General features: G+C 39.8%; 4 protein-coding genes across 11 annotated transcripts; 1 reads left to right on the top strand and 3 right to left on the bottom strand.

Moving 5' to 3' along the window:
• Nucleotides 1-22207: 22207 nt before the first annotated feature.
• SH3RF1 (SH3 domain containing ring finger 1) lies at nt 22208-82217 on the bottom strand. The gene is made up of 12 exons (XM_063136022.1): nt 82058-82217; nt 79350-79831; nt 43654-43929; nt 41889-41984; nt 38390-38692; nt 36879-36989; nt 34377-34525; nt 32580-32750; nt 32170-32429; nt 31395-31750; nt 29149-29483; nt 22208-25969 (listed from the first exon to the last, which is right to left on the bottom strand). The coding sequence occupies exons 2-12, from the start codon at nt 79728-79730 to the stop codon at nt 25801-25803; spliced, it is 2607 nt and encodes an 868-aa protein (XP_062992092.1). The 5' UTR covers nt 79731-79831; nt 82058-82217; the 3' UTR covers nt 22208-25800.
• Nucleotides 82218-97649: 15432 nt separating this feature from the next.
• On the bottom strand, nt 97650-154987 carry NEK1 (NIMA related kinase 1). The gene is made up of 35 exons (XM_063135265.1): nt 154924-154987; nt 151760-151907; nt 151583-151679; nt 149714-149811; nt 144035-144118; nt 142011-142078; nt 141831-141917; nt 141337-141391; nt 139347-139547; nt 138423-138483; nt 136401-136555; nt 134349-134408; nt 134107-134166; nt 133933-133980; nt 133593-133667; nt 129368-129543; nt 129153-129284; nt 125087-125189; nt 122569-122652; nt 122044-122127; nt 121014-121091; nt 119034-119129; nt 117664-117816; nt 117082-117144; nt 116769-117000; nt 114253-114405; nt 113358-113525; nt 112347-112464; nt 112139-112242; nt 110303-110514; nt 108400-108554; nt 105463-105662; nt 101469-101602; nt 101088-101220; nt 97650-98950 (listed from the first exon to the last, which is right to left on the bottom strand). The coding sequence occupies exons 2-35, from the start codon at nt 151874-151876 to the stop codon at nt 98937-98939; spliced, it is 3858 nt and encodes a 1285-aa protein (XP_062991335.1). The 5' UTR covers nt 151877-151907; nt 154924-154987; the 3' UTR covers nt 97650-98936.
• Nucleotides 154988-156797: 1810 nt separating this feature from the next.
• Nucleotides 156798-213793, top strand: CLCN3 (chloride voltage-gated channel 3). 6 transcript variants are annotated; one of them, XM_063136154.1, is made up of 14 exons: nt 156798-156881; nt 166466-166642; nt 186131-186291; nt 187477-187576; nt 190644-190831; nt 192190-192312; nt 195258-195464; nt 196358-196438; nt 197381-197926; nt 201292-201478; nt 202533-202931; nt 204570-204786; nt 208688-208763; nt 210232-213793. In XM_063136154.1, exons 2-14 carry the CDS (start codon nt 166483-166485, stop codon nt 210388-210390), a joined length of 2604 nt encoding a protein of 867 aa, XP_062992224.1. In that variant the 5' UTR covers nt 156798-156881; nt 166466-166482; the 3' UTR covers nt 210391-213793. The 6 variants fall into 6 exon arrangements, with proteins under 6 accessions (XP_062992224.1, XP_062992225.1, XP_062992223.1 ...); XM_063136155.1 differs by lacking the exon at nt 156798-156881 and adding an exon at nt 165669-165866; XM_063136153.1 differs by lacking the exons at nt 156798-156881; nt 166466-166642 and adding an exon at nt 174523-174844 and having other exon boundaries at nt 186134-186291.
• Nucleotides 213794-215692: 1899 nt separating this feature from the next.
• On the bottom strand, nt 215693-232998 carry LOC134404823 (histone PARylation factor 1). Of its 3 annotated transcripts, none has more exons than XM_063135744.1 (9): nt 232982-232998; nt 227581-227722; nt 225084-225243; nt 223606-223795; nt 221851-221949; nt 219349-219499; nt 217862-217949; nt 216260-216432; nt 215693-215926 (listed from the first exon to the last, which is right to left on the bottom strand). In XM_063135744.1, the coding sequence occupies exons 2-9, from the start codon at nt 227707-227709 to the stop codon at nt 215795-215797; spliced, it is 1122 nt and encodes a 373-aa protein (XP_062991814.1). In that variant the 5' UTR covers nt 227710-227722; nt 232982-232998; the 3' UTR covers nt 215693-215794. The 3 variants fall into 3 exon arrangements, with proteins under 3 accessions (XP_062991814.1, XP_062991813.1, XP_062991812.1); XM_063135743.1 differs by lacking the exon at nt 232982-232998 and adding an exon at nt 232599-232651; XM_063135742.1 differs by lacking the exon at nt 232982-232998 and adding an exon at nt 228215-228249.
• Nucleotides 232999-243793: the final 10795 nt, after the last annotated feature.

Here is a 243793-nt window from a genome sequence, read left to right as displayed (position 1 = left end):
CTGTTGTCCAGGTACCAACTGTTGATGGACAACCTCAAGGTTCCTGTGCCCATCCTTTATCTTTAAATAGGCTTTAGACTGGACAGTCTTTAGAGGACACCTTCAAATAGAGGACTGTCCTCTGTAAAGTAGGTCACGTGGCCACCCTAAATTAGAGAACTATGTGCATTGTAGAAGTCCAGATTCAATTAATGAATCTTATTGGAATGTGTTTACTAGTATGGATTAATAATTAAGATTACATTTCTAGGAAAGCCTGCATGTTGCATTAAGATACGTATTTAAAGAGGTTTGTTATGCATGTGATACCTTTGAAATTTGGTGAACAGGTGGCTTGGCCCATATTCCATTTCCCACAATACTTTGTGCCCTTCTGATGCTACTATTCAATTTTCTTAAAAGAGATTTGGCTCTTTTTATAGCCCCACAATGTATGTGTGAGCAACAAGCACCCTGGAGGCTGACAATAAACAAGAATTAACTGCTCAAGAATTAACTGCTGGTGCATTAAGATGCTGCTTTATGCATCATATTCTAATTCCTTATTTACAGTCTGTTCTACAGTACAGAAGGCTCATCAATCTAACTTCAGTGTTTTGCATAATCCTGAAAAAGGATGTGGCATTCAGTGCAATTCCATCTTCTCCCTTAGCCCATACTGCTCTGCAGGGCTTACCCTCATCTGTGGTTCAACTAATGAGAATGTTTATATGCTAACTCTGCCTGCTAAAGGTCAGGGATAGAAGCAGTTTCGCATTAGTTAGTTGCAAATTAGGATTGTAATAAAGAATAAAGTGAGCTTGGTATCCTAACCCAATGCTACTAATTCAAAGGAGAGCTTCTAAAGAGGGAAAGTGTATTAAAATGTATTCCTTGAAAAGAATAGTTAATATACATATTGTATTGTATAACAAACATCTGGTGGAATATGAGTGTTCGGATTTTGAGTTGTAAAGAATTCCTTGTCAGACAGAAAGGAAAGAGAGACATTTCCCCTCATTAATGCCCCCAAATATGTATGTTTCAGGACTTGTGAAATCCAAGGGGGAGATTTAGAGTTTCTCTACACACAGGAAAAATCCCTCCTCGCAGTAATCACACCATTACTATGTGCTTTTTCACATGAGACCAGAAGATTTGTTCCCTTCTTGGAAAGACCCCACTGTGTTTTAATGAGACAGTGCCATCTAGTGGTGGAGAGATCCTGCTTTTTCTGGATATTACCACATTATTTATGTGTTTTTCGAATCTATGATTTTTAGGGAATAGAGCAGAAAACATCCTGGCTTTTAACAACGACATATAATGGACTCACAAACTTCCATTTGTAGCCAATTACATGCTAAGCAATGGTTAGGCCATTAACCTTTTTTCAGCAAATGGCTAGTGAGCGTGTTTAAGCTGTGGTTATGTAGCCACCATAGTTAGGAATGGTTCACACGACATGCTAAACCATAATGTTTAGCCCAAAATACTTAACCACTGTGGCTTAGTATGCCATCTGAACAGGGTCATTGGCTGGAAATACTGCAAACTGTGACAGTAACTAATTTCCACACAGATACAATAAACATCAAAATAATTAACATTAACAAACCATTTCCCCTTGGAGAGTGGGGAGAAGAGAACTAAAAGTTGGTTGCTCCAAGTATGAAACTATATTATGCTATCAAGCATTATACAATCCACTAAACAGTTTGAGCAACTGTTAACCATAAGCATTTATGCAGGCAAACTAAAGGCAATAGGATGCATTTGGAATGTAATACATGATTCCTTATTCCATTAATTGCCTTTTTCTGCAAATGCGTCTCCCCATGGCCCAAAAAGCTTTGCAACTCCTCAGTTTTAATAGAAATTGTTTCTCTTATATTTGAACACCTTGAATGCTTTTTGCATTTAGTCGCTATTGTTATATCACACATACGTCATGTTCCAGCCAGCCTTTAATTGCTGGCATCAAGCTCCTGCACGGAATCGCCGAGCATTTCTGCAATGTCTTTGGAATGCAAAGCTTTTATATACACAAAACTCATTCTCATTTACTTGACTGTTAATATCCAAAACTGGGGGCACTCTTTCACAAACACTCAATCTGCTCCAATAGAAACACACAACGGACTTGCACACCCTGGATAAAGACAGAAGAGTCAATAAGAAACAATAGTCTGTTAGAAGCTTTAACTTTGAGTGTGTGTGTGTGTGTGTGTGTGTGTGTGTGTGTGTGTGTGTGTGTGTGGAGAAGATGGAAGGCAACAAATAATCTGACAGAATGGAAAAGTAAGTACTTATCCATACCCTTTGAGCTTACTGCACACTCCTATACATCTATACACAGACTGGTTGTGAGAGGTTCATACCTGTCACAACCAGTGTGAAGAGAAGCTAGAGTCCTGTAGATGTAATGTTAAATTATAGTTTAGTATTATGTGCACAAGCCTGTACAAGCTTTGGGCTTGTACGTTCATTCCTATCCTCCTCTAGCGTGGCTGCAGGGATGAGGTTGGAAGCATCTTCTTCCATTTTTCAACTAATCAGAGTTCCCTGTTATGTCTGAACTTGGGGAAATTCTGGTTAGTTTAAAATATGGTTAGTTCAAACAAAAGAGGATCAAACTGTGGTCCTGTGACAAACCCCTACATTGCGATGTAGCTCAGTAGTGTCCCCTAGGGTGCCTGGTAAATTGGTACCATGCTGGGATACCTGAATAGGCTTAGCTCACCTTGTTCTTCAGTGCTGATCCAAAAATGTAAGCTCTTTTGTTTCATTGGTTAGGGTTAGGGTTAGCTGAGCCTTTTGAGATGTAAGTTTAGGATCATTAGGGAAAAGATTCTGATTTGCTGGCTAGACCACTGTCATCAGAAATAGAGGCTATTGCATGGCTGGACAAAACAAAAATCCGTCTCTGCTTAGAGGGCAATTTTGACTGAACTCAGAAGACCTACTCTGGTAACATATAACTACCTATGCTAGATTGACTTTTTGGGTTTACTTGGAATGTCTTCTTTTTCCTTTTTCAGTTGCAACAGGAAGTAGCTGTCAGTGAGGGGAAAGCTTGCCTATGATGTGTTAATCAGCAGGTAAAATAGGTTTGTCCATGAAAACTGTCTGAATCTTGTTCCTTTCATGCTGATTGCAGGGTTATTTTTTAGAAATGCTGCACTCTAGATCTTGTATGCATGATTATTCTAAAACCAAACATAGCTTCCTCTAAGTTCTTGTTAATAAGTCCTCTACGAGTTCTAAAAGAGAATGATGAAAGAGCCTGCTATTGACATAGTCCAGTCACACAAAGGAAATTACTTGTAAGCCCTCCTTCTGTATATAATACATGTATATGTCATATATATATGGACATATACTAAGTAAATTGCTTCCATCCTTTCCCCCACCCCCCTAACCCCTGGACATCTGGAATTTTGCATCCCAGCAGGGGGTTCTGAAATAAAGTTCTGTGAGTTAACAAATCTGGCATGCCATCAAGTAGTAATCCTGCTTTTGATTGAGGCGGCATGTTCGAAGGATGGAAGAACCCATGCAAAAAGTCATATGTCTTGGTCTATTCTGTCCTATTTGCTTGAATCAAAAACACACTTGGACAGTATATCAGCATTCACAAGTAAAGGAGTCAGTAAAGCAAATACTTATTTCATGACAAAATCAATGTGTTGTAAAGAAGCAGCACCCATTTTTGGTACAGTGCTGGTAATTTAAAACAAATGTACTTAGCATAGAAACCATAGCACTAATGAATGTTAACCATTGACTAGATATACTTTTTTTAAAAAAAGGATAAATTGCGGATTCATTACAATGTGATCAAAATAGGAGCCCCATTCAGTTGTTCAGTATCAGTGAGAACAGAACACCTAGAGGGGCAAGTGAGAACATGCAGGCTAGCCGATGCCAATGTATATACTACACACTCCTGAGATTACATGTTTGGCATCAGTCTAAAGGGGGCCATATGTAAACATGTAGAGCCCCCTTCATGAGGATGGCAACCCTGCCTCTGGGGGTGGACATGTCCCTCTTCAGACTGATGCTAAACATGTGGTGGCCAGGGTGAGTGGCCAAATGAGACCCAAAGCCAGCCTAAAAGTTCAGATAGGAGGACACAAAAAAAATAGTGGGCAGTTCATACAGTTTACAGGCCTTTTAAGACAAGATTGTAATTTTTTTTTAAAGTATTTGTTTGCAAAAAATAATAATTAGCAGGGTAGATAATATTTAGGGGGCAGAGATTATTTAGGGGGCAATTCAGCCCCTGTCTACAGCCCTACAATTGAGGTGAGGCAGGATGGTCTGATATAGCGCAAGAATAGTCATACTCAGGAAGGAGGAACGGCTTTATTGTGCACGGAAGGGGGGAAACGGACTTTCCCCGCTCCAAAAAAAGATGGAAAAGGGAGGGGAAGAGACAAGATGAGTGCAGGACGGGGATGACATCATGTGAGTACCGCGCTGCAAAAACACATACCAGGCATGGAGAGAGTGCGATAAATCTCTGGTGTGTTGGAGCTCATAGTCACCGTTCAGAGTCACCCATTCTTTATTTTAAAACTGCAATGTATCAAAGCCGAAACGTAAGACTCAATCACCCTTTGCTTCCAGTGGCTTCCTAAACTTGCAAACTAATTATTCCAATTTCTTAGCCCGCGTTCCTGAGATTGATGTATTCAAATTAGACTTACTTTTCCAAACGTGCATTTTAAACTGTCACATTTCTTTTAAACAGGGACTGGAGCAGTAGCAACTGCTACTACTCTTTTGACGGTGCCTTTCCAACCAGCCTCTGACTGCTTTCCAACCTCACCACAGGGTATTACGCGTCATTAACCTCAGGCCAGCGCAAGCTGATCAAATTCACGATCCGGCATTGCCAAGATTCCCTCCAGTCTATTTTAGCATTCAGTTCACTTTGCTAGCTAAGCAACCCTGGGCATAATAGAACAGCTAGCTGGCTGGTATCCTTGCGCTGCTTTCCAAGGAAAGGGTTTCTCTTTGCTTGATCTTTCTTTTTACAATGGGGGTTTGCAGCTGGTAGGCTCACCGCACTCTTTCCTGGAGATGCCGGGCCTGGCCACATTTATCCAAGCCTTGGTAACCTCTCAGCTTCATTATTGTAACAAGCTCTGTGTGAGGTTACACTTGTAAAATGTCCAGAAACTTTCAACTGGTGGAAAATTCTGCTGCCAGATTGTTGTGCTTAAGATGCCCTGAGCACATTACTTCAGTGTTATGTGAACTACACTGGTTGCCTGTTTGTTTCTGAAATCAATCCAAGGTTCTAGCTCTTGCCGATATGTAGTGAGCCGGAGTGGTGTAGTGGTTAGAGTACTGGACTCGGGAGAGCTGAATTCAAGTCCCCACTCTGCCATGGAAGGCACCGGGTGATTCTGGGGCAGCCGCTAAGGCCTTTTCTACACCTAAGGGCCTTTGGGGAGGGAGGGGGGATGATCCTGGACTTACCTGCTTCCAGGATCATCTCTGGGCATCTAAATGGAAGTGTGACATCCCGGAAGGGAAGAGGAACATCACGCCTGCCATTTAAAAACAAGCAAACCAGGAGCCAGGAGCGCTATTGAAAAAATAAGTGTTTTTTTTTAAAGCCCCAAAAGCCGCCGCCCCCACTCCCGATGTCCCTAGACTCCCCCCAGCCCAGCTCCTTCCCTCTGCTGAGCCCCACTACTTGTGTGGCTGAGGAAAGAATCCAGGATGGGTGCCCACACTGCCTGCGGTTCTCGGGATTGTCCTGGAACCGTGGGTAAAACTGGGATAACCAAGATTTCAGTTATCCCGGGAAAAAGGCCAAATTTCATGCAGCCTTCATCCTAATTTTACAAGCCTTTTGCAAGCAATTGGTTCAGAGTTCTGGGTAAGGAGAGAGGAGGAGAGCTAGAGAGAAGGAGTTTTAAGACGGTTGCTTCATCCGCACGTTTGTCCCTCATTACTTCCTTTTTTGAAAGAGGAAGTAAACAACATGCCCATTCAGTGGGCCATGAATGATAAATTGACATGTAATATTAAGTGGAGAAAAGGCGTAACTAAAATAAATGAGTTTGAAGGAATCTGGAAACAGTTCCTAATATTTGTGTTTATTAAGGGAAGTGGGAAACCGCCAGCAGAAGAAACGATTAGATTTTGGACTCAGGAATGATCCCGAGGTGGGGGGTGCACTTTTATGTTAAGAATGATGATGTTGTAGTATGATAAGGTATATGTAATAGTTATTCAACATATGTACTCAACATTTATTCAATATGTATGCAGCAGTTGTTTGATGTTTTTCTGTTTTCTGTTTTTCTTTCTGTTATCATTATTATTATGGTAATGTTTTATGTATGTTTATATAATGTAGAAAATAAATAAAAATTATTAAAAAAAAATGCCCATTCAGTGGGCCATTTTGATCCTGCTGCTTCTCCTGCACACAGCAGGAGATAGCGGCAACTTCCGTCTTTAAAAATAACTTGGACTTACTGGGGTGTTTTTTGTGGCGTGAAGGCTAGAAGGGGCGGGACGCGCACGAGAGGGACCCATGAAAATCCGTGAGTGCCCAGTAATGAGCATGCAATAAAACACTTGTCTGATGGAGCTCATAGCGTTCCCAGCACTCCCCCTGCCTCCCCCACCATCCAGGGGTTGTTGCTTTGGATCAGCAAGGTTACTAAGACGTATAGATGTCAATTAAAAATTTACTGCCCTTGTTTTGATCAAATCTAGGTATAAAAGCGTGCTAAAATCGTTAATTTGTCACCTATTCAAACATGGTACACCCTGTTAGCAGTGATTATAAAGGAATTACGATCATTCCCTTCTATTATTCAGTAGCACTTGCCATGTGAAGATTATGCTTAATCCTCTTAATTCTTTACTAGTCATGGGAAAACCCACAGCCCAAGCTGCTCTTTCAGATTCAACCGTGTCCCAGACACAAACACTTCCAGCCTTTTTCTAGGCTGCCAGGTGTTTTAACAAGGGACCGACTAGGATAGAACCTTCAGTCAAGCTTTCAAATAATTTGATGTCTGTGTGCTTTTTAGGAAAATGGCAGCCAAGCAGGCTGGTTTTCTAAGCAGCCCTAGGCTATCTTTCCTTCACAGTTTGCATGGAAGAAAACTCTCTGTCTGTCTCTCTCTCTCTCTCTTTCTCACACACACACCCCTCTGCAATGCCTATGTGAAGCATGGATTAATTTGCCAGGTCAGCGCCATCACACAGGGGGAAATCGTGTTTGCTTACCATTGCGTCTCTGCCCACGCATTTGTCCCTCATTACTTCCTCTTTTGAAAGAGGAAATAAACAACGTGCACATGACCCATTCAGTGGACCATTTTGATCCTGCTGCTTCTGCTGCACACAGCAGGAGACAGCGGCAACTTCTGTCTTTAAAATAATCTAGATTTACTGGGGTGTTTTTTTGTCGCGCGAAGAAGGCTAGAAGGGGCAGGAGGTGCGCGGGAGGCAGACGACGTCGTGAGAGGGACCCACGAAAATCCGTGTGTGCCCAGTAACGAGCGTGCAATAAGACGCTCGTCTGATGGAGCTCAGGGTTTAGAACAGGGAATCGTAGCTTATGACATTGCATAGTGAAGTGTATTCAATTAAAATGAAATATGCTTTAAAGGAACACTAGGTTAAACCAAATCATGCTCACCCTTGCAAATATTTGCCCAGAATCCTGCAAGAGGAAGGATATGGGTTTGTGGCACCGCTTTGGTCACTCGTTCCCACAAAACCCCGTGGTATCGCAGCTGCAGGGTGGGAATGGTTAACCTTGTTAACCCACGGCAAGAGGGAATGCAGGCTTTCTGGCGGGCATTTGGCCCATTGAGCCCATTCCCTGCCCTCTACCCTGACTTCCCATGCTCCAAGCAATCTACCATGGGCCTTGATCTATCCCCAGAATTCCCCCAGCGTCAACCTGAATCGAGGTCACCACCATGGAGATTCGGAGGAAATATGATGGGGACCTTGGAGCAAAGGGAAAAGTCACAGGAAGTCTGTGATTTTAAACGCACAGTTTCGGGGGAAAGTCCCGTGGTGGCTGTGAGTTGGCAGCTGTGCCACGACACAGGCTCTTTACAACAGGCCTGTCCGCGGACACTCCCCACTCAAGCTAAGCGCCACCACTTTATGAGCCTGAGGTGAGGGACAAACACCACCTTTCTCCAAACTATGTGTAGAAAGAGGTTAAACAGGAATAATTTCAGGAATGAAATAATGCGCTATGAATTATATGTGCTGATGGTGAATTAATGTCAGAACGGGTGTTATATGTATATAACTGCAGATGATAAATGCCAAGGAGACACGTGGGATTTTTGTGGTAGTAAAACAAACTGAATAAAAATTTATTTCAATGTTCACAAACTTTGTTTCATAATAAAACTTTTCAGACCCTTGTTAAAACCTCTCATCCAATCCTTTCTCTCTTCTCATACACACTTTCCTTTCTCTCACACCTTCACTCTTGAACTTTCTTTATTATCAGGATTGTTTAATATACACCAACTGACTATCTGCACACTACACTCAAAAGACAACCCACTTTACCCTGATTCTCTAATTCTCCCTCGAACCAAAGTACTTTAAAAACACCCCCGCTATCACCCTAGTCATTCCCTTATATATCCTCTACCCCCGTCCTAAGATACTCATTCTCCACCCACTCAGGTCAACATTCTAAACACAATAGACTTATAAATACATTAGGGAACTGACTTGTGGGATGTAACGCCACAGCAGCGGCATAGTATAACCAATGCAGCGCCACCGCACAGCCACCATGGGGTAAATAGGGTGTATAGACAGGTGATATATAGCAGCCTTGCCAGTGGAGGCTGGTGGCTCCAATGTCAGCGGGGCACTGACTTCAGCGCCATCAGCCTCCACTGAGCCTTGCTGAACTTGGTACCCTCTAGGTGTGTTGGGCTACAATTCCCATGTTGTCTGAGGATGCTGGACATTGTAGTCCAACACATCTGTAGGGCATCAAGTTGAGCGAGGCTGATAGATTGCCATATCAGAAGGTGGCTTGGTTTAGCTAGGGTAGAGCCCTATTCTCCATATTGAATGTTTGGGCTCTGCTCTAAAACATGCGAAGTAAAAATAAACAAAGCCCCAGGGCATGTGAAAAGTGTGTTTACATTACTTTTAAATAATCTCAGCCTACCCCAACAAATCTGGAATTAAGGCTGCTATCCTATTCTCTCTTACTTAGGAATTCTGTTAAATTTAATAGGACGTACTTCAGAGTAAGTAGGAATGCACTGAAAGCAGAGGGCTTTTTGTTGTTAGAGGGAAGAGGTTTGCATATCTTTAAATGAACCTCTGGAACTGATATAAAATGGGATAAATCCATATGAGCTCATTAGCCCATAAAATGGGATTGCAATGTTCTCTGTGTTAAGAAAAGGACCCAGATTGCCTAGTATCAAGAGGGAAGCTGCATTTTAACCAATCCTCCTCCACCCCACACTTTTGTTTAAGTAAACTTTTTGGTCGAAGGTCCTTCAGTTGTATCAACAATCCCAGCCAGCTGAAATAAACAATGTGGCCCAGCAGCCACGTCCCTCGCTGTACAGTCGATGACCACTTTAAAGTGATTGAGCTGCTGACTCATCTCCTGTCCCATGCACAGCGAGGCCGTGAGAAAACCATGCAGCAGTTAGCCACAAGAGAGCTTCTTCAAAAAGCCAAATTATAGTCAGCAATCTGGAATTCAGCAAACATACAGTTTTAACTGAAAAGAGACCAGTCTCCCACTAGCTCTTCAGCATTGCTAAATTATACAGTTATCTTTGGACAATCATGGCTCTTCAGAGCAGATAACAGAACTAAGGTTAAGTATCTAATTCCCCACCCCATTCTAGTAGTCTGATTGGTTCCCTTGTATGCATTAAAAAATGGGTTAGGTGTGGCATGATCCAAAGCACGTTGACTTAGAAACAGATTTTTTTATGGATTTGCTGCCAAGGAAGGCTATATATAATCTTACAGATGATCATTCCTTCCAACAGTCAACTCAGATGGCTGAGTGCTGATCAGTTTAGAAATGAAACAGGTTTGTCCAAAAACAAAGCAATTTTTTTTTTACATTAGGCTAGTCATCTGCCATACTTTAGAGCATAGTCCTCTATCTGAAGCCCAAGTTTGGTTAAAAAATAACCTTAAGAAGGGAGAGGGGGGCTCTCAAAGTCGAATATCATCAATTAGCACCTGGGCAGCAGACAGTTTTCTTGATGATGAGATATATTGCATTTCTGTTAGTGCTGTGCAATGCTTCGGGCCCAAACCACGAATCTGAACTCGGCATCTGAATTGGAACTGGATCAGGCTGAAGCAGCCTGAAGTGCTTTGGGCTGCCTTGGGGCGATGGTGAGCCCTTTACAGCCACCCAGGTTCGAGACCTTAGATGTAGGAAATTACAGAGCCCCCATCTTTGTTTAAAATGGCAGCTCTCATCCAGGATGGGTGGCTGCCAGACAGCTCAGGTAAGTCCCACGGGCGGGTGGGGGCAGTGGCTCTGGTTTTGGAGAGGGGAGGGGAGTCCAATGGACTCCCAGTTGCCTCATGCCGGCTGCTTGGTGGATGCCTGGGAACCTGCAACAGCCAACCCACTTTGGGTGTTCAGATCTCACTTTGGAACTGGATCCAAAGTGGGTTGGCCCGGGCCTGAAGCACCCCGAGTCAGATCGGGGCCAATTCAGAAGCTCCATATCGGGCCCCGAAGTGAATTGGGGGCCTTGCAAAGCCCTAATTTCTATTTAAATTACGTTGATTACTTCTAAAATTGTGTCTTTACATACAATTAGCATATACACATTTTATACAACTCTGTGCCTCTTTTGTTCTTTTTTTGGGGGGGGCGTGTGGATGCATTTTCTCTTTTATACTAAGGTGTAAGTGGCCACTCTATTCTACATATTTGAGATACTCCCTGAGCATACAGAAATATAGAGGGGCCGTGGCACAGTGGTCCTACGCGTGCTTTCCATGCACAAGGTTAATGCTTGACATTACCAGGCAGGGCTAGAGAAGAATCCTTCCTGAAACCCTGGAGAGCCACTGCCAGTCAGTGTCAGCAATACTGGACTAAGCAGCTTTCTATGTTTCTATAGACATTTGTAAATTAAAAGAAATATTTAAATGCTCCCCCAAACAGCCTGCCGACCATCGAGCTTAAAGAATACCAATAACAGTTGAGCTAATAGAGCAAAGGGGAAAGGAGCCTGAATAAACCAGAAGTCAGATTCATGGAGGGGAGATGGAACCCATGCTTCGGACCGACCCACTCCATCCCCAATCTCCCTGTCAGGGGAGGTCTGCAGCGACGCTGTAACTGCATTCGGCTGAATACCGTTATTCTGCTCTGCTCAATCGGTAACTCTGAATGCCTGAAGAGTGCTGTAGTCTGCCTATCAAGTAAGTCTACAGCTGAGACACAGAATGTCAGTTGATTGTTCTCCCACCAACAAAAACAAATATGGAGGACAGGGCTTGAGGAACCTCCTAGCAGCCCTTAGGGGTGGGGTGGGATATGTATACCATAAGGTGATTTTTTAAAATCCTCACCTGAACTATACAGGGATAGCACTATCCCTTTGTAGTGCTATAAAATGCTCAGGTTTGAGGGCTGCCTAACAGTAGGGCTGGCCCTACGTTACATTGCACAAATCCATGTTTTGGACATTGTTGTCCCTGCTGCCTCCAAGAAAGAAGCAAGACAGATTCTCGCATAAGATGGGAGGTGGAGTGGCAGGAAGTAGATGGAATAAAGTTCCAGGAAAGGCGAGGTTCCTACTGACCTTTTTGTCTCCCTCTTTTCCTCCCATACCTCTTTGGAAGCCGAGGCTTAGAATTACAGCCATCTCTGGGCTTTGGAGAAATTTCTTGCCCTACATGGATGAGTTTTTATTCTTGCACATGGAAGCTACATATATACAGCTATGCCCAAGGATCTCCAGATGCTTACTTGCCGGAAAAAAAATGGTTTGCCCCAGGGAAGGAAAGCTGTTTTAAAATAAGGGCCAGAGTTCAAGATGACTGAGAAACACTACTCGGAAGCTGGAGGTCTCAAAGCACTGCAGTAGAATCTGGCCTGAGGGTTGGAAACCATTTCTCCGAAACCGTTAAGCAAAAAAACAAAAGCAGACCCTGGTGCTGCTTATTTCTATAAAGGAATGGCTGTGAAGCTGCTTTACGTGGTCCCCTTCTGGTTGTTTTTCTGCTCAGCTGTCCCTCCCTTTCCTCCTCCCCCCCCACCTGCCCTTGATAAGCTGTTGTTTATACCATTAGGAAAAAGATACAAGCACCCCTGCCTTTCCCCCTACATGGTGACAAGCAGCTGGGGGCTTGGGAGAAATAGCTAGAAGGGAAAGAGTTAAGCAGACTCTTCCCTTCCTTCAGTTTAATGTGCAGCCTTGGAAGCTACTTTTGTTGTAAAAACAACACTAGGGTGACCATATGAAAATGAGGACAGGGCTCCTGTATCACAGTTGCATAGAAAAGGGAATTTCAGCAGGAGTCATTTGTATATATGGAGAAGGAAAGGAAAGGAACCTCTTGTGCAAGCACTGAGTCATTACTGACTCTTGGAGGGACGCCAGCTTTCGCTGACGTTTTCTTGGCAGGCCTTATAGTGGGGTGGTTTGCCATTGCCTTCCCTGGCCGTTATTACCTTTCCCCCAGCTAACTGGGTACTCATTTTACCAACCTCGGAAGGATGGAAGGCTGAGTCGACCCAAGCCAGCTGCCTGAAACCAGCTTCCACTGGGTTCGAACTCAGGCCGTGGAGAGAGTTTCAGCTGCAGAAACTGCTGCTTTACTGCTCTGCGCCACATGAGAACCTGGTGAAATTTCCTCTTCATCACAACAGTTAAAGCTGCAGGTGCCCTGCCCCTCTTTTAAATCTGGTCACGGTATAGCTGCAGTATAGCTCCTGCAGCTTTAACTGTTGTGATGGAGAGGAAATTTTACCAGGTGTGACATGCATACAAATGACACCTGCTGAAATTCCCTTTTCTATGCAACTTTTAAAGATACAGGAGCCCTGTCCTCCTTTTCATATGGTCACCCTAAACAACACATCATCATCTAAGGGAAAACATGCACATAGCTGCATGTTTATTTATTTTTTATTTTATTTATTTAAAACATTTGTATCCCGCCCTATGTCATTAAGATCTATGGGCAGTGTACAGATAAAAGCACACAGTATAAAACAATAAATATACACAGCTAAAAACAAATTAAACCATGAACCAAGTTAAAACAATATATAATTTAGGTTGTAATACGCTCTCAGTGGAGTGCCCATGAGACGTCTATAAGAAACATGGCAGGAAAGAAGTCACATGTGATGTTCTACTCCATAAGGCTGTGATGTTAAGTTTGATATAAAGGTTTATTAATTAATAAGACTGGCTGAAAAGTTTCAGTGTGTATATGTAGCAGATCGGTAAGTATAAGGCCATTGAGGGGGAGTGAGTGCCGGATGGAAGGAGAGTGCTGATTGGATGTATGTGTGGAGCGTCTGGATTCGTGTGAGAGAATGGGAGGAGTTGAAGGACTGTGTGAGTATATATGCTTCTGCTGACAAGACAGAAGGGATGAGATGAGATGATGATAATGGGGGATGGATTAGAGATGAGAGTTATAAGTTTTGGATTGGAGTTTGGAGGAGAGTTTTGGTAGAGATTAAGAGACAAGAGATAGGAAGGGTCTGCATGCTGGGTGGTTTTGTGTGGATTAGTGTGGGGAGTGAGCAAGAGAAGCTGAAGTTATATTGTGAAACGTATAAGAGAAAGAACTGACTGAAACCATTACACATTGTGCTTTATAACCATTATGCTTGAGAACTGAGGGAACTGTTAAGCTTTTGTACCTGCACAAACTAAATTACATTTAATTACAACTGGTGTGGTCCTTGGAGTACCTGGGAAGGGTTCAGGTCTATGGTGGCAGCAGAAGGGAGAATTTGGGGTAACGGTGCTGAACTGTATAGCTGTGGGGCCTAAGAAGAGAAAGACGTGTCACAGGGACAGCTGCAGTATTCCAAACCGCTGGACACCTGCACCTTTACTGGGACCTTTTGTTCAGGAAAAGAATAAAGGAGCGGTATGAGGTGGGGGTCATCACATTACACTTCTCTGTTTTCCTCCTATCTTGTATAATAGGAAGAGGATTGGCTCTCTCATGAGGCAGAGAGAGACCATGGCTTTAGGCAGCAGATTGGGGGCTGGTGCTCCAGTCCTTTTATAATTTTGCTGGAGCTTTTCTGCATCATTTCTGGCTCTACACTATCCTTTTTTGGAGGTCTGATGCCAGAACTGTGCACCGTTAGAATGGTGCATTCTAACTGTGCACCGTTAGAATGGTGGTGGCCCTGATAGGCATGTTAGTTTCTGGCCGCAAAGTACCTTGGGCTGACCCTGAGGAAAAGCCACAGTATATGATCTAACAGTATGTTGATTCACTTCTCTATATGGAAAAAGGTAAACCTAGGAAATAATTCCTAAAGCCATCACTGTCACTTGAGGGTGGAAAGGCTATGCCCCAAAAGATGGCACCCACTTCCCTCCCTGCTGAGTGTGGTGATGATGGTGGTGGACATCATAGGGCAGGGCAATGTCGCAAAACCTTCTTTGCCTCCATTCTAAGCCAGGAGTGGAGACGGATGGAGAGGAAAGACCCAAATTTTCTACCCCATTCTTGGCTCAGCTTAGAGTGGTGACAAGCTGGTATCATAGCAAGGGAGTTTACCTCCATAAAGTGTAAAAGTGGCAAGGCAGGCCCTGTGATGGCAGGCTACGGAACCAGTTAGAGGAGCAAAGGAGCGTGGAAGACATAAAAAAGGATGGAAGGGAAATATAACAAGGATAACAAGGACTGAATGCCAGCAAGCTGGAAGAAAACAGACCATTTCAGATTCTCAAAACAGCTTATTTGCTTAAGTGAGTTGGGCACAGGCTGTTCTCATTTAGAGAACTAAGCACACCCCCGTAATCTTTTGGTTACAGGGCATACAAGCCTCTTCTCTCCAGGTTGCACTGCTGCTGCTGCTAGAAACCTATAATTCACACCTCAGTGGGAGGTCGCTGGTTAAATGCTGTTCTCCCTCCAGCTAGAACTTCTATTCACCTTGTGTAAGGTGGGTTGTACAGAAGCAATCATTTAAAAGGAGGGTAGAAAAAAGAGCAATATCCCACCATTTCTTTCAATATATGTAATTTTATTTTCTTTGAAGTTTTCATGCTCCACTCTCTAATGAGTGCATTTTTCTCATGTTTTATTTTGGGCAGGAGGAGCAAAGCTTCTTCCCCACCCCCCACCCCCCAGCCCCCACCCTCTGGTTGGGTTCACACAACACACTAACTCACCATGGGTTATCTTGTTGGCTAAATGCAGCATGTTTTCTGCAGGGGGCTTGTTAACTATGCAGAGTGATTTATTTTTCTTGAACAAGACACCTTGAGAACCCATGGCTTGTTATCCGGTTGTTCAGGGTGGTTAACAACCCTGTAGAAAATACGCTGCATTCAGACAACACGCTAACCCACAGTTCAACAACAACCCACACTGGTTGGGTTAGTGAGTTGTGTGAACCCAGCCCCTCTATATAACAGTAGACCTCAATGAGGTTCATCAGGCGAGCGTTTTATTTCATGCTTGCTACTGCCCACTTACGGATGTCCATATGACCTTTAGACGATGATGTTTGCCTCCCATGCACCTCCCGCTCCTTCTGCTTGTTTTTCTGTCACAAAATAGACCCCTTTTAATCCGTTTTTTTTAAAAAAAAGAACAGAATGTGCCGCCATTTCCTGCTGTGTGCAGGAAAAGCAGCGCGATATAAACAGCCCCTGAAATGGGCCACGTGGTCGTCGCTGCTTCCTATTTCTCTCCCCATGTAAATAAACTGTTGCTATTGTGGGACAGCAGGAGGAGGCCACAGTGATGGCAGAGAAACGTGAAAATCCACCCATCTGATGGTGCTCATTGTCACAATACAGTTGCAGAACTGGGGCTAATAAAACAGCCGCACAGAAGACTGTACATAGGCTGAGCATACATATCTCAGAAGTTCCTACTTCAAAGCCTAACAATTAAATGTGCTACAAAGGAGAAATGATACTCTTAGAGCAAACATTTACTCAAGAAGGTAGTAAATTACCTCAAAGCAGGGATTAAAAAAGAAAAGAACAGATATAATATGTTCGAGGCAAATTGATATGACACTCTACTTCTCACAGTGCATTAGGCAAAGTAACTAAATCTTCACATATGAATGCTCTCCCCCAAACTTTTTTTTTACTTTACCATATGTGATAAACTTGCACTAATTTCTCCATGAATATCCATCCCTCCATCACCATCTCTCTTCAGTGTACATTTTCCTCCAAATGTACATTTAAATTTTCCTGTATCATTTGCATATGCTCCAATTTATTTACTTATTTTCTGGCCTGATAAATAAATGTATCTGAAGGGTGTCTAATTTGCTTTTGAAGGAGATTTTCAGGGAGCTTTTAAAAATATTGTTGTGTGCTCTCAGTTGTTACTTTAGCCATATAAACATAAGTTAGGCTATCACAGAGTAATTTAATACAGTGTACAGCAAGCACACGAGAATGTTAAAGTAGCATGTAATAGTGTGTGTGCGCGCATACATGATTGTGTAAAATCAGTCTTTTATGTAAAACCAAGCTTATTCCGAGTATACAAATGCCCCTTCTCCGACCTGTGAAATGTTGGAGGGCATGCATCATCTCATTCAGACAGACAGGCCAACATTTCCATATCAGAATGCTTCTGAGCTGTCCAGAGAGGCTGGGTGTTTTCTAGTGAATGTGGAAAGGATTAACCCAATGACAGGCATTTCCAATGCATCTTGCATGATTGATACATGTATTGAACCTGCCTTTGCATTCTATACAGGGACTGAGTCAATCCCTTTACTGATTGTTGATATGCAACAATCAACAATGATAGTGCTAACCTTTTGAATTAGTTGGTACCTCTTTTGTAATGTACCCCTGCCCTTTCTCTTTACCTACTGTAAATCGCTTAGTTTGGCTGTTTCCTTTGTGACAGGAACAACTTTACAGTTTTAAAATAAATATACTACAAATAAACCAGCAAAGGTGAAAAAAGTGATGTTCTTTTTAAAAGATGTCCTTTATTGGTCCAGCATTCTAAGAGTTCCCAGGAGTAAGATTATTACACATAGGCATATGCATTAACCTCCCCTTTGCCTCATCCCTCTCCCGTCCTAAGCTGCCCAAAGCTCAAGTTTCAAACTTTTTTGAAGTTTCAAAATTTTCTGCATGTCTACACTGCTCATGCTTCAATTTAAAACAAAAATGAGCAAAATCAGTCTGGTAGATCTCAAGTAATAAGCTGTACACTGCCATATTCTTATGTAAGATGCCAGTATTGCTGGAGGGAAAATGTCCTGCTTCCAAATAGGCATCTATATAAAAGAATGACATTGGGTCAGTTCACACAACACACAACACACTGTGGGTCTATTTACCCATGAGGAACTGCAGCTGGTGCTGGCCATCATTATGAAAATGCACTTGTGTTGTCCAAACCCAGGTGCCTGGGGATATTTGAGTATTAAACCACCCTCACATAACCCTAAAACAGACTGTGGGTTGTGCAAGGGTTGTTTAAACTTCAAATAACGCCTGCTGATCAGGTTCAGATGAAATGACAACACCCGTCTGGGGCTCGTATACTCATAACGGTGAACGTCACATGTTATGGTGCCCCAGCAATTAATTAACCCATGGTCATGTCATTCAAACCAGTTCATTGTCATGGTTATCGTGTCCCATGATTCTGAAACCTCAAAATATTATGTTGGAAGTGGCCTGCTGAGGCTGGAAGCATAGAAACACTTTTTTCTTACCTGTGCAGTGTTTCATGAGCTGGTGCTTTATTTAAACCAGGCTGCCTCATTTATGCACATTAGGGATGATTGGTCTGGTTTGTGCCACATTGGTACACAAATGCTGCACGCGGAGGGGGCTGACGGCCCAGTTGACTAGTGATGCTGGTCATATGAAGTGCTGCACGTTAAGCTTTTGGTTTGTATATGTGTATGTATGTCTAACCCGTCTGGTGTCTTGTTTAAATAGTAGCAAATATGGAATTCAATTCAAATACATGTTGATAGACGTGGAGTTTCTAAAAGAGTGAACGAACAGCACACTTAAGGGTACAGCACGCTTGTCTTTGAATGCAACCAACTGAGCAGATGATGCAAGTCTCAAGAGCAGATGTGGGGTAGCTATTATGGCTTCAGCATACAGCCTCCCACTCAGGAAGAGGTGGGGGACATTCACTCTTCATCAACTACACTAACTGTGCTTTGTGTATCCAGGCTGAGAGTTAAGCACACAACTTCTTATATCTATCTTTACTTTCACAGTTATCTTTCCATACACAATTTGCTTGTCCTAGTACAGAACTACTTTCTGACATGTTCTCTAATATCATTAAGTGCAATGTAAAAAGAAAAAGTAGCAAATTTATTTCAGCCTGGCATTTTTGTGTGTGTGGTGGGGGATGGGGGAATCAGAATGTGAATTTCTAAGCAGTAACAAACCAGATGTGCTCTCTCTATAATATTACACAGCAGGAATTTGTTTTTGTTTTTTACTTTAAAATAGGAAGGAATAAAAAAAAAATCAGTTTAGATGCTTAATTCCATGTTTCATTTGGTGGAACAAAAATGGCTTTTCTCTGCCCCCTCCCCCACCACCTTTTTCTGCTAAGAATCTGCAGTTCATTACACCATACATGCCAAGTGAACCCTATTCTGTGCTTGTCTACTGCATGCCCCAATTAGTTTGGCTTATTCATCATTTGAACTAATGTGGTGTAGCATGCCGCTCATGCTCAAATTATGTAAATATGATGTGGATCCAGAACAATTTGTCAAATACACAGGGGGTGGAGAGAGAGAGAGAGAAGAAGGGAGGATGAAGAAAACATGGATTTCTAAGAACACGCAATTAAAAAAACAAACAAAAAAACCCCTGCAACCCTTAATTTTGTTCCAATGGAAAGAAAACTATGTAATAAACATCTGGCTTCCATGCCTGTGACAACTGTCATGTAGGCATGCTAGGTTTTGGACCAGTATTTATATCTCCAGAGATCAGAAGCACAGGCCATGGCTAGACCAGGTCTATATCCCGGGATCATCCCTGTACATCCAAATGACACACAGGGGATCCCGGGAGCAGGAAGGGACGACCCCTCCATTTGCCTGGGATAATCCTTAGGTCTAGCGAAGGCCATAGTCATCCCAACTGAATTATCCGAGGGAACTGCCAAACACTGGTCAAGAGTATTATCAGTTCAATCACCTTGTGGCTGCCATGAATGAAAGAGAACTGATAAATGGAGTATATGTGATTGCTCTTAAACAAAATGGGACTTGTTTCTGCAGCTAGAAATAATGTTTGACTACTAGAGGTACTAGAACCCATTTGAAATGCAGTTGTGAAGGAATGAATGGGAGTATTTAAAATATTGTGATCTGGTGTGCTCGCCCACATATGTTCCAGTGTTTGCCTGCTAGTGCAGCTTTAATTTGGGATGTAGAACACTGAACATGTAGGGCCTGGTGTATAGATTAAGAATCTTTGAAATGTGATGCCAGGCTGCATAGCATCCCCATAGGTGGGTGGGTATTGTTTTTACACATCTGGCCTCATTTAAATGGGCTCATAGCCAACTGAACTGCAGTATATAGCCATGGCATGGCACATACCACAAAACAGCATCTCCCCCATCCATTAACATCCTTTAGGCTACCTCTATAGCTCTAGTACAATTGTCTCTTGAATCCACCCACCCTGCTTTGCTTCAAGCAAGTTCAGCACATTTCATTTAGAAGTTGTTACTATTTGTCTCTGTCTATAAACCCAAATACATTATCTTGCTATAAATATATCTTCAAGCCTCACATCATCTATGAAGCTTTCCTTGGGTCCTCATACATTTCTTTCTGTGCTTCCTGGTACCAGATGTTTATTTTTCTACTGCTGCCTTATAATCATTCCTTTACCCCCTTCTGTTCTATCAGACTATAATTGCTTTGGGTAGAAATCGTGTCACTGTTATGTGGTGCAAATACTTTCTGTCTAATACACTATAAGACACTTAGACTTCCACCTTCCACCTAGTTGGGTTAATTGCCTCTCTGTGTGATTAAGATGTTATGATCTGTGATGTCCAATCATGCAGTAACTATTGACAGCAGTTTACACATCAAGATAATAAAGAGTTGCAGTTAATCACATGGAAATCATGTTGTGTGAACTCACCCATAGCTCTTTGAAAGCAGTTGCTCCACACCATTTACTCAATGGTATCTTGATTCAGGCGCTGATCTGTCTGCAGTCAATGCTCCTTTCCCTATTTTACATTGAGGAAATCCTTGGATTCCCTCCTAGCAGATTGCAGTGCTTCAGCCAGTCTGGACAAGTATCCTAAACTCCCAATCCATCAACCTGCCACCCATCAGTGATGTTATCTTTCAAAAACTGCTCAGTGTAGCGGCCTTAAGTGGGGTTGATTTTTACAGTTCTATACAAAAGGCTACATACGATACTATGGATTTGATCAAGATTTAAGGTGTGTGCAACTGGGCTGGCAGAAGTGGAATTTCCTACCCCGTCCTTGCCACAGCGAAATGCTACATAGAGGATTGTGGGGCCCTGCTGAATGGGGTGAGCTGTGGTGCAGAAGGAGATGGATGCCCTAAAATCTGGAGGAGGCACTTCCGTGAGCAGAGCCCTTCTGGCCATGTAAGGCAGAGCCTGGACCCAACCTTAAGAGTCAAGCAGTCATGATATTTGTTACATTAATACCATGACTTCTTTCTATAGAGTGCCAAAAATGGACAGGTGACCACCCCCTTCTGCTGTAATAAGGAACCTTGCTCAGCTTTGGAAATAGAACTCCATGTTTGGAAACATTTAGTCTACTTTGCAGTGTTGAGATTAATCTCTTTTGTGGACTTCAGTTGCTTTCCCGTAACCACACACCTGTACCACTTTTCATTTCCTCCTATCATTCCCAGCACTCCCTAAAAAGGTATATTCAAGTTTGTATGAGTATGACAAATATTGTGCAATAACATTTATTCAAAATAAGTATGCTTTCTTGTAATTATATGTAATTTGCTGTGCTGAATTTGGGTTTCTGCCATTTCCAATTTTCTCTGCTTCAGTCCAAGCAAATTTTAAGATTGCCTGAGTTTCTTTAAAAAGAGAGAGAATCAACTCATGTATAAACATTTCACTTTGTTGATGTTTGTATTAAATTGTAGTCTTTTTCTTCAGTAGGATTGCAACATGATTTCCAAAAATGTCCATGGTGCATATATAGACAGATAGTCAAATATAAAAACAGCATGTATTTTGCACACCACCACCTATTGGCAAAAATTTGGAATCAGAAGTCATGTTTTGGGGTCATTTTGGGGTGGTGGTGGTCCTCAGGCACCATCACCACAACCTACATCTCTTGTCTGTCAACGAACAGGCACAGGTACTGGGCCTCACGCTGGCAGCCTTGATTTGTTGACTGAAAGCTTCCTGCCTTTTTGCATCAGGCTCTTCAAATAGTCAGGCTATCCCTGTGTACACAGGCTTTCTTCACATGGACACCCACATTGTTTGTTTGGGTTAATATATTCCCTATGCTTCACATTTTCTCTAAAAATTAAGTGTTTGTAGTATCCTTTTGGGTTTCTTTCATGCCATTTTCCGAACAAAAATCATCAAAACATATCTGCTGATGTAAACCGAAGGATACCATCCAACTGCAGGAATACACTTTACGCATAAACAGTTCTGTAGTACCTGATGGTATGCAGACAACAGACCTAGACTCGTTTAGTAAAGCTTCAGCAGCTTGGTACAGGAGCCCTCTCCTACAGCTATTAATAGAATCAGACAGAGATGGAGGAGCTCATTAGTCAGGTTATCTCAATTTCCCTCACAGCCACATAGGATTTCCCTCCCCACATTCATCATATGTAGCTTAAATTTATTTTTTGTTTGTTTGGCTTAACAAATTCAATAAATAAATAAAATTAATAAATGACCTATTATTTGACTGCTTGCCTCAAAAAATTACAGTTCTTTCACACACACCTTGAATTTAAACTGTTTGCTAAGAAAATATTTATTAGGAATGGAAATTTAACAGAGAAAAACATGTAACATTCACTGGAGCTGAAATATAGACATTAAAATTTCCCACAGAATTTTTTTAAGGAAATACCCAAAATGAATGTAAAGGGTTTGTTTTGTTCTTACACTGGATTACACACAAGCCAAAAAAACCCAACCCAACTCCCACAATTTTATAAAGGTCACAAGGCATGGAAAACTGCAATTGTTGATATTGTTGTACCGTTGTGTATCAAGCCCTTAAAACTAAACGTGATTTCTTTTTTTAAAAAAGTCATTAGAAAATGTATTATATCTAACAACACTATTGTATTAATTTATATTTTGATAAACTTTACATAATAAAACCCTATGAATAGAGGTACCTGTGTCGCACAAGTATTCTACTTTATGGAGAAGAGAAAACATTCTCTGTAGTAGTCTTTAATATATAAAAAACACTAATATGTGAAAATAAGGTTGACACATTAATGCCAATTTATGCTGATGAAAAGTGATGCCAGCATTTTTTCTAACTAAAGTTCATTTCAAATAGCTTGTAATCATATGAACATTCAAGTAAACTAATCTTTTTAAATTCCACAAGAATTGAGTGGTACAGTGTCTCATACAGGTGTTAATTTAGGAATGATTTCAGTTTTAACAAGATACTTTATATTAAGACCATTATGAAACTACTTGATATTGCAAGCTACTCCTTCAGCTAGAAGTTATTTCCTCACCATTTGTGAAGTAAAACAAAACAAAATGCAGTTGTGTTTTTACATCAGAAAATCATTAATCTCATTTATGTTTTCTCTCTATTATATTGCATATATCACCTTTAATTCATATTATGCTGCAAGTTCCTTTCTGGAAAACAATAAGAGCATTCCAGTCCCATCAGTTCTGAAAACAGGAAGAAGGTGCTGAGCTTAAGGTCACCCACTTTTCTTCATAACTGAGTTCTTTGTCTTTTGCAGCTGCATGATAGGCAAGACATTCAACAGCTGAAGCTTTCCCTATGACAGCATATTTTTGCCAAGGTAATCTGAACCCATTGAATTTCTACCTGTCACACACTTAATGAAACAGGAGCCCTATCAGAATAAAAGGTGGTAACACTTAGCTAAACCTCATGTAGGAGCAGACTGAGCTGAGCGTAGCAAGATTGCTATAATCAAGCAATGGTATACAGACAACCTTGTACATATACTGTGGGTCACCAGTGCCAACTTATTTTCCTTACAGGATTCATTTAGGGATTAGCAACTGGCAGTTCAGGTGAATCACCTCAGATGAGGTGATTCACATCATCTGAGACCCCAACCATGTTACTTGATACTGCCGGTAGCGATCAGAGGCAAAGACAAATGTACCCAGAGGTGATGAGTGTGTCTCCCCCATGCAATTCTATTGCCTTTGCCAGCTAGGAAGCTGCTTCAAAAGGGTGGGGGTGGATTTGAAAGAAAATCTCCTGTGTTTCTATGCCTTTCAGCTAGGAAAGGGAGCTAGAGGACTGTGCAAGTGAAAAAAAGGAGTTCTTTTCACAGCTCAGGTGTGGGCAACTTGTGACTCTCCAGATGGTTTTGGCCTACAACTCCCATCAGCCCTAGTGAGCACAGTCAATGGTGATGGACACTGGGAGTTGAATGTCAAAACATCTGTAGGGCCATAAATTGCCCACTTCTTTAATCTAGCTGGTTAATGTGCTTCTCTCCCTTTAGTTACCATGGAGAGGAGGAGGGGGAGTAGTGGTTGGAGGCTAGTAGGGAGTGGAAACTTTAGGCCACTGCTTTCCCCCACAACAGATGGACAGTAAAAAAAAAAAAAAAGAAGAACTTCCAACCAGGGCTTTATAGTTTATCTGAAATGAGGTATAACAAGAGTCTCAAATTGAATTAGAACACCAGCTCGCCTTCCTCTACTTGGGACTTGGGAGTTTTTATCTTCAGATACCCAAGGCCAAGATCAACATGCTGGAAAGGAGGCTGCTGAACATTGCCACCGCTGCAATATTCTCTCCTCTCTGTGTTGAAAAATGTCTCCCAACGAGTCCTTCCATGCGGAGGACAGAAAAAGGAGTGATATGGCAGTGTGCAACCCCCATGCGGCATTATAAAGAAGTTAATAAGGAAGAGTGCAAAGGTAGAAAGGGAGGAAATCAAGGGGGAAAATGTTCTTCCACCCCTGAAATTATGTGAAGGATATGCTCCCCAAATTTCTTATGCTTCTAAATATCCATGGCTGGAATGATGTTGAAGATTCAGAGTACTCTTTACATAATTAAGACCTAATCACTCACTAGTCTTGGTCAGTGGCTTCTGTACTAGCAGATAACTGGTTGATTTTACACCCAGGTAATCCACAACAGGACTCTGGAATGTAATCTATAAATCATGCACTGTTTTGTATGCCCGTGAGAATTTGTAATACATGCAAGACAATGAGAAGTTAAGACATATGAAAGTAGCAATAGTTACAAAATTAGCAAAAGTTTCACAGTGTTCTTACAGCCTTTACTTTAAAAACACAAGTTCATCACTTACCACCACTATTGCTCAAACACTGTAAAATTGTCTCTCAGCCATGCAAATAACTTTGAAAACTAAAAGAAGCAAACAACATTTCTTGGCATATTTAGACAGTGAGTGCAACTTGAATTTAAATTTTGAAACCTATCAATACTTGCAGCTAATCATTAATACTATTTCCCATTTCATGGAGTGTTTTGTGATTAACATTTTTTAAAATCTCATTTATATCCTATGAGTGCCATGTGCCTAAAGAACTAGCCAAATCTGCAAAACTAAATCTTGACAGATATCCAAAACACTTGAACAAACAGAAGCTAGAGGAAGCTGATTTCCCCATTTCTGGCATCTTCTCCATTCTTTCATTCTCACTTTGAGAATGTTAAGGTTTAACTCTGCTGCACAGTTATATGCCTTTCAGAAATGTTACACTGTCTGGGACATTTAGAATTGCTACTGACAGATAGTTTCTCACCCAAAATAAGAAAAACCCACAGTACCATTTTATCCCAGTTTGCATGGTTCAGTTTGACACCACATCACCATCATTACAGCCAACATTAACCTATAAAACAAACTCACTTTACTGTCACACACAGTGGGAGAAAGCCATCTGTCAGACACTATGCCTTTGTATAAGGAGAGAATCCAGCTTCTCCTTACCTTATTTCATAAATTAATAACTTGTTAATCATAATCACCAAGCTTTAGCTATTAAACAGAATTCAAGTTTAGAAAACCAATAATAAATTAGTTACAGCCTTGTAAACAATTGCTCTTTTGTGTTATATATTTGGAAAAAAAGTTCCTCTGTAGAATAAATCAGACATTACAAGGCACACATTACACTTAAAAATTCAAAATGATAAAAAAAAAATCCCAGCAAATATCTCATCATTTTTCTTTGCTGGCAGAATTGTGCTGTGTGATACTGGAAAACATAAATATAACTTTGTTTATATTACATCATTTAAAAAGTCTCCCATGTCTGCATTCTCTCTTGTAAAATATTTGTGCTATTTTATAGTGCTGTGTGATTTGAAACATTTGGAAGTATCTTCTTAGATACTTTCCACAAAGCTGCCAGGGAAAAGTCCAGTTTTTCCATTTCGTTGCAATGTGCCTTTGAACCAGCCATCTTCACGCTTTTTGTGTACGAAGACAACATCTCCTTCTTTAAGTTCAAGCTCAGCTTCGCTCTGAGGAGGATAGGATACCACAACCCTGTATCTGCAGAGGAAGATTTTTTTTTAGTTCAGACTATTACAGAGGCTCCCATTGTTTGTTAAAAAAAGCATTTGCCAGATACAACTTGAAACAGGAAGCTGCTTAGAACAGTTTATAACGTCTCGTTTTAAAGATAAATGTATTTTCTGGACAGAAGGTACATTAACACAGTAATGTGAAGTGAAATATACAAAGGCCACCTTCACTGAACTCTCAGGGAAGAAATAAGTGTTAGGAGGCTTTGAAGGTGATTGTAAAAATTAGATGTCTGCCAACTGAATTTCATTTCTGTAACACAGGAATTACATATATGACAAAATAATGCAACGGAAGTACACTACAACTGGTGTTGCATGGTCAGATAAATATGCTAATTGTAGTTATTACAAAACAATTCTAGCAAACTAAAACAAACCAGGCAACAGGAGTTGTACAACAACCAGCAATAACATCCCACAACTCCTTTCTGGTTACCCATACCAAATCTCAAATTTTGGGAAGTTAGGAATTTTCCTCATATTTCTGGGTAGCTGTCCATTCAGATATATACTCTCCCTAATCTCTTCCTAACAGCACTTGAGTTAAGGTGTTGAGTGAGGGCCAGAGGAGACATTACTCCTGTTCCCTTTCTCTGTAAGCTAACTGCGTAGACAACAATTCCTTGCCACCTCACCCACCTGCACTCTCTCTCATACACATAGGCTGTGTTCAGACAACACAATAGTCAACCATGCGTTAATACTCAACTCCACAGATGATGATGATGATTTTTTATCATCATCATCATCATCATCATCATCATCATCTATATACCGCCCCATAGCTGAAGCTCTCTGGGCAGTTTACAAAAGTTAAGAACACTGAACATTAAAAAACAAATATACAAAATTTAAAACCATAAAAAGCATAAAATACAAACAAAAACAGACAATATCTGTTTAAAACAGATTATTATGTCGTTTTGGGAGTAGCCCCTAAATAGTAATCTGTGGAGTTGGCTATTTACACTATTAACCACCCCTCCCCCTCTCTCCCTTCCCCACCGAATAATGGCCCTGGTTCCCATGAGACTCCCCCTTCGTGCCAGGTCCTTCACTGTCAGGACCCTGTGTGAAGGGGGATTCTCATGGGATGTGCCGTACCTGGGTGGGGCACTGCGATCAGCGGCACCCCATGCATGTCCTATTCCTGGGTGAACACTGAGAACAGGGAGGGCAGGGCGCAAGCATCTCCCCTGCGGCTGTCAAGATGCTTGCACCTCGCCCTCCCCAGAGAAGCTTTCAGTATCCACCTGTTCTCCACAATTTTGTGTTGAGCAAAGAGGGGGTGGGCGCAAATGGATTTCTCCGATGGCTTGACGTTACACCCACAGGAGAGAGAAATCCTTCTGCACCCTGTCCTAATAGCCACAAATGGGCTTTGGAAATCAGAGCAGAGGTGTGCATGGATCTCTCCTGCAGCTGTAACGTCAAACCGCGGGAGAAATCTATCTGCGGGAGAAATTGCAGCTGTAGGAGAGATCTATACACTCCTCCTCCCCAGTATCCAAATGGATATCAGGGCAGAGGGCGTGGGAATTCTCCCACGGTTGGATGTTGTAGCTGCAGGAGAGATTCTTACAACCCTTCACCCCAATCTCCATTTGTGCATGTCTTGGGAAGCGTGGCGCCCTGCACCACCCAAGGATGGGACATGCAAGTCCTAGGAAGCCCATGGGGAGCTGCAGATTGCGGTGCACCACCCAGGGACGACATGATTGGCGGCTCCCCATGCTCTTCCCAGGATGGATGACACATGCTTACAGAACCATGCAGGGCAGGAGTGGCAGGGGTTCTACCACTCTTGCTTCGTGACTCTGTAGGCACATGAAATAGTCAACGGAGGCCGCCACACAACATGATAATCAACATTATGCAGATACTAAATTCTGCACACCATTGATTATTTCCACTGGTAATTTCTGGGAAATAACCAACCGTTGTGTGGAAAAGGCTCACCAGACGACACAATAGTCAACAGTGAACTATTTAATCAATGGTGGACTATTTAATCAACCGTTGACTATGACATTGTCCAAAGCCACTCATAGTCACTCAATCAAAAGGATATATGGTGGAAGAGGGACAGGAAGTAGTTGCCACAATGTTGCATTGAGAGCAGTGAACAGAAAATACAGCATTATAATAGAGAGTACCCATTCCCTACTCTTATGCATAGCCCCTCATTACCCACTGCCTTCCTTAATGTCTTTGCTTTGTTGGACCTGACTAAAGGATAATTGAGCTGTTCTATGAGTATTGGGCTGGATTCAGACTTAGCTGTAATTAACGTAGACTCACTGAAACAATGGGATTTAAGTTAGTCATGACTAATTTAAGTCCCACTGATTTCAATGATATACTCTATGTATGTCTAAGTCTAGATGCAGCCCATAAAGTCAAATTGCATTTTTCTTGCATATTTGAGAGCCATGTTTTTAAAGTACTGAGATGTCAAAGAAAAATTAATACTACAGGATTTTGTGTGCCATACAAATACAGAACAGACGGTGTGAGATAATCTACACAAGCAGAATTCTCTAACAAGGAGAAAATCCAATCCCTGCCAATTGAGAAGCCACAATGTGCCAAAATTGCAACAGGAGAAAAATGCTGCTTTATGAGGAAACGGAAACAAGTTTGAGAACTCAGCTGTTCATCTGGCCTCTTTTCAATGATTAAAAAGGTTTAGCTGCTGTGGAAATTAATTTTCAATCAGTATCTGATTATTATTATTATTTGCATTGTGCCTACATTTATTAAAATAAACATTAATATATACAGATCTGAGTTATAAATATTAAGGGTGACTAAATGCCTAGTTTTAATACAACAAAGAGCTCTGTTTCGTAAGAGAGAGAGACTCTGGGTAGGTTGACACAATTGTTGTAAGAGAAATAAGCCATAGTGGAGTTATCCTGCCATTGAAAAACTGTATTGGATATGATCTGGTGACAAACACATGCATGGACCTTTGCATCGTAGACACTGTTAAGACTGGTACCAAGATGCCATTATAGAAATAACTGAAAATGTAAGAAATAACTGAAAATGTAAAACTGAATAAGGACTTGTCCGAGGAAGAATATCGAAAGTCTACTTCCACTGTGTTATATTACATTTTAGCTACAGGAAATGACTTACCGTTCACAAACTACAGGCCTAGATTCATTCAGCAATGGGGCCAATGAAGAGCAGGGCTGCCGTGGAGGGGGAGCTATAGGAATACTAGAATCCAAAGAACTTGCTTTCCGATAAGTATTCTCCTGCACTGATGGAGATGATTCATTGTCCATGGAGCAGGATTCAGCTCTTCCATGATTGGAAGTCGAAGGGACCTCTGGCCCTACAGCACCTTGTAGGCCCAGCTCTGCACCTGCCTGCTCAACTTCCAGAGTTGGTGATGATGGTGGTGATGTTCGAGGTTTGCGCTTGGTAGATGCTCCTGAAAGTAACTTCAGCAAACCCTTTTTTTCTTTCTGGAAATAAGCATCAGTATGGTTTTAAAACAAAATACTTACGTACAACAAGAAATTTCTTTAACCTATTTCAAACATGTAGGGCCTCTCTGATCTTTGTAGATTTAGTAAATACATACAGATATTAAAATACTTTAGTCTATCTTAACTCAAATGTAGGTTTTGGCAATCAAACCATTTGTACCCTGCTTTCAAGTGTCTGAAGTACTTCACTTGCATTAACTAGCTGTAATCCTTACAACATTCCTATAAAGTGAGTCTGTATTATTATCACCATCCAGAAGTCCATGTGCTTTTTATATTGTATTTTGTATTTGGGTTTTTAGATTGTTGGATGTTTTATTACGTTCTTAATGGTTTTAATTTTTGTGAACTGCCCAGAGAGCTTCGGCTATTGGGCGGTATAAAAATGTAATAAATAAATAAATAAATAAATAAATGTTTTTTGTAGGCTTTCATAATTCAGGTGTCTAAAATTTTACTTTACTTAAATGTGAACAAGCCTACATATATCATTGTTCCACCTCTGTTAGCACCAATCTTGACTACCAAACACTCAGTCTATTATTTATTCATTAAAATATATTGCTCTATTTGATCTCTTGAACCAGAAGATAGCTAAAATATCTTGAAATCCACAATACAAATTAAAAACAAAATAATCATGAAGCCAAGATGACACAACAATAATGCTTAATCAAGAAGCAGTTCCCAGGAGACCAATCAACAGAATATTCAACAAAAAGCTAAAAGCAGAAAGAAATGTGACCTTGTTCAGACAACATGCTAAGCCATGGTAGTTATGCTTTTTGAGCTAAATATTATTGCTTAACATGTCATGCGAATCATGACTTAGCAAGCCGTGTGAACGATTCCTAATCATGGTGGCTACATAGCCATGGTTTAAATATGCTCACTAACAATTTCCTGCAAAAGGGTTAGTGGCCTAACAGTGGCTTAGTGTGTTCTCTGAACATGCTCAGTGTTATGACAGGACACAATACAGTTCTACAGCTAGAACAACAAAGAGTCACTTTGCTCAAAATTCTCCTTGTCTACTCTGGTCATCTCTTCTATTCACTTTTACATTTGGTGCCAGTCTATTATTTATTCAGAAAGTGATCCAGGGGTTGGTGGTGTCCTGAATCAGCAGCGAGTCACCGTAATAAAGTTGGTGGCATCTTCTAGTAAGTGCTTCATAGTTTTGGAGCACTCACGTTCAAGTATATTTGAGATTTTACATACAAAATCCAAAAGGTGAAGCAACATTAAAGTGTGCAATATCTTTATTGCTTAAAGCTGGAACATTTTTCTTTTCTTTCCCTGAAAAGTGATCTGTGATCAAAAGACACTGGAATGAAGTGTGATCAACAAAAGAAGAAATGGTGCTGTGTTATATAACAAGATTCACTGATTTATTAAGTAAATTTCTACTGCTAATATATTAGTAACACGAATGCATTCCGACAACACAGCTGTTTATCTAGGGGGTACTCTCCCCACACATGAAAACAATCAACCATTGTGTGGATTAGGATCAGCTTTGAGTTGACTATTAGTACCCCTACTCTCTCCCCCCTCAGTCCTCCTGCTAGTAGCCCATCAGCCACTGCTGCCTAAAATCTCCTTCCCAAGGGAACAGAAATCAGACCACTATCCATGCTAGTTTACTATTTATATTAAAACGTTAAACCTGCCACTGTCTGGCACCAAAGATGGGCAAGAAATCAACCAAATGACGATCTTTGGAGTTCCAGCTAATTGTAAGTAGATAAAAATAAATAAATCCACGGTTACTTTTTGTATTTAAGATTAATACAGAAGCTAGAAAAAGAAAAACATCCTGAGTGGGAGGACTCATATCTGGAACTGCACAGAGACCATGAAGAAGAACCAATATTTCATGCCTACCTTGCCATCTCTATCTGGTTTACTGACAGTAGTAACCCCTCCAGCTGCCAATGTATTCTCTGGGGAAGCTGGAGTTCCAGTGTGAACAGTCACAATTCTCCCATTTGCATCTCCATCCAGAGATGCAGAAGTGCCAGGAGAGTTTAAAGAAGCTGCTGAACAAGCCAACGGGACATTTGTCCGGTTGATATTCACAGCTGTGATGTAAGCAGCAGCATTTGAAAGCTGAGGTTGGAGCTGTTGGGAGGCAACAGAATGGTGTGGAATAATTACGGCAGCAGGAATAAGGCATGCTGAGCTTTGAGCCTGAATTGGTGTCACGGTGGCTGTAGGTCTTTCTTGGCTGTGTATTGCAACTGCAGTGAGAGAGGGAAGTATATTTCAAGAGATTGAAAAACACACACAACCTACTGTCAAATTGTCACAAGACACACACACCAAAGAACACCTAGAAATCCTCTAATTTCATATTGGTAATACTCATTATCTCATCTAAATCCCATTCTTCCTCTACAATGATGTGCAGCATATATAGCAGTAGCCTATGTTATCCTTGCAATAACACCTGCATATTAGATAGAAAGGGTCACCAGGGAACTCTGGTCTTCCCAGTCCAAGTCCAGTACAATATCTACTATTAACAACACATTGACTCTCCTCCCATAGCTTTACTCAATCCATCAGTAGAATTGACAAGTTGTGGGGGTGGGTGGGTTCAGAGATGTTCATCCTGATCATACCATAACCTAAGCAAAGAAACGAAGCAATGTTTTACCTGTCCTAACTGCATTGCGAGCCTGGTTGACTGTCATTTGGCCTGTCATGTGCATAAGAACCTTGGTCTGGGGACTTGTTTGTATGTGTGCTGCAGAGACCACAGCTGTTGGTACTGCACTGGAGTTCATTGTCACACCATTTCCCTGAAGTTTCTGCAATGTTCCTCCAGCAGTAGAAGCATTGACCATGGTCACCACCCGTCCTGTCTGACCAGCAATAGATACAGGGACTTTTGCTTGGGAGGCACTAGTCACTGCCCTGTTAAAAGTAATGCAAAGTTTTTATGCATACTTTATTAAATCAGCAAAGTTCTCTTCCTGTTACACAAACAAACCACCAACACCAGATATTTAGATGGGGGTTGTTTCTCTTCCCTTTATAAAAAGGAGAATTCAGCTGAAAGCATACCTCGTAACTGGTGCCACATAATTGCCAGGAAACACGCCAATTTTGCTGGTATGCATGGAAGTTCCTTTGAACCAGCCATCCTGACAACGTTCAAACACCAAGAACATCTCGCCTTTTCTCAATTCCAGTTCATCTTCTTTTCTAGGAGTGTATGGATAAATAGCAATGTACCTGGAAAATAAAACCAATCACCTAAGTGATTTAATCACTAAGTGATTTAGTACAGGCTAAATTCCAGGATGGAAAGAAATCTACTTACTACTACTTCAAAAGTGCAAATCAAATGACCAGTTGTAGAGTGATTGTTCCTTGAAAATGAAACCATGTGGGTGCAATTTAATATGGGAAGTAGCTGCTCCTTCTTCTAAAGAGCAGCAATGCTATTGGATTGCAGTCTCAGCCTAGTTTTAAATTGTATTCCATCGGTTGTAGCCAATTTTAGTCCTACTTAGGAAAGACTCACTGAAATGAGTGGTGCTAACTCTGGATACAACCCCATGTGCATGGACTGTCTGCATATTACTGATCTAAGAAAAGTGGGTAAAGGGAGGTCAGAAAACACAGCACCTAGAGAGATAGGAAATTTAAAACCTGCCTTTACTGAAACCCACTTGATATATCTCTCCCCAATCAGCACCTTCTCCCTTTAGGAAGACAAACAGTCTAGATGGAGCTGAGGGCAGTGATTTACCTCTGAGACACAATGCAGAGGTGTCATTTTTAGTCAAAATATGTGAGTGTAAAGAGTGATGCCCAGAGTCCCTTAGGTGGACAAGTTGGATCACGCCACCCTTCAAAAATGTATTACAAGATAACCCAGGTTCTATTGCATAATTTATTTGCATTGACCCATGGATTTGCATTTTTACTTCTGATGTAGTGAACAAAAGCTCCTTTAGGACTCAAGCTGCTTTGGCATCTGTTTGTCTGCCACCTTCCCAAAGGAATGCATACAGCATTTTTTTTTAAGAAAAAAGACATAAGAACATACGTAGTATAAAAATGTATGTCCAATTGTTTATTCAGTTGAGGAATGTGAAGATAATATACTTGGTAGCAGCTTTCTACTAATTTAACTATATAAACCTCATCCTAATTGCAAATATAATCGGTAACACTAACTTGTGCCCTCCTGTTGGTTTTTATATTAATAATCACAATTGAAACAATTTATTTATTTATTTATTTATTACATTTCTATACCGCCCAATAGCCGGAGCTCTCTGGGCGGTTCACAATTACCTGGCTTCCATGATCAAGGAGGGGAAATAAGCTACGATAGCTTATTTCCCGTCCCCGTGGCTTACATCCCCTCCCCAAATGTGCAAAATTACAGTAAAACTTTCCCTTAAGATCATATTAATCAATGATCTAACTTTCCCTTAAGATCATATTAAACTCTGGGGTGGAGAAGGATGAAGAACTAGACCAAAGTAAGACGAAGAACTAGACAAAAACCACAAAAAACCACAGCATGACGAAAAACGTGGATGCAGTTCCCGGCAAGGCAATGCTAATGGCGTTTGAAAAGGAACTGAGGAGACAGGCGGGAACCAATCAAGCACGCACAGTGAGACGGTGGGGGAAGGGTTCCCGCCAAAAACTGTTTTCCTTAGCTTTGGTAGATTCCTGAAACAAGGCTCCGCGCAGACGCAGGGCCCATATGTGTGATGCACAGAAACCACGACAAAGAAGTCAAAGATTTCCTTGTCTACTCCAGAAATACTTTAATTCTTGGTCTTTTATCAATTCTGATCTTCCACCCCATTTTAATCAATCAATTTCTATTTCACTTACACACTTGGCCTTGTCTGTCGCAAATGTGCTATTTGTTCAGTCGATCCTGATGCAGATTTTTGAGTAACTCCTGAAGGCAGTCCAGTAGAAGTTGGGGCAATTATTGTAGCAGACAAGAGTGGTGGTGGTGGTAGAGGGGGATTCATACTCTAGAAATAAAGTAATAGTCAACAAATTAGATGTAACATTTTGACACCAGTATTCAGCTATAAATTGTATCAATAAACAGATATATGTAGACACACATGCATATCCCATGATTCAATATAACTGGATAATCATTTGTATTTCTTTTCCCCAAAACAAACATTTAAATGACAAATAAACAAATTGATAAAACTCAAACGGCTGACTCTAAAATATAAACATTTTAATACAAATTCTTAGCAGAAATCCAAAATCCTTTCAAAGGGGAATTCAGTGGTTTGAAATGGACTACAATCCATGGTCCTTTTGAAACCAGAAGCTGAAACACAGTAAGAAACAAATTTCAACACAATCTACTCAGATCCGGCCTTTGATTTCCCTTTGATATGTGGCTACAAAGCAGAGCACAGTTACTATGCTATTGTTACTACTTTCTCTTATTCTTTTTTTTAAAGTGTTAACCTCTGAAATTTGGGATTATTAAAGCTGATAATCTTTAACAAGATGAGCAGTGGAAAACCACAGTTCTTTTAACAAGCAGGTTTTAATGGGGCTCTGCTCTGCCCTGAGAGTTCCTTTCCTTTAAAAAACAACACCCAATGGAGCCATTGTTAACCTTTTGATTTTTAAAACCTCAGATCGTTCTCTATATGCTTGATTGCGGACACTCCCAGGGAAAAATACACTTGCAAAAAGAGACTGATCTCCCCATCAATCTCTGAGTTACAAGTAAGAGTTGAAATAATACATTTTCATGTGTCAACTCCACACAGACAATAGGCATCTACAGAAAATAGCAACTATATCTAATGCATGTTCAACCCTGGAGGGGAGGGGGAAAAACAAATCCAGAAAATAGAAAAATGGATAAAAATGACAGACATAACCACAGTGTCTCTGGAAATTTTGCCACAGTTAACAATGGGATTGTGCCAGCATTGGCATCCACAAGCGCATGGACATGGAGGTAGCCAAGCCACCATCATGTCATTATGCTTGAAAACACAAGGAATTCAGAGAATCAGGCAGCAGCTGTAGGCACAGTAGAGGGAGCCCTGTGGTGCTGTCTGAGTGACAAACACATTTAGGAGAAAAGCTGGCTTGAATCCCGCCACGGGCAAAACATTTTTAATGCCCTCCCACCCCTAGATGAAATTGCAACAAGCAAGGAAGAGCTATGGTGCAATCAGGCACAAACACTACGTATATTATATAGTTTCCACTCACACTTCTACTGAACACATCACCCAAGTTCCCAATGATGGGTTCAGAGAACCAGAAGCTATATGTCAACCGTTTATAAACTGTATGCTGCTACTCTCTAGCCACAGGCATATGGTTAAACCTAGTGGTTACTATCCTTCTGCTACATTTAAAAACTAGGAAGTAAAAATGGGAGTGGTAATAATGGGCTTAACTGAACGGTTTGAGTCTAAACTTCTTTGTGTAGGGAATAACCACATGCGGTACCCACTCAGTCAGCTGAATCATTACGTATGTAGAGTGGATTACATGTCTAATCAGATAACACAATTATTTTGTTCTGAAAGTATAGATAAATACATGGGAACTATTTTGTCCTTGATTATGAACTATGAATACTTTCCACCTTTGAGCAGATCAGCAAACATTAAATTATGCTAATAAAGTACAATAGCAAATTAATCATTTTTTTTCTGTTAATGCAAATTGAAACAGGTTAGGAACAATTAACCACTTCGGAGTGGTCACTAATACATGTTTGCATATTATCTGTTGGAAAGTGTCAGAAATCTGCAATGTTATCACCAAATACATGACAGCGTACATATGGCCCAAGTCTTTATGTTTATTTATTACATAGATTTCTATACTGCTTAAAGTCCAAGGACTTTTAAAGTGGCATTTTAAGTATTCTTTGCAAGAATCAGCTACAAGACAATACAAGACATTTTCAATTCAAGTCAATACAAAATGTGACAAATGCCCATTCCAAAAGAAACACCTCAAAATTTCTGAAAGTATGCAATATATGGACATGCATGCTAATTTAAAAGTTTGAAGGTAGTTCCATGAGCCCAGAAGGGCATCAGATTTGTTTTTCTTGAAGAGCAGATCCAGGAGCTGTGATAAATGGTTTTTCAAACAGGGAAGTTTCATATGCAGTTTGTGATAAAGCAGCTGTCGCTAAGAAAGTTTGTTAGAATTCCTAGCATCAGATCATTTGTTCTTCAAAGGGCTAAAATGTATTATATACAAATCAGGTTTTTTAAAGAATCAATACACTTCATGTCAGCTTCTAGACTTACAGACAAGCAAATAACAAATGAGATAAAGCTACATTGAACATTTTAATTTGTTTCAAATGATACTTACACTAAGAGCAGCTTGGTAGGTAACTTCAGGTGGAAAACTAAATGAAGGTCCTGTTGTTACTGGACTGCTGGGTGGTGGGGTCACAATTAGCCCAGTGGTACTGATATGAACCTATTAAAATGAAAAAATGATAAATGAGATAGAATTAATGCATTTACCAGGAAATGCAGTAATTACTGCCATTAGTAACTTAAATGTATTACATTTTTAACTTTATAGTTTTTACTGTACTTGTTAGACATGTGAGGTAGTTTTGAGGTATATAGATGGGGTATATTTTAATATAAGTAAAATGCGTTTCTTAAATGTACACAGCATACTGTGTTAGATCACATGGTTCATTATTAATACTCCTAATGTAATACAGCGGAGTTTCCAAAAGCATTAGAAAGATTGCAAAAAGCAATTTAAATAAAGACCAGAAGCACATTTATTTTTAAGATGCTAAATTAGGACATTAATAGGATTTCATAGGTTTGATTATCAAAATGCATCTCTGTCCCACAACTGTTATACTTGTACATATGATACAGCTAAACTCTGTTGTCCAGATACAGCTCTTGTAGTACATCATCAAAGGTTCAATTCAGACACCACAAACCGAAGTTTCTCTTTCCTTTCTCAGTTTGCCTTAATCACAGTTAGCTGTGACATCGAATCTTGTAAACTATGGTTAGCAATAACCACAATTCATCTCCAAATCATGAAGTTAACTTGGTAAGCAGACCAGTCATGCTTATGATGACCACAGTTTGCTTAATTCAGATATCACAGCAACCTATGGTTATCACAAACCATGGAAGGAAGGGGGAAAGAAAGCATAAAAACCTAAGGAGGATGGGCAAGGAGCATATGAACCAATGACATTATCTCGATAACCAAACCAATTTAGTAATTGGTTAGTGAAATGCCTGATTTTGGCCACAAACCTTTAAAAAAAATAATGAAGGCAGCAGCTGAAGAATGCCTGGGGAACAGTGTTACGTCAGGATGTAGTGACATTTCCATGGGGCATTTTGCCCAAATTACAAACGGAATATTGCTGGCTGCTGAAAGCAGTTAAGCTGATGCTTGTAGTGACAGTAAAAGTGGGACTTTTGGGGAGGTAAACACCACAATCCTTGGTCACCTAGCCCCTGAAAGTTGCTGATACCTCCTCACTCCCCATTTTCAGGAGATTAAATTACTGATTATATTATATTTTCTGCAAACTGTTTTAGCTTTTAGTTTACATAAAACATTAAAAAACATTTCCGGGATTTTTTTAAAGTGTTCTAAACTGATATAAAACTTGCAGTTATTTAAAGAGCAAGAACAGCTGCATTCAGGTTATAGTACCTCAGACTACATGAAAATTGTCCCTTTATGTATAATTCTCAATGGCCTGCATATACTTCAGAAGGAATCATCTACAATAATCCACAATTAATCTTCCATTTGTTTTGATAACCTTTTAAATTGTTCATTGAAAAAGCTATGATATATTTTGTATTCTGACTCCAGCAAATTACCTGAGACGGTGCACTGCAGGAAAGGCCTGTAAGTTCACTTATGCGGGCTGCAGCCGTGGGATTACTGGAGCTGATGAGGACAGGAGGACTGATTTCCATTGAGTGACGATTCTGAGAAGATTGCGAGGCCTTATTGGACATGGTAAGAGAGGTAAAGGAGTGCCGTTTTTTGGTGTTCTTCTTGGTATCAGTGTGCTTTTGAACTGAATTGCTGTGGGATGCACCAGAGGTGCCTTCTCCAGAGTCTACTGCAGAACCTGAGGGTTTGTCCAGTTCTATCAGCTGCTTTGCTGTTGTGTTAAACTACAAAACAATGACACACTTTATAAATACTAGTTCTATCATACGATTAAAGAAAGCTGATTAAATCTTCAGAATTTTAAATGATTAATCAATTAAGTTTGTATATGAATGGAACTGGATTTTCAAATAAAAATGACTATTGGGGGCATATTTTTCAATGAAGAAAATAAAGAGAATTATCTATTTTCTTTAGGGCATCTCAGCAACTAAAAATAAAAAGGAGAGAATTGGGAGAACCAATCAGGTTAAAACATTCCTGAAATAAGGAATGTTGCTAACAGTCATTCAGGTATTAGGACAGCCTAAGGTACTTGAAGGTCTGCAGACCTTCGATGGAGGGTAGGAGCCACTTTTAAAAAGTGAAACATTATTATTATTATTATTATTATTATTATTAGTAGTAGTAGTAGTAGTAGTATATACTGCTGCCCCCAGCAAAAAGCAGTCTTGATTTGATGTACATGAACAATACAGAAATTCAGAATTAATAAAACAGGAAAACAACAATAATCCCCAAATCAATATCAATCAACACAATAATACAAATAATAAATGCTATGAAAACAACAGGCTGCCGCAGCTGCACCAATTCCATTCTTCAAGTGAGACCTTCCGCTTGCACAACAGAGATTTAGTGCTTCCAGGAGTACTAGAAACGAATGGAAACACTTATTTCTGGAACGGGGCAGGTCAGCAGAACTTGCTGTGTTTCCAGGTCAAGGAACTACACCATAAGGAGCACCTGCTCTGAAAATGGGATCATATCCTCTAAAGGGGAAGCCAGATTTGAATTGTCCACTGATGAAATGGAAGGTGCCATGGAAGACAAGGACATCGAGTCTGACTGACAATCATCTGATTCTGACTGTTTGGGGACACCCTGGACCCGATCTGGAATGTATATTGGTAGGTTGTGCATCTGAACCAACAAGGTAGTCAGAGTGATGGCAAAACATGAGCTTGGGAGTAATGTGGAGAGCAGTTGAATATATGATCCCCACAGTCTGTATTTACTGTGGTGGCAGTGCAGACGATGGCAGAGCAGACATTATTGCCCATGGGACCCGATGCTGGTATCAACTGGTGTGTTGTTGGTGCTATGGTATGCATCAAATGTGGCAGTGGGACTGGAGGAGTTGCCAAGAATGATCCCTGGTCTGGTAGAGGCCAAGAAACCATAGGCAACAGTGCATGTCAGTACCGATCAGGGAAGATGAGTTTTGGATATTAAGGATGATTTCTGTAACATTTGTGCTGTGTCTGGCCTCTATACCCAGAGTGAAGCTTGTCCCAACTGTAGTTGTGTTGAGGTGGTAGATGCCAGCTTGAATGTCTACCCCTACTGAGGCAACTGAGATTGGTATCTGGGGTGCTTCTATAACCTAGAGGTATGATCTTTTTGATTTGAGGAGCAGTAGCCTGAGAACATGGAATATAGGGATTGGGAGATCCGTTACCTGGCAACACAGAGATCTGCTCCAAAGATCAGTTGGCCTGAAGTCAAAGCCAGAACCAGCAATGCTTCCCTAATCCTGCCCTCTGATGTAGATGCAATCAGTACAGGATCCTGCACAGGATTGGTCTATAAAACTTGTTCCTTAAGTTGAACTCAAAACATTATCAGTGTGTCAAACATCAGTGGAGTGTCCATTATGGTCAATGGTATGATCAATATGAGACAGGCAATTGTGGCATCAGGTCCATAGCCGACCTGACTTTTGCCTTCTTTGCTTTCCTTTTTTTTTGGCTCTGAAGAAGATCATTGTGCTCTTGCCTTTTGCTATAGCTTCTCTGCTACCATAAGTTTCAATGACTGACCAGATGTGAGTGTATGTGGGTGAGGGGGTTGGTTGGTTGGTATGGCCTGAATTCAGGACTCAAACATGGGAGGAAGCAGATGCCAAAACTCCCAAAGGTGTGTGTGGGTGTGTGGGTGTCCTTTGACACCTGTGCCATAGTGGGCTCATCCACTGATGGCTCTACCATTTCAAGGGCTTTCCTTCACAGAACAGTCAGACAGTCAGAGCTATTACATCTTGTCTGTTTCGTAAAGGCTTGACAATGAGTGCAGGCATCCACTTTGTGTTATTCTCCCAGGCAGAAAAGACACAAGGAGGGGCAGTTTACTGCCAAATGGATAGAATGCCAAAATGGAGGTGTCAAGGACATATGCTTTTAGGAGGTTGTGGAAATCACAAAAGAAACAAAATCCAAAACCGTAACAGGAAGAACAAACAAGAGGACAGAAAGGCAAAGCAGAAGGAAAATACCTCAGCAGTCATACTATGAATACCAAACAACAGAGAACTGAAGGAATAGGTGGGAACCCGCTAGGGACATGTCCACTTGGTCAGTAGACATGTCCCTAGCGGGGGAAGGGTCCTACCAAAAATATCCCCGCTATAGAAGTTTCCTGAATAGTGCTCTGCAAAATGTGTGATATACAATGACCATGAAAAAGAACTTTCAACTTTCTCTCTAAAACCCAACGCTCTAAATATGTATAATGGTTGGAAAGTAGAAAACAGCATGACCAAAATACACAAACCGTTTGTATAGAAAACAACAACTTTATTTTGCCTTAAACATTTTCCTTCATAATTTAATATTGATATTTTATTGAAAGGCATGAATTTAATAAATCTGAGACTTTTAATAGAGCACTAATAATGTAACGCATTTAATAATGAAGGGCAGTTATCACATACAGCACGAACATCAGCCATATCTTGTTAGAAGTTGTCAGTACTTGAACACAAGCCTATTAAGGGATTGACAGCATTGATGCAAGTATTTCAAACATACAATATGATCAATAAGACTCCCATATTCTATTGTGATTATTATCTGATAGATTGGTCACATGAGTAAATATAAATGGTCACATGAGGAAATACAAATGGTATCTTACCTAAGTGATGGGCAAATGAACACAAACTTAACACCTTTGCTCAGTATCCTGTGATATTTCCATTGGCAGTTTTAAATAAATGACAACAGATTATGAATAAAAACCCTGATTGTGTGCCCTGCTATTGCACCGGTGGACTCTATAATATAAGTTTCAGCTCACTATAAAAGGGTCTCTACATCCCAGAGCACCAGAAGTAGATCATTCAGGAAATCATATTTTGTTCCAAATAGATTAGGTTTTCTTTCACAATTACATTCTACGTTAAAGATAAGGTTCTCCTACCTCAACATATGAAATAGGGAATATTCCTATTTTGTCAGCCAACATTCCTTCAGCCCAATTTTCATCTACTCGACGAATCACAGTCAGAATATCATCCTCCATTAAAAAAAAGAAAGAGATAATTATTCTTTCCAGTTCTAATTAAGCAATTTATTTAATTTCTTTTTCTAACGAAGTGTCATATGCAAAATAATTACTGACAAAAAGATATTTTACAAAGCTGATGCGCAGCTGTTCAGATGAAAGTAGTTTTCAACAGTATTTTCCTATTATTGTGAAGTTCTGAAAGGAGTCCTAGAAACAAATCAGTCATCCATCAAGCTGAATGCTTACTGAGCAACAGCCACTGAGTTACACCAGCCTTTTCTAATATTAGCATTAGAACACCTCTCAATACAGCTCACACTTCTGTTGCTTCTCTGAAGATTTGCACTCTCTCTGTTGTTGTTTTTGTGAAGCATTATAAAACTTAGAACCCAAGCTGTCCAAGAGCTGTCCATACATGTAACTAGTTTGGAGATGACAAACCAGAGCAGTTTGTAGAGCAGTTTCCCCAAAAGTGGTCTCTCCAAACGTGTTGCTATCACAAATAAATTGGTACAACTCTCATAATCTCCACCGAGAAGGACCATTGGACAAGGCTGGTATACAGAATGGAGGAATCCTAAGCCTTCTAAGGCCCAACTTACCCACTCAGTATAGATTCAAAAAGGCTCACTGTCAAACTGTACCTGGACTGTACGATTTCAAATTAAACTAGAGCATGTTTGCCCCCTATATAAAAAAATCTCTCTGCACACTAGATAGATGTCTGGTAAAAGACTTCATAGAATCATAGAATCATAGAATAGCAGAGTTGGAAGGGGCCTACAAGCCCATCGAATCTAACCCCCTGCTCAATGCAGGAATCAGGAAGCTATTCCTGATTACTGTGGAAATATGTTTTTCTGGAGAATCAAATGAATCAGTTTGAAGAGCAGTAAAAGTGAAAAGATATATTTTCACGAGAGGCAATATGAAGTATTTTACAAGTCAGTGTGGCATAATTTACAGCAAGGGTTGGCAACATGTGGGCCACATGTCCACCACCCAGCTGTTTTTGCAACCCTTGCTGCTGCCCCCTGAAGAATTTGCTGTTATAGTGGCAACCAAAAAAGCCAATGTTTTCCTTTAAAACAAGGCATGTGGGGAGTGTACTTTCTTGGATTCTGCTAATCGCAAGGCATACATTCTTTGCGTACCTTGTGGTGTGGTTGTGACAATTTCAGTGGCAGTGGAGAAGGCTGCAACCACTGTTGGGTTGTGTGTGTGTAGGAATTGTTCCCCAAAGCTGCCAATGCACAGGCTGTTAGATTTGAACTGGGAAATCAATGTTCAAATCCCTGCTCAGCCATGGACTTTGCTGGGTCACCAACACTTATCATAACCTACTTCACAGGGTTGATGTGAAGATAAAATGCAGGGTGGGAGGAACCATGCATGCCACCCTGAGGGAGTTGGGAGGAACAGGATAAAACAAATGTAGTAAAATCCTGCAGAAATGGCAATTAAATAAAGAAATTAAGGTATTTATTCCTAAAGTTATTAGCAAACTCCAATAACAAAGATCAGAGTAAATTATTGTAATTATAAAATGGAAGGATTAAAGAAGTAGTAAGTGAAAGTCCTGTGTGCTTCTATACTTCTCATTGACTTACTATATGTGCATTAAACTGTTTTCATATTCTTAAGACACTCATAGTAAGAAAACATCATTACATTTTACCTTGGAGAAGGGTAAACAATCCTTGTCTGCTTCCTTGTCTTTAACTTCAAAGTCATAAAGTGCTTTGCACTGAGGTGGAGGTTGAGGTAAAGGTTTAATAATCTGGACAAAATTGGTCGGAAAAAATCCATGGACACCATTAACTTCTCCATGATACCAATTTTCATCAACTTGCCGACGTAATATGATGATGTCTCCTTTGCTAAATTTAAGATCTCCAGGCTCTTTCCCCTCATAGTTATATAATGCTTTGGCACACGGTAACTGAGGTACACCCTAGAGAAAGAAAAAGGCAACTTTTGTAGTCACAAAATGTGATAAAATTGTGCATCCATCCAAACAAAAGCAAGAACAATTCAGAGTACAAGAATAAATTATTGACTTTTCATGCAACTTTAATCTCAATCATTTTTTTTTACCAAATATCTGTAAATCATTATTGTGAAGAGCATGCAATAAGAATGTTGAAATGTAAATTTATAAAAGGTCATTAAAACCCCACACACTTTTTAAACTACAGAGTAGGCCAATATCTGAAACTGCCAAGAGAAGTCATGGAATATTCCACTCATTTATAGTTTATTCATTTTACAGTGCACACTCTTAGGATCTATTTCTAAAATCCACAATGTCTTGTGAAAGTAATGACAGTATAATGTACATCAGGAAGGAACCTTTCTTATGTTCGCTAGAGAATTTCTGCCCACCTACGTTGCTCATACGACTCCTTGGATAGTACTCTTCTGCCCATGCACTTGTGGACCCAATGGGGCTTTGGGGCTTAAAATAACCTGGAACAAAATGAAATGCTAATTTCTGGAATAGGGAGATGTCATTGGAGCTCACATAAGGGAGCTTTGCTGACCTGTCCTGATCCAGGAGTGAGTGTTTCTGCAAGTTTCCAGCATTATTTTTAGAAGCATCAAAGCCCTGATCTGCAAGCGGCAGGTCTTGTGAGTGTAACAGAACCAGCAGAGGCGGAACAGCCCCATTGGATACTGCTCCTTCTGTCTCTTCAAAGCTGGTGGGATTTCCCACTTTACAGAGAAGCTGAGAAATTGGGCACTAATTATCTGGGAATTGGAAGAGAAGGATGCAAACCACAATTTCCTGTGCTCTATTCAAGCTTTAAAACAATCTCAAATATCCAGGAATCTTCTTTACATATTCCAAGCAGACAAGAGTTTTAGCTTCTTCTCATTAATATGATTTCCCGCAAAGCACAGTTAGTCCACAATAAAAGAGCTTCTCTTGGGAAAACAAAGAGGAACGGAGACTTGTTTTTGTGTTTCATGATAGGAATAATTCCGACTCTCTCTCCCTTGATACACATCTCAAAAAATGCACTGGTTGCAAATTTCAGTACATTGTTTAAGAATTTTGTTGAGATACAATTGCAAGAAAATCCTTTAGAAAAGTGTTTGTCAAAGGTTATTTCATCCTGCTCTTCCAACGTTCTGTAATGACATTTTGTGGCTTGAACTTGTATGATTAAATTATGCATGTGTTAATGAACTTGTAATCAAACCGAGAGTGTTTCTTGCGAAGTTCTTGCTTAAGTGGTAAATTTGAATCTAAGCTGTATCACTTTAGACAGCAGGTGGGTGGGTGGGAAATCACATAACTGAATTCTCCCCATACAACTGCCCTTTTCCCCTGTTAATAGAAAACTAGATGTCAGGGGAAAGGGTTCTAGCCTAGTTTTCTCCTGGACATCTAGTTTTCTATGTCCTGTCCAGTTTTAAAGCATTAAAATTAAAAAATAATGACTGTAAGAACCTTAAAATGGTTAATACATTTGATTCTACAGTATAATTTTCAGTAGAACTAAGTTCAATAGAAATGAAAATAGCCACAATGCACATGAAGAAAGGGAAAATTAAAGGAAATAGATTTTCTCTCTTTAGTATCTGAAAGATAAATAAATATAACAATTGGTTTGGATTGTGCTGTACTATTCTTTTTGGTGTAATATATCCAGTGGCCACTGTCTTTACATTGATCTGAGAACCAAGTCACAGCAGGCAATTTTTCACCTTTAGAAAAGGATTCTTAAATCCTTGCCTTTCTCCAATTGTTTGTTACTTTACAGGTCCTGGAACATTTTCTTTCTTTACATTTCATTCCAAGGTTCTTTTTCACTTGACTAAACACGGAACACTTAGGTGATGGGGAGTGCAGGGAGGAACCTATTGATTTGTGGCTGTAGAGTACACCATGAGCTATTCTGCAAGAAAAATTATTTAATACATGAGTACATTATGCAAATTATGTGCATAGATCTATGTAAATTTGAGTCCAGTTCTCTTTCTGAAAAAGGAATGAATTGTCATCATCTGTAATTCATCCCTAGATCTGTCTACTACTGCTGTCTCCTCTCATATACCCTGTAGTACGGAAGGTGCTTCAGCATGATGCAGTCCTACACTACAGGGATGTATTATGTGACCACATGGCTGGGGCTGATGATCTCATGGATTTACCCCACAGAATTAGCATCTTCCTTAACAGAGAATTGTACATAGTGAAGTAACTCCCAAAGTGCAGCATATGCATGTGAAGGGGCAGTGAAAAGCCCAGGACTCTTAGTAGAACAAGCTGTCCTATTTTATACTAACCACACAGTGGTTCTATCGTAACCACACAGTGGTATTATCCTAACCGCAGAGTGACCAAAAAGTGCACGATTTGGCAGTGCTTAAGAGTAAGGAATGGTAGACAGCATGTATATTTATCTCCATATCCAACTTCTTTTCTAAGGATGTCTTCTGTATTTGTAAGGTCAGACTTGTTCTCCCTAATGCAAGGGAAGAGGTTTTGGGGGCTGAATCGGGCTCAGAGTCTGAAGAAGTAGGACCAGAAGTATGCTAGCCAAGACAGAAAGCAGGGAAGGTGATTCTCCAAGACTCTTCAGGAGTCAAGGATAAATCTTCCCAGGAGCTTATTGGACTAGATGCTGAAGACACAGAGACCATTCTCCTCCAACCCTGGGAATTCAGCCGCTCTCAGAGGGGGAGGTCCCAGGGTCTGCCACAGGGTCAAGCAGGTGGAGTTGAGAGGAGCTGGGCACCTTAGGATAGGCACTCGCGAGAGGCTTCTCTTCAAAGACCCTGCTTAAGTAAGAGCCTGTTGGCACTGTGGGAAACTGTCCATTTTAGCTGAAAGGCAACTACCTTGCTTTGCTAGGCTAATTAAGCTTAGAGGATAGCTCCTAGCAGTCATACTCCCATTAGGTGTGAAGAGATGTTTATTTGCTGAATAAAGCTTTGTGGATTACACAGAGGACCTCTTTATTGTCTCACATCTTGGCAGGGGCGCTTGGAAACACTTATTGGAGTTATTTTGTCAAAGAGAATTGCTTTCACCTTACAGGTAGGACTATTGAAAACTGCATCTCCTCCTACATGGCATCTTAAAGACATTCTAACCATGCAAACATCATAATTTTAATGTTGTCAGTCTCTGCCCCCCACCCCCACATCTCATAATAACTGTTTTCATGCAACACACTAACCCATCCAATGTGGGTTGTTGTTGAACAGTGGGTTATTGTGTTTTCTAAACACAGTGCTTTTTCTGCAAGGTTGTTTGTCAACCACGTAGTGTGGCATGTTAACCACCCTGAACAACCCAATGAGAAGCCATGGGTTCTCAAGGTGGCTTGCTTGAGAAAAATAAACCATACTGCACTATTAACAAACCAACCTGCAGAAAACACACTGCATTCAGACAACATGACAACACACATTAACCTATCCTGAGGAAAATGCTCTGCATACAGACAACACAATAACCTCTAGTGGGATAGCGTGTTGTGTGAACCCAGCCAACATCTTGCTTGATTAAGAGATCTCAAGATCTTGAAGGCTTGCACTCGGAATTCTGTGCATTTTGTTGTTGTTGGTGGTGGTCCTAATAAAGATATTGCCCAACCATGGGTTTGACTATTTTACTTTCCCATGTTGGTCACTTCCTAGCATTATAAACTGCAGGCTTTTTTTTTACTTTGAATAATCTGTAACTAATCCCAAATGGCCATTCTGTTTTGATCAGGTGAATCAAAGGCTTTCTTCGCTTCTTAAAAAAGAACTGTTTTCTTCGTGTTCTAAATGCTTTGCATATGTTATCTCAGTAACCCTGTAAGGTAAATCAGTTCTGTCAGCCCTCTGTTGCAGACAGAAGACCGTGGTTGAGAGAAATAGAGGCTTGTGTAACGCCACCAAGCAAGTTCATGGGATAGCTGGGATTTAATCCAAGTATTTTCTGACTTGAGAAGTCACCCTCTTAACCACTACACCGCCATCATGTCACTACAATAGCATGGGCTCCAATGCAAGAGTATTCACTTCAGTGCTTAGGGCAGCCACATGTCTTACTTTTTGATAAATCAGTATCATCAACTTCATTAAGGTCACCGACCAGACTTTACACATACAAAAGAATAGGGCAAAATTACATACAAATTTGAGAAATATGCAGCAGAATCAATTCTGGAGAGACCTTATTCTCATAGCATTTAAAAAGAATTTTGCAAAGGCCTCAGTTGTGTCTTTGTCCTCTGTGGCCCTGAAGCAATGAAGAAGTGCATTAATTTCTAATCTGGTGTCAAGCAACAATTCCTCTCTAATCTCTCTATTAAAAAAAGCAACAGAATAGAACATGGATAACCGATTCAGGAAAACTGTTTTTCTGAAACCTCCCCTGTAACACAGCCGATGGCAGGACATTAAATCTTGCCAGAGTTAGTGCATAGTGATATTTAGGGATGTTAAGCATTGAAAAATATTTCGCTTTTGCCATTCCATAACTCAGGTTAATGCCTAAGAACAGAGGAGAGCAAGTTCTATCCACTGCACATCTTAGGACTTGTAGGTCACTGTCTCTTACCCTTGGAATCAAGAGTTTTGGCCTGTTTTGCTTCCATCATTAATAGAGACTCAGGGCATAAGCCCAGAGAATTGATCTTATTCCAGAGTAGTTTCATCCACTCAGTGATGTATCTTGTGCAGATAGCCTGAAGAACCAGGGTCGTACAAACAAATCCAAAATTTTAGTGCACTCAACCAAGCTCTCGAGGCGATAGACTATAAACCAGTTTCCATCAAGAGAACAGGTGTTGCTACACACTTTGGGAGACCAAGGATAGAATGTATAAAAGCTGCTTGTACAGATTCTATTAAAGGTTAACAGCTTCGATTCAAATTGTAATTCCATAGGTCAATTGCATAAGGGGTTTGGCCTTAAAAACTTTAAGTGCAGCGGGTACAAATTGACTCCCTCTGGTATAGTGGAACCTTGTGATTGCAGCAGCCATATTATTGGCTGTTGCTTTGGCCCTATCTCTCTGCAAAGACCAATTAAGTGTTTTATGAAAATATATTCCCAAATATTTATAGCCAGAAACTTGTTCTATATGGTTATCATTCACGGACCATCCAAAGGTCCTCTTGCATCCAGCACTAATTCTTAATTGGTTGATTTCACAGTAGCTGCTTGCCATATCCTCATCTCCCATGCCATCAAACTGCCTTTAATCATTTCATTATCTAAAGCAATAGGAAGCAACACCTCTGGTTTCAATGTATCATCTCTTACTACTCTATATCTCATTATGATTACTTCAAGTAAGACCAATTCAGTTTGCATGTAGTATTTCTGCTCCTGTATCCCTTATAAGAATACAAACACACTATGGTTTGCCACTTAACATTAACAACCCATTTCAAATATGCAGCATGTTTTCCACTGCATGCCACCATCTAACAGTCCTTTTCACTTCTTTTCTGTGTACATGCCAGACCACAGATCCTTAGTTTGTATGGAAAAGTAGAGAGCCTGTTAAAAAGTTCCCACTTATCATTTGTTTGTTAGCCTCCATGGCAAGCAGATGCTATTTCATGGAAATACTTGCACTGTTTCTACCATGTCATAGTTTGCCTGCTATAAACAGATATATTAAAAATACCATGCAAATTTAATTTTATCCAAACCCCTGCTTTTAGCTCTCCAGTAAACCACACACATAAATTAAAACACACATCAGTAATATATTTGCTGGTTTACATCCCATCTCCACAGGAAGGCTTCAGAACTCAGCAGAAGAACACATGCTTTGCAGACAGAAGGTTCCAACTTCAATACTCAATATTTTTAGTTAGCAGGAGGAAGAACTCTGCCTGACTTCTAGGAGAGCAGCTGCCAGTCAGAGTTGAACCTTTTTGATATTAAATAGACTAATAGTCTGAGTGGGTATAAAGGCAGCTTCATATATTTTGAGTTTTGCAAATCTGTTCTATATAGCATCTTAATTCTTTAGAAATGCAGTTCTTAGTAATCAGTGGTGGCTGGTCCTTCAAAAAGTGTGGGTACATGTCCTACCCATTCTCTTACCACATCTTCCTTAAATTTCATCTATAAAGAACTCCTGCTTAAGGCAAGCAAGTCCCTCATTACAAGTCACAATAGCTAAAGGGACCCTCCAAGTTCAGACACTGTATATTTCTAAGTACCAAATGCTGGAGACAAACAGGTTGTTGCTCTCAGGCCCTAATTGCTATTCTAGAAAGAGACATGATGAAGGTAGAAATTGAGCCTGAGCCCAAACTAAATAACCACATCTTTGCTTCTAGATATGATGTCATCTTCTAATTTGCCCCTCTGTCTCCGTCTAATAATCCCCTTCCTGATTTTCCAGGTTTGTAGAAAAACAGATTAAGGCAGCATCACAAAGCAATGTTGCACACAATACTTCTTCTCACATTTAAATCCAGGGAAGATAGTTAAACAGAACCTCCATGTTCATAAGAAGCTTAACTCTGAATACCAAACACTAGAGAGGAAGGCAATCACCTTCATACTGAGTTTATGAATTTCCAGAAGCATCAGGCCAGATTCTGTTGAAAACAGGATACTGGACAACATGGACTAGTAGGGAATATCTAGTTGCATCCAAGAGGTTCTCATTGGAGGAACAGAAACTCTGGATGCAACTCAATATTCTATTCAGTGATCAAACACCTGCCAGTTTAAGAGCAGAGTTAATATTAATTCAACTTGGCTTAAGCGCTACAAAGCAGGAAATTGGAAATTTTGGTTGATGCCTTAAGAGACATACCCCGTGACCAGTAATGTCACAAAATGTGCTTGTTTCAACTTTCTATCCATGCAGCCACAGTTTTCCTTGGTCTTTCAGGTACAAATCAAGATTTGCCTTTATTTATTTATTTATTACATTTTTATACCGCCCAATAGCCGAAGCTCTCTATTGTAGACCTCATCAAATAGATCATGGCTGCCAAGTTTCAGGTTAACTCAAAAGATGTAATTTTTATAAGCAATATAATTGTGAGGCTTATACTGGTGGAATTTTGTGTGTGACTCACCTTAACTTAAGCTGTAAAATTCAGTTGTCCTCTACGTCACACGTATTGAAAATATTTTATTTTACATACTCCTTTTCTCTTCCTCTATCAAAAATCTTCCAGTTTTCCTCCTTCAAAAATTCATTCCTGCGGAAGGCTTGTCTCAACAAAACTTTTGTCTCTCCTTCAGTCTTTTTTAATCCATAAAGTCTTGCTCAATGAAAATCCAGCAAATACCGACTATGATGAGCCAGCCTGCTTTACTTCCTACCCATCCTTCCCTATGAAGAGCAGCACAAGCACTGGTGGAGCAGTCCAGAATAATCCATTCTGACAAGTAGGGTATAAGAAAGGTAACTGCATCATGTGCCTTCAGGCTGTGCTATGAAAACACTTATTTATATGTTTCCACTGATGCTTCATTATCAGCTTCACATACAGTAGGAGCAGTACAACTACAGCAGCAATGAAAGTAGGTGCTGGAAGAGCTTCATCACACCAACGATTTATTGCACTTTCACTAGGCCTGGTATGCGTTTTTGCAGCACGGTACTCACATGATGTTCTCCCCATCCTGCGCTTATCACGCCTCTTCCCCTTTGTGTACCCCCACCCCTGCATGCATGGGGATTTCACTGGGAAGTAGGTCTTTAAGACCTTCTCACCCACCCACCCTGCAGGAAGGAAGGATCTTAAAGGCCTGTTTCCCAGCAGAATCCCCATTCATGCTGGTGGAGGCCCTCCCTTTCATCCCCCACTCCATACCTCCCTATCTTCAAGAAAGCACTTTTCCCATTTGTTGGGGGAAAGGATTTCTCCCGTGGCTTGACTTTTCCTTTTCTACTTGTGGAAAAAGGTTTTCTTAGAGGTAGGGAGGTGTAGGGTGAGTAGGTACCCAATTGGGACAGCCCCCTAGAGGGACAGCCCCCCCTAGGGTGCTCCTCCACCCAAGCATGAAGGGGGATCCAGCTGGGAAGGGTGTGTTTCAGAGCGGGGTGCTGGAGAGCCCCTCTGCTTTCCTTCCACCCAGCTCTGAAACAACCCCTTCCCAGCAGTTTCCCCATTAATGTTTGGGTGGAGGGCACCCCAAGCAACCCCCTACTGGGGCATCCACTCCTGCCCTGGTCCACACTGCCTTCACCCCAAAAGTAGCATCTCTCCCAGCCTGGGTGAAGGATCCTTGTTGATGTTTTAAAACTCACGCCACGCTCTGAAACACCCCCTTCCCAGCCAGATCCACTCACCCGTCTGCCCCCTCCTCTAACCCATGAAAAAACAGGTTGTTTCACAGGTTGGGGGAACATTCCTTTCCATGCCTTGGGCTTTATATGAGAAGGAAAATTTCTCTGATTTGGAAAACAACCTTTTTTTATAGGTGGAGGAGGGGTGAGTGCTGCCCCCCGGGGGGGCCCTCCCCATGCCTGGCACCCACTTCCACAGAAAAAACAGGGCATTTTCCCAGCTCCCCATATGCATCTCTCCACCTTGGTTTTTTTTTTTTAAAACACAATACGGGATAGATCCCTGCCTGTACCCCACCAAAAGTCACAATAGGGAATAGGTCCCTGACTGTAGCCCTGCATGCACCATTGCAATCGGATCTGGGAAGGGGAACTTGGCACAGAAAAGATGGGTCTGCAGCAAGGTCCCCTGGGATGCAGACTGGAGGACTGAGGGAGATGGAGGGGGGCAAGGGGGTGGGAAACTACACATACCGTATTTCTTCTATTCTAAGACACACTTTTCCCCCCATATAAACATCTCTAAAAACGGGGTGCGTCTTAGAATCGCGGGTGTGTTTATTATTTCTTAGAATCGAAGCTTTTTTCTGTTGTGGTACTGAAATTAGTGTGCGTCTTACAATCGATGGCGTCTTAGAATCGAAGAAATACGGTAGTAACTTATTTGTCTGGTTGTGTGGCAGGGGATCGTGAACTATTTCAAAAATAAGCTACTGTGCATAGCTTATTAACCCACTGTGACATCTGAACATGGCCACTGAGAAGGCCTTCTCTCACATCGACTTTGAAGGTCATGGTGCTGAAATAAGGGCAGGCTTGAGTGAGAGAAGGCAATATTTCAGGTAGTCTGGTCCCAAGCTGTGTAGGGCTTTATAAGTCATAAACAGAACTTGGAATTGTGTCCAAAAACAGACTGGCAGCCAGTGAAGCTATTGTCACAAGGGAGTCGTGTGCTCCTTGTAATCAGCTCCAGTCAACAGTCTGGCCACAGCATTCTGGACTAGCTGGAATTTCCGAACAGTGTTCAAAGGCAGCCCCACGTAGCGCATGTTACAATGGTCCAAATGGGATTTATCTAACACATGCATGACTGTGACCATTACATACTATCTGCATATTAACATTTTAATGTTCAGTGAATTAGATGTTGCCACTGGAAAAATGTAACTGAGCTGCCTTTACTTAGAAACAAAACAAGCAAAAATGTAAAATTGTTTCTTCTGATCACCTCATATTAAAGCTTGGTTTGCATATGAAATACATATATGCTGACATGTTGTGGTCATTAAAAGAGAGAAATAGTATGCACATGCTTTTTTCCATTTAGAATTGACTGGGGTAGTTTTTGTTCACTTTTAAACCAGATTTATTTAGTGTCAGGAAACTACTTTTCTTAGCATACAAGAAAATGTTCTCTCAGTTGCCTTTACTATTCCACACACAATAGTTGCTACTGTCCAGAGTTGAAATGACCTTTGCACTACCACCTACTTTGTTTCTTTTTGGAATGCCATTCATCCTTTTGAAACACAATTCAACTAATTATTGACTTATTTTCTCCTGCTGCACATTTTCTCCTGTGGGGAGAAGAGTGGGGATCACTGTACAAGCAAATGAAGTTTCTACTTTGGGCAGGACAATCAAGGACAAATATACCTGCAATATCTACAGGGTGAGGTACTAATACCACTTAGCCAGTATTTTACTTGTCCAACCACTGTTGCCAGGTGATCAATATTACAGTCTAAAAAGTTAGTTTAATTCCAAAAGCCACCAGATTCTGCTCCGGTTTCATTTGGTAGGCCATTATTTTTAAAACAAAAAATCCTCCAAGACAGGTGAACTCCATGGATAGTGCATCAAAAGTTAGAATAGTACCCATGGTTGGCATGGAGAAATAAATAGAACAGTAACAAGCATGTATGCACTCATGACATAGTACCTTGGTCAGAAACTAGTTTTACCAACAGGCAAAGACTGTTTTACCAACAGTCTTTCTATTTCCAGTCAAAGAATTGCAATATACAATTAAAAAGAGGTCCCTGCCCCCCCTTCCCTACTTCCGACTGATCCCATATATGCTTTCCATCTGGTAAGAGAGAGCATTGTGTGACTGCTCCTGAACTGGGAATCCCTGCACCACTCTGTGTACATTATGGGGCAGAGCAATTGCTCATTTCTAGACTTGCTATTCAAGACAAATATATTAGCAAAACAAAATAAAACAATGAGGCCATATTAAAACCAGGGAATTTAGAAGCTCTTCTATAACCATTTGCAAAGGCAGAAAATACTTAGCATAAAATACTTATTAAAAGATACTAAATGTATTGTATTATCCTGAAATTTTATTCATAGCCCAAACACTCATATTTTGAAGGCTAAAACTTAAAAACGTAGGAACATATTTGGTCAACTATTTGTCCATCTAACCTAATATTGGCTAAAACAACCTTTGTGACACAACTCTTATTTTAGAGGAATGGAAGCTGGCCAGGGAAAAAAAAAGAGAGAAAAGAACTTGCCTCCAAGAATGAGTGTTGTGTTTGAGAGTCTGATTGCATAGATAGATAGCCACTTTGAAGGTTTTATCCAATGGGAAATAGCCTAGAAATATTAATATAAATAAATGACTTAAAGTTACAAAATGTTGAAAAACCCCACAGTGAGTTTATATTTACTTTGTTTGTCTTTCCATATACACTGTTTTATCAGAAGCTATAAACAAATGATGAATGACAAAGATGGGAGAGAAATGCCAGATTACGATACAGTATAGTGGGATTGTTGGCTCAAGTCAATTCTTTCCTTTCTGGAGCCAACAGACCTGCCAAGTGAAACTGTTTACTAAACAGTTCTGAGCATAGAGCAACTGAAGTGATAGCCACTGAGCTAAATTAGTTTGAATTCAGAACTGTATACAGTTTTCCCCGGGGTTGTTATTTCAAAGAGGAGAGCCAGATGGCTGCATCTCTGCCCATGAGAATTATTCTCCAAGGTCCCAAAGGAATCTGTTGTACCTCTATTGCTATTTAAAACCTGTAGAAGCCCTTGGGAAAGATCAAATAAAGAAGTGGAGAGAGAGGTAATCAATATACTGATGACAGCCAGTTCTATTTTTCTTTATCTACTAATCCAGTTGTAGCTGATTGAGGGTTTCACAGATTTTGGCAAATGAGAGGAGTAAGGCGTGGAAAGGATGAGGAAGAGAGGATTCCTCCAGAACTGTTGCGGGCAACATGTGTGCCCTCCAGATGTTTTGGCCTACAATACCCATCATATGCAAAGGATTGGGCCACTACTGTTTTTTTTATTTGTTGTCTATGTGGAAAATTATCCTGAATAGTTGGGGGGTGGGGGTGGGGCGCAAATAGAACAGCAGGCAGACTCTAATAATTCCCAGAAAGTAATGACTATGCCACAAGGCAATTTTATAGGAAGAATATGAATGAATTGGGTGGGTGGGACAACAAATTGTCTGCCAGTGAAATCGACAGAATAGCAACAAGTGCCCATAACAGTAAGTCTTCTATGACAGCATCCTACAAATGAAGAAATAAATCCCTGTCTAGTCATTGTCAGAAGCTGAGATACAAGCTGCCATTACGCTAGCATAAAACACCCCAAGAATGATTTGGCTCTCCATTTATTCAAAGTGTCAGACTTGTATGAGTGGCCCTATCCTTCCAGGAAGTCTATTGTGGTCCAAAATAAATTCCAATAGCCACCTAATATCTAAGAACTAAATGCTCTTCTTTCTAGATTGGCTAGACTTAGGACAGAAAAAATAAATAAAAGAAATCCTTGTGATATAGGGCAAGATACGAGTATTTTAATAAATAAATATAAATAAATATCCTCATCCTTATGAAAGCAAACAGTAATTTTAATAATAAGTAACATGCATATAATGTTGGGACCATTCTATCTCTAGAGAACTGCATGACATGTAAGATCAAGTGCCCAATCCTGAGAAAATATTGTTCACAGTACCAGACTATTCACTATTAAAGTTGCTAGGCAAGGCAAAGTTTTCTTGGGGCTTGGAGAAAGTCCACAGCATTGGGAGACGCCACAGTACAAAATACAGTAATGAAAAAATAGTGTGAGCAAGATGGTGAAAAATGTTTCTTAATCACCTTGAATGTTGCTGCTCAAACTGCTAGCAAAATTTATTAGGCTTCTCATGTATTCCTGATAAAACTATTAAAAACTGTCATGCAAATAGAACATTAATGAAGAATCTATTCTTTCATGAGTACAGTATTTCAGAGCAATTCTAAAGGGTTTTAAAGAAAAAATCTTTTTACATTCAACTAAAGAGGATTTAATCTTGCCATTGGGAATGATTTCCTTGGCACACAAATGTTTTGTTAACAATTGATTCATATAGAACGTACTCAGAAAAAGGGGGAAGTGTACAAATTTGGCCTTGCTCTGTACAAGTTGATTTTATGGTTGATTTTGTCATGTAATTATATATACGGTCTTTCTTTCTTAACTAAAACAAATTTAATTTTTAAACAGTTACAATTTAAAGAATTGATTACTTGTGGGCAGTCTGAGTGAACTACAATTACAGCGAAAATACAAATAAAGACTTGATAGGGTTATTTTCCCCGTGGCTGTAATTTCATTTGTCCCACCACCAAGAGAGGCTAAGTTGGTGACTATATGAGACAGACCCTTTTCTGTAATGGCACCTGCTTCTCAAGGGTGATTAGGTGGGCTCTATCCCTACTGAGTGTTAGACAGTAAAATGAAGCACTTCTAAAGAACCTAAATAATGTTTCGGCCTGTTTTAACAAACTTGTTTTTATTGTATTGCTTAAAATTGTACATCACTCTGAAGGCAGAAAAGTGATATAGTAATAGTAATAATAAAAAAATAACTTAGACTACAACATTTTAATTATCTTTATTATGGATAGGTATGACATATTCAGTTTGAAATAGGTAACATATATATGAATAAGAACAAAATAATCCATTACAGTTTATCCAGATTGTCCAGTCCAACATTCCCTAAGCTGGCTGGGAATGATAATTTATTATATACACCTTTTCCTCAAAGGAGCCAAAGGAGGCATACATAATCTTCCTCCTTTCCATTTTATCCTCACAATAATTCTGTAACATAGCTTAGTTTGAGAGTCAGTGACTGGTTCAAAGTCACCCAATGAGGTTCATGGCCAAGTGAAGAACTGAACCCAGGTCTCCTCAGTCCAATACTGTAATCATTATGCCACACTGGTTCTCAAAGTTGGAGTTACAGTCCCACACTTCTGGAGCATACCAGGTTTGGGGCCGCCTTTAAAAAGGGTCTGGAAACTTCAGCTAGCCCAAAATAGGGCAGTGAGACAGTTAATGTGATCATATTATCCCAGTACTTTTCAATCCGCACTGGCTGCCAGTCCATATCTGGGCTCGATTCAAAGTGCTGTTATTAATATTCAAAGCCCTAAGTGGTTTGGGGCTTGCCCTGAAGGATCAGCCCCTTCCCTATGTACCTGCCCAGAACCCAAGATCATGGTTCTTCTTCGAAAGCCCTGCCAAAGGAAGCGAGGCAGATGCGTACCAAGAAGAGGACCTTCTCTGTTGTGGAATGAGCTTCCCAAAGAGGCCTGCTTGGCACCTACATAGTGCTGTTTCCTGTGCCGGATAAAGACCTTTTCATTTTCCCAGGCATTTTTGTCTTTTGCTATGTTTTAAATCTGTTATTATATTTTAAATCTCTGCATTGCTGCTAGATTTTATTCTGGTTTTTATAATGTAGTTTTAAACATTATGCTGTATTTTGTGGGTTTAATTGTTGTGAACTGCCCAGAGAGTCTTGGCTATTGGTGGGTATAGGAATGTAATAATTGGGGAAAAATGCATAGTAATTAAAAAGAAATTAACAGCCTGTGTGGTTTTGCATGGGACCTTATCTGGTAATTTGGACACAACCAGTCTCTTGTATGGGTGCCCTAGTAAGCTAATCAAAAGAGGGTAAATTGTATGATGTCTTAAAGCAGAATAAAATACATACTATATGAGCATATGCGTTAAGGTTTTAGGGACTCCAGCATTACATGAATACAGTCTACTTTGAAACAGAATTCTCAGATATATGCCCTAGAGACTTGCTAGAGCTATCTGGGGGGGGGGGGGAATAACCCAAACTACTGTACAGCAGACAGCTTTAAAGCAGTACAGTGAATTATCTACATATACTGCTTTGTAAAAAATCTGCCTTCAATTCCCTCAATAATATGCCTTCTCATATTTGCCCTCACCAACCCGTTTGCTCCCATGAAGAGTGGTAGTCAAGCGAAAGAAACAGGAGTGCAGAAGCTGATTAGTAGCTTGGGAGATCAGGCAAAAAGAAAAGCAGGATACAGGATACTTTTTTCAAACTTATAATATCTTCAACCATTTTAAAAACAAAAACAAAACCCTTCTACCTTTTTCTAGTGTGACAACTCAAGCCAAATTGAAAGTATCAGAGTAATGGGCCACAGTTCTATTTGGGATGTGGTTTCACTCCCCTGAAAGATCAGGTGCACAGCCTGGGGGTCTTGCTCCTGTACCTGTTGCTATTTGGAAAAGCCCAGGTCGTAGCAGTGGCCAGGAGTAGTTTTTAATCAGTTTCGGCTGGTTAACCAATTGAGGTGCTATTTAGAGGACTCAGAACTAGCCTCAAGTTATCTATGTGTTAGTCCAAACTGGATTACTGAGATTTTCTTTGCGTGTGGCTGCCTCTGAAAATTATCATAGTACCCTGTTTTCCCGAAAATAAGACAGTGTCTTATATTAATTTTTGCTCCCAAAGATGCGCTAGGTCTTATTTTCAGGGGATGTCTTATTTTTCCATGAAGAAGAATACGGTACACATTTATTGTTGAACAAAAAAAAAAAGGTCTTATTTTCGGGGGGATGCCTTATATTACAGCGAAAGGCAAAACTGGAAGTAGGTCTTATTTTCGGGGGATGTCTTACTTTCGGGGAAACAGGGTAGCCACCAGCACTGTACTAGTTGGTGCTTTAAGTGCAAAGAGAACTTGCCTTCAAACTGATATTATCTGGATCGGAACAGGAGCTGGTGCAGTACAAGCAACAATGGTTTTGGGAAGAGACTTTGGTTCAATTACTTCTTCCTTTTGTATGCACACTCTTGTTAAAACATCCTAATTTTGGATTCCTCTTACATCCATTCCAAACCTGTGCGCACTAACCATTAATTAACACGTCACTGACAGAGCTGACTTGGTAGAACCAGAGTTAGCTTAACAGTACTGAAGTGTATTGTGCAAATATTTAATTATCAGTAGATCAAATTATTGCAGTGCTTAACTCTACTACTTACCATTTTTAATTCCCCTTTCCCCAACCCAAATGACATGAACAGCCTTCAGATTTTTTTCAGTAATAACAACCTTAGAACAAAGCTTAGATAAAGGAAAAGAATTCCATCAAACAAGTAATAGAATTAGTATGACAAGAAATATTGATGGAACTCAGCACCTAATAAGTGAACTGAGGCTAGGGCTTTGGACAAGCCAGCCTAGGAAACCTCCACAATACAAAATCATATTTCATCAAAGTTAATAAGTATTAGAATATTAAGCATATTATTAGAAACTTTGAAAATAAGAATACTTCTACTGTTCAGCACCTTGTATTTAAAACACTTTAATAACAATATTTTTACATTATTAGTAGTATGTCATGCAGTCTAGTTTTATACTTATATTGTAAATTGTTTATTCATAATTTTGGATTTTGCACAAGATACATATAATGCATATATAAGTGACAATTTACTTACTTTATTCAAATGATTCAGAAAACAGATGTCATAATAATTGATGTATATAATATGTATTGTAATATGTATTGTATATAATATGTATTGTAATATGAATTGTATGGTGGGAAAAAGTTGAAGATAATTGAACAGTAAAAACAAAAAAAATTAGTAAAAACATTTACTATAAACATAGTTAACTATAAAGTTCTTGTATAAACTTTTTGCATTGACACTATTCTTTTTACTTCTCTTACAAAAAATATTTTTGTTGCCAATTTATAAAGACAGTAGAACAGGTTCATCTGTAATGAAAACAAAGAGTCTTTTGGCACATTAGCAGCAGGTACATAGACATATGGGCATGGAGGAAAAATGTAAACAGTGAGGTCAGGTGGAAATGCAATGCAAAAGATAGTCTATGAAAATTACATTAAAGGTAAAATATATGCAGATAAGCACAGTAACTATTCATAGCAGCAATAATTGATGGTTTCACAAGCCTAACACTGCAAAATTAATTAACACCTGTAAGTAGGATAGGATGCCATTATCATTAATTAATTGAGAGATGATAGAACTGAACATGATAAATCCAGGTGTTTCAAGCTGGAGTTGTCCTTTAAGTTCCTGTATTCAAAAATGGTGAAGATATGTGTCCATGTATTCTTTTGTGTAGAGACTGTTTTTTCCTATGTGGAATGCAAAAAGGCATTGCTGACAGATTACAGTATGTATCACACTGGATATCCCGTTAGAATGAAAACTTGATGTTGCAGCTGACATTATTAAGTCCCCAAGTAGATATGGGGGTACGATAAGAATCTGTTGTACATTGAAGATATGTGTGTGTGTGGGGAGGGGGTTGCTGGGAACTGTACAACAATAATAAAAGAGGATGTGCATCTGTCAGCATGTCGTCCAAGGACAGTGAAACCTAGACAACTGAAATTTGGCATGCATATTGATGGGACCTTGGGAGAGTGCTTCTTCAGGTTATTTTGTTTTTGAATCACATTAATTTAAATTACCGTATTTCTTCGATTCTAAGACACCATCGATTGTAAGACGCACACTAATTTCAGTACCACCAACAGAAAAAAAGCTTTGATTCTAAGAAATAATAAATACACCCGCGATTCTAAGACGCACCCCGTTTTTAGAGATGTTTATATGGGGGGAAAAGTGTGTCTCAGAATCGAAGAAATAAGGTAATTTAAATTTTCAGTCACATCCCCAACTAACTAGCACACAGCTTTGCACTCAACACTGTTTGAAGTCAGAGGAAGTAGTCCAAATACAGAATTATATTATATTATTATTATCATTATTTATATACTGCCCCATAGCCAAAGCTCTCTGGGCAGAGTACATAAGGAAAGTCATGCTGGATCAGACCAAAGGCCGCACTACTGTGGGTTTGTTCCCTCTCAGAGGAATGGAGTAGTCAGATCCCTTCCCTCAGGGGGCTATCAGAGTGCACCATGGCAGGGGCCATGCTTAGGGGAGCCAGCAGGCATGGGTTCAGTCAAACTGGGTGGGCACATTGTGTCCAACTCTTGATAGCTGTTTAACATTGCTTGAAAGCTTCACTGTATCATACTAAGGACTAGTCCAACCCATGTTAAGCTGGCTCCATTCACTAATATATCATTATCATCATCATCATCATCATCATCTATGGTATATACTGCCCCATAGCCAAAGCTCTCTGGGCAGTGTACATAAGGAAGGTCATGCTGGATCAGACCAAAGGCTTATCTAGTCCAGCATTCTCTTCCCACAGTGGCTAACCGGAGGCATATGAGAAACTCACAGAAGGACATGAGCATACCCACCCAGCTGTGCTTCCCAGGAGGTGGTAATGAGAGGCACTTTGCCTCTGATACTACAGGGAATATATCAGTAGCAAAACCTACAGAGGTTTGTAAGTTACGGTTGAACTGAACACATAAAAGCTGGGAAATAATTTTTTCCAACTATAATGTCAGCCCTCTTTCAAACCACAGTGCACCTTGGGAAAAGGGACCAGCACATGCATGGGACAGGAGCCAATTGGAATGCACATATTACTATTGAACCACAGAGTTCTGGGGCCTATCAGTCAACAGCCTGAGTGCTCAGACCTGTGAGATATTATGAATGCCAAGTCAGAGTTGCCCCCTCATTTTATGTTGATTAAGCATCTCTGGGTATCTGCTTCTGTAGCCTTTTCTGCACCTGAAGATCAAGCTGCCTACAATCCTGTAACAGTGAAGGGGCTATCAGCCTGAATGCTGGCTAGCAGAGAAGAAGTTGGAATATAAAGAGAAAACCAGCGACCAACAGTACAAGGGTTAACAGTTTGGTTCCCTGCTCAGTTGCACCACCACTGCAGGGGTTAACAGCCCCTATAGCCTATACCTCTTGTCCCTCTCCCTGTTTTTTCCTAGTTCTCCTAAGCTTGTGCCATCAGCAGAAGCTGTTAGCAGCATATAGCATGACAGGGGCAGTACTCATTGCAATGGCCAAGAGGCTTCAACGATCAGTTGATTCAACAACCCTTCTGCAGAGCGTGGCACAACCTTTAATTCCCCCCTCCCCCGCCTTGAATCTTGATTGATTGACCTGCACCAAGCTGATTTGCCATGAGCCCATTTAAATCCGCCCCCTCCAGCCGCATGCACATTCTGAAGCTTCTAACCAACTTCCCTCAATACAAGGTAATGGGTTATTTTTGTGGGGAAGGGGGAAGTTCATATCTACCCCAATCCTTGAGTTTGCTCATGAGTCTCTGGTGAGGGATTTTGTCAAAAGACTTTTGGAAGCCCAAGCAAACAATGTCTACCAGATCTCCCCAGTCCACATGTTGACCGATACTCTCAAAGAACTCTAAAAGGTTACTGAAATAGGAGTTACCTTTGTAGAAGGTATGTTGATTCTTCTGCGAAACTTATCCTTCTATAAGCTTGATAATTTCATTTTTAGCAACACATTTAGCAGCCACAGACATTAAGCTAACCGCCTTGCAGTTCTCTGAATTGCCCCTGGATCCCTTTTTAAAGAGAAACAAGTGGTGTTTTGTCACTATCTGTTCCTGGGTACTAGTCTTCCTCTTGTGGATCTGTTTTCCCACTAGGATGCTTTTTATACTGTATTTTGTATTTGTGCTTTTAACCTATTATGGTTTTAATTTTTGTGAACCGCCCAGAGAGCTTCGGCTATTGGGCGGTATAAAAATGTAATAAATAAATAATAAAAGAAATAAATATATTGTTGTTTAATAAATGCCTAATATTCATGCATGGAATATCCTAATTATTCAAAAGGTAGGTAGGTGTTCAGCTTCTGACTTTATGTTGAAATTTATCATAAACTTGTAAGTGGGATACTGCTTTGCAGACCTCTCAGCAACTGCACCGTTGTCTTATTTCCATCAGTATTTAACCCTAAAACATTGTGCATATTCTTTAGAATTAGTCAGATCATTTCCTGGTGAAGTTTGGACTCATGAGGCCTGTTTCCCCTTGTAGTGGTGGGGGCAATTTGGATGGTCTGTTCCTTGCAATTAATGGAATCTGATCAATAATCTGGGGATGTTTCTGTGGATCAAGCTGGTAATGCTATCAAAGCCATAGTCTCACTATGGAATGGTATGGTGTGAAGGGCTATTGACACAATCACACCTGAGCGCCTGTCGTCAGCACTGTTGTGCCTCTTTGGCTTCATGGTATTTCTGGGAATTATAAGCAATGAAACAAACTGAACAATGGCTGGAGCCCAAACGGCACAAGTTTGCCGCAAGGCGGACCAAATATATTAGAGCACTTAACTGTGGTCATTACATGGCAGTGAGGGCAGCTAAAAAGGCTGTTTCCATTGCATCTTCAAGTAACCATCCATAGGAGCTCTTCAGAATAGTCTGAGATTTATTAACACCTGCCTTAATGAATGGTGTGTTGGATCCACTGGAAGCCCATTGTGATGTTTTTGGCCAGCACTTTATAAAAATTGTTCACTGCAGTGACCTTGTTATCATTATTACAACAGACCCAATCGAGGTTCCAGAAACTGCAGTTGGTAGAGAATGCTTTGGCAAGATTGCGGAGTGGCTGGACCTATCAGCAACATATTATACCTGTGCCCAAAGAACTGCACTAGCTGTCTATTTGCTACAGAGCCAGATTTAAGGTTTTGCTGCTAGTAAATAAAGCCCTAAACAACCTGGAAGCTGGATGTCTAAAAGACTGGATGTCTAAAAGACTCATTTGACCCTTGAGGTCATTCAATGCTGTTCTGGTGGTGCCATACATTAGCATGGGGGCATTCAGTATGTGAAATAATCTTCTGAGATTTGACATGCACCAACAATTCTTATATTTAGGCATATATTGAAGACAGATCTGTTTATGTAAGGCTTCCTGGCTTCCTGGTGTACTTTATCCTACCAACTGAATTATTCTTATGGATATGTATATAAGGTATATTCCATGTTTTGGTTTTATAGTTATGATTTGTGTACACTGCTTTAAAATCTGTAGGTGTAGGCAGTTTATAAATACTCACTAATAAATAAATAAAATATTCCAACTTGAACTGATTCGCAAAGCCTGGCTTTAAAGTAGAGATACACACATAATTTTGAAAAATTCAGTTTCTCTATTTAAAATAATAATAATAATAATAATAATAATAATAAATTTATTTCTTACCCGCCTCTCCATTTTGATCGAGGCAGGGAACAACAATAAACGATAAAATACATAATACTCAATTAAAACATAATATACATTGTTAAAAACATCCTAAAAACATTTTTAAATTCCACTGGATAGGCCTGCCGGAAGAGATCAGTCTTTATAGCTTTTTTGAATGCTAGTAGACTGTTAAGTTGACGAGTCTCCTCTGGCAGGCCATTCCACAGTCTGGGAGCAGCAGAAGAGAAGGTCTTCTGAGTAACAGTTGTTAATCTACTTTTTGCTAGCTGAAGTAGATTTTTCCCAGAGGACCTGAGTGTGCGGGGCAGATTGTACAGGAGAAGGCGATCCCGCAGGTAGCCGGGACCCAAACCATGTAGGGCTTTAAAGGTGATAACCAACACTTTATACTTTGCTCGGAAACTAATTGGCAGCCAGTGAAGAGATTTTAAAACTGGTGTAATGTGGTCACCCCAGGTGTACCAGTGACCAGCTTGGCTGCCATATTTTGAACTAGTTGAAGTTTCCGGACTAGGCACAAAGGTAGCCCTATGTAGAGTGCATTGCAGAAGTCTAGCCTTGAAGTTACCAGTGCGTGCACTACCGTCTTTAGGAAGGGGCGCAGCTGGCATATCAGCCGAAGCTGACAGTAGGCACTCCTGGCCGTTGCATCTATCTGGGCTGTCATTTGGAGTGATGGATCCAGAAGCATCCCCAAATATCACCTGTGTGTGTGTGTGTGTGTGTGTGTGTGTATAATCTCAGAAAGCTTGTTCTCCCTCTAAATGTAATGCCAAGAGCTATAAGGCCTTGCTGAACCTCTTCTTCCTTATTCACAGCCTTCAATATGTGGTTTGCATTTTGCAATGTTAAGAATGTTTTGAGGCAATGATATGTGACCAAGGCAACTTTAAAATGTTGTTAAAATACCATTAAGTGCCTCCAGCTCTGTGCAAACCACCTCTACCCCACAAGCTTTCCTGCCTCACAACGCACAAGAAAATATGGCTGGGGGGAAGAAACCTAACCTGCTTTTAGGATTTGAGAGATTTGAAATGAAGAGTTAGCAATTAGACACATCTTTGTCTTCCTTTTATCCTTAAAAACAACAGCCCATCAGCTGCACAAGTTGGAACTTTTCAAATACTTTTCTCAGAGAAAAGACCACAGTACAAATACTAATAATTCAGAACCATTTTACTTTTCTATCATATATCTTTATTGTTACATTTAAAAGTTACCAAAGTGTAAGTAATTCTATAGTTAAACATTAGCCATTGCAGAGCATGGCACCAAATTAAAGGTTAGTTAATAGCACTGTAGTTCCTGAGAAGCAGTAATCTACCTAAGTCAAACCAGAAAGTTCATAACAGAGTCCAAATTTAAATCAAGGTCTCACAGATTCAAGGCCCTATTTAAACTTTCTTTATTAGAATGAAATCTAAATTCAGTAAACATTCTTGGGCTGACACACACTCTTCTCTAGATTCCCTTACCAAACAGACAAAGTAACATCAGACTCAGACTGTACCAAAACTGTTTTAATGCAGTATCTTCATCCCAGTCCTGAAAGAAAGTGGCTCTCAATAAACATCAAGAGACACCATTTTCTAATAAATGCAGTATAGTTTAGATCACATTGCCTTTTCTCACTCTGCCAACCAGGGACAAAGCCATATAGTTTATTAAGGTCAGGGCTGCCAAACGATTCAAGTTTTTTTTAGCTGATTTATCTAATTAATTACATTTATGTTCAATTGGCATATTAACAACATTTTCATATTAATGCCTTGAGATATCCAAAGAAAGCGTAAGATAAATTACATTTTAACAAAAGATATCAAACTCATTGTTAGAATCATTAATGTTTTCTCTTTCATGCCACATTGTATACTACAACCAGAATAGCTTCAAAAAAAGGTGTAGAAAATAATAAAATTGTTGAAGAGAAAAAAAGAAGTGTGCCTTTCAACTGCAATTCCACTGACTAAAGATTGCCATTACTGATTAAAATTGGGTCTCACAGAACTATCAACTAAATTTGTCATTGGTAAGCTACTAGTTGAACTTGCAGCCACCAAGAATGATGTTTCTATAGATTAACATTCAATGTATGTAGCACTTATCAGATGTTACATTAACTTCTGAGAAGGGAGGAGAGCAGGACTGCATGCACCATTCCTCCACACATTCAGCTTAATTTGTACTTAGATTCTACATGTGTTCAGTGTAACATGTGTCAAGTGCTAATGGCTTTCAGTTGCAATAACATGCAAGCCTTTTTAAAACACACATAAACACAAAACCTGTTTGTTTGGATGTATGCATTTTAAGTAACTTTCACAAGCAAATGAAGAGAACGTATTCTTTTTAAGCATGGAATAAAAAAGGAGCTGATTCTGACATTATTACAGGAAGTATCCTAACTAAAATACACGTTAAAGTATCATGAAACCTGCTAGTAGCTCAGTGGCACAGCATATGTTTTATATACAAAAAGTCCAGATTCAATCCCCAGCATCTCCAGGTAGGGCTACAAACACTGCAGAGCTGCTTTCAGTCAGAGTTGAGAATACTAGCTAGATGGCCCAAACGTCTGACTCAGTATAAGGCAGCTTCCTATGTTCCTATTGGTCATTTAACTAAATATATTTAAATACTGACCTTAAAGATAACGGCCTGGTTCACATGGAACAACAACCTATGGGTTGTTTAAACTGTGGATTGTTGGGGCCACATCAGAGCGAGCAAATGTCCTGTCTCCTGCCTGCTCACCATTTTGCATGCACTTTCAACAAAACAGGAACACCCAGTGTTTTAACTTATGGCTTGTTGTTGGGTTAAAATTCTGATTTGTTTGCTCTTAAACAATCCAGTTCCACATTCATACAACGCATCAGACATGAAAGTAGATGCAAAGCGGAAGCAGTAAGTGCATGGAAGGCAATGTGCTTATGAATTGGCTTTATGTGTGAACCAAATCAACATTTTAAACTTCACTTGGGTAACAAGATTAAAATGGATTAGAAAGCACTATTGCTAATGCAAAAAGCAGAACACATGCATTTTAGACACATTAGCAAACTAAAGTCCTTCACAAAATATACAACTATCTTAAAAATATTTTTTCCCATAGATATTTTATGTAGTACTATTTTTGTATGAAAACAACCATAGAGAACAGGAACAGTAGTTCATAACAGTGGAGAGGAGCATGATGGCTCACCACAGGACATTATTATTATTATTATTATTATTATTATTATTATTATACATTAGAAATTTAGGCAGTTGTACCATGTGTTAATGGATTCTGATTGCTGTTTTGTTGAAGAGCAATGAGATTGAAAGACCACCCAGTTCGGATTATATTCTCCCTGACCATGTATGTTGTAAGAGAACACGGCCATGCTTTTTCTAGCACCTCTGACAGTGCAACTATATTTTAAGGGGTTTCTAAAGAAACCCCTGAGAAAGCAGTACCCAACAAATCTGAGATCGTTTGGCTCCAACCCTTCTTGTGTAAATGCAATTATTCAATGTGACAAGCACAATGATATGGCAATGCATCTAGAAGAGCAAGTACCTGCGCAAGAGATAAAACTTGGCAGTTTTAGAATATGGCCAGTATCTGTAATTTTTATGTTCATTATTGTATTTTTTTTTATCTATGCACTGATCTGCATGTACATGTTCTAAATGCTCTGGGACCACGAATTTTTCAAAGTAGTATAGCAATACTGAAATACAGTGCTATTTCAATGGTGATGGCGGTGCGGGGAGAAGAAGACCAAATTACAAGGTATATACATTTGAACAGTACTGTTCTTTAATAAGCAAGTTGCCCTGATGCAAGGGTGACAGTTAGAACCAAGAAGAGTTTTCCACTCCCTCTTTGGCACCTGCACAGTAGGGCACACAATTCTTAAAAAGTTAGGAAGGGAACAACCCATATTAAACAAGAGGCCCAAAGGCTTCCCTCTGATATTCCCTCTGTTTCTACTGGAGCTATAACTAGAAGAACCAGATTTTGTAATCACCCAGTCAGAGCCTAGTAGCACAGAGCTGCTCCAAGGCTCTCTGTCCTATCAGGTAGGTCAGCATCCAGCTCCCTCAGTGGACACACTACTAGAAGTGGCCAATATAAGGTTATTTTCTTCCGCCTTATGGTTTCTGTATCTCTTGAAATGTTCTGCCCAGCAATATAATGAATTGCCAAAACACTTTATCTTGTATATATTCCCAATAGGACAATGTAGTGATATTATTCGTTTAGGTTAAAATAACAAGTTAACAGTTTCGAAGAACGGCTAACTAATGTATACAGAAATGCCTTTATAATTGTTACCAAAATAGTTATAGAATGCCTTACTTGAGAGATTGTTTGTGGGGGTGGGCGAGACTGAGAGGAAGCTTGTAAACAAAAAAAAATAATGTAATTTTTTAGTACTAAAAGAAATTATACTGCTAAATTGAGGATGAGATTGTATTCTGTGAGGGTATACCTACAAATTCAGAGGCAGACTGTCAACTAGTTATCTTTTCTTTAAAAATCTGTATCCAAGAGAGTTCTGACATTCATTTAAAAAATACCTTTGTTTCAGAATCACACTATTAAAACACAAACACTGGGTTCGAATGACATGATAACCAACGGTGAGTTAAATAGTCAACAGTTGCTTATTGTATCATCTGTCAGGAGTTTTTCGCACCATGACTGGTTATAACCAACGCAAATAACCAACGTTATGCAGAGTTGATTATTTGAACAACTGTTGGTTATTGTGTTGTGTGTTGGGCACCATTGACTACTTAATCACTCCAAGTTGGTCATTTTCAGCAACTATAGAATCCCCTGGCAAGAGCAACCAAAGCGGAGGCTGCCACTCTAGTCCAGCTGGCAGAACTTGCAATGGCTGATGGGATACCAGCAGAAGGACTGAGGAAGGGAGGGGGATGTGTCAATCAAACACACCGTTGACTAATAGTCAACTGGATGCTGCCCTTAATCTACACCACGGTTATGTGGGGAATACCCCTTCAATAGTCATGTGTGGAGTTGACTATTAAACCACCAAATGCAGCCAAATTGTGAGATCACAACCAAAAGTTAAGCAATTTGCCCATTGCTTTCAATGAAAGATACTTAATTGTTTCAGAGAATTCCTTAGAACTTAAGTTTACTTCATTTTTGACTGGATCATGCTCCGTTTTTGAAACACAACCCTCTATAATTTAACGTAGTTGGGAAGAACAGCTTACTGTCAATGAAAGCATATCAATAACGATTTTCTTCTACCAAAACTCAATGCAAGATGAACAGCCTTCTTCCTTATTGAAATAGGTGAAGAGTTCTTTAAGCTGCAAATACTTGTTTTGAAACAGGCTTTCAAAGAAAGCAGACTTTTTTAAAATAGCAATATATCTTATTAATCAATTCATGATTCACCAAACTTTTAAATTTGGCTACTATCCTTGAAAAATGCTATTGTTATAAATGTATGTTTTAACCTCGCTTTTAGGAACCATGTGAAATGGAATGCAAAAGGAGTGGCTTGCATATATCCATATCAGGATGACCTCACCTGCAAGAAACAGAGTGAACAGAACAAAGGTTGTTGCCTTTATAAAAGACCATATTAAACTCCAGAGAACTGCTTCAGTGTTCTTAACACTTTAAGTTTGGAATTAGAAAAAGTATAGGGAAAAAGCTGACTGTCATAATGGCCCTTTACTTCAGACAGCAAAAGCATACTTGCATTTCTAGTGGCGAAAATCACAATATTTAATGTTTCCAAGAAATTATAATACACTTGCCTTTGGTTTTGTCTATGTAGTAAAAGGTTCAAGCCTTTACAAGTTCGAAGGGAACAATAGTTATCAAGTAACATCCTGGTCCCTGGGCACACATCCTACTTCATTCTATCTCAGGTAATGCGTTTCTGAGGGAAAAGACAGTATAAAACTTTGAAATGCAATTCTAAATGCGCTTTTAACACAACCCCATATACTCAACTATTCCACTGAATTCAATAGGGTTTACTCACAAGTAAGTGGACTTAGAAATATAGCCAAGGTAACAGAACATTCCACAAAAATTGGTAGGACATTCTTTAAAGTAACTACATTAAGGAATTGATGTTCTAATCTCCTGAAAACAACAATTATAAACACTACTTTCTCCAGCATACCTCTTCATTGGCTTAGAAAAACAAATAGCACAGAAAAATCTCTTCATACAGAGAAAAGAAGTGGTCTTCTGCCAGCCTCGGCTCATATCATATTAAACCTCGAGGCTCTGAACCACAATAGGAGGTTTTCATAACAAGCATGTTACTAGGGAAACTCTGTTTAGCATGTAGTCTAGAAACTCTCTCAATCATATATGAAAACTTATTTCAAATCAACCCCATTGTGGTATTTTGAATCAAACTGCGGACAATACTTCAGCTAAGAAGTAAACAATGTTATTATGAAATTTCTACCTTTGTAAACAATAGAGCTGCAATTTTAGGACTGCAATCTTAAGCCTACTACTCCCATTACGTTCAAACCAGCATAGTCAATGGTGAAAGATGTGAGGTGTTGTAGGCCAAGACATCTGGAGGGTCCCAAGTTGCCCGCTCATTGTCTAAGCCAAAGTAGATAATATTAATGAAGCGTTAAATGGCAACCATTTTTACAGCAGCTTGAGTACATGGATTTGGATTCAGATTCAGTTATGCTTACCAATGAAATCTATGGGACTGAAGTTTATCCATGATTAACTTAAATTATATTTATTTTCATGGGTCAACTCCATGTATGACTAAATCTGGATCAAATCTATCATCTTCAAGGGGCACACTGAATCAGACTATTGAACTGAACATCACTTTTGGTTCCTAGAAGCCTCATGAGATCAGAGACTAGAATTTTCCATCAAATGTCATTTATGCCTTTTCCCATAGGCATTTTCTTGAAGGAAACAAGCAGGTATTAATTGTGCCTAAGGCAAGAGGCATCATATACATCTCACACAGAACCAGACTGACATGAAAGTTATTTCCTAGCAATAAACATACTTCAGAAAGTTATAAAACCACACTGACAACTCAGACAGTGCAATTCAAATTTGGATGGCTTTAAAAGAGGGTTGAGTAAATTCCTGGAGGAGGCTGTCAATGGCTACTAGTCCTGATGGTTATATGCTACTACCTCTAGTATCCAAGGCAGTAAGACTTTGTGCACCTGTTGCTGGGGTACATGGGTGGAAGGGTGCTGTTGCACTGTGTCTTACTTTGTTGGTTCCTGGCCGACAGCTGGTTGGCCACTATATGAAGAGTGCTGGACTAGATAGACCCTCAGTCTTTTCCAGCATGGCACTTATGTTCTTACCCATGTTTACACAAAATAATGTCAACTCATCTTCAATGGGGTTTGCTTCCTAGTAAATTAGTCTAGGGCTGCAGTCAAAACTGTTCCAAATCTAAATCACTCTATATTATTTTTTAAAATTTGAGAAAAACATAACAGAATAGCTATAAACCCCTATACATAAAACAGAAATTCAACCATTGGCTGGTATTTTATTATCTTGCATTTTAAAGTAATATGCTCAAATATCTATTCTACTGCTACCTCATCATTTACAGTGCTTTTCCCTGCATCACAGAACATCAAAGCTTTTCCATATGTAAACTTTTCAGTTTGTTGCACCTGCAGTTCTACTCCATTCCATTTTAAACAATTTCCCATTTCAAAGAAACTCCTAGTGCATACAGATTTGTCACAGAAATAAAAGAGCTAAACAAACTGGACTGCTTCAAAAAGCAAGATTTCCCAAATACTATCCAGAAAAATCATACTATTCATATGGAGAAATGGAAGAACTTGTATAAGAAGACCTGTATGAATGGAATAGAAAAACGCATATCACTTGAGTTGGTAGAATACAACGACTCAGTGGTGCAAGCTGATGCATGCCTAACTATATCAAATGGGGCTATGTACCACTAGAAGTAAGCCCAATAGATTTTAATCAGACTTACTTCTAAGTAAGTGTGTACAGAACTGCATCTTGAGTTACATTTACAGAGCTAATTTAAATCTATACTATTACATAGATGAGTCAATTGCGCTATACCAGGCCATAAGTGGGCACAGAGAGGCACATAATCCAGTGGGCAGACAGGTTGCCCTCTTACATGAAATCTTAACCATCATCCTAGGTATATTAAGACTACTATCTATGCCATGGCAGCACTATCACAGATTCAGTTTTGGACACAAAATGTGGATTATAAAGTAGTCAAAAGCAAGTTGTACTGAAATTAGTGGATACTCAAATTAATGAATTAACACTTAAGTCAGGCTATAAGAATCACAAATTCTTATTAACAGGGATTGGATATTCGCATTCCTATTTAACAGCTTAGTCCCTATTCCACATCTGTGTAAAATTATAAAGAAAACTGTGAAGAATGTAGTAAATCAGAAAAATGTACATCTCATAAATTTTAATCTAGTCACAGAACTTCATTAAATCCTAATACAGAACAGTATCCAATGCTACCTGTCCCTGAGCAGGGCCCATCGCCACTTCCATTCTGTATGTGGCTAGCCCTGCTGATTCTGTTGTGCAAGTGGTGCCCCATTCCAGCTCCATCGACCTACCCTGTTCCAGAAATGAGCATTTGTGCTCATTTCAGGTTGGCTCCAGAAATGCTAAACCTCATTATGCAAACGGTAGGCAATGCTTGCACAGTGGCATTGCTGGGGCTAGCGACTCACAGGCCATCGCCATTGGCCGTATGGTAACAAGTACAGACTTTTTTTTTCTGCTGCAGGTAGACTTGTTCAAAATGTGTTGGCCAGAGGACACAGGCAAATCTATCATATGACATATATGTATTTAAACTAGGTGAATGGACACAGCAAGACAACTGATTACAAGTTCTCTGAAAAAGGAAGTCCTCAGGTCACTCAAGGCCTCTGACACGTGCAGAACCTGTTGCATTCATAGAAAGTTCCTGCACAAGCCTTTTCATAGATTTGGATGTTGACAGAAGTTCCATAAACAAGACTATATAGTGAAAATGAGGACATCTTTGTTCAGGTAGGCGCTAGATAGTAAATAGGGCTGAGCAGTGGGAGTTATATCTGGATTGCAGGTTCTGAGAGAGTAGAGACAACTGATTATAAGGGTGATCTGCCCCCACCCCATCCCTCTCCCATTCACATCAACTACAGCTGTCAAAGAGTGTGCAGTTAGCATAATTGAGAGAGCAAAGGGATGGGGGTATAGGGTTTTTTCCTGAGGGGCTGATCTTGTCCCCTTCCCCCCAAACTGTCAGATGTCAAAGTAGTGTATATGCAACCCCTCCTTGTCAATTACCTTCTATGTGTCAGACTTTAACAGGTGAGCCTATATATTTTTGACAGCCACAATTGCTCAGCTTTGCATTTGTGAGAAACTGCTCCCCACCAAAAAATTATGAAAAAACTTGTGCATATTCCTGGGAGCAAAAATTAAGAATAATTAAGAATAAAAAAGGTTCAGGCTTGTTTTGTGCAAACAGGACTAAGAAAATACAAACAAACAAATAAACTCACCTGGGCACCATTGGAGGGGCTGTCACTGGGGAGGGATGGGCTTGGCTGTGACCGCCAAGACCACTCAGTAAGAGCACCCAGGGGCTCTGCTACTGTTGCTGAGAGGCTCACTACCCAATGCCCACAATGGGTTGGCAGTATAATATATCAAAATATTGTGAGTTCAACAACTCCTAAAACAAGCCATGCCCATGCACAAGCCACCATGCGGGGATCTGTCTAGGTTTGTACAACATGACAACCCTCCATGACTTGTCACCTATGACAGGTTGTCATGTTATACGAACCCAATCGATATAAACATTCTGTGGTGTTATGTGTATGGTGGTCCAGTCATACATGCAAGTCATCACTTGATATTGCAGTTATCAGGAGATGAAGTAAATTTTTACCTTGTATTTTATTGTTGCTTGCCACCTTGAACGGCAAGGCGGGATACAAATTTAATGAACACACACAAGTTTCAGGAATCGGGAATTTGCACCATTAAAATAGGCTATATGTTACATAAGAGGAAAATTCTGAATGAACTTAAAAACTCAATGTAATATTGAATAAATTGGTCAAATTAGTACAGTTCTGCTCTCTAAACAAGTTCACTTTACGACAATACATTCACTTTGGAAAATCAGATTTGTGTAGCGATGACAAAGGTGTCAAAAAGTCAGATTCTGTAACTGCAGTTTACTGAGAGTAGTAAGAAATTAATATCCAGAAATAAAGTTACTCTGCATTATGTGGTTTACTGCAGTGTGGATGCCAACATGCCAAAAAACAACATGTTACAACAAGGTTAAAAGCCTATCACAAAGCCTATACAATTCAGAAAAGATGTGAATATATCATAAAAAGAAATCACAGCACCTTGTAAAAGGACACACAATAGTTTACTATTTCCTTAGGGCATAAGTAGATTGTATGATTCAACAGCACTCATCTACATTCATTTCATTTAATGTAACAGCAACTGTCATTAGTTTCCCTGTAGTTGAATTCCATAATTCCACAAATCTACTGCCAGTTCATAAGGGTACCGAGACCCTAATCTGGGGTGGGGTGGGGAAATGTTTAATACCTTTAATTTTCTATTTTACAAAGTTCCATTTTTCTTTTAATACTGCTATTCTATATGCTATCATCTTTATCTAGGCAATCCAACAACCATCTTTGTTTCTTTCCCATTCAATTCCCCATGACTGGATTAGCCAAATAAGAATCTACTAGCCTTTTCCCCTTTAGATCTCACCTCAGCTGCATTTTCCACAGATCACTTTTCTGACCAGGGTTCCACAAATGTGCTTGCCAGGTCACTATTAGCAAGGAGAAATATCTTCTGGTGATCCATACTTCTAGACAAACAGAAAGAGGAGACTCTTTCCTTGAACTTTGTAGGGAAGGGTCTTTTGCTTTCAACATGCCTGGGCAGGAGAGACAAATTCTGACCCTTATAGTCTTTTGGCAGATGCAGAGAGCTGGGAGACAGGGAGGAGTCAGCCTTTCCACATCAGGCTGGGACATGCTTTATACTTGTAAAATTCTCACTGCTGTCCAAGTGCTTCCAAGCCTTCTCTGAAAAATAGGATCACTCCCTCACTTTGTGTTAGATTTCAGAGGCACTCAGAAACAGTGAGAGATTCTCTCCACTTTCAACTGTATTCAAGCCTGGTATGAGGCAAAAAGTTTATCCTTTCTTTTCCCTAGTTCTCTGAATGAACAGGGTCATTCACTCATGTCATGCTGAGTGGAGCTTGCAAAAAAGCTTCTTGCCATTTCTAAGTGTGTTTCAGCCAAGTTCAAAGTTAATTAATGACCCTGTCCCATTCCTGAGGGAAGGGATCACCCTCATCCCATGCAAAGCTGAGAGACAGCATGTCTTCTACACCAAGCTTCACTCTTTTCTGCATGCAATGATAGTGCTGACTATCAGGTAATTCATAGGCCAAAATATTTCTTTAAGGAATTCACTTCCCTCAGAAAGGCAAAATTTTTGTTTACTTGGTTGTCCATGAAGAGATGAAACACTTTAAAGTGAATAGTATCTCACTCTAAGAGTGACGTATCATTCAGACATTGAAAGAAGTCCACTGATTGCTAGAATGGAGCAAGAACTTAAGAGAGTGGAATAGTATGAGGAAGAAACTGTCAGAGTACTACTAAGACTAGAAGAAAGAAAAGTCAAGTGGAAGAATACTAAAAGAAAATGGCAAAGTGTGAAAAAAAACTAGAAAAATATTAAAATATAGAAACAGAAAGGAAATCTTAGAAAGACAAGGTATTAGAATCAGGAGACAATGCCATCAAAGAAGCCTGAATAAAGTTCTTAACCATATCTGATTTTTGCCTTACTTAGGCACACAGAAATCATTTGAAATTGAAACTGAATCGGTTGTCCACGTTTTACTCTGTTGTTGTTTTTATATAAAGATTAGAGAAATTATTACTTGACACCAGTTTAGAAATTAATGCACTTCTTCATTGCTTCAGGGCCACAGAGGACAGAGACTCAATCGAGGCTTTTGCAAAATTCTTTTTGAATGCTATGAGAATAAGTTCTCTCCAGAATTGATTCTGCTGCATACTTTTCAAATCTGTATGTAATTTTGCCCTACTCTCGTGCATGTGTAAAGTCTGGTTGGTGACCAAAATAAAGTTGATGATGAGAAAGCATTTTGATCTTAATTTATGAAACACAACAAGACATACTTTGGGAGTCACTAATCCATATCATGGAATCATAATTTGGAAGAAGTGATCTCTTCCACTAAAGCTTATTCCATAATAAATGTTTTAGTCTTTAAAGGTGCCACAAGGCTCTGCTTTTTCTGTGTTAGGCTAACACAGTTACCTTTCTGAAAGCTGATCTATAGCATGTCGATCACCAGCACTAGAATTTTGGAAGCAATGTATTTTTCACATTGCTCCAATTTTTCACATTGATGGTGAACAGTAATTTAGAACTTCATGAGGAACTCATCTAGTCATAACCTGAAGATACATGGTCTTCAAGTAACTAATAAAATGAAGTAGGATTGCATTTCCTGTTCAGTGATGTGGGGCAGAAAATGTTCCAATGTATACAACTTTATGCAAATTAAGTTAATTTTCATTGAAAATTTTCAGGGAAATTTTCCAATTCAATTTTTTTCCAGAAAAAAAAGACACTGTTTCTATAAAATATATGGAAACAAATGTTGTCTGATACATACATGATAGTGTTACAGAACAGAGCGGAAATGGCAGAATGATCCAATATTTTAATTATGTTTTTTAGATGTTTTGGAAAAATGCTGATATTCATCTTCAAAAACAAACTTTCACTTTTAGATAGTATTGTAATAGCATATCACACGTCTGACCAGGAAGAGGGTTTAAAAGACTGCACATGGCTTCCGATATACATATGCACAGACTGTGTGTTTCTTAGAATTCAAGCTGAGCTTTCAGTGTTGTTGTTTTTTCAAATGATAAATGATCTCTAGCCTTCATACCTGTGGAGACAAGCCTGAAAATGTGTGTGTGCGCATGTACATGTGTCTAAAAGACTCAAACAAAGAGGATAAATAAGAACTTTTCACATTATTTGATTTAGAAATCCAGAACTAAATTTATGTTTTCACATATTTATAGACGAAGCAGGGAAAAACAATTTCCTAAAAATGAAATGCAGCACACAACACAGGCAAACAGGCACTGAAGAACAGTAGTCTATGAGCTTTGGCCCGGCATGTATTAGAACAAAGTTACATTAGACATATTTAACTGAAATTATAAGGAATCTGCAACTTTTGAATAATGGAAGAGTACACACTTCCCTTAGCAACTGGTTGCATCTCTATGGGTAGCCCATTTTACATTGATAACTTGGCTGCAGGATATACTTTTGTTTGAATATCAAAAAGTTAAGTAACCAAATGAAAAATACTTTAAATGCTTAGATGCCTCAAAGCCTCTGTTCCCTCCCCCACACTACTATAACTCCGTCTAAATACAATGCATTCTTCAGAACTGATGAAGCACTTAATCACTGCACAACTAATTCAAACCCTACCCAGAGGCAGTGCACATGCAAGTATTACTGGATGAGAAGCAAAACCTTTTAAAGGAATCTAATCTGACCTGCCACTGGGCAAAAGCAAAATTAGGTCAGTCATCTTATAAAGTTATCTTTTCAATTACAGGTTCTGGATTGAAATGTAACAAATCTAACTACTGAGGTTGATAACTACACATTCAACAAGATGAATAAATGCCAAGAAAACAAGTAAAAAGGTGGAGTCCCTTAAAAAAGAGATACCAGTTCAACTGGCAACATTAGGGATGTTTTTGAAAATCCAGAAAATTCTTAAGAGTAATCTGTAATTTAGTGCAGAAGTTGGCAGAAGTTAGACCAGGATTTGCAGTAGATTGGCAAGAGTATCTAACTATAGCAACAACAACAAAATTAGGCTGCTGAAATGGAAAAAAAATAAGGGATTTGTATGTAAACTTAGTTCTGGAGCTAAGACAAATTCTTGGTCTGAACATATGCTCAGATTTAAGGAATTATATTCCTTAATTGTAAGTATGTATCATTTTCTCCATCCCTCTTGCTAATTTGTACCACGTCGTAGACTTTAGAGTTCTGCTTAAAAAATCCCACTAGTATATCTAGCACACATGAAGTCTGTCCACCCTTGATTTAGAGAGTAGTGAAGGTTGATAGCCTAACTTACAAAGAACTGAAAACGTAAAATCCTTAATTGGGAAAAAAAAGGTAGACAACTTTCATTAATGATTGTTGAAAGGCTCATATTTATCATAATAAGGCTTCCCCATTTTTGCCCTTCAGATATTTGAAGGCTGCTATCAAGTCTCCCTTTAATCTTCTCTTTTCTAGGTTAAACACACTGTTGTGTTTTCCAGCTAAGCCATCTGAATTATCTCCAGTTGACTCATCACATTATAAACCTAATTTTCTTGAATTGTCAAAGCAAACTGGCTGCTAGCACCAAAATGAACATTTGTCTCTTATATAATTTGCATACTAGACACTTACCCTAACAGGAGGACTCCGTGCTTGTACTCTCTGCTGTTGGCCACTTTGAGAACTCTGGAGGTCTTTTGGAATGCAATTAGCAATAATGCTTGTCTGGGCCCTTAATGAATTTGTGCAACTCACCAAACCACCAGGTTTCCGAGGCCTCTGCTTGATGCCATCCAGTAGTCGAACCAGCAAAATATTACTGGGAAGTTCCTCAACACTGCAGTCTACTAACGTCCTGCATTCTGGACATCGAAGCTCATTTCGGGAGCTTACAATGCCCAACAGACACCGTTTACAAAATGTATGTTGACAAGGCAAGACTTTTGCAGATGCATCAAGGCGTTCTAAACAAACAGGACACTCCAACAGATCCAATAAGGCTGACTCATCCATCTTTGATCTAGTTTACCAAAGAATAAGCTTTTACAAAATTCATATCCTTTCTGAACTTGTTAAAGGACTCATGTTATATCCATGCCTCTTCACTCTTCTCTCTGAAATTTGTGAAAAAACAAAACACATTAATAATGGGAAATGGTGGGTGATTCAACAGCAAAATTCTTGTTTCATATATAGTCTTACAAATCAGTAACATTAAAAAAAAAGTTTTCCTAAACATGAATCCCTTAGAGAACTTGTGTTTATATGTAATCCAACCCTCTTTGCTTTTAACATGTTAGGAGGTATGACATGCAACAGGAGGTATGACATGCATCAAAGACTAGAAGTTTGAGGAGAAGGCTATAAATGGCTACTAGTTTTATTGCCTCTATGCTGCCTCCAGTATCAGAGGCAGTAAGCCTATATACACCAGTTATAGACCCTTGGTCTGATCCAGCATGGCTCTACTATATTCTCATGCTATATTAGCTAGCCTCACTAAAGTAATCTCTGCAACTGTAGAGTAAAATTCTTTCACAAGGAGATCTAATTGGCTTTTCTTATTACTAAACTGTTCAACTGAAGTGTACTGATCATTAGGAGAAACTGCCCTCACCTTATCACTTTTTAATAGTGAAAAGCAACAATAGTCAAGAGGGGAGTATCACTAAACTTAAGAGTACCTTCAACTTTCAGTATTATAGAACACATTTCATAAACCTTTTGTACTCTCAACATTTTAAAGATACTTCAAAATCTAAGACATTTTTAAGACATGACGGATCAAACAGATGCGAGAAACCCAATGATGCTTAGAAATCTGTACATGTTTAATTTTATAATGTAAATCATATAATTTAAAAAGGAAATGCAATTCAAGGAAGTAAACAGCTTAATACCAAAAATATGGTACTAAAACAAAAAGGAATCAAATTATTAAAAAGCAGCATACTATGTTGCAAATAATAATTATCTGTAAAAATCCAAGTTTTATACTGAACATCTGAAAAGCGAAAGACACAATGAATAGGATCTAGAACTATGCAACTAATACACAGTCTGAAAGGTCTCTAGGCCTGTTTTGTGAACAGCAGCCCACACCCCATAACACATGGTGAAGCATTTTTTGAAATTGACTAAATTTTCCAAAACAAGCTACCTATAATACAGTGGGGGACTGTTGTATCTGCTGTTCAAAATTAAAAGTCCCACCAGGTGTGCCCAAACCCTTGGGTGAATCTTAATTAGGACTTTTGAGCACAATAGAATGTTTTAAGTGAATGATGAAAAGTGGTGTTCTGAAGAATACAAACTTTTAAACTGTTTGGCAGTGGGGGGGGGATGAACTATAGCAGAAAAAGATGATTCAACAGCAGCAGTCATCTAAACAACCTAAATGAAATCTGTTTACTAAGAAGAGCAAACTCAACATTCAAGTAATTTCGCTTTTGCAGTTGTCTAGTGAAAAACATGGAGAGAAAAATATTCTTATAGGTAAGATTATTCTTTAGGAAATAGTTTTTCAATATTCATTACACAGATACATACATCATTATTTTCAGATGGTCTGAATAAGTAGGCAGTAACAGAAGGATACTAGCACATGATAGTAGCAGACAAAGCCACCTATTAGAAAACAAGAAGATATCTGGTAGATTTTATTTCAAACTGGAGACTTTAGTAAAAGTTAACTTCAAGACAGAAGAAAGGGGGGTGGAAAGCGAAGAGGAACACCCCAGCTGACTTCCAAGTCATGCTGTACAGGCTTTTAAGGTTTTTGTTTTTAAGAGAAAGAAAGAAAGAAAAATCCCATGGAACAGAAACTGACAGACTGAACGCCTTCCTCGGGAGTTGTGGACGGTGTAAATTAAACATGATGGCTTCCAGTACGTGCCTAGGATACGTTATAGAGATGCACACCTCAACATGTAACACAAGAGAAAACCCATCTACAAACACGTAAACGTGAGACGAGAGAAGACACTCGCCGGTCTTGGGGAAAAACAGGCATGGCATATATGTACATAAGCCACCGGCTCCCATAACCGTGAGACCGCTGGAGGGCGAGTGTGGTCTCTATGGAGATTTCGCCGGCGGTGTCTCGTTACCAAAGGTGGACAAACAGCAGAGGCGCCTGGACCCTCCTCACGGAGGCCGGCGGTGGTTCATACGCGGAGGAAAGGCTCCATCTCCGGGGGACATTTCCCCCTCCCCTTACTGCGGCCCCCGGGCGGGAAGGCAGCGGCTGAGAGGAACCGGAGTCGGGGAGGGGCACTCGCCATCTGCAGCCACGAAACCTGCCTCGCGCCCCCTCCCCCGCCCTCATTCCCTTAACTCACCATCTCCGCAGTGGCCGTTGGAGCGAGGAAAGGAGTCCCTCCTTTCCCCCCTCAGTCCTCGCTTTCGCGCCTCTTTGTTCCCGTGAGGAGGAGCCGCCTCCGCCACAGCGCCCAGTCTCTCACAACGCGGCACTGAAGGAGCTGCTTTCTACGCTTCTGTTCTTCCCCCTCATCCCACTTCCTTCCTCCCTCCGACCCTCCCTCCCCAAAAGGGTCTGACGCGGGAGGCCGCCCCGCCTCAAGGAAGGAACCAGGCTCTGAGGTGGAGGAGGCAGGCGGCGAGCAGGAGTCTCTCGGCACGCAAGGCAGCCCGCCCGCCCGCCGCTTCCTGGAACTCCTTGCCTCCCTGGGCGGGCGGAGCTCGGCGTGCCTCTCCCCGTCGTCTCCCTTGCACGCTGCCCCTGAGGGGGATTTTATGGGAGACCGAGCAGCCAACCTCCACCTCACGAGCTCCCCGCCCTCCTCCCTTCCGTAGCAGACCAGCCTTTCCAGTCGCCTCTCCCTCCCCTCAGAACATCCTCGCTCCCGCCCAGAACACCTCCCCGCTCTGGTGCCTGGATCCAGCCCATATCCACCCGCCCACTCTTTTCCCTCAGGCACCCCGGCTCGGCTCTCCCGCCCAACCTTCACACAGTCCCTTTAGTCGATCCAAATCTGCAATCACTGCCTTCTCCAGGCAGAGCTGCCTCGACGTCGCCAGATACGGGCTTGTTTCACCCACACCGCCACCGGCAGGAGCAGGGCAAATGCGTATCGCCAGGCAAGTCGACGACGGTCAGGAGAGAGAGTTTGGAGTGCACAGGCCCCGGGAAGGAAGAGCCTGTGGGAGTAATCCTGCTAGTACAGACGGTGACAGGTAAAACGCAGCTACGGCCCCAGGAAAGCTTCCGGTTATTTTCAGTCAGGAATAAAAAGAAACACGGTTCGTTAAAAGACAAGGTTGAGGAGGATAGACAGGACTTCATAATGCTAATAAAAAAAAAAGTATTGAACTGCTGCAGTGTGTAGTAAGCAAACCAAAAGGCAGGATGGCCCTAAAAACAATGCCACCGAATGGCCATTGGAAATTGCACTGGTTCCACCCGAATGGTCATGAGAATACTTTACATTTCCGAATGGCCATTGGTATGCATTAAGCAGAGGGTGATTGCTTGTTTGCACAGTGGTCTTTCTGTACCCGCAAAAGATTTCACAACAAGCGCTAAGCCCTTCATTTCATTAGACACGGGTAACATTCAGGTTAGATCAACTGAGTTTATTAGCTTCAGTTTGTGATCTGTCCATTCGAGGGATGGCTCCCTGCAGTTGTCACAACTATGGCTGCCACTCACACTTGCCTGCACTGAGAACTTATATATGTGAATGAACCATCAAGGAGCAAGCACCACAGACAGAATTGGCATACCACCCAATGTCAACTCAGATACAACACTTTTCAGAGGAGGAAGTCTGCTCATTTGACTGAAAGTATCAAATTAAGAGAGAGAGAGAGAGAGAGAGAGAGAAAGTGATGAGACCCAGGAAGACTGGTGGTAGAGAGGCCAGAATTCAAACTGCTGGTTTTTACCTATAAACAAAGCTTCAGAATTCCATACCTGATGGAATGTCTCCTGTGTGAACTTACAAATGCAATAAGGCTCAGGTGGGCAACCTCTTTTTGGGTGGAATCCTTAAGAGCTGGTAGCGGGTGTGGTGATAGTGGATGGGACCTGGATAGGTGGGGCCACACACTCTCCCCCTCCCTTTCAGCACTTGGCCAAGACTCTTTATTTCCCCAATAATTTTAAGTCCCTGTGGTGTGGTTTTTAGTTACTAAATTGGATTTGCATCCATTTCTCAGACCTTGTAATGGATCTAGGATCTTCATCCTCCTCAGAATTGCTATGTAATGTTATTATGCAGTTGCATAGCGAATTATATAAAAGGAAATCTTCCAAATAAAGTATTAATGAACTGGTGCATAGGAAATATGATCATGCGAATCTCTGGTAGCTCAAAGGAATAGGATTGCCAACAATATATATATATATACACACACACACTTATTCAAAGTATAAGAACATGGTGAAAATCTGTACACTGATATAAACCTGACAAAAAGGAAAGGTAAAGTTTTAGCTCTTTCAGAGGATTATAAAGCCTGGTGCTTGGAAAGAAATCTGGCACTAAATTTACTGAACATCTGCAGCAAGATTAACATCACTAACAAAATAACAAAGAAATGCATGAGATGTCAAAACATTGATAGTAATACAGCTACTATTTGGAAGTGAGGAACTGTGCAATAGATGGTATCGGATACACAAAACATTGTGGAAAAGAGTACCAAAGAGGTGACAAAACTAATTAATTCCTGGCTGGTAATATCTTCAAAATCTATGAGGTTAACAATTTACTATGTTAACAGAATTTCTGTTATAGTATGTCATACTTCCAACAGTGTATGTATAATGTTCTTTCAGAATGCAAATATGTAAAATAAGTTTCTGAAGGAGTACATGTAATAAAATGCTTCTTTTTTCCACATAGGACCTGCTGTTCCCAAATATATGGATATTATAATGCAATGTAGCTTTGACTGAAACCTAAACAGTATTTTCTCACAATTCAAAATGGCCAAAAGTGTATTAGACACAAATATGTGGACTCACTGGCTTTGGACTTTCCAGATTAATTTTTTTAATGCAAAGTGCAGATTGAGTTGATGTTAGGAACTGTTCAAATGTGATCCCACATTTGAAGAGATTCAGTGCCAAGAAAACTATACCACATGCTTTTTCTGAACATTTAAATTGACTGTAATTCTGTTTTAATATGTCTCAAAATAAACTATTCTAGAGCTTTATACTTTATTTGAACTATTTCTCTCTATATAAGAATCTATTTGGGAGGAAGAGTTCCCATTTCTGCAGAGAGTTCCCCTGCTTAGAATGAAACTTCCCTGTTAATTTCAGTGGAGGAAGATAATCTATGCACACTCCTTTCTACATATGATTTGGTTCCCTCCATTGAAATGAATGGCCAGCTTCAATTGTGTATATTCATTCACACATCTATGAATGTGGGTTGGGTGAAAGTCCTTAAACAAACTTTTCCGCTGCTGCTGGGTTTCCATTACATAATCCTCTGAGATAAACAAGACAGAAATCCTGTGCAGGTGTTCAATGTCCCACATGATGAAGGAAGAGCAGAGATGTGTTGCCTTGCCCAATTTCCTGTCACATTCCTGCCACCTGTCCATGTTGTTCTCTAAGCATTAAAGGGTGAAGGTCTGCAATGAGCCTGGTCTATGTTTGTAGCAAAGTTCCCTGCATGATTCACACAGGATTCTAAATCACGTGGGGAGTGTACATGTATATAGAGCAGGCTCATTGCAAACTTTCATCCTACAATGTGGTGCAGGTGGTAGGGCTGGGTGATGGGAACACAAAGGAGGGGATGGGGCAGGGGCAGCTAGTGCATTCTGGGTCTCCCCTCATGTGCTTCTAATTTCATGAAACCTTGAATACCTGAACAAAGCTAGACTCTTACCCTTTGCTCCTGCAGTTATTTCAAATGCTCTTTGAACCTGGTCCAATTTGAAGTCATTCTATGAACACAGAAATGTTTAACCCACAGTGGGTGAACATAGTATTTCAAATGTTGACTCATCATCTTATCCCTATTCAAAATGTTATAGTTAATGCATCAGATGACTTTGCTTTCTTTGAGGCTACATCACATTATATTCACTTTATGTTATAAGATAGGGCTGCGAACCGCCTCGGGCTGAGACCCCGAAACTGAGGACAGGTGGGCTGATTCGGCCCTCTTCGCCTCGGTTCTGGTTCAGCCTGAGGCGCCCCGAAGCCGATCGGCACCGAAGCTTTGGGGCACCTCGGGCACTTTGGAGCGGCATTGTGCCGCTTTCCCTGCTCACCTGCTGCTGCTTCCTCCTCACTCCTGCTGCCATCGCTGCTGCATTGCTCCTACCCTATGGCCACAAACTATGGTGGCCAAAAAGGTACTAACCAGAGCCCCCGCGATATCTTAAAATCGCAGCCTGGTTCTCAGATGTGGCAGGAGCGAGGAGGCTATGGAGATGGCAGGAGCGAGGAGGCTACAGCGATGGCAGCGGCGATGATGGAAGGAGCGAGAACGAGGAGACAGTGGTGGTGGCAGCGGCGGCAGGTGATCAGGGAGAGGTAGGTGAGTCCAAAGGACTCACGGCCGGCCTTGCTACCAGCTTTTCTGGGTCACGGCTGCACAGCCGGCACCCAGAGACTTACAAGGCTGAGTTGTCTGGAGCTGCCCCTTTTCAGCATGTAATACCTCTACTGAAGGAATTACACTAACATTGTTTTGTTTTTGGTGCCTGCGGAAGACATTTTTACTTAAATAAGCCTTCCCTAACTAACCAGCCAGTTTTATTGGCACAATCTGATTTTAAAGGTTTAAATTCTGTATTATATATTTATTTTCTATAGCCAAAGCTCTCTGGGCAGTTTACAGTAATTCATAAATATACAAGATACAACATAATAAAAATAATCTAAAAATGTTTACATTGTAAACAGCTAAAAACAATGTATGTTTTCCATAATAGACCTGTATTAAAGCAGCAGAGATAGATTCCCTATTATTGTTGTTGTTGTTATCATCATCATCATCATCCCTTTTATTGTTTCCCACTCAGATATTTTATTGATGTAGAGTGGAATATAAATTGTGTATAAATAAAAGATAATAATTTTATACACTGATACTGAAATTTATTTTAGCACAATTTTTAAATGTACCTAAGTGGGGAACAAAGAAGTTCCAACCACACACAACCATCTCCTCCTGCTGCTTAAATACCTTCATGGTAATAAGATTCTCATGCTTTTGAAAAGGATGAAAGAGGCTGTGGAGGCTCATAGACTTATTGCCCAGAACAAAAACATAATCCATAGATTGAATTGACCTTATGGGTAAATAGATAACTTATGAAAGCAAAAAAATTAACTCTTACGTTGCGAAGCCCCAAACTGCTTCCGTAAAAAGCTGTTTTCCTTGTCCTCGAGCTCTTCTATTTGCCTACAGTCAATATGTGCATATTATTTTGTAAATGCATATTGCAGTGTGGGGCAAAGTTAATTACAGCAGGGAGCATCTTAGTGAACACTCTTGGGCCAATGCTTGGCCAAACATATCTTTTGTGAGCCAAAAATAATCATAACTTCTATTGCAGTAAAAGGGAAACATTGTCAAAGTTGAAGTATGTGGTTGCTACAGTCATAACTAAAATGTACATAATGCGATATATGAAGATTTAGAATCACCAAATCCCTAATGCCACAATACAAAGTGATGTGGAAAAATAAGAATAATCCTGTGTTTATTTATATAGTTTAATTTCAAAAGAAACTTTCAGTTTTAACGTTTGGAAAATATTTTCATAACTTTTTTTAAAAAAAATTATTGTAACCAAAAAGTGATCAGTCCCCTAACAATTGATGTCTAAACAGTTGTTATATAAGAATAAGAAAAGATTAATTAATTAATACAACTTTAGGGGGGAAACCAATACAAAGAAGGAGAAAAAAAAGAAAGAAAAGAAAGAAAAAAAGGAGCAGAAAAAAGGATAATAATATAAAAGTAACTAAATAAACAATTATATTAATTAATAAGTGTGCTGTATGATTTTCATTTGTTGTTATAATATCCAAATGTTCAAAGCTGAAGTGGGCATATATTGTTGTAAGTCCAGTTGTGATGTATGTTGAATAAAACTCCCCCATATAGCATAAAAGTATGGCGATTCTGTTTTTCCTTGGATTAGAAGCAAACTGAGTTATTTTTTCTGATATTGACACTGACCATATATTTCGGTAACATGCCGATAAGTTCATATTGTCCAGTTTTTTCCACTGCTATGTAATTGTCTGGCAAGTGGCAATTAGAAAGAATAATAATAAATCTTTACATTTCAAACTTACATTAGGTCCTTTGTATATTGATAATAATAATAATTCTGGATCATATACAATCCTTTCTCTAGTAATAACCGTTAATTCTCTATGTACTAACATCCAGAATCCCTGTATATGTGGACAAGCCCACCATAAATAAAAATAAGTGCCTTTTATCCTGCAGCCTCTCCAACAAAGGGGGCTGCATGTTGAAGTAAAATGTGCTATAGCTGTCTTAGTATACGATACCATCGGTGTGGTATTTTCAAAGAGGTTTCTCAAATAGAAGATATTGATCTAAATGGTCTATTGTTCCATAACCTTTCTGATTTCATTGCTAGATATCTGCCCATATTGGGTTAATTAGAGCACACAAGTTGAAAGCAAAGATCCTTATATGTAAGATTTTGTGTGTGTTTGTTTCTTTTCCTCCCCAAATACACAACTCTTTATTCCAATTATATTAGTGTAACTGCACGAGTGTATGCTAATGGTAAAATAATGAGATTGCAATAATTAAGTATGCAATTCTGAAATCATGCAGCACAAAGCCAACACATTTTAATGATGTTTCACATAGGGCTATGCTCTGTTCCATTACGGATCTCCAGATCCGAAGTGGAGCGGGCTGATCCGGACCTCCGAAACCCGGTTCCAGAGCGGATCAGGGGAGGTCCAGAGCGGCGTGGAGCGGATTGGAATGGTCTGAAGTGATTCAGACCGTTCTGAACTCCGGACCCAGGTAAGTGGTGAAGGGGCTTACCTGGCGCTGGCACCGCAGTCCGTGCGGTGGCGGAGCCAGGTAAGGGGGGCTTATCTGATCCGTTGCAGTCCGTGCAGCGGTGGAGCCAGGTAAGGGGGGCTTATCTGATCTGTCACAGTCCGTGCGGCAGCTTCAACTGAGGCCTTGGCCTCAGTTGAAGCCGCTGCCTGGACCGCGACGGAGCCAGGTAAGTGAGGGGGAGGGGGCATACCTGCTGCTGCTGCAGTCCATGAGGCGATGGTGGCAGAGCCAGGTAATAGGGAAGTGGGAGGGGGGTGAGCCAGGGGAGGGGGAGGGGGGCTTATCTGGCTCTGTCGCGGTCCGGGCAGCGGCTTCAACTGAGGCCCAGGCCTCAGTTGAAACTGCTGCACGGACTGCAACAGATCAGGTAAGCCCCCCTCCCCCCTTACCTGGCTCCGCCGCCGTACGGACTGCGGCGGCAAGTAAGTGGAGAAGTGGGGGGCAAATTGGGGCCGGAATAGGCAACTACATAGCAAATTATGTAGATCAAGTTTGGTGTTTTCTGTCAAAGTAGTTCCCCAGACTGCATCACAAACTACTTCAGACCACTTCCTCTCAATTTTCGATGTGGTTTGCTATGCGACAGTGTGTGTTTGTTACAGGGGCACAATCAGATATCAATTTACGTATTTTTATTTACCCAGTTGTAGTACGTTGATCATCACATCTTTCCATGGCTTGAATCTGCAATCTTGCTTCTGGTCTCTCAGTTGCCAAGCCTTGGTGATGGTACTTATCTCTTTTGATAAAGCTGTCGTTGGCTCCATTCCCTGCATTACTTTTTTTATTTATTTATTGCATTTATATCCCACCTTTTTACCTCCAAGGAACTTGAGATGGCATACATAATCCTCTCCCTTCCATTTTTCCCCTCACAACAGCAACCCTGTGAGGTAGGTTGGACTGAGAGTCTGTGACTGGCCCAAAGTCACCCAGTGGGCTTCCATGGCCAAGCGGGGACTAGAACCTGGATCTCCCAACTCCCAGTCCAACACTCTAGCCACTACACCACACTGGCTCTGTCTGACTCCAGACATATAACTACAGTGGCCTTGTAATGGTTGTCAGTTCTGTTTTCTAGACCTTCTCTTCACTCTACAATTATGGGCTCAGAGATCAGCCTAGACCAAATGAAGCTTCAATTGAAGAGCATCTTTGCTGGCCCCTCCATTTGTTTGAACTTTTTATTGCATTTGTAATATTTGTATGGATTACTTATTCCTGTCTCATAAGATGATAGATTTGGATGTATGGATCTGATTACAATCACTTATAAGAACATTATTTGTTGAACAGATACTGTTATACATTTTCTGGCAGACAATAATTTTAAAAAGAAGTTAACACCATCCTAGTCAGTGTTGCCAGATGCATAAGTGAAAATTAACTGTTTGTTCTGTTTGTTTCAGCTGTTGAATGGATAGTTGAGCTTGCTGTCCTAGGCACTTGCACCTGAAACCAGTGAAATCTCTTTGGAGCTATATTTCAGGATTAGTGGCAGCACATGGGTTGGGGAGGAGCCGGTGTGGTGTAGTGGCTGGAGTGTTGGACTGGGAGTCAGGAGATCTAGGTTCTAGTGCCTACTCGGCCATGGAAGCTCACTGGGTACCTTTGGGCCAGTCACAGACTCTCAGCCCAGCATCCCTCACAGGGTTGTTGTTGTGAGGATAAAACGGAGAGGAGGATTTATGCATGACGCCTTGGGTTCCTTGGAGAAAAAATGGTGGGATATAAATGAAATAAATAAACTCTCTCTCCTCCCCACCTTTCCCCCCTGAAAATCCCTCTCCCCCCCCCCCCATGGCAAGTAAGTTTGGAAAAAAGTGTGAATGGGAACAAAGGTCAAATTTGTGTGATCACAGCACATGGGGAGGGAAAAGTTAACTCTTCCTTTCCCAGCTGCCACCCCACCTGAGAAACTTGCTATCCCCCATATGTGATAATTAGGCTTAGAAAAAATGTCCCATTAATATGAATGGAAGGTGTTTTTTCCTCTAAGCCTAATTACTGCAGGAGTGGGGGTGGGATCAAGGAGGGGAGGCTGTGGACCAGATCTAAAGGGCAGTAGTTTGCCACCCTTGCTATATGGAATGCCAGTCTTTGCGGTTTCATTACCTCATCCCTTTCCTTTAGGATTTGCAGAGCCATGTAGTTTCCATTCTCTCTAGTGAGACCTCTCTCTACAATGGGTCAAAGGTTTTCTTATTCAAATGTCAGTCTATTCCTTTTCATAGAGAGGTGGTCACTCAAATTCTCTGTTATATCTAGTAAGACTAATTCTTTTCATATTAGGATTCCTGTGCTCTCATTATCAAGCAATCTTGTGGTCCAGTGCAGTTTTGAATAGCATGGGGGAAAATATGGTTCTCCTTAGCTGGCTAGTGTCGTAGGTTTCCAATGCATTGTGCTTTATTTTCTCACACTAGTTTCCACAAAGCAAAACTAAAGTAGCAAAGATTTCAAACTGATTATTATTTACATTAGTAAAACCTTGATTGTTTCAACTGCGTTGAGTATAATGTGTGTATTCTCCTTCACAAGGAGACTGATTACAAACATATTGTGTGTACAAAGAGGAGAAAAGATGCCTCAGTATCCCATTTTCGCTTTTTGAATTCTAAGTTTTAATTCTAGTGTAATGTTGTTATGCAGCATTAAAAAGTCTCTATTGAGTGCAGAAGCCTACAGTTGCCCAATATATTTCTTTCTAGGCATGTGTTGTATGAACATATTCCTGGACAGAGTAAATTAAAATTGATACAACCTATTGGCTTCACTTTGCTGCTCTACTGTCTTGTGGAACAGACCATGAAAGTACAATTGATAGTACCAAGTCAATTTCATTTCACTTTCTGCTATATATATTGAAAATGGCAGAAGCAAAGTTGTCCTGTTCTTCATTATTTATCCATAGAATTCTTCCAAAGAACAATTTAAATTTCCATACCGCAGGTCTCTGAAACCCTTGGAATTTGAAGTAGATTTTCATTATAGTCTTACTGATTAATAAATATATCAATAGAACTTATTAAATGCCAAGACTATTATTGAATAACTGCCTTTATTTAGATTCTGGTTTTGGAATTGCTAAAGTAGGTAATCTAGATTTACTCTCCACTCTCAAATTTTGCAACCAGAATTTCCGAATTTTGGTAGCACTTTGTGAGGAAAAAGGTGGCTAATATGCCGAGGGACAACAGATACATAGGGGAGCAGGGATTAATTTGGGAGCAGTATGAATTGTAGGAAGTTGTTTGAATTGCTAAGCCCCTCCACCAGCTCATCTTGCCATCTTTTCAACCTTACGCACAAACAGTGCCCCAATGTTTTTAGTCATTTCTCTATTTGCATCATCAGATTGAGGTATATCACCTTCCGAGCAGTCCAGGAACTTTTTTTCCATTCTTGAGACAGGCTGAAATGATATACCAGTCATCTGTACAGAAAATGTTCTAAGAGGCTGGGGAAATGGAACTGTAGAATAGAAAGACAGTTAGAAATGGATTAATGGCTGTCCTATCTCAGAAGTCAGAAGAGTCTGATATCAGGCAAAGAGTGGCACTATCGTTCAGATAGAGATGGAACTTCAGATTTCTGGACCTGTGAAATTCTTAAACTGTTACATTTGCCCTAAAGGCAACATCAGAGCCCAGGGAAAAGCAGCAAGAGTGAATGAGACATCCCTAGGAAACCCAGATATAATTAAGCAACAAAAGAACTCCAGGGTAGGCTGCAAGCACCAGTGCGTGAACCAGATCCCCCAGAAACAAACCACTGGGTGGAGCTGACAGACTATTATCACTAGAATGGAAAGGAAATTCACAGTAAGTCATATTTAGCATTCTTGACTAGTGAGGGATCAATCAGAAATTGGATGTCCAAAAGCAATGATACTTTCCTGAAAATATCAGGTCTTCAGTCCCTCTTATGTGGCGCATGTATGCCTATAGTACCAGCTGTAACATCATCCTGTTGTAGAATGCTTTGTCATGATTCCCACATGTATCTCCTGGGAGAGGCCCAAATGAATTGCTCATGCTAATAACTTTTAGAGGGGCAATATAGAAAGCAGCAGAAATGATCCCTTTCTGAGGTTTAGAGGCCACCTTAATGTACCCTAATATCTATTTCACCGAACTGAACTTAGGGTCTACTTACTCAGTGAAGAATTTTGTCATTTGTGATGCAAAACAATTGACTTCTGGCCATAAAAATCTGGAATACATTCTTAAATATCCAGTTTATGCTGCTGCTGCTTCTTTTGGGTGTACTTGCTGCGGGCAGAAAGGTTGTAGTACCATTCCATTCTTGGATAAGAGTTGAAGGAAGGCCTCCTAGCTGCCTAGAATATTAGGAAGGGAATAGCTTTAGGAGGATAACTCAGGAACAGACCCTGCAATTAGTGATAATTTATTACTGGGAGTCTTCACACAGTGCAGTCATTTCAGTGATGTCAATGGACTACGGTTTCCTAGCCTGTGGGAGTAACAAGGACTTTCAAGGTGGATCTTGCCATATGTTTGTGCAAGATATGGATAGGTGTCCTTAGCTAGCTTTTAATCATGGTGCCTCTCTGCTGTATTCCTTAGCTCTGGATCACGTGAAGCCAATCTATTTTGGCTTCACCAATCGTTTGTTAATTAGAGAAGCAATTAAGTTGAGCAAGGAAGTTTATTGTTTCAATCTGGTTAATACATTTAGTTTCAGTGACCACTGTTTGATCTAGATGTGGCCTGCCAAACCAGTTAGCTTAGTGTGCAAGGGTTTCATCAGTGGGCCCTGCTAACAAAAGAATATCCCTATAAGCGAAGGAAAAATGGTGTCTCCTTGTATTATTTTCAGGCAGTAGATATACCTGTTGATTACAGTGCTACAAAACTCAAGGTGTTAAAGGTCATTGAGTCTTAATACAATTGATATTCTGGGGGCCCTTTCCCATTGGCTAAAGTTCCTCAATGAAACCTGACTACTCTAGCACCCTGAAGTTTTGCTGCAAGTGGTGTTTTTACCTATAAAATTTGATCATAATAGGTTTTATCCAGAGTTGGCATACTTAGAGTAGGCCCATTGCAATCAATGGGACTTTAGTCGTTACGAAGTTAAGTCCTCTTCTTTTCAATGGGTCTGGTTCCAAGTATGTCTAAATCTGGATCCAACCATAATATTCTTGGGATTGTGAAAGCGCCTTTAATGGAGAACAAACCTTTGCTGATTGTTTCAGGGAATCAAAGTGGAGGTAGAAAACAGAAGCAGGAGAAGGGGGGACTACTTGTTGGAGGGTAGTTTATACATAGGTAATTCCCAGTTCCCTTCTCTGGACCTGTATTTTTCTTTGGGACTATTCTTAGTAGTTCTGGCCCTGATCTGTGTGCTGCCTTTGCCATTAATTAAGGGAACACCTCGACATAGAAAACCTGACCTTATTTGCTATTACATTTCTTTTTCTGCTGATAGTTCTCTTACCTTAATGGGAGTGGGTCAAGACAGTTTTCGCCTGCTATAGCAGTTTCCCCCTGATATAGATGCCCCTTTCCCTGGCAGCATTCACCACATTGGTGTTATGGGATGCCATATCTCCCAGCTATCACTCGGCTTCTCCCTCTCATCGCTTTAGGATAGCTTTTTCCTAAATGAACTTGCATGCCTGTTTCACTCCAAAATCAATTTCCACTGATGTATTAAGATGTGTGGTTTATTAAGCTGGAAATGGAATAGTGTTGCATAATACAAGCTCTGCTACTAGGGTAACCTCAGGCAACACTTGTATCGTATTTCTTCGATTCTGAGACGCACTTTTTTCCCTAAATAAAGAGCTCTAAAAATGGACTGCGTCTTAGAATCGATGGCGTCTTAGAATCGAAGCAATACGGTAAGAGGAAAAGAGGACGCTCCTGCAGCAGCCTCGAGCCATGCGAGCGAGGAGCTGGTTGGGTAAGCGCCTGATTTTTTGTTAGGCAAATTTATTCGTAAGTCCCATCGATTTCCATGGGACTTACTCGTGTGTCGCACAAACAAGTAAAGAGCGGGACTGGAGAGTTAAGTTTACTCTTTGTTTCAACGCCCCCCTTCCTCCCGTGCAAACGGCAGTTTCTTCTCTCACAGAGGGAAAAAAGAAAAGGACACAACCATTAGAAGAAAGCGCGGAGGGGGGAGGTTGGCTGGGCGGTGAGGGAAGTATTTCTTTGATTCTAAGATGCCCTTTTTTCTCAAATAAACATCTCTAAAAATGGGGTGTGTCTTAGAATCGATGGCGTCTTAGAATCGAAGAAATACGGTATCTTTTTCCTAGAGACCTAGTGGTGTGATAGGGCTTGAAGTGCCACTGGAAACAAACCTCCATAAATGTTTAAACTAGTCCCAAATTGGTAGACAGCAGACAGATGAATCTGGGGAAGAGGATTTGGGCTAATACTTTTTAGGATCTCTCAGTCGTTTGCTTAGCTTGCAGTATTTGATTAGCAAATTTCACAGATGCTAAATGAAAATCAGGATGGAGGAATTCACCATAGATTGTGATGATGATGGAGGGGGCAGTTAAGGGTTCCCTGCTCATGGGGAACATCCTTCTATCATTTTACTTCCAGAGGACGAAAATGTCCATTGACTTTGTCTATTGTAGTTACATTATACATCCCAATTTGAGTTTTCTGTTCTTGATTGCTGAATAGTCTCCTGCACTGAGTGCCTTGCAGGACTTTTGAAAGTAGAAAGTTCTGGATTTTGGGACCTCTTGTCCTGATCTTTTCAAAAGCTTTTGTGACTGGAAGTCCTTTTAGGATTACATGCTTCATAGGCTTTGCTATGAGATGGCTATTTGAACTCAAATTCTTCATTCCTTGCCTACCATATAATGACTGGGATTGAGGGAACGTACCCCTACAAAATGTGAGAGGCAAACACCTTTAGAGTAGTCTTTGCTAAAGAAGAAAAAACTTAATTGTGCAGCTAAAGACCTGTTTTCATGCTACAAGGCAGAAATATGGGGGTGAGATTTTAATCTCCTCCTTATAGAATATGGCACAAGCATTAAACGGTTCCTGGCTGCCTTTCAAGAATGCTTGAGGCATGATGCTTCAGTGTCCATCAGGAAGTTTAGGTCCCCAACTTGTTGGTTCCTTAGCTCACTTTAGGTGCTTCATGGTACCTATGATTTCTACTGCCTGAAATGTGCAGTGATGATTCAGGACACCTATGGTGTTCCCAGAGTCTTGTTGGGTGTTTCCCAAAATATTTTCAATTAGAGTTATCGAAAATAGCATTCTTTTATGAACATCCCTGGCAGAAACAATAGTCCAGGCAGTAGAGTTCAATACCGAAAGAAATCCAGGATGATCTCTAGGTATAAGTACACTTCTAAGAGAATCTCAGTATCCCCCTTCTACAAAGGCAGATCATATCAAAACTATAGAGAATGGCAGTCTCTTGTTCTAGGTTGGGTGTGATTCATCAATACTATTTGGGTAGGGCAAAGATCAAATGCATGTGGTATGACTGGATGAACTCAGATGTAGGATTTTTGTACTAGCGTTATCTTCAAAGAATTTTAATTTCATTTGCATATCTTTGTTTAGGGAAAACTATATGTAGGAAGAAAATATTTATCATTTTGCATCCAGCTAACATAACCACTTTTGCCTCTGTTTCAGATCTAGGAACATAGCAATGGATTACAGCTATTTTGTACAATTTGTTGTGAACACGTATGTAAAATGATTACTGTTTTCTTCCCTTCTTAGTCTTCCACCTCCCTGGAATCAGAGAAATACCCTGAAGACAGAAAAGGATGTACATCTGAATTCTTCCTGAAATCTAATATGTATTCAATTTTTGCTGTATTCCAGGTGAACTGGTAATTATATCCAACTTGTATCTCAGCCAAGTATTTTCTGAAACTATGTTTCCATAGGAATCAGTGTAATATTGGGAAGAGGGTTTGCTCACAGAAATTTATATATAGCTGTCAAAAACAGGATTTGAGGTGATTAACTGGTTTCTGGACTGCACAGGTGGGCCCACTTCATGAATCTCCATGAGGAAAAAACCTTGCAGACAGAAAGCTAACACAGCATGGAGAACACTAGGCTAGAACCATTCCCCTCGTCATGCTAGTTTTTTTCTTTTCTCAGAACAGGAATATTCAATTATGTGAGCCCATTCCTTCAGTCTGAAGTGGTTCCGTCCAGGAACAGGTTTATCTCACCTTGCTGTTGGTGATAACTAGGCCTTAGATCAGGGGTGCTGAACCTCAGGCCATCTGTGGTTCTCTAGTAGGCCCCACCCTCTTTTTCAGAACCAACAAATGTTTGGTTGTTTCCAGACTTCTGTGCAGTTCCCCCCCACCCCATTCTAAAAGGTTGACATGCCTCTCCTAAAGCGTAATTACTGGCAGTAAGAGCTTTAAGCAGAAATATAGTGGTATTTTTGCCCCCAGGCATTTTGCCTTTGCCCCCCCCCCCCCCCCCCCGGGATACAGGCCCTGAAAGCTTCTCAGAAATGGAATTCAGTCCTTGAGCTGCAAGAGGTTTTGCACCCTTGCCTTAGAGGGAAGCTGATCACCATGCAATGTGGCTTACATTTTTTATTTTTATGTAAAGGGAAAAGGAATAGTGTATTTTATTTTGCATAATACCATTGCTTGCTCTGGGTCTTTCAGATAAAAGATGGGCTACATGTATCACTGAGAGTTAAAAGGATAGGCAACAGAATGGGATTTTAAAAAAGGTGCAGCCCAGCACAGTAACAAACATGCCACCAACTTTTTAAATGTATTCTAAAAGCAAAATGAAATCTAAACAGTATTTTAAGTTTACTTCCTCTTCCCTCAAAAGGAGCATGGGAAGAAATTTATTTGTTAAAGAAAAAAAGAAAAAGAAGAAACAATCATACAAAAGCATTTATTATGTGTGGTTAGAAATAAAACATAACTTTAAAATTTAGTGCTAGAATAATTGTGAGTTCACATATATACTTTCCACCTGACATTATTATTAGCCAGGGAACACAGAGCTACTTTTTCAATAGAAAAACTGGATGTTACACATTACAGCTGATTCAGCTAGCTTGCTGATATTACCTGTTGAACACCAGAAATATTTTAAGTCATCATCTCATAGGAATTTGTTTCTTTTCCTATCAAGTACCCCTTCTTCTCTTAGAGCGGACAAGCAGACAGAGTAAAATTCAACTTGTTTCCTCCAGATAATCTGGCTGCAAGATACATATCTTATTTTCAAAACAGCAGCAGCGCAATGTTTGTATTAACTTTGAACTCAGTCACTGCTAGGATGATCCCAATTACAGGCCCCAAAATGAGCAGTAAGCTAACTGAGTACATAATACTACAGTAAAAGAAATCTTCACATTGAAAGCTGCTATGATTTAGAATAGAAAATGGCAGAATCTCTCTTCAGCACCAAGCTCATTCATTAACTGATGTGACAGAAATAAAATCAAGTCTTGAAAATGATACCTTATTTGCTTTGCTTTGGAGGAACAAATGGTAAATTAAGCATGACAGAAATAATGAGAAGAGAATTCTGAAGATTATTCATTATAACTATATATACACAGACGCGCACATGAACACAATAAGGTGAAATACTCAAGTACCCTGAGTAAACACTCATCATATGGAAACATTTCACTGATTTTAATGAGAAGCACTTCCATATAATGTATATTGAAGATCAAGGAGACTGTTACTGAGACATGACAAAATATCTTGAACACAAAGCAAAGTCAAATCTAATAATGCCAGCAGTACCCCAAAAAACCATTGATGTAAAGAATTTTAAGAGGTCTTTTAGTTTTGGTTGTTCTTTTTCACTGCTTATATTTAAACAAAGAGCAGCTAAATATGACATGGGCTTATTCATACATGATCATCTCAAACCGTAAATAATTTCTGAGTCAACCTTTACATTCTTTGCTATTCATTTTAAACAAAGTGTAACCTTTTCAGTTATCATTTGAAATAATGTAGCTATATGACAAAGGAAATCTATAAACAGCCTTTCAGTGAGAAGTGTCATGTTTTCATCTCCACGCAATCAACAAGATTTAAAGTCTGCTTCAATAAACTGTTGTTTTTCATTTGTACCTTGTTATTCTACTCAACAAAGTCCATACACCTACATTTTTCTCAGAATGTCACCAAGGCATGTTATTCATCATTGTCTGCAAAGAAAAAAATGTTTAAAAATGTTTACTATATCTACTTTAAAAAACAACTCAGTCAAAAACGGGGAAAAAAGGAGCGGTATGGCAGAAAATCCACTAAAAATAATGAAGATTCACCCAGAGTGCACTGTATGAATACTGCATTTTCAATTAACAGTAAACCTATTCCTACTTACATAGTTCAGTTGAAGCTTGTTCAGTTTAACCTAATGTGATAAGCTGCCATAACTGATGTATTTTTCTACTGTTAAAAGCTCCAGAGATTTATATTTTGCACATGTGAAGAGAAAACTAATTTTAGTGACAATGTTCTAGTACTCAGAGACTGGTTAGAATGCTGCAGGCTCACACACTTTCTCACCTTTGCTTCTCCAAATTTCCCTCTCCTTTTCTGTTTTGAAGCTAGCCATGATGTAATGTTACACCTATCTGAAGTTAATAACCCTGATTAGATTTAAGGTAGAGTTTTAAATCAGTATTAGAAGCAGTACAAACCCCATTAGCTTTAATGTTATTTAGATGAAACACTGCACCATGGTTAGCTTTGAAAGGAATTTGCACATGATTAGGTGACGTCTTTTAACAATGGGCAAAAGGTCAGGAACATTACATTTCTACCAAGTCAATGTACAACTACATTTTTAACAATGACCATATTTTAACAAGTTTATTATATACAATGTGCTATGTCCAATGCTGCCTAGGCACTAGCTGGACCTACTGCTAGTGCAATGGGAAGCTAGCAGCTCTTGAACTAATTAAAAACAAGCAGAAAATGCTCATTCCCAGAAAGGGGAGGGCCAGCAGAACTCCGAGAAGGAAGCTGACCTGACTTAACCCGTTCTAGAAACAAGTGTTCTGTTTGTTTATGGGATTTCTTTAGGAAGTGGTGTCTCCACAAGCAGTAGATGCTTTGTGCTAGCAAAATAATATCATTGCATACAATCCTATGTGTTCTATTGACTTGGAGGATTTGCTTCAGTATACTAGTTTGGTGGCAGATTTTAAAGGTTCAGGAATACACACACACACACATCTTGTGTTAAATTACAACATTCAGGGGGGCGGGGAACCAAACAAAACTTATGTAACATCTCAATGCATATTGGAACTAGCAATTACTAGCACTGGAAGCTCTGTGGATTGATGGTTCCCGAGTCCGGGAATTGGGTAAGCGGCCTTGTTCTGATGAGGTGGCGCTCCCTCTGAAGGAGCAGGTACGTAGCTTGGGAGTACTCCTAGACCCATCGTTGTCACTGGAGGCCCAGGTGGACTCTGTGGCACGGAGTACTTGGGGTCAGCTTCAGCTGATCCGCCAGCTATGGCCTTTCCTGGACAGGGACAACCTAGCCACAGTAGTGCATGCACTGGTAACTTCTTGATTAGATTACTGCAATGCACTCTACGTGGGGCTGCCCTTGAAGACGATGCTGAAATTGCAGCTAGTGCAAAATGCAGCAGCTAGACTGCTGGCAGGTTCATCTTACAAAGCCCACATAACACCGGTTTTAAAAGTACTGCACTGGCTGCCTATACGCTTCCAGTCAGAATTCAAGTAATGATGTTTAAAGCCCTAGACGGCTTGGGACCTCGATATTTGAGAGAGCGCCTCTCCTTATATATGCCTACCCGAGACCTTAGATCTGTTGGAGGAGCCCTTCTCCACATCCCACCAATGCAACATATACGTTATGATGGGACAAGGGAGAGGGCTTTCTCTGTGGTGGCACCCCGACTGTGGAATGCCCTCCACTTGGAGGCCCGATTGGCGCCAACTTTGATTGCATTTCGACGCCAAGTAAAAACATGGCTTTTTAACAAAGCCGATGGTTAAACTCACTGGCACATTGTTTTAACTGCATCTATTGCTTTTAAATTATATATTGTTTTAACTTGGATTATGGTTTAATTTGTTTTAACTGTGTATATTTATTGTTTTATCTGTACGCCGCCCTGAGATCTTAGTGATATAGGGTGGGATATAAATATTTTAAATAAAATAAATAATAAATAAATAAATTACAGCAATAAACAAAACCATGATCTATGCAACAAATATCTATTGTTATTCATAACAATAGATATAAATATCAAAAAGATAACACTGTATCTATACAGTAGTAAGATTGTTTACCTTCCTGATAAGCTCCATCTGCCATTACTAAATGGAGAATTTTGGCATATTGATGTTTATGTTCATTCCCTAAAATATTGTGTACTATTGTTGAACAAATTTCAATGTTCTCATCTTCATCTTCATGAATAGCCTAGGAGAAAAGGCATAGAAATGTGCTATTTTAAATTATAAAATTACAAAATGATCAAAAAAGAAATGAAACTCTAACATTTTTCTTGGTGTAATCTTCTTTTGTACAACTACACCAGGATAACTAATTTGGCACATATACACCAAATTAGCTTTCATTCTAGTTAAAAAGCAGAAATTCATACCTTCCAATGATGGATCCTAATTAATTTGCTTTCCACTTTTTTCACATAAAAACATTCCACAAACCTTTATTTTCTCATAAACTTCAATAAATTTTTCAAAGCCGATTTCTTGCTCCAGGTTACATCTCAACTCTTCCAAATGATTGAATACACTATCATACTCTTCGCATTCACTAGCATTATCACCATCACTGTTGTCTATAAAAGAAATACAGGAACAAATTGCTGAGACAGAACCCAAATTCTGAAGTCATATTAACACTCAACTTCACTCTGTAGATTTTTTTTACTGTGCATTTGCATATATGCTGAAATAATATAATAAATGTATATACCACAGGGAGCTTCCAAATAGTTGCAGCTCTGCGTCTTGTGAAGAATGGATTATGGACATCTATTGGCTCCAGTAAACTCCCACCAGTTTAAAATTAAGGTACTTTTAAGGCATGCTAATGACAACACAAAAATATGCAATATGTCCCTATGCTCAGACTCTGTACCAGATGACTGGAAGATGGACAATGTAACACCAATTTTCAAAAGGATCCAGGGGGATCTGGGAAATTACAGGTCAGTTAGCTTGACATCTATTCCAGGTAAATTGGTTGAAAGCATTATTAAAGACAGAATTAGTAAGCATATAGAAGGGCATGTCTTGCTGAAGAAGAATCAACACAGCTTCCGTAAAGGCAAGTCCTGTCTCACTAATCTACTAGAACTCTTTGAGAGTGTCAACAAACATGTAGACAGGGGTGATCTGGTGGACATTGTTTACTTTGACTTCCAAAAGGCTTTTGATAAAGTCTCTCACCAAAGATTCCCGAACAAACTTAGCAGTCCTGGAATAAGAGGAGAGGTCCTCTTATGGATCACTAACTGGTTAAAGAACAAAAAGCAGAGAGTAGGAATAAATGGTCAATTTTCCTGATGGAAGGAAGTAAATAGTGGGGTCCCACAGGGATTGGTATTGGGACCAATTCTTTTCAACTTATTCATAAATGATCTGGAATCAAGAGTGAGCAATGAGGTGGCCAAGTTTGCCGATGACACCAAATATTTAAGGTTGTTTAAAAACAAAGAGATTGTGAGTAGCTCCAAAGGGATCTCTCCAAGCTGGGAGAGAGTCATCCAAGTGGCAGATGCGGTTCAATGTAAGCAAATGTAAGGTGATGCACATTGGGGCAAAAAAAACCCAACTTCAAGTATAACCTAATGGGATCAGAACTGGTGGTGACTGAACAAGAAAGAGACCTTGGGGTTGTGGTGAACAGCTCGATGAAAATGTCAACCCAGTGTGCTGCTGCTGTAAAGAAGGCAAACTCCATGTTAGGCATTATAAGAAAAGGAACTGAAAATAAAACTACCAGTATCATACTGCTTTTATACAAATCTATGGTGCGACCACACTTAGAATACTGTGTACAGTTCTAGTCACCACATCTAAAAAAGGATATTATAGAGCTGGAAAAAGTGCAGAAAAGGGCACTAAAATGATTAAGGGGCTGGAGCATATCCCCTATGAAGAAAGTTTAGCTTGGGAAAAAAAGCCTAAGGGGAGACATGAGAGGTGTACAAAATTATGCATGTTGTGGAGAATGTGGATAGGAAAACGTTTTTCTCCCTCTCCCAAAATACTAGAACCTGGGGTCATCCCATAAAGCTGATTGGTGGGAGATTCAGGACAAATAAAATGAAGTACTTCTTCAAACTGTGCATAGTTAAATTTTGGAACTCACTACCACAAGATGTAGTGATGGCCACCAATTTGGATGGCTTTCAAAGGGGGTTGGATAAATTCCTGGAGAGGCTATCAATGGCTACTAGCCTTGATGGTTGTGTGCTATCTATAGTATTCAAGGCAGTAAGCCTGTGTGCACTAGTTGCTGGGGAACATGGGTGGGAGGGTGCTGTTGCATCATGTCCTGCTTTGTTGGTCCCTGGTTGACAGCTGGTTGGCCACTGTGTGAACAGAGTGCTGGACTAGATGGACCCTTGGTATGATCCAGCATCTGGGCACTTCTTATGTACTTATTCCTTCCGTATTTGCCATTATTGTTTAAAAATGACAACATTCAAATTATAATTCCTCTAAGTATGCTCAATATATAAGTGTGTGGTTCTACTGGATTCCCATCCTCTAGACCAGGGATGGGCAGAATGTAGATCACCAGATGTTTTGGACTTCAACTCTCAGCATTCCTGACTGTTGACCATGCTGGCAGGAGCTTCTGGGAATTAAAGCCCAAAACATCTGGTTATGTACTTTCTGACCACCCTTGTGCTAGACAAAAGCCTCTGATCTTGGGCTGCCAGTGCCAGGGTGTGAGGAGTGATTGAAGCAATTTTCACCTCTTAGTCTTTCTTTGCATTTGTCCCCCTCTAGATGGGCCTCTGAGTCTTATCTGGAAGAGCTGTGCTGCTGGAGGCAGGGTGCGGCTGGTGCTTGAGAGCAGATCCCATCCTCTCCTCTCTCTGCCGTTCTTGAAATGCTGCCATTTCTCCCTCCCTGAAGTTTTCCATAGGAGTACTTGGCTTCGGGAGGGAGACTCTTGACTTATCGATAAGATTGCTCTCTTAGCAACAGAAATCCTACGTGTGCAACATGCATGCACACTTGTCAGAAACATCCCCCAGAAAGCAGATATAGAAACCCACTGAGGAAAGTATCCATATCAATCTTAGACTGAAAAATGTATTTTAAAAAGACATTGCTATGTACAGCAGAATCCAAAACAGTATATAACCTTAAAAACAGTGCAGGTTGTAGCCCATTAGTAGTAGCTAGTTCACATCAAGCTATCTTGAGTTTGTACCCTTAGTTTTGATTACAACCCATCCTAAATAGCTATAAAAATTCCAAGAATCAGAAAACAGACGTCCTGGATTTTTTTAAAAAAATGAGAAGTAGAAAGAAAGCTTTATAATAAAGCAGAATTATGGGGGTTGGTCCAGACATGCTTGCAGTAGTGTTACCAAACCTCCTCCATATGATTGTATATAGGTCATGCTCAATTACAATTGCACGGAAGAAATCTGATGTCACAGATACATGGGCAAGTTAGCACTACTACCTAGAACCACGTTGTTGTTTTAACACAGCTCTCTACAAAGCACCCATCTTAACGAAATTAGAGTGAAGAAAGCCTCAGAGATTTATCACATACATCACTTATGTGGAAGTATTTCATTAAAAGTTTGTGTTTGTCCTATAAATTATGAAAAAAAGCCCATAAAGCTTGAAGACCCTTCAGCAACCTCCCACATTTTGCACAACACAAGTGATTCCAATTCTTACAGCTTTCTACAGGGAACTGTACAAAGGTGCCCTCTGCCTGTAAATTGGTGCATTGCACATGTGCAAAACTGACACACACACACACACCATTTCAAGAGACTCTGGGGAATCCCCAAATGCTGGAGATGTAGTGATTGGCCTAGACAGAGCTTTGGTTTGATCTCACTTAAGAGTACTATAGTCATATATTACATCCACAGAAGTACAATTCCTGCTTTCCTCTTTTTCCATTTTAAAGTATTTTATTTAAGAAATATAAGGTAACAATTCTATAACAAAAACATCAACACATGCAGGCTGCTATTCATTATTCATCTATACATATAATAGAATCGTCTCTGAACACAGTCTTGCTGTATACATTTTAAGCTCTGTTACAGCCACAAAACAATCAGTTTCAATAATTAGCCTTACTGGTTATTACACCCTTCCAAAAATAGGACTTGCTATCAGTGGATGTTGATCCATAGACCCTGCATTAACGTATGTAATGAAGGGGAACTATGTTTCAAAGAACAGGTATCCTATTATATCCTATTTTCGTTTTCCACCTGCTTTCCCCTTTTTAATGTACACTTTGCAGTTAAATATGCCATAGGCAGTGCTATGTCAAATTAGCTATGACTGAATATGAGAAAAAAAGACAACTGCATCATTTGTACAACTAATTGTAGTAGCTTGCATTTCCAGGTTGCAGTTTTCATCATCTCAGGACTAGAGACACACTCTATAAGAACAAATTGTTAAATGGAAAGAGGTATACCTGAATGCCATTCTTCATTAAGGGCACTTTCGCTACTGGGATTGTTGTCATCCTCATCCACCGCAGTACCATTTGCTAGGCATTCAGCTTTTAAAGTTGTTTCTTCCTCTTCACTGAATTCATCGCTGGGCTGCTCTCTAAGTAATTGCTCCATCGAAGCCTGAAGCTCCTGCAAATCTGTATCTGCCTCCCCGAACATACTGCAACACAAAACGTTTGCATGCCATGGCCAAGTACAGGAGAAGCAGTTCTTTAAAAGGCCAAACTAAAATGGCAAAACATGCTGCCGAGAACAATAGTCCACTGCTGATCAAAGTCAACCAGAATATTCCAAGGGCTGAGCCATGTGTTACATCTCAACTTTGCGGTTTCTGCAGCAAAATCAGTCATGTGTCCATGGTCAGTTACCATGTTGCATAGGAAAGCCATTGATGTTCTGGCCATGTCGGTACTTACCCCAACAGTATCCCTCTCTATCAGGTCTGCTACACTAGTGTGAGAATGACCCAAAGAATTTAAACATACAAAAATGGTCAGTATAACTTGGGAGCTGATCTGAAGTGAGCAGCTTTATGGCGGCAGCTGCACTGCAGAAAGTAACACCGGAATTGGACCTTAATATTTTTTGAAATAAATATTGAACATTCTACAAGTGATAAAATTCATTTAAATGTATTCTACTGGTCCCTTTCACTTCCCAGTCTTAGGCATCCAAAGGATTGAGTTCTTTTCTTTAAAGGAGAATACAGACAGGAAGAATCACAGAATATGTTTTGTGGGGCACATGAAGCTACTAGCTTTCAGATTTTAATTGGATTTTTAGCCTGTCAGAATGGGAAATGAAGAGAAGGGAGACTTGGAAAGAGAACCTCAAATCTTTAAGCCAGAAATGACAAGCCAACAAATACTTCAGAACATCAGAGGGGGAACTGAAAACCACTACATGGGTTCTTGGTTCCACTGTCTTAATATGCCTTTAAAAAGAGCAAAGGGGAGAAATATATTGTTATTGGTAAGATGGGTGAGCAGACCACTGCCTACTTTATGAAGGGGGGGGCATGATTATTATAATGGGAGGGAAGTCCCAAAACAAATTTGAATTGCTTTGGAACCATTTAATGTATTGTTTTTATCAATTTTAATTGTGCCTGTAAGCCACCTTGAGTGCCATTTTTTAGTAGAAAGACGGAGTACATATCAAACCAATCCATCCGTCCATAAAATATGCAAGAGATGCTTAACAGAATTTTGTTTGGTCAAGGAAGTCAGTATGCAGAATTCATACAGTTTATAAAGCAATTAGCTACTGCAGAAAATGAACTGCTCTCCAGCCATTGAGGCAAAGGAGATGGAATACTGGCTTAATCACATAAGTGGATGCATGTTTTGAATACTTAAATGTTCCTTTATAATCCAAAGGGTACATCAATAGCTGGCTATTAAACACAGTGCCCAAGGAAGATATGGAAACTTTCTGTGGGAATTTGTAAAACGCATCTATTCACCAGCTCTCAGACATTCGGCCCTTCCTCCCTGCCTCATACGGAACCACTTGTGCCTAGGCATTCAGAATGCCCTCCTCTACTCAATGGGCATTCAATTCCCTTCCACATCAGCTGCACTAATGCTCAGATTTCTGTGACTAGCTCATCCTCACTCAGCAGCTTTGACATTTTTAAGTGTTCTGCAAAATTACAGCAGTACAGACTAAATTAGTTAAAGGGGTAGTTCCTTGCCAGTAAGTACAATCAGTACTTAATTATTGCAAACAGAAGATACCTTTGCATCACATTTTGATACTCATTTCATTTCTTTATTTACAGTCAACAGACCAATATAAAACAAGAAGATACACCATTATATAAAACAATACAAAGTAGGGATAAGGAAAGAAAAGGGAGTGTTACAAAACCACTAAAGATACTAGATTGTTATTTTATGGTTTTTGAAAAGGGAACAGAATTGGGTTATTGGGGCCTAGCTTAGTGAAAAAAGGGGATGTATAGATAATACTCCATTTTTACTGCTGTTCACAATGTAGCATTAGTTTTATTTCCTTGAGGAAAGCCACTAACATACTACAACATAGTGAGCCTATTCATACACCGTAACAACTGTAACAGCCCACATGGGCTGTTGCAGCATGCTGGACGCCCAGCACAGTGCATCACCTCCACAGGTAACGTAAGCCTCAGTGGCCTATCATGTTGTGTGAAGCAGGTCAGTTGGTTTTTAAGAGTGGCTATACTGTATCTTTAAATACTATGGGCAGTATCCTATGCTGCCTGCATGCCAGCAAGACCCACCGCTTCACTAAGAAACAGTCAGCAGAGCTTGCAGAAGAGAGCTCTGCTGTCCTGCTTATTTCAGGGCTTTCTTTATGAATTATTAGCTCCCTGTTGGGCTGGCAGTGGGTCCCACTGGCACAACGGAATGAGTTGGAACTTAGCAGCAGCCTAGGGTGCTGCCCTATATTTTATTTTTAAAATCAATGCTTTACGGTAGTCTTTCCCAACCCTTTCAGGATCTACACTACTGCTTTATAGTGGTACTGAAGTGCACTCACAACAGTTGGGGCCCATGACACATCTACACCAAGCAGGATATAACACTATGAAAGTGGTATACGGCATGTGTCAATGGGCCCCAACAGTTGTCAGTGCATTTCAATACTGCTATAAAGCAGTAGTGTGGCTCCTGCCTTTTATATACCGCTTTCATACCACTTTCAAGTGGAATATCCTGCTTGGTGTAGATGAGCCCTTCCACTCTAGATGCTTTGGACTGCAATGCCCAGTGTTCCTGATCAGCTGGAGCTTATGGGAGCTGAAGTCCTAAAACATCTGGAGAGCAACAGAATGGGGAAACCTGCTTTATGGAAATACTGACAAGCAACCAGTTTTTAAGCTTTGTTTTGTTTGTTTTTTGTTTACTCACATGTCTTCACAATCAGAATGTCCTCCTTTGACAGGCTCATCTTCCATATCCTCTATTTCAAGATTCTGTTGATTCTGTACATCGGCAACACTTGGAACATCAACCAATGTTCTATATAGCTTGGAAAGATCTGGGAGTGAACAAGTTCTCAGCAACTGAAAAGAAATACTAAATTACATGACTAGATCACAGCAAGATGCACAACTTGTTTGAAGACAACACAGCAACCAAAATCTCAACATATGAATATATTATAACAAAAAATACTTGTACATTTATCTTAACTTAGTTATGGAAATAAAAGCAAAATATTTCTATTCTTGCCAGGATAAACAGCTTTTGTTGTTTGTTTGCAGGGCAGGGAAGAAATGAGAGGGGAAAAAGCACAAGAATAGGCCAAACTATCATACAATTTATACTAAGACTGTGAATTCTTCCTCAGTAAAAATGCACTGCAATTTACATTTTATACAATAGTAGTCACGAAGAGTCGGAAGCGACTGAACGAATAAACAACAAAGTACATCAATATCATACACATCTTTAGGCTGCTCACAACATTTTAAATCTCAGTAAAAGTTCTCCCTTGACTAGCACTTCCAAAATCTTTTGTCTGCTAAGGCCGTGTTCAGAAGACACCTTAAACCATGACTTTATTCACCATGGTTAAAGCCATGGTTTAAGGTGTCTTCTGAACACAGCCTAAGAGAGCAAACTTATGGTCTCTGGGAGAGCATCCCAAGGACCATAGGATGATTCATAAAACACCTCTGACCTAGGGAGGGGAATTGGAGATCTGACCCCAAACCCCTCCCCTTTGCGGCCAGAGTGGAGATAACTGCACTGGCTGCCTCTCCAAGGTCGGAAAAACAACCTCAAAGCCCCAGGAAAGGGGGTGGGGCATGGAGGAGACTGGAGAGGCCAGGATACAAGTTATCGTGAGCATCCTCTAGACTCCTTCCCTCCCTTTCCAAGGTGCCCTTGCTAGACAGGCTGAAAAGTCCTTTGAGTGAAAATTCAGGATGTTAGAGGATGGAAAAATCCACCATTTCTACTTGCCTGCTGGCTTCAGACCAGCCGGGCACAGGAAACTCAGAAGCCTCAGAGTTTGTAGACTTCCAAGTAGTGAAGGCGCAATCAATAGGATTGTGCCCGTACAGCCTTACCAAATGTCTATACAAAGAGCAGTTGTGTAGATTTGCATGCATAACGCTTGTGTAAATGGTCAAATGCAACAATCAGATAAGCACTACATGTCCGTGCAGCAAATATATCCATGTACAATCATCATATGTGACCATCTACAGGCAGGTTGTGCACCAGTTCTAACCCAGAAATGCTTTTCATGTAAGTGTACAGCAGTAATTGAAACCAGCCTTTTATTACATTTTCTGGTGCTCAAGAGAAAGGGCCTTCTCTGTGCTGGCCCCCCAACTGTGGAACAATCGCCCTGACGAGGCCCACCTGGCGCCGACATTGTCATCTATTCGGCACCAGGTCAAGACTTTTCTCCCAGGCATTTACAATATGTAATGAGCCTGGGTCTGGTTTTTGGGCTCATCGTTTCTAAAGTTGTTACAGTGGTTTTAAATGCATGCTGCATTTCGCATGTTTTTGTGGTTTTTAATTTTTGTATGTTGTTTTTAAATGTTTTATCTTATGTGAACCGCCCAGAGCTTCGGCTATGGGGCAGTATACAAATGCAATAAATAAATAAAAAGCTAATCAGTGCACAATGATGATGATGATTTCTTACCTGCCTCTCTCTCTGGATTGAGGCGCGGAACAACATGGAATACAAACGTATAAAATACACAAAACAAGATGTCCTACTTCCAATTGTAAGATTTCTGTTCTAGCTTACATTTCAGCACCTTCCACAATAAGGATTTTGCACACTTGCCTTTGGATTATTTGCATCAAAGAGACCAGTAGAAAGCCCTATCAAGAGTGAATTTTTGCCTTTCGTTTTTTCCGGTGATACAGAACGTGACCTTGTCGGAAGAGAATCGTCAAGGGAAGACTGTGCTGACAGAACTGGAAAAGCTGCTAATCTTGGTTGATGCTGTGCCACTTTCTGGAAAAAGGGTTCAGGTTGCATAGAATCATGGGTCTCTGGTGTGAGAAAGAATAAATCATTTTATAAATACATAAAGTTATCAATGTGGAAAGCATGATCTGAAAAATTATCATAGAAATTACCCAGCAGCCCTTCTTAAGTTATTTTACTTGATCTTGGATTATATTGGCAATGTAAATAAAACTGCTATATAAAAAAAGTATCAGCTCTTGAAGCAGATTTAAAAGCTCTCTCAAAATGTCCACTTGACATCTTAGATTTTCGGGGTGTGTGTGTGTTTCAGGTTCTTGTTCAGGTATGTGCAGTGATTTCATGTTCAAGCCATCACTAAAAAAAATGCCACATACTCCAATAAAGTTCCCTTTTAGAGACAGTAAATTCAGTAAGTAGGAAAATTTATGTAAACCAATATAGAGGCAGTAGGCACGAAATACTGGTGTATATTTAAAACACAAGACCAACAACCAGCAATTGCTGATGGGAAAAGGAGGGAGGGCTTCGGATGTAACGGGGTCACTGGAAAAGATGGAAGAGATTCAGCCTGTCCTTTCCAGCATCCCCAATTCTGGGGTCAGAAATTTACATTTCATCACATGGGGAATTGTACTATTTGAGGTATAGACCTTGTGTAAAATGGATCATCGACCATTATTAAGATTACAGCAGATCTTCATTTTAAGCAGTAAATACTTCTCCCGTATCTAATCTTCAGTAAACCAAATGTAACAATTGTTCAGATTTAATTTTTGTTACACTGAAATTCAACAGTCAAAACAGCCATTCCATCTCTGCCCACCACCCAATCCCCAAGATTCATACTGAATTTTATTTTTGTTTTGAAGCCTAAATTGCATGTGACAGCAGCAAACCTAGTTCATTAAATGTGGGACTGTCCCAATAACTTATAATGTAGAGAGAAGGGTAGGCATGTGTGTGTGAGTGTGTGTGTGTGAGAGAGAGAGAGGGTGGGGAGAAAATGAGAATCTAGTTTTTAAGATCAAAATGAGGGCATGGCTAGAGATTGCTAAAGTCTTTCCCTAACCCATGACTTGCCTCCGTAGTTTGTCCCATATATGTGGGGCATTGGGGGGGGGGGCAGGGAGAGAGAGAATCTGCAGCGAAGTATGGCCCTTTCTACACCTAAGGATTATCCCAGGAAAATGGAGGGATCCCTGCTCCCTGGGCAGGATTCCCTGTATGTCATTTGCACAGGGACGATCCCGGGGTGATCCTGGGATGAATGGCAGGTGTAGTCATGCCCAAAGTGGCAGATGGGGAAGGGTACCTCACCCCTCATCCACATACTCCTTTTGCTCTTTAAACTGACTTCCTATCCTTTTAAATTGACCTTTTATGTGCTTGGACAGGTTCAGGTTTGAAGACATGTTTGTTACCATCATGTGTAATTTAAGCATGACAGTTACACTTCTGTTCCATAATAGTATACCAAGTTTTCTGTAAGTAATTGATTTTGCTTGCAGAAAATTACACTAGCTGGCCATTAAAGTCACATTGGTTTCAATGAGGTTTACTTCCATATGGTTTCCATGGGGTATAGGATTGTAGCCTAACACTTTCCATTTATGTTGGCAGAAGAAAGGAATAACTAGACACCTCCAATTCCATTTTAGATTATTTTAAAATATTTCAATTGCTGACCAACTGATGCTTCATCATCGAGTGACAATTTTTTCAACATGCTATTTTCTTCAGCCAGATCTTCGTTGTTGTCATACTGGCTACTATCAGTTTGATCCTGTGACCTGTCAAAGATAATTACAGTCAAGTAAAAAAACATGTAAAATAGCTCAGAACCGCCCCCAAATAAGATTTCTAAACTGTACGCAGTATGGAGAGGTGGACTTACACTGTTTCCGTTACTTTTCCTTCGTTAACCCACACATCAGTTCTAACATGGACTTCATTTGTTTTGCATTTATTGTTGTTGGTTTCTTCTAATAATTCTGCTTCCAAGTCATCGGGCTCTATGGGAACAAGTTGCTAATGTAATGCTGAAGGTGTTTACTTGCAACAGAGTTAATTCCTATAGGATGGTAAAATTCAGGAGGCGGCAAAAGCTGCTTTTAACTATGGATGAACACAGGTGTCTTATGGGAAGGCATTCAAGCAACCCTCTAATTCTCGTAGCTAAGCAGCGCTCAGGTGCACAACTGGCAAGCAGCAACAAGTCCCAGCCTCATTAAAAAACAACTTTGGAATTTTATTAGAACTCTTGCACACATTATCTTTGCATGTATCATCGTTGGCATTGTGTTGTATGTGGCCTGCCTTGAGATGTAAGGTTTTAGTTGTATGAGCATGTATGTTTTAATATTTTATAACATTTTATCTATTCTTTTGTATATGAAACGCTTTTATACCGTGTATAACTTTTGTGTATATAATTGGCGAAAACCTGTATTTGGTTGCCTTCAATAAGTTGATTGATTGGAATTTTATTATTTATTTATTTATTTATTTATTTATAATATTTATATACCGCTCCCCATTGAAAAATTTCGGAGCGGTGTACAAGGTAAGATGAAAATAAAAACAGAATAAAAAAAGTTTAAACAAAATTTAAAAGAAGCAATAACAGTAATCCAAGGCTGTATGTCAGAGAAATGCTTATTAAAATTCTTGCACACATTGGCCCTGTTCAGACAACACGCTAAGGCCCTGTTCTGGCAACACGCTAAACCATGCTGCTTAACCACAAAATGGTTAATGGAATGCACTATCTTTGCATGTATCATCTTTGGCATTGTAATGTATTGTACAAATTCACAACCCTTTATCCAACTTTCATTAACAATATTTTTCTGATCCGAACTAAATAGGAGAATATGTGTGTAAATTTGGAATCGGAACGCCATACCATCCATCAAATCAGGCTTGGGCGACAACCGGCTGAACTCCAGCGCATGAAGCTTTTCAGTTGTAATCGTTTCGGAATTATCTGCTTCAACTGATGATTCTTCTCCAACAGGAGTTGCCTCTTTCATTTCATTATTCTCTCCTTCTGTTAAAGCTTCCTTTGGAACTTCTGCAGTCAAGTAATACATTATTTCTACATTAAATCTACATTCAGTAGAATTTCTTTCTGCACAGATATACAGTAAAAAAAAGCAAACTGCCCAGATTTGCTTCACAGGTAGCAGGTTTCTCTACCACAAGAGGAAAAAAAACACTTTCCATCTTTACAGTGTGTTTGAAAGTGGAGATATTTGGTCTACATTATTTTTTAACCTGAAGAAATTGCACTGCAAGTATTTACTAAGACTTGGGAGGCTCCATCTAACTCCCTAGTTTTTTCCACCCTGGAATTTTAAAGGAACACACATTTTAAAATGGCATCAGTACTAAATATTGTTGAAAATACTTCAATGAGTTAAATTGTGCCTTAAAATTGTGCTCTAGATATTCCAATGGTAATATGATTTGTCATCATAATAAAAATCAATTGTATTTTCCTTTTCACAATTTCACTAGGTTCCCCCACCCTGTGAATTTAAGCTCAGCTTAACATGTCATAAGCAGAGCTGAGAAAATAAATAGACAATGGTTTATAGTTCAAAAGGTGCCTTGATTTGAGTTGCTACTGCTTGGGATAACAAATGTAAGGTTTATCCTCTACTTAATCAAGGATAACTGAAAATTATTAATCCAAAGTTCTACTAAAACAACCACCATTAAATATAAATAAATCAGTGTAACATGTAAGCCCCATGCAAGTTTTTAAAACCTAATTTGGGGCTTAAATTTCTCCTTACCATTGGTAATACTTAAGTCATCTAGCAGATCAGTCTGAAGTTGTAACTCAGCCTCTCCAAGTATCTTCAGCACTGAATCAGTGGGACTTTTGCCCCAGACTTTTCGATGAGGTTCAGCAATATCTAGCTTAATAACCTCTCCGAATGTATGTGCTGTAGGGAAATATTTAATACATTAGCACAACATTTTCTTTAAGAAGGCTTTGTTTTGTATTGTCAGTGAAAAGTAAGACATTAACCTATGAATAAATAAATACCAATACTGATGTATATTTAAATTTGAAAAAAATACTAGTAGTTTTTATTTATCCTTAAAATGTACAGAGTGAGAACAAAACGGCATGTAAATGCATTTACAATACAATGATGCAAGCAATACCATTTTTTAATTAAAATAATATTTTCATCATTATAAATGAAATTAGATTAAAGGTTACATTAATGTAATACAGTTCTTGGAAAAAAAAATTTCCCAGCTGATTAGTGCCAGATGGCCAAACTTCGGCTACAGGAATTTCAGAACTGTTGCTCTATTTCCTTTCTTTTTTCTTTCTGTCTCAAAAGTATCGAACAGCAGTAAATAAGATACATTTTAAATAGTAAGCTGTTAGTAAATTACATTTGTAGCTGTTCCTTTTGGGGTATTCTTAAAAAAGTGAAAGATAGTATTTGGGAAGAATGGTAGGAGGGAAGTTAGTTGGTTGGCATAAGTATAGACCAATGTCAAACTTTCAATTTAAAGAACATAATATTTTGTCAAATATTAATATAAAGCCACAGAAAGCAGTGTCATCTTTGGATGCAACTTCCAGGAAGGAGAAAAGAAGCACCGGATGTGAAATGTGCAAGACATCACTGTAGAGGGTAGTACACAGTGGCCCCATTCAGAAGACACCTTAAACCATGGCTTTAACCATGGTGGGTTAAGCCAGAAAGCTGGGTTGTGTTCAGAAGACACCTTAAATCACAGCTTTAACCATGGTGAATAAAGCAAAAAAGCCTTATTCACCATGGTTAAAGCCATGGTTTAAGGTGTCTTCTGAACGGGGCCCACTGTATGAAATGTCAACCAGTAGATTTTATGGCAGAAGAATTCAAAGTGCTTAATGAAGCTGGGGACTTACTACCATCCATTTTGTGGGGTGTGTGGCTTTTTTTTGTGATGTATCTGTTTCAGATACATCACCAAAAAAAGCCACACACCCCACAAAATGGATGGTAGTAAGTTCTGAGTTGCTGTGGAGTAACAGAACTCTCTACATTTTTGTATGTACTTTGCTTTTTGGTGATTACGGGGTTATGTCTCGGTGTGTGCGTGCTGGTCAGCACCAGCAAAAGGTCAAAAGTTTAATTAAAGATTATTGGAACCAAGATGTTGGCTCAAAAGGCTAGGAGTTTGCAGGAGATTCATGGAGCCACAGAATCTGCAGAAAAAGAGGAGATAAGGAAGTGTGCAGGAGGTTCAATGGAAGGTCAAAGAGATGACGAGATTTAGGTGCCAGAATGTCTGTAGTAGGAAAAAAAGGCTTTCAGCAAGCAACTAAAGGTTAGGGGAAACACAGAAAAAATAGGAATTTAAGAAACTACAACTGCCTCTTGGAGAGGGGAGGGAACAGGGTATTTTTATGGTATAAAAACCTGAGGGAGAAAGGCAGAAATTCAGAGAGAGAGAGAGAGAGAGAGGATGATCAGAAGAGGAAGAGCACAGAGTCCTAGAGGAAAGAAAGAGCTGTTGGAATTATGACAATAAAATATTGTTGGAATGATATCTGGAGAAAATAAGGACACATCTAAGCTGGATGTGTTTATCCTTGGATATTTTATTGCCCTATTGCTCATATGTTTGTGTTGTATGTGTATATCTATTTGCATGTTAAAACTTTTTTCCCATTAAGAAATTTTTCCAGCAAAAGTTTGTTGTTTAAAACTTTTGTGATCTCTTTTTGTTGTTAGGTTAACCCCCACCCCCACGTCTAATAGCCAATCCTCACACAACCTGAAAGTGTACACCTGAGACTCAAAGAGTTTTACCCAGAGAGAAAAAGATTTCCACCTGGTGGCAGCAGAAAAGGCCACTGGAAGGAAGAGTAAAAAGGAGTGAGGCACCCTGTTTTGCCTGGGTTCCCTTCCGCACACAAAAGAGGGCATCGCTGGTCTATGAAAGTTGCCAACAGCTGAACATGAAACATTGACAGGTCTGTATCATGTTCACTCCTGATTGTGGCACACTGTTGCCAAGGATATATGACATAACTGGGGTAGGGGAGGAAGGAAAAGAGAGAAGAGAATGGAACTTACCTGCCTTAAGGTAGAGGGGTCAGAAAATGGACATAATCAAGCGACATGATTAAAAAAAATTAGCTGTACAAGTCTGAAGGAGTATATTCAAGACAACCATAGCTAAGACTGTATTACTTAATAAGTGCATATAATTTGTGATCACCTGATACTGCGAACATAACTGGCTAGGTCTCTACAAATTACTGAGAGCGCAGGGTTAGAGAAAGGTAACTTACCTTCTGTACCACAGAGGGATTCTTCCATTGTTAATTGTGCTAGTGGAACCACAAGTTGCGCGCCTGCGTCCCATTTCTTACGATCAGCTAAAACCGGACACCTTTCTTCTGGATGCTGGTTATTGTCATCAGCCACAGCTATTTCACAGATGCCTTTAGGCTCATTTTTTTCTTTCACATCTTCCTGTACTTTCAGGTTTTGATTCAGTCTTCGGAGTATTTCTCGCTTGTTCTGAAACCAGGAAGAAATGAAACATTAAAAACAAAACTCTAAACCAGGAGAACAAAACAAAGCCCAAATAATGACACTTACTTGAACACCAACATCAGATTTTATTTCTGCTGGGGTTTCCTGGGCAACTGCAGCATTTTCATCCTTAATAATCCAGAACATAATGTAAAAAATTGTGTCAAATATAGTAATTACTTGAAATAAGAACGGGGGGAACAATAGTTGCCATTAACAGCTATACAGTGAATTTCAACTTTATTCTTCGAAACAAAAGGTCAATTTTCATGCTGTCCTTTCAGAGAAAGATTCATTATTGTGTTTAAAAAACATGTAAATGATAATGGGACACCCCTCCCCCCACATATGTACTTATTTCACTCTTAATATAAGCACTGGGAATAACAGATTACACAAAAGTGTTCAAGGAGTGGAACACAAACGTGGACAAACCAACTGGATCCTTTTGATAATTTCCCACTTCTGTTCTGCAACCTACAAAAATAGGGATTTTATTTTCTTTAGGGGATCTCACTATCCTGCTAAGTGGAATTCTTGACAAATGCAAAAAAGGAGACGTAAATTATTTTTTACTTTACCATTGGCGAGGTGGTTACGCTTTAATCTAAAACGGTGTTCCTGATTACTTTCAAATATACCACGTACCGCACCCACTTCCTTCAAAGCTGAAGTCATGGAGATGATTTGTGGTGAACTGGGCTTCAACAGCCTGGTAGGAGAACCTCCAACTTCTTGCTTTACATGTGTAGGACTTAATTCTGCAGCTCCCATAGGATTCTTTACCCCTTTGGCTATCAGCTGTGGGTATAAGACAACACATGAAAATGGAAAGCTGTAAAAGACTTTTTGGTGTTTTAAATAAAAAGCTTTAGGCTCCAATTTCTTGACCAAATTTTGCCATAGGATTTCATCCTCCATGAGCTTGGGGTAGCATATGACCCACATTGGATATTCTACTGTTGAATCAAAGAGTGATGTAAGTCAGAGCTCCAGGTGACTGTTCCTCCCTACCAACTACTTGTCTTCATGCCCAGCACGAAAAAAAACCCTTGCCCTTCAGGTTCTCCACAAATTGAAGAGGACTTCTCTCATTTTGCATTGGTCTTTCTTGCTGCTTAGAAAAGACTCCTGCTGGTTCTTGCCTTTGTCAAAACCCATTACAAAGTGTAAGAAAACGTTCTCTCTCCCCCAGATGCTCTGCACATCAGAATATTTGGGAAAGGGTTACTGGCAATCAAAGCTGGTTAATAACCCAAGCCCAACATCTGTGGACCCTTGGGTTCTGAACTGTTTCACACACCCTCAAAACAAAACCTATTAAATGTTTCAGAGAGCATCTGAAATACTTTCCAGGGAAGACAGATCAAAGGACAAAATAGGACACAGAACCAAGGTGTTAAGTTAGAAGCTGGGACAAAAGAGCAAGTCAACTGTAAAAAGCCCAGAGAGCTTTGGCTGTTGGGAAGTATAAATTATTATTATTATTATTATTATTTATTTATATAGCACCATCAATGTACATGGTGCTGTACAGATAACACAGTACATAGCAAGACCCTGCCGCGTAGGCTTACAATCTACCAAAGTGAATGGTTTTAATTTTTGTGAACCGCCCAGGGAGCTTCAGCTAGCGGGTGGTATAAAAATGCATTAAATAAATAAATACAAGCTAGGAGGCAGGATCGAGTAGCAAGCCAGAAGTTATGGCTTAAAGGACAACCAAAGAATATAGTTATGAACCGGATTTCAGGAAGACCTTGTGGGTCAAGCAAGGGTTAAGTCAAACAAGATGCCTCTTTAGTCCTTCCTCTCCAGAAGGAACCAATGAGCAGATTCTCTAAAGGCCTAACAGCATGTACATGCCAAATAAGCTATCTGCTTATTTTTGTACCAGTTGTGGAGGAGGAAGCACTTGGAGAATAATAATACAAATAACAATATTTTCCTGATTTAAAGCCTTGAAGGAGAAATCTCATAAGCAGATAGAAAGTGCCAAAAAGGTGAATGTGTCTTACATGTTCTTCCCAAGCTCTCCTCTCTCTTTCATATGCTTCTTTTCTTTTTCGTTCCAGCTGTTCTTTCAGGACCGCAGCTCGGGCATTTGCTTGTGCCTTGAAATGTAACAAAATTTCTAGTAAATTTTTAAATTCCATAAAAATGCCACAGTCATCAATGTGACCTTCTAGTACGTGATTTTCTGCATATTCTGTATTTATCAAGGACTATCCGGTATTTTTGTATTAAGTCACCAATACCTGACAGCATAAATAACAACTAGATAATACTGAGCTCCACTCCACTCCAGTCACTTTTGTGTTGTAAAGCAATAGCTTTATTATGAAGGATCCAGGACTGCAGAGTTATACTTCGCTAGGGCGCATACTCCTTGCGCATTGGCACTGTAGCACCGAGAAGGCATAGAGTATGTGGTCATAGGTTTAGGCAAAGGAAGTTCTAGGGTAGTGATGGGAAAATCTCTTCCAGCCCAAGGACTATCTGCACCCCTACGGCCTGAGCATGCGCTGAAATCAATGTCTGGGTCCCTGCTCTCAGGCCCATTATTTAGAGATGTTAGACTAGTGAATAAGAAGAAGCAGGGCATTCTCAGCAGCAGCCCTGCATATATAGAATTCGTTCTCTGCCCCAGATTCATACGACTCCGTTATTAGGGTGGGTTTCTAAGAAAACTGAAGACTTCTTTTTATTTCCATCTGCATTTTATTAACGACCATCATGATTCTTAGTACTGTTTATATTTGAGCAGTGTTTCTAGAAATATTTTAATTATGGTGATTTTATATTTGTATTCTTACATTTTTATGTGTTATTTATTGTTTCTATACCGACTTCTGAGAGTCCTGAAAGGTGGCTTAGATAAATGGCCGCATTCCCTCATAAGATAATCTGGGAAGAATTTACTCCAGCCAACAAAAACAAGGCTGACAACTATTACCCAGAGGAACTTTTCTTCTGCCGCTCCCAGTTTGTGGAATGGCTTGCTGGGAGAGATTCATCAACTTAACAGTCTTCCGGAATTTAAGAAAGCCATAAAGACTGATCTCTTCCGGCAGGCCTACCCAGTTAAATTTCAAGATGCCTGTGCTGCTTTTAATAATGAATTAGTTTTAAATATTTTAATTAGTTATATGTATTTTATGGAGTTTGCATTTATTTATTTATTTATTTATTTATTACATTTTTATACCGCCCAATAGCCGAAGCTCTCTGGGCGGTTCACAAAAATTAAAACCACAGTAAAACACCCAACAAGTTAAAACACAATTACGAAATACAGTATAAAAAGCGCAACCAGGATAAAACCACACAGCAAAGTTGATATAAGATTAAAATACAGAGTTAAAACAGTAAAATTTAAATTTAAGTTAAAATTAAGTGTTAAAATACTGAGTGAATAAAAAGGTCTTCAGCTGGCGACGAAAGCAGTACAGTGTAGGCGCCAGGCGGACCTCTGTGGGGAGCTCGTTCCACAACCGGGGTGCCACAGCGAAGTTGTACCCCACCTCGATCCAGAGGGAGAGGCAGGTAACAAATAATAATTAATAATAATAATAATAATAATTTTATCTTCTGGAGCAGGGCTGAAGCCACATACACACCTACATGTTCCATTCATTCTCTCTCTCTCTCTGACACACACACGTCATCCACACAATTCATAAAGCCTCAGTCACTCCACCTCCATTCACTCATTTAAATACCACTCTCCAGCTGAGCTTTCCCTTTCTGCTCCCAAAAAACAGAATTCACTCTCCTTCCTTCAATGCTAGCCACACTTTTCTCCACTTCCCTGTCCTGTGCCATACCTCTCCCTTGACTATAACACAACCTGCAACCCACTTTGGCACTCAGCAATCTCCTCTGCTAGTGCAGGCAGAAAGGTTCATGAAACAGCACTACTGGCTGCTTTTCTTCCACTCATAGCTCTTTGAGTTCAACCCAGCAAATCCACCTCCACCATTCTCCTTCACCATTACCTTCAGCGCTTCAATTTTTTTACGTCGTAGTTCTGCTTCTTCATTTATTTCATGCACAGGAGAACCACCAGCTTCATTCTGTGAAATAGTTATTAAAGAAAATCAAATTTATATATTTTACAGACTAATAGCAGAAGAGAATAAGGTAGCAATAGCCAAATTTTAAAATGTTGTTACCTTCTGTAAACACTTAAAGCTCTAAGAGACTTTCCATGATAGTTTAGCTGTCATGCCAATATCTGGAAGCATGCTAATACATTAAATTGAAAGGATTTTCACTAGGATATCCCAATGAGTGTGTGACAGAAACAGAGAAGTGTTTACAAATACTCAAGAAGCAATCCAGAGTACCATCAGACCCTCTGTAGCTCCTAATTCAGATATTTAATATACATTTTCATACACTTTTATGTATGAGCTCTGTTATTTTGATAACTGAAAAGGACTGAGATAGATATCTTTGGGTGGAATTTCAAGACTTCTTACTATGTGGTATTTTCTTAAAAACTCACCATGAAATAACTCTAATCTGCAGAAGGCTGAAGACTGCGGGGCAAAAATGTCCACATAAAAGAACCAGTTTTTGTAGCCCAGCCATGTGACATACCTAACAGCACCCCAAATTTCCAAGCTGTTGCATGAGTAATGCAACATTTGGCTCACCACAGGTTAAAAGACATAGCTCAGTGGTGGAAGTACCTATGTACACAAAGGTCCAGTTACAATCCCCTGCCTAGAATCCCGGAGAGCAGTTACCAATCAATATGAATAATACTAAGTTAGATGGACAATTGTCCTATACACTGGTTACAAAAACAGTTTTCCAAACATTAGTGATGCCATAAGTGAAATTGGAAATCATTGCCATGAAGGTGAGCAGTTAGTAAACTCTGAGGAATATTCCCTTGTAAAATGTATCAGCCAAATTAAATTCAGATCATTTTACGTAGTCTCCTACACTGGGTTTAATTTGCTTTTGAATATTTAAAACAGGGTGTGGGATTTTTGTTTTACTTGCTCTGAAACATGCCTTTTCTCCACGAAGTTTAGCTTTAATTTGCTGACGTTCATTGAAGTTTTGAAGTCTAATTTGTCTTAGTCTTGCCAAGTATTCCTGAAAGAAAAGAAAATCAAAGAGGCGTTTACATCAGAGGGAAGTTTAACAAAATGTGCAATTTTCAAAGAATTGTAAGTGAAGGGGACAACTCTCTTATGTAAGACTGGCACCACTATATTTCTAAGTGAATTCTGTTGACCCATCACTGGTGGGTTGGGAGATGTGAAATAGTTATATCTATTAAAGGCAATGAAGGCTAATTGTGTTTTAAGGGAAGATGAATGATTTGTTTCTGGTGACAGCCTTATGTAACAGGTATGTTAATTCATCAAAGGGGCATCTCAAAGGACATCTCTAGGAGTTGCATATTGATACTAATTAGAACTTAAAGGAGAAGCCTTTTCCTTTGATTATACATGACAATCCATGCAGAAAAATGAGGCAGAGAAAAGGGGTTCTATATGTGCAATGAAGGCAGCAAACATGCAGGAAGCATACCTCTTCCTCCTTGTTTCTGGCTTTCCTTCCTCTTGAAGAAATGGGCCTGCCTCCATAGATAGCTGTCGGGCTTTGCAGTGTGTCCTGTTCACCATTTAATGTATTAAATTCAAGAATATCTAGGGCCATCACATTATCTAACCTTATATTTATCAGCATATGGTCATCATCATCACGGAACGTTTAACTCATAAAGTGAAAATGCATTCTTAAATATCTAATCACCCAGATTTGTTCCATTTTCTTGTTTCTGCGTCTCATCTTTTAGGCATACCTTTAGGAGAGTAAAATCTTCTGGGACTAGAACTGTGTAAACTATTTTTATACTAAATGACATACTTTATTACTGCTAGTTCACAATAGATGATTACCTTAGAATTGCTGTAAATTTAATAAAGTGTCAAACTCTGTTTATATCAAAATAAAATGTAATGTATTTTAACACATATGTTCTCACTGGAATCTCACTTTGAAATCTTTCCATAAATCTCAGATTAAAGTGACGGTGATGACATAAATACAGATTATAGGTGACACAGTATTAAGATTTAAAACGAAGTATTTGTTTGTATACATTTAATACAGTGCACTTGGTAATTCTAAATTGATAGCTTGTTTAGACACACAAATTCCTACCAATACCACATACAGGTGGTAATATTCACAGATGTGATCCTTGTTTTTTTCCTAAAGAAATCAGTACAAATTGTAATCTTCCAATAGGGCAGCTTGATCAGGAGTCAGATAAGTCTGCTTTGATTCTAAAGCAAGTTCTGAGCCCAACTTGTTGAGATATAAGATCAAAGTCAAGGGTTCATCCATACTGTAGGTAGCCTAGGCAAATTTCTCAGTGTATGCAATGCACCAGGGTGGGTTTTTCAGCACTCAAGCTGGATTTTGTTTCAGAACATTCAAGAGCTTTCTGAGGAGTGGCTCCAATGTAGCCCACACCTGGGCTGATAATGGTACAAGACCTGTGTTGTATGCACAAATTGATGCTGGTTGCACAGCTGTAAGTCATGAATAAGTGAGAATGGCCTGGTTCTAAGGACAGTCTGGGCTTTGTGGTTAGCTTAACCATGTTCAGCTGTGGTTAACGCTAATCACATGCGGAATGCTTGCAGACAACACTTTTAACCCTTTTGTAGTTTATTTATTTATTGCATTTCTATACCTCCCAATAGCCGAAGCTCTCTGTTTTCCTTAGTGAGCCTAACCACTAATGGGGGCAGATGGTTAGGGAAAATGTGTGTCAGATGACACTGTAAACCATGGTTAAGCATTCTGTTAACTATTTTGTGGTTAAGCAGCATGGTTTAGCGTATTGTCTGAACGGGGTCACTGTATCAAAGTTGTCAGATTGCTCGCATTTCTTTTATACTGATTTACTGGCAGCAGCATTTTCTCTAGAGTACAGAAAACAAAAGGCTATGCACTCACCCCAGTGCAAATGGCTGCAGGCAGTCGGAGGCATGCATTCAATGTTCCTGTGTGTAGGAAGGCCACCCATAAAACAATATTTCTCTTCCCCTTCCCACCCCACCGAAAACCATCTCCTGAGGATCAAGAAGGCTTCCTGAACAGTAGGGCCTGGGTCATATAGGGCTGTGGTGTGTATGTGCGTGCGTTTGAGGGGGGAATTGCTCAAAATTAGATGAGGGACCTAGTCCGTTGAGGCTGGTGGCTCCAATGTCAGTGCAGCAGTGAATCCACTCCGGGTTTCAGACAGAACTCTAAAGGAGCTATCCACGTTTTTGAGTTTCTGTGTAATTAAGCATGTTGTATTGTACATGCAAGGTGTTGACCTATAATCATAATAAAATAGATCTATCTAATGGCATGATTCAGATGTAATAGAAAACCATGGTTTCCTGCTATGCAATTGAGCCACAGCTTGAAGTTGAAGTGTATATTTTCTTATTTTAGCTAGAGAGCCAGGATTTTAAGTTTATTCTGTTATGGATCTGAGGTTAACTATATGTATGTATTGATATTCTGCATCTTTTGTTACATTTTTTTGTGGTGACCTGATGACTACATACAAATTAACAATTTTTTATCTGAGTTCAAAGGAAGTTATCCCTAGGCAGCCGTATAGAAGTCTGCAGCCGTAAAGTCACTTCTTCGGATTATGGTAGTCACTCCTACAGGACTTGCAAGCTACTATTATTTATTTATTTATTGCATTTCTATACCGCCCAATAGCCGAAGCTCTCTCAGTACCTCTCAGTACCAGCCGCAATAAAATGCAAAATATATATTGGAAATAAATCAAGTACTGGGAATAAGAAGACTTAGAGAATACAGGCTACTTTATCTACTTTTTCTTTGGAGTTCTCTAACAAAATGCCAAGATTTAAGAATTGCTATTGTCTAGCTGCAAAATTCTTAAGCACCATGTACATTGATGGTGCTATATAAATAAATAATAATAATAATACACTGTACGAGTTCCTATTAGTTAACTTTTAAAAGGCAGTTCAAAAGCTTGTACAATAGGAATGGACAAATTTCATACCATATGTCCTTCGGCACGAGCTTTGTTTTGCATGGCTTCTTGCTTCCGTTGCCAGAATTCCTCAACTTGTTTAGCTCTTTCTGCAGCTACCCATCCTTTTTGCCTAAATAAAACATTGTGTAAGAGTTTAATTCACTGATAAACATTTAGAAACATTACTGAAGAAAGACAAATATCTAGAGAGCAATAAGAAATACTATCTGATTTTAATCTTCTCCTAGTCTTGGAATACCGTATTTCTTTGATTCTAAGACACACTTTTTCCCCATATAAAATCTCTAAAAACGGGGTGCATCTTAGAACCGCGGGTGCGTTTATTATTTCTTAGAATCAAAAGCTTTTTTCCTGTTGGTGGTACTGAAATTAGTGAGTGTCTTACAATCGATGGCGTCTTAGAATCGAAGAAACACGGTAAATGTATGCAAGGAAAAGTGTAGCAACATCATTCAGAACTTTAAGGGCTTTAAACTGGGGGTAAATTCAGACACAACACCAAATCCCGACACATGGTAGCCATAGTTTGGTACCCAAATAATGGTCTGTGCCCTAAATGCACAGCTGGTGGTGGATGGAGACCTCTATCTATCCTGCAACTGTTCTTGTTTCACAATAAAATACTACGTTTTGTTCACTAAAAGGTAACATTTGTGGTTTCTCAGTAATCTCCAAAATCATTAAGCAGATGATGATTGAGTTTGCTGAAAGAATATTAGCACTATTTCTAAGACTTGTAACTGTCCAATGAAGAAGAAACTCGCCATATTGGAGCGTCACACTAAACTGTGGCTAAATGACAAGAATAAGTTACAAGGAGTTTGGGGTTTGTATGCTCCCCCTTCCCCACCTGGCAAAAGGAGTTCAGAAGATTTTGCTCCAACTTTAGCTTAGTCACAGCTTGTCATGATGTCTGAACAAATAGTTTCAAACAAACTACTGTATGGTTTATTTGAAACAAGCCAAATTGAAATCATGGAATACATGACCTTTCCCGGATGACAAATGAAATTGCACGAGGCAAGCCCTCTTCCGGTATCCTCGATCTGAAAGTACTAAAGACTAGGGCTGTGCACCGCCTCGGATCTGAACCCCGAATCCAAAGTGGACCACGGTGGTCCACCCTTCCAAACCGGATCCGAGGCAGTCCGGGCAAAGGCCGAGGTGGCCCGAAGCTGAAGCCAATTGGCTCCGAAGCTTTAGGCCACCTTGACACTTCAAAGCTACCCCCCACCCCCCAGCAGTCTCCTTACCTGCTGCCTCCGTCGCCACTGCCATCTTTCTTCTGGCGGCTTCCGGTGCCGCAGCTGCTGGAAATGAAAGGGAGTAGGCCACGCAATTTCATGTGGCCTACTCCCTTTCATTTCTGGCAGCAGCACCGGAAGCTGCCAGAAGAAAGATGGCGACGGGGGCAGCAGGTAAGCCCCCTTCCCCACTTAACTCTGTCCACCTCCATACGGAAGCTGGTGGCGGACGCAAGTAAGCCTCCCTACCCCTGTCCGCCACCGCCACGCATCTGGCAGCTTCCACTGCCGACGACGCTGAAGCCCGGAAGTAGGCCCAGTGGAGGCACCAGGTAAGTGGGGCCTTTTCTGGGTGCCGGCTGCGCAGCCAGCACCCAGAAAACTCCAAGTCACCTCGGAGGGTCCGAATTTCGCCTCGGCTTCGGTGCCAAGGAGGATTGGGAACCCCTGAGGCAGCCCCAAGGCAGATCGGGGCTGCTTTAGGGGCTCCGGATCGGCTTCTGAGGCGTATTGGGGTGTGTGTGCACAGCCCTACTAAAGACATGAGGAGAGGGAACACGCTAGCCTCACGTTAATTGCCCTCTACTCATGGAAGGTGATGTTCTGAAGAGGGGAAGCTCCTGTATCCATGGAGGCACCCCACGTCAAGAATGTTGACTAATCAGTATGCTTGATCCCGTGGAACCCCCATGGGTACAGGAGGTTCCTCTCTCCACGAATAGAGTGCTACAAAGGAGGGGGGCAAAGCTAGCACACTCCCTCTCCTTGCAGGTTTAGTAAGGTTCAGTTATAAAGCTACAGACAATGCTGTACGTGAATACATCTAGAAATACATTAAGACTATTATAGTCTATATTCTATGAGTATCATGAAGATCATTCAGGAGCTGCAAGAGAATGCCACTGCCCAACTGTGCTTGAGTGTCATTCTTATTACTTGACTAATACAAGCAATAATCTATGCTTGGTCTATAAGAGAGGAAAAAATAATCTATCATCTGTAAAGTTTTTATATTGTAATAAACGCATGCAAACGTCTGCCCTCTTGAAATTGATTTTGAGAGAAGACAAATTTGAATAGAACAAAGGTTTGACAATTTAGTAACACAAATATGACACACACACACACAGACAGGTTGAAATCTATTTACAATAATGTTCTATTAGCATTATGAATGCTGAAAGAGATGTCTAAAGATTAGAAAACAGCAACATTGCATCATCTGTGTACAATAAGAACTTAAATTCAAATTCTTGAAAACCTCATCTGCTAACCTGTATTGCTCACCAAATAGCACAAGCAAGTGACCCCAGAAAAAAGATCAACTCTGATTGTGCCATGTATGAAGTACATAGGATTCATCGATTATGGAAACCCTAGAAACCAGATGGCAATAAAATAGCTGTATTGAACGAATATATTTTAGGAAACATAAAATTGGAATAAATTAGATGTTTCATTAGTTGGAAACTAACATCCATCCACCCACCACACCTCTCCTAGTGGTTACATTGCTAGCGCACCAATGAACGTGTAGGCATGTTGGCTCCTAAAGTAGTTAGTAGTATTGTACAACAATGTAAAGAGAAGGGCAAAGTGGTATCTGGTATCCATTCAGTTGGCAGCTGGGACACTGTTGGGATTCACCCACTGATAGTAGGTTTTTCAATACTTCAAGAGTTAAATTGAATGCTTCATGCTCCGTAACCGGCATTAGCAGATTTGTCTTGTCAGGAATAAGACATCGGACAGTGAATACCGAGATTGTGAGCTCAGGTGGAGACAATGGCATTAACTACCTTAAATCCTGTTGTCCAACAATATTAGCTGATGGAGGAATCCCAAGGATCACCTTCTCACACATCAATTTGCTCATGTGCCGCAATTATTTTCAGACACCCTTTTCTGGGTCTCCTTACCATAAGAGGCGAGGCAGATGTAGACAAGGAAAAGTGCATAATTTATTGTGGTGCCCTGTCTGTGAAATGCTGTGCCCAGGGAGGCTAGCCTAGCATTGAATGCAATGCATTTTTCAGTGCCAGGTGAAGACCTTTGTGTTTTACGAGGCTTTAACCTCTGATTAATGTTGCTTTTTAACCCGCTGTTCTACTTTTTGTATTATTGTATTGAAGGCTGTGATGTTTGGAAATATTTACACATTGAAGGGCAGTGTAACAATCGCATATAAGCAGCTTGAGAATTGTTGAGATACGCAGCAAGACAGAACAACTTGAACAATCAGTAAAGTACCTAGCTTTGGATCGCTCTGTACCTATGAGAGTTAACTCCATAATGAACCAGGTGATTCAGATTAGAAGCAGAACGGTATTTAAAAAGAGCTGGATAGGCAGAGGGGTTTATTTACTATATTTGCTACTCGTTAGCTCTTGGGGAAATTGTGGGGGTGATCAAGGGCTTTTTGTTTATATTGTATAAATTTGAAAGAGGAATAAAAGATTGCAGATAAAAACATAAAGTTAAAGCAATATGGAGACACTTATGGTCATAAAGAGACTTCAACATGCCAGTCAGAAAAGAAGAAAAACTAGCAGGACCTACGTGACTAAATACATCCTAAAATAGAATCTTTAGGAAACACTAGACATAGAGTAAGACTAGTTTCATACTTTATGCTTACCACTATTTGTATTTACTACAGCAAACATGCAAAGCATGAACAAACACGCTTCTTTAAAGCAGCTGTGTTTGAGAACCCATGTCTATCATTCCCATTTTAGTATTAAGCAGTTGTGATTAAACTAATATTAAACTACACAGATGTGACGAAAACCTACACACAGGACAGATCCACGCATCATCAGTCCAACCTGTTTGCACTGGCTTGTCTAGACACTTCCTCCAATCTTTTCATTCTTTTCCTAATTGCATCAGCATCAGGTGAGTGATGGTGACCTGCAGGCCCATTAGGAACTCCTGCATGAACTCCAGGCGGAAGCCCTCTGTAGATAAATATGCACATTAACTTTCATTACTTTCACCAGAATTTACACATAAGAGTACTTTTCAATGAAGGCAGACATACCTTTCAATGGGCTCTTGACCAGGCTTTTCTTTCAATTCAGCATCCTTCCCCTCTGTTATTTTGATATTTTCCCTTTGTTGCTGTATCTGATCAAAAATAGCATGATAGTGTTCATATGGTCCTCGACCAGGCATAGGTAAAGGCACAATAGGTCCTCCGCCTCCAAAAAATTGAGCCTATGAATTTAAGAATAACCGCTCATGTTCTGATTCCAATAAGCACTGTTCTTAAGATAGTATGTCAGATTTAGAAACTGTAGTTTAAAGCTTTAACATAAGAAATTACTTTTGTATTGCAGTAGACTGCTAATTGGTGATATAAAAGGAGATTTATTAGTCTGACAGTTATTCGCCTATCTATCAGCCATAGCAGCCTATAACTCATGCATTTATTCCTATCCAATTTAGGGTTTCCCTGAAAAAAAATCCAAGGGTCTTGTGGCACCTACAATATTACACACTATTCAAAGAAGATTACTATTTACAAAAGTATTACAAGTCTCTTTTGACTTTTCTACTGCTCACTTTCCGCTGTCAGATCATCACCTAGTTTCTTTCAATATTACTCATAATCCTCCTCCTTCACGTCCCGCTTCTCGCTCTTGTCGTGACTTGCAATCTATCAATTACGAGGCTTTTTCCCAGTCCCTAGCCTCCTCCCTTCCTTCTGTCTGTTCGGCTGTCTCCTTGGACTCAGCTGTCTCCTTCTTTAATTCCTCCTTATCTTCAACTCTTGATAATCTTGCTCCATCTACAACTCGGATAGTTCGCCCTTCTCAACCCCAACCGTGGCTCACCTCTTCCCTCCGCTACCTTCGCTCTTGTTCCCGGGCAGCTGAACGCCTTTGGCGTAAGACCAGGGACCGGGCAGACTTTGTCCATTACAAATTTGTACTTTCCTCTTTCTCTTCTGCCATCTCACTGGCCAAACAGCAGTACTACTCAACGCTGATCCAGTCAAATGCTAGGCATCCTCAGCGGCTCTTTGCGTCCTTCAATTCTCTTCTGAAGCCTAATCCGCCATCTCTCCCCGCCTCTCTGTCTGCTAACAACTTTGCCTCTTTTTTCAATGCTAAAATCCAAACTATCCGCTCTGATCTGGCCAGCTCTGCTCCTCTTCCAGTTCCTGTTCCTCATCTGTCAGCTCCTCCTGCAAATTTCTCTGCGTTTCCTTCGGTCTCTGCGGATGAACTGTCTACAATACTGCGCTCTTCGAAGCCTTCCACTTGTTCTCGTGATCCGATTCCTTCTCGCGTCTTTATTACTCTTATTCCTGCTATCCTCCCTTCCTTGCTACATATTATTAATCTTTCTCTGTCCTCTGGTTCATTTCCTTCTGCTTTTAAACATGCTACAGTCTCTCCCATTCTCAAGAAACCTACTCTTGATAGGCTATCTCTGTCTAACTACCGACCTGTCTCTTTGTTGCCGTTTGTTTCAAAGATCCTGGAGCGTGCGGTCTACTCTCGCTGTCTTGACTTTCTTTCTAGTAACTCTGCTTTGGATCCATTTCAATCTGGATTCCGTCCTCTGCATTCCACCGAAACAGCCCTTACTAAGATCACCAATGATCTCCTTACTGCCAAGTCTAAAGGCCATTATTCCGTTCTTATTCTCCTTGATCTAACTGCAGCCTTTGACACGGTTGATCATGATCTTCTCTTAGATTCCCTTCATGACCTTGGATTTTGTGGCTCTGTCTATAACTGGTTTGCCTCCTATCTAGCGGGTCGCTCTTTCAGCGTGTTGACTAATGGCAGCTCGTCTTCCTCCTTTCCCCTTTCAGTAGGGGTTCCGCAAGGCTCGGTGCTTGGCCCGTTGTTGTTTTCCTTATACATGTTGCCCTTGGGCAAGCTTATTCAATCTCATGGTCTCCAATATCATCTGTACGCCGATGATACACAACTATATCTGTCATCTCCGGAACTTTCTCCTGATGTTCACGATCGTATCTCGGCATGTCTTTCAGATATCTCAGCTTGGCTGCTTCATCGTCGCTTGAAGCTTAACATGGCAAAGACTGAATTGCTTGTTTTTCCTCCTAAACCTTCTCCTCATCTCTCATTCTCTCTTACTGTCAATGATGTTACGCTTACTCCGGTCAAGGAAGCTCGTAGCCTTGGCTTTATCTTCGACTCCTCGCTCTCCTTTATTCCTCATATTGAGGCAGTAGCTAAATCTTGTCGATTTTTCCTGTATAATATTGCCAGGATTCGATCATTTTTGTCTGTCTCTTCTGCCAAGACGCTTGTTCATGCACTGGTTATTTCACGGTTGGACTACTGCAACCTTCTTCTCTCTGGCCTTCCTTCTTCTCACATCAGCCCGTTGGTTTCTGTTCACCACTCTGCTGCTAAGATCATCTTCTTAGCACGCCGCTCCGACCATGTTACTCCGCTTCTGAAATCTCTTCATTGGCTTCCAATTCACTTCAGAATCCAATATAAACTTCTCCTGTTAACCTTCAAAGCTTTTCACGGTCTAGCTCCTTCCTATCTCTCCTCTCTCATCTCACACTATTGCCCCGCTCGTGCTCTTCGCTCCTCTGATGCCATGTTTCTCACCTGCCCAAGGGCCTCTACTTCCCTTGCTCGGCTTCGTCCATTTTCGTCTGCTGCCCCTTACGCCTGGAACGCTCTTCCAGAACATTTGAGAACTACAAGTTCAACCACAGCTTTTAAAGCTCAACTAAAAACTTTTCTTTTTCCTAAAGCTTTTAAAACTTGATGTTGTGCAGACTTCTACTGTTACTTTCTACTGTTAGTTTTTCCCTACCCTGTGCCTGCTTACCCTTCCCTGTACCTGTTGGCATTCTCTTCCCCTCCTTATTGTTTTACTATGATTTTATTAGATTGTAAGCCTATGCGGCAGAGTCTTGCTATTTACTGTTTTACTCTGTACAGCACCATGTACATTGATGGTGCTATATAAATAAATAATAATAATAATAATAATAACTAGAATACAGAAATCTCAGGGTCTGTTGATATATGTTTCAACATCAGCTACAATGAAGAGACTTATCTTTCCCAAGTCATGCATGCATTTCACATTGTGTTTCAATACATATTTTTCATCAATAAACTGTCTTCTACAATCTTCTCACCAGAAACCAACATAGAAAGACACATACATCGAATGTGAAGGATGTACATGGATGATGCATATAAAAAGTTCATATTAAACTTTTTCACAAGTCTCTGTCCTTATGCAGGATCAGACTGCATAACAGCAAAGCAATCCACCACTTAGACCAATGCTACACCATAACATGGAGGAAAGCAGGGACAGAGGACCTCTGAACCATGGACCTAATCTGGCCCATGGAGCCTCCATGGAATCCTCCAAGGGGAGGAAGCTAAGCTCTTCCCCCCTAGAGAAAAACAAAGTATTACCTGCGATTGGAGATAAGGGGGGGGGGATTCCCCTGGCTGCTGTTCCTGCTCCTAACTGGTAAGGCAAAGAGTGTGCAGGGGAATTCCCCCATTATCCCCAATGGGAGTAATGAGTGGCATGCAAATGGATTTGACTGGCACTGGGACGAGCATCTCTTCCCAGCACTGGCTGAGTCTGCCATCTCCTCGGGGCAGTGAGAGGCATGCAGGGGAATCCCCCATTACCTCCCAATCACAGATTGTCAATAACAGTAGGGATGAGAGCAAGTGTGAAGCAGAGGACTTGGCCAGTGCTGGGAGAAGCCACGCCTCCCAATGCCTGTCATGTCTTTCTTGAGATACCTCTTGTTACCCCCAATGGGGACAGGGAAAGACATGAGTAGGAAGGTTTAGCCAAGGAAGAGTTGGCCAGTGCTGAGAAGAGCAGCTTCTCCCATCACCAGTCAACTCTGTTTCACTGTGTGAAGAGGGTCAGAGTTCCATGCCTGTCTGGGAAAGGAGGACAGCAAAATGGGTGGGGCAGGGGTCGTGACCTGAAGGGTGGAGGGCCCAATGAGGGGAGCAATTCACCTCTCCCACCCACACTTTAAACTAGTTGCCCACCGCTGGGCTAAAGGATGGATATTTGAGGAGTATAGGTGCGGGGAGCACCTATTCCACTGTCTCTTTTGTCATCCCTCACCCAATGGAAATCACAAACATGATCCAACTGAAGGGCTGGAGAGACTAAGAGGTACTAGTAACTGTTCAACAAGCAACTGCAGAAACTTGAGGGTCAGGAATTAGAAAGACTGAATGTGTATCTGTATATATTCAGCAGGAGCTCCCAACCTTGATTTCACCACTTCCACCTGTGCTGAGCACATTCCTCCAACCTTGCTCTCTGGCTCTGTTTATTCGTTGCATCTGGAAAAGGCGAACAAATGAAAACTGGACCCTGAAAACCGATGAAGGTGCTGAAAATGAACTTTACTCGTAATAATAATAATAATAATAATAATAATAATAATTTATCCGCTTCTCCCTCTGGATCGAGGCGGAGAATAACACTAAATAAAATATAATACATAGAATTAGTTAAAAGAGCATAAAAACCAATACAATATTAAAATAACAATCACAGCATCTTAAAATTCTTAGGTTCTTAAAAGTGAAAAGTAAAACATTTTACCCTTTCTTTCTCAAGCCTTCTCATCTGCTCAGCTTTCATGAAACTGATCTGTAAATCAAGAAAGGTTTTGAATTGATAGTACATCAAGCTACCCAACAGCTGCAGTAACTCATGAATATAGTCCTTCATTCTATTATTAAAAATGGAATGGAAATTGCCAAAACTTTAATTTACCTGTTCACGCTGTCGTTTTTCCTTCTCAAAGATGTCAAGCTTTTTCTTTTTAGCGGCTTCCTGGAAGGTAAATATAGATTTAAACCATAAACTGTTATATCAGATTCAGGTCAGGATCGTTAGGACATACATAAAAGGGTTAGAGCTATCTAGTGGAAGGAAATAAGGAGGAAAGGTTTGAAGGTTTTGTTTTGCATTTAAAAGCTTTTAGCTTAGTTTCCTTTGTTTTCATGTCTTTATACCTCAAACATTTTCCTCCTTTCTTCTACTGGTTTCCCTTTCTTCATTGGAGATGGAAGGGCCTAAATAAAGAGTGAAACTACAAATTAGCAAGAATGCATATACCATATATTCTAGAAGGTAATTGAGAGTGTAGAATCAACAACGCAGGACTATGTGGTTAACTTTGCAAAACTTGCTATAAGTTTACACTCTGGTCCTTTGCTTGTTTACTGAGAATTAAATTCCATTTTATTCAATAGGGCTTTTTCCAGAGGTACCGTGTATAGCCTTGTAGCTGACGGTTCCTTATTGATAGCAATAACATTTACTCCCTGGCAAATGCAAACAGTACTGCAGCCTTAATGTGGTCTCAGGACCATGGACAAAAGTGACTACTATTTTTCTTCCATTTCTTACCTGATTGTTAATAGTGTGGCCAAGAAGAGAATACTGACACAAGTACTTTTACATCCTAAAGTGTTTTGGAGTGATTTGGTTAACTGAAAATGAAATATAAAAAAGCATGTGTCTACTATAACAGAATGATCAGGTTTGGATGCCACAACTTGTGGGTTATTTAACCCATGATGTGCCACGGCGCATGCAGGCGCCACATTAAATATCCAATCTCTGCTCAGGGGTTGCAGTGTCATGCGAACACAGTGAGCATGGGTTATGCACAGGTTAAACAAACTCTTGCATAACCCTAAAACAGTCAATGGGTTATGTGAGGGTTGCTTTCAGATATCATCAATCTATAATAATAAAAGAGAGTGTCTGCCTGTTTGTCAGCACCAAAACCATAAAATAAAGAGACCGGAAACTTGGCAAGCATTCTAAGGGGACACCAGGAGAGTGTACCTCAGGATCATCTGATTTTAAACACATTAAAGGCACAATGTTATACATGTTTAATAATCCCTACAACTCCCAGCATTCCTCAGGACAGGACTTATTTCTATCTAAACATGCATAGAATTGCACCCGAATTAGTTTGAATGTGTGGGCTTGAAGCCTGCAGTGCCATCTTCAGTCATTAGGTGGCAGATGTTCCTAACCAGCACATAGTTTTTTCGTAAACATAGTTTGAAGCCAGGAGGAGTAATCCAAGGAACAGAGTTATAGGGCCGCCCCTCCTCCACCCTGTGGGGCAGGCCCCTTCTCCAGGAAAATGGAATTGGCAAACTCCTCCTTCAGGAAGCTATAGGGGTGCACCATGGCAGCCCAGGCATATCAGCAGGTGTGGCTTCACACAGGGAGAGTGAGCACAACATGTCCAACTCTGACTGCTGTGTAGCTTTGCTGTAGCAAACTAAGGGCTATTTCAACTCATGAAAAGCCAGGTCCATTCTGTAGTATATTTGCAAACAGATAGAAAAGTTGATAGTGGTGGTATCTTTCTTCCACCATAGGATGGAAAAGTTCCCCTGCTACTGTTGGTTTAAATGCTTTCAATGCATATAGCCTTTATACACTGTTATATAGCCAAATGTCACCTAACTTCAAAGCCCTGTTATGGGCTTTAATCTATAGTTGCATGCAACAATTTTTGTACAGTCCAACACTAGGCACATTCCTATCTGTACTGCAATGTGGGTAGAAAGGCAATAGGAGCCATATTGAATGCATTGCACCTGAATATGGATCACAATGGCCTCATTCAGAAGACACCTTAAACTATGGGTTTAATCACGGTGGTTAAGCCAGAAAACCGGGCCGTGTTCAGAAGACACCCTAAACCATGGCTTTAACCATGAGGACTAAGGCAAAAAACCTTATTCATCATGGCTAAAGGCATGGTTTAAGGTGTCTTCTGAACACGGCCCAGCTTTCTGGCTTAACCACCGTGGTTAAACCCGTGGTTTTAGTTGTCTTCTGAACGGGGACAATGAAGTTGCAAGTACTAGTTATACATTATCTTCCTACTACCTCAAGGGAATCTATCTGCAGGTCAAATTATGACCATGACAAATGAAACACAAGAAACCATGCGTCCCACATATATAATACATCCCTTCCCTCACCCAACCAAAAGATATATCTTTGTTTCATTAATTAATATTTTCTCTCACCTGTCTACATTTAATTAAAGGCTTTTCATGGAACTTTTTAGCTGCATCCCCAGACTTCTTAAGTATTAAAGGCACTCCATATTTAGCAGCAGGTTTGGTAATTTTCTGAGCAGGTGCAGCAGAGGCCAAGTTCTGTCCTTGAGCTGGTCTCTTTGCTATGAAGGAGAAAACAAAAATGCCAACTTCTTTATACCATAAGGCTATAAAACATTATTTTAGCCTGATGCTATGCAGTATTAAGCTTGATTAAGGTACTGATCTCAACGTACCTAGGTACAACTAATTCTTCATAAGACTGAGCTGTTTGGGTGCTTATTTGAATACAGGAAGTTAAGATAAAACTGTTAACTCTCCCTTACTTTGACAAGATTGGTAAAATAGAATATTCTTTCAAGATGGAGAAGCCCTTCCTGATGTGCAGAAAGCAACCCTCACCCCATACACTTAAGAAAAAGAAAAAAAGAACAGTTTAGCAACAAAAAAGGTCTAACCACAATTGACATATCTCAAACTGATTTTAATGGACTAGTAGGCTTTTTCAAACTACTTGCTAGTTGCTATAAATAAGTTTGTGAATTAAGGGGATTGCCTCGTTTAATACCCATAAGCCCGATTTGGAATCCTGGATTATTGTGCTGATTATTCCCACTTGGCTCTTCCTGCAACTGGGAGTGGCTAAACAAACTATGGACCTTCCACCTGTGGCTTGTTTATCATTATATGTGGACAATGAATTCTGGCTAATCTTTCCCCAGACAAGCCAGAGTCATAAACCATGCTTAAACAAATCACAGGCAGAAGGTCCATAGTTTATCTGCTCCCCCGAGGAGCCAAGCAGAAGCAACATTACTTCAGTGTGGTAAGTCAAGAGGCCCCCTAGAACTGAGGCATTATCATTATGTGCGAAACAGCCCATGGTGTTAACCTACCATGCATGAAAGCTGTTCTTTGATATCTCATTTCAAAACCAAGCTTTTGGATGATAAATTGCTTCCAAGCTATCCAGGAGCCATGCACATTTATGATGATAAACTGAGGCTGTTAACATAATGTCAAATGCGCACAGAGCTACTGCTACTGCCACTTGCACTTTGGCTATTTAGGATCAGATCAAAGATATATTATTTTTTATTGGTCGCCTAGTAACTTAGTGCAGGTATCCACTCTAAGGCCTGATTCACAAACAATACTAGCCCATGGTATGAGCTGTTGAATTCTGGGTTGTCAAGATATGTGAACACGGCCGCATGAACAAACCATGGTTTGCAAGTGATGGTTGCAATTCCTGGGTAGTTTAACCCAAGAATTGCCAGGGACAAGTGGAGCATGCGAGTCACATGTGAGCTATTTCTGCTTTTAATCAACAACCCAGAAACTCCTTGTTCCTGGGTTGTTTCATGACATGCAAACCCAGAAACTCTGGTTCATTTATGGGTTAAACAATTGTTGGGTTAACTCTGGATTATTCAACCCATAGTTTCTGGATTTCCATGTCACAAAACACAGGAATGGGATGCTCCTGGGTTGTTGATTAAAAGCAGAAATGGATCATGTTCAACTTGTGCATTCTGTTCACCTCTGCCAATTTCTGGGTTAAACAACTCAGGAATTGCTGCTGTGACAATGTCACAGTGTGACATGCAAACCAGGTCAATAAGAAAACACTTAGTTTGTTGTTGGGGTGTAAATCCTGGAAATGTTTAAATAATGAGATGTCAATATGTGTGAACCAAGGAATTTGAGTTGTTTTGCCAGGCTACACAGGGGCAAGAGTAGATCTAAAAAACCAGCCACTTTATATGCCAGTACTACAGTGCCACAAAGGCATTTGGGATACAGGGAGGGAGCGGGTGAATGAGGATGGGGAAAAAACTAGGGATAGAGAAAACAAATCAGTTTGTTCAATCGTCTACCAGACAAAGCCTGGATAAGGCAGAAAACCATGGATTAAATAAACCATTGTTCAGCGTTATGTGCTAATCAGGTCTGAGTATGGCTAACGACAACCCTTTTACGTATTACCTGGTCCAGCATGAGGTCCAAACTTTTGGAATACTTTATGGCTGAATTCTTCTGCAATAAGCTAAAAGAACAACGTTATATTAGAGGGTAAAAGAGGTAATTTATACAGTCAATGTTTATTACAAAAATAGGATGGGGCTTATTTACAGAGAAAGCTGTATTCTAAGGTAGGATATCCATGTTAGAAAAATACCTCATTTAGTCACTGTGAATCTGAGCTCAAAAATTCAGTTTAGGAAGTCTTGCCAAGAATAAACTAGATGGCAGTATTTAAGAAGCTGTGAAAAAGTAATAACCCAATCTGAATTATGACAAAAGATTCCACTGTTAGTATTATGGAAGCCAATTGACAGGCATCTCTCTCATTCACCTGGTCCCTGAGACTCTGAATACACTGCTAACTTGATAACATTACTTCACATGCATCCTGATATGTTGGGACAAATGTTTACTAGATCAGAGCTCTGTATGTGCTTTGGAGAGACACCCTGTGAAGCTTTTGATCAAGCTTAAAATGGTTTATACTTTAGAGAGGTCTTACACATTATAGAAGAAAAATGGTTCAGCAGGTGGATTCAAAAACAACAAAGAACGCAAATTACTATGTGGAAGCAAATGTCATATAATTTCAACACTTAATGCAAAATGCTGAGGTCACATTCATATTTCAAACTGTGTGTCAGTTTCAACTAATACCGCTGTACAGGGCCATAATATAATAAAAGTAGTTGGCATTTCAGCATATTCTACCGGAGGATCATTTATAAGAACACAGTAGTAACTCATTTGTTCTGACACTTATGTACATATTCCACTTGATAGTGAAATCTTTCTTAATGGATTTTCAGAAGCAGCACATCTAGAATAGGCTTCTTACTGTTATTGCACTATAGAATATTTATAATAAAAGGTCCAAATACATACCTGAGGTGTGAGAAATCTTTCGATGCGTTTAGATATAAAAAGTTTCTCCAATATGGAGTTGACAGATGGTCTATCCCTAGGATTTCTTTTAAATAACTGTGAAATCAGACCCCGGAGTTCATGGGAATAATGCAGAGAAACAGGAGGACATGATCCAGAGATTATCTTGAGTACCAGATTTTTCATGTTACCAGCTTCGAACTAGAGAGAAGGACAATTTGTTAATATTGGACTAGAAATGCCATACCAAGCAACAATAACAGGAGAAGACAACAAGATTCCATAATACTACAAAAATCAGTGACTCTGAACCACCCAGAGAGCTTCGGCTATTGGGCGGTATAGAAATGCAATAAATAAATAAATAAATAAATAAAAATACTTTAGGAGACTTTCAACTGTTTTTCAGTATCAGATTTCATCCATATAGGTTCATCAATTTGAGGATGTTTAAAAGAATTAATCCAGGTTTGAGAGACAACAACTAGAACCAACCAACATATATACAAGGATTACCAGAACATATATTACTGAAATCAGGTTATCTCCATGTTAGATTATTGCAATGAACTCTATGGGGGCTGTCCTTGAAAACGGTTCAGAAGCTGCAGCTTGTGAAAAAGGTGTCTGCCTGATTAATAACTGGGATTAGAAGATCTGAGCACATAAGACCAATTCTGGCAGATTGCATTGGCTACCTGTATGCCTTCAACCTGATTCAAGGTGCTGGTTTTAACCTATAAAGCTACACACAGCTTGGGACCATAGTACCTGATGGAATGCCTCTCTCGACGTAAAACATACCCAGACACTATGATCAACATCTAGGGACCCCCTCCAAGTGTCTCCTCTAAGTGAAGTTCAAAGGGTGGTGACAAGGGAGAGGGCCTTTTCAGTTGTGCCCCTCGACTATGGAATGAGATCCCCACTCAGGCCTTCCTGGCGCCAACAATGTCATCTTTCAGCACCAGGTTAAGACTGTCCTCTACTCCCGGGCATGTAATGGCACATGATGGGGCATTTATGCCAGCCATCTAAACAGGTATAGTATTCTATTAAACCTGTTTTTAGTTGCCTAAAATATTTTAAATTTTGTATATTTATATTTTTTACTGTATTTTATGCCATATTTTATCTTATGAACTGTTGTAAACTGCAAAGAGAGATTCGGATACTGGACGATAACAACAACAACAAAAATATACAGTGTAGAGACAGATTAGTCACTGGCTAACATCCTTTAAATGGCTTCTCCCACACACACCCAGTTTCTGTGACATTTTGCAACATGCAGTGCAACAATGCTTTTCTCTTTCCAGCTTAGAAAGAGAGAGGGAGAAAAATGCAGCTCCTCAGGTGTAAGCAAGTAAAATATACTTAATAAACTATTAAGTAAATGATCTAAGGCTACAAATCTATGCACACCTACTAGTAATACTTTTACCACCACCCAAAAAAGGAAGCAAGCTTATTTATTTATTTATTTATTATTGCATTTATATCCCACCTTTTTTCCTCTTAAGGAACCCAAGGTGGTATACATAATCCTCCTCCTCTCCATTTTATCCTCACAACAACAACCCTGAGAGGTAGGCTGGGCTGAGAGTCTGTGACTGGTCCAAAGTCACTCATTGGGTTTCCATGGTCAAGTGGGGGCTAGAACCTGGATCTCCTGAATCCTAGTCCAACACTTTAGCCACTATACCACACTGTAGTAGAAGTTCTTGAACAGTAGTTTTATTTTTTACAAATATATAACTATGTAAATTATTGTGAAATAAAAACACAGGAAGGGTCATTATCTATTGCAGTTGCTCATTTCTCCTCATACTCTCACATACAACAACCAAAACTATGATCAGCAAGGGGTACACATGTACAGAAGATGCAATAATTTTGAAGTCAACATACTTCATTATTCTGACTAAAGAACTGGGGAACAGGGGGGGAATTAATTTCATTCATGAAATATTTTAAAATGTCTACTTACAGCATGTTTCAGTGTGCACATTTCATAGAGAACACAACCAAGAGCCCATATGTCACTAAACAAGAAACAGAGACAGAACATTAGCTTGCACCAATAACAATAGTTACTGCACCTAAAACAACAGTTTGCATCTAGATGAACAATGCAGCTATTGCTTTAAAGAGCAAGGATGAGTGGTTCTATATTGGGCATATTTCTTTGATAGACAACGTATACCTGACTTTTTACTTTATCTCAAAAATATAACTTTGAGATTGAATAAAAGTGTATTTCGTTACTGTACTTTTATGCAACAAAATAATGGAAACAGCAAAAACAAATAAACTGCAGTGTGATAAAAGATCATGGCATCTATATAAAATAAACTGCAATGGAAAAAAGTTAAGCTTACTGCTAAACACTACGCTGCCCTGAGAGCCTAGTGCTATAGGGTCTCAGGGCAGCATTTTATACATTGTTTAAAATGTTTTAAACAAATAAAAAACAAACACTACCTTTTATTGTTGTAAGGCTTGTTCTCACAGATTTCTGGTGACAAGTAATATGGCGTTCCTATACATGTTCGAGCAAGCTCCACTGTACTAAAATAAAAATAAGAAATGGCAATGAGTTAAATCATGCTTGGTATTATTGTGGGAACTGGGAGTGGAGGTGGGGATTTATTTGAATGTTACCTATTAAGAACTCTAGCTATGCCAAAGTCTCCCAACTGGATTGTTCCATCTTTGGTTAAAAATATATTCTAGAATAGAAAGAGAAAAATTCAAGCTCAACACCAAATTTCATTCTGTAAACAAAAAAGTAACTTATGTACGTTGGTAAATGTTGAATTAAAATTAAATTAATCAGCATTGCGAGGAGTTACTCTTACCTAAACGTATATTAGCAAGGCAAGATGGTTTAACATCAAGAGCATCTCTCACTATATGAAAAGTGCTACCTGAAGAATCAAGATATTTGTTTTACCAATACAATTGGGGCATATTATGCCCTTGGCCTCTGCAAGTGAAGCATGCTTATTCTACGCAAATCGCCCACCTATACTTATGAGCAGATCATTCCACAAGAGTCAAATAATTATTCTTTGTAAGTATCTTTCAACTTATGACTTAAGATGCTTGTCTGTCTCTCAATGCAAAAAAGGTCATTTGACAGGTGACAATCAGCTAACTGTTTAACTTCACCCTGGAATCAAGATTTTAAGATTTACTTAAACATGTAATATCAGGAATATTTGTTAATTGCTTCAAATAGTATAGGTCAGGTAAGTTTCAAAATACCAATATATTGGATTAAAAAAATGAAGATAGCATATGAGAGCTTTCTAGCTGAAGACAGTAACAACCACTCTGAAGTACTTTACACAAACAGTATACTTTCAAGATCTGTAGCCCTTGTTCAGAGAGGAAAAGAAAAAAACATAGAAACCCCTAAGCATATGAACTAGATTAAAGACAAAAAGGAAGAGACACTAAATGAAAAGCACAACTACATCTTTGATGCAACTTAGGTTAGATGCAGTCCACTATACACTTGAGAGTAAGCACTACTGAATTCAGTGGGACTTGCTTCTAAGTGATATTCATAGGACCAGGCTGCATGACTTTACCCACCTTTGAGGGGTCTACTATTGGACTGCTATTTTAAAACAGAGAATTGATCATCCTAAGCCCTAGTTTCTCACAAAGAGTAATCAAGGTGGCAACCCCATATTTGAATACCATTTCAAACTACAGGTAGGGCTCACACGACTGAGTATGAGTCATACAAAACCAACTAAATCTCTCTCCCCACACCTCTCCAAACCTAGCATGTCTCGGAGAAGGCTATGCTAGATCCTTAGTTTGCGCCATATTACTTTCTATACAAAGAAAATGTCTGTACTAAACAGCATTAAATCATACAAGCCCTGAAAGACTGTGGATCCTTGCCACATATTCAGATTATATTTGATATTAAAGGCCTGTGATCTCCTTGACCACTGCCATGGATCTCACTTAGGGCCAGAAATTTCTAGTCTTTCTTGCTCAAAGGTGCCTAGGTTGCTGGAAGTCTCCATTAAAGACAAAAAGGTCAGTTGTCCATTATAACCAGAGTTTGTTTTAAGCTGGAGGCTGTGCCAAGCAAGTGAAACCTTACTTTTTGATGAAAAGATGTTAATCTAGCTGTTTCCTTCCAAATGATCATATTAAGAATAAACCAGGAAACTGATCCATCCAAAATCCAAAGGTAAGCTTTCAGTCGCCTCCCCTTATACACAGAATGTGGTATAAGTATTTTCATAACATTAACACATGTTTTATTTAATTTATATATTATATTTATACCCCACCTTTCTACCAAGAAGCCCAAGGTGGCATACATGATCTTCCTACTCTCTATTTTATCCTCACAACAACCCTGTGAGGTAAGTTAGGCTGAGAATCAGTGACTGGCCCAGTGAGCTTCATGGCTTAGTGGGGATTAGAACCCAGGTCTTGCGAGACCCAGTCCAACTATAACCACACCTCCAGACTGGTACCACACTTTAGCATTATGTTTGAACCAAGCCTTATACTTTCTGACTGGTCCTACCTGCAGTTTGAAGTACTACTGCCCAGACACAGGTTTCCTACCTCATCAGTGGTTTGAAAGAATGAGGCTTAACCCTTTGCATTGCAGTACTGAAGTTCACCAAAACAGTTCCTTTCTAGCTTACCTGTGACTTTATATCTCGATGCAAAATTTTTCTGTCATGTACGTGTTTCAATGCTAAACAGATCTGTACAAACCAATCCATGACCTAAAGAGAAGTGGGGGGAAAAAGGTTAGGTTTTTGTTAGAAAATTGTATTTCAAGATTGAAATGAGAGTAGGTCAGCTGTCAAACTCTTGAGATGCAGTTTCCTGCATTCCCAAAACGTTTACATTTTCCAGCACAATAGGCTGGAAATAAGAATGAAATATTTTGACATCACTATAAAAATGTAATCTAATGTTGGAAAGACACTATATAAAAGCAACACTTTATATTTATCGCACAGAAAACTTTAAAGAGACAAATATATAGTTAATTCTACTGACTGTTAGACTGCACTGAATCTATATCATTTTTAAGGTAGGAATACGACAACTACTAACCATTTTTAATATGTTTTTTTTAAAAAAGGAGAAATAAATATAAAACAGGCAATAACCAACGTTGCTTGTACATTTCAAGTTAAACAGTACTGGAAAATAACAGAGCAGCAAAAATTACAACTCTGGAGCAATTTGTTTTTGTTTCCCTGAGATTAGCGAAATAAATTTAGAACTCAAATACAACTGTTTTCTATGTACTCGTCTTCTTCTCTCTCCATCTCTTGTATGTCATGCATAAGCTTCTGAGCAGGGATTGCCTTATTACCGATCTTTGTAAGCCACACTGGAAGCCTTTTCAGGTCAAGAGTAGGCTTAAAATGATTTTAAGAAATAAATTAACATTAGATTTTTTTTTGCGGAGTCCACATATGTAAATAAATGGAAATATTTCTTTTCTAGAAAGACATCCACGAAGGAAAGAAGTTACATGCCCCTCTCCTTTGGACTGAAATCTTGTTCACCAATTAATATTCCCATGATTTATCAAGCAACTAATAATATGCAACACATTATTGTCTTTCCATTTAGCCACTACCTGACTTTAAGCTGCTGTTGGTGAAATAAAATCCCTCCCAATTTTGGATATGGCCTCTGCATCTATAGATCCTAGAAGGACTGCAGTAGCTGCACTGGAATGACATACCCTGTAATCAATTTTATTATTATTATTATTATTATTATTATTTATTTATTTATTTATTTATATAGCACCATCAATGTACATGGTTTAATTTGTTTTTAGCTGTGTATATTTATTGTTTTATATTGGTTGTATGATTTTATCTGTACGCAGCCCTGAAATCCTTGTGATATAGGGTGGGATACAAATGTCTTAGTAAAATAAATAAATTATGTTTGGACAGAAAAAAGGCCTACAACTCCCAGCATGGCTAGCTCGGGCACACTGGGAGTTATAAGGCTTTTTTTCTGTCTAAACGTGCATAGGATTACGACTTTAATAACGTAACAGAATGCATGTCCAGTATTTTATGATTTGGGGGCATGAGTACCAAAGGTGGTAATATGTCCCATTAGCTTAATATTTCCCCCAGTAACAGTCAGAAGATTGTTTATTTATATTGTGCAGCTTAGCTGGACTCTGTCTTTTTGTTGCCTTAAATATCTCTTTAATATTGTAAAAACAAAAAAAACAACAAATGGGGTTGAAGACCATATTTTAGACCACATCTCTGCTTCTATTTGGGTCCCCAAGTCCTGGGACCAATTTGGCAGCATAAGGCAGTGTTTATGGCCACACATGTAAGTTGTAGGGTACCGAGGTGACCTCTTTTGAGTGAGTAAACCATTTTGCTGTGAGATTTTCAAATCTGGTAAACTCCTATTAATTTGTGAAGAAATGTTATTTATTTATTTATTTATTTATTTATTTATTTATTATTACATTTTTATACTGCCCAATAGCCGAAACTCTCTGGGCGGTTCATAAAAATTATTAGAGCCTTGAATGTAATGGATCAATTGTAGATTCCATCCCAAATCTAGTTAAAATAATAATAATAATAATAGTAATAATAATAATAATAATAATAGTCTGCACATTTCATTACATCTTTAAGGATCTAATCCCACACAAGCTTAGACAGAAAAAAGTCCTACAAATGACAGTGTTCCCAGCCATGAATGTCATTGTCTGACATCCTGGTTAAAAGGAGAATTGCCCCCGAAGGTGGAAATTGGTGATATTCCATTTGTTTTGATTTTGTGCCATTTGTCCAAATTGCCAATGCAAATGCAGTACATGGATTGGTTTTAGATTGTTTGGGCCCATCATTATACTTCATCGGCACAAACATCTCCCAAAGAGCATCTTTTCAATGCCAGCCGTTTGTTTGAATTTAACTCCTCTTCAAAAAAAGAAAAGAAAATCCCTCTCAGGTAAGTATGTACTTTGGCACAATCCTGCCTCCCCATCCACAAACAGTACAACTATCAGTACAACTATAATTCTGATAATTATAGAGTATGACAAATGTATAGCATGTTTGAAAACTGAACACCAATTTTGGTAAAATCATAGTTTTCACTACTTGCACTTGCACTTTTTTGTTGTTTATTCGTTCAATCGCTTCCGACTCTTCGTGACTTCATGGACCAGCCCACGCCAGAGCTTTCTGTCAGCTGTCGCCACCCCCAGCTTCCCCAAGGTCAAGTCTGTCACCTCCAGAATATCATCCATCCGTCTTGCCCTTGGTCGGCCCCTCTTCCTTTTGCCTTCCACTTTCCCTAGCATCAGCCTCTTCTCCAGGGTATCCTGTCTTCTCATTATGTGGCCAAAGTACTTCAGTTTTGCCTTTAATACCATTCCCTCAAGTGAGCAGTCTGGCTTTATTTCCTGGAGTAAGGACTGGTTGGATCTTCTTGCAGTCCAAGGCACTCTCAGAATTTTCCTCCAACACCACAGTTCAAAAGCATCTATCTTCCTTCGCTCAGCTTTCCTTATGGTCCAGCTCTCGCAGCCATAGGTTACTACGGGGAATACCATTGCTTTAACTATGCGGACCTTTGTTGTCAGTGTGGTGTCTCTGCTCTTAACTATTTTATCAAGATTTGTCATTGCTCTCCTCCCAAGAAGTAAACGTCTTCTGATTTCCTGGCTGCAGTCAGCGTCTGCAGTAATCTTTGCACCCAGAAATACAAAGTCTGTCACTGCCTCCACGTTTTCTCCCTCTATTTGCCAGTTATCAATCAAGCTGGTCGCCATAATCTTGGTTTTTTTGAGGTTTAACTGCAACCCAGCTTTTGCACTTTCTTCTTTCACCTTTGTCATAAGGCTCCTCAGCTCCTCCTCGCTTTCAGCCATCAATGTGGTGTCATCTGCATATCTGAGATTATTAATGTCTCTTCCTGCGATTTTAACTCCAGCCTTGGATTCGTCAAGCCCAGCACGTCGCATGATGTGTTCTGCATACAAGTTGAATAGGTAAGGTGAGAGCCCTGCCGTACTCCTTTCCCAATCTTAAACCAGTCCGTTGTTCCGTGGTCTGTTCTTACCGTTGCTACTTGTTTGTTATACAGATTCCTCAGAAGGCAGACAAGATGACTTGGTATCCCCATACCACCAAGAACTTGCCACAGTTTGTTATGATCCACACAGTCAAAGGCTTTAGAATAGTCAATAAAACAGAAATAGATGTTTTTCTGGAACTCCCTGGCTTTCTCCATTATCCAGCGGATATTGGCAATTTGGTCTCTAGTTCCTCTGCCTTTTCTAAACCCAGCTTGTACATCTGGCAATTCTCGCTCTATGTATTGCTGGAGTCTACCTTGCAGGATCTTGAGCATTACCTTGCTGGCATGTGAAATAAGTGCCACTGTCCGATAGTTGGAACATTCTTTAGTGTTTCCCTTTTTTGGTATGGGGATATAAGTTGATTTTTTCCAGTCTGATGGCCATTCTTGTGTTTTCCAAATTTGCTGGCATATGGCACTACTTGCACAGATTTTGTTTTTCCCATTCCATCATATGACTCCTTAGTTGTGCCATCAATTGAATATTGTTATATTTTTAATCAAGTCTTGATAATCAGAAATATTATCGACCACTTACTTTCAAGTCTTTTCCACCCACTTGTATTCATATTCATTCATTATTGCTTCCCAAATTTCCTGGAACATTTATAGGCAGTATCCCCAACACAGAATAATTCACTTTGAAACCATATACAAAGCTATAATATGAAATGACTTTCTGAAGTGTTGGTAATGACAATTGGAGATTTCCCACACAAAAAAAAGTATTGTCAGAAGTGTTATGGTGGGTCTGACCAGCCTATAAGCCTGTGGATGTCAGGGTCTCCCCTTACTGCCTCTGCCAAGGGTTCTACTGTGAAGGTGGTGGTGGGAATAAACCGCTAGGGGGCAAGGGGGAAATAAACCAATCAGGTTTCCTGAAAACCCCTTGATCTGTGATTCTTTACCCTTACTGGGGTCTTTGGGACCTCATACAAGGCCTTGATTGCTTAGAGGGAGCCCATCCCAAACACCCTATGTTTTAATAGAGTTAGAAGATGGGCTTCCTCCAGATGAACAAAGGCCTTTCAGTATCCAGGGACATTTACTTCTAGTGATATATTATGCCCTTTACAGTACCTGTTGACGTTGACTGTCTGCTTAACATTAGCCAAAACCTTGGAGTAGGGCAGGTGGACAGGGATTATAGATGCAATTGTGCTTCATTTCAGAGGTATACAACTGATCTCCACCTCCTTCCCATTCCTGAAGATTGGAAGGAAGCTTGGGGTTTGTTTTGGTGCTGCAGTTCTGAGGCCCAGCACCAAAATGGAAGTCCCAGACTTCCTCTCTAAACCTGAGTTGGAGGGTGGCAGAAGGCTTGGCTTTCTGCTTCCAAGGTACTCCAAGTGCCTCAGAAGCACAGAGCCAAAGCAAACATCAATTGTTCTCTCCAGTCCTGAGCTGGGGGAAGTGGAGAGAGAGCAGGACTGGTTTTCATACTACACTTTCAGGAATGATCCTACCTAGCTCCCAACTTGGAGCTGTGGGGAAAAAGCTAGGGATAACAAAAGACTGTACCTAAAAAGGGGCCCACAGATGTTGGCTATCTCTGGTAGCCAACCAAAAATGTGTGATTGCTGGGAGCCTCACCCAAACAGGAGCAGGTCTTTATGTTTGACCCTGCAGTGTACCTCTGAAACGCAGTCCAGGGTAAGAGACCATTTCTGCTCCCCTTCTCATGCTCCAAGTACTCAGGATGCCTTGGAAGCTCAATGTGAAAAGGCCAAGCCCCAGCCTTCCCTGGAGCTTGCAGCTGGAGAGTGAGTGGAGGACTGTCCCCACAGATGTACTGTGCTTCTAAGGTTCTTTGAGCACCTCAGAAGTAGAGTACAACTGCAAGGATGATGTAAGCCTATGCGGCAGGGTCTTGCTATTTACTGTTTTACTCTGTACAGCACCATGTACATTGATGGTGCTATATAAATAAATAATAATAATAATAAATAATAATAATAATAATAATCCCATGCTCCCTTCTCCAACTCCACACTTGAAAAGAAAGTTGGATCTTGACCTTGATCTGTTGCACTTGTGATGCCCTTGGAGTGATACCCGGTCAGGAACAAGAAGACCATATCACTTGAGGGGGGTGGGGGTCTTGTTCCACAAATTTTGGATTGGCCACCAAAGCCAGCCAAGATTTGTGTACCTCTGGTCTCAGGCCAGCACAGTGGATATTTATCAGAGCTATATTATCGAGCAATATAATTCTCAAACTCTGTTACCTGGTCTTCTGGAAACAAGGCACCTTTCTGTGCATTAATTTTTTTAAAGAGGTCTCCTCCTTCACAATAATCCATCACTATGTAAAGACAGCCACCTTCTGTAAAAAAGAAAGATGTTTCACTTATACATTATTATTATTATTATTATTATTATTATTATTATTTATTTATTTATTTATTTGTATCCCACCTTTTGCCCAATACTGGACCTCAAAGTGGCCTTACAAAATTTAAAACATATACATTTTAAACCTAGGGAAAGAAATGCACCAAAATTTAAATTAAAAAATACAGTATTAAAACATTAAACGTTTAAAACACACAACAATTTTACAAGACCTTAACATAGAAGGAGTATAACTGTATACTGTAATGCAGTAGTCAGTTCCTTGATTTCTTGTTTAGTTTTCTATTATTGTACATTTCAGACTCATACAAGAAATATGAAAGATTGAGACTACCAGCCTGATCATGACCTGACCACTGTGCTCCAGTGGTTCCGGTCCTACCTCTCAGGTAGATTCCAGATGGTGATGCTTGGGGATAGTTGCTCCTCAAAAAAGGAGCTGTTGTATGGCATACCACAAGGTGCCATCCTATCCCCAATGCTGTTTAACATCTACATGAAACCGCTGGGAGAGATCATCCGGAGGCGGGGTGGGGCGGGGTGCTATCAGTATGCTGATGACACCCAAATATATTTCTCTATGCCTTCAATAACAGCATCAGCTAAGGATAGTGTGTCTCCTCTGAATGAATGCTTGGAGGCAGTAATGGGCTGGATGAGGAAAAACAAACTGAAGCTGAATCCAGACAAAATAGAGGTGCTTGCTGTCAAGGGCTCTGACCTAGGTTTGGAGGAGTGTCAGCCAGTTCTGGATGGGGCTACACTCCCCCTGAAAGACTGTGTTTGCAGTTTGGGGGTGCTCCTGGATCCGTTGCTCCAAATGACAGCCCAGATAGATGCAACGGCCAGGAGTGCCTACTATCAGCTTCGGCTGATACGCCAGCTGCGCCCCTTCTTAGAGTCAGAAGACCTAAAGACAGTAGTGCACACGCTGGTAACCTCAAGGCTTGACTTCTGCAATGCGCTCTACATAGGGCTACCATTGTACCTAGTTCGGAAACTTCAACTAGTTCAAAATATGGCAGCCAGGTTGGTCACCAAATGTGGTCACACCTAGGGGTGAGCACATTACCCCAACATTAAAATCACTCCACTGGCTGCCAATTAGTTTCCGGGCAAAGTACAAAGTGTTGGTCATTACCTTTAAAGCCCTAAATGGTTTGGGTCCAGGTTACCTGCGGGATCGCCTTCTCCAATATAGTCCGCCCCGCACACTCAGGTCCTCTGGGGTGAACTTACTTCAGTCAGCTAAAACTAGGCTGACATCAGTTTCCCAGAGGACCTTTTCTTCTGTCGCCCCCAGATTGTGGAATGGCCTGCCGGAGGAGATTCGTAAAATTAACTCTATGTGTGATTTTAAGGCAGCTTTAAAGACTAGCCTTTCCGGCAGGCCTATCCAGATCAATGTTAAATCATGAATTTTTAAGATGTATTGATTCCTGTTCTAATGTTGTTCCCCGCCTCGATCTAAAGGGAGAGACGGGTAAGAAATAAAATTTATTATTATTATTATTATTATGACCATGTCTATTTAGAAGTCCTACTGATGACTTTTATGTAAGCATGCATAGAATTACAGCATTAACCTTAAAAAAAAAAAAAAGAAGCAGGCCAGGAAACCCAATGGCAAAGGCAACATCCAAAAGTATAAAACAAACTGCACCAATTCAGCAACCTTTAGTCCAGTTTGCGTTTATTCTGTCATATTTTATTTCAAAAGGTCATGAGATTTTTAAGCTAACCTTCAAAAGATTCTCTATACAGGACGATATTTGGATGTTTCATGTTTGCCAACACCGCAACTTCTCTCCTTGATTCTTCTCTCTCTTTATTTGACATCTTAAAAACAGAAGCATTGTTTTTAAAATATAAATATACAAAATGGTGCAATAAAGGGAAATATGATAAGAGAAACTCACCTTGGATATATTGATCTCCTTAATAACATATTGTTTGCCATTTTCCTTGGCTTTAACTAGAATTGCTTTCCCAAAAGATCCTTCACCAATCTTTTGCACCTTAATATATTTGTCCATGGTATTTTTCTAAGGCATCCTTATGCATGAGCTAGGAAGAAAAATAACCATGTTTTAACTGATGTTTTGCTCTTTAGTACCTGCCAGATCAAGTTATGCATTGCAAGCCAGTTTGTACATCTTTTGTCTTTTTAATACCATCAAGATTTCCATGATACGGTCTCCAAAACCATCAATTCAATCATTTGTGCTTTAACTAAGCTGAAGTTTGCATTCATTGTTTTTATTCCAATAACTGTAGAAGATATTTTTCAACTGAACAAAGAAATGTTTATATTTTTTTACACAATTAAGTTTCCACTTGTTACATACCAAGAAGATAAATGCCAAACCCATAGCACAAGACAGAATATAAGTAGAATTGGATTTGGTACTTTTCAGAGCAGAGCTGTTGTATAGCCTGACTTTATGCATGCTTACCTGGATGTATTACTGAGTTCGCTGACAAGTAAGGACTGAAGCCTGATTTGGGAGTAAGCTGTACTGAACTCAGTGGGACATACTTCCAAGAAAACGTTATTTATTTATTTATTGCATTTCTATACCGCCCAATAGCCGAAGCTCTCTGTTTACATTATGCTTTTAGTAAACAGGCCTTTAAATGATACCTTAAGCTGATTATGGGTAAAGTGTGATAGCAGAGCTCTTGGATTGAGCTAACTATCTGGACACATTTCAACCCAGTATTGGACCACTTTGGGGAATCAAACTGCTTTGGTGCCCTGATATACAACAGTCTCCAGGTTACAGACAAGGAGAATGTGACCCTGTTGATCTTCTTATTTCAGTACCATCATCCATAGTGTCCTTTTCAAGTGCCTGACTTGGCTGGAGGCACCTGCTTTGCATTACCTTTGCTCCAACTGCTCAACTGGTAGAAGATACCAGAAGCTGGTAAGGGAAGAGTTCTGTTCTGCCTCATGGGAAGTATTCTGAGGGCAACCAACAAGGTTCAATCTAGTTGCCAATGCGTATTTAATATTTAGGAGAAGTTGATGGTAGGGGACTTGGTAGTGGGTTAGTGGAAATTCTAAAGTAGTGCCATAGTATGGTAATCATCTAAGTGAAGGTTAATAAACCGGAGTTCGCAGAGGAGATGCTGATTATACAAAATCCATCTAATTTTCGACATGGTTTTATGCCTGCTCTGGATGGGTTATATTACCCTTTGAGATAAGGTTTATGGTTTGTCAGTCCACCTGGGCACAGTATTATTATTATTATTATTATTATTATTTATTTATTTATATAGCACCATCAGTGGACATGGTGCTGTACAGAGTAAAACAGTAAATAGCAAGACCCTGCCGCATAGGCTTACAATCTAATAAAATCATAGTAAAACAATGAGGGGAAGAGAATGCAAACAGGTACAGGGTAGGGTAAGCAGGCACAGGGTAGGGTAAAACTAACAGTAGAAAGTAACAGTAGAAGTCTGCACAACATCAAGTTTTAAAAGCTTTATTGTGGGTGCCCAGGATATGTCTAGGGATAGTACTTTTTAGGCCTTCAGTCAGCACACCAATGGTATCCCACACTGAGTGATAAAGTTTTGGCTACTAATGTACATGTCTCGATAACCTCTGGATTAGATTGTTGTAGTGTATTCTACACGGGTTTGACCTTTTGGTGCCCTTCAATCTTAAACACACTTACCAAGGAGTTAGCCAATTGAACAAAAGCATGATTTATTTCTAAATAAACATGTATAGGACTGTGCTGCCAGTTTTTGAAATGTTAATAAGCACCTGTTTTAAGGTTCCACTGTTACTGAAGTCAGACTGGTGACTAGTATAGGCAGGACTTGATCAGCAGAAGCGCTCTTTTATCAGTGGAAGTGCTCCTAGGAGAGATTCACATCTCACATGGCCAAAACACTTTTATTCCATAAGGCTCTTAGTTTAAACAGATAAAAGCTTTAGAATTATTTTTGGCCACGTTGTTAGATTTTAATTGTGGTTTTATTTACTGTTTTGATAACATTTTGAGCTACTGTTTTTTAAGCTACAATTAAGGACCAGTTTGGATGAAACATAGAAAACCCAGTCTCCACCCCCACCCCACCCCCAGCAAATACCCACTCAACACGAGATGAAGGGATCAGGGCAGCAGAAGTAAACTCCATTTTATTCCTGTAGTCATGATGGAGCTAGCATTTAAGTGAGTTTAAAGCTGAAGATTTATTTATTTATTTAAGAAATCAGGATTGTGATTGCTGTTTTAGAATATCAGGAATGCAGGGCAATTGTAAAGCATGGAGTAGCAGTTGGGGGCAGCATATGTATTTTTTCACAATTGAAATAATACACATAGTTGTCTGGAAACCCATTAGGTCCAGTTTCTAAAATTACCCACCTGTGCCACAGGGTGAAATGCAAGCGACCTTCTGTTATACTGAACAGTAAGCACACATTCAAAGCCTGCGTGGTGTAGTGGCTAAAGTGTCAGGAGATCTGGGTTCTAGTCCCCACTCAGCCATGCAAACCCACTGGGTGACTTTGGGCCAGTCACAGACTCTCAGCCCAACCCTCCTCACAGGGTGGTTGTTGTGAGGACGAAATGGAGAGGAGGAGGATTATGTACGCCGCCTTGGGTTCCTTGGAGGAAAAAAGGCAGGATATAAATGCAATAATAAATAAATAAAATAAAGACCCACCGATAACCCATTACAGTAGCACGCTGTAATTCACCCATTCTTAATAAGGATAGCTAAAGAATGGATAGGAAGGAATTCTTCTTCTCCCGCTCCGGGGTTGATGTTGTGGAGTGGGGAGTTTTAATTAGCCTTTGTTAACAGATCTGCATGCCATGGCAGTTACTCCGCGCTAATTACCCCGCATTCTTCGGACTGGGCTGGTGAGAATGCTGTACGTAAGCTCCTACGTTTGGGCCACCCCAGGAGGGGGCTGGAGTGTTTTACCCGCAGCTACGAGGCTTCCCTGGAACCGCAAGCGGGGAGCCTCCCCTTCTCAGTACCACGATTGGCCTTGGCATAGCGCAGCAGCGGCGGCGGCAGAAGGACCAAAGCACAAAGCGAGGTAACTTACTAGGTAGGAGCCGCCTGAGCATCACGGAACCCGGGGAGCAAGGAGAAGCCAGGGCCGCCGCCTCCGCTGTACCAGCGAGGGCCGCCAGCGAGCGCCCCCGACTCCTTCCTGTCTTCTCCGGCGACTACAAGGGAGCCTCTCGGGTCTCCCCTCAGCCCCCTTCGGTGTGTCCACCTCACTCTTTTCCAGCAGCAGCTCCAACCCAGCCCAAGCGTTGGTCCCACCCCTTTCGCGTTGCTATAGGACGCTGGCCTAAAACTCCCTCTGCTATTGGGTGAAATCGGGACCCGAAAGTTCGGATGCACCAGCTAGGGAGCGCCGTAGTGGTTGCTTACAGCTTCACCCTGGTAACGCGCGAGGGGGAAGGCCACGTGACCCAAGTGGAAGGCGTAAGGACGTCGGCGGCGTTCTGGAGGAGGGGGGAGTGCGCCCGCGAGAGAGATATCTGTAAATAAGCAGGGTGGGCGGCGAGCTGTGGCCCTCCAGGTAGTCTTGGACTCCAACTCCCATCATTTCTGACCACGGTGGCTGTGTCTGATGGTAGCTGGAGTCCTGCAACACTTGGAAGGCGTCAGGCTCCACACCCCTGTTATATACCATTATCTCTCCGCTTATCTGCAGTGAGATGGGGAGAATGATGAAGGGACTATGATGCCTTGACGGCGAATACGGGATTGCTGCATGTATAATATTTCCTTCTTTTTCAAATCTATGCCTGCAAGCATGCAGCGTTTTCCCCCCCCCCTTCCTGCTTGTATTGCCTCCTTGTTGCGTGGACCTGTGCTTATTCCAAAATTTTATTCGTGTTTCTTTTAGGGTTGGCTGGGTCGTGCTCGGAGCTGTAGGACCCCCCCCCCCCGTCTAAACATGCATAGGGCTGCGTCTTTAATATGCTTGCTTAAAATTACTGAAGCCATTGCTCTGATAGGCTTGTTCGCGAGTCGGTAGCTCATGAAGTCTCTCTTTCCCTGCCTCCTTCAATGTAGGTTTTTCTGGATTTGGCAAAATATTTTTAATTTTTTGTTTGGTAATGTCATTGCTTGCTTTTATCAGCCGAGGACATTCCTGAGGCTGTCTACATTATTGCGAATAAACTCCATTTCAGTTTACTGGGATTTCTGAGAAAGTGTGCATCTGATTGCGCGGTAAGACTTGAACTAGCTGTATATACCCTGTAAGCTTCAAGTAGAAAGTGTGAACGCTGTATTCTATATACCCCCTCTCCTGGATTATATATATGCAAAGAAGTCCAAACGCATGGTTTCCAGCCAAATAAAGTTAAGCGTATTCGAAATCAGTGGGTTTAGGTGACCTAACTGTGCATACCTAGTTATTAGGACTGAAGCCTTCAGCGACGTGATGCCTGCAAGCCTCAACCGTAACACCACTTTTTATAGCATGCAACCTGCCACTGGAAAAGCAGAATGAGAGGGCTGCTGCTTGTGCAAGTAGCCCACCCGCCGCTACTCAGGAACACGCTACGCGAGACTTAGTTCTCCAGACGTGTTGGACTACAACACCCAACAACTCCCAGTCACTATGGGAATTATGGGAGTTGTTGCCTTCCATGGCAGGCAAATGGGGGGGGGGGCGAGGAAGGCGCACGCGTAAGACTACAATACACCTGCCCGAGCGCCGCCCAATTGGGATTCGCATTCTGCACTGGCGCTTGGGAGGGAGGAGGGGATGCGGAATCGCGCCTGCGCGACGTAGGACGCTTACCTCGCAGGGGACAGGTGGGGGGGTGGGGTTCCGTCGTGCGAGCGCCAACAGGGCGGTTGATTGGCTGGCGGAGCCCGACCTCGGAGTAGGTTCGTGCTGCCTCTGCGAAGTCCCGCCCTCTTTCCTCTCGGCTCCTTCCCCCCTCCCCCGGGACCGAGTTTCTCTCCGCGCGGTCCAGCGGCAGGAGGATGCGTGAGCCCCTCTCTGGGGATCACCAGGCGGCGCCACACGGCCAGGTAGGGCGGCTTTCGGCGGGGGCGGGGACCGTATTCTTCACTGGCCGGGCGGCTGTGCTGCAGCGAGGGGGAAATAAGAATAGACGAGTGAGGGAGACGGAGACGCGGCCGCCAGGATCGCTCTCGCCTCTTTCACACACACACGAGAGGCCGCTTGCGTGTCTTGAGTACGACGCCTACGGAAGGTGCAAGGCGATGCTCGTGGGTTTGGAGTCGGGGCGTCGTCTGAAGGGATGCTCAGTACTCCAGACTTGCCTTTCTCATGGTGGGACTCCGGGAGGTCCTCTCCGCCACAGCCCCGTGCACCAATAAATCTGTCCGGCTTTTAAGGCGCCACAAGCCTCGTTCTTATTGTCTTGGGTGCAGCAGACCCCTCTGGAAACTCCTCGCCTGACTTGCTCCCCAGGAATACTTCTTCCCCCTCAGCTCTTTTCTTGTTGGGGGTGGGGGGTGGGGAGGGAAGGAACCAGCGTTGTGCAGGCAGTGGTGTAGTGGTAAATGTTGACGAGCGGGGTGTCGTTTACGACAGGCCTCAGAATCGTGTCACCCAAGGAGAGTTCAAAAATTCAGGCAGGTGTGTGTTGATTAGGGTGACCATCTGAAAAGGAGGACAGGGCTCCTGTATCTTTAACAGTTGTATTGAAAAGGGAATTTCAGCAGGTGTCATTTGTATATATGGAGAATCTGGTAAAATTCCCTCTGGACCACCACAGTTAAAGCTGCCCTCTTTTAAATCTGGTCACTCTAGTATAGCTCCTGCAGCTTTAACTGTGGTGATGAAGAGGGAATTTCACCAGGTTCTCCATATATACAAATGACACCTGCTGAAATTCCCTTTTCTATGCAACTATCAAAGATACAGGAGCCCTGTCCTCCTTTTCGTGTGGTCACCCTAGTGTTGATTCATATCAACAAACTAGTTCTAGCAGTTTTAGTCTCTACCAGAAGCAGCTAAGGGTTCTTAATTACTTGTTTAAGACCAAGCCACTGGAATACTTTGTATTACAACAGGAAACAATGACCTGGTTTGCACAGTGGGACATCACAACCCATGGGCTGTTCTGCAATTACTCATGAGCTGCTCCTTCAAAGGTTGCTGAGTATGATGTGCAAACGTAGGTGGCTGGGTTGTTTAGGAGCTAAACCCAGCAGTTAACCTAACAACAAATGTCCACTCTCTTCCAGTCATCCCTGGCAGCTGTTGAGTTGTTTAACTTATGGGCTGTTGTATCGTGCCAACTGGCCCATTATATTGTTGCTGGGAAAATTAATTTCTCCCCCAACTAGTGTGAGAACTGCAGCTAAGCTCAGAGGAAACAGAATTCTGAGGGGGCTGGCAGATGATGGAATTGAGAATAAAACTGCCAATATACTGCCTTCATACAAATCTATGGTGCGACCACACTTAGAGTGCTGTGTACAGTTCTGGTCACCGTATCTAAAAAAAGATATTGTAGGGCTGGAAAAAGTGCAGAAAAGGGTAACTAAAATGACCATGGGACTGGAGCATCTCCTCTATGAGGGAAGGTTGCAACAGTTGGGATTTTTCAGCTTGGGAAAAAGGAGGCTGAGGGGAGACATGATAGAGGTGTACAAAATTATGCACAGTGTGGAGAATGTGGAATGCTTTTGTATAAAAGCAGTATGATACTGGCAGTTTTATTCTCAATTCCCTTATAATGGAGTTTGCCTTCTTTACAGCTGCTGCACACTGGGTTGATGTTTTCATTGAGCTGTCTACCACAACTCCAAGATTTCTTTCTTGGTCAGTAACTGCCAGCTCAGTTCCCATCATGTTATACTTGAAGTTAAGTTTTTTGTCCCAATGTACATCACTTTAGTCTTGCTTACACTGAACCGTATCTGTCATTTGGATGCCCACTCTCCCAGCTTAGACAGATTCTTTTGGAGCTCCTCACAATTTCTTTTTGTTTTAACCCCTTTAAATAATTTGATGTCATTGGCGAACTTGGCCACTTCACTGCTCAAGTTGAAAAGAATTGTTCCCAATACAGATCTCTCTAGGACCCCACTATTTACTTCCCTCCATTGGGAGAATTTGCCATTTATTCCTACTCTCTGCTTTCTGTTCTTTAACCAGTTACTGTTCCGTAAGAGGACCTCTCCCCTTATTCCATGACTGCTAAGTTTGCTCAGGAGTCTTTGGTAAGGGACTTTGTCAGAAACCTTTTGGAAGTCTAGGTAAACAATGTCCACCACATCACCCCTGGCTACATGTGTGGTGTAGTGGCTAGAGTGTTGGACCTGGTGTTGGGAGATCCAGGTTTTAGTCCCCACTCAGCCATGCAAACCCACTGGGTGACTTCAGGCCAGTCACAGACTCTCAGCCCAGCCTACCTCACAAGGTGGTTGTGAGGATAAAATGGAGAGGGGGAGGATTGTGTACGCCACCTTGGGTTCCTTGGAGGAAAAAAGGTGGGATATAAACGCAGTAATAAATAAATGTCTATTGACATTCTCAAATGTCTAAAAGATTAGTGAGACAGGTCTTACCTTTGCTGAAGCCATGTTGATTCATTTTTAGAAGAATTTGTCTTTCTATATGCTTACTAATTTTGTCTTTAATAATGCTTTCAACCAATTTACTTGGAACAAACTTTAAACTAGCTGGCCTGTAATTTCCTGGATCCCTTTTTAAAAATTGGTGTTAATGTTGACTGGATTCGGACGACACAATAGCCAACGGTAGATTAAATAGTCAACTGTGGAATAAATAGTCAATGGTTTGTTATTGTGTTATCTTTCAGTACTTTTTCACATCACGGTTGGTTATTCATCCGAAATAACCAACGCAGGTAACCAGTGCTGTGCAATGTTGATTATTTGCACAACTGTTGGCTATTGTGTTGTGTGTCTGGTACTGTTGACTATTTCGTCACACACAGTTGGTTATTTTCAGCAACTACAGAGTCCCCTAGCAAGAAGTATCAAAGTAGCAGCTGCCGCTCTAGTCCAGCTGGCAGAACTCGTAGTGGATGATGGGATACAGCAGAAGGACTGAGGAAGGGGAGGGGAGGGGGGGATGTGTCAATAGTCAACTTGACACTGGCCTTAATTCACACCATGGTTGATTATAATCATGTCATGTGGAGAGTACCCACTCAGTAATCAACCGTGGAGTTGACTATTAACCCATTGACTATTGCATTGTCCGAATGCTGCTGATTGGTTTGCATGTCACGGTAAGCCATGCTGACATTAGCAAGGCTCACAATCCACATGTGAACCCAGTTTTTCTGTCTAAACATACATAGGATTGCACCCTTAAAGTCTTTGCTGCCCTCCTATAATTTAAGACTGAGGGCCAACTGAACCTCTTTGGGGAGAGAATTCCACAGTCTGGATTGAGGATTCCTTTATCTGAAGAATAGAGACTGCAATAGAACTGAGTGATATTCTTTCTAATGGTTGTGAGGGGCATGACCTCTGTGCTTTTCTCACTTTTTACATTACTAAACATGTTTATTCCCCTTTGGCCTCATTATGAAACATTTTTAAAAGATGAATTGTGTAAAATGTAGCATTTTTCTTTGCATTGTACTTCATGGAATTATTTCTAGCTTTTAAATCTTACAGTAATATGAAACTTTTTTTTATCTGCTGTAGTATTAAGAGCTTATGACTCCAGTGGCCATGCTTCTGTCCCATAAATATGACTACGGAGAAGTTCATGCAGTAGAAAAGAAAATGTTGATTAAGTGTTGTAATTCATGTTTTCCGTATCTCCTGTATAAAACACTCAGGATCTCTGGAGGGCAATTTCTCTAAGTACTTATCCTGAAGGAAGGAAACAGTCAGCAATAAGTTATTCAGGCTACAATCTTATACCCAATTACTTGGAAGTAAATGCCACTGAACTTGGTCAGGCTTATTTTTTAGTAAACTTGCATAAGATTGCACTCTGATAGTCATGAACTTTTCCCCTCATTCAGTAGTTGTGTGCCTTTGCTTCTTACAAGCAGAATGACACTGACGCTGTGTTTGGACAACACAATAGTCAATGGTGGGTTAATAGTCAACTCCAGGGTTGATTATCAACGGGGTACTCCCCAAATGACATAATTATAATCAACCATGGAGTGGATTAACCCCAGCATTGAGTTGGCTATTAGTCAGTTGTGTGTTTGATTGACACATCCCCAACCTTCTCTCCACCCCAGTCCTCCTGCTGATATCCCATCATCCATTCCAAGTTCTGCCAGCTGGACTAGAGTGGCAGCTGCTGCTTTGGTCGCTCTTGCTGGAGAACTCTGTAGGCAGCCAAAATAGTAAACTGTTAGTTTTACCCTACCCTGTGCCTGTTTACCCTACCCTGTGCCTGTTTGCATTCTCTTCCCCTCCTTATTGTTTTATTATGATTTTATTAGAATGTAAGCCTATGCAGCAGGGTCTTGCTATTTACTGTTTTAATCTGTACAGCACCATGTACATTGATGGTGCTATATAAATAAATAAATAATAAATAATAATAATAAACTCAACGGGGCAAAATAGTCCACAGAGCCTGACAGACAACATGCTAACCAACGGTTGTGCGACTAGTCAACTCTGCAGAGCATTGTTTTACTCGATTGGTTATTTTGGGGAAATAGTTTATGCCCCACAGACAACAGAATAACCAACGGTTGACTGTTCAACTCACGGCTGACTACTTAAACCACCATTGGTTATTGTGTTTCCCAAACACAGCCTGAGGCTGAGTTCGGACAACACGCTACTCAACTGGGGAGGTAATAGGAACAGAATGGGAAATAAACATTGATTAGCGTGTCGTCCGAACTCAGCCAGAGTCTTGTAATGAATAACTAAGGAAGAATTACAACTTATCTTGTCCTTTTATTTATTTATTTAGAGTATTTTTATCCCGCACCTCAGCCAAAAGGCTCTCGGAGCGGCTTACACTGTATCAATAAAGAAGACAGTCCCTACCCTCAGGCTTACATTCTAAAAAAGACATGACGCACAAGGAAAAGTGGATGGGGAGGGAAGAGGGAGAAAATAAAAAGAAATTAAGGAGACTGTTTAGGCTGGTGGGAAGGCCCTGCTCTGTCCTCTCATCTCCCAATGGAGGGGCAAACCAACAGCTCTTTCTTCCCCACAAGGTGAAGATGTTAGCCCTGGGGGTGGGATCCAACTGAAGCAGGCTCTGATGGTCCCTGCCTGCTCCAGTCTCCCTCACATTTTCTTCCTTTCCCCCCAATCCCATATTTGCTGAGAGAACCTGAATGTGAAGTTGCTTAACACCGTTGCCCACCAGTTCTCTTGTACAAATAATCCTTCATGCCATTTTTCCTCCCAGGCAGCCTGCATCTAGTTTCAGCTGGGGTAAAATATGATTAAAATTGCCTTGGGGGAAGTGAGAGGTATCTGCAAGAAAGAACTGCTGAATAGAAGTGTTAGAAATTCCTTCCCACTAATTCTCTACAGTAAAATGCTACCAACTGCCCTTTATTAGTGATATGTTTAACATGGGCGTGCCACAGACATGAAAAAATGTCATAATGGTTTTACTATACTTTTTAAAAGTCATATGACCTACATAGCACGAGTTGTGATTATGTATGACTAGAATAGTTGTCTGTCATTTCAAGATAAAAGAACGAAGCAAATGAAAGCGCTTTAAAGTACGGGGATTAAATTTGGATTATACTCACGGAGTAATAATAATACAGGTAAAAGGAACAATTTTGCTATGTGGTATGAAGTTAATCATTTTAGCAACAATTTAATTATTCCTCAGTTTTCTTGATTTCATGAAGCAGCCTGAACTATACCCCTAAATTTTCGATCTCATGGCTGAAGAAGTTTAAAGATTAACTTGCCTTAATTCTAAACATTATTTAGAAATAAATTTTAGATTTCAGTTGAAATTATTTCCATGTCAGCACATTTATGACAGCAATTGTGATATCAAGTTGTTTCATACGTGCTTTTTTTGTTTTGGAATCTTTCATTCATTAGTTATGTATTCTGATTTTTATTATATGTAGTTGATAAAATTTTGTTTAGCTTACATACTCTGCACTAAAATAATTTCTGTGTTACTGTAATATAAGTTCTCGGTCAAGAAAGGGCTCAGTATTGTGACTTGTATATGCTTTCCAAATATGCTTTATTGCCCATATATTTGTACCACTTATTAATGCAGAAAAGGCAAAGAGAAGCTTTTTTCTCTGATCAGTGCAAATCATGCTCAATTCTGCCTCTGGTTTCAGAGATTATCAGGCATTGCCGATGCTCTTACATGCCTGTCTTTCATCCCTAATAACTAGAGATATGCTTTTTAATGGAAAGCTGTAAAGTTCTGGATCTTGATTTCTGCTCACAAGACTTATGTTTTATTTGTGCAGTACTGCTGCGGAATTGTAGAAGTATGCACAATCTTATATATAGATATTATTAAAACCCTGACCCATTTCAGAATATTAATTTTGTAGGGAAAAAACATTTCTGATTAACTTTGCATTGTTTAAAAACAATATACAGTACAAGGATGCCAGAAGTATCACTCTGTTAAAATGATTAATGGTACAATGCTATATGTCTGCTCAGAACTAAGGCCGTTGCTAGATGAGGGTTTAGCCTGGGCTGATACCCGGGCTCACCCCTGTGTGTCCAGATGATGCACAAGGGATCCCAGGGTCAGCCCGGGCTAAACCCTCCCTTGCCCCGGGATAACTGGATCTGCTTGTGGCCCGGTTTTTCCGCAGCCGCGGTCTAGCCGGTTTCGTGTTTTTTCTCGGCTACGCAGCTTACTCACGAGTAGCTAGGAGAAGCTGTGCACTGGGTACAGCACTCCGAGCGCTGTGCCCATCAGGCTGGGGGGGGGAGAGATGGGGCCGGGGGGGTGGAAGGGCGGACCCGGCAGGAGAGATGGAGGGAAAAGCAGAGCCAGATCAGGGAGATCGCGGGCGGGGAGGGCATCCAACATGGTGAGCGGGGGGGTGGGGGGGTGGGGAGAAATCGGGGGCAGGGGGAGCGGGGAACCCTTTTTTAGAAAAAGACCTATCTTATCGTTGTTGCGCTCCTGCGCACATGGCCCCCTTAAGTTTTTTAAGAGATGGCCGACGCGACGGGGCTTTCCCTTACCCCGTCGTGTGTCACGTGTAGACTGGGGTGATGGCCCGCGCTAGCTGCAGCGTGGGCTCGGCCCTACTCCCCACCGGATTAACAGGTAGGTCTAGCAAGGCCCTCAGTTCCATTGAATTCAATAGAGCTTATACCTGGGTAAGTGGATATAGGATTGTAGTCTAAATTAACAAACTGTGTTGAGGAAAATGGGGTAATGCCATCTAAGAAGTGTATGTCATTTAAGGATCTGTTTGCTTACAATTATTGTTTTGGGGTTGCATGCAAACAATTTTAAAACTAAAGCAGTGTGTACTTTTTCTGACCTCCATCTTTAATGTAATCTTTAACTCAGGTTTTAAAGTGCTTTTTGAATTATCTTAATCTAAAACTGGCAGTTATGAAATGCTACCACCAGATCTAAATTCATTTTGTTGCCTGCACTTTCAATATCTTTCTTACTAGGTGTTAAATACTGACTATTTTGATGATTTTTCTTTTAACATAGGGGAAAGAGCAAGGCCTTTAGGGGCAAAAGTTTAGCTGAAAAAATACCGCTCTTATCTTTTTGCTATACTTATTTCTAAATCACTGCTTGACAAGTTATGTATATCCATAAGAGATGAATAGCCTCAAAATTGTATTCAGATTTGCCAGAGTCAGTTCCAGGGGCCTTTCTCTTACTTTGAAACTTCCACTGGGCATTCATTGAAGCAGTGTACTTCACAGCTATGCCAATGTAATATAGTCAGAGTCCTTTTTGTGAGTTTAATGGAAAAGGGGCAAAATTTGAGCAATTCTGTAAACTTTTGCTGCTGCACTTACAGAACAACTGCACAAGCTTTTTGTTTCATAGTCAGCTGACTGTGATTGTTACTAGCATTCTTTATTAAAAACTTCAGACTGCCATCTGAATTAAGGGCATGATTTTGATTGCAAAAGAATACTGATGAGGGGGAAAGTATACTTGTGAAAGTAGATGATTAGCTACACCTGCTAACCATTTTCAGGCTCTGCATAAATTAAATGACATGCCATTTGCATGTATATGCTGAATTTTCCATCCTAGTGAGAAAAAAGGTATCAAATACATTCTTTTTAAATTGTCCTTAAAATAAGATCCAGTTGTGAGCCATTGTGTAAAAAGAAGGTTTCACAGGAAGGAGAGAGAAATCCATGATAGTGTTTCACAATGGACAGAAGAAGATAGTTCCAGATAAAGCCAAGGCAGCCTTAACACATTCATCCCAGGCTTACATTCATAATCTTCTGCTTTTAGAAACTACAAATCAGTTATAGCATGGTTTATTTATTAAAGCTAGATACTACCATTTTTGAGTCTAGACAACATAGGTAATATAAACCAGAACTTAATCTTGTTTGTGATCTAAGGCACCATGTGCAGGGGTCTGCTCATGCATGGGTTGTCTTAGCTTCAGATTGGAGCAACAGCCCATGAGGTGCAAGGGCTGCCATCAGAAGTGCTTTATACTTGTACAAGATGGTTGTAAAACTTGTACTCTAGTTGTGAAATATGCCATTTAAGCTAAGTAATTGTTACAGCTATGCAGATCTAGTGATAAGAAATAGTGTCTTAGTCATATCTCCTGAGGAGTAGAATGGGTGTTTCAGGGGTTAGTAAAGATAGCGGGTTAATTCCAATGTTACACTTACAGAAAAATTACAACAGTTGATGGTATTGCAGTTTCTACAACCACTAGTGCATGCAACAATGAAATCTTAATGCCTCGTGGAACAAGTTATGCAACACCCTTGTGGAACAGGAATCAAAATACTGAATTTCATACCTGGTGTTATCACAGGACAGGGAATCATGTGGCCTCCCAATTGATGTTGGACTGCAACCCCCACCACTTCTGGAAAGCATAACCAATGGTAAGGGATTTGGGGAGATGCGTTTCAACAACATCTGGAGGGCCAACTGTTCCCCATCCCTGCACTAGCAGAATGATACCATTGCTTTCCCTTCACAGTTCCACCCGTAATTTCTGCTGTGCCTTTTTCACTTCCTGTTCTACAAAAGGAACTCTGTATAGTTGCCTTTACAGGAAGCACCCTGCAGGCCTGCTTTCTTAACCCCTCTCCTATCAGTAATAACACCCCCTGGGGCATGTCTTTATCCTTTCCAAATGTATTGTCTCCTTGTTAAGATTTCAAAAACAGGAGAGAACATAGACTGCAAATATGTTTTCACAATGAAAAAACAAATTCTGTAGTTCTCATTATTCTATAGTAATGATTGCAGATTGGTATCGAAAGCCCTTGAAACATAGAAATGTTCAGAATCCAACTCAAAATATGAATCCAGATTTAAATAGGTAGGAGTAGCTGTTGCCGCTGTTGAATAGTAGTTTGACCTGCACCTAGCTATCCTACTAATGAAATAAATATTCTTGTACTTGAAAAATCTTTCCCTTACTGTGAATTGTGTGTTTAGGCAGTACATTCTAAAAGTTATTTTCTTTTTTTCTTAGCTTGCAAAAGCAGCTAAATGGAGTCTGAGCAGCTGTTCCATAGAGGTTACTACCGAAATAGCTACAACAGCATAACTAGTGCAAGCAGTGATGAAGAACTTCTAGATGGAACAGGTGTCATTATGGATTTTCAGACCTCTGAAGATGACAACTTATTAGATGGTGATGCTTGTATTGGTAAGTCCATATAACCACCGTTTTGTGGCCTTTAATTTATTTCTCTTCACTATGTACATGGTGGGATGTACAGGTGATGTGGCATTGCAGCACATCCTCTGAACAGAAGCAGACTTGTTGGGATAAACATAATATAAAGTTAATAGCTCAGTTCAGCTGTCAGGGCCAAATCATAGTTTGGCATTTGGGGCTATGCCTTGGGCTCATATGCTCTAATTCCCCCTCTCACTTCCTGATTCTGATTGCTAGAGTTTGCTCTGTAACATCCAATTTGGACAACCTGTGGTTATTGCAAACCGTAGTTTGCCTCCAAAGTAGAATTGAACTGGGTCTTCAGTTCTGGTTTGGAAGCAAACTATGGTTTGTGGTAACTATGGTTTGTTGCCCAAATCAGGCAACAGAACTATAGGTAATCACAAATCAAGGAAAGTCTGGAGAGGATTGTGTGCTTGTATGTCTGAATGTATGAGAGCTTCATGTGTGTGATAAAGAGAGAGGGAAAAAGCATTTGGGGGTGATTTTGGAGGGATCCTGAAAGAAGTGAGTGTGGTTTTTTATGTGCAGCAAGGAGGAGAAGAGAGGGGAATATGTATATGAATGTCTGCATGTAGGATGGATACATTGTGAGTTTGTGTAAGAATGGGTGGATGATGTAGCTGATATCATGAGGTATGTGTGTGGTACAGAGTGTGTGTGTGTGTGTGTGTGTGTGTGTGTGTGTGTGTGTGTGTGTCTATCGGTGGTGAGCTGGAGTGAGAGTGTATGAGTGGTGATCCAGGGTGACTGCCGAAAAGAGATAAGAGGGAATAACTTGGCTGGCAGAGAGTGGGGAGAGGAAAAAAGTTTGCTTTCTGTGAAAATAGGTTTCTGTTGATACAGAAAACAATAGGTTCAAAGGAGGTGGTTTTTTTTAGAATGTTGGAGTTTAGATAGGGTGACCATATGAAAAGGAGGACAGGGCTCCTGTATCTTTGCATAGAAAAGGGAATTTCAGCAGGTGTCATTTGTATACTGTATATGGAGAACCTGATGAAATTCCCTCTTCATCACAACAGTTAAAGCTGCAGGAGCTATACTAGTGTGACCAGATTTAAAAGAGGGCAAGGCACCTGCAGCTTTAACTGTTGTGATGAAGAGGAAATTTCACCAGGTTTCCCATATATACAAATGACACCTGCTGAAATTCCCTTTTCAGTACAACTGTTAAAGATACAGGAGTCCTGTCCTCCTTTTCAAATTGTCACCCTAGTTTAGACCCATCTTCTGTGTGACTAGCCATGCCTTCTTGTGGTGGTGTCTGTGACTGTAGCTCAAACTGCCAAATGTACCTACAAGCTCACCAAATGTGTATACCCTGGTGTGGTGCATTTAATTATGAATCTTGCCAGTAAGTATCAGGCCCCTGATCTAATATGGAAAATCAATTTTTTAAAGAAGATATGTGCTAGTCTTGCTGATACATCAGATTTTACATACTGTGCAAGGTAATTTGCTTACTTGTTCATCAAATCTCTCCTCAAATTCTATTTTTTTCAGAAAAGCTTCAGCTAGCTTTCTTGTATCTTTGTTTTACTTCTGATCAATCCCTGTACTTTTTATTAGGAAACGATCCAGAGATCTCATACATCTTGGAACGAGAAATAATAGTCCAGATTAGAAATGTAAAATTTCCGGAAATTTTGAAGCCATAGAAGAATTCCCCCCCCCTTTTTTTTTGGGAAAAATGGTTTTGGAAAAATTGGGGGGAAATGCAATATTAGCAGTTTTTATAGGTTGAACGTCACTTTGTTACTTTAGGAACATAAAATGTAATTATGTACAAGTTTGTTTAGCATAAAATTATCACATTTGGTATATTAAAAGTACAGTGTATTCAAACAACTATTACAAATTTAATTTACTTCTTTAAATTTTTACTTCTTTTTTTAAAAATAACAACTAGAGCTACAAGCTCCCAAACTGTAAGGAACCTCTTTGGTTTTGCCAGGTTTATTTTTTTAAAAAAGCCGAAGAAACCATCAACATTAGTAACAAAGAAAATTATTTATGTCTCTACTAGTCCTGCACAGTATCAAGCAGACATAAAGCACCCATTTCCATAAAGAACTGAGAAAAATGGGGGACCAAGATTCAATGAATATGCATGAAATTTAATCAGACTCGTTTTCTAAGCTTTAGCTATCATTATCCATTTCTACCTCTGCTTCAGTGGCAGTGCCCCCTAGAGGCAGAAATGCATCTTACTCTTGCATTTGAGAGTTGTAGTCTCAGTTTGCAAGCTAGGACTTGCATGTCCTCGATTCACAGAAATTATAATAACCTGATACTGTACATAGTTTTTAGAAATAATTTGGAGAAGTAAATAACTGAACACTTTGTGGAATGTTTTATTTTAGTATGATGAATAAAATGTTATCATACTAAAATAAAACATTCCATAATCATTTCTTTCTTAATTTTTCCAATTTTTCAGAAAAAAACAAAAACGTCTTCAGGAAAAAATGTTTTTCCCCCCTGAATTTTTCCGGTTTTATAACGGGCCTTTACATTTCTAGTCCAGATCCAACTCTCTTTCATGGCAGAGGCTTGATGCTGGGCCTATATGTGTATATATATGTGTGTGTGCGTGCGTGCGTGCGTGTGTGGATGCTGCTATTCTTTATGTTAATATTATAAATAAAGCTTGGTTATCTTTATTCCAAGGACTTCATACAGAGAATATAAATGAAATAAAGAGTAGTCAATTCCTATTGACATTTCTATTGCCTTCCAAATTACAAGGCAGCTTTTAAGGTTGCAAAGTGGTTTGCTTCATGGGTCAAAAAGTGTGTACCAACTGTCTCTTGATCGATAGGACATAAAATACATAATACCTGTTCACCTTTGACAGTATATGCCAATCCTTCCCCAACCTGATGCCCTCCAGATATTTTGGACTGCAACTCCAGCCAGCATGGATAATGGTTAGGGATGAAGGAGGGCACCAAATTGTGGAAGACTGGCGTATGCCGACCTATTGACTCCAACACAAAATCATTTTTCCTGTCAAGTAGCTGGGTTTCATTGATGAATTTAATAGTAGCTTATTTTGAACCAAGGACAACTTGGCCTGGTCAACCTTATTCTAAAATGATACAATGGCATTAAACACAAATCCACACTAACAAAGCCAACAGCAGAGAAACTCATAACTTGTTAAAAACCACAATTATCAGTCTTACAGTTCCACTAAGACTTTAAAAATAAGATAGAATTGGAACTAGATTCCTAAGAGGGATGTTTGAATAAGATCTCAGTATGCTGAGAAAATAAAGATATATAAAACCATAAATGTTTTAGGACAAAATACAGGCAACAAACAAAATACAGGCAAATATAATGGTTTGTGTAGAAGTTGAGTCATTGAAATTTACATGACATTTCAACATTGTGAAGGAGGAAATAGCTTTTATGCAATGTAAATTGTAGAGTGCTGTCAGGGAGGATAGTAGCAGGCAATGTACACTAAGGAAATTCTTGCAGGTGAAATGTTCCCCAAGTATAGTCAGTTGCTTCCGTTTTCAACATGGTAAGAGAAGGGAGGGTAAAACATAACATTCAACTACCTATTAAACTGGTTTACCAAGTTCTTAAATTCAGTACTTTCTGAAGAGCATTCCTTTCATATTGCATTCAAACACTACAACCAGAATGTTATCTTGTGCAAGTCTGCACAACTTGTGATCCACCAAGCTCAATGCAGTCCACAAGCAATTTATTCTGTCATACTAACTGCTTGACAAACCCTTATTTTTGAAGTTCTTGATAGGCAGCAAAATCAGCTGTGGGGTGGGGGGATTATAAAAGGCTGGTGGACTACATTCAGGCTGGTTGTCAGTTGTGCCAGAATGGTTTTCAGTGTGTCATATGAACCAGTCGTCATGGTAATACAAAGAGCTGGTTTGCAATGTTAAATCATGGAATAGCGCTACATGCAAGAGCAGCCCACGTGGCTTGGAGAAGAGTTTTCATAGAGTTTCGTTTCATTTTCAGAGTAAACTGACTTGTTATGTAAAAACCAGAGATTGTGGTTTAAAACAAACTTTGGTCAGTTTCCAAAGTCCTTTGACATTAAATTAGGGTGACCATATGAAAAGGAGGACAGGGCTCCTGTATCTTTAACAGTTGCATAGAAAAGGGAATTTCAGCAGGTGTCATTTGTATATATGGAGAACCAGGTGAAATTCCCTCTTCATCACAACAGTTAACGCTGCAGGAGCCCTACCCTCTTTTGTATCTGATCACTCTAGTATTGTTCCTGCACTTTAACTGTTGTGCTGAAGAGGGAGTTTCCCCAGGTGCTGCATGCATACAAATGAAACCTGCTGAAATTCCCTTCTCTATGCTACTGTTAAAGATACAGGAGCCCTGCCCTCCTTTCCATATGGTCATCCTAATTAAATGAATCCACAGGCAAGAGCTTTAGTGCAAATTGTTGGAGTAATTGGTAACCTCTGGTCCTTGCAAACTAAAATAAGATTAAGCTGTACCATTACAATAACATTAAGTTGATATTATTGAATTTTGTTAGGTAACCAAATTTGGATATTGGATATTATTGGAAATTATTTAATGTTAACTTTTAAAATTATTTATGGGTGCTTGAGAAAGGAAACTCTGAATTGGTGTTCTTTTGGAACAATTAAGACACAAGGAAATCCAGAAAAGCAAGATGCAAGGGATACATGATTAATTGGTATTCTCTGTTACAAATAAGTGCAATCCATGCTGCATTTCTGATTTGTCTCCCCCAGCTCCAATACTTGTCCTGTGCTCAGGAATTAATCTTTAGATCTTTGAAAAGCTTATTTTCATAGTAGGTTAATTGTTTCCTCTCCAAATTCAGAGCAACCTCCTTCACAGAGATTTGGGTTGATTTCATGGATCCCACTGATTCAGCCCCACTGCAGAAGTATCAGTGGCACACAGACCCTAATTCGTGTGCAAAAAAAGTCACCAACACCTGTTTTGAGTGTCTTTTTGACTCAGAGAGGTTTTTATTTCTTTTGTGCTTTCAACTGCCATCCTGCCCTCAATATTTCACCAATCTTCTTGAAATTGCCAGGGTATGTAAAACCAGCATTTCTTTCTGGCAGGTCTCATTTTCAGAAAGATTGGTGAAACATTTTCCATTTTATGAACGCTAGAATGACAGACACACCCCAATTACGGCCTTAACATGGTGGAATGCTATATCTACTGAACGCCTATTAACACAGGGAACACTACTGTGTTCCCTGTAATAAAGCCAGCTCTGCAGCAAAAGTGACTGTCCATATTTAGTTTGTGAAGTCAGTACCTGTCCACTGTCTTGAGAGTTCATCAGAGAAAGCTCTTTTCCCCAAGAAGGCCACTGCCTTTCTGCACTGCTACTTAAGTCAGAAATCCAATTTGCTATCAAATGCCTACTTCCCTTTGTTGGCAAACGAAAGAACAAGAAAAATACAAGATAATTCCAGTAGGATGAACAGTGACCTAGCTATGCCCAGGCCTATATCAGTCTACCTACTAAAAATAAATTTTGATACATAGTTAGCATTATCATTGCTTGACTCTGTGTAAAATGTTTTGCTCCAGTTGCAACTTCAGTATATAAAACCGTGAAGCTGGTTCCTACATTGGTCCTGCATGACTTGGTGCCAAGTCTGTCTCTTTGTTCTTCCATTATTCCACTCATTTGTGACTCCCATAGGAGATGCAAATACACACACACACAGGTATTCTTCTATCCCACACATGGAGCATCCTACAACATATTAAAATCACACAATTTTGTGAGATTATATTGCATTAAGGGTAGTGCTACTGAGAGCTAGTTTGTGGTTTAGCCTGTGCCATCTTTTACATAACTGAAACTTTTGGGTTTAACAGGTCTTGAAACAAGGCCTGTTTCCACTCAGACTATAGCCAGCTCCATGGGCACTAATACTTTGTCTGCACTATAGACTAGCAGAAGGTAGTTCTCAGCTTACCTGGGTATTCAGCCATGGACTTGGTAACATTGCTGTCAAAACAGATTATGGCCACTTTTTGATAGTAGTGGCTACTTAATCTTGGTTTTCACCACAAGGTACTTTACTACTCCCTATAGTGAAGCCACAAGTATCTCCTGGTAATTCTAAACCCATTACTTCCGTCCTTTCTCATGCTAGTGATGTTTGAAATTCTTAGTAGTCTTTGCAGTTATAACCCTTTTCCTCTCAGAATGGTGTACAAGGTGCTTGCAAAGAGGGAACTCTAGCCTAGCAAAGTTGTGGAGCTCTTTTATTGCCCCTATATGGCTAGGGAAAGCTTAATATGGTAGATGTGGACTGCAGGTCATTATGACTGAGCAAGGTTGCTTTGAAATAACTTCATAAGTAAGATGCATTTATATTAATGCTGAAATTGTCACCCAGTAAAATCAGCACACAACAACTTAAAGTAAATGTTTTTATAGTTCATTTTGACATGTTTAATTCACTAATAACAATAATCATCAGTATAACTTCTTCCGTAGTAGAGAAATCAGGAAGTACAAATAGTGATTGTGATAGCTTATATGTTTGTACTTGAGAGTCCCTATTTTAGAATGCAACATTGAAAGAGAAAAAAAATCCACAGAACACTGTATACATACTCTGTGTATTTGATTGTTGCTCTGATATATATTTTTGTACATTCCTACCACTTGCTCTTACAAAATGAATAATTAGGCTAGGCAGTGAGACTGTTTGTCAGCTCACTCAGCCTTCTATTTCCTCTTCTGTAAGATCTCATCTTGAATTCCCTCCCATTTCCCTTTTCTCTTTCTCTCTTCCTCTCTTTGATTGTTAATGAGCTGTGCCTGCTGAATTGCCTGTCTTTCATATGTTGCTTTGTTCCAGAATATTGCCACAATTGAGGGGAAAGTTATATGTAGGTGGCAGGGCAAGTTTTTGTTTCATTTATATAAGTACCAGGAAACCAGGGCAGGTATTTGTTTACTGAAGCATTTGTTGGGAGCAAAGCAGAAAGTTGGTTTGCTGTTGTTCACAAGCAGGGGTGTTTTGGTATTTGTGAAAATAGTATTGCTTAAAATGACTGTAAAGAGATCCAGGCTGACATATCTGGAATCATCCTTGAACTTTTTGGCTTTCACTAAAATAAATGCCTCCTGATAATTTTCAGCCTTTCTGAAGATAAGAGTTCTTAGCAGCAGTCACATTCATTCTTATTAAATCTGCAGGAATCCTTACATTAAGGGTGTTTCAAGGTGTTCGCTTTTCGTAGGGATTGTGGCACTTTGGTACTGGCATGTATCGGACATCCACAAGCCAAGTGACAACTATGCTCATTCCTATGTGAAGGAAGTACATATGAGAATTAATCAGCAGTCTGATTCTGCATATGGTTTCTTGGAAGTAATTAAATAGACTGAATTTGGTGTGATTTGTAAGTGTGCCTAGGTGTATTTTTTTTTAGCTTTAATTACATTTTTGAGTAGTTACATGAGCAGAATGATGTATCTCAGATCTACTAAACTTAGGTCTGTCTCTGTACTTTGACTGACCCTTCTCCCCATTCTTTGAGCATGAGAAAATCTTCCCAGTTTCTAAGCCATTTTATCATTTGTGCTGTTATCATATTTCATACATACAGATTTATGTATTCAAAGTTCTGACACTGAATCAGGTCAGTTTTTCTTTTAAGAGAAATGAAATCTTATTTGAATTGCTACAAAGAACAAGCTCAAGGGCAAACATGGCTGCCTTCTCAGTGCTGATATTTATATTAGTGTTGGTTTATGTATCTTAATGTAGTTTATATACTCTTAAACCAGTTTATTCTGTTTTACTTCAAGCTTAGTCACCTTCAGCCATAGCAGGTTTTATAGATTAAGTCTGCTGTTCCACCTTTAAGCACTCCTAGATTGTAGCCAGTAGCAACCAGGCTGCAATAATTTCCCTTTGATGACATCATCGATTGTGGAAGAACCGAGTTGCTGCAACAAGCCAACACACAGTCCAAATCCTGATCGAATATGGCAGCTTCCCAGCCTGCTGCTGTTCTCTAAGAAGTGGCTCAGTTGTTCTGATCTTACAAACCTTCTGTTTATTACGCTCATGGAGGTATCATCTGATCCTTATTTACCATATGATGGGGGAGGAGACGGCATACCACTGAGAGAGTTGCATAAAAGAGGTATATCAAATTCATGTTGTAATTCAGTTTCTTGTATGTCTTTGCATGTATGTGTAGCAGGTTGCTTTCAGATTTAAAGAGAAGCTCTTAATTGTTTTCTTTAGATGCTGCACTATTTTACTAGTCTCCATAATGTTTCATACCGAAAAAATCCAGGCTATACTGGCTGCCTGGCAGACTTCCTTTCTTTTTCTTTTTTTAATTGGTGGATTAGTTCTGCTTCAGATCACATCAGCTAGCGACTCCATCTTCGGTATTTTAAAAGAACATAAAACCCAACCTTTTTCTTTTGTGTAAGCCATGAAATAAACTACTGTGTTGTAATGGCTGCCCATACCTAGACTAAAAAGAATTCATCAAGGAAGCTTGTTTACTCTCTAGAGAACCTAAAGGGAAAGCTGTTTTCACTAAGCTTTGAAGTTTCTGTATGTGCTTTTAGAGTTAACTCCTTCATGGGATTCTGGAAGGTTGGTGCAATGTGAATTTACTGCATGACTCAAAACAGCCATTTTAATCTAAAAATACAAAGACTGCATTGGTTTTATTATTCACAGGAAATTAGATTTTTTTTAGAAAAGGAAAGAGTGCCAAGTTAGTACAACTATATGTTGTCAAAGTGTTTTTAATGCCATTGTTTATCAGTTCAGTGAGAGTGTGGTTGCTTTCAGGCATTTTGGGGATGTTGGCTGTTTTTAGGGTGTTTCAGGAGTTACCGGCTGTGCTGATACAGTGCACTCAACATAGGCAAACCATCCAGGGTCTATTCTTTTCTTCTGGAGTCCAAATGGCAGACGTGCATTTTGTAGAGTCAGTATGGGTGACATAAATGTGGTAGTGACAAGGGATTATTGGGCAAAACAGCAGACAAGTTGTATTTCTATTTTTGGTACTGCTTATTTTCCTTCCAGTTTAGCGATGAATCATAGAACCAGAGTTACATCGAGCTACTGTCTGAATACAGCTTAAACCTGTGAGGGCATTTTTGTACCAAAGAGACCATGTTAAGTACAGCAGAAATCATAAATATAGTTGCATCTATGAATCTTTCTGTTTTATTCACTTTTTAAATTACTGTAGGGCTGTGTTTGCCTGGAAATTTTGTATTTACTGAGCCAAGTGCTTTTCATTTGGGCTTCTCTAAGTAGCTGGCTGAACTAAAAATAGAATGCTATATCAGTCTTTTCTTATTTCAAAATTTGTTTAGTTGGGAGCTTGAGGTTAAGCTATCAATGGATAGCAGCTTGATTTACTTAAGACACATTTTTATGCATTTGTATCTGAGTGTGGGTTATTCATCTTTGTGCAATAGGTTTTATTTCTATAAAGAAGTAATTAGGCCAGGAGTTTGTGCAATCAGCATTTGCTTTAAGTACTTAGCATTTGCCACTTTGCACACGCTCCTCCATAAGGTTTCTTGCTGAAGCACCAGAAGTTAAAATGTCTGTCATCTTATACAATACATCTTTGAGAAATTCTTCAACCATGTTTCTTGTATGCTAAAATAATCATAGTGATTGTATATGCTATTTTCCAGAAGCTTGTTTGGACTTGTGACAGTTCTTTTGTCGTTTGTCAAATTGGCCTGTTGAGTGTGTAATCATGCTGACACTTAGGCCATTTCTATGCCAATGTTCATTGAAATTAAGCTTGCAATCGTTTCTTGGGATTAAGCCCCATTGAACCTAAAGGGAATTACTTCTGAGTAAACATGCATGATTGGACTGCATGGGTCCTTTTGGTTTGTGGTGAAATGTGATGATCCAGTTCATCCAACATTTGAATGGATAAGAAAGAAAGTTTTTGGATGTTGACGTGTGTTAATTTCGCATTGAGAGACAGAAGAAGTCTGACCTGAGTGAGTGCAACATAAATCTAAAGGCAGAAATCATGTACTATTAGGTGCTCTGTGTTTCTCTACTGAGTGCAGTTCTTCTATAAAGGGCTGTGACCAGCATATCAGCAGTGCCCTTATAAAACTTTACACTACCTGTATGAAAACTGACCTTTAACTATGTGGACTGTTAACATGGCAGTGATGCAAGCCATGAAAAGTATTATTTAGTAATCAAATGACATTAACTATATTGTTAATTTTGTTACAAATTTTAAATTGAAACGTTAGACAATAAACCTTTGAACTAAATATCGTATGAGGAGCACCTTCTTCCCCTGGTTATTTCACATCTATTAACAACTATTCAGTATCTTACTTTTCCTGTGAAGGATCAAATTTAAAACTTGCAGAACTCTCAAAAATATACTTGTGTTTAGCCACTGCTAAAGATGCAATTGTCAAACGGATCTTAAAATAAAAAATGAACTTATCAAAATGCTTCTCTGAAGTGAATAATGCTATATGATGTTGTAGTGGTTTTTCTCTGCTACTGGTTTCAGCTTAGCTTTATTCTCTGGTGTTTTTGGCTTTTAAAATATTCGTACCTTGGTTTTTAATGTATTATATACTGCCCAGAGAATTTCAGTTACTGGGTGATTTAAAATAAATAAATTAAAATATATGTCTTTAGAAAATGTCTAGAAGGTATTTCAGGCCTTACAGGTGTCCATGGGAACTTAAGAGAACCCCAAACCTTAACACTACTATGAAGTGCTTATGAGTGGGAAGAAAGCAAGTTCTTTAACTGACAGCTGGAGAGATTTGTTCTTCAGGTATATGTGGATCAATTACTGTGTGTCCAGTATTGTACATGTATCTGGAGATTAAGATCTAAGTTATGTAAAATCCTTTTATGTTGCTTAATTTAAATTGCTATCTTTCTTTATCCCTGAGATTCTTATAAGTAAAGACAGGATTATGTTGGTTTTGTGATTATTGGGGGTTATTTTAATTAGCTTCTATGATGACCACAAACGTATTGGAGCTACCAGGTATTGCCAGTTCATGTACCAGCTTTTACACATTCCTCAAAATATTTCAAACATGGCACCAATGAGCTATCAGCACAGGGATAATAAGCAGCAGGGGGAAATGGCTACAGTTAAGTCAATAACCATTACAGGAGAGATAATTCTCTCATATGAAAGTGTTCTTGGTCAATATGGAAGGGTTTCTCTAATTAAAAACAGTCTTGTAGTACCTAAAGGGCTAACCACAAGGCTATATATCAGTACGACTGCCTGTCTGGAAGTTGATTTGTGCTAAATGAGAGATGAGCTGCAGTATCATAAAAAGTGTTTAAAAACCAGATTCAGTCAGATTCCATGCTGGTTTCTGAAGAAACTTGTGGGAGGGGAATGATTATGATCTGTAACTAGTTGCATGGCCTTTCAGTTTGTCAAAGAACATAAGGGCCATGCTAGATCAGGCCTAAGGCCTATCTAGTCCAGTTTTCTGTTCACACAGTGGCCAACCTGTTGCCTCAATGGGAATCTGCCCATAAGCAGGGTATGAATACAATAGTCCCTTCCGTTCTCTAGGAACTGGTATTCAGAGGCATACTGGAGGGAATATATAGCCATCATGACTAGTAGCCATTGATAGTCTTATCCTCCCTGAATTTGTCTAATCATACATATTGTTGGCCATCACTACACCTTCTGGTAGTGAATTTTATAGTTTAACTATGCACTGTGCGAAGAAATACTTTCTTTACCTGTCTTGAATCTCTAGTCACTTAGTTAGATTGGATGACCCAGAGAAAAAACTCTCTGTTCACTTACTCCACGCTATGCACAATTTTATACACCTCTGTCGTGTCCCACTTTATCATTTTTCTTAACTGAAAAGCCCCAATCCTGCCTCATAGTGCAGTTGCTTCAGCCTGTGATCATTTTGGTTGTCCCTTTCTACAACTTTCCAGCTACAAAATCCTGTTTGAGGCGTGGCACTAGAACAGTATTCTAAATGTGATTGACCCACACATTTGTATAATTATGGTATTGCCAGTTTTATTTTCAATTCTGTTACCTAATAATCCCCAACATGAAGTTTGCCTTTTTCACAACAGCTGCACACTGGGTCAACATTTTGTCAAGTAATTTACCAGAACACCAAGATCTCTGTTCTGGTCAGTTACTGCCAGCTCAGACCCGCCCTGTAAGCATATATGTGAAGTTGAGACTTTTTTCACCAATGTGCATCAATTTACAATTGTTTAAATTGAACCACATTTGTCATTTTAATGCCTATTCCCCCAGTTTGGAGAGATTCTTTTGAAACGTTTCACAATCTTTTTGTTTTAATAGTCCTAGATAATTTGATGTTGGCAGCAAACCTGGTACTTTGTGGCTTTTCCCTAATTCCTGATAATTTATGAACAAATTAAAAAGTACCACTCCCAATACAAATGATTGGGGGACGATGCATTGTTTGTTTTGCATTAGCATGCCTAAGTGTACGGATGCCTGTCCTTCGCTTTTTGTAGGCACTAACAATGCCAGGGATCCTTGGACCATGTCCTCTGAAGACATGGATCCATCAAAATATAGGCATATCTGTTTGACCCAACTCTGCAATGAGTCACATTTAAGCCTCTGTCTGGCAGCTGAACCTCTGCATCTTCCTCTCTTCCTCTAATCTTCATTAACCCTGTATCTTTTTCTCCCTTGTTTCCAGTAGCATGCAGTTGAGTACAGTTAGGTATGGGCTGTTCACCAGTTGAGTGAATTACGATGTTCTATCCTGTAAATAGGTCTATTGAATCCACGTCTCTTTCTTTAAATGACGTCATCTCATCCATTAATATGGAATAAATGACTTTCTGGAAAAACTAACCCTGTAAGTTTCTTAAATCTTGTAACTATACTGTAATGAAGTACTGTTAGGCTTAATAATAACACATTTTAGGATTAATGAACAAGTAGGCCTTTAACAAGTGTGCCTTTTAACGATACTTTTCTTCAATTATTAAATATAAATATTGTACTGAATGCATGATCTCAGGTTCCTCTTTCTCTCCTTTGTTCTGTACTCTCTTGCTATGTACTCTGTCAGAATCCATTCTATCCTATCCTACTAATGTTCTACAGTCACTTTAAAAATCTAATAATATACCCATTCCTTCTGAAGCCCAATAACAAAACGAAATTAGAGAGACTTATTTCTTCATGGAAACTGCTGGGGCAGTGGGGGTCATGAAGGAACAAAGACTGGATTGTTTATAGTAAGATGTATCTATTGTGTATGTCCCACAATGCAAGAGGCATTTGGATGCCAGGGTAACCTGCAGACTGAGATTGTGTGCTGGTTTGATTATGTGTAACAAAGAAGAGAGACCTCACAACACATTCCTGAAAAATATGTTCCAGAGGCGGTGGTTGCTTGATTGCTGTAAACTGACTTACATGTTTTTTTGATAAACATGTTTATTTAATATACCACCCAGACATGTTTTAATGCTCATAATAAATACTAGTAATCTACAAATCTAAAGTTTTACCTGAATTAGCTTGCAAATGAGTCAAAGCTGGGAGATGCCATCCTTATAACTTCTTCATTGAAGCTATCGTACCTCTATTTATTACATTTTTTAAAATATATATTTCACTGTGTTATATGTGGTTATGCAGGAGCAGGCCAGCTAGTAATCCCAGGACACAGCATTTATGTTTACAAAGAATGAGTTTATTGACTACAGCCCGAAAAAGCACAAAGCCCTTAAGCAATAAGACATGTTTCTACATAAGCTATTTCTACTAATAGGCTATGATTTTACTAGGGCAGGCTATGTTCACTTTTTGTTGGTTACATTATCAGATTTGCTGTAGTTGTAGTCTAGTATTGGTTCTGCAATCCTCCATTAGGTAAAGGGCCTACCAAATCTTTGTAGTATCTTTTCCAGCCAGTAGTGCAAAAGAAATAGTTTCATGAGGGTTCAGCTCAGAGATGCCACTTGCCAAGAAACCTATAAAGAAAAAGGGTCAGTCATAATATGACATAACCATGTCAGGTAAAGAACCAGACATGTCTTTTCATTTTAAGCCAGAACTTCACATGTGTGTTTGCATATATGTAGCTGCTACACAGTAGTATAGTGGTTCAATAAACATACTTAAATGTGAAAGCAAACTATTAATTACTCCCCGGAAGGATCACAACTTCTCAAGCAAGTCAGGTTAATAGTAACTGGAAATCTGCATTTCTACAACTTTTTCTGCAAACTGTGTTGCAACCTAGGCTTTTAGAATTTGGGACCAGTCACAGCATGCTTGATTTCAAGAAACATCCGATATCAACAAGGAGGGAGTGGGAATTAGGATCCAAGGCAGATGACCATTTATTATCTGCACTTTGGACAAAATTGGTGTCTTAATCAAAGGAACACCACAATGTTCAGCATTTTTGTTACAGAAAGAAGTGTCAGATCTCCAGGAGCTAAGGCACAACTGTTTTAACTTAGTTGCATACAACTGCATGTAAAATATTGTTTACAGTTGCTTCCTGAACAAATTATCATCTTTTACTTGTGCTGATTGATTCAGGTGTGGTAGGACATTTTGAGAAAGCTTTTAATCCCAAAGGAGTAGCGGACCATAATTAGGGATTGCCTGTTCAGCTGCATTGGTTGAGGGGACTTTTATTATTTCTTCCTTTGAGGGGTCATGCTCAAGGCAAAGAAGGCCAGTTGGAGAAGATGAACCATAACAGCAGCTTCTCGGGGTTTAAAATAGAACCTGAGAGACTTGGACCAGAATACTTAACAAGTCACAGACTAACAAGTCCCTTACCCAGGCCAAGTCGAGTAATCTTTCAATCCCTCCAAAATGTTTTTTCTGTATTGAATAAATTATTAATAACATCATAAACAAAACTACATTCCCAAAGGTTACAAAAAGTAATTTGGGGAGATGCAGGAAGTGGCAAGGGATCTGGTTAGAAATGGATCTCTTATAATCTCCCTTGATCACATGTTTTACATCAGCAGTTAAAATTAAAGATGACATTGTATCATGAATTTACTGACTTCTGTTAATATCTTGTGTCAATCAGCTATAACTATCCTGTGCATAGTGGTAGAAGGTAATCTTATTTATGTCTCTGTCTCTTTTTTAGACCACTGGAAATGTATCTCTGATTTGTCAGAATCTTTCAATTATTTTTTTTTAAATGAGAATCTCTTTGAATGCAAGATATTAATTCCCATACTAGCATTAAGCTTTTGATACATTAAACTTAAGGATTGTCTTGACAGTGTTTTAACTAAGTTAGAAATCTGAACAAAATTATATTATTGTTAAAATTATATTAATGGAAAAATGCTGGCTGGCATGCACCACAGCTCACTGTGTGTGCGTGAGTGAGTGTGTTTGTAATACTTGGACAGTTAATGCTGTGTTTTGTCCTTTCCCCCCTCAAATCTCCACTATTCAGCATAGAGTGCAGTGAGAACAGCAGATAAAATGGAAGTCTTTACCTAATCTTAAATATAAACTTCAAATAAAAGCATTTTTCAATGTTTGTAACAATATATCAGTCAGTAGAATTTTTGGCACTAATATGGTAACACTAAATGAAAGCTTTACATTTATTGTAATAGCAAACATGAATATGATTTTCAAGGTGTCTTGCTAGCATAAACAAAACAAAACAAAAAAGAAAAAAAAGGAGTGTCTCAAATATATTTTGAATTAATGCCATGAATGGAAAAGAAGTGGTTTTGCTCCTGAAGAAAGGAATATAGTGAAATGCTTTGGGCATATTGTGTTATCCAATATATTTTACCACTTTGAGCATCACTTTGAGGCATTGCTTCTTTTTTCTGCTCCTAGTAGTACAATCAGAAGCTAATAGTTGGGATCAAAACCAGGGCAGCCTAATCCTACATATTTTCTTTAGCTACTGTTGCTGTAGCCCATTTGCCATTAAAACAATAAAATACTAACCCACTGGTGATTTGGTGTCACATTGATGCCATTTGCAGGAACCATGACTAAAGGCATCAGTTGTGTGTCTTTCCACCCCCTCCTAATTGTAGTCAGAAGCCTAAATTGGATCCTGTGCACCCTAGGACCGAATGACAGAACATTAGATTGGACTACAAGTATTCCCAGTTAATTGTTCATAATCAAGCCTACGGGTTAATTTGAGAAAAAGAAGTTTGCTTTTTGTATCATCAAATATTTCTCCAATCCTCTTTTTATAGCACAAATGAATTGTGTAGTTTGCCCATCCCTGCTAGAAAAAACACTCAGCTCTAACTATCAGTTGTTGTGGGACTGCAGAGTTGAAGGGTAAACACGCTCTGTCCTCTGCTACTGGCTTGGCGACCAAAGGCCACTAGGAAGCGGTTTCATCTGCAACTCAGAAACAGCATCATGACAATCTGGTCCCATCCATCAGCCAGAGAAGGAACAGCTGCAGTGTATTTGTTTTGCCCCTCCCTGCCAGAAAGAACACTTGCAAAGACTTTTGTAACTAAGAACTAGTGCCTGAGCTTGCTTTTTTCTTCCTCCCTCTCAGTCGTAAGGGGCTGTAATTCCCGGGGCTTTCAAGGAAAAAGGAGTGGCTGTTAAACCAGTATATGTGCTATGTAGATAGCACATATACTGCTATGTAGATATGCCTTGAGAAAAACAGAGTTGGGGCGGGGTGGAAGAGAGACATGAATTTAAAAGTGGGTACCATTAGTTATTAGTTCATTTGTCTGAACAGATCGGATTTGTCTTTTTACTAGATAGCTGTACTGTTGGAGGTTTATTGGAGTTTAGGACTGCAATATATTTGTCTGTTTTTACTGCAGTTAAAGTATGAAACCTTGTTTTTGTTTTGCCACCACAAATTGGCTTTAAAATTGAAAAAATATTGAATCTATTTATTTTACAGGCCATGTTGCTTATACCTGATGTAAGTTTTGAACTTCATATTTTTGTTGGACATCTTGCTGGTTTTCAATTTAATTCGTTCTTTGAGTGTCATTAGAAGGACTCTGTGATTTTATCCCCCAACTTATATTGGGATGATGTCTCTTATTCATGTAGAATTATGCTCTTTCCCCTCCCTCCCCATCTTGATCTTTTAGATCCCTTTATATCTTCTGCAGTAGCAAAAATAAACTGTACATGCAGTCATGTCCATTTCTTGACACGTATGTGTGTATATGTATGCATTGGCATGTGTGGATAAAGTGCTTTACATTTGAGTTTTTTGTTTTTTACCTTTCCACATTTCGATATGAGATTTGAGGGAATTTCTTAATACCATCTGCTGTGGAGCCAATATATATACTTATAGCTCATTATTCTTCATACATACCTAGTTTCTCCCTTGATTCTACTATTGGTCTTCTCTGGGGGGAAATTATCACTTTTTTTAATCATTCACAGCATTCATCTGTAGTTACTGGCATGAACATGTGATTGTGATCAATTACCACAATTTGAACCTTATATTTTGAAGACTTCAATACACCTCAAGATACTGGTTGTGTTTGGATGTCATGGCAATGAGCCTCTCTCCTCCTCCAATGCGGCTGTGAGAGGGTGATTGGAAGCTTTCATTTCCATTTTTATTATCTGTAGTTTAGCATTACACCTGGACCTTAAACTGTAGTTAATCTTAACTGGGGTTTTTTTAAGGCTAGCTTCATAACCCCATGGTTTGAAGTTGGCATGTTTGAAACAAAACATAGCTTGGATTAAATGACAAGTTGCAGCTAATCAAAACATAGGCAAAAAATTCTGACTTCCTCCTCGTGGCTGCACTGGAAGAGAAGGAGAGTGTGCAAGCCCAAGGCTTGTTCCCATCACATGATTTGTCATGATTTGTCATGAAATCCAGGCACAGTCACTGTCAAAGTAACATGAGAATTATGTCAATTGGTTTTGGAAAGGCAAGTTGAAATGGTGCAATTGCATTGTACTGCAACTTGTTAGCAACTCAAGAGATACCTGATTTGGCTGTGCTCACGCATGCCTTGGTCTCAAACCATTTGGACTACTGTAACGCTATGTGGGCCTGCCTTTGAAAAGTGTTCGGAAATTTCAGCTTTGGCCAGACTGTTGACTAGGGTAAAGGTTGGTTACAAAAGCTTCACTGGCTACCGGTCTGTTTCCAGGCACCATTCAAAGTGCTTGTTATGACTTGTAAAGCAAGCCCTAAATAACTCGGGATAAGCCTACGTTGAAAGACTGCCTTCTCCCTGCTCAGGTTTTCAGATCTTCAGGGGAGGCCTTTCTTTCAGTCCTGCCACCATTAGACGCATGCTTGATCGGGATGCGAGAGAAGGCCTACTTAGTGGCTGCTTCTAGGTTCTGGAACTCCCTGCCGAGGAAGACTAAGATGGACACCTTTCTGTTGTCTTTCCTCTGGAAGGCAAAGACATTTTTATACAGGCAGGCATTTGGCATGTAAGCTGGTCTGTTGCTGAAGCAGGTTTTAATCAGTTTGGTGCCATTTATTTATTGCTGTATTTCAAATAGATTTATTTTTGTATTACGTCTTTTTTTTTAAAAAAAAATGGTTTTAATCTGTATTTTATTAGTGTTAGCTCCTAGAGCACCATTTTTGTGTGTGGAAAGGCAGGATATAAATTAAACTTTTTTCTCTTTGCAGTTGTAGATAATATAGATAGTTGGTTAGTTCAGGTATATATATCAAAATGCGCACTGTACTTCCAGATGGGATGCACACACTTTCCTTCTTCCTCAGCCTAAATTTCTCTTTGGACTTGAGGGGAAGTGAATGCTTTATTTTTGCCTGTATTGTTACCAAATATGGGGAAATGGGGGAGGCATACAGAGTACGATGTGCACAGTACTAGCTATTTAGGAACCCATATACTTTTGTGTAAAAATGACAATTCATGTACTATAGATATGAACTTGCGTTTTACTAGTTGGCTGTCAGATAGGGCATTGAAAATGGCTCATTTTGTCATTCTTACAATAAAGTTTAACTACATCAGCAGGCAAAATCTTGATGCCCCAAAGCTTTACAAAAAGAGCTGAAATGTAATCATAGGATGCTTTCTCTGTAACTCCTCAGATTTTTCTTCCCAAATCAGTTGTTAACATGGGAAAGAAGCATCAATATGAAGGAAATGCCCCCAAGCAAATTAGTTTGCCCATTATGCTTAATAGCTTTGCTTATTGTTGCTAATATTACATACCTGGATACAAGAATTTGATAAGCTGTTGTGATTATTAAATATTTGAGGCAAGCATTCATTCATGCACAAACCCACTGGATCCAAACAGGATTTGTCGCAAAGAGACTGTTTCTAATCGATCAAACATGATGAACAATGTGCCGTATCATTATGTTCAGAATATTTGCAGGCGGTTATATAAATTCTTTTCTGTTATAGAGCTTAACCATTTTTCTTTCAATAGCAGGAACTCATTATACAATGACAAATGGAGGAAGTATTAACAGTACAACACACTTACTGGATCTCTTGGATGAACCTATTCCTGGGGTTGGAACATATGATGACTTCCACACCATTGATTGGGTGCGAGAGAAGTGCAAAGACAGAGAGAGACACAGAAGGGTACTTGAAACTGCTTTTTAAGATACTGCTTTTTATCATTCTTTTACATATATAATTTCAGATTAATACAATACATGTGATTCAAAGGCAAGAAAGATCAGTGTCCAATAGAGGGTGTCATAATTTTGATTCAGAATAGTAGAAAATGTTCATATGGTTCATAGATGTGTGAAAATACTTCATTTAGAACATAAGAGCGAAGCTGGATCAGACCAAGGTCCATCTAGTCCAGCATTCTGTTCACACAGTGGCCAACCAGCTCCCCATGGGAAGCCAAAGACAGCACCCTCCCACCCACGTTCCCTAGTAACTGGCCTACATAGACATACTGCCTTTGATAATGGAGATCGCATATAGCCACAAGCACTAGTAGCCATTGATAGCCTTGTCCAATCACCTTTTAAAGCCATCCAATTTGGTTGCCATTGCTGCATCTTGTGGAAGTGAATTCTATAGTTTAACTATATGCTGTGTGAAGAAGTATTTCCTTTTATCCCTTCTGAATCTCCTATCATTCAGCTTCATGGGATGACCTTGGTTTCTAGTATTATATGAGAGGAAGAAAATGTCTCCCTATCTACTTTCTACCCACAATGCATACTTTTTTACTTCTCTGTCATGTCTCCCCTTACTCGCCTTCTATCTGGGTGAAATAATCCCAGATGTTGTAACCTTTCCTCACAGGGGAGTTGCTGCAGCCCCTTGGCCATTTTAGTTGCCCTTTTCTGCACTTTTTCCAACTCTAACATCCATAAACCAACACTACGTTTATTCAAACTAGAATTTGAATGGTTCAGGTTACATAAATTTCTTGCCTAAGAATGTGTAAGTGGACTCCGCTGTAGGTCCCATTTAAAGGTTGCCGTGCATCCACTGTTGTGTTCTCTTTAGCACGAGAAGTAGGAGCTCTTGCCTCCCTTTGAACTAAGCTATCGTTGTGGGAAGGACAGGAAAGTTGGAAGGACAGCAAGAGGGTGGAGAGGAACTCCAGTAGTAAGAAAAGGAGTTTGCTTCTCCAGCATCTGACAACTTGTGTAAGTCGCTGAGTAAGAACGTGGCAAGTTTCAGGATTCTACCTTCTACGTTTTGGAAAATAGCCATAATTGAGTGGGACAACTCAAACATTGCATATAATTTATTAATAAAAAGATTTGTAATGTTCAGGGTAATATTTTGTTTCTACAGATCAATAGCAAGAAGAAAGAATCTGCCTGGGAGATGTCAAAGAGTTTGTATGATGCATGGTCAGGATGGCTTGTCGTAACACTAACTGGATTGGCATCAGGTAGGGACAATTTGGAGGATCCCATCCATTTTTCACAGGTCTAATGAAATATATGGTATTTACAGAATTATTTATTCATTTATTCATAGCCTTTTAATGTTTTTGCAGTATAGCCCTGTATATTTTACTCAGAGATCCTATTGAGTATTGTGGGACATACTGTCAAGTAACTGGTGTAGGATTGCAGCCTTAAGCACTGTTCGTTATTTTATTGGCAGTCTATAGTATGTGGATATGGTCAGTGGAAAAATGCCTGTGAGCACAGATAAAGATGGAGGCTTCTCTCTCTGTCCCTTTTGTTGATCAGCATAGCAAGTCATACAGCTGCAGCCATAAATATAAAGACCTTATGGTTCCCCTCCCTGAATTCAAACCATTTGTGTGTTTCCACTTCTAGGTATGTAATTTTATCCTGCATATAGTGTTCTCTTTATTATTTTGTGCTAGGATTACATGGATTTCTTGAATGCAACATCGTTAACTATGAAACAATTGCATTGTTCTTTTGCTTTCTTGCCAAGTAAAATATTAACTTACATGCAGTAGAAAATACAAATGTTCTTCTACATGCTGAGCAAGTGCAGCCACTTGTAAAGTCCCATTTTATTTTTAGAAGCTGAAGGAATGAGTAAAGAACGTTGTATTTATTAACTGTTTGAGAATTAACTTTAGACTATGGGCCAACAAGTACTCTCTCCTCCAACTTCTCTCCTCCTCTCATGTATTGAGCTTCAGAGGAGACATCTTGGTTTGTGATAGCCAAACTGGGATGCTGTAGTTTAAATATCCCCAGGGTTGGAAAGCAGGGTTTGCAACCATGGTTGTAGGGAGCACTTAAACTGTAGTTGGAGTGTGTAAGTACTACAGTGTGAAGCTCTATTGATGGTGTGTTTGGAGCAGTCCCTGACATCAAACAGGAGACTGCAACTCCTGCTTCTAGAGGACTTTTGCGGACAGAGAAGGAAGCTCAGAAATAACGACACAGACAACAGAGCTTGGGATAACTAGGGCCTCTTTATTTAATTGGGTAATTCACCCCTCCCTGAATCTGCAGGTGAGAGGGCGAGCCACTCAGCCAAGCCAGAAATTGGATAAAACCCGGCTCCTTGCTTGACCTACACTTGTGTGCTTGGGGGAACCACCCAATGTCACACCTACTCAGAGCTGCACAACTCTGAGCAGGTGAGACAGAGAGTGTCCCCAGTTGTGAGCCACACAGCCCATTGAGGATCAGGCCTCAGAACTTGCCAATCACCATAAAATGCCAACAAGTGGTCACCAAACCTTTTCTGATGTCCTAAGATACCCGCACAACCTGCCATTGGAGGTGCCAAGCCTCGACTTGCCCCACCCACACTGGATGTTGTCCACGTGTCCAAGGCACATTATGCATCCTCTCTTCCTCCTCCCCACCCGCAAAAGCCTCCTCCTGCCCCAGTCGTGCCAACAGGGCATAAATAGGTCATGTTTTCATCAGATCTCACTTCACTGGAGTGCTTTCTTTCGTAAATCTGAGTAGTCTTATATTTTTCAGAAACTACTCTATATATGAGTGTGTCTGTTTGAGAGAGATAGTATTGTTTCAGATCTGACACATATGTTTTCTTCTCAGATTGCATTGAGTGGCTGTCCAATTTTTTTGGGATTTTGATTGAAATCCTAAGCCTTGATAAAATAGACCCCTGTTCTATTTTAAGAAGAAATGTGATTAATGTCTAGCACCTTAGAGCTTGCTAAGCTTTTAAAAGTTTCACTTGTATTCTAACCCCCTTCCAAACATCTTTGTGTTTTGTACTTATTTTCCAATTTCATGGAGCTTAATTAGCATTTATTAAAATGCGAATTAGTGTGATGCTAGAAATAAGTCATGTGGGACAGGCCCCCTGCCACATGCACACACATAACCGAAAGTCCTGTTTAAAATCATTGGATTAAATCATTGATTTAAATCACCACCCTGATAACGGAAAGGGAATGCCTGAATTCAGACCTCACCCGCTCTGCCACACACCAGTGTTGTCAGAACTGATGGTGCTAAATACCTTCTTGGTGGCTAGATGTGTGGGTCTTCATTCATGTTGGGGAATTGTAAGTGCAGTCCTGATTATAGGATGCAATGATGCAGCATCAGAAGCCATTCATTTAGCATCCTTTTGCAGGTGAAATTTCTGATCCAGGAGGGGGATATATGCATATTGTCTTCTTGGGTATCTGCTCCAGTAATACAGACTTAATAATGAAAAGCACAGTCAAGCATGTTGCCCAAGCCACCATTACTATTGGTTGCTTTCTTTACAGTAATCATATGAGCTCTGTACGCTTTGAGCTGCAAACCTATGGATCTTGACAACTACAATGATTACAATCTAGTATGGCAAAATAATAACAGATGAACTAGTACTTAAAGATTACAAATGCAGACCGAGAAAAGGATCCAAGCCATTTATCTGTGTTCATTAATAGAGATACTTGAGGTTAAAGATTTACTCATAGAGTACATCAGAATATTTTCCTGCAAGTTGTAAATAATTGTATGACACTAATATATTATTGAAATTACATTTTTTTAAAAAAAAGAGTGGAACTTGTACTAGTTAAAAAATACTAACATGAAGCAATATGATTATATAGCTATAGCCAATTTATTTACTCCTGGTTACTATTTCAAAAGTGTGTTCTATTAATATTACAACTGAGAAACACAGTGTATTCCTTATTCTTAACTTCAATAAATATTTTAGGTGGTGGGTTTTTTTGTTTTTTGTTTTGAATATGAGAAATATTCTTAAATCAATAATGTGAAGCAGTGTATTGGAAACAAATGCCTAAATTAATCCAAAATCCACACTTGGGCAACAGCAGTCAAATTAGATTAAATTAATGTCACTGTGTAAGTTACTTGGCATTTTTGTACAAGTTATTTGATTCAGAGTAACCATTCATCAAAACCTTTTGAAGAGAAGTAGTTTCAACAAGGCCTGTGTTCTCAATGCATCTTTTTATTCTGTGTAAATTGATGATGACTTTTGTCTCTGATAGTTCTAAATCACCTCTGTTTATGCTATAGGTGCATTGGCTGGGTTGATAGATATTGCTGCAGACTGGATGACTGATTTAAAGGAAGGAATTTGCCTCAGTGCTCTGTGGCTCAACCATGAACAGTGCTGCTGGGCATCAAATGAGACAACATTTGAAGAGCGAGACAAATGTCCAATATGGAAAACATGGGCAGAACTAATAATTGGTCAAGCAGAAGTAAGTCTAGGTTTTAAACTGAAATCTGTGCTTAACTGCCTTAACCCTATTTGTGGAATAGGGATCATATTTTATTAAAACTTTGAAGTAGTAATGATTAAACTGCATTGCTATAACATACAATAAAGGCTGAAGGGGCATTCCATGCGAGACCACAATTTAGTGTTGTTATTTTTCTGCCACCAGAAACAGGGCCTCAACCCTCAAAAAATTTATCCAAGGTTAAATTTCCCATAAAACTTTACTATAACTTGTAAACTGTCCAGACAACATGTATTATTCGGTGGTATATAAATATTGTGTAAAAAAAAAAAATGTGGATGATAATTCTTTTTGTCATACAATTACCTATAGTGGCCATTATGGACTCATTTTGAACCACAGAATCTCTTTTTAGAAGGGGACACTTTGTCCACAGAAGGCTTTTGATCCAGCAGAAGCATCCTTCTGCTGGAGGGTGTGGGAAAGTCATTACGCTCCCCGGCAGCCCCGAGGTCCACCTCCCATACTATTCCAGAGGGGCCCCCAATCCTCTAGAACAAGATTTCAGAGAGTGCAAATGACTACAGGGGAATGTGGGAATTTGCAGGCGTAGCTCTTTCTTCACTTCCAGCAGCAGCAGTATACCCTGAGCAGATTATGCATTAAGTGTTCCGCTACAGGTGTGACATGGATCCAAAGACATCCTTGTGATCACTTCTGTGAATGCGCTTGCGTGCGCGTGCATGTACCAATGTTTCCCCCCTAATGGCAGCCCTTTGCATGTCATGAAAAATTGTCCTATTGGTTCCTCTGGCTTTCAAAGGAGGTGGATAGCTTTCTAGGAAGAGGTGTAGAAGTGCTGAAAAGCTCCCATGTAAACATAGGTAGACTGCACAGTTCTTTGGATCCTAATTAGGGGGCTTATAAAGTAGGGCTCCGCAATCCTGCTCTGCTCTCTACTAGAGGGAACCTAGAATTTTACTTCCTTTCTGTTACAACAAAGCAAGGTTCTGTAAGATCTCACCTCCCTTCTGCAGGTTGTAGCTAGCATTTGCCCTTCTTGTGGTTTCGGGTGTGTTGGGTTGGGTGTTTGTAAACAGCACAATACTAGTTGTGGTTTTGCACCTGGGGAAATAACTTCTGACCAGTTGTTGACATTCTGAGAACTGGTCCATAGGATGTTGTTGTTGTTGTTGTTGTTGTTGTTGTTGTTATATTATAGCCAATAACCACTCCACTCCCACCTTGCTTATTGTAATAGCTTCACTTAAAAAGAAAAGGCCTATGATTTGTCAAAATACTAAAATGATCTCCTGTGTAATCCATTAGTGGCTTCTAATCAAAATGTGTTTACAATACTATTTGTTTTCCTTTAGGGCCCCGGATCCTATATAATGAACTACATCATGTATATTTTCTGGGCCTTGAGTTTTGCTTTCCTAGCAGTTTCTCTGGTGAAAGTGTTTGCACCTTATGCTTGCGGCTCTGGGATTCCAGAGGTAGGGTTCGTATTATGTTTATCCTTAAACACATCTGTTGTAGCATGTAATTCACTATATGTAATTGTTTTATAAACAGTTTGTGCAATAGAATGCGCAATAAAGCTGTGGAACTTGGTGAAAGAATCCAGGATGTTCAGGCTATAATTTGGACTTAAGTGGTGCAATCTTCTAGGATTGCAACTCCGTGCTCAGAGACTTCTGAAAATCCTATGCCCTGGTGGGCTGTTGCCTGCAGGGTGACAGGAGAGGAGAGGTGATTTCACTTCCTGTTCCTCCAAAAGTAAAAATAAAAACTCAGCTGCTTGGGCTCCTGAGCCCATCTATCCTACTTACCAGTGGTGGTCAGGGACACGTGATAGAGAGGCCACAGGTTACTTCGAATACTGGCCTCTCCTCTCCCCACCCACCATCCTGCCCCCTTTGGCCCTCCCCAAACTGTCTGCATTTGATTTTTGCGACCTCAAAAGCAGACATCATGGTTCTTTCTGTAGTGGCTGCAAGGGAGGAGAGAGGGATCAGATCAGTCCCCCTCCGAGGTTGTAAGAATGTCTACAGCAGGAGTCCCCAACCTTTTTAGACCCATGAGCACATTTGGGAATTTGAGAAACTTCTGTGGGCACCACTACAAAATGCCTAATCCGTTAATCACTACTTCACATCTTATGGATCTTAGGCTGTATCTTATTCAGCAAAAACTTTTGTTTCTGTTGGACGGTTGCAACATCTCTCTTTTAACGAATAGTCTAATTCAGGTAACTGCTGGTGGTGCAATACATCTAATGCTTCTTTTAAACATATATTGTGGCAATGTCCAGTAGTTGCTTCTTATTTGGGGAAGTTATCATACAGATAAATTTTGTACTGAAACAGTCTTTAATATTCACTTATATGCTATTTTAAATTATTTACCTGCTCTATGAAAATTAACAAATGGTCAGCAGAAATGGATTTTTTGTGCCTATTTGACAGCTAAAAGGCTGATATTACAACATTGGAAGGATAAACGCTCACTTCCTATAATACAATTGATTGAGTATCTTATAATGCTTTCAATATTTGAATGGCTGCTATATAGACATCACCCCCACATAGATACTTGTACATTTGGTCCACTTTTGTTGAAACTAGGGATAATTGCTAGAAAGTTGTATGCATTTCATTTAAATTTATGTATATTTTAAAAACAGAAAAATAAATAAATAAAATTCAGGTGCCAGTGGGGACTCTTTCTTGGGTGCAATTGGAAGTGCCCGGGCTGGGAGTCCTGGCTTTGGGAGGGATGTTCCCACACTGGTCATAGAATTGCTTTTAAAGGATGTAATTTTAATGCAACTGCATTAAAAAAATATCAGATATTATTATTATTATTATTATTATTATTATTAATAATAATAATAATAATAATAATTTATTTATATAGCACCATCAATGTACATGGTGCTGTACAGAGTAAAACAATAAAATAGCAAAACCCTGCCGCATAGGCTTACATTCTAATAAAATCATAATAAAACAATAAGAAGGGGAAGAGAATGCACCAAACAGGCACAGGGTAGAGTAAAACTAACAGTATAAAAGTGAGAACAAAATCAAGTTTTAAAAGCTTTAGAAAAAAGAAAAGTTTTTAGCTGAGCTTTAAAAGCTGCGATTGAACTTGTAGTTCTCAAATGTTCTGGAAGAGCATTCCAGGCGTAAGGGGCAGCAGAAGAAAATGGACGAAGCCGAGCAAGGGAAGTAGAGACCCTTGGGCAGGTGAGAAACATGGCATTAGAGGAGCGAAGAGCACGAGCGGGGCAATAGTGTGAGATGAGAGAGGAAAGATAATAAGGAGCTAGACAGTGAAAAGCTTTGTAGGTCAACAGGAGAAGTTTATATTGGATTCTGGAGTGAATTGGAAGCCAATGAAGAGATTTCATAGAAGAGATTTCTTTTCCAATTAAAATGCATACTTCTGATCTGAGAGAAAATTACTACAGGTTTCTATAATTGGTATATTACTCTGATAGAGTTTATTGTCATGTTTTAGTGTTGCATGGTGGTGAGAGCAGAAGATCAGCTAGCATATGTGGTGGGACTGCATACGATCCAGAACCTTTTGAAGGCAAAAACTATTTATGACGGCTCATATTTTGCCTGTTACCTATACAATTTATTTTAGATTATGTAGCAGGAGAATAAATACCTTAATCATCATAGCACAACTTGCAATAAAATAAATTGGAAGAATAATCTAGGATTAGATATAGAAGACTGGTTAAAGTGTTTTTATGGCAGTATCCGTTTCATTCATCTAGCACAATTGACATTGAGCTAGCAGAAACTAGATTTCAAACCATGTGCAAGGGCAGAATTCAACTAAAGTTACAAAGATTCAGCAGAGCTCTGCTAGTGCTATTTGAGTTTGCAGAATGACACCACTGGATACTACCCTTTGAATGCATTTTATTAGATCAACCATATGCATTGAATCATATGAAATTACAGATTATATTGAAAGTTCGAATTGGTCTGTAACATATTAGAATAACCATTATAATCAGAATATTAATTTAGAAAGCTTAATGGAATAGTAGCTTTCTGAATAATTATCAGTGTATTTCAATCTGTTTGTACGGAATTCTGCATAATCTTGTAGAACACTCAAGATTATTGCAAGTTGTGCTATGATGATTAAGGTATTTATTCTCTTGCTACATAATCTAAAATAAATTTTAGGAGTAACAGGCAAAATATGAGCTGTCATAAATAGTTTCTGCCTTCAAAAAGTTCTGGATCGTATGACAGTCCCACCGGATATGTTGGCTGATCTTCTGCATAATTGAGAATTTACATGTTTTGTGCTGTCAGCTATTAATTTAAGTATTGAAAATTATTTTCTGAGACATTTCAATGTTTTCTTGAAAAGCTGAAATGATTTTTAATATATTTCTTTTCTGTCCTAGATCAAAACTATATTGAGTGGCTTCATCATTAGAGGATATTTGGGCAAGTGGACCTTGATGATAAAAACAATCACATTAGTCTTGGCTGTGGCCTCAGGTTTGAGTTTAGGAAAAGAGGGTCCTCTTGTACATGTGGCCTGTTGCTGTGGAAATATCTTTTCCTACCTCTTTCCGAAGTATAGCACAAATGAAGCCAAAAAAAGGGAGGTGTGTCCTTCTTAAAATTATAAATGAGATGCCTTTAGAATAATTTAGTGTTTTGAAATGCAGTAGTACACATTTATCTTAAAAACGTATTTGTATTAATCCAATTAAAGTCAATTTTTGAAGTAGTAGAGATAAGATAACAAGTCATATTCCATTTTAAAATAGTTCAGTGCTGCTGTAGGGTCCCAGTGCGAGGGAACCCTCTTCCATATGTTTTTACGCAGACACTACTGTTCTGGTTCTGAGGAAAAGTCCATATGTGGTACAAAGAGCTTTCACAGTATAAAGAGGGTTCAGCATCCTATATGTGATCCTGGACATTTAGCACTGCTGGAATAAACTTCCTCTAGCAAAAGTGTGCAGGAAGGGGTGTTAAATAGTTTTACCGGGGTGCAATATGGCTAGCTGTGCCACACTTGCTTGACACAGGAGCTTACACATATATTATAACTACAATGAGGGCATAAAATTAGGCCCTCAGATTCTATTGTGGCAGTCTTCCCTTCATTGGAAACATACCATTGAAAAACACGTTTTCTTCTCCCATTTGGCCAAGATTGGGTTTTTCCTTTTCTTTATTTGTTCCTTTTATTGCAAACTGCTACAACTTTAATACTTGGCTTATATCCTTCTGAATTATATGATTAGCCTTGGAAGCATTTGCTCAGTTGTGAGCATTTTGCTGCTTTAGAAAAAGCAATAGTCTTATATTCTTAAACTAAGAAAATTTCACTTAATCCCAGTAGGCCACAAAGGATGAAGTTTGCTGATTGCTCAGCTTTCCTGCCGTGGTGTTTATATATGCCAGCCTTTGTTGATAAGACCTATCAATGAGTTGTTCTCATTTTAAATTCTGTTTCAAATAATCTAAAGTGATGTAATCCTTTTTACAGGTATTATCAGCTGCTTCAGCAGCTGGAGTATCAGTAGCCTTTGGTGCGCCAATTGGTGGAGTCCTTTTCAGCCTAGAGGAAGTATGTATAAGCTGTGCTGCAAATACATGCATTTCATTTTTACTGCACTCTTACTTGGATGCTTGAATTCTGTCTCTCAGTTATGTTGAAGGTCTAAGTTCAGCCCAGGTTCACTCCATGTGCATTCTGTCACCACTAGATATATTTGGTGGTAAATGACTGACATTTTATAGTATGAACCTTTGTAAGTAACTTGACAATAAATTGCTAGCCAACCAAAAATAGTACAAACTTCCCTGCCTAGACATAGCATTCCTAATTGATTGTAGCACTTTGAGGGAATGTAACAAGAATTCTTCCAATAACTCTACAACAGCCCATGATGGGTTATTTTGCCCTCCAATAAGCCATGCCACCCAGCATGGTTTGAACAACGTGACAAGCTATGTCCAAGCCGTGATTATTGTGCCCAGCACTTGCCACAATATAAATAAGTCACCATGGAGATTTTGCTGGCCTTTCTGTATGTTCTTGGGCTGCTGGTTTTAGATAACTTCTGTTTTTTATTATTTTTAAAATTAGTAACCTTTGTTTTATTGAACATTTAATGAATATGTAGTTATTGAATCTTTTGTATCAGTTTTATCCTGTACACTGCCTTGGGAGGGTTTTACCCTTAAAGGCAGTCTAACAATAATTTGAAAAATAAGCTGCTTCAGGCCAACCTCACCCTGTGTCTGCCATTTTTAATTGTGAAAATTAGCACAGAATATGTTAACATGTTGCTCTAGTTTAAAATCTTTTAGTGTAAATAATTTTTCTCTTCATGCTTAAAATGATGTCTAAGATATTACAGCTCAGCACTTTCAAAACGTATACTAGTATTCAGCAATAGCTATTGATATTGACAATATATTTACTTACCTATTGCAAACTTGGTGTAATGAGAGCAAATATGTGCAGTTAGACCATTTTTGTTATTCTCTTTTTCTTCTCTTGCAGGTCAGTTATTATTTTCCACTGAAAACTTTGTGGAGATCGTTTTTTGCTGCTTTGGTAGCTGCATTTGTTTTGAGATCAATCAATCCTTTTGGTAACAGTCGCCTAGTTCTTTTCTATGTTGAGTACCATACTCCATGGTACCTGTTTGAACTGCTACCATTCATTCTTCTTGGTGTGTTTGGTGGGCTATGGGGAGCATTTTTCATCCGTGCAAACATTGCTTGGTGCCGCCGACGCAAATCAACAAAATTTGGAAAGTATCCCGTTCTGGAGGTCATCATTGTAGCAGCAATAACCGCTGTCATTGCTTTTCCAAATCCATACACCAGAGTCAACACCAGTGAGCTTATCAAAGAACTCTTCACAGACTGTGGCCCCTTGGAATCTTCCTCCCTTTGCGATTACAGAAATGACATGAATGTCAGTAAAATAGTAGATGATATTCCTGACCGTCCAGCAGGCACTGGAGTGTATTCAGCTATATGGCAGCTGTGTTTAGCTCTTATATTTAAGATTATAATGACAGTCTTCACCTTTGGTATCAAGGTAAGATGCAACAGACAATGCTTCTCTGCTCATTGCTCTTCTACCTGTCCATTTCTGTCTACCTCTTCAAATTTCTCTTTCACTCACTCTCTCTGCAATTCTGTACACACTTACATTAGAGTAAGTCCTGTTGAACTCAAGGAGACTTACTTCTGAGTACACATGCATAGGATTACGCTTTCAGTATAGGTAGAAGTGAGATTTTAGAAAGAGAAAGAGTGCAATGCAAATATAACTTTTAGTCTTAAAGAAATTGTCTTACAAGATCACATTAATGTTACTTGTTAACTAACTATTTTATAATGTATTGTATATAGCTTGTGGTAAAATAGACATCAAATTTAAGTCATCATAGATGCCAAATATTATTCCATTAGGAATACAAATAGAGACCAAGAAAAGAGAACGAACACTGCTGTGTAAATCATATAGAGTGGGACGGTCTATTTTCAAAAGATTAGATCTTTGTTGCTTTGAAATATCGAACTCTAGCAAGAGCTGGTGTGGGAGGTCAGATTACACCACACATCTCCCTCATGCTTCCATTAGTAAAATGCTTAAAAGGGTTTTTTTTTAAAAAAAAAGTATATTCCAGATTTCTGAAGGCCTGGACAACGGATGGATGAGCATGGCCAAGTGCCCTAAAGTAAAATGACAATATTGTGCAGGAAGCCAATAGTGATTTGGATCTTAGGTTATTTCTAGGGTGGTCAGATAAAAAAAAAAGAGGACAGGGCTCCTGTACCTTTAATAATTGTGTAGATAAGGGAATTTCAGAAGCTGTAGCTGCATGAGAAGTTACACCTACAGAAATCCCCTCTTCCACACAGCTATTAAAGGTACAGGAACTCTGTCCACATGGATCGTTTCATCTTGAATGAAACCAGTTGGATGTTGGCGTCTATGAACTTGAACATATACCCAGTTTAGATCTGATGTAATGTTAGATGCGGCTTTAAGAATATTTCAAATGCAGACTTCCTTGTCCTTTGAAACAATTAGTTATTCAGTAGAAATGTTTGCTTCCAGGCTGTAGCAGCCTGTGTGGGAAAGCATGCTGTGATTAATGCGCTGGCTGTTACACTGCAGTGACAAGAGGAATGTGTGTGGGTAGAATTCGCCTACTGGAGCACTGACTGCCACTGTGGGGCAGGGTGGGGAGAGAATATGTGTAAATACAAGGGAACTGTGTTGTACCTGTGCAGAGCCTTTGTGTGCCTTTGTGACAGGAACCAGTGCTCTTGCTGGCTTGTACAAGCTGTTAAAGGCTGTAGTCGGTCTGTTCCTATACTGTATGTGTTAGTCTCTGTTCCCCAGAAATAGTCCAAATGGGCCTTTTCTGTGATGGCTGCACCTGGCATTGCTATGTATCCCACTATAAACCAGGTGATGCTTCCCAGATGTTCCATTACTGAAGCCCTGGTTAACTAGATTGCTAGGAAAGCCTTTCACACTTTTTCAATTATCACCCATCCAAAGAAAGGGGACGAGGCAGTAGAATACAAAGTTTAGGAGTAAGGATAATACCAAATTTAGAAAATCTTGTCCCCTTTAATCATAATTGATGATTAATAAATTATGGGGAACAGCCCATAGATATTTTGAAGTTGAAAACAGCTGCAAATATTCTCAGTTGGTTGTATATATATTATTTAAATAAATATGCTATGACAATTGCTTTTCTGTTTTTTGAATATCCCATTACAGATTAATATATTGCTTATTACTAAATGCAAAAATTAATACTAAATTTCTTGTGGGCTGGTGAAAAAGGTAGAGTAACTTCCAGGGTACGGTATTAACCGTATAATTTAGGGGAAATACCATTTCCCTGTATTATATGGTATGCATGTTAATTTTATTTAAATCATGGTTTACAGTAGATAAGGATGCAAAGATAGAGCAGCATAAATTAATAGCCTTCATTATAGTCTTTGGTTTTGCAGCAAAGAGAATTAGAGAACCCTTTACTAGAAATCTGTTTAAAATATGGCTAATGTTTAATAATAAACTAAGGGGCTGTCTATACACGGGGAAAGTCCCACGGTGGCTGTGGATCTGCATCTTGTTGGTTAGACGATGCAGGTGCAGCTTTGCAGCCATGGCAGAGCTTCCCTTCGATGCTGTGTTTTGAAGAAGTCGGGGATTTACCATGACTTTCAAATGGAATGACATCAACATTTATTTATTTATTTATTACATTTACTTATTTATTACATTTACTTCTGGCATGTAATGTTGCTCCGTGGCCAATCTGGGGTCAACCTAGGGGCAGAGCCTGGTGGAAGGCAACCATTGATTGGTCGCCTTCCACCAAGAAAAGGGTGGAACTTCAGGACTCAGATGGCCTCCCAGAAACCCTGCGCTCCCTCCTCGTCATTGGGATTTCTCGAGGCCACCCCAGGAGAGGAAAGGTTTGAGAGGGACACAGCGCCAACCTGGTGCCGTGAAGACAGCCCCTAAGTCCTGGGTTTTAACATTATTTATTTGAGATCAGGAACTCGCTCAGAAATGGGTTAGTCAAGAGTTATGGGGGAATTAATGGACAAACAGAGCAAAGCTTACGTTTAGATGGTACTTAAAACCAGCTAGACTAAATAAGATCTATAAGTAGGCCGTGGATAAATGTTGGAGGTGTGGCTTCAGGAAATTCCAGTGATTATAAGACTTTGGTCCTCAGCATTGAATGTAATCAGTTTAATATTGGGATATAGACTCCCCAAGGGCCAATTAGTAGTTCTTTTTTATATTTCTTGAGGGTTTGTTTAGGATATTGAAATGGTGATTCACTTTTAGCAGTTGCCTATATTTCAATCAGTTTTAATTGGAAGAAGGCTAACCCGCCTTCAATTAATAATGGCCATCATAGGGTCTGGGATATGGCTACTATGCTTAAACTGACTAATAAGAGTTAAAGTAGACAGATTAATAGAGGATCAATTTATAGAAAAGTGGAGTCTTTTTAATATTTATGTGAATGAAAAAGCTCAGTAATCATTATAACCCTTTACTTTTCTGGGGATGATTTAATGTCATCTTTGAAATAAAATTTATTGTATTTGAATTCTTAAGGCTGCTTTTAATTTCTGAGTGTCTTTGATGTTAAAAGTTGATCATTGTGAGCAGTACTTGGTGTCATTACATGTCGGATATTATGTTATCACCGTGTATTATGTAAATATGTAAATAACAACAATAATAATAAATTTTAAAAATCACTTAAACACATAAACAATTGGTAGTTAAAATAGAATTTCTGGGGGCTTCTGGCTCTGGAATCTTTCATACAAATCATGTGTTCCATTGACATTTTGCAAGGTTTCCTTTACAAGATCTTAGTCTTCTTTGTTTTGTCTTTCCCTTAGGTTCCATCAGGCTTGTTCATACCTAGTATGGCCATTGGAGCAATAGCTGGGAGAATTGTGGGAATTGCTGTGGAGCAGCTTGCTTATTATCACCATGACTGGTTTATCTTCAAGGAGTGGTGTGAAGTTGGAGCAGACTGTATAACACCAGGCCTCTATGCTATGGTTGGTGCTGCTGCATGCTTAGGTAACTAAATCATAACACCGTAAATAACAGGAATTAGTCTTTCCTTAGCTTGCTTAAAAATAGGTAAGTTCGTGAAAGGAGAAAACAGAACAAATGGACATCCCAGCATTTAAACATCTTATTTTGAACTGTTTGTCTGTGGGGAAAATGTACAGGAAGCATTCAAATTACAGTATTTAAAAAAGTGTAGTAATCAAAACCGCGGTGGCTGTGATTCTATAAGACCATCTTGTATGTATACATTACTGCTTTTTACTGGCCTGGTTCAGACAACACACTAAATTAAACCATGCTGCTTAACCACAAAATGGTTAAGGGAATGCATTGTGCATTAGCCATTTTGTGGTTACGCAGCATGGTTTAGTGTGTTGTCTGAACCAGGACACTGTTTTTAAGCCAATCCCCACCCCAAGATTCAGAATCTGTTTTAGATGAGGCATGGCAGAGCTTTAGATTTTAAAGCTGAAGCTGAATTGGGTGTTGTGTTGATTGAAAGGAAGCCAGTATTGTATACCTACCTACATACACACACACACACACACACACACACACACACACACACACACACACACACATTCCTTACCAATTTCCAGCTCTAACTTTGCCATATAATGTAAACATAAATGTAGCCAGTCCCTGCATTGAGACTTCCAATGCAACCCTATGCATGTCTACTCAAAAGTAAGCACTGTTGAGCTCAATGGGACTTGCCTCCTGGTAAGTGTATAGGATTGCAAACTAAAAGGTCTAGTTTATGGTCTTGGTATTAAATTATTGTGTATCATAAAATCAGTCAGCCATTATTTTTCCATTAAGATAACTAAACATTCTGTTGTTCATGAGGTATTCCAGCACCTTTCATTATTATTTTTGTTTAGTAGTAAACCTTTTGTATTCTTTTTGGTGCTAATGAGTGATGTCATTCTGAAGCCTTGTGGTGATCAGTTTATTTCCTACCTGGTACCTGGCAGTGTCTAGATAGCCAACAAATACCACTTTTATACAAGATTCCATAAGAACTGCTGATAAACAAACTTTTTTCTTTTCTTTTCAGGTGGTGTGACAAGGATGACTGTATCTCTAGTGGTTATTGTATTTGAATTAACTGGGGGGCTGGAATACATTGTGCCCCTCATGGCTGCAGTAATGACGAGCAAGTGGGTAGGAGATGCTTTTGGCAGAGAAGGCATCTACGAAGCACACATTCGTCTGAATGGATATCCTTTCTTGGATGCCAAGGAAGAATTTACCCACACGACCCTGGCTGCTGATGTCATGAGACCTCGAAGAAATGATGCACCCCTGGCAGTGTTAACACAAGATAACATGACAGTTGATGATATAGAAAATTTGATCAATGAAACCAGCTATAATGGTTTCCCTGTTATAATGTCAAAAGAGTCCCAAAGACTAGTGGGATTTGCCCTAAGGAGAGACTTGACTATTGCAATAGGTAATTGTTGATCGTTCTTTGAGTGGCTACATTTCTTTTCAAAAGCATTAACATGCGGGCAAACAAAACAGAAATCTTGGAGGTTTACATGTACTTGAAGATCAGAAATGCCCCCTTTCCACTATTTGGGATGTGGGTCCTTCATTTATGTTCCTCATTTCCTTTCCAAATTGAGAAATACCTTCTGTGAATTATTTCTTCATCTTAACAGTCCCATGCCCAAACCCAGTATGTCAATTCTATCATTGTAAAGTAGCTTTAAGAGCAGTTGGGCTGGGTTCAGACCAAGTGAAATGCCTAGTGGGACTCTTGCCATGCAGAAGTTTGAAAAGCAAATAAAGAACATTGGAACAGACTTGAGGTGAAGTTGTGCCATTGCAGCCTTCTGAATTTGAATAAGTTGTATTGTGTATGTTATTAATACTTTTGCTTGCCACATTTTAAAGTCTAGATATCTAGGAAGAATTTGTCACATGCCCAAGTTAATTATTGCAAAACAACTACAACCACCTCTGGGTGTTTCCCCTCTGGAAAGATCATAGCAATCATCACATAATTTCCCCTGAAAGTGGAGTCTTGATATAGCAATGGCACCTTCAGGGGAAATAATGATTCTAGAAATGAATATAATTCTTCAGTATGGCTCTTTCTTACATTAATTTGAATTTGAATAAGATGAAATTTAATCCAGCCAAGTTGAAAGTATTGTTGATTGCGAGGGAATATGAGGATTGGGTCCTCTGAAGGTTTAAGCATGCAGCTTGGATGTGCTTCTGGATTCCAGCGGTACACCTGGGTATACAGGTGAAGTGGCTGGCAGGAGTTAACTTAGACTGGTGTGCAAGAGAAATGACCTATGGTGATTGGCAATTCCTGGTTTTTGTTCCAAGATACTTTAAAGACTGTCTGCTCCCCTAATGAACCTTTGAGATTTTCCGTTGTGATCCTTCTTTGTGTGTCCCTATTGTTGGAAGTATGGTGGGTGGTGATGTGACAGAGCCTTCTTTACAGTGGCACTGAAGCTATGGAGCTCACTTCCTCCTTTAGATGCCACACCAAGACAATCCTCTTCTGGAAAACTTTTTAGGTTGACCTGATTAGCTTTCCTTCTTGTTTTTGCTTTTATGATTAATCACCTCCTAATGAATATTTGTAAGATGTTTTTTATAAATTTTAGTGCAAGTTTGTACTCACTCATGTTAGTATTTCTTGATAACTGTTTTTGGAAACTTTTAATTGAAGGCAGGTATGATAATAATAATAATAATAATAATAATAATAATAATAATAATAATGATAATAATATAAGAAGTCCATCTAGAAAAACCACCATGAGCAAGAAAAGAGAACTACTACTACTACTAATATTTTTGCTTTCTAAAATCAGCACTCCCTTTTACCATTTTTCAGTATTTTGAATCCAATGATATGCTTCCTGAATTCGATGGTCTGTAGGAATGTAAAGTTTCACGAATATGACATAGATATCAAGAAGAGACAATGAACTTTTCAAGTGAAAAGAAACATGTATCAGCTAACCTAGTGCCTTGCATTTTTTGAAATATACAATTCGTTATTTTGAAAATACAGCATGAATTCACTGTTTCACTTATTTTTCTTTTCTTGTCATTATTAAAGAAAGTGCCAGAAAGAAGCAAGAAGGCATTGTTGGCAGTTCCAGAGTGTGTTTTGCCCAGCATACCCCAACACTTCCTGCAGAAAGCCCTCGACCTTTGAAGCTTAGAAGCATTCTTGATATGAGCCCTTTTACTGTGACAGATCACACACCAATGGAGATAGTGGTGGATATTTTTCGCAAACTGGGCCTAAGGCAGTGCCTTGTAACACACAATGGGTGAGTCCAGGAAGATGATGTTTGTATTACAAAGGTCCGAGATTGTTTATTTTCCCATCTCTGTCTTATTGCTTCTTTAGACATCTGGCCCTCAAATACTTGTTAAAAGTATTAAATATAAGTGTTTAATTATGAAATGACGGAACAGCATAGTATGGTGTTGAATAAATGACTACACTTCCCCCTAATTTTATTTTCTAAAGTCAGCCCAGCCCTTTATGGACTTCTACAATTTCTCCTACCTCGCTTTTACAACCCCCCAAGTAAATCCTAGGAATCATATTCTTAGGTTAACTTGTGACATGAGAAAATGATTATGATAAGGAAAAAATGCTAGACTCCATTAAGAACACATTTTGTTCTTAAACCATGGAAACACTCTGTTCTATTACTCCAATGTGTACAAATGTCATATGGGATGGGTTAATATATGGAACTGCCTTCAGTTAAGATACCAATATCACTTAACTAATCACAGTCCCCCAGCATATCTGTATTTTTCTTGGAGATAGTGACTAGTATTACTCCCTGCTATGTGGCTCTTTTGAAGCAAGAATTATTTCAAAGAGCATTTGCATCTGAAAATGGCCCAAAAGGCTTTATCATATTTTGCACAGTTTCCGTACAGTTAAGTTGCGATACAAGCCGTTGTACATACCACTTGTTTTGCAGCCATTTTCATCGTGCTTCTCTTCCTTTTTGGAAGAGCTCTATGCTCTGGCCACCCTTTAGTTTCTTCCGTTGATTACATAACTTTAAAAGAAAATTAATGAAAGAGCAAGGAATTGTGTGATGTTGCCCCAGAAAACTTGAAGTCCCATGTTGAGTTTTCTCTCTCTGTCTGTAACCTGTAGTACAACTTATTTTCCGATATCTTTTGAATGTGGATTTCCCTATCTGCTTTAAAGCATAAGATCATTAGCTAAACATATAACCGTTCTCCACACGATCGGTGAAGCCACTGTGCCCCAGAGCTGCTTCAAAGATTAAGGCGGCAGGTGTTACTTTCTTGCGCCTTAGAACTTACGGCAGTGGCCTACTCATCGGAGTAGCATGACATAGGAGGAGGGAATTGGTGGAATTTGGCAGATTAGCTTCCACGAACGACATAAATTCTTGTTCAGGTCATAGGAGGCAATCTGTTGAGTTTACATGTGTTCTCTGCCCTGACATAACATTGTTCATACTAGGCAATAGCCAGGGAGCTACCTTGTACTGAGTCAGAACATTAATTCATTTAGCCCAGCGTTAACCGCATCAACTGGAATTAGACCTCCTGTATTTCAAAGAGGGGTTTTTCCTAGCCCTATCTGGAAATGCTATGGGTTGAATGTGGGAACTTCTTGCATGCAAAGCATCTGCTCTAATAAACTGAAAATAACAACATAGATAACAATTTCCCCTTTAAAACACTTTAAATTACATTTTTCAATTGGGGTTGCATATTAGACTTTAAGGATTTGACTTCACTATATGATCTTGCAGTAAATTACTTAAATTTAGTGCTTTAAATGTTGCTCAGAGAAAAAGTATTTATTGTTGCCATCAACACAATTTAACAGTGTTTATGGCATTGTTTAAAGACTGTTTAATTATTGAACAGTATATTTTGTTATATTAGAATGACTTTTAAAAATGCATCGTTCTATATATCTTTTAAAATATCCTTGCTCTGATTATGCAGTGAGGATTTACTAACTGTAGTATCCTAGAAAATAACTTTCCTTATATGACATTGAGTTTGTGATCTGTCACTTAAAACTATAGCTGACACCAATTGTGTAGAAGAGGATCTATACCATAGTAAGATATACAGCAACAGCTGAAACTCTAATTTTCCAAAATGATTATTAGTTATGTAGAAAGGTACCATAATGTTAAATTTTTATAGGGAAAAAAAGTTGCTTGCTTTGTTAACCTGCAGCTCTATCATATCCATGTTTTGTTTTCTTGCTTCAGCTTGTTAATGTTGCTTGGCATTTGATAATTTTAATAATAGCCAGTTTCATTCGATGTGCTAATTTTAGGGGCAAAACTAGCAAAATTACTAAATGGACTACAATTTTTGTTGCATATGCCTGTACCAGGCAAACAAAACATTTATGCAGACTGAAAATTTAGATATTATCACTCAGGACACCTGTATAGGAAAGATAGAGTAGCATGTGGGAGAGTAAAACGTCATTTATAAAGGTGGTCAACAAAAGACCTATTAATTTCTGCGACCTCCAAAGTCCCCTTACAATATTGGTAGAACTGGTATGTGTCTTTAAAATTGTTTGCCATTTGGAAAAGGAAATCTGTTGCTTGGCTCTGCATTTTGCCGGCATTACTCCTACTTTAAACAACGTTAATGGAGATTTTTATAAACCATTTTGTTGCTTATTATTCAAACTGTATAGTCCATGTTCCTTGGAATTCCTGTACAGAAAAAGGATTTAGTAACTGGTTCAATGTGTGGTATCTGGAAGATCTTAGTTTTCAGGTTTTTTCAAAAGCTTGCAGCTTGTACAGCTTGTCAGAACAGCTTGTAGACATAGGACAAGTGAGAATAATTGCAGCATGGGAGGCAACCTTCGTGGCTGCTCTCTCAGCCATCACCATTTGCATTATGCCCAATGTCATTTGCATTATTTGTCTGAACCCGACGGATTGAGTGGCAGGTCGTACCCACCCTGCAACCTACCACGTGCAGTAGAGGGTGTAGAGTGGGTATGACTCCCCCTTGCTGTGTGGCGGGTTCAGATGACACACCAATTCACACTGCAGCACAGGAATAATGCAAATGGAAGTTACACACAGGGTTGGTGGAAACAGCCACTATGATTGCTTCTCTTGCTGCAACCGTCTGAACCAAGTCATAGCGCTCATCTACACCAAGCAGGATATTGCACTATGAAAGTGGTATATAAAAAGCAGGAGCCACACCAAGCAGGTTATAGCAGCATGAAAGCAGTATATGGTATGTGTCAGTGGGCCCCAACAGTTGTCAGTGCACTTCAATACTGCTAGAAAGCAGTAGTGTGGCTCTTGCCTTTTATGTACCGCTTTCATAGTGGAATATCCTGCTTGGTGTAGATGTGCCCATAGTTGGTGCTAAGCAGGGTCAGTGTGTGGAGCTTTGGTATGCTGTAAAACCACCTGTGTGTCACTTTCCTCCCTGCTCTCTGGCTTTATTCCTATAAGGTTGGGGTGGGCAATTTGTGGCCCTCTGGGTGTTTTGGCTTACAATTCCTATCATCCCTCACCATTGGCTATGCTGGCTAAGGCTGATGGACCAAAATAGCCAGAGGGCCCCAAGTTGCCTATATGATATTTATATCCAATCTCTACATTTTCCCTACTTCCATTTCCTAATTGTTGTTTAAAAACAATGAACAAAAAGCATATATGTACATATCTTGATTAAATTTATTCTAGTTGCAGAATTCAGTTTATTCAGAAAGACTATTCAGATAGGGGGAATAGGGTAGCCTTGCTTAAGGACTTTCAATATGAATGAAATCCAAAAAGAGCCAGGCTAAAATGATGAGCAGCTGATGTCTGTAAAAAGTTAACATTCATATCTGCAGGAATGCAAGCTAAACTTGTTCTTGCATTTTGTTTATAGCTGTAGAAATTATGGCAAAATTGATTGTGATAACAGTAAATATCTAGCTATCTGTGTTCAACATGTGTCTGTATTACTGTACATTTAATGTGCATTTTAAGCCAACAACATAGATTTTATATCTCTAAGAGGTGTTAACTCTCAAATCAGTTTTCAGTTAACTTTTTCATTATAGCATTTCTGCAGTCCCATGTTTTCATTTTACTTTCCACCCTAAACTTCTCTCATTATGATTGGAGCTTTTTTGTTTGATTTCACACACAGTTATTAGCATAACATGATCTGTTTCAGGATTGTCTTGGGGATCATCACAAAGAAGAACATATTAGAGCATCTCGAGCAACTAAAGCAGCACGTCGAACCCTTGGTGATTAGATATATCAGATCTCCTCATTAGACACTTTAGACACCAGGAAGCATGAAACTTGTGAATTGTTCAGTGTTCTCTTACAACATCTGAACATCAAATCACCATATACAAGTATAGATGCTTTTAATTAAAATACAGAGTGAATTTGAAACATGAGTAAAATCCATTTGTGGAAAATACATTACGGAAAATAAATGAAGACATGAGCTGTTAATTAAAAGAGAATGTTATGCAAGAAAGTGTTTCAAAGATAGAAAGTCTACTGTTCCCAAAGCTACCAGGGTACACCACCTCCTTCCCGATAGATTTTGTGAAATTGTGTAAACTATGTGCGAAAACTATGTGGGTTTGGGATTTTCATTTTTAACTATAGCTACCAATCAACCTGCAAAGGACATATACCAGCATTAAAACTTCTACTTGGTTTATTTATTTATTTATTAATTACATTTCTATACCGCCCAATAGCCGGAGCTCTCTGGGCAGTTCACAAACTCTGGGCGGTTTCCCCTGCCCTGTTGCACAGTTACTTTTCTGGAGTGACTGCTAGAAGGAACTTCATTTCCTACTTAAGATTATCAACAGAGATCCTATTTGTCAGTTGCCCCTTTTGCTATATTCTGTGTTATATAGATTCTAGTTGCTATCCTGCAATAGTTGCTATTAAAACCTGCCCTCCAAGTGTAGCTGCTTACGTGCTAATTGAACTTGCATATTATTCTAATACTTCACAAGTGTTTCATGCATCCTCTTAAAAAAGGGTTACCGCAAAAACTACTAACCAGAATAACAAGGTCAGAAACTCATTCTTTCTGCCTCTCTCTCCTTTTAGGACAGTTTCACTCCTTGGTATATTAGTACTAAGATCTTGATCATAAGAGCACTGTTTCTAAATTTGGGGTAGGGGGAGGGGGAATCTATTGCTTTCTCTTTTTCCCAATCTCTGAACTTGAAACAAATTAACCTGTGATCATCTGTTCTTCAATCATTTATGCATGTGCTCTTATGAAGACACCCAAACTAATAGGTCATGTTGGACAAAGCCTCAAAATTGAACTATTGAGCAATTTTGAGTTTGGCTAGATTCAACCATACTTTCCTTTGATAATGGGATCAATTTCACTTATTCACACCTTTTTTCTTTGTCCTTACTTTTTTGTTGGCATATGAAAATCAAGAACAAAAAATAACTTTTAAGTGGGTGTAGGCTTGGCTTTTATTTACTTGGATTGTCATATAAATGGGTAACGGTTTAGTGACCATCTTCTTTAGTATCACAATCTGCTGTCGTTTTTTAACAAAATGATGGTTATTGGATGACAATAAAATGTGTTCCTTGGAATAAGAAAATCAGGCTTTACTGCGCTCAGTTCCTGTCAACAAAAAGGATTTGGCTACAAATTAGCTTGTCTATTTCTTTTTATCCTTGTATTTAATTAGCTGTCTTCTGTGTGTCTCTTTCCAGGCGCCTCCTTGGTATCATAACAAAAAAAGATATCCTCCGTCATATGGCCCAGACGGCAAACCAAGACCCCGCATCAATAATGTTCAACTGAACCCAATAACTGAAGAGAGAGAGGAAAGTGAAGAGGAGGTTCATTTGTTGAATAGCACAACACTTTAGCATGAGGCATTGCTTTGCAATGCAAAAGGAAAGCTGGATTCTTGGAAAAGCATGCTGCTGGAATTCAGAAGTTGATTTAGGAAAAGGCAGAGAGCGATGGAAAATGTTCCTCACAGTAACAAAGTGGGTGGGAGCAAAGTCCTGCAGTCCTGCACTGGATGCGTTCTGAGTTTCTAGATCTGCCATGATAGTGCAGTTGAAAGTTGTGTCAGATGATGGAAGGCTCCAATGTGTACCCTGCTGCTTTAGCACTGAAGAACTTGATGGTAATCCCCGTTTCTGGAGAGATCGTATTGAATTGAGCCATCTTCTGAAGACTGAAAGATTTTGCCCTTTTTTACCACAGACAATTGTTGTGTTAACTCGTGAAATGCATAGTTATTCCACATCACCTCTTTACATTCCAGAAGAGCTTTTATTTCTCTCTTCCTCTCCTGAGCCCTAACAGAGCCTCTTTACAATTGGTGTGTCCTTTTGAAAAGGTAGTTTCTCATATTGAGATGTACTGTGACCTGCTGAGTTTGATCACAAGAAGAAAGTATTTCTTGTGCCATTTAAACTTAGACTTTGTAGATCACAAATTTCTTGTGGCAGTTTAGATCTACTGCAGCAAAAGCAAACTGAGCAGGTAAAATAACTTGTGTGAAGCATATTAGAAATCTTGCAATTTGTGAGCTGCAACTTAAACAGCCAAAACATGTCTCAAGAAGAATATTTCTGTTGCAAGATAATAATGTGACCTGGGCTTATGCAATTTTTTTGTATTATTAAAAACACTAAGGTATATACTAATGTTGTGCAGTGTAAGGAAAATATTGCTATTCTACTAAGAACAGGAACAAGTCTATATAAATGTGTATTTGGTAACAATCGCATGCTCAAACACTGGATATCCTCACCTAAATTATGATCAGTCACTTTTTGATTTCTGTTCCTACAAAAAAGATAAAAAATGTAATCAAATTTGCACTAGATATACATATGTTACCATTTTATTTATATTTTTTAAGAATTACATATACTAAATACAAATTAATAGTCACGCAGTTAATTTTACCTTTATAAGATGATTTTATACAATAATTTAGAATCCTTCATAAGCAAAGGCAAGTTAGGCAAAAACTTACCAATGGAAAAAGGGTTTATTTCTTTGTAATCTAGCCTGATACTTGATTAACATAACATTATGTTTTTAATCAAATATTGACCCAATATTTGCAAATATTGTGCAATTTAAAATGTAATAATTTAGTTATACACTGGGATAATTCAATTTTTAATTTCAGGAAAAAATGAGCAGCTAAAGTAATAACTCAGTTTTAGTTCAAATCAACAGTTACTTGAAAAGTTTTGTAAAGTTTCAATACCATCTGCAATATGCACAAGCAATACTTACTTGACAACTGGAATATTTTTGTTGTTGTCCCAGTTAAGAATTTCTGTATTTTGAATGCTTGTTTACTGGACAGAATATCAGTACAAGACTTAAGATTATGTTATCTTAAGGTATTGGCCATAATAAAACTGAAATATAAATGAGAGATCTGACTGATATCTGAACATTCCAAGATGTTACATCTCCTAACACTGGAAACATTCAAATATTTATTGAGAACATGAAACTAGAATGACTGAGGGCTGCAGGAAGCTTTGTGCGCACACTGGGGCTTCTGACTGTTCCTTCCTGCCCCTGTACTTGAATTGATAAGCCTATTTTGAAAGTCTAGAATTTCAAAAGCTGCTGTTGAGGCAAAAAGGATCAGAAGCCCTGCTGCATACATGCAAACCCTTGTAAGACCGGATAATGCGTAATGAACAACCATGTTTGGTTCTGTCTCATGCCCGCCCACTCTTTCCATTTTGCATCTGGTTTAGAAAACGACCCAGGGACACTGAGTTCCTGGGTTGCTCAATGTGACGTGTGAACCTGTAACTCTTGGTTGTTTCCTCCTCAGTCAACAGCCTAGGATACCTGGTCCGCAGGTCATGCCAAACAACCCAGGAATGCCTCAAGCAGAGGCAGCGAGCAGTGCCAACAGCACATGGGCTAAACAACTCATGGGTTGTCATTACATGCGAACCAGGTAGCTCTCAGGCTTGTTGACAGTAATTTAACCCATTTCTTCTTCTTTTTGTATAAAACATGATACTAGGATATCCAGGATCTTGATTTGAGGAAACATATCCTAAAGGAGTACCAGAATAAATTTAGTGTGTTGGTACGTGTGCAACTTTTAAGAACTGGAAATAAGTAAACAAGTGCTTTGCTATGTGGCCCAAATACTGATTTTTAAAACTTTGACAGTTGTTTAGGCTGTAGCTTTTTTAAATCCCTTGATAATGATTTTCTGCAGTTCAGCTCAGTGTGATTAGACACTCCTTTTTTAACGTTTTGCTTTGAACTCCAGCTAAAAGTAGACATTTGCAAAAATGTTTAGTTTGGATCTAAAGGCTGTGTTCCTTTCATGGAAAGAGCTTGCCCTGTTGAAGGAAGGAACTCTTTGGACCCAAACCATTCTGGTTTTTTTAGCTAGTTAAAATTAATGACGTATGACTTCCCCTCATTTTTGTTTGTTGCTTGGCTATAGAACTGGAATACCTTTTCATTTTGAGTTTTTTATTGGGTAAATCATTGTGAACTGAACATAATTTGGGCTATGTGTAAAGACAGTTCAGAAGACTACTTTATGCTACCATTCAACACCCACTCTTGAAAACTAAAAATAATTAAAAGTCCTCTGTCCTTGGCTCTAATCATGTACATCTAAAAAGAAATTTTCTGTAACATCTAATTTTTAAAGTCTTCTATTATGTTTGAAACTCCCCTCCAGTCACTTGCTTTACCATAAGACACTGAAGGTATCTGTATTAATTATAAATTCAGTGCCCTCTGCAGCATGAGGTGAAAATATAGTAATTCATGCCCCGGTGTATTTAAATGTTAGATCTTCATATTTAGTTCATCATTTCTATATTGTGCTGATCTAATGCACTTTGTTTGCTGTTCTTACTTGCTGAGTTTTCCTTACGGGCACATAAAATGTATTATCTGCTCATCATGCTGCATTAGAGATTCTGGAATTGAAATAAGTATGCCTGTGATGTTCAACAAAAGTGATTTACTACTAATGTAGAAATGTGCAGCGCCTTATTCAGGTTGGAAGAGGATGTGGTATTGGGGGGGTGTGTGTCAGCATCTTTTTATTTTGTTTATAACAGTTCAGTTGACGGTTCATGAAGATTGGATAGGTTGTTAATCTGATATTTCCTAGAGTTGTATTAAACATTGATCTTAATGTTTTTATTTATACTAGTGTGGTAGAGTTGCATATCATTACAGTAAAATAAAATCCTATGACTGATGATTTCATTAGAAAACATATTAAAAACTTCTGTGACCATTTTGGTTTGACTTTTTCTTTGTTTTATTCAGCCATTGGCTATACATATTTGGCAAGTTTTTTACTATCTGTAGATCCTCTAAAGTATGACATAATTAATTGCACTGTTACAGTACAGCTTTTCATATTCTTGTATTTGCTTAGCAAATGTACGGGGACAGGGGAGGGGGAATGATTTACACAAACACATTTTCTGAAATGGAAAATTAAGTGAAAACCTAACCTGTACTAAAATGCAATCTAGCTCTACAATCATCAGAAAATGACTGCTAAATTAGGGTGACCCTCCTCCACTCCAATTGAGGCCTTAAAGGCCCCGATTGGAGCAGTTGTGGGGAGGGAGAGAATGATGCACCTCCAGAAAACTCATCATCCCCCTCCAGCACACTAATGGTGGCCTTAAAGGGGAAAGCGTGTCATTCCAGGACATATGACAATTACAGAAAAGCCCCCAACACTCGGGGATAGAACAAAAAACAGGACAAATCTGGGGAAATCCTGACAGTTGGTCACGCTAGTTGTGGTCAGACTTCTGCTGGCACTGGAGGATTGGGAGAGCAGCAACTTTCGCCAATTCCTCCTCCTGTCCCTTGTGCCCCCAAGCAAAGCTGCCTTAGAGGATTGGGGAATCCTCCTAAATGATATAGGTAGCCCTGCACAGGAAAGGAGGCATCTGCAAGAAAACACCCTGTTCCTGCTCCACAGGTGGACAATTAACATAAAAGCAATAAGGAAACAGAAGAGCATTTTTACATATGAAGCTTAAAACAATTGTTTCCATCAGGCTTGTAAAGCCAGCATTAGCCTTTGTATTACAGATACCTTTTCTCCCTCATAAGGTCAGATAAAAACATAATGTAACAGTGATAAAGCCTCGAATGTGACTAATAGCTAAGTCAGCACTATGTCATGCCTTCCAACTCTTGACACTACTATTGTTTCTGGGAAATTTTACAGTGCAGAAGTTTGAGATTCGCATCAGTTTTTTGTTCAAAAGGTTTGTTGAACAAACTAGTCTGCCAAAAATATTTTTGGTAGTGTCTTCCATCTATAGTGAAGAGATCCTAGTTAGCTGTTTCCAAGCTCTGCAATAAGTCTGCTTTTGTGGAAATAAGCTTCTCTCCACCCCTTCATTTGGATCTACATTTATATTAGAGGTAAACCTAAGCTAGGCTTTATCTTTAGATATATATTTATTGTAGGTGGTACCAAAACTAAAATAAGTTATTTATCAAAAACATGAACTGCTGGAACTGCCCTAAAACTCTTTAAAAAATAGCTATGCTGATGCTTGGAAAATAATTCAAAATCCACAATTGGACAATACTTTTATTCAGACCATCCAAAATTCCATTTTTGCACATCTATTTGTGGAATTTTGGTTGCTCTAGTGTTTCTAGAATATCTCCCCCCCCCCCCCCACTCACCCGTTACCTGCCTATCATTGTAGGTTTTCAAATCAAGGCTATAGATTTTATGTTCCAATCCTAAAATACTCTTTTAGGAAAAAAGTGCTTGGCGTTTTATCCCAAACCTGTTCCTATTTCCTCTCTTCAGTCTTATAAGGGAGGTGAGCAGAATCTGATCTGGATCCAAAAACAATTGGGAGATTGGCTGGCTGGTTTTCTTTTGCCAGGGATCAGGAACTCAACCTGATCTTAAAATCTAGCTGCCTTGAATATACATCGGAACAAAATTCCTAAGCATCAAACCCAGTAATGATTTCAGAATAAGTGGCACCAGTTACAAAACATTCCTAGCTTTGCGGTACCATTTTCATATGATCTGCCACAAAGCCCATATGTTGGGTTCTGGCCAAATCTGTTGCATTTATTATTGCTCTCTACAAGAGGAATGTGTTTTGGATTCACCCTATCCCACCCCGCCCCAGTAACTCACTCTTGTTTAGAAAAATGTTTGTTTATTGCATATAGAAACTACAAAACATAAAATTAAAAAAATAAAACCAAAGGCCTTCATACGTCATTATACTTAAATGTATGTCATGCTGCAAGTCTGTCTACATTCTCTTCTTTTCTATTAGCTAAATGAGCTTCAATGATCTCTGCAAATAGATTTTTCTTCAGCAAGTTGTAAGCAAGAGGCAGCAACTGGCCAATAATCTTGTGAAAGTACTGCAAAAGATTAAAAGAATGCATTATAGCTTCTCACTGAAACGTGTAATATTTCACAATACAGATTTCTCTCTGGCCTGCTTTTCATGTCAATGTATTCTACAGTTCCCTAAATACAGGAATATGATTTTGAGAGGTGCTGATCTGTGCTTAGTATTCATTGACAGACCTTTTGAAATCACGTATTCTAGTACATCACTTTAGTTGTTACTATTCCAATGAGTTAGGATTGTGGCCTCAATAACTGAACTTTTAAACTAGTAAAGACGTTAGGGAGAGTGGTTCATATGAACTAGATATGGCAGTTTCTACAGAGAAAATCATGTGACTTACATGCGACCCATAGCAGAAGAGGTCTATGCCCAGTTCATATCCCATTCCATAATCGCATTCATCATTGGCAAATTGAATGAAAGTTAGCATTTCCTGAATAGGGGCAAAGGCTTTCAGTCTTTGGTCATCATTAGGAGCATCTACAATGGCTTTACAGATTCTTTTGAGGCTAGCTACAGGGAAAAATAAATTCACATGAGAAATAGATTGGAAAATCTCCAACATATGCAGTAAGTATACAATACTACTAGGACGAGTTCTGGACAATTTTGTCCAAGTACTAGGTTCCTGGGAATCTTGTAGGCAAAAGATTACAGAATGAGAAACTTCTGGTTGGAGGAGTCTGACAAGTGCCTGTAAGTAAAATGCTTGTGAATTACTCTTAGATTGGATCAGATCATACTTGTTTGAAAAAGAATGGCTTGAAGAGTGATGGTTTTCATACTATTCTGGGGAACCCTAGAATCCCTCAGAAGCTTATGGGAGGTCTCTTAGTAATGAAAAATAGCTGTCCCATGATTACTAAACCTCCTTTCTACAAACAAAGAGTCTGGTGGCACCTTAAACATTTATTCTGGGATAAGATTCATGGACCAAAGTACATCAGATAAAGTTCAGAAAAGTTCAGAGTCCAGAGGGCTATAGTGAAGCCCAACAGACTTGTTCAGGGCCCCTTGCAAACGACACATGATGCGGAATATATACTGGAATTCTTTGCAACACACAGGTGGCCATGGCAAACAATGTAGAAACGGTTTCCACAACATAAAAGGTTTGGAAACCAGTGGCTTAGAGAGGGAAGAACAGATTTTTCTGAAGTTAAGAATGAACACAGTTACACCACATACATTAACCAGTACTTAAGGAGCTGTCTTCACAATCCTTAAAAAAAGACTTAATTTCCCCCCTCCAAAATACCTTAGTTGCATTGTAGAATTGGAGCCATATTTCCCATTAAAACCAATAGGACTTGAATTATGACTAACTGGTCCCATTGATTTCAATGAGAATTAAATGCAACTAAGGGTAAACGTATTGCTTCTGTTGCAACTAATTAAGAGCTCACCGGCATGTGAAATGACTCTTATGGCCCAGTTTCTTACTTTACACTGACTGTATTATATTTCATTAGCTGGAACAGGGTGAGCAACACACAGCTCCATATGGCCATTTTGGACCCCTTGCCCCCATTTGTGAACCGCCCAGAGAGCTCCGGCTATTGGGCGGTATAGAAATGTAATAAATAAACAAATAAATAAATAAAATTAATTTCCTGCAGTGGCAGGAAAAAAGTGGCAATTCTGCAAGGAAACAAGGCGAATTTAGGGAGTTCGTTTCTGGTTGTAGAGAAGGCGCCTGAGCATGTATGTTTCCTTGCAAAAACGCCACTTTTGTTGCCACTGCAGAAAATTCAGCGAGGGTGGCTTGCAGAACTCTAGACGTTGCCCACCCCTGAGCTAGAATGTAGCACTGATAGTTTCTCTTTAAAGATTTAACTATGATTTAGGAAAATCTATAAGTACATACCAATAACAGTAATAAATAGAAGCATTTTGCTATCTAACTTTCTTTTTGAGAACAGAAACCCTAAGATTAGTTTACCATTTGATTCAGGAAGTTCTCTGTACCCAACGTCATTCTTATCTACAGGGACAACTAGACCAGCTCCATGAAATGTCTTGGTTACCACCTGTGTTGAAAAGAGAAAGAGACTGATACATACTATTATCAGGTATTACCAATAGACCTATCAGGTAATTGGGGCCGAAGTTTAATTAAACATGTTAATTTTGTATCTATTCAAAAGATTTAAGCTATTCTTCTAGAAGCATTTTACATTTAACTGAGCAACCACCGCCCCCAGGTCACACGATAACTTCCTACTGTAACAAAATATAAATTCTGGGATATGGAAGTGTTCTAGTTATCTAAGAATTCCTAGTTTGCTATGAACACAATTCGCCCCTGCAGTAATAATAATAATTTATTTCTTACCCGCCTCTCCACTTGGATCGAGGCGGGGAACAACAGTGAATATAAAACACATAAAAACGGATTAAAAACAGTATACATGATTAAAACACCCTTAAAACATCCTAAAATTTCACTGGATAGGCCTGCCAGAATAGATCAGTCTTTATTGCTTTTTTAAATGCTAAAACACTGTCAAGTTGACGAATCTCCTCCAGCAGGCCATTCCACAGTCTGGGAGCTTATACCAGAGACTAGAATTCCTGTTATCTAAAGCCCAATTTATCTAACATAACAGCTTTCCAAGCATATTTATTTAAAGTATTTTTATGCCGCTCCTCAGCCACCTCCACCCGCAAAGGCTCCTGGAGCGTCTTACAATCAGTCAGTAAAACAAAGGAGATGGGGTCCATAGTTACACCACTCAGGATATAACTGAGTCTCAATTTACCTTCTTCCCAATTCCTGTTTATTTCTATGTCAAGTGTGAGGTACTTCTTCTGTATCCTCCAAATGACCGCTTCTGCATCATTCTATGTTATTAACAGTGCAATCCGATGCATGTCTACTCAGAAGTAAGCCCTTTTATGCCCAATGGCATTTACTCCTGGGTACATGCGCATAGGATTTCAGGCTTGACTTCCTTCCATTATAAATCATAGGTGATCTCATATTTTACTATGAAGATAGTTTAATAACTGTCCAATTTGGCCAGAGAGAGCTTGCCTCACTGGATTCCTGAGGTGTAAGCAAATTCATCACCCGAAAGAGCTCAGCTGGACGACATTGCACGGATGCGATGGCGGTTGCGAAGGGAGATTGCTTAGCTGCCATCATCCCCACCACAGAGTAGACTTTAAAATGAGATCTTACCTGTGCTCCGCCATGTTCACAGCAAGTCTTCTGCGATCTGTACTCTAGACATCAACCAAACCGTTTCATTGCCCTCAACTCCTCAGAATACCAAGGAGTAGATACGGCTCTACAATTTGGTCGAGGGCACTTGGGAGCAATTGTGTCTATTAGTGCAAGCTGGGCTCAAGCAGGAAAAAAGCAGCTAAATTGTACATTAGAGTTCTTCCCTACTTTACTGGATCAGGAAATAAATCAAGCCATACTTTCTTATCTCTCTGTTTCATCTTCATGGTTTTTTGCTCCAACAAATAACCCAATTCTTTTGCTGTTTTCGTTAATTTTTCATCTAAATCTTTCAAAATGCCGCTTTTCTTTTTATCAGTCAATTCCTTAAGCTTTCTGGTCAAAAATAACCTGGAAAAGAAAAGAAAACTCATTACACTCTCATCTACCGTTGTCTAAAATTATCAAAGCATAAAAGGTTTTCTTGGTCATACAAAGAATCCAACTCAAGTTCATTTGCAAGCCAACATGCAATTCAAAACTTTAAAGCTAAACCTTAACTATGACTTTTAACTAACTCCAGATATAGATATTCTGAAGGACTGCTTCTGAACCATGCTGTGTGTTTTTGAAGTGATCACAAGTGCCTCCATGAGGAAATATCAATTAGTCAGGGACTGTGACGTTTCCCAAAGGTTTCTATGAAAACAGCAATGTTCACTGATTAAACAAACAGCCGTATTCATGGATGACTAGTCACCACATAATGGTTTCATATAGAAATATTCACATGATCACTTAATATATCAATGCACACTGATTATTATGTCAAATCTGTCCTACAATCAACCCTTACAATTAGGATATTCCTGGATTAGGATTATTCAAGAGACATTGAGCACTGATCTATTATCAGCATGGTAACACAAGGTAAAAATCTTGACAAGAAAGTTCTCTCCATTCAAGAGAAACTGAGGCAAAACAAAAGCTACACAAAGAATATTGATTTCAGTAATTCATAACTATTGACTTTTAAACTACATTTACAGCTTTGCTTTGGGGGGTTTAGTCAAAATGAAAAACAAAGCAAACTTAACAACTCACAGTTCATTATACAGCTCTATGCATGGTTTTCAGTGAAACTACTGAACTGCATGGCTGAAAGTTTTCTGAAACAGCAACTGGAAATGCATGTACAACATGCATTCCACTCAACTTCATAAAGAATGATTTCTGGAAAATGGAAAATCATAGGCAATCTCAAATAGTTCTGTATGAAAGCAAAGCCTGATATAAATGACAGTTATATTAAAAGTTTCTTACAATTTCAGAAAATTTTCGGCCACATAGTTCAGTACAACCTTGACTGATAAACAACCTAATGTGAACATATAATACATAGAAGAAAGCGTTGATCAAAAAGCAAGGATTGGACCACTTCAAGTATTCAGCAAATTTTGCTATTTTACAGAATCTAAAAAACCCAATATGATTAAATGTAATACTCAGGCTGAAAAAGGAAAACTCAGCTATAAAAGAGCAAGTGGTAAGTAAACAATGTCTCAGTTAAGACAACACATTAGTGAACACAGTGTGAAAACTCCACTCAACTGGTGGTACTCCCCACACAACGTGTTCTAACCCCATCATTGTGTGACTGTGGGCTACTGTGGAATTGAGCAAAATCCATCACGATGTTTGATTGACAGTTCCTCTGCCCTCTCTCTTCCCCGGTCCTCCCAATGGTATCCCGTCAGCCATTGCTGCAAAAAACAATCCCAGCTGCTCTCCTAGAGCGGCACTCACTCCTTTCACCACTCTTACCAGGTAACTCTGTAGCCAGTGGGAAAAGTCAACTCAATGCTACCAAAAACTCCAGAGCTTACCACACAACACAACATTTGTGCAGGAACTCTCCTCTGCACAGCGTGGATATTCAGCATGGAGTGTTTTCCAAAAAAAACCTCCACCACTGAGTGAAATTTTCCTGCCAGACAACACATTTCTCAATGGTGGTGTAACAACTCCACCATGGAGTTCTAAAACCACCATCGAGAAATGTGTTGTCTGAACTGAGCTAAAGATACTGAACTATCTAAATTAGGAATTCTGGGAACCAAATTAGGTAACCCACATGAGCAGTCTCCTGCCATTAAAAAACAACAACCATGAAAGGCGGCCTCAGTCAGCTACAATTTTTACTGGAGCAGTAGCATGAGAGTGAGTAGACATATTGAAATTTATTACATAGCAGCAACTAGGGCATATTGCACCGAACTCCTGCATTCTGTTGCAAATATAGGAAAATTATTTTGTCAGTGACTTGTTCCTAATAATCCAAATCGTATCCAATAAAGTTCAGGGCAGCAGGAGGGTGAAGGGTGCTTAAGTCTAATCAAAATACTTCACCTGTACGCTGCTCTCCCTGCCCATGAAAGAAAATATATATAGTTCCTGTATCTTTCCCTTCCATGGATAAAAGCAGCTGGGAGTGCAACTTTGATTGGAAAAATAGCCTGTCTTGAGGGGCCCCTCTCCTATTCTAATCAAAAGTGTATGTACATTCTCTCTCTCTCTCTCTCTCTCTCTCTCTCTCTCTCTCTCTCTCTCTCTCTCTCTCTCTCTCACTCTCACACTCACACACACACCCTGCAGCTACATTACAGTCAAAAAACCACAGACACATTAAGATACTGCTCCCTCATTTCATGCAATTCAGTCCAGATTAACTATTTAGCCAGTGTGAAAATAGTAAACCTTACTTTACAGCAGCAAATATATTGTCACCAACTTGAGAAATTGTACAGCCTTTCTTGGCTTCATTTTCACCAACACACACTGGAGGTTCATCTGGCATATCCCTGCACATGAAACAGTTCAAAGATGAAAGTGTTTTAAGCAATTTCATCTATATTCATCTATATTCTCTGAAGGAATAAAGGTATTGCAGAGAAAGCTCAAACACAGAATATTTTTTCCTATCAAAAATGGTTTTTAAATTAGGCAATATACCAAGTTCATGTTTCTTTGAGGACTATACAACAGCCTCTCAAATTCTAATTTTATGAGGTTTTTTTTTTTACTTCTAGTAAACAACAGACTTTGCAAAGAATACTCGGTTTTAAAAACACACATTCCAAAATTCTAATTCTGTTAACCAAGAGAGATTTTTCAGAAATGTTCCCTCTATGTCAATTAAATAAGAGAAATAATGGACAGTAGACTGACCATATGAAAAGGAGGACAGGGCTCCTGTATCTTTAACAGTTGTATTGAAAAGGAAATTTCAGCAGGTGTAATTTGTATATATGGAGAACCTGGTGAAATTCCCTCTTCATCACAACAGTTAAAGCTGCAAGTGTCCTGCCCTCTTTTAAATCTGGTCACTCTAGTATAGTTCCTGCACCTTTAACTGTTGTGATGAAGAGGGAATTTTACCAGGTTCTCCATATATACAAATGACATCTGCTGAAATTCCCTTTTCTATGCAACTGTTAAAGATATAGGAGCCCTGTCCTCCTTTTCATATGGTCACCCTATGTACGGAGTCAGCTGCTGGTCAGGATCAGGAAATTTCTTTCCTTCTAACCATGAAGCTTTTGGGGAATATGATCCCAAAGAAATTCATATAAACAAATCAGGATGGCATCTAATGTACTTTATCCTCCAGTGGGATGTGTGTCTAGCCAACTTGAGGTTACAGGCTGATTACAAAGTAATGTTGGGTACCTACATTAAGCATTTGAAAAAAATCACTCACAATCTGCACGGGAAATGTATATGAAAAATGAGGCTGATTTCATCTATGAAACAAATTTCATATATGAAACTGACAAATTTTGTGGACAAACTTTCTAGAGGCAATTGATTCTTATTGGACTGCCCTTCACAGGATTATTTCTGGAATATATATGAACAACACATTCTGATGTCACTTTTTCACTTCTATAGACATACATGCCAATTGTTGAAAATGGTCCTCGGCCTTATATCCTGTTCTAGGAGGAAATGCTTGAAAATAAGTTAGCTGTGCCTAGTGTATGCTCTAAAGCAGGGGTGAGGAATGTGTGGTTCTCCAGTTGTTGGACTGCAACTTGCAGCTCCCATCATCCCTCAGCATTGGCTATGCTAGCTAGGAGTGATGGGAGTTATAGACCAACATCTGGAGAGCCACACATTCCCCACCTCTGTATTGAAGTAATGGCAATGACTGAGTTCACACAACACGACAATCAACACTCAATCCATGGGTTGAGTGTGGGTAGTGGTAACCATGAGTTGTTGAAACGTGAGTTGATATGCTGTCTGAAACCAGCCATGCTAACAAACCAGAGTTTAAGCATAAACAAACCACAGTTCACAATCCAGCAACAAACCATGGATTCTCTTCATGAATTGTTTCAATGACAACCCACACTCAACCCTGGGTGTGGGTTATTGTGTTGCGTGAAACCCAGTCAATAGTAGTAGTGCTAGAATGCAGGGGATAAACTATCAAAGACAGATGCATTTCTTACCTGAAATACCCCATATGATATTGCATTTTACTGTCTCCAATAATGATAGTCTGGAATTCAGGAGGATCAAAAAAAAACCTCCAGTGAAGATTGAAGTCCACATCTTCTGATCTATTTGCTTTTTTGTGTTTTCCAGCAAGAATGTCATATGGTCCAACTAGCTGAAGTCCAATGCTTGATTTAAGTGCATCTGCAACACACAAAACACCTACTGTTTCATGCTCATGGAGATACATCTGACCCCCCCCAAATCCCAATTTAATTTTAAAAAATAGCACTTTTATTAAAAAGCTCTTCCCATTCCCACTTGTTTATACATTACTTGAAGTGTACTGCTTCTGAGACAAAGAATTGGTGCTCCAGCTACCCACAGAAAAGAGGAATGCATGGTACTTTTTGGGACCTAGCCTCTATTATTAAATTCTCAAAATGAAAGATTATTTTTTTTAAAAAAAGGAAGAGGTGGAAAAGACTTTCGAATTCAAATAGTAGGCAGAAACTTTGGATGTTTGGCCTGTGATGTACAGAAAGTTCAACTATTGATTCTTATAATTTCTTCTCACCACAGCCTAATCTTAAACATAATACAAAAGTATGCTCCACTAAAATCAATAGCTGTTACTTCCATATTATGATTGTAGGATTAGGACACTAATCTATCAGTTTTTCCCCTATTTCCAAGTTCAGAGTTGAGTGTGGATCCAAAACAGAAGCATACATACAGAAAAGGGGGTATCATCAGCCGTGGGGAAACCCCGAGGCTTACAGAGGTACATTTTTTTTAAAAAAAATCTCAATAACAACTGGACATACTTAGTGGGTGTGGACCTATGGGGCAGTGGGGGAGGATGTTGAGGGAGGAATGGAATGGTGCATTTTAGATGATGTCATGGCTAAGTCATGATGTCATGAGCCTCATGTGGCGCAGAGTGGTAAGTAGCAGTTACTGCAGCCGAAACTCTCCCCACGGCCTGAGTTCGATCCCAGCGGAAGCTGGTTCTCAGGCAACCGGCTCAGGTCGACTCAGCCTTCCATCCTTCTGAGGTCAGTAAAATGAGTACCCAGCTAGCTGGGGGAAAGGTAACTGCGACTGGGGAAGACAATGGCAAACCACCCTGCTACAAAGTCTGCCAAGAAAACGTCGGCAAAAGCAGGCGTCCCTCTAGGAGTCAGCAATGACTCAAGTGCTTGCACGAGAGGTTCCTTTCCTTTCCTTCATGGCTAAGTAGAACAGTGAACAGGAGCACTCCACAAGGCAAAATTGTTGCAGGTCCCATTTGTGAGTAATAAAGCAATTTAATACACAAAACCTGTAATATACAAACCACTTTTATAGAACAATTGTGGAGCTGACCCATATTTGGATTTTAATTTTTTTAAAAACAAGAGAAGTGAGAAGTTCTGTTATTTTTGTTGCTGAAACACTGTATGTAAAAATCTTATTAAGCTTGATGGAAAACCTGGTTTTGGGGACCCACCACATGGCATGTCAGGATCCAGTTTCTCACAAAACGTCCAGAAGTGATAGAAGTCTTCGGGCATCTTGAGCTGATAGCAACTTTCCACTTCTTGATGGATACGATCAGGGACATCTGTTTCACTGGATCGTCTCTTCTTTATTTCTTTAGTGTTGTCACACTACCAGTGAACAGCAGATCAATTTTAATCCCACACCTGGGAAGAAGCAAACTCATACTTTTATACATTATGATGGGCTGGACAACATGCAACTCACATGCTGACCCCCATCATGCTGAATTTCCACAGCAAGGCAGCAGGAATAAAGTCTGTGAGTGTGAGAGAGGGGAAATGGGCCCTGGGCCTCCCAAAGGCAGGGGTGAGCAAATGTGCAGCATGGTGGGGAGAGAGGTAGTTGGCAGAAAAGTAGAAAGCCTTTGTTCTGTATCCCTTCCTGTTTTTGTCTCTGTCTGCCTTTTCATCATTACTTTTCCTTTCTTCACCAAGATTTATTTCCCTTTCTAATACCTTTATGCCTGTTTACCTCTTTATTTCCTTCCTGTGTCTTTTTCTTCTGTGTTTCCACCGCTCTTTCTTCCCCTTTTCTCTCTCCACACCCCCCCTCGCTTTTGGTCTTTCTTTTCTTTTCCTTTCCTTCCTTCTATTTTTCTTCACAGCCCCACTTTAGGGTTTCTATCCCTTAAGCAGGTATAACCAGATTAGCGGGGGCAAAGGTGAATGCAAATAAGGGTGCAATCTTATGCATGTTTAGACAGAAAAATATCCTACAACTCCCATCATTCAGGGTGCAATCTTATGCATGTTTAGACAGAAAAATATCCTACAACTCCCATCATTCAGGCTGGAGAACGATGAGAGATGAGGGATATCTTGAGCAAGCTGACATAGAACAACTCCGAAGTACATCCCATTTTGCATATTGCAGGAAAATATGCGTAGAATGGTATCCTTACAATGTAAGGAGTGATAGATGAAGGTAGAAATGGGTTTATCAGTCTGAATAATGTAACAGGACTTAAAAAGTGTATACAACATGGGGGTAGGATTTGGCCTTTCTCTCAGGCAGTGGTCCTCAACCTTCTTTGCTCCATTCTCCCTTTCACCATTGTTCAGAATATAATTCCCCCCTTCCCAAGTTAGTCTAACTCAAAAGGTGCATTCCAAATAATATGTAAATAATATTGAAAATCTTTTATTTTTTCTATATTAATCCCATTTAAAGGGGCAATGCAAAGCATGGCCCCTTTTACATTCTCAGCTCCCATGCTTTGTGTTGCCCCTTTAAATGGGAAGCTTGAAACTTCTAGGATTGCGAGGGAGGGAGGGAAAAGAGCAAAGGCCTGGCTTTTGCAGATGACATGACACTTTTCTGGGATGCTTTTAATAACGTGTAGGAAGACATAATCTACAGGACATCATACTTTGCTGAATAGTGGTCCCAATTCCCCCCCCCCCGAACCCTAAAATTCCCCCCTTGTTGAGAACCCATGCAGTAAAAAGTCTGAAGGCATTTCCCCACTGCTGCATTCTTCCACCCATTTCCCTTTCACAATCCCCTTCTCCCTTTACCTCTATCATAATCCTCCTCCTTATAATTATTATTAATACTATTGATAACAATGCACATTTATTAACACATAACTATCCACTACCAGTTCCAGCTCTGCTTCTACTGTCTGCCTGCAGACCCCGACAGCTGCAGCCATGACCTGGCTCAAAGGCTGGAATAAGGCATGTGTTGTTTGGCAGCTGTGTAGCCACAGCACTTGGAGAGAATTATTCAAGCAGCACCGTACCAACCACACACAAAATCCATACTGGCCTTCCTTGCTCTGGAGTAAGAAAGCCAGGTGGAGGAGAAATGCTGGGGGCATGACTGCTGGAAGCACCTTCAAGAATTTGTACTCAACAAGCTGCTCTCCTTGCCAGCCCATCTCTGGGAAAGGCGGGGTGGAAAGTTTTGGCGACTGGCATGCTCTCCTTTGGATCCCTATTCCTTACCATTGCTTTTAACAGCTTCTGTGTGATCGGGAAGGGGAAGGAACTTTAACTAGAACTTATGCAGTGAATATGTGACACAACACAAGTCAAGCACATCTGTAGAGGGAAGAAAGTGTATTTTGTACCAAGAGACTCTTTTGCTAAAATTAGGTGAAATACCAATACATACCAGGCTGAACTGATATCGCTCAAAAGGTCTGGGTGTAGGTACTAAAGTTAAGGGGCAGAATTGAGGCATGCTCGAAAGTTACACATCCCACCCCTCAACCTGAGAAAACCCTGTCTCTGGATCTCCAGTGGTGAGAGCAAGGCACTCTGTATGTGCTCAAAGAGCAAGGCACTCTGCACGTGCTCTTTATTAATCATGTTCTTTAGAGTTGAGCCCAGAGGAAGTTTTTTGGACTTCTGTCTAAAAGAGTAGCAGTAGTGAGGAGATTAAGGTCCTCCCTCACCCAAGGGCCTTAAGTGAGGGCCGGGGGCGAATGGCACAGATACCTGCTCCTGAACAGCCACTTGGGGTCCCTGCTTCCAGCCTCCAGACATTTTGTTCCCCGCTGTCACCACTGCAACATCCTGCCTTTTGCGGCCACAAGAGTTTCCGAGCCCTCGTTCCCGTGACGTCATTACACAAAGGTGTCTAGGTCAATAAAACATTACACAAAGGTGTCTAGGTCAATAAAACAGAATTAAGTATGGAGACAATAAAACAGAACATTGTAGTCTGGGTGGCTAGCAAGTCATTGGCACAGAGTAGCCCAAGTAGTAAGCAAGAAAATACTCAAACTAGTGGGTATGGGAATGAGACACGAACTACAATTCAATGCTCGCTTACTTGAGATTAAGCATAATTGTACTCACACAGACTTAGTTCTGAGCAATTGTAAGATTAGGCTGCAATCTTAAATATACTTGTTACAGAATAAGCTCCACTCCCTAGCATAGGATTACATGGTTAAAAGTGAAAAGAAACAGGAGTAGTGAAGATGTTTGCAGTTGGTGTGCAGGTTTCTACTAAGAATACGTTGTTCACTTGTATTATTACTTTCAAAAGAGCAGTTATATTTTAGGCAGAGAAATGTAAGTGTTAACCATGAACAGAAAGAGCAGTAACGAAAGCTACCAGATTTACCTTTGTAAACCATTATGCATTAAGCCTGAAATTCTATATCCTAGACGAAAGCCCTGTTGGTTTAAATGCTACTTACTTCTGAACAGGTATCTATAGGATTGTACAGTAATAAAAGGGGTGGGGGCTTTTTTCTATAAGGGCCACCCACTCCTGTTGCCTATTCGCTAGTGGTGGGCAGCCTAATATTAATATGAACACAGTAATGTGAAAATATTGTTATATATTAAGCCATTACTAACTACTACTACTGCAGAAGTACAGGGAGGGAAATGCAAAAGGGAAGGGAGGATGTAGGAATAGGAGAGGGAAAACCGGCCCAAGAGACTTTGTTGCCTGAGACAAACAGCACCCCCACACATGGCAAAAACTTTTAATAGGTTTGCTATACTATTCAGACTGCTACTCTCGTTTCATCCTTTGTCAGGATGCAATCTTATAGAGCTCAGTGGTGCAATACATACTCTGTGTGAACCCCAGCTTCAATCCCTGGCATCTCCAGATACAGTAGGAAAAACTACTGCCTGCAACCCTGGAGAGGCGCTGCCAGTCAGTGTTGCCAATACTGGGCTAGATGGACCAACCGCCTGACTCAGCAGCCTGGTTTAGACAACACGCTAAACCATGCTGCTTAACCACAAAATGGTTAATGCATTTCCTTAAGCATTTTGTGATTAAGCAGCATGGCTTTGCGTGTTGTCTGAACCAGGCTAGTATGTGGCAGCTTCCTATGTTATGCATTCTTACTGGGGAGCAAATCCCATGGAATTTACTTATGAGTAGACCTCATCCTCTCCAGCAAAGGAGATCGTTACCTTGTCGTGGTGCTGGAGCTTGAGCACCTCAAGGATGCCATGAGCTAAACCGTGAAGGGACACCCAAGACGGGAAGGTCATGGTAGAGAGGTCAGACTAAATACGATCCCTGGGGAAGGTAATGGCAACCCACCCCAGTACTCTTGCCATGAAAACTAAATGGATCAGTACAACCAGAGATATGTCGGTATACCATCGGAAGATAGGACCCCCAGGTCGGAAGATGGTCAAAATGCTACTGGGGAGGAACAGAGGATAAGTTCAACTAGCCCCAGACGTGATGACACGGCTAGCAGCCGATGGTGCTGGTGGTGAACGACGAATCCGATGTTCTAAAGGTCAACACACCATAGGAACCTGGAATGTAAGATCTATGAGCCAGGGCAAATTGGACGTGGTTATTGGCGAGATGTCAAGATTAAACATAGATATATTGGGTGTCAGTGAACTGAAATGGACCGGAATGGGCCACTTCACATCAGATCAGCACCAGATCTACTACTGTGGACAAGAGGATCACAGAAGAAATGGAGTAGCCTTCATAATTAATAATAAAGTGGCTAAAGCAGTGCTTGGATACAATCCAAAAAATGACAGAATGATCTCAATTCGAATTCAGGGTAAGCCATTGAACATCACAGTGATCCAAATATATGCCCCAACCACAGATGCTGAAGAAGCAGAAATAGATCAGTTCTATGAGGATCCGCAGCACCTACTGGATAATACACCAAAAAGAGATGTTATTTTCGTTACAGGAGACTGGAACGCTAAGGTGGGCAGTCAAATGACATCTGGAATTACAGGTAAGCATGGTCTAGGAGAACAAAATGAAGCGGGACATAGGCTGATAGAATTCTGCCAGGACAACTCACTGTGCATAACAAACACTCTCTTCCAACAACCAAAAAGACGGCTTTATACATGGACTTCACCAGATGGCCGACACCGAAATCAAATTGACTACATCCTTTGCAGCCAAAGGTGGCGGACATCTATACAGACAGTAAAAACAAGACCTGGAGCTGACTGTAGTTCAGATCACGAACTTCTTATTGCACAGTTTAGAATCAAACTAAAGAGAATAGGAAAGACCCACAGATCAGTTAGATATGAGCTCACTAATATTCCTAATGAATATGCAGTGGAAGTGAAGAATAGATTTAAGGGACTAGATTTAGTAGATAGGGTCCCGGAAGAACTATGGACAGAAGTTCGCAACATTGTCCAAGAGGTGGCAACAAAAACATCCCAAAGAAAAAGAAAACCAAGAAGGCAAGATGGCTGTCTGCTGAGACACTGGAAGTAGCCCAAGAAAGAAGGAAAGCAAAAGGCAACAGTGATAGGGGGAGATATGCCCAATTAAATGCAAAATTCCAGAGGTTAGCCAGAAGAGATAAGGAATTAATTTTAAACAAGCAATGTGCGGAAGTGGAAGAAGACAATAGAATAGGAAGGACAAGAGACCTCTTCCAGAAAATTAAAAACATCGGAGGGTAAATTCCAGGCAAAAATGGGTATGATCAAAAACAAAGATGGCAAGGACCTAACAGAAACAGAAGAGATCAAGAAAAGGTGGCAAGAATATACGGAAGATCTGTATAGGAAGGATAATAATATCGGGGATAGCTCAAACGGTGTGGTCAGTGAGTAAGAGCCAGACATCCTGAAGAGTGAGGTCGAATGGGCCTTAAGAAGCATTGCTAATAACAAGGCAGCAGGAGACGACGGTATCCCAGCTGAACTATTTAAAATATTGCAAGATGATGCTGTCAAGGTGATGCATGCCATATGCCAGCAAATCTGGAAAACACAAGAATGGCCATCAGACTGGAAAAAATCAACTTATATCCCCATACCAAAAAAGGGAAACACTAAAGAATGTTCCAACTATCGGACAGTGGCACTTATTTCACATGCCAGCAAGGTAATGCTCAAGATCCTGCAAGGTAGACTCCAGCAATACATGGAGCGAGAATTGCCAGATGTACAAGCTGGGTTTAGAAAAGGCAGAGGAACTAGAGACCAAATTGCCAATATCCGCTGGATAATGGAGAAAGCCAGGGAGTTCCAGAAAAACATCTATTTCTGTTTTATTGACTATTCTAAAGCCTTTGACTGTGTGGATCATAACAAACTGTGGCAAGTTCTTGGTGGTATGGGGATACCAAGACATCTTGTCTGCCTCCTGAGGAATTTGTATAACGAACAAGTAGCAACGGTAAGAACAGACCACGGAACAACGGACTGGTTTAAGATTGGGAAAGGAGTACGGCAGGGTTGTATACTCTCACCTTATCTATTTAACTTGTATGCAGAACACATCATGCGACGTGCTGGGCTTGACGAATCCAAGGCTGGAGTTAAAATTGCAGGAAGAAACATTAACAACCTCAGATATGCAGATGACACCACTTTGATGGCTGAAAGCGAGGAGGAGCTGAAGAGCCTTATGACAAAGGTGAAAGAAGAAAGTGCAAAAGCCGGGTTGCAGTTAAACCTCAAAAAAACCAAGATTATGGCAACTAGCTTGATTGATAACTGGCAAATAGAGGGAGAAAACATGGAGGCAGTGACAGACTTTGTATTTCTGGGCGCAAAGATTACTGCAGACGCTGACTGCAGCCAGGAAATCAGAAGACGTTTACTTCTTGGGAGGAGAGGAATGACAAATCTTGATAAAATAGTTAAGAGCAGAGACACCACACTGACAACAAAGGTCCGCATAGTTAAAGCAATGGTATTCCCCATAGTAACCTATGGCTGCGAGAGCTGGACCATAAGGAAGGCTGAGCGAAGGAAAATAGATGCTTTTGAACTGTGGTGTTGGAGGAAAATTCTGAGAGTGCCTTGGACTGCAAGAAGATCAAACCAGTCCATACTCCATATAAATATGAAATAAAACCAGACTGCCCACTTGAGGGAATGGTATTAAAGGCAAAACTGAAGTACTTTGGCCACATAATGAGAAGACAGGATACCCTGGAGAAGAGGCTGATGCTAGGGAAAGTGGAAGGCAAAAGGAAGAGGGGCCGACCAAGGGCAAGACGGATGGATGATATTCTGGAGGTGACAGACTTGACCTTGGGGAAGCTGGGGGTGGCGACAGCCGACAGAAAGCTCTGGCGTGGGCTGGTCCATGAAGTCACGAAGAGTCGGAAGCGACTGAACGAATAAACAACAACAACAGACCTCATCCTATCCTTTCCACCCAACTTCTCTCTCTCACACACACACACACATACACACCGACCCACCCACCCAGTTATGCGTGCTTTGGAGCGGGGTGAGGAGAGCTGAATTGGGGCTATAAAGAAAAAAAAAGAAAGGAAAGAAGGATGAGAAGCAAGAGGGAAAAGGCGGGAGAGTTAGAGAGGAGGCGGAGGAAGCCAAAGGAAAGGAAAATGGAGGAGAAAAAGAACGAGGAGAGAAACAAAGAAGTAAATAAACCGACAGCAATAGGATAGGCTTCGGGGCGGGGGCGAGGAAAGCCCCTGCTGAAAAAGCGGACAGAGAGAAACAAAAAACGGGAAGGGAAGGCACACAAAACAAAGGCTTTCTACTGCACCAACATGTAGCAGCCGCGTCGCCTTCTCTGCCAATTATCTCTCTCTGCCCCACTCACACACGGGGGAGCGGAAGCGGAAGCGTAGCCTGTTCTTCCTCGGCACGGCTGGTGCGCTGCGGGTTGCGCCGCTTTTTCTGCCCAGGCGCGCTCTTTCCCCCGCTTTCCCACAACGGCGGCGCGTGCACGTGCACACGCACACACACACAACCGAGCAGTGTTGAATTACTGTGGTTCAGCGTGTTGTCTGAACGGGGCCAGTGTTTCCCCAGGTGTAACTCCCACTGGGTTCAGTGGAGCTTACTTGCCTAGTAAGTACGTTTAGGATTGGCGCCAGCGTAGGTAAGAATCAACTTCACTTCCCTTAATTTTGAAGCAGGTGATACTTACAAGATGCAGGTCCAGATTCTGCCCCTATATAATTAAGGCCATGTAAAATTGTAACTAGCCGTCCTGTGGTGGTGAGCAGTAAATAGAAATAGTAACCTGATAGCAATGCATGTAGGATATCTAAACTATCACTAGTATTTTTCTTTGCCACAGGAGGGAGCCGTTGAATTTCTTGGAGAACGACCGCATTTGGACAAGCGGGTGCTGCTTTGAGGATCTGAACCATTCGATAGTAACCTTAACCAAAGCTAAACTGTACTGTTAATTGTGCTAGATCCAACTAACATTTACATTTAATTAGCTCGTGTTTCTGTATTCAGTTTTATATTTAAAGGATTCAATAATGCAACCCAGTACATCTTTACTCAAAAGTAGGTCCCTTTGAGTTCAATGGCACTTACTCCCAGGTAAGTAGGGTTAAGATTGTAGTCCAAATTTCTTAAAATGGGGTCTGTGAGAAGGATTACATTGTCATTCCTTGACAGTATAAGGACTTTTTGAAGTTTACTGTGGGTAACACATTTTTGTTTTTAATAAAGGTCTCCCTTGTCAGAGTACTGTAAAATCAGGTGTCTGTAAAATAAACGTCCTTTATTTTTAAGATTTAAATCATGCAAGAGCCATGACATATCTAAAATCATTACGGAGATGATTTTTTTTTAATTGCCTAATATAAATCCTACATTTTAAGAGAGAGTCATCCATCTGTTTCCTCTGCATTGCTTCAATGCTTTTATCTCAACAAAACAGAATTAAGATGCCTGTTGTTCCAGAAAGGAATTGTGTTCAGGAAAACTGTAGGTGAATATAGTACTGCAGTGAAACTGCAATGACACATCACACATTTGCTGAGTCATCACATCACTACTATTTATGCTGACAGGTCATTGTGGAATTTTGCCCAGCATTTTCCCTGCAGTTCTGTGAGGTAGGCCATAAAATGGTTGAATGGCGGAAGAAGAAATCTCAGCGGCATAAGGAGCTTCTTTCTTGTACGATCTTGAGAGAGAAAAATGATTTATAATAGCTTTCCTTTTGAAAAGTTGATCGACTTCACAATTTTATGTAATATGAACAGTAAGATGTCTAAAGAAAAGCTATTAATGGAGTTGTTGGGCTTGAACTTTCAGATGCACACTGCTTTGTGTTTTAAATCCTTTAATTGCTAGAATATAATCTATTATCCAATATGACATATCAAATAATTTGTTCTTAGCCTGCTTGTTAGAAGTCAACAAGAGCTTGCTTCACTAAATAACTAAGCTTTAGAAGAGGCATTTCAACCCTTTAGAATAGGAGGAAAACTACTCAAAAACTACAGACATAAGAAGCTGCCTACTTCAGGTCAGACTGTTTGCCCATTATTGTCATCTACTCTGGCAGCAGTTCTCCGGGGTTTCAGGCAAGGTCTTTCCCATCACCCTTATCTGATCTTTTTGACTGGAGCTGTCAGCGATTGAACAATGAACATGGTTGCTTCTGCAATGGGCGTGCAATCATCTGTTGCTGTGCATGTTAAATTTGTAAACTGCCCAGAGAGCTTCGGCTATTGGGCGGTATAGAAATGCAATAAATAAATAAATGTTCCAATATTTATTTATGAACTGATAATTTCCTATTATAAGGGGAAATCATACCCCTCACCCCAAAATCTTGTTAAAGTTCTTTACACGCCACTTCATCAACAATTCAAGAAACATGTTCCTGAGAAAAAGTAGTTTGAGATACCTGTCATAAAAGAGTTGTTGATTACTACTGGCTACAGAAAGCCCACTTACTAAAGAGAACAGGACATTTTCCTGATTCTTTCAGGGATTTTTGTTTAATTACAAACGTTTTTGCAATTATTATTATTATTGCATTTGTATCCCGCCTCTCCCTGCCCAGGGAACCCAAGGCGGCATACATAATCCTCTCCATTATATCCTCACAACAACAACCCTGTGAGGCAGTTTGAGCTGGGAGTCTGTGACTGGCCCAAAGTCACCCAATGGGTTTCCATGGCCAAGTGTGGACTAGAACCCGGATCTTCTGACTCCCAGTCCAACACTCTAACCTCTACACCACTCTTACCCTACCTATACAGTTTGTAGTGTAACATTACAAACATTATTCTGCTGACCTTTTATCTTTTTTTGATATTAGACATAATTAACTCAAATTTAAAATCTTTTGAATTAGTTTACAACTTTATTCTAAAACATTCACAAAGTCTTTTGAATAAGTCAAGATGTTTACATTTTCCATAAAACTTTAGTATTCACAACTAGACATTTGGGGTAGCTTGTTTTAACATAAATGTACAGATGTGGACCTCAAGAACAAACAGGTCTTTTCACTGTAGAGATAAACAGTAACAAACACTTATGATATAAAGAACCCTGTGAAACCAAATAACTCAGATGAGACAGGGTTTAGGAGTAAGGGTTTTTTTTTAATTAGCATGAAGCGCATTATCAACCACATGACTCCTATTAATGTTAATAGCAGTTAAGTAGCTTAAGTTCTATAGATTAATACTTTCTGAGCTTTAACTCCTTGTGTGTTTTATGGTCTTCTCAGGCAATTAAGACAGATGGTTTGCTATTTGTGTGGAATGTTATTGACTGGCAACTACTTCTCATATTATCTCTGATGGACCTAGGAATTCTCCTGTGGATTTGTTTGGATACATCTATGCATTTGTATCCAAATCTATATTAATGTGTAGTCTAGTTATTGTTCCCTTGATGGGTCGATGAACTGTCAACTAGATTCTTACAACTTATAATTCAGCAAACTGTCTGAGAAATAATTAAGCATTAAGTTTTAGCATCAAAAAACCTTGTAAGGTTCTAAACTCTCCTAAGATAAGAGTTTAGAAGCATACAAATTTACTTTGCACCAAAAACATAGAAAGTGTAAGTTAAAACACTTATTTTAATATGTGCTGTGTAGGCAGGCAGTAGACACATTCTATAATCTCACTCACTTTACCACTCAGCTTCCATGCACCCATACTTTCCATATTATTCCTACTTGTTATAGAGTTTACAGAAGTTCAGAAAGGTCATGTAAAGTAGTCCATCGTTGTTTAGCGTGTGTGGGGTGGGACTAAAGCTGAGACAGTGGCTAACAGCAACAGTTGATTGCAACCCAGTTGTGTCACAGATTGCAAATCAAGTGAAAATAGCAGTAATATAGAAATAGATAAACAGCAGATCACTAGAGCAAATGAGCCAAGACAGAGTACAGCTCAAGTGAAGTCATGGCAGTGCGCTCTCTCTCTCTCTCTCTCTCACACACACACACACACACACTCTCTCACACACACACGTCAAAAGCAAGTATCCAGTGGTACATCACTCCAAATGTGAGCTAATACAAGCTCCAGTGCATGTATGTGTATGTATGCTTATGATGTATTATGAGCTTTCGTGTTTATGTGCAGTGTGCTTGTGAGATGCACAGTATAACAGCAGAAGCATGCCAGTATAGTTTGAGAACAAATCTGTACCCAAAACCATGGTTTGACTGTGGCTTGTTCTCACTAACCACAGGAAACTATGGTTAGCTTAAAAGCAAAAGTGGAAACCTTTGATCTTTGAAACGTCAGGGAGAAGGGAATGAGAACGTAAGCCCATTTTTAAAATCCATTTCTTAGCCGCCTTTCAAGACCCTTAGTCTTCCCAAGGTAGCTTACAGCATAAAAAGCAACACAACAATCATATTAAGATCATATTAAATATAAACAATTTTAAATAAAACTAGTTACAGAGAATGAAAATAGTGCTCATTCACATAGCAGGTTTCATCCCATTATACCTGAACTGGCCGTATACGTGGAACAATACTTTCTGTTCTTCCAACTAAATGATTCAGTTCCACCAGATATCTTTAGCAGATAATACTATAAGTTTTAAAGTAGAGTTCCAGTGCACCTTTATTACTTTGAAGGGCTGTACTTTGAAGGGGTTGTATAAAGTCAATCCTGCATAGAACATGTCGTCATGGAAACCTCAGATAATTGGCATCCAATGTGAGCAATAATGCATCTGATGATTCAGTCAGGGGGACTTTTAGGATAATGACTACTTGAATTCTTTTGTGATGCAAAATTATTTGATTCAAGGACATCTTCAGCATAAATTTTGATGAGACAAAAATGTGTTCCACTATATAATTTTCACATCGCGTTGTAAAAACTGCAAGTTTTCCCTAAATCTTGTTACGAAGAGGCCAAAACTAAAAGGTCATGAATGCTTTGTTCCGAGAGACAATATTTCTAGCAGAATATTCTCTCTACTTCGTGTGTGTGTGTGTGTGTGTGTGTGTGTGTGTGTGTAGACTTTGCTTTTGTGGTTAGAATCATTGCCATGATCACATCAGGAATTTCAAACATAAAATAACTCTTATGGGATAAGAGGAGAGCTTCCTTTCTCTTCAAACTAAAATCCTCAATTAAATTTAAAATGTCCCCAAAGTTCAATGTGCTTAAATAATCTGATAATAGTTGGAAATTGCTGAAAAGAGGAATTGAAATTCACACTTTAGAATTCTTATCAGCTTCCTAGATGTGGCACCTAGAGCAAGTATCTCCCTGCCCCCCCCCCCCAACAGATGCCCAATTGGAAGGCGTCTCCTGTTTTCTAAGTTCCAAGAGCCTGATTTTTCCAGTGCTCCATATTTTACGCCTGGATGAGGGTACTACAGGCACTATTTTTTCAGAATTGTGCACTTGCAGGGATGTTTAGATACCCTTTGAAAAACACAAATGACAATGCAAAGTACGTACTCTTTGCTAATCAAGAAACAATTTTCTCCACTCCTCTGATGCCATGCTTCTCGCCTGCCCAAGGACCTCCACTTCCCTTACTCGGCTTCGTCCTTTTTCTTCTGCTGCCCCTTACGCCTGGAACGCTCTTCCAGAACACTTGAGAACTACCAACTCAATCACAGCTTTTAAAACTCAGCTAAAAACTTTTCTTTTCCCTATAGCTTTTAAATGTTGAGTTTGTTCTGACTCTATACTGTTAGCCTCACCCTACCCGGTGCCTGTTTACACTTCCCTGTGCCTGTTTGCATTCTCTTTCCCTCCTTATTGTTTACTACAACTTTATTAGATTGTAAGCCTATGCGGCAGGGTCTTGCTATTTACTGTGTAATCTGTACAGCACCATGTACATCGATGGTGCTATATAAATAAATAAATAATAATAATAATAATAACAAATCGTATTAATAATAGTGGTAAAACAAATAACAATTAATTTTTGCCATCAGAAATTGCTGTTTCAATGGCTTACAAAACCCACACTTCTGCTACAAAAATAAAAACTAGGCTCCTTTATAGATTTGTTTCAGATGTTATAGCAAAATTATTCAGTGCAACACGGGAGGGGTGTGTGTGTGGAATACTGGCAACCACAACGCTCTACCATATTTTAAAATCTCATTCCTTGTCATTGGCAGATCCTGTATGTGCTTATGCAAATCTTACAATGATGCTGCTCTAGCCAGATTGCTAATGCTGAAATGTTTTTAACAGCAGACCGTTTTAGGTTATGCCTCCTGCATTCGTTACCAAATTTTCTCTGACTCTGAGCTCATCTACACCAAGCAGATACTCCATTATGAAAGTGGTATATAAAATGCAGGAGCCACACTACTGCTTTATAGCGGTATTGAAGTGCACTGACAACTGTTGGCGCCCACTGACACATATTTATTTATTTATTTATTACATTTCTATACCGCCCAATAGCCGGAGCTCTCTGGGCGGTTCACAAAAATTAAAAACATTCAAAGTATAAAACAACAGTATAAAACCATACTATAAAATACAATATTAAAGCTCAACCAGATAAAAACAGCAGCAATGCAAAATTACAAATTTAAAACACCAAGTTAAAATTTATTTATAGACTGTTAAAATGCTGGGAGAATAAAAAGGTCTTCACCTGGCGTCTAAAAGCATACAATGTAGGTGCCAAGCGAACCTCCGTAGGGAGCTCATTCCTAAGTATAAGGGCACATACCATATACTGCTGTCATACCACTTCCATAGTGTTATATCCTGCTTGGTGTAGATGTATCAATGGGCCCCAACAGTTGTCAGTGTACTTCAGTACCACTATAAAGCAGTAGTGTAGATCCTGCAGTGCACTTCAATATCACTATAAAACAATAGTGTGGCTCCTGCCTTGTATATACTGCTTTCATACCACTTTCATAGTGGAAATCCTGCTTGGTGTAGATGAGCCCTCTGTAATCTCTTAGCAAGATTAGGGCTAGAGTAAATCTATCCTAGCAGACAGTGGCACGCTTTTCAAGCCCCGTGCCTCTATGCTAAGGAAGAGATGGTAACGCTGGCTCATTTCATACTGGGGCACAGTATGTGGTGCCACAGAATATTTATTTTAAATATTGACCCATCACTGAGCTTTACCTTAACAGCAAATTATTATATCCAACACAAAAATGAAGTTAATATATATTTTACAAATATGAAACTCTGCATTATCTAACACAGTAGAAGGAGATGCTAATTTCCTGGAGAATGGGACTTCCAGTAAAAAAAAAAAAAAAAGGAAGAAGATTTGATAATATGGTATGAACTACATGTGGAAAGAAATCTCTGCTGAATATTTATTAATAGTGTAGGCAGCTATGATTAATCTAGTCTTCAGTTACTTTAAAGTATTAGTGAACTAACTTTTCCCCATTAAGATCATTGGAGTTATAATTTAAACGGGAGCATAGGAAGCTGCCTTATACTGAGTCAGATAATTGGTCCATCTAGCCCAGTATTTTTGACACTGACTGTCTGGCAGCAGCTCTCCAGGGTTTCAGAAAGGTTTTCCAGCACTAACTAGAGATGCTGGGGGTTGAATCTGGGACCTTCTGTGTGCAAAGCAGGTGCTCTACGACTGAGCCATGGCCCTCCGTAGAGATATGAAAGTTAGATCAGGTAATCACAGAAATGTTTGTTTTGTTTCTTTCTCATTTCAGCCTTTTAGAATGGGGAAAAAACTCTGCACAAAAGCCAGGGAACTGCCAAATGATCAGTGGTTGGGGAGGGAGGGGGACACCCAGTAGAAGAGGCCGTGGCCATATGGGCCAGACTGGGAGTTCCATCCGACGACCGTTTTATTGCACGCTCGTTACTGGGTACTCATGGAGTTTGCTCAGGTCCCTCACATGACGTCTGCCTCCTGCATGCCTTCCACCCCTTCTGGCCTTTATTGCACAAAAAAAAAACCCCACCTCATTAAGTCCATTTTTTAAATAACTCAGAATTGCTGCTCTCTCTTGCTGTGTGCAGGAGAAGTAGCGCCATTAGAACAGCAGACTCAATGGGCCTCATGCTCATTGTGTACTTCCTCTTTTGAAAAGAGGAAGTAACTTGAGGAAGGAAAACACAGGCGGAGAAGCAAGGTGGGAAGTGTGTGATGGAGCTTTTAGAGTCCAGGCAGGCTGAATTTGGCCTACAGCCCTGAGGTTCAGCATCCCTTGTTTACACATACATTGAAGGAGTAAATGACACTACATCATAAACACAGATCATGTGGGGATATTAAGGGTCTTGTGCTGAAATATTGTCTCTAATACTCACCCTACTGCTGCTATCTAATACATAGAAGAGGCTGAACGTTCAAGTTGTTGACATGAAAACCAAAGAGGAAATTGTGGAAATGGCATGCAGAAATTTCCTGGATCTCCAAAATCTTTGGCAAGACAAAAAGGCTTCTGGATTAATGAACAATGGCAGCACAGCACTAAGCTCCATATGTATCTTTTGACGTTAATAATTCTAACCAGCAGAAATGTGATCCTTTATATGAGCATTCAAAGACAGACAAAAGGCTTGTCATCCTTCCATTAATCCTGCCATTTCATTAATTTTCCTTCCAAAATCTGCCATCATGCAAAGATCATACGATCACCGAGTTTCTCATGCTGGTTAGATAACTTTACCAGGATTTTAGATTTCTTCATAAGTATGAAAGCCACTGCTTTCCCAGCTTATATAATAAGGGGACAGACACCGTGTATTTAACAGTATGTAATTTTAGAAGAGCTAAGCAAAACTTGATCTGGTGATTAAGCATATATATTTGCTTATGTTACCTCTGGTAGTCATGGGAAAAGAAAATCTGTGCTGTCCATTCAAATCCCACCTTTTGAAAAATCCTGCTCATCTCCCTCCATACTGCCAAGCCTATGTTCCAAAACAGCCTTGTACTGAAGCACCAGCCTGGGCGCATAGGCAGCAAAGAATGGCATGTGCGTAAGTGGGCTGGCAGATCCAGCATAGAAATCAAGCATGCTGTGAAAGGAGAATAATAGTACAAATAAGAAATCATGGTGGCAGGTGGAGATCAGCACACATGCAATGTCCAAACCACACTGTTATTAAGTTACAGTCATTCAAAAGAACAAGACTGACTGGTTTACAGTTTCAAGCAGATTTTGTAAATGAGAAAAAGATAATGTGCGGAGTTTGACGCACTTGATGATTGCAAGTAAGCAGTCAGAACCTTTGAGAATATAATGTCAGTGTTCCTTTAATAAGTGTGGATGGGTCACGTACAGGGTGTGCATGAGTTTGAGAGGAATGAGAGTTTTGCTGCAGTTAGCAAATGGGTGCAGCTTGGGAATTGTCTGCCTTTGCTGATGCCTCTGGGAATCTGATGCAAAATGAGCAGCCAACTCAGTGCTGTCTGCTTTTGGAGTGGCTATGCCAACCTTCTCCAACCTGGTGCCCCTGAGATGAGTTGGACTGCAACTCCCATTATCCTCAGCCAGCACTACCATACTAGCTAGGAATGATGGGAGTTGCATTTCATCACATTTGGAGGGCACAAGATCAGGGAAGGCTTGACTATGCTCTGCTTTTATATGGAACAACTGTTATAAGTCTCTAGTGCTCTTCTATTGATGCAGAAGGTCCCTGGCATATCCAGATAAAAGAATAAGGTAGCAGCCCTTTCTAGCACTGAATGATGATACAAACCTGTAGTATATTGTTCAGCATCCACGACATTTGTTTTAAAATGTCATCAAGCCAAAACTGCTGAATATACGTTAGTCACCTTGACCACGTTTATTCTGTAGATTACAAAGTAGTAGGAGTAGTTAGAGATGTGAAGGCTTGGAGGTGGGGAAGGAAAAATTCAGGGGGGGGGGACTATTTCCCCCCAAAGACTGTGATTGTCTTTTTCTGAAAATTTCGAAAATTTCAACAGCTTTGGATTATGAAATATTTTCTTCTAGAATTTAAAACAAGGTGTTTATATATTGTTATCCAGTCTTTACTCCACCCTCCCAATGATTTCTAAAAGCTATTTAATAATACTTTTATAGAAAGACTAGAGATGTGAAATGTCTGGAAATAATGATGCCTTGGGATTTTTTTTAATCCTCTCTGTAAGATTCCCAGCATAGTTATTCACCTCATTCCTTATTAGAATTATTGTACCAATGTATCTTTTACTGAAAAACATTTAGGGATGCTTCAAGTCGTGCTCAGTTTCCTAACATTTGAGTAAGAACATAAGTGCCATGCTGGATCATACCAAGGGTCCAGCACTCTGTTCACACAGTGGCCAACCAGCCATCGGCCAGGTATGAACAAGCAGGACATGGTGCAACAGCACCCTCCCACCCATGTTCCCCAGCAACTGGTGCACACAGGCTTACTGTCTTGAATACTGGAGACAGCACACAACCATCAGGGCTAGTAGTCATTGATAGCCCTCACCTCCAGGAATTTATCCAACCCCCCCTTTAAAGCCATCCATTCTAGTATTTTGAGAGATGGAGAAAAATGTCTCCCCATCCACATTCTCCACACCATGCATACTTTTGTACACCTCTATCATGTCTCCCCTTAGCCTCCTTTTTCCAAGCTAAACATATGGAAGAAAATGTGTGTTCTTGACAGTTTATGTTTTGTTTTACAGAGTACTGTGTTCCTGGGCTTGTGGTTAGATGCTGTAGCAGCCAATTAATGTAGTTCTAATCTAAATCCCACACGTGGAAGAAAAAGAAACCTGTAGGTTGTCCTGGTAGACAGATAATACGTTTTTAAGAGAACTAAAAGTGGTTTGAGAGGCATTGCTTCCCGAGGTCTGCACATCCCTATTTCTTCCATATCACTGTCACCTACGGTCAAATAGATTCTACAAACTACATTGCCAGATTGGAAACTGGAAACTCTCCCACACTAGAGTCATTCAAGAGGCAGCTGGACAACCATCTGTCAGGGATGCTTTAGGGTGGATTCCTGCATTGAGCAGGGGGTTGGACTCGATGGCCTTGTAGGCCCCTTCCAACTCTGCTATTCTATGATTCTATGTTCTTGCATTCCATAAAGATAACAATGTAGCTGGTGAGCATGGGGCTGAAGGGTACTTGGCTGTGGCAGCGGCGGCTGAGTGGTAAGCAAGTAGTGGGCTTTGAGTGTTTACTAGAGGTAGGCCCTGTTCAGAAGACAGGGGCCTACCTGTCTTCTGAACAGGTAGTGAATTTTTGCCTTATTCACTGTGGTTAAAGCCATGGTTTAAGGTCTCTTCTGAACAGGGCTGTAGAGAGTTAAAGCTCTGGAATAGCTCTGTCAGCACTGTACTCTTCACCTTAATAATAACCACAAAGAACTGAATTTTAGCAGTGTAGCACTTAAGGTAACAGTCGGTGATTTTCCCCAGGTTTAAACTAATTTCAAGCGCAACACTCTTTGACATCGTGACATACCTTAATAGGAAATAATTAAAAGTGGTCAAATGATTGCAATCTCATTTTAATTTAGAGTGATTTATTGGTTGCTTCAGG

This window comes from Elgaria multicarinata, chromosome 10, assembly GCF_023053635.1.
Source record: "Elgaria multicarinata webbii isolate HBS135686 ecotype San Diego chromosome 10, rElgMul1.1.pri, whole genome shotgun sequence".
Lineage (NCBI taxonomy): Eukaryota > Metazoa > Chordata > Lepidosauria > Squamata > Anguidae > Elgaria > Elgaria multicarinata.
The sequence above is the reverse complement of the archived record's forward strand: the minus strand, read 5'-3'. Positions and strand labels throughout refer to the sequence as shown.

Excerpts from the sequence above, each read along its gene's own strand:
- LOC134404823 (XM_063135742.1), bottom strand. The coding sequence starts at position 228,234 with ATGCATAATGGTTTACAAAG. Across the intron at positions 227,723-228,214 it reads ATGCATAATGGTTTACAAAG|ACACCTTTGTGTAATGACGT; the intron begins GTAAATCTGGTA and ends TTATTGACCTAG. Across the intron at positions 221,950-223,605 it reads TATCATATGGGGTATTTCAG|GGATATGCCAGATGAACCTC; the intron begins GTAAGAAATGCA and ends TTTCATGTGCAG.
- SH3RF1 (XM_063136022.1), bottom strand. The coding sequence starts at position 79,730 with ATGGATGAGTCAGCCTTATTGGATCTGTTGGAGTGTCCTGTTTGTTTA. Across the intron at positions 41,985-43,653 it reads ATTGTTTACCCTTCTCCAAG|GATGATATTCTGACTGTGAT; the intron begins GTAAAATGTAAT and ends TTTTTAATGGAG. Across the intron at positions 36,990-38,389 it reads CCTGCAGTGCACCGTCTCAG|GTTCATATCAGTACCACTGG; the intron begins GTAATTTGCTGG and ends TCATTTTAATAG.
- CLCN3 (XM_063136152.1), top strand. The coding sequence starts at position 174,613 with ATGACATCATCGATTGTGGAAGAACCGAGTTGCTGCAACAAGCCAACA. Across the intron at positions 187,577-190,643 it reads ACTAACTGGATTGGCATCAG|GTGCATTGGCTGGGTTGATA; the intron begins GTAGGGACAATT and ends TTTATGCTATAG. Across the intron at positions 190,832-192,189 it reads TAATAATTGGTCAAGCAGAA|GGCCCCGGATCCTATATAAT; the intron begins GTAAGTCTAGGT and ends GTTTTCCTTTAG.
- NEK1 (XM_063135265.1), bottom strand. The coding sequence starts at position 151,876 with ATGGACAAATATATTAAGGTGCAAAAGATTGGTGAAGGATCTTTTGGG. Across the intron at positions 117,817-119,033 it reads GGAGAGCTTGGGAAGAACAT|CTGATAGCCAAAGGGGTAAA; the intron begins GTAAGACACATT and ends TTATACCCACAG. Across the intron at positions 110,515-112,138 it reads CGATGATGAAGCATCAGTTG|AGACCCATGATTCTATGCAA; the intron begins GTCAGCAATTGA and ends TTCTCACACCAG.